General features: G+C 37.9%; 1 protein-coding gene across 6 annotated transcripts; it reads right to left on the minus strand.

Moving 5' to 3' along the window:
- Positions 1-20,711: 20,711 nt before the first annotated feature.
- On the minus strand, positions 20,712-172,264 carry ZNF148 (zinc finger protein 148). Of its 6 annotated transcripts, none has more exons than XM_043991939.1 (9): positions 172,046-172,264; positions 133,730-133,810; positions 131,029-131,166; positions 119,050-119,395; positions 98,666-98,791; positions 83,612-83,735; positions 82,870-82,953; positions 27,985-28,103; positions 20,712-27,735 (listed from the first exon to the last, which is right to left on the minus strand). In XM_043991939.1, exons 4-9 carry the CDS (start codon positions 119,377-119,379, stop codon positions 26,134-26,136), a joined length of 2,385 nt encoding a protein of 794 aa, XP_043847874.1. In that variant the 5' UTR covers positions 119,380-119,395; positions 131,029-131,166; positions 133,730-133,810; positions 172,046-172,264; the 3' UTR covers positions 20,712-26,133. The 6 variants fall into 6 exon arrangements, with proteins under 6 accessions (XP_043847874.1, XP_043847879.1, XP_043847875.1 ...); XM_043991944.1 differs by lacking the exon at positions 172,046-172,264 and adding an exon at positions 169,965-171,498; XM_043991940.1 differs by lacking the exon at positions 172,046-172,264 and adding an exon at positions 156,119-156,180.
- Between the last annotated feature and the right edge of the window lie 114,416 nt (positions 172,265-286,680).

Here is a 286,680-nt window from a genome sequence, read left to right on the forward strand (position 1 = left end):
CTGAGCAACGGATGATGAGCAGCAAGAGGACTAGTGAGTGAGAGATTTTCTGAGTAGAAAGAAATGCAAAGTTGAACAGGGTTAAAACTAGGGAGAAATGGATGGTAGTGAATCCAGAATAGGGATAATGGCCTTCAAGGGCACCAAGGGATGGAAGAACCTGAGGTTGTAGTCAGGAGTGAACCATGATGAAGACTTTTGACAGTTTTGCTTGAATATATTCTACATTGTTTGTGGTTCCCATGCACAGGACTAACTCACAATGTGGCATTATTATACCTCACTTTGAATATTCCCTTAAAAATGTTATGTATAGGGGCAGCTAGGTGGCGCAGTGGATAGAGCACCGGCCCTGGAGTCAGGAGTACCTGAGTTCAAATCCCGCCTCAGACACTTAACACTTACTAGCTGTGTGACCCTGGGCAAGTCACTTAACCCCAAATGCCTCACTAAAAAACAAAACAAAACAAAACAAAAAAAAAATGTTATGTATAAATGCTCATCTATAAAATGAAAGTGCTAAACTAAATGATTCCCATGGTCCCTTTTAGTATGGAGTCTGATCTCTAAAGCAGACTTCTGTAAATATAATTATACCTCTTTTTTTTTTTTTGGTTAGAGCAACATTAAAAATTTTTGGTTTATTTCTTACTGTTCTAACGTTTCTTTACATCAAAACTTTTACCAAAGATGAGCAAAGGGTCATCTCTTCCTCCCTATGCACATGTGTGCATATATAAACATTATTATTTAAAGTTTTGAGTTTCAAATTCTATCCCTTCCTCCTTCCCTGAGGCAGTAAGCAGATATACACGTGCAATATAATTACATCTTAAGGGTTCAAAAGGAGCACATGAAAGGAATCCTGGGGAAAATTTTAATGGTAATAACTGCCACCCCAAATTTATCTTTTTTTGGTAGATTGTATGGGTTTTCATAACAGCTAGGTGATTTAGTGGATAGAGTGCCGAGCCTGGAGTGAGGACTTGAGATCAAATCTAGCCTCAGACACTAGTTGTGTGACCCTGGGCAAGTCACCCTGTTTGGCTCAGTTTCCTCATCTATAAAATGAGCTGGAGAAGGAAATGGTAAACTGCTCTGGTTACCTTTGCCAAGAAAACCCCAAATGGGGTCATGAAGAGTAGGATATGACTGAACAACATTGGTTTTCATATAGTCTGTCAGGTCTGCTTAAATAGCTCAACCCAATAACTGTTAGCAGACCTTACTCTTCTGTTTCTCAGGTGAGGAAGCACAGTGGAGAGAGTGTTGGACCTGTTATCAGAAAGATGAATCCAAATTGGGCCTCAGCTATTTGCTAGCTCCATAACCCTGGGTGAATCTCCTAGTCTCAGTTTGCTCATCCGAAAAATGGAAATAATAGCACCTATCTTCCAAAGTTATTATGAGGATCAAATGGAATACTTGTGCTTTGCAAATTTTAAAGCACTATATACATTTTAGCTATTCTTGTTATCTGAGAATCACTAGCTACCTATGAGGCAAGGAAGCCCTTTTAGCTGAAGTACTTAAGACCAGAGACAGGAGACAGCAAATTAAAACACCACCTCTTCTCAGAATTCAGTGAAGACTGCCCAGGGCTCTAAGCTCAAAAGACTTGAGAATAGGGTTGGTCCCTAAATCACTGGCCCAGCTTCCAGCCCAGACTATCACTTAGCAGATAAATCACTGGAGAGCAGAGCCACCATCAACCACTGACAAATGCCAGAGCCTGGCTGGTAAACTAAGAGAGGTAGCATCCCCAGCCCACCTGTCTACTTCCACCCCAGCCCTCATGATCATCATCCTAAAATGGATGTAGCAGGTGCTACAGCCACAGCTCCTAAAGACCCAGAAAAGAAAGCTGTTGCTACAACATTCCTCATAAGTGGTCATCCTGCCTGGGCATGAATATGGTCATAGCCAGAGAAGTCACTCCCTGAGACTAGTGACTAAGGAAAGGGAAGTCATTCCCTCACTATAGAGTCCATTCCATAATCTTTTTATCCATCATCCCTTGATATATCCAATATCCCCTCTCTTACTCACTCATAGGCCTGTTCTATCAATTCTCCCTCATATAATCCAGTCTATCCCCTTCTTCTCCCCAACCATCCTCTCAAAATAGCTGTGCAATTATTAGGATGAAGAGGCCCAGCTTTGCTTTCTTCATCCTATGGCATTTTGGCACTCCTAATCCTCAGCATCTAGGTGGCACAGTGGATAGAGTATTTGATGTGGAATCAGGAAGACCTGGGTTCAAATCCAGATACACTAACAAGCTGTTTACCACTGGGCAAGTGATTGTTAATCTGTCAACGTCAGTTTTTCCACCTGTTAAATGAGGATGATAATGCTTCTACCTCCCAGGGTGGCTGTAAGGATCAAATCAGATAATAGCTTAAAGTACTATAATAGCTATTTTCTTCTTCACCATCAGCAGCAGCAACATCAATAATCATAATCATCACCTTACTCTAGCTTTCAGGGTAAGAATCTAGAAGAGGTTTTCCCTTTAGAGGGCTCTACAGCCCAAGGGCTCCTGTCTAAGCAAATTCAGTACAATTCCTGAACTAGACAAGTTTCCATTCTTCCTTTCAAGTTGGCTTCAGAAGTCTCTCATCCTCTTACAGTTCTTCTAGCCTAGGGGCAGCCAGAGGGAACCATGGTGCACAGAGCACTGGGCTTGGAATCAGGAAGACTCATCCTCATGAGTTCAAATATGACTTCAGACATTTACTAGCTGTGCGACCCTGGGTAAGTCACTTCACCCTGTTTACCTAATTTGTAAAATGAGCTAGAGAGGAAAATGGTAAACCACTACAGTATTTTTGCCTCCCAAAAGGAGGTCACAAAGAGTTGGACATAACTGAAACAACTGAACAACAACAAACCATAGACTAAAGGATGGCACAGAACAAATCATAATCCCCTTGAACTATCCAAGGTCAGAGCAGACATTCTGAATTAACCATAGTCCTGACATAGTCTCTGTGAACTTGGGCTAATGCATTTTTCTCCATATCAAACCTGCCTAAGTAGAAGAGTGTCAATTAAGTGTCTGAGAAGAGGACACTCCCTAAATAAACCTGAGGCTCTAGAAAAGCTAATTATCAATAAGTAATAATAACCAGCCTTTATACACTGCTTTACATGGTTTACAAATAACTCATTTGATCCTCACACTAACTCTAAGAGGTGGGTTCTCTTATTATCCCTTATTCTGTAGATGTGGAAACAGGTGTAGACAGAGGTTGTAACCAGGGTCACACAGCTAATAAGGTGCATTTGAACTCAGGTCTTCTTGACTCCTGACCCAAGGTGCTAGCCACTGTGACATCTAGCTTCCTGCTAGAACTTCCATAGGTCTTGGTCTCCAACTTGGTAAAATGAGGCAGGGAGGGTGGACTAGATGACCTCGATAATCTTCTACATCTAAAATTCTTTATAGCAGCAGCATTTTTTTTCTTTTCTTTTCTTTTTTTTTTTTTTGGCAGGGCAATGAGGGTTAAGTGACTTGCCCAGGATCACACAGCTAGTAAGTATCAAGTGTCTGAGGTCAAATTTGAACTCAGGTCCTCCTGAATTCAGGGCTGGTGCTTTATCTACTGCACCACCTAGCTGCCCCAGCATTTTTTGTAGTAGCAAAAACTAGAAGCAAAATACTTGCCCATCAATTGGGAAGTGGATAAACAAACTCTCATGTGAATAATGGAATGTCACTGTGCTGTAAAAAATGATGGAGAAACATGGAAAGATTTATAGGATTTGATACAAAGTGAAGTGAGTAGAACCAGAAAAACAACAGACACGATGACAATGATGTCAATGAAAAGGACAAAAACACTGAAACTGATCACATTGACTATAATAACCAAGCTTGGCCCCAAAGCAGAAGTAAGAAAATTTCCACCCTCATTTCTTTGCAGAGGTAAGGGGTGATGGGTGTGGAACATTGCATATGCAGTCAGACTTAGTTGAGTATTGATAGGTTTTGCTAAACCACATTTTACCCCTCTTTTCAAATTTATTCTTTGTTACAAGGGATGGTTCACTGGGAAGGGAAGGAAGAAGGAATATACTGAGAAATAGCAAAACAGACAAACAAAAATTATCTCTGAGGCATGTCTATACTGGGCACTGCAGAGACTTACCTTTTTGGAGCAACATTTAACTATCCCTCCATCCTTACAACTTGAACATATCCCAAAAATATGCACTTATTTGGCTGACACCTCCTTCACACCTCAGGTACTATCTCCCCTTCTATCTTCCTCCTTCCTACCTTGGAAACCCTCTCCTCCTTTCCCAACTTGATACCCTAAAACACCATTCCCACCTCAGAATCTCTCTTACCCTCCTCTTACACTGCCTTTATACTTGAAAACCCCTCCCTCTTGGACTTCCCCTCTTCTGTCACCTTTACACATCAGATACTATATCCTCTCCACTCATTTTCTCAGAAGCCCCCATTCCTCTTCCAAAGCCTCTTTGATGCTTCTGATAGCACTTTCTGAACTGGACACCTAGCATATCATAATGGGAGGAACACTGATCTTTTGGCAGCTGGGATACAGTGCTGGTCCTGGAGTCAGGAAAACAGATAAAATTGTTAGCTGTGTGACTCTGGGCAAGTCAATTAATCTCTGCCTCAGTTTCCTTGACTGTAATAGGGGATAATAACAGCCCTTACCTCAAAAAAGAGTTGTGAGGATCAAATGAAATGGTATTTGTACTACTACTGCAACTACTACTACTGGCATATCCTACCTCACAAGGTGGTTTGGAGAATAGGGCTTTGCAAACATTCAATTTCTATATAAATTTGAGTTTCTTTCTTTCTTTCTTTTTTTTGGTGAGGCAATTGGGGTTAAGTGACTTGCCCAGGGTCACACAGCTAGTAAGTGTTAAGTGTCTGAGGCAGGATTTGAACTCAGGTACTCCTGAATCCAGGGCCAGTACTCTATCCACTGTGCCATCTAGCTGCCCCTAAATTTGAGTTTCTTGCTACTGCTGCTACTGCTATTTTTATATAGCTGTATAACTACAAAACATTTATTCTGGGGGAAATCAAAACCCTGCTGCCAGAGTGATGAAGAAAGGAAGAAGGTACTAAGGAAAGCCTTGGGGTACAGAATAAAATAGTTATATCAAATCGGTGTCTGCTTACAATTATGACCAAAGAACAGGCTGAGATTTCATGACAGTACTCAAGAAAGGGAGTAGCCATTGCCTTGAGTAAGACTCTTCATAACATTTGCTTCATCTGTGAAAAATGAGGGAGTTGGCTATGACCCCTATACTCCACAGAGCTGAGACAGAGTGGGAAGGGCTCCTATGTACAAAATTATTTATAGCAACATCTTTTATTGTAGTGAAAACCTGGAAACAAAATTGGTGTCCAACTGGGGAACAGCTGAACAAACTGTAGCTCATGAATACAATGGAATGTGTTCAAGCCACAAGACACAATGAATATAAAGAATTCAGAGAAATTTGTAAAGACTTGTATGAACTGATGAAGAGTAAAATGAGCAAAACCAGATTACACACACACGCACACACACACACACACACACACACACACGCCACAATAATGTAAAGGGAAACATCTTTGCAAGACTTCGGGGCTATGATCAATAAAACAATGATGAAGCTTGCTCCCCAAAGCTTGTCAGGGCAGGGACTGGAGGTGGGCAATAAGATAGGGCCAATGTGTTGATTTGTTTTGCTTGACTATTTGCATTTGTTACAAGGGAGGGCTTATCTTGGGGAGGGGAGATAAATTAGTGGGAAATGAGAGAAGACACAAAGAAAAAAATGATTATGGAATAAAAAACCAAATCAGAATTTAAAAGTTCAGAGGAAGACCCAAGCAGGGTAATTTTTCTACCACTGTATTAAATTTAAAATTCACTAAAAAAAGTGTCTCTTTTAGAAGTTATAACACCTCTACTGTGGTTTCAACACTGTGGGGTTTTTTTTTGTTGTTGTTGTTCTTTATATATTGGAAGATTTGTATTTGTTTTTGTTTTTTTTGTGGGTTTTTTTTGGGCAGGACAATGAGGGTTAAGTGACTTGCCCAGGGTCACACAGCTAGTGTCAAGTCTCTAAGGCTGGATCTGAACTCAGGTCCTCCTGAATCCAGGGCCGGTGCTTTATCCATTGTGCCACCTAGCTATCCCCTGTCTTTGTTAATATTTAAGTTCATGATAAAAAAAATAAATTTATAATAAAGGTATTAGATGATCTCTAAGGTCCTTTTAAGCTCTCACAATTTATAGATCTATTTTATTGATGCAAAACTGAAGAGCACCTTTCTCTGAAATTTAGGGATCACTCAGTGAGAACAAGGTAAGACTGGATTGGATTGTCCCCACCAAGAAAAATAAAATAAGAGCACTGAATGTGGAGTTTGAGGTCCACCTTTTATCACTAGTAGCTATGTGAATTTGGACAAGTCACTTCCCTAGGCCTATTCCTTTCTCTAGAAAGTGAGGTTGAATCAGATATGTACCAAGACTCCTTATAGCTCTGATATTCTACTATTCCAAAAGACCTGATGGAAAAGAGCTCTCTAGCTAAGTCCAGCCCTCATTCATTTGTAATTGAGGGAGGAGATGTGAAAATGAACATGGCTCTCACTCCTCTTCCCCCTAACTAGGAAACTGAATGCATTTCTCCAAAAGCTAACCTGACTTTCAAACCCAATTTTTAAAAGTGAGAACAAAAAGTGTGCGTGTGTGTGCATGCGTGTGCGTGTGCCTGTGTGTGTGAAGTGTAAGAGGGCTGGGAAGAGGGGGGAGGGGCAGGTTCTCACGGGTTTTGAACACCAGATAGGTTTTTCTATTTCATCCTGGATGTAATAGGGAGCCACTAAACTTCATTGAATTGGGGGTTACAGACCTACTCTTAGGAAGGGTCACTTAGATGACTGAATGGAGGAGTGACTGGAATGGAGAGAGCCTTATGGCAGGGAGACCCAAGTGTGTAGTGATGAGAGCCTGCACCAGGGTCGTGGTAGTATCAGAGGGAAGAGTATACAAAGATAAAATTGCCAGGCCTTGGCAACACATTTGATATAGAGGGTGAAGAGTGAGACTCAGGAGTTCAGGATGACATCTAGGTTGCAAGTCTCAGGGATGGTGGTGCCCTTTATAGTGACAAGGAAGCTTGAAAAGGTGGAAGATTTGGGAAAGATAATTAATGAATTCGGTTTTGGACATGTTGACTTTAAGATGTCTACTGGAGGGGCAGCTAGGTGGCACCGTGGATAAAGCACCGACCCTGGATTCAGGAGGACCTAAGTTCCAACCTGGCCTCAGACACTTGACACTTACTAGCTGTGTGACCCTGGGCAAGTCACTTAACCCTCATTGCCCCCCCCCCCAAAAAGTTTACTGTCCAGCAAGCAGTTGGAGATTCAAGACTATAGGTCAGCAAAAGGGTTAGGGCTGGATAAGTAGATTTGCAAATCAGTACAGAGATACTAATTAAATTTGTAGGAGGCTGATGAGATCACCAGTGAAACAGTATAGAGGGAGAGGAGAAGAGGGCCCAAGGATAGAACCTGTGGACCCCCAGGTATCAGGTATCAAAGGACATGAATAGGCAGTTCTCAAAGAAGAAATTCATCTATAGTCATATAAAAAAATGCTTCTACTTAAAGTCACTTGGAGGTTCTACCTCATTCCCATCAGATTGGTAAAGATGACAAAAAAGGAAAATGGCAAATGTCGGAAGGACTTAAACAGGAAGATCAATGCTTTGATGGAACTGTAAATTGTTCCAGGTACTCTGCAAAGCAATTGGAACTATATCCAAAAGGGCACTAAACTGTGCATACTCTCTGATTCAACAATACCTCTAACAAGAGCATCTCTATTAAACCTATACCCCAAGAAGGAAGAAATCATTTGCACAAAAATATTATAGCAGCTGTTTTTGTAGTGACAAATAACTAGAAACTGGGAGAGGTGCAAATTAATTGGGGAATGACTTTGAATATAATAGAATACTACTGTATATTATACTATACTATTGTACTATACAGGCAGATAATTGGCACAGTGGATCAGGGGCCAGGCCTGGAGTCAGGAAGACTCATTTTCCTGAGTCCAAATCTGGTCTTAGACACTAATTTTTGTGTGAAATCAACTTAACCCTGTTTGCCTCAGTTTTCTCTCTCGTCTGTAAAATGAGTTGGGGAAGGAAATGTCAAACCACTCCAGTATCTTTGCCAAGATAACACCAAATGGATCATGAAGAGTTAGAAAGAGCTAAAAAAAAGGACTGAACAACAACAATGTACTATAAGAAATGATGAAAGGGATAATGTCAGAAAAACCTGGGAGGATACAGAATGAAGTGGGCAGAATTAGGACAACAATTTATATGATAACTACATCGTAAAGATAAACAACTTTGAAAGCTTTAAGAACTCTGATCAACACAATGACCAATCACCAACCAATAGGCCCATACTGAATCACGCTACCCACCTCCTGACAGAGGTGGTTCACTAAGGGTGCAGATTGAGCCCCCGCCCCGCTTTTTTTGACATGGCCAATGTGGCCATTTGCTTTGCTTGCCTATGCATGTTTGTTATTTAGGTTTTTCATCCTCAACCCCTCAAATGAAGGTTGGGGGAGGGGTTGAAGAAAATAGATGTGTTCATTGAAAAAAATTCAAGTTATCAAATAAGATTTTATTAGTAATATAAAATTCAGAAAAGGAAATTGATTATGAGCTGTCATAGTCAAGGAAGGGTTTATGGAGAAGGGAAGTTTTAGCTAACCACTGAAAGGTGGTTAAGATTTGGAATGGCAGGTGTGGAAATTTATTTTGATTTGGGGACCCTACCTTTAGGCTGAGATTAGAAAGCCTTAGGCTCTCAGGCTCTCTTCCCCTCCTCCTCAGCTTCAGCTGAGCGGAAAAAGCCCTGTGGGCTATACAAGACGCCAGGTCAGACAGCTGGGGGGGAAAAAGCCCCCAGCTCCCTCCGACCTGAGCAGAGCTATCTGAAGGATCCCGGATGGCCTGTGCTGAGACATGAGGCTCGAGAGCACATTTCCCCCTCCCCACCCCCCACCAGCTGCAGCTCTGGCTGGCAGATTAGCTTGGTCTGTGGGGGCGCAGGAGGCCCCGAGATTTGAGTGGAGAGAAGAAAAGGTGTATATATATATATAGACCTGGGAGTGAGAGAGGAGGGGGGAGATGGACTAGATAGAAAAGGAGCAAGGATGGACTAGAAAGAAGGGGGGCTGACTAGAAGAGAACAGACTAGAGGAGACTCGAGGACAGACTAGGAGAGAGGCTGACTAGAGGGGAGCCTGGACAAGGATGGAGGAGAGTTCGGTTTGGAAAAGGAGAGCTGGGTCTGACAAGGTTACAGGCCTTAATACAAACCAGGGAAAGTGTAACGTGCCCTGAGGCCGGAGGTGGCTAAGGCCCTTATTGTATTCAAGAAGTTCTAAGTGCAGCAGGTGGGAAAGAGACACAGTGGAAAAAGACCGCAGGAAAGCAGGTTGTACACTTTATTTCCCTGTATTCCTAATTTGAAATAGTATCTCATAAATAAACTCTGCTTTGATTATTTAGTTAAGAGGCTTCTTAATCTTTAGTCTATCAGTTTGGGAGCAGTGTGGTGGAACTTTATAAACGGCCCATATTAAATTAACGAAGTCAGATAGCCAGTTAGTCAAAAGTCCCCAGATTAGTACTCCATAGATCAGTCCCCCAAAATTAAGTTAGTAATCAAAAATATTTCACACAGGTAGGGAGTTAGGAGGTGGTGAGAGTAACATAAGCAAAGATGAAGGGGCAGGAATAAGCATGGTCAGCTCAGGAGGCAATGAGGAGCTGGGCTAAATTAGATTAGGGATCAACTGTGTTTCCACCTGAGGCCCCTTGACTATTCTCTGCCTTCTGTATTGTCACCGGCCTTATTCTTTCTTTAGGCTTGGAATGTCCTCTTTCCTTTTCTAAGATATTTAATTCTTATCTATTCTTTAAAGCCCAATTCAAATGATACCTATTCAAGGAAGCCTTCCCTAGACCTCTATCAGTAATGACCTTTCTTCTCCTCTGACATCAGAAGGCTTTATTTAGTGCCTCCCCAAAGCATTTATCAGGTATTATTACTTGAAATCAGAAAGACCCAAGTTCAAATGTTACCTCAGATACTATGTTACCCTGGGAAAGTCACTTAAACCCTTAAAAGCCTCAGTTTCCTTATCTGTAAAGTGGAGACAATACTAGCACGCAGCCAACAGGGTTGTATTCAAGATCAAATGAGATCATATCTTAAACATTTTGCAAACTTAAAAATGTGATATAAATGCTAGCTATTATTATGATTATCTGAGTATGTGTCCTTTATATTCCGACTAGAATGAACTACAGGAGGACATAGACCATGGTCCATGTCTTATCTGAACTTTCTCAGTAACCCCTACTATAATGTTCTGTACACTATGGGTGCTTAATAAATGTTTGAGTTTACCCCTTGGCCCAGAGGTCCCCCTACTTCACATATACCCCCAAAGAGATCAAAGACAGAAAGTTCCCAAATATGACAAAATAGTCATAGCAGCACTTTTGTGGCAGCAAAACATAGAAATAGAAACTAAGTGCAAGCCCATTGAAATGAATGAACATATTATGATGGAGGGATATAAGATACAGATTGAAATAAGGAAAACCATAATGTTGACCTTAATGTAAAAGGGGAAAAAATTCACTAATCAAGCTGAATGTTGAATAATTGGCCAATCATGGCTTAGGAGGAAATATGTGCAACCACTTGCTTCCTTGCAGTAGAGAGGTGGGGAGCTATAGGTGGTGAATGTAGAAAATGCTGTAAGATGATCACCACGACATACTGATTGTACTTAACTGGCTTTGTTACAAGAAAAAAACTCATTTGAGGGGCAAGGTACATCTGGGAATGACTGTAATATAAAAATTAAAGGTATCAATAAAACTGTTTTTAAGTGAAAAAAAGTTTGAATTATTGGATTTAAAGAGAAAATGGATAGGTAAATAAGGTTTGATTATGGATTTGAGAGGAAAGGGTAAACTCAAGACACTTCAAAGGAAGAGGTAGCAGAACTTGGGGACTGATTGGATAGGGGAAATTAAGAAGAGGAAGGAGTAGATTCAAGACAGACACTTTATAAAGGACCAACATCAATAAAAATGGAGAAGCTGAGACAGAACTGTCTTTTGATTTGTTTATTTGAAGGGCATCATTAAACCTAATATGTATATTAGGTTTAATAGTAAAAGCCCAGTGGTATTGCCTTAGAGACAACTGGAAATGTGGAACCCGACTGAGGTTACATGAAAAGTCAGAAAAGATGTAGATTTGTAGTCATTGGCATAGAAATAATAGTTGAAGTCGTGAGGATCAATGACTTCTAAAATTTTTGCATTAAGTTTCTCTGATCAAGGTCTCATTTCCAAGCTATATAAGGGACAGATTTAAACTTTTAAGAATAAAAGTCATTCCCATTTGACAAATGGTCAAAGGATATGAACATGAAGCTCTCAAGGGAAGAAATTCAACCTATCTATAACCATATGAAAAATTGCTTGCAATCACTCAAAAACGAGAAAAATGCAAATTAAAATAACTGTGCAGGTTGTTACCTCACACCCATCAGATTGGCCAAGCTGACAAAAATGAAAATGACAAATGTTGGAAAGGCTGCAGGAAAACTGGTACAGGTGGGGTTGTGAATTGATACTGCCATTCCAGAAAGCAATTTGCAACTATGCTCTAAAAGTTACTATACTGTGCATATCCTTTGCTTGACCATCAATACTGTCAAGAGGTCTATACTCCTAAAGAGAACAAAAAAGGAAAAGGTCCTATATGTACAAAAATATTTATAGCAGCTATTTTGTAGCAGCAAAGAAATGAAATGCTTTCCAAGTAGGAAATGACTGAGCAAATTATGGCATAGAAATGCAACAGGATACTATAGTGCTATAAGAAATCAGTTGCAGAGAAACCTAGGAAGAACTTGTATGGACTAATGCATAGAGAAGTGAGAAGAAGCAGAAAAATCATTTATAAAGCAATAACATTGTAAAAATGAACAATTTTAGAAAAACTGATGAACCAGCATTTTAAAAAACCAATGATGAAGAATGGAGCGACTAGGTAGTATACTAGAGTGCTGGGCCTGGAACCAGGAATATTCCAATTTAAATTCTGTCTTGGACACTAACTAGCTGTGTGACCCTGGGTAAGTCACTTAACCTGTCTGCCTCAGTTTTCTCATCTGTAAAATTAAAATAATAGCACCTACCTTCCAGGGTTTTTTGTGAGGAACCAAATCAGATAATTATTAAATGCTTAGCACAGTGCCTGGCACCTAGTAAGCACTGTATATTGTTGTTGTTCAGTTGTTTTCAGTCATCTCTGACTCTTCACGACTCTATTTGGAGTTTTCTTGGCAGAGATACTAGAATGGTTTGCCATTTCCTTCTCCAGCTCATTTGACAGATGAAGAAACTGAGGCAAACAGGGTTAGGTGACTAGCCCGGGGCCACACAGTTAGTGTTTGAGTCCATCAGGAAGAGTCTTCCTGACTCCAGGCCCAGCACTCTAGCCATCCAGCTGCTCTAAGCACTATGTAAATGTTAGCTATTATTATTACCTCTGGAAAGAAAAGTGATAGATTATTATGCAGAATAAAATACCCATTTTTGGACACGGTTCAATATGGGAATTTTTTTTTCTTGACTGTTACAAGTGTTTTTCCCCAGAGATCATGGGAAAGGTATTGAAAATTTTTCAAAATAAATTTAAAAATAATCACTAACTTCTCTGAAGGAGGCATGTAGAACAAGAAGAGCTGAACTCTCAAGAACTAAGCCTTGGAGGAACCACATATAGTTGGAATACCTAAAGGAGAAGTCACAAAACTCTGGCATACTGTATTTTAAAGTCTGCAAATGGGTTTATGTTTTCTCACTCGGTTTCATGTCCAACCAGTAATGTAGGGACTATTCTTTTCCCTACTTTAGAGATGAGAAAACTGAAGCAGAGGTCAGCTGACTTGTCCAGTTAAGTGTCTGAAGGGGCATGTGAATTCTCATCTTCTTGACTCTCAATCCTTCACTCTGTCCACCACCAAAATAGTGATAGAGTTCCTAAGACCAAAAGGAGTTCCTAGAAGTGCATGAATAATGTCAAAGACTCCATAAAAGCCAAGGAATATAGCACCTGGGAAAAGGATCTACCATTTAGCTGGACTCAGGTCAATGGTGACCTTAGAGAAAAAAGTGTCACTGGTATGTAGGAGTAAGATCACAAGAGAATCAAAGAGGGATTAGGTAGAGGGAAGCTTCAGCAACAAGTAACCACCTAAAATTTTACTTTCCTTAAGCACTCAGATATATCATTGGATTTAATTGTCAGAGAGTAAAGAAGGTGGCAGATGGTATCACAGATGAAAATAAAAACAAGTGATAAAGGTTAAATAACTGAGGTCAAAGGATAAATGGATGACAATACCAGGACTATAACTCAGGTTTAGTAGTCCAGGGCTTGTTGGGGTGGGACAGTTGATAGAACACTGGGCCTGGAGTCTAAAAGACCTTAGTGTAAATGTAGCCGCAGACACTAGCTGTGTGATCCTAGGCAAGTCATGGTTCCTCATTTGCAAAATTCGGGCAATAGCAGCACATATCAAGGTAGTTGTGATGTATTTGTAAAGTGCTTTGCATACCTTAAAGTACTATATAAATGCTAGTTATTCTTTTTCTGGAGGTAGTTTGTAACTTCTCTTTTTCCGGGTTAGGGTCTCATTCCTTCCTACTATACATGCAGTCAGCACTTCTAGGATAAGCAAAGGAAGCATAGTAGTGTCAGAGATGTCTGTATACAGACTGCTGTGGGGTCCGGGGTTGTTTGGCATAGGGGTGTGAGGCGGAGTCAGGCAGAAGACAGAAACAGATGTGGAGCCAAGGACTTATTCAACTAACACAACACTCTCTTGCTTAGGCTCTTCCTCTACCTTTTTTCTTTCTCACAGGACAGAAGTCTGTTGCTTTTGATTTCTTGTGCGACCATCCCTGCTGGTTCACTATGTGCTTTCCCCTAGATCCTGATCTTTGTTTTGGATCCCAGCCTGGTTATGTGACCCTGGCATCTAACTGTTCCCTTCCTTGACAGTTTAATTTGGCCTTCTTCATTAGACTGTATCCCGATTCCAAGCAATCATGCCAGTCACCTAAAAGGCACCCTAATAGGCACGTTTATGGCATTCAATGTGGACGAAACTGTGGCAGAGGGGGAAGCTGTGTGATAAAACCAGGCAGAAATGACAGTTTCTTTCCTCTAGGAGTTTATCGTCTAATTTAGGCTATAAAAAATATATGAGTGAAAAATTAACAAGAAATGTAAAAATGAGAAATTCCCCTTGGTGGTATATGATTGATTGCAAATGAAAATGAATGCTATAAATTCAGAGAAGGAAAAAATGACTGCTGTGGGGTTGTAGGAGTTTGAGTTTTCATGTAAGATCACTTGGACAGGGTTTTATTTAATGGTATGTGAGGGAAGGATCACCCAGACAGGTGGAAAAAACAGAGGTGAAAAAGCTCAAAGAGTGTTTAAAGGACACAAGAAGCAGCATGAAGTTCAAATATCAAATATGGAGTCAGAAAACCAGAGTTTGAATCTTGGATCTGCTACCAGTTATATGGGTAAAACTGTTTTCTGTCATGGCCAGAGACTGAGCACAGGGAAAGGATTAAGAGAGATTCTTTCCTTTGGGAATTATGAGGGACAGAGAGAAAAGTCCCGAGATAACCTCTTTCCTGAGAAACTGGGTATTCTTTGAAAGAGATTTCGACTGCCATTCTGGGAGTTAGATTTTTGGATTATCTGTAGTGGAAAAATCCTCACATGCTTACTGAGAGTTAGAGGTGACTCTTCCTATGTACTTTCTCACTCACACATTATTAATATATTATTTTTCATACTTGCCAGTTACAGTTGCCAGTAGTATCAATGTTTATTCAAGTCTGAGTTGAGGGGCATGGATAAAGATGAGTGAAAGTTTATGGAAAAGGGTTTCTCTGGTTTATTTAATATTAGTAAGCTGGGGTGGGGTGTTATAGTGAATTAATAAGGAGATTATTTGTTAATTTATGGATACCAGAATATACTCCTTGATTACCTTAGAATCCAGCAAGAGAATAAGGTAATGAGTCAAGGAGCTGGCTGAAGGATGGAGGTCTTGTGTAGTTGTTATTAACTAGGGTAGTGTAGTGTATCATACAACCCACCCAACACCCACGGATGTTAAAAGACAGCCCTAAAACCTATGTGACCTTGGGCAAATTATTTGACCCCTTCTGGGCCTTAGCTTCCTCAACTGTAAACAAGGGTCTTATTTCTAATGTCCTTTCCAACTCTTGATCCCAAAACACTAAATAAATTCTGAGAGCAAATTTATAGAAGAGAATATCCCAGAATATAGCTGGAAGGACACAGCTTCCCCAACCCTGACTCCCTACCCTGGGATTCCTCTCTGTAAATTTGGTGTGTAGCTTTGTTTGGAGAGAAAATGTAGCATCACACCAAACACATGCAATCAACTCTTGGTTATGGGTTTTATAGATAAGCTATGCAACTAATTCCAGACTGTCCCATCTTTCCCTGACACTGCTTATAGCAAACTCAAAGAATGAAAACTTGTTTTACTGTTAAACTGAATCAGGCATTACAGGAAGGAATAATTTGTGTCTCCGAATCATGGAATGTATTTATTTATGCAAAGTATGAGGCTAGGCAGTAGAGAAGATAAAAAGACAATTAAGATGTGGTCCTTCCCCTTCATGGAGCTTACTGAGTGAAGGCAAGGTAGGGTAGTCATACATTAAGGATCAAATGAAGGAATTAGAATTAGTCTATAGAAGACCCTCAAAAAGGTTGAACCATGGGAAAGGAACTAGACTTGTTCATTTGGTCCCAGAACGCAGATAACTAGGAGCAATAGGTAAAAGTTGCAGAGACAAATTTTGCATTGATGGAAGGAAAAACTTCCTTCTCTAATAGAGATATTTTTTTTTCCGGGGCAATGAGGGTTAAGTGACTTGTCCAGGGTCACATAGCTAGTGTGTCAAGTGTCTGAGGTCATATTTGAACTCAGGTCCTCCTGAATTGAGGGCTGATGCTTTATTCACTGCGCCACCTAGCTGCCCTTTATTAGAGGTATCTAAAAGTGGAATGGACTGCCTCCAGGGATGATAGATTCCCCCTTATTGAGGGGCATTTAAATATAGTTTGAAAGATGACTTTTTTTTTGGTTATGGTGTAGAAGGAAGGCACTTTTTCAGAAAGGTGTTTAACTATAGCCACTGAAGTTTCCTTCAATTCCGAAATTCTCTGATTCTGTTCTATTATTTCTTCTGGTCCCTAGAAGGACCAGAGTTAGTGCAATGGGTTTGCATCTGGAAAAGGAAACTTGGTTAGGACTAGGTGAAGATTACATTTTCCCCTCAAAATACCTCATGTATACATATCTCCCAGAGCTACATATTGTTTCTCAACTACTTGTACAAAATGTAGCTTGTGCATTCAGGGACAACATTAAACTTGGGATGAACACTCAAACATTCTAGGAAAGGATCCCTCAATGCTTTAAGTGGAAAATCCAATCTTCCTCTTGCCACTAGGCCTCTCTGTATGAGAGAAGGTTAAGTTACTTGAGAGCAGGGGCTATTTCATTTTTGTCTTTATATCCTGGTACCTATCCCACTACTTGGCACATTTAGCTGCTAAGTAAATGCTCATTGATTGGCTGATGGTATTCCAAGAAATCAGGTGGTCAAGGATCACCAGAAAACAAAGGAAAGGAAAAAGCTTTGCTGAAATAAGTCCCTTCCACCCCATAAACATTCATATGATAAGCCATATGGTAGTGTATTTTTATTTCTCTGCCTTGGAAATCACTCTAAGCACATAAAAGGAAATTCACTTATAGCAACTACAATCAGTGAGCAAGATCTTAAGAAATATTTCAGAACTGGGACAGGATTAGAAGAACACCAAGTAGGCAGATCATAAGGCTGCAGTTAATTGTCTATGATGTCATCAGTTATCAACATCACAGCTGACAGTTTATATAGTGCTCTCAGGTTTGCAAAGGGTTCTATCCTACATTATCTCCTGGGAGTCTTAAGGCAACACTGTGAGGTAGGGCCTAGTCATCAAACTATATTTTACAAATGAGGAAATTTTAGGCACACAGAGTTAAATCTATTTACTTATGGTCATGTAGCTAGCATGCATCAGATAGGATTTAAACCCAAATCTCTTCTGACTTGGGGATGAGCACTCTATTCAATACACCACAACAAAAACTCCTATGGTAAGGAGAGGGTGATGGAAGTACACCAAATAGATCCCCTGGATTTGAAAAAGTGTTGCCAGTTTTAAATGGGCAGGCACTGAACATCCATTAAAGAATATGTAAATGTTTTTCTTGTTTTGTGTGTTTTCTTTTGCAACGAGGCTAATATGGAAATGTTTTATATGATTTTATAATCGATATCATACTGCTTACTATCTAAAAAATTAATTACTATTTCAAGGGGTGGGGAAGGGGCGGGAGAGAATTTGGAACTCAAAATTTTAAAAAGTGAATGCTAAGATTAAAAAAAAAGTAATTAGGAAATATTTAACAGAACAATTTGGGGGGGGGGGCCGGCAATGAGGGTTAAGTGACTTGCCCAGGGTCACACAGCTAGTAAGTGTCAAGTGTCTGAGGCTGGATTTGAACTCAGGCCCTCCTAAATCCAGGGCCAGTGCTTTATCCATTGCACCACCTAGCTGCCCCCATAAAACAATATTTTTAAAAAGAAAAAAGCATGACTAGTAATTCTTGCTAGATCTACAGCTGGCTAGTTTTAACACCTTTTTCTTTAAAATGTACAGAATTGACGTTCAAAAGGAAGCAGAGGAGCAGGACAGTTTGGAAAGTAATATGTAGAATTATATACTTAAAAAGTGGTATGAAATGGAAATTCATGGTTTCATATAAAATCCTCTTGTGTCTGCTGCGCATGTGTGGAAAGGCTCTTTTTTGGTGTTTTTAGGTTCAGAATTTTTTAAAAACGAAAATGAAGAGTTGGTCTAAAAAGCAAATGAAGGCAAGGAAAAACTTAGTAAACTTACTTGATTCGGCTATCAATTTAGAAGGGTAAAGGGATGGAGAAGGGTTGGGGTTCACTTACCTTTGTTAGTACAGAGATGCTATTTTCTTCCTGCCATCCTCTTGCCAAATATCATGAGCTGGGGGAATGATGAGGGCATGGAATAAAATCTGTGTGAGACTGTACCATTATACAGTTGTATAACTGGTGAATCTTCTGAAAAACTATAGGACAATGGTTAGCGTGAATAGGACTGAATCTGAGCCAGCAGCAGACAGAATGAAAAGCTAAGTCCAATGGCCTCAGCCATACCTGGGCAGCAGTCGTTGCACACACATAGGTGCCTTATTAAAAGAAAACACACCATTATCCTTCTCATTTTCAGTTTCTATTCAAAACCTTTAGGGTTTTAGAGTAGTCTAAGTTATTATTTAATCCAGACCAAAAAATAACGAGAAATAATGATATTTTATAAATCAGACCATAAAAGATTAAGCTTCATCATTTGTAATTACATATTAGATAACAGATTTTTCTGGTATTATTTGTATCAAGACATATCTTTGATTTACACAATTATCTAGAGGTAATAAAATCTTAAATCCTAGATAGTGACTAGCTGTGGGATCTTGGGTTAGTCACTTTACTTATCTGGGCTTTAGCCTTCATAAGTATAAAAATGAAAAAATTGGATTAATATACAATTAAATAATCTCCTTTTTAACTTTCTATGAATCTAATTAGGAAGGTTTAATAGCCTGTACTAATTAAAACTTATAAAGGACCATACGACCAGGGCCTTGAAGAACAAGTGTATGGACAAGTAAGAATTTAATTAAATGAAAAACCCAACCTTTGGCACTTTGGGCTCCTTGAAATTGGCAGCATGTTGGGCCCAATTCAGTTTAGAAAAATATAAAGTTCATCACTGAATTTGTGTAAATGATAATGATAGCTGGGGGAAAAAAAATCTAATTCCTATCACAGAACTGGAAGTAGGAAGCCACTGGCTGTGTTAATAACTAGCTTTGTGACCATGGTGGGGGAGTTTATCTCTCTATTACTTTTCTATCTGCCAAATGATGTTAATACCTGTGCTACAACTCCACATATTTCTCATGAGAACACTTATGACTATTAAAATGCTGTGCAATTTGAATTCTTCTCACTTGCTTTATGAATGGAAAATAAATGTAGAAATCTCAATGACAATAATTGATCATTCCAAGTAATTTAAATTTTATCTTCTGTCACCTTACTTTCCCTTTTGAAGAAAGGATGGTTTCAGTAGATTCTTTTCAGTAGAAATTTCTTTTCTAGATATTCTGTCATCTCAAGAACAAAACTGGATTCTAGGGAACACTATCTATTGCATACTTCTGTGCAACTGTCTAAAACACAACAGTAAGGAGGACAAGGGAATAGGTTTGATCCCTGTATGGGTCAGTTCTCTTAGTCTGGTTCCAGCTAGGAAACCGAAGTGCAAAAGTGTCTGGTGAAAAGACAGAAACCTGAGGAATACTTAATGGATAGATGAGTAAAAATCTATCCTCACCATTGGAAAGAAAATAAGGCACATTCTAGCAATGTCAGATCAATAATGCAGTATGTAATATTTTTAAACTTTTATATTTTTTAATTTAAAAAACGATCCGTGAAGGTAGTAACTCAATTTTTACATGGCAGAGTTGTCTAGTTAAGTGAAATTTCACCATTCAGTAACATTCAATATGAAGCTATTGTCAAGAATCCTGATAAGTCCTAATTCAGTGGAAAAAAAAATGATTGCCTTTCATATACAATTGTCTTTTTGCTTCATTAATCTAATTAGCCACAACTTTTGCACATTTATCATAAATATTGTGTTTTAGGATGCTTTTAATTGGTTACATCATGAAAAATACTGCTAGGAAATTATTCATAAAACTGTATTCTGTATTTTTTTATTTTTCAAACAGCCAGTGTCCACATTTAAAATGCATAATTTGCAAATATAAATTATCAGACTAATAATTCAATTAAAAATAAAGCAAAACACAACTTCCCTTAGTATCACAATACAGAAAATGGTATTATAAAACCCAAATGGCTAAGTTAACCATATGAAAACAATAATGCCAGAAGCTGTGAAACCCATTAAGCCACTTAATGAATAAATCAGTTCAAAGAGTACATGTCCATGTTCCATGACTATGCATGAAGCAAACTTCCACTGTATTGTAAAGGCTCAACAATTCATTTGTTCATGGCATAATGTTGGGTCAAGCGAAGATCTTTATTTTTACAATGACAAGTCAAATGAATTGGAACAGAAATTGTACCTCCAAATTGTTCAAAAACAATTCTGTTTGGAGGGGAAAACATGATCTTTAAAAATAGATCTATTTGTCATCAAATTTTAGTTTTCCAAGTCTACTAACTATAGAAATGTTTCGTTTTTCCCCAATAAAACATCACACATTCTTATTTTTTCAAATATGTTTCAATTTGATAAATTTCATTGCAAAGCAATTTTCACCTGAGTGGATTATGAATTCAATGCTCCTAGGCAGTATTGAAAGAAAAGGCTTGCTTTATATCTGAAACCTAAAATATGTTTGCGTTAAATCTTTTGTTGAATTCCTGGCAGGTTGTGGGGCAACTTGCCATCACACTCCCAGCATACACACTACTCTACCCTCATTCCCCTACAACTCTCAAAAATTTTCATGAAGTTTCAAGCAATTATGAGCCCACTCTATCATTTCGGTCATAAACTTAAACCCAATTCATTCAGTTTTATACAAAATCATCTATATTATGTACATTCTTAATTACCAATGGGAAATCAAATTTTACAATGATAATGAAAGGGTAAGAAAATGGCATAAGTAAAGTAATACTGTATATCCACTGAAATAACCTATTACCCTACCAGTTTTCATGATAGGGCTTCTTTTATTAGCTGAAATACAAAGAAGGCATATGGATCTCAGGAAAATAACACTATATATCAGAAAATTCACTGTATTTTACTATCTATTTACCAAGGGTTTCCATCACACACAATTTATTCTGTACAATTTTTATAAACTAATTTCTTCCTTTTCAAAATCATCAGGTTTCCAGATTAAATTCAGCACTACACAGTATGCCCTTGAAATAAAATGAGGTTACCTGCTTTATTTGGATACCAAGTTCCCTTCCAGACAGCATTAAAATAAAGACAAGTAAGACTACACAGATAAAATCCAGTATAATTCAAATCCAACAATGAAAAAGTTCCCCCATATTGTTGCAAAATTCTTTCTACTGAAATGCTCTGCCACAATAATAAAAAGCATACATTACATATAAAAGATACCAGTGTACTAAAAGTGACAGAAGTGGACTAGCAAATCCTTCAAAGCACATATTATATAAATGACTAGCATTTAAAAACATTTCTCCTATAAAATGTAGGTCATATACATTTATAAATTGGTGGTTTTATTTCTAAAGCAGTGACATCTGTGTTCAAATAGTTATGCTGCTCTGTACAGTATAATATCTACTGAATTCAAGCTAGGATAGGTTTGTCTTTTTTGTATTTAAGTTGAATAAGTTCATCTCATCAGCTGAGAACTCAAACTTGAAAAATAAGTATCTAAAAATCAATGTACAAATTTTAGATTTTTTTAACCATTTATGAAACATCAAGAGACCTACTCTTTTTATAATGGGGCTTAAGTCACCTCAGAAGCTATGGACTTGAATCTAAAATGAAGAACAAAAATAAACAAACAAAAAACACCTCCCAAAGCAAATCACAAGAATAGGTAGGAAGCAGTACAGAAGCAGAAAGATATACCCCTTCCTTTACTGTGATGGCTACTAAGTTTTGCGGTCTTCCTCCATCTTGCAGAAGAGTGGTAAGGCCATTCAATGCTTACTGAAAGTGAGTACAGATGAAGTCAGATTTAAGCCTGTCTCCTCTGCGACTGAAATTATGCTGTGTAAACAATGTTATGCTCCAACAGGAGGGCAATGGAATTTATTAAAAACTGATTAAAGATTAGTCATCATTAACTGAAATAAGAATAATTATGAACTCCAAAACAGTTTTTAGAACTATTCTGATGCTACTTGTAAAGTTAGCACTGCTATGGATTATTGCTTACATACAGTACAACATCATATGCCTTCTAACATAAAGCAGTACTGTGATTTGTTTGTACATATTTACAGATTTTTAAAAACAAGCTGTAAAAACATTACATACTTTCAGACAATACAAATTAGCACATTGGTACTCACTTTAAACAAATGGAATGCATAACATTAATAAACATCATAAAGGAAGACTCACATAAAAGTCCTTGATTGTCAAGACACATTTATATATAAACTCTAACTGTGCAGAATTAAAGATTCAATCATAGGTACATCCTTAATTGATAAACCATATTTACAGCATGGTATTGCATAAAAAAATAAAATAACGTTTATAGGGTTTTACCTTTCCATCCATTGGATTACAGAAAGCAACAAACACAACTAAGAAATGTTTGTCTGCTTCAATTTGTTTCCTACCAAAAGTTAAGTGAAAGGGGGAAACATAAGGTTTTTATTTGCAGTGTATAGCAAAAGCAACAGGAAAATTCTTTCCCTGAAATAAAGCAACTTGAAACTGAAAAAGTTTAAATTAAATCGGAGATTTAAAAAACATTTTCCATTGACTGTAATGATGCTTCCTCAGGAAATGCTCTGTGAAAAGGTGAATTCTAGCTAAATGCTTAAGAAACATGAACTATAGTAACATGAACTGTTAAAGTTGCCCAGCTTCTTGTGAACAGTCCTTTTAAAACCCAAATGAGGAAAATTAAAGGAGTTTTATTAGGCCAATCTAACATTTCAAAAGTTCTTTCCTTCATCTAGTGAAAATGAAAGTATCCCTAGGACAAGTTGCTTTCTGCCTCTCAAATAGTTAGGATCTCCCTGTCTCCTGAGAATCCTTGGCAAATACTCAAGAGTATTATTTCTAACAGTAATGTATTAATATAACCAGTAGACATTTTGCATATAGATAACCGGAGATTCATAACAGTCAATCAAATATTCCAAAACCAAACCAAATGTCTGTGCACTGTGGAGAATTTTAGGCAAAATCAACCCATTATAAGCTGTTTAACAGTTACTGCTTTATCTAAGGTGTAATGCTGACCTGATTCTCATCCTCAAAGGTATAGTGCTAGATATAGCAGAAGTGCAAAAGTATATCTCAGGGCTAATCAAACAAAAGCATAGACATATAGGAGCATGTTCGTATACACAATTTGTCTACAGGGAAGGCTGAAAGGAAACAGGAGCTTCAAAAGACAATCCCAAACCCCTGACATTCTAGCCCAGGATAGGGCATGAAGCTTCCATTCTACCTATGCACTGATCTTTGCTAAATAACTTGGTGAACAAAAGGGACAAAACCCAAAGAACAGATATCATTATGGTGACAATACAAGGTAACTTTTGACTTGGGCTCCATACTTAAACTAAAACAGCAAAAGACAAAATACTTAAAGGGTCAATCAACAATTTATAGTATAACCTCTTAGGGAAAGCCTGTAACTGGATTTAAAGAACTATGGCTATTTTAAAATAGGAATGCAACAACTGAAGTTTTACTTGCATAATATACTTATCTACCAAAGGCCTCCTCTAAGCTTACTATAATTGCTCAGTAGTTGTTGAGTCATATTCATAGAAGTATTCTGGTACAAGCCATGATATTGAAAAAAATATCCCCCTCCCCAAACTAATGCTATACCTTAGTATTAAACCAGGCATTCAGCTGAACAAAAAATTTTCAGCCCAGATGAAAAAAATTCTGACCAAGGCTACAAATTCCTACCACCCTTATTAAAAAGTGCTGTGGAATATTTAATGTCCATCCAGAATGGACACAGCCCCAAATTTTTAAGATCTCATCTAAAAGAAGCCTTCTTACAACCATGTGACACTTAACACACTCAGTTTAAGATGATGAATGGCTGAGCCAATAATGGCAGGACTGAATCTCTGTTTCTAAAGAGTCTAGTTCTTTCCAAAATTTGGCAGGGAAAAAAACTGCCAAATGGGAATTTATAAAATTTCAAAGTCACAGAATAATGAATAAAGTATGAAGGAAATCACATTAAAAATAGTTGGCAGAATCCTTTGAATTGATGGTCCTTATTTTAAAATACCAATATGTTTAACACAAATATGAAATGTGATAAACGTGAATATTGCTTGCTCCCTTTCCATATGAGAATAGTTATGGGCTAACAACAACAACAAAAAAGTAAAATCGTTTATGTGGAAAACAATATGTCAAGGTGCACAAATTTGTAGGGCCATTAAAGGTTAGGTTGGGAAAGCCATGTTATAAAGAAGTATCAGCTTCCAGGGTTACTATTGGTACTTATACTGGTGTGTACATCAGTTTGAGAAAGATGGAGAATTTTAGCAAGCGAACCAAAAAGTTGGGGGGAAAAAGTTTGGAGGGGACACCAGAATTAAATAATCACTGAAGTTATACAATGCAAAAATTAAAAACTACCCAACATCTTATTCAAATCATGCCTTTTCAGGAAAAAAAAAAGATTCATGGTGTGAGGATAAAGTCTGTAGTTTATTTATGTTTTGAAATGCAACAAAATGCTTCCGATACTCAACTAGGCTGAAAATGAAATTGTAATTACTAGGGTTAGTAAACACTTTTGGTTTGTAAAACTATAATGAACAGTGTTCATCAAGAAGTTGCTGAAGGTAAAATATGCAATTAAAATGCCCAGTTCCTTAGTTTCTCTGTATACTGTTTAATTATCTGATCTACCAAGAATCTAGAAAGGGAAAAATTAAATCAATTTTTACAAATCCGAAGACATCCCAATTTCCTTTTATTGCCAAAAATTAAAACTGTCATTTATGAGATGATTAAGACACAACCATATCAAACCTAAAAATCTAAAATTTTTACTTTGAGAAATCAAAAATATCAAATAGATTCTAAGTGCTCTATGTTAAGTGAAAGTGTATATGTAAAGTAAAATACAATTAAGCTTCAAAACTTGGAATATACAGTCTGTGAAAGCATTATGTTCTTGGGAATGTAATCTACAGAATACTTTGACTAAAACCTCAAAACCTTGATACCTGCACATGAAAAAAAAATCATAAAAAATATCTAGGTACAACTGTACAAAGAAACTGACACCAATATGCACACTTCAGTCTGGAAGTAAATGCTTCAGCAGTTGTGTGTTTTGGTAAATGTGTTGAAAGTATGCATATTTTTAAGTAATTAGGCTTTTAAATAGTGGAGTCTTAGACTATCAGATTTTTATTACTATTTCCCCCTCAGAAAACACAGCTCAATATAATGCAAAATGAAAATCAAGGGTATATGGCATATTGTTCTTTTTTTTTTAAAGATGGAAGATTTCTTTTTTCCTATAGAATACATTAATTTTAAGCCATAATCTCTTGACATTTAAACTTTTAAGTTCACTCTGTCTGCAAAGTATATTAAGATTCCCTGCTGAAGTGCAATGTCTATGCTGAAAAACTTATAAACAGTATGCGTAAATTTCACACAATTACTAATTTCCCAAGAATGTACAATGATATCAGGAAACTATTGTGCGAAAGTCTTATTTTTTTTTGTTGCTGTTGTTTTGTTTTCTTTTTTAAACTTGGTATAGATTGAATAGCAAGTTTCTGGTCTAAAATAAGTAATACATTGCTTCTATAAAGGTGGCAACATGTAAGGCAGTTCAATGAATGATGACTAACCAAAAAGAAAAAAAAATCAGTTATTGGATTATCTTGCTATTCATATCAGCTTACTTTTGTTATAACACATTGCTCTTAAGTCTGTACAGCACTCCATCTTTTACAGAGCAAACCCACTCTTGATTAATCTGTTCTAAAGTGCCAATATTATTTACATTTTTTTAGTTAGCCAAAAGTCTGGCCAGTTGTGGCATCAGGTGAAGATGTCATCCCAGCTCTATTATCATTTACATTCACCAAAGGAAATTCTGGGAATTCAGCACTTGTCCCTGGTCCCCGTAGGTTCACTTGTCCATTGGCAGTGCTAAATTGTGAAGCCATTCCAGCTCTTGTTCCATGGTATTGAGGTCGGAAGGGCTGTTCAAAGGAGCTCATTTGGTAAGCTTGGTGGACAGGCTGTGCCTCAGCCTTCTTCTGAGAAGTCACTTGATCCAAAAAGTCCTGTGTTGATGTAGCAGAAGCATGGTTTGCCTCATCACCTGAAAAGGGAAATGAATGCTGGGAATCACCAACTATTAGTCCAAAGTGAGACTTGTCTGGAGTTGTTCTTAGTGGAGAATTCATTCCTGATCGAAAGCTATTGATGGGCATGGCTGCGTAGACTTGCTTGTCTATGGAAGAAAATGCTGGCTGACTTGCAAGGGTCTGGTTATCAGTCACAAAGTTAAGGCTCGGGTTGTTCAAATAGGCATCGTTTTGGCTAGTTCTGTCCAAAGCCTGCTGCAGAAATTTTGAATATTCCTGCAACATACTGGCTTTATCTGATGAGGATGCTTGGGAGCTTGTTCCAACGCTCTCTGGCTGGGTGACCTCAGGTACTTCTGAAGAATTAATAGATATGCTAGATGTCACCTCAGTGTCGGCCACATTGAATGATATCTCATGCTGTCCATTAGCCTTGTGGGAATAATGGTCTAACAAAGTCTGCAGTACCTCATCTGGAATAACATTTTTGTCATGATTACTTTTAATCTCCACATTTAGTGCCTGTGAATCCAATATGGATGCTGTGGTGCTTTCATCAATGACACTTGCCACAGCTGCTTGCGTTACAGATGGTTGAGAGGCTATGGTACCCACATTCAGTGCATACTCTCTACTGTTATTACTACTTGCTTGCAGGTATCTCTTTTTCTTCAAAAACTGCATTGCATCATCATAGTTAGTGCTACTATGGACAGGTTTGCTGGGCCCCTCTTGTAAGGTATCAACCTGGTCAATGTCAGGATTGCCTTCTGAGTCTAGTAAGGCTTGTTTATCCACAAGGTCAAAGGCATACTTTGAAACTTTGCTATCTTCATATGTGGATAAAGGTGAAATTGTTTGACTTTGCTCTAGCGGCTGTTTTAGACTTCTTTTACTATTAACTTTTTTGAGAACCAACTTAGGTGGGTGTATTTCTCCTGAAGCAGCATCATCTAAATGTGACCCTCCAACTGAAGAATGGGGCATCTCAACAGCATATTCTGCCACCATATACTCATCTTTTACTTTAGTGCTTGAGGAATAAAGAGGCATATAATCATTCTTATCTTTTTTCTGGTCACACTTGTCCATCATACTGTCCTTGTCCATCCCAGAAGATTTTTTCTCTGTTTTCTGCCTTTTCTTTTTTGGCAGTGAGCTGTCTTTTGGAGGTGTAGAAAAGCCAGAATCATCCTCAGATGTCAAAAGGCCACCCTTGGTGGCATTCCTGTTTGGTTTCTTGTCACGGTTTTCATGGCACATACGTTTATGTTTTAATACACGGTCTGTCCGGGAAAAATACTGTTGAGTTGAGTGGGTGATGATGATTTTATTTGAAAGAGGGGGGAAAAAAAAGAGAAAAGTCTAAATAAATATAATAGCTGAGATAAGTATAAGGATATAAGCAATTAAATCCTAAGCATTTTATTTTTCTATTGCAGACCTGATTATAAATGCTATTCAAAGTGTTTTCATGAATGATTGATTACATTTTCTAATGTATTAGTTTAATCACTTAGGAGAGAAAATAATTTCAAACTACCATCTTACCTGTAAACAGTATTCACACTGGTATGGTTTTTCTCCACTATGTGTTCTCTTATGCCTTTCCATGTGATATTTCTGTATGAATCTCATACCACATTCATCACAGCGAAATGGTTTTTCACCTAATCATGACAAGAAAGTTTAAAACAAAACATAGTCAAATAATGGACTCTCCATATCAATCTTTAAGTTCAGTAATTTAGGAAGATTACTTTTTAGAAAGGCTTTCATATAAATCAGGGGTTCTTAACCTGGGATTCATGAACTTATTTTAAAAGATATTCTGATAATGACATTTCTAAGTAATTGGTTTCCTTTGCAATCCTATGCATTTTGTTTTGTACAATTAAAAACTTTAATCTGAGAGGGGATTTTATAGGTTTTTACTAGATGGCTAAAGTGTTCCATGATACAAAAGAGGTTAACAACTTTTAATAAGTTCAGGCTCATTCTGTTTATAAGAAATTAGATAGATTGCCATGTCTTGTCCAACTAAAAATGGAAAGACAAAATTAGAAGTATGTTATGCTTAGTTTCCTTGACTGATTGTGAATGTGCATGTACAAACATACTTTCTTCATAAAACACACTAGTGATTGTTAGTATAACAAATTTCATTTTGAAAACACTAGATGGATGAACTAATTTGACCTATTAGCAATTTTTTAATTAATATTTTTTAAAATATTAATTTCTTTAAAAGTTTTAATACTGTTTTTAGTTTTGCTTCTCAATCTGAAAGTGAAAAGCCAGAATGTTTTTAATCCATTGATTAATGAGTTTTGATGAAAAAATTTAAATTCCAGATTATATTTCACTGACATACACAATACACAATACATACATACATGATAAATTTTCCCTTCATTGAATCAAACTAGTACCTTACTTGTATTTAACTAATATTTCTTGTAGTAAGCTAACATATTTGGTTTAAAAATGAACTTTTGGGGCAGCTAGGTGGCGCAGTGGATAGAAAACCGGCCCTGGAGTCAGGAGTACCGGAGTTCAAATCCAGCCTCAGACACTTAATACTTACTAGCTGTGTGACCTTGGGCAAGTCACTTAACCCCAATTGCCTCACTAAAAAAAATAAAAATAAAAAATGAACTTTTGTTCCATGAGGATTTAACTGCTATATGACTGTTACAGAGATTAATTTTTACTTTAAAGTGCACAGCTTACATAAAAAGCAGAGTATGATGATAGCAGTTTACTCCAATCAACATGTCACAGAACTTAATTCTCTAACTTTTACTCAATAAACATATTATTTACTAAATAATCTGTTCTCATCATAGCACTGTCAAGCCTTTGTCATAGCAAAGAAAATGTCTAAAACTCAGTCCTTGATTTAAAATAGCTCAAAATCTAGTAGGAGAGGCTAGAAAATACACAAATGGTACAAAATAGTAGCAATAGTTGACATTTATACAGCACTTTAAGGTTTGCTCTACATAACAACCCTTTGAGGTAGAAGTGACCTGTTCATAGTTACACAGTTATTAAGTATCAGAGAGTGAACTTGAGGCCAAGCCTTTACTTAATCCAAATCTAAAACTCCTGCCAATTAAATTAGTGATACTTCCTCAATAATAAAGACAGGGGCAGCTAGGTGGCAGGGGGCAGCTAGATGGCGTAATGGATAGAGCACCAGCCCTGGATTCAGGAGGACCTGAGTTCAAAGCTGGCCTCAGACACTTATCACTTACTAGCTGTGTGACCCTAGGCATGTCACTTAACCCCAATTGCCTCACCAAACAAAACAAAACAAAAACCAAACAAAAACCAAACAAAACAAAAAACCCCACCAATAATAAAGGCAGCAAATGGCAGACAAATGTTAAAGAAGTGCAATGAGAGAAATTACTATGGGCTGATATATTAGGAAAGCCTTCACAGAGTCAACTGGCCAGTCAATAAACAACTATTAAATACCTACTATGTGGTGGGTACTGTTCTAAGTATTGGGAATACAAAAAGGTTCTTCACTTATTTTGTGTCAAGGATCCATTTAGTAGACTGGTGAAACCTATGGATCTCCTCAAAATAATGTTCTTAAATGCATAAAATACATAGGATTACAAAGGAAATCAATGATATTAAAATGTAATTATCCAATTTTTTTTAAAAAACCCAAGCTCACAGACCTCAGGTTAAGAACACCCACTCTCAAAGTTTCCTTTTGCCTCTTACTAATTAATTAATCCCTGTTCCTTTCTCCTCTCCTCTAACAACTGCCCCTCTGTGCCAACAATGGCCCCACTGTGGGGTTCACAAATGCAGGTCCTCCCTAGCTAAGGTTCATTCATCCTTATTTAGTACCAATACTGATATAACAAATTCACATTCATAATTTATGATTCCGCTTAAACAAAATGAGGTTATACTGCTTGGAAATGGGGCATTTCTCCACAGACCTGATCAGCTTTATTGTCCCTATATAAAATGGTTTTTAAGTCAAACATTTACTTCTCTCTAATAGTGAACTATTATGTAGGAAATTATGAATAGGGGACTATATGAGAATGAGGTGGGAAAGGAAGTAAATCAAGTACAAATATGGTACATAAGAGAAACAGGGTAAGTACTTTTAAAAGCAGAATCCTCTCAAACCTTCAAGATAAATTTCAAAGTATTTTCTCCTTTATTTAAGATATATTGAAGGAATGAATATTCTGGTAGAAGAGGGAAACTCTTACCTTTATAATGGCAGAACAAAAGAGAAAATAATACTAGATATTGTCCTCAGTAAAATCTAACTAGACATGAAATCCTGGATTGACTTGAGGGGAAAGTTTGAGTAGAATACTGAAATAAATGCTAGTTCTAAATTACTTCAGACATTATTAAATACTACTCTCACAAAGAACAAAGAAAAAACAATCTTGAGAGCTTTTAAAATGAAATGGACTTTAATGAAATTACTAAGTAAATTGGCAAAAGCAAATTTTTAAAACCCAACTGGTTTACATGCTTTTAGAATTCCACAAAAACAAATGTTTTTAAAAAAAATAAACACATTTCCAGAGCTAGACTCTAAAAAAGACTTAATTTTAAAGATGAAAACTAATCAAGAGATAATCAGAATATCAAAGAGCAATAAACACTACCACATAAATGTTAGTTATAAACTTCTAGTATAGTTGTAAACTGTAAGACATGACAAACTCCAACTTACATCTAGGTTCCAATAAAAATGAACAAATTAATTATTTTCTAGTCCAGGCAAACAGGTATACTAAAATGAAGTGGTGGATGAATGTGATCTCAGTTATCAGAATAAAGATCACAAAGTGAATCCACTTAAAATAAGGACTAACATTTCCCAGTGGGGAAAAAAAAGTTGTAATTAGTGCTTTATCTTAAAAAAATGAAACAAACAAAAAAAAGAAAATTTATCTATCTTCTATTTGACAAAATTCTGTTTATAATTGCAACTATGTGCTAATTCTTAGAATGACCAAGGAATGAATCAAGTCTAAGTGTTAATTTTATTTTTTGAGATGCAATTGTTTTGAAAAAAGTATGATAGCGGGGCAGCTAGGTGGCTCAGTGGATAGAGCACCAGCCCTGAATTCAGGAGGACCTGAGTTCAAATCCGGCCTCAGACACTTGACACTTACTAGCTGTGTGACCCTGGGCAAGTCACTTAACCCCAATTGCCTCACAAACAAACAAAAAAGTATGATAACATAATGCCCTTTACTTCACATTTGACTCATCAAGTATTTCAGGATTTTATTAATTTTCCCCAGGGCCTTCCTTATATCTTTTACATTCAAATCATTCTTTTTCTTAGGGTCTATAAACAAGGACAAACCATTGTTAAGTGTGAAACAATATTTAAGTGGGGTATCATTTTATAAGTGGTGAGTTCATTTTTTTTTGGTTTTTGGTGAGGCAATTGGGGTTAAGTGACTTGCCCAGGGTCACACAGCTAGTAAGTGTTAAGTGTCTGAGGCCGAATTTGAACTCAGGTTCTCCTGACTCCAGGGCCGGTGCTCTATCCACTGTGCCACCTAGCTGCCCGGTGAGTTCATTTTTATGCTTCATCATAAGGAGAAGTATGGGACAGTCCTTAGAGTAAGGAAGATCTGAGTTTGAATTGTGCCTGAAGAGACTCACTAGCAATTTGACCCTGGGGAAGTCACATAACTGTTCCATTCGTCAGTTTCCTCATCTGTAAAATTAGGGTGTTGGATTTCATGGCCTCCAAGGTTCCTTCTGACTCCAAATATGATTCTACATTCCTCTAAGGAAATCATTAGTAGTTGCCAACTGCTTAGTTCTCCCAGAAATCTTTTCAAGATTTTAAGTAGAAGAATAGTTACTGATCTACTTTAAAAGAGGAAGTTTCCTCACCAAGAATTCCTTAAATGAATGAAATCACAAATCTGAACCAAAATAAAATGCAATCCAGTATAGTCTTGAATAATAAATACTTGGATAATAAAGACCCTCTGTATACCATTTGCTTATAGTTACTGATGCTAGTACTCAAAGGGATCTGTGATCCCATGCCTACCCATCCTGTATACCTCTTCTCTTTCCATAAGCACCAGTTGTCCAACCTATGTTCTAGAGACCTTATTATTCACTTTCCATAGATATTGGGAGGTTACTAAAGGAACATGCACTGTATCCAATGGTTATCCCTTGTCTTCACTACATGACCAACCCATCTTCTTTCATTTGTACCTTTCTTTAGTATCCTTAAGGACACTGTTCCTCCTTCTTAACTCTTTATTTGTAAAGTGTTACAACCTGCACATGTTCCCCATATGTCTCTCTACTGCCATTTCAATTTGAGTGCCATGACTCTTAGCCATACAACTCTGGAAGAATAGTAAGCCTTTGTTTCTAATAAAAGCATGAGGTTATTAAAAGAACCTTTAAATTTACCAAAGGCAATCCAGCCTGGCTCCATCTCACTGCCCCTTTACAATGTCTATTCCAGACGTATTATTCATAGCATTATGGGCTGTCCCCTCAACTGCATATCATACTCTGGACAAGAGGTGTGAATGTATGTTGGTATGTATGTATGTGTGTGTGTGTGTGTGTGTGTGTATGTGGGGAGGTAGGGTGTAGAGGTGGGAGATGGAGGGTGTGTGTGTGTTTATGTGTATGTCTGTGTATGAGAAAGAGAAGGGGGGAAGAGGGAGGGAGGGGGAGAGGGGGGTGGTGGAGATCACACTCCCCCCCTCCCATATTGCTGTCAGGTCAAACTCTGTAGAGTTATTATGTATCTCTCATTTAGGAGATATGAACGTGTACAGATTGTCATGAAAATTTCATATAGATGAGAAAGCATGTATATGGGTTGATTATTTATTGATGTTCTTTCAGTAACCTTTTTTGGGTAATAAGATCAGAGATTTTTTCTAAATCTTTGGTGTCTTCCCCTCAGACACCTTGAGAATTTATCCCTTGGTGCCTTCAAAATTGTGTTGCCTGAAGCATAGACCTTCTCTGACTCATCTATTAACTGTTTATTGACTACTGACTCTACCTATTCACTGTCTAATCTAGCTATTTCTTCCCCTGTTTATTTTCCTCAATGTCATTTCTACTTACTCTATAAAAAGATATGGCATTGTGATATTGGGAGTTTAAATATGATAAACTCAACTGTTCTTGATGAAGTTTGGCTGAAACATCTTTACAGAAATCTTTCTCCTTTTGTCTGTTCACAGTTCTCCTAGTTTCATTCTTCAAATGATTTTTTCCTCTACTGTTCCTCATTGTCTTAGGAGACAATACTAATCGTAATCTCCCATCCTTCTTTGTAAGATTTTTATAAGTGGGTTTGGATGGTTATATTTATTAAGCACTTAATGCATACCAAGCACTGTGTTAAGAGCTTTATAAATATTATCTCATTTGTTCCTCACAACAACCTGAGGAGGCCTACCTCCTAATATTATTATCGTTATTTTAAAGCTGAGGAAACTGAGGGAAATGAAGGTTAAATGACTTGCCCAGCGTTGAACAACTAGTAAGTTCTATAAGGCCGGCTCTGAACTCAGGTCTTCCTGACTCCAAGGCCCAGTGCTCTATAAATCTACTTGCCTCTATTTTAAATCAGTGTTGCCCTTACCTGCCATCATTCTCTACCCAGCAAGTTAAGTCAACTTTTGCTGATTCATGTAATTTCTAATCTTTTTGGTGTCAATATCTTTTTCCCCAATCATTCCTTATTTTTTAGGCTGGAGTTGTTTTAATTTTTTTCCCTAGCTTTGAACTAATTTTGATATTTGCCTTAACAAGTTGATGGTTTGACTATATAGATTTGATTCAAGAACAACAAAAATAAGAGTTTTGATTCTTAATTGTTATTACGTGCATACTATGTCTAGTGCCTTCTGATTCTTTTCTCAAAGAAAATATTCATGATATATAGGCTTCTCTACACTTTACATGTCTTTTTGGCCCTCATCCCTTACTCCTGATGGATAACCTGATTGGTATATTTAAACATTTACCCCCATATTTTAAAAAGTTTTAACATAATTTTTGAAGTAAAAAAGTTCTTTGCACCGAGTTTCAAATAATATGTGGAATTAATTTGAAAAGTCTTAACAAATTCTTTGTAGAATTTCCCTACCCCTTCATTCCCTGAGGCAGCTAGTTGGCACAAAGGATACAATGCTGAGTCTGGAGTCAGGAAGACATGAGTTCAGATCTGGCCTCAGATGCTATTAGCTTTGTGATCCTGGGCAAATCACTTATCTTGTCTGCCTCAGTTTGCTCAACTGTAAAATGGGGATAATAACAAACTCCCAGGGTTGTTGCGAGGATCAAATAATGTAATGTTTGTAAAGCACTATCTTAGCACACCTAACAGGTGCTTAAAAATCCTTCCTTCCCTTCCTTTTCTGCCCTCCCTCACTTCCTTCCTGGAACAGATGTTGATGTACAAGCTGAAATAATTTTCAAGGTAGTCATTTGCAAAGACTTATTATGAACAATGAAATGAAATAGTCAAATGTCCCATGGAATGATATTTCTTATTACCTTTGGATCCATAATAAACAATGCTGCCAAGTCCTTTAACTGTCTCTCTGAGAACCTGTGAGCCATCCTTCAATTTAACTGAAAATTCTTTTTCACTTCTGGTTTTGTTTATATCAAGAATGTTAAGGTTGATATGATTCATTTCCTCCAGTAGGGTGTCTACTTATTGGCAGAATACCAACAACTAAGTTAATAATTTACAGTCTAAAAATTTTGTGATTCTTAGCACCCTCTTTCCATTTGTCCCTTATGAATAAATGGGGGAGAGGGGGTAGTAACAATGAGTCATTGGAGAAGCACAGCTGTTTTTAAGGAACATCAATACAACACTTTTTAGAAGGGGAAAAATAGTGAAAGGAGGCCACATAGGACTGAAGGCCATTTTGCCTTTTTTTCATGTTTGCCATGACCAAAAAATTTATCACCATTCTCATGTGGGAGAAACTGTAGTGGATAAAAACATTTATTTTATCTGTTTAAAAGTTCAGGGGAAGAGAGAACTCAAAGAGTTCAAAAAGCCCTAATAAATAAGTCAGCTTCAATGCTTCTACTCAATGCGGGAATCCCTTTTGCAGTATTTCTGACAGATCTGCCATATGCTTAAATATCTCTGTTAATAGTAAACACATTGCCTAAAAGAGTCAGTCCAATCAATCAGATAACCCTAATTATTACAAAACTCTTCCTTTATCTTGAAAAGAGATCTATTCCCCATAGCCTACACCCACTAATCTTAGTTCCGCCCTCTGGAGTGACAAAGAAGAGTATAATTTCTCTTCTACTTCAAACAGGTCGTCTCTCCCTTAGTCTTCTCTTCTCCATGCTACATACCCTACTCCCATTCTTCTAAACATTCCTCAAATAAAAAAGTTTCCAGACCTTACATTATTACAATCTTGCTCCTCTGGACAGACATAATAGAAACTGAACACAGATTTTTTTTTAATATGGTCAGGCAAGCAAAGAGCAGTGAACATATTATTTCTCATGCTCTGGATGTTAAAAAATGTTCCTGGATGCTATATATATTGGACACTATTAATATTTCCAAAACTGTATTACAAAGAGCCCAAACAAACATAAAGATTCCTTAATAATGGCAAGGTTCTCTAAATGTTATTTGAATAAGATATTAAACTTATTGAATCCCCAAGTACTATAAAACTCAATAAAATCTATAGCAATGACAGCTCTATATGAAAATCAAAGTAAATGGAAAATGCACATGAACCAGATTATAACCACCCTCTTGAAGCTAATCTATCAATTTATCTTGAATAGGCATTGCTGATGGACAATAAGATCATCTCAGATTGAGAAGGTAGAGAAAAAGGGGAGTGCAATATACTTAATTTGAGAAATTGTAGATTGTTTTTAATGACCTTAAATTGCTTGCTGCTACAAAAGGCCTTCTCTTAAACACCAATACTCTCCTGGCAATGTTAAATGCTATAAACCTCAGATCATCACAATTTTAGAAAAATCAAAATTATATATAACTCAAAAGGCATGAAAAGATGCATGGTGAGTAAGCTGTAGATTGTTACTGATGGTTACTTATATACAAGAAGCAACAAGTCCTCCTCCAATGAAGAAAGAAAAAGGAAGGGAGAGAAGAAGGAAAGGTAGAAGAAAAGGGAAAGGGAAACAGGGAAAGGAAAAGAATTGTGTTGTTGTTGTTTTTTGGTGAGGCAACTGGGGTTAAATGACTTGCCTAGGGTCAACACAGCTATTAAGTGTTAAGTGTCTGAGGCCGGCTTTGAACTCAGGTCCTCTTGACTCCAGGGTCGGTGCTCTATCCACTGCGCCACTTAGCTGCCCCCAAGAATTGTGTTTTAATTGAATATCAAAGCACAATAATAAGATCGTGTTAGCTTTTGATCAGTGGAATATTTTTCATATGAATGAATGCCAAGTCAATTGTCTTCCATTCTTATTTGTGTGATTGTTTTTATAAATTTAAAATGAAGGACTTTGTCATTTATTCCTGTTATTTGACCTAAAACAGTTAATCACTTTGAATAAAGAACCTTTCATCTATCTTACTGCCACCAAGTCCATCAATAATTATTTATTAATTAATTACTATATGCCAAGTAATATGCTAAGTACTGGGGATACAAAGAAAGACAAAAGATAGTCCCTTTACTTAGGGAGCTCACATTCTAATAAGAAATAGCTTGCAAATAACTGTGTATATACAAGACATGTACAATATAAATGGAAAGTAACCTCAGAGGGAAGGCACAAGCTATGGGGGGGATTAGGAAAGTCCTCTTTTTGAAGATGAGATTTGAGCAGTGTTGAGCAGAGAAGCCAATAGGTGGGGGTGAGAAGAGAAAGCATTTCATGCATGGGAGAGAGTGAAAAGGCAGTCAAGTGCCAGTATAGCTAGATTTGAGAATACTCAGAGTGGGGGGAGGAAATAAAATATAAAAAGACTAGAAAGGTAGGAAGGAGCTAGATTGTGAAGGACTTTATTCTTTTCTTCTTCTTTTTTTCCTGGGGCAACAGGGATTGACTTGCCCAAGGTCACACAGCTAGTAAGTGTCAAATGTCTGAGGCCAGATTTGACTCAGGTCCTCCTGAATCCAGGGCCAGTGCTTTATCCACTGAGCCACCTAGCTGTCCCCTGTGAAGAACTTCAAATGCCAAACATAACATTTTACATTTGATCCTGGAGATAACACAGAACCACTAATAATATCTATAAAGTACTCAACTCAGTAGCCAGCACATGATAGATACTATTATAAATGCCTATTTCCTTCTCTTCCCATTGGAGTTTATTGACCAGGAAGCTGATATGGTCAGATCTGGGCTTTAGGAAGACAACTAGTAGCTGTATGGAGGATGGACTGGAGTGGGAGGCAAGAAGACCAACCAGAAGGATATTGCTGTAGACTAGGCATGAAGATGATGTTGGCCTGCCTTAGAGTGGTGGTGTATGAGTAAAGAGAAGGACATAACACAAGAGATGTTGTGAAGGTAAAAAACAAGAAGGCTCGGTAACAGAGTGGATAATGTGGGGTATGTATGAGTTAGGAATTCAGTATGACATCCAGGCTGTTGAGTCTGGGTGACTCCCTTGACAATGGATCAGAAGGCTGGGAAGAGAAAAGGGTATGTTAAAAATGAGTTCTGGTTTGGTCATGTTGATTTGAGATATGTGTGGGACATCTAGTTGAAGATGTACAAAAAGTAGTTGGTGATGTGAAACTGGAGGTCAGAAGAAAAAATAGGGCTGGATATAGATCTGGGACTCATTGATATGGAGATAATAATTGAATCCATGGGTCGGATGAGATCACCAAGCAAAATTAAAAAGAGGAAGAAAAGCACCCAGGTTAGAATCCTGTGGGCATCCATAATTAGTGGGCACGGGCTTTATGAATATCCAGAAAAGGAGACGAGAAAGAGTGTTCAGACAGGTAGGAGGACAACCAAGAGAGTAGTATCTCAAATACCTAGAAGAGACAGCATCAAGGAAGAGGTGATCAACAATGTCAAAGGCTGCAAATAAGTGAAGGATAAGGATGAAAAGAGATCACTACCAAAAAAAAAAAAGATCACTAGAGTTAGCATTTGAAATATCATTGGTAACTTCAAAGAAAGCGGTTTCACTTAAATAGAGACACTGGAAGCTAGATTGCAGATGGTTTATAAGTGGGAGGAAATGAAGTAGAAACACTGAGTGCAGACAGCTTTCTTAAAGAGTTTAGCTGAGAAGCAGAGAATACATAGAGATCAATATCTATCTGTGATGACTGGATCAATGACCAAAATGTGGATGTATCCATAGGCATATGCTGGAAAAAAAAAAAAAGGAGGGAATAGGGATTTGCCTTGGCAATGAAAAAAAAAAGAGCCATCTCTTCATATGAAATAGGAGTGAAGTAGATGAAGAGGAAAGATGTCTGAAAGATGTGAAATGAGGTAGGAGGTAAAAGGCCTCAATTTTTTCAGGAAAATATGAGGTGAAGTCCTCAGAATGAGTGATAGGGGGATGGAGGGGGGTGTAAAGCTGGAAGAGAAAGAAAATGTCTGAAACAGATGCCGTGTGTGAAGTGGGATAGAAAACCGATGAAAGGCTCAGGTGTAATGATATAATTTGTGATTTTCTTCAGTTTCCATTCAGTAGTATGTGAGTAGGAGTAAATTCTGTGGATCATGGGAGTAAAAACATAATTGAGGTTTGGCAAAGCATGATTGGCACAGAATAAAAGGGCAAGAGATTAAAGTATAAAGGACAGTAAAGAACAGAAATGTGATCACTAAAGGGTGAATTGGGAAAGATAGAGAAGGGGAGGACAGGGTAGCTAGCACAAATGTGATGGTCTCTACCAGAGAACTGAAGGATGGTTCTTAAACATTGTAAGCAAAAATAATAGAATGATGAAAGATTATGATCAGATAAAGGAATTTTGTACTTCATTAGGAAATGAGTAGATTGAATATTTAGGGAGTTAGTACATTTGAAAGAGCTATCAATATTGTATGCTGAAGTCCCTTCTCTCAGGTTAGCAAGATAGAGAGAAGGACCCTTAAGTCAAGTTCTGAAGTCATTGAGGAAGGAATGAGAATGTCTTAGGGGTCAATATATAAGTCACCAAGATATGGATTGGTAATAAATTTTAATTAATATGGACCTCAAAGGAGGAGGGATGCTCAGTGTCAGTGGCACAAGATGAGGCTGGGAAAAAGTAATGGGGAAGTAAAGGAGTATTCCAACTTCCCCGCCAAACAAGAAAGGATAGCCAGAGATTACAATTTTACCAGGAAGGAGTCAGGTCTCAGTGTTATAACAGCAAATGGAAGGAATAAGAAAAGTTCAAGATGAAAACAAACTCTACCCAGCAAAGTAAAGCATAATCCTGAATGTAAAAAAAAAGTATATATAATGAACTGAAAGACTCTCAGGTATTGTGACAAAAAGACTACAACTTAATGGAAATTTTGACATATAAGATCCAGGAGAAATATAAGGTAAACATTAAAGACCAATTATAAGGGAGTCAATAAAGTCAAACTCTAACATTTTATATATGAAAATGTTATCAATACTCATGACCATCATCATCACTCGAGTAGGTTGAAAGAGAGGCTTGAGCTGAGCTGAGTATATAAGTGATTCTAAAAAAAAATAAAACTGGGGTAGAGAGAGGTAAGAAGGAACAATTATCTCATACGTTGTTGTTGTTGTTCTTCATTCTTGAAGAGGATCATGACATTGGGGAAGTGATGTCATGACTTGAAGTGACTTGAATGGGGGGGGGGGGTGTTTGCAAAGTCACCAACCTCACTTTACTCTTCCAGAGCCATCTGGGTCCAGTGACAAGATATATATCAGGATGACTGGAGATGATCCCAGATGTTTAAGACAATTGGGGTTAAATGACTTGCCTAGGGTCACACAGTTAGTAAGTTTCTAAGGTGAGATTTGAACTCAGGGCCTCGCAATTTCAGGGCTGTTTCTCTATCCACTGTGCCACCTAGCTGTCCTGAAAATAAGATCTGATACGGAAGAAGCAAGAGAATGGGGGTGGAGGGCTAGTAGTTACTAGAATCTTACTATCTTTGGAAAATGGGAAAACAAAAGGGAACAACATATACATCTAAAAGGTTATAAAAGTTTTCTAAATGTATAAAGAAATGAAGGGGCAAAGGGATAGGATAAGGGGAGAAGGACTCTTAGATGGGTGGGTTAGGTTAAGGAATAGGAGGACAAAGTAATGGGTAGAAGTCAATCAGAAAGCTGAGGAGGAATACAGTAAATAGGGCAAGAAGGATAGTGAGGAAAAATAGCATGGAGGGAAATAAACAACTAGTAATTATAACCTTGAATGAAAATGGGATGAATTTACTCATAAATATAAATAGCAGAATGGATTAAAAATCAGAATTCAACCAATATGTTGCTCATGAGAAAACAATAAAAAATGAGATATACACACAAAGGCTGGAGTATTTATTATGTTCACAAAAATAAAAGCTTATGGAGTGGAGGGTAAGATGGGGGAGGAGCAGGGACGTGAATGAGCCTTACTCTCATCAGAACTGACGCAAAGAGGGAATAACACACACTCAAGTGGATATATATCTTGCCTTTGTGAGAAGAGGAAGGAGAAGGGGATAAGGGAGAAAGGGTGAAGGAGGGAGGGAGATTGGGGGAGGAGCAGTCAGAAGTAAAACACTTTTGAGGAGGGGACGGGTAAAAGAAGATAGAAAAATAGAGAAATATCATGGGGAGATAATAAGATGGAGAGAAACACAGTAATAGTAACTGGGGTAAAAAACTTCTGAAGTAGAGGAAAAAGCAATGTAACACAAGGATGATGATGATACTTACTTTGCTGGGCTATTGTGAAGAAAATTCTTTGTCAGGTATAAGTAGCTGTCTAAATGTTAAGCTATTATTGTTGTTGCAATAATCAACCTCATGGGTATTTTTATAAGGCAAATCTCTCTTTAAATGTAGTTTACTATTAAAAAAAAAGAGCAGGATGCTATCAGAAAAACCGGAAAGACTCACATGATCTGATACAACGTGAAATTCACTGTATACAAAATAACAGAGGCTGCTAGGTGGTGCGGTGGAATAAAGCACCAGCTCTGGGATTCAGGAGGACCTGAGTTCAAATCTGACCTCAGACAACTTGACACTTACTAGCTGTGTGACCCTGGGCAAGTCACTTAACCCTCACTGCCCCACAGAACAAAACAAAACAAAAGCATACTGCAAGATGATCTCCTTCAAATGACTTAGTTATTTTCAGCAATGCAATGATCCAAGATAATTCTGAAGGACTTATGAAAAATGTAATACATCTACAGACAAAGAACTTATGGTACCTGAATACAGATGGAAGTATATTTTGTTGCTGTTAGTTCTTTTTTCTAAAGTTTTTTTCTCTAGGTTTGGCAACGACTGCACATGTATAACTTATATTGAATTGCTTGAGTTCTTCAAGGGGGGGATAGGAAGAAAGATGAAGATCTGGAACACAAAGATTTAAAAATCAATGTTCACACTTGGCCCTGGATTCAGGAGTACCTGAGTTCAAATTCGGCCTCAGACACTTAACACTTACTAGCTGTGTGACCCTGGGCAAGTCACTTAACCCCAATTGCCCCGCCCCCCCAAATCAATGTACAATTTGTTTTTACATGTAAGGTGGGGGAAAAATTCTAAATTAATTAAATTTTTAAAAAGAATTTATTATGCTTCATCTAATATTAAAAAAGCAGGAAATAGCAATCATGATCTCAGACAAAGTTAAAGCCAAATAGATTTAATTAAAAGAGATAAACAGAGAAACTGCACTAGGTGTCATCAATATTATTAAATATTGTTTTAGATCATTTAAAGTAACTGTAGACAGTTTAAAATACCTGAGAGTATACCTGCCAAAACAGACACACTCTTTATACGAATAACATTAGATTTAAATAACTGGAGAAATATTAATTGTTCATAGGTAGGGCAAAGCCAATATAATAAAAACGACCTATTTTACCTAACCAATCTTTTTATTCAATGCCACCCCCAACTAAATTACTAAAAAGCTATTTTACTGAGTTAGAAAAAAATAATAAAATTCAGTTTGGAAGAACAAAAGGTTAATGTCAAAGAAATTATAAAAAAAATAAAGGAAGGACATTCAGCAGTATAAAACCTCAAACTATATTATAAGGCAGGAAATATCAAAACTATCTGTGGCTAAGAAATAGAAAGATCAGTGTAACAGAGTAAACATACGATACACAATAGTAAAGGATTTATAGGAACCTTGTGTTTGACAAATGTAAAGGTTTAAGTTTGGGGGACAAGAATTTATTATTTTGTATAAATTGTTGGGAAAGTTGGGAAAACAGTCTGGAAGAGGTGGACATAGACCAATATCTTAAACCACGTAATGAGACATGATTAAATGGATACATGACCTAGATATAAAGGGAGATGACAATAAGAAAATTAGAAGAACATAGAACATATTACCTATTAGGCTTGTGAGATTAAAATTGGATATTAGATCATAAATCTCCCCTACTTTGTGAGGGCATTGCACCGTTAGAGGGTTACCTAGGACCATATCAGAGGCTTTTTCTACCAAAAAAGGCTGTGGCCGCCACTGCCCTAAGGCAAGGTGGCGCTCCAGCCGCTACAGGGTCCAGCTGAGTTGAATAGTAGGCTATAGGACGTTGGTTAGGCCCCAGTGATTGAGTCAGAACTCCAGAAGCCACCCCGCTTTGTTCATGCACAAAGAGAGTGAAAGGCTTACTATAATCTGGTAGTCCTAGGGCAGGTGCTGATAACAAGGCCCGTTTTAATTCTTTTATGGCTGAGAGATGCTGGGGATCCAACTGTAAAATGTCTGGGACAGAACTTTTGTTAGAGCTATGAGAGGTTTAGTAATTTCACCAAAGAGGGTAATCCATTGTCTACAGTACCCGGCTGCTCCCAGAATGGCTCTCTGCCTCATGGATAGGAGATAATTTTATGGAAAAATGAGAGATAGCATTATGAAGCATAAAATAGATAATTTCATTTAATTAGATTAAAAAGTTCTCATGCAAATAAAACCAATGTATCTGAGATTAGAAGGGAAGCAGAAAATTGGGGGAAAATTTTTTCAGTCTCTTAGATAAAGGTCTCATTTCTCAACTATATAAAGAAACTTTGTCAAATTTATGAGAATATGAGTCATTTCCCCAATTGATAGTCAAAGAATATGAATAAGCAGTTTTTCAATGAATAAATCAAAACTATATGTCACATGAAAGAAGAAAAGCTCTAAATCATTACTGATGGAACACAAATTAACTTTAAATATCATCTTGCCACCTATCAGATTGGCTAAAATGAGAGATTCCCTTCATTTGGGGAATGGCCAAACAAGTTATAGTATATGATTATGAATAGAACTCCCAATGTGATATAATAAATGATGAGCTGGTTGATTCAGAAAAAAACATGGAGAGACTTGGAACTACCAACAAGATGCTATCCACCACCAGAGAAAGAACGTGATAAATATCAATATGTATATTTTATTTACACAATGTAGTGTGTGTGTGTGTGTGTGTGTGTGTGTGTGTGTTTTCATGTTTAATTGTAGCCTTCTCTAGTGGCAGGGTAGGGAAGGAGGAAGAAAAAAATAAAAGTGCAAAGTCCTTTTATAAAAAAGTAAACAGTCGGGGGCAGCTAGGTGGCACAGTAGATAGAGCACCGGCCCTGGAGTCAGGAGTTCCTGAGTTCAAATCCGGCCTCAGACACTTAACACTTACTAGCTGTGTGACCCTGGGCAAGTCACTTAACGCCAATTGCCTCACTTAAAAAAAAAAAGTAAACAGTCTGAAATGGAAATGGTTTTATACTGAATCCTATCTTTATGCTCTGCTGTGTACATGGAAATGTTCTTTTTTCCCTTATTTTTGTATTTAAGTTTAAAACCAACCAAAAAAAAATTTTTTTTTAAGATGAAAGAAAACTTGTTAATTATGGGAATAAACATTCCAGAAAGCACAGTGGAAGAGCAAGAAGAGGATCTGGAGTGACGATACTGGGGGAAAGAGGGTTGAGAGTGATGAGATTAGAGAGTGAGCTCCTGAGAAAGGGAAGGAATGGGACAGTGGGACTCAGGGGTTCAGAATCACTGAGATGAGCAGAGTATGAAGGAGGTGGGAGAATGCTAACCACTGATAAATGGGTCTAGGCAGAGTATACATGTTTGGAGAAAGATCATTGAGGAAAGGAGGAGATTAGACTGTTCAAAGTCCTCACTCAAGATCGAACCTCAAAGCAGATGGTGATATGGTATCTTTTGAAGGCTGGCAGCTCACTTCATAGCAGAAAGAAGCAGGAAAAGGTTGTGTGGCCTAGGGAAGTGCAGTTAGAAGGCATGAAGTTATCAGTCAGAGTAGAGTCTGGTCTGAAGCATGACGGACCCTATGTGAATACAGGGCTGGAAGGCAGACAACCAAAGCTCAGACAAACAAAGCTCACTGAGAAGGTCTTGAAGAAATACGGGTCTGGAAGTTGACAGTCAGGTCTTGGGTTGAAGCAACTTTCCTGGTAAGAGCCTAAAGAGAAGACAAAGGCAGGGAGCAGGTGGCCAATCCTGGGGTTGACTCAGCACTCAAAAAGGCTTACTGGAAGGTTTTAGAGGGAAGATAAAAACCTGGAGGTAAATGTCTATGAGATCCTGAACTAAGTAGTGGCCATGTGAGTAGAGAGAAAAGGTTGGACGCCAAAAGATGTTGTGTGAGGTAGAAATGGTAAGATTTGATAATCGATTTTTGGGGGTAAGGGAGAGTAAAGAGTAGAGGATAACAAAATACCAAGTGGCTGGAAAGATGGTGGTACCATTGGCAGGTACTTAATAGGCACTCTTGACAGAAACATGGAAATAAATAGGTGACCCTTTGGGAGAAAGATGAGTTGTTTCTGACATACTGAGTTGGGCTGGGAACATTGAGCATGAAATGCCCAACAGACAACTGATGATACAAGACGGAGCTCAGGCTGTAGCTAGATATGTGGATTTGAGGCATATGCAAAGAGATGTTTTAAATGAATGCATAGGAAACTGATGTAGTTACCAAGTAAAAGAATATAAAAAGAGAAAAGAGAAGAGAAGAGGGCCTACAACAGAGTTTTTATAAAGTATTGCCACATTTAGGAAGGGTGTTGTTATGAATAATGAGTAAGCGGCTCGGCTCATGGTGGCAGTTGGGAAGCACGTGCTTCCTGCTCGGTCTTGGGTGTGCTGGTTCTCAGCCTGGTAGCAGTTTGGGATTGCCAAGATGGCAGAGGAAGAAGGCAGTGAGCTCTCAAACCTCATGACACGATCACTCCAAAAACTTCAAATAACACCGTAGGAAAATGCCTAGAGCAGCAAAACTCATAGAAGAATGTGCTGAAATCATCTCTAACCAAGAACGGCTTGGAAGATCAGAAGAAGGGAGCTGCTGTGCTGATACAGGAGTGGAGCCCAACCCCACAGTCACCCTGACACAGATCCAGTCCCAGGAAGGCTCACTAGAGAAGCAGACCCCCCAGAGCCTCTGAATCAGCTGAAGCGCAGTGTCGTCTGGAACTAAGCTCACAGTCTGGTAAAAGGGCTGAGCCCTGGCAGAGGGGAGACTACAGAGGTCTATGCTGGTGCTGAGGCAGAACTTGGGTTTTTCACCCCTGCTGGGAACCAGGAGGTAGGCTTGAGTAGCAGGGGCCCAGGTGGGGGAGGGCACAGGCTCATCAGAGCTAACAAACCACAACACACAAAGCTGGCTGATTAGCAGTTTGTCTGGGATCATCTACGGACCAGGGAACAACAGGCCAGGTGAGTGAAGAACCTGATCCTCCTTAATTCATACCACCTGTGACTTCTTTTTTGTTTGTTTTGTTTGTTTTTGGCGCGGGGGTTGTTGGGTTTTTTTGTTTGTTTTTTGGTGAGGCAATTGGGGTTAGTGACTTGCCCAGGTCACACAGCAGTAAGTGTTAAGTGTCTGAGGCCAGATTTGAACTCAGATACTCCTGAATCCAGGGCCGGTGCTCTATCCACTGCGCCACCTAGCTGCCCCTACCTGTGACTTCTTAAGCTTGGGATACTGCAGCCTGGAACAGTGCCCCACTTTAAGGAGCTAAAAGTCAAGTAAAAGAAAGGGCAAGATGAGCAGACAGAGAAGGTGAGGACCATAGAAAGTTTCTTCAATGATAAGGAAGATCGAGGTGCCCCTCAGAGGAAGACGCCAACGTCAAGGCCATAAGAGGCACTCAAAAAGGACTTTGAAGATAAAGTTATAAGGTAGAGGAAAAAATGGAAAGAGAAACGAGGATGATACAGGAAAGACATGAGAAGAAAGTCAACAGCTTGAAAAGCCAAATGGAAAAGCTCTCTGGTGAAAATAATTGCCTAAGAATTAGGACTGAAACAAATGGAAGCCAGTGAATTTTATGAGAAACCAAGACACAATAAAGCAAATTCCAAATGAATAAAAAAATAAAGGGCAGTGTGAAATATCTTCTGGGAAAAACTGCTGACCTGGAAAATAGGTCCAGGAGAGATAATTTGAAAATCATTGGTCTACCTGAAAACCATGATCAAGGAAAGAGCTTAGACAATCATCTTCCAAGATATTCTCAGGGGAAAATTGCCCTGAAATTCTAGAAGAAGCTAAAATAGAAATTGAAAGAATCCACCAATCACCTCCAGAAAGAGATCCCAAAAAGAAAACTCCTAGGAATATTATAGCCAAATTCCAGAGCTCCCAGGTCACGGAGAAAATATTGCAAGCTGCCAAAAAGAAAGAATTCAAGTGCTGTGGAGCCCCAGTCAGGATAGCACAAGATCTAGCAGCTTCTACATTAAAGGACCAGAAGGCATGGAATATGATATTCCAGAGGGGCAAAGGAAATGGGATTACAAACCAAGCATCCAGCAAAACTCATCATAATCTTTCAGTGGAAAAAATGGGACTTTAATGAAAAAGAAGACTTTCAGATATTTGTGATAAAAAGACCTGAACTGAATGGCAAATCTGACTTTCAAATACAAGACCCTAGAGAACCATAAAAAATTGGAGCTGGGGGACATACCTGGGGTCGTACAGTGGGCGACTATCTTGTGTCTGAGGCCGGGCTTTGGCTGGGATCCCCCTGGGTCCAGGGGTGATGCTTTGTCCACTGTGTCACTTAGCTAGGTAATGACATCTTTAGGGTTTAATTGAGGGATGAAGGGAATGCACTGAGGGAGGGGGAAGGGCAGAGGTGAAATCCTATATGAAAGAAACAGGAAAAGGCTTATGGAGTGGGGGAAGAGATGGGGGAGGAGCAGGGCAGTAAATGAACTTTACACTCCTCAGAAAAGGCTCAAAGACCTTAAACTCATCAGAGCTGCCTCAAGGAGGGACTAATAGACACACCCAACTGGGTTGTAGTAATCTAATTAATCTGGGCAGTAAATGAGCCTAACACTCATCAGAATTGGCTCAAAGACCTCAATCTCATTAGAATTGGCTCAAGGAGGGAAATAATGTACACACTCAATGGGTGGCAGTAATCTCTCTAACCCTGCAGGAAAATAGGAGGGGGAGGGGATAAAGAGAGAGGGGCAAAAGAAGGGCAGAGTGGGGGAGGGGACAGACAGAAGTAAATCCCTTTTGAAGAGGGATAGGATGAAAAGAAGATGGATAATAGAATAAACATCATGGGGAAGGGAATAGGATGGAAGGGAAACAGTTAATAATAATCATGAAAAAGAGAAAAGGAAAAAATGTACGAAAAATATTTATAGCAACTCTATGTGGTGGCTAAGAATTGAGAATCAAGGGAATGTCCATCAATTGAGGAATGATGAAAGAAGCTGTGGTATATGATTGTAGTGGAATGGTCTTGTGCTATAGGAAATGACAAATAGGATGATCCCAGAAAAACCTGGAAAGACTCATGAATTGATGTATAGTGAAGTGAGCAGAACTGGGAGGACCTTGTGCATAGTGACAGCAGTATTGTTCAATGAGTAACTGTGAATGACTTAACTACTTTCAGCAATGCAATGATCCAAGACAATCCCAAGGAACTAATGAGGAAGCTTACTATGCACCCCCATAGAAAGAACTGATAAGAAGAACGCTTGTGGATTGTACATATATAACCTGGTTGTGATCTTGTGGAGGGGGGAGGAAAGGGAGGGAGGGAGAATAATTTGGAACTCTAAATCTTATGAAAATGAATGTTGAAAACTACCCTTACATGTAACTGGAAAAAATAAAATTAATGTTTGTTGCTAAAAAAAATTAAAGAATAATTTTTTTAAATGAATGAGTAAGCAAAAGAGACCAAGAAACTGGTCAGACAAGTAGGAGGAAAACCAGGAGAGAGTAGTGTCATGAAGAAAGAAAGAGAGAGAGAGATCAGGAGAGAAGGGTGGTCAACAGTGTCAAATGTAGCACATAGGTCAAGAAGGATTACCAGTCCAGCAATACTATCAAAAAGGAAAATGTTTTCCTAAATGTTCAGAAAGTATCTACATAATAAATATATTCCAAAATTATATGTGGATCAACATTAAACTGACTGATTATCAGTTTCTGGAATTCACCTCCCACCAGACCCCCTTTAAAAAACTGGACATAAGACCAAATGAATTCTAAATTCCATTACAGTTCTAAAATTCTATACGTTAAAAACATTGTCCCATATTAACTCATCAGTTTCAATCAGCTCATCTCATTTTCATTAAATTTGAAAATTCGTCATAAAACGGGATCTGAGCATTTTAGGCAGAGCATATAGTACAATTCAATAGCTTTGGCTAAAAATTACCACAAAAATCTGGGGTACTACTTTTTGTGTTCAATCAACAAGTATTTAACAAGTTATCTATGTGCCAGGCATACAGAGCCAGATTATCTGAACTAGGGAACAAAGTTAGACTGAAAATATCTACTTGCAAAGCTGGATCCATGTACCCCAGTGGGAAGCTAAAGTCAAACAACAAGCATGATTATTCTGTTGATTTGATATGGGAAACATCCTAGAAGCTATAAATATAGCCACTCTAACCTTAAGTGAGAATCTGCCAACGAAATAGAAAGAAGTCTTTTGGAAACTAAATGGCCCACAGAGAATAGGAAACATTTTGGAGACAACTCTTGTTTCTGAAATTCTTTATTATCTGTGAGTAGAAACAAAGATCTTCCTACATCTGGGCTATGGAGGAGTATCAGAAGGAAGACAGAATTGGAGAAAGGAAGTTTGGTCAATGTGGAAACTGGATGCCAATTTGGATGAGTTTAAACTAAACTCCTATTTGTCATTTGGGATCTTAGTGAACAGAGTATACATACCACATATGAAAGCCCTGCATTCACTGATCTTTTGAATGATGCAGCTCCAATTTTTAAGAAAAGCTACTGTGACTTCATCAGGCCACAAAACATTTCTACCTTGGGAAGAAATTTTTATGATGGTTGTTATTAAGCAGCTAGGGCCTCCTGATATCAGGATGTGAAGAGCTTCTTCAGGTCTGGACAAAGAATAGTCTTCATTCTGAGGGTGAGGAAATGGGGATGGGTCTTTAAGTAAAGGAGGATTGCAATGGGGGCTGAGAGACTAGACAGCTACATTCAGGACAAAAGAATGAATCCTTTTTGTCTGGATTCAGAAAGGGGTGATATAATTTGTACAATAACAACATTGTAAAGACAAACAACTTTGACTTAAGAATTGCGACCAATAGTAATCAACTACACTTTCTGAGAACTGATAATGAATAAGACTACCTCCTCTTGACAGAGGGGTGATGGATTCAAGATGCAAAATGAGATACACATTTTTACATATAGTCAATGTAGGAATTTGTTTTGTAACAAATATGTATAATTAAGTAAAGGTCATTCTTGTTTTTCTTTTTCCCATGGAGGTAGGGAGGGAGAAAAAATATATGTGGCCCTCCATAGTTTTGGACTTTTGCCAAAACACTTGGTTACCAGACAGAGAGAGGGGGAGGGAATTTAGAATCAAATATAAACTGATGTTCAATTAGTCCTAGACAGACAATGGCTTATTCCAAAAATCAACTTGAACAGCAGTTGGATAACCTATTCATCTCAAAATCAAAGAGGTTTAGGTTTCATCCATAACAAGCAAATACTGTCTCCTGTCTCTTGATTCAATTTCCATTCATAAATCCATGGACTAATAATTTATGAAGTCAGCAATCCCACCAGGCTTTCTCTTTAAGTGTACTATTCTGACTTAGAATTAAGTTGCTCAATAAACAAGGTCAGACCTTGATGGCCTCCATGCATAGAAAAAGGGAAATGTTGCTTTCCGTTCCCTTTTCTCTTAATGAGCTGTTGATACAGTTAATAGTCACCAGGTTATCCTACAGAATGAAAGTCCTCTTGTTCTTTGGGAGAATTAGGTTGCATTTCATTCTAAAAGGTTGTTATAGAAAGGTTTCTCCTGTTAAGAAGTTCAAAGTTGGTGCCAACATATGTAACCTAGCCCAAAAGAAAGGCAATGGTGATAGGGTTGATTGGAGAGGGAGGAAGGCTATTGTGGAGCAGTTGTAAATGAGGTGGGTTTTTTTTTTTTTTAGGTCCACAATGCAAAGGATTTCTGGAAGACTGGAAGGACAGTACAACACAGGTGAGCAGAAGTTGGGCATTTGGAACACTGGACTTAGTCAGTTATAGTTTTTTTAAATATGGTGTAGTAAAAAGAATATCCAAAGTGAATGCTGTGAGGCCTAAACACAGAGGTAATGTTTCATTTTACCTAATTGGCTGGCTAAGCCAGCTGGATTCTAGAGTTGTGAATGTAGGCAGAGCACATTACATTCAAGTCTTTGGAATATAAGATAGCTCAAAGTAGTATCCACAAGTGAACTATTCCTCTTAGAGGATCAGGGTGGCAGAGCAGCCAGAGTGCTGAAGTGGAAGTTAGCAGAACTTGGAATCAGACATTTACAAGCTGTGACAATAGATATCACTAAATCTAGTCTAAGTTCCTCTCCTGTAAATTAGTCAGCATTAATTGTAGCACCTGCTTCACAAGGTTCCTGTGAGAATCAGATGAAATAATACATATAATCTGTTTTGCAAATCTTCAAATGCTCACTGTCACAGAATCATTAGTATGTTTTAGATGATTTTTAAGGATATTTGGGATCATGGCATCATTAGTGTACTCCAGATGAAGTTTTGAGCCTAGTATGGTTCAAATGTTATACATAGAAGGGTGAGAAAGGCCTCTTGCTTTTGATTAATCAATCACTTAAGTATGAGGAGATATCTTTATGGCACTCATAAAGCCAAGCAATTCCCATGGCAAGACACTTTATGAAAACTCTTAGGGCTGTGATCAGAAGTGAGAAGTGACCAGAACTTGAAACGGTGTTCTTCCACGTAAAAGTATAGCAATTATTTGATTTTTTGAGTAAGCCAGGATGGAGTGGCATGAATCTTTTGGATTTTAAGACTCTAAGAATTGGAAGGACCCTTCTATCACAGAGTTCAAACAAATCCTAAGCAGGAACTCTTGTGCAATATTATTGATAAGTGGTTACTCAGTTTCTGAAGAATTCAGGTAATGAGGAGGATGTATTGTTTTCCTCAAGTAATTTTATTTCAACTTTTAGATAGCTGTATAAAGAAAATTTCCCGTATATTAAACTGAATACTCCAGATGTGGTTGGGCAGAATATAGCGCTACTATGACCTACTTCATTCCAGATGATGTTTCCATTAGTATGGCCTAATATTGACATAGAGTATTGGTTTATTGTTTTGGGATTGGGGAGATGGGGTTGCCCACAACATCACATTATAGATATTAGGTTTGTAGTCAACTAAAATTCCCTATTTTACAAATTATTGTCACATCATTTTTCTCCCTACTGATCCACTCCCCCTCAAGACCTATACTTATAAAATTGAGTTTTCAAACACAAATTTAAGATGTCGTATTTATATAATTTACATTTAATCACATTTATCTCTTGGTTGTCTTCTTACCTGTATGCATCTCAATTCCTTTGCTGTTTCATCATCTGTATAATGCCCTCTAAATATTGGTGCTCTCCTATTCTGGGTCCTCTTCTCTTCTCTCACTACATTCTCTCACTTGGCAACCTTATCAGCCAAACGGGTTCAATTATAAACTCTACACAGATGATTCCTAAATCTATATATCCAGCCCCTAGTCTCTTTTCTGAGCTCCATATCACTATAGTTGACATTTCTAATTATATAATTCTATAGGCAAATGTCCCCAAACTGAACACATGGGGGGGGGGGGGGCTATGACAATGAGGGTTAAGTGACTTGCCCAGGGTCACACAGTAACTCATTATCTTTTCCCCAAACTACACCTCTTTCTAAACATTCCTGTTTCTATCAAGAAACCAACCTTACTAGCCATCCACTTTCATAAACTTAGCTTTATCCTTGACTTCTCACTCTACCTCACTCCAATCTTGCTATTTTACTTCTGTACTATCTCCTACATCTGTTGCCTTCCATCATCCTAGTTAAGTCCTCATCTCTCTCATCCTGAGTACTGTAATAGTCTAACTGTTCCCCTGACACAAGAGTCCCTCTCCATTCCAATTCCTATTCCAACCGGTCACAGGTCTTATTATGTCAGTCTCCTATTAAAAAAATTCCAATTACTTCCTATTGCTTCTAAAATAAAATATAAAAGCCCTGGAACGCAATCTGTCCTAACCTTCTCTTCTCAGAATGTTTCTTTCAAAACCAGCTCAAATTCTATGAAGTCATTTTCAATTCTTCCCATAGTTAGTTCCCCACCTCCTCTATTACCTTGGGTGTGTGTATGGTTACTCCCAATAAAATGGATGCTCCTTGAGGAAATGGATTTTTTTCATTTTTCACATATGGTAGTATCCTCCAGTGGTACGTAGAATACAGTAGGTGCCATGGGGCTGACTGAGCCTTTCATTTCTTTATATTTCCTAATTTCACCTCCCCTCTTCCACCTCCCTCCAACTTCAACACTTTTTGCTCTCTCCTTGCTCAGATGATCTGGTACCAACTTATCTGGGTACCTGTTATATATTCCTTTGATAACATGCAGACTCCTTAAGAGTTCGGACTTAGATATGTCTATCACTAGCTCTTAGAACTGCTGCTTATGGTAGATGCTTAATAAACGTTTGTTAAACTAAATTTCAATTTAATTAACATCTGTCCCAGCAATATGTCAACATGTTGATCATCAGACAGAGACTATACAGAGTACCAAAGGTTAATTTAACATTTGTGGACAGTCTGAAAATAGTCATTCTCAACATCCAAGAAAAGACTTATAAGATGACAGATGAGATAGCCATCAAATGATAGGCTAAGACATGAAAGTGATCTTATTTTTTTTTTTTTAAGTTCTGGAGGTTAATGAGGGTAAGTGACTTGCCCAGGGTCACACAGCTAGTAAGTATCAAGTGTCTGAGGCTGCATTTGAACTCAGGTCCTTCTGAATCCAGGGCCAGTGCTTTATCCACCGCGCCACCTAGCTGCCCCCGATCTTATTTTTGACAATAAATGACCATAGTTAAAAGATGTAGATACTAGATACAAATTCAATGCCCTTTGGGAATAAATGGGTGTATTTTTCAAAGGAACACCATTTTGAAATGTTCCTTGACTATGAGAAGGTTCTAGTTCCTAGGGTGTAGGATGACCCTGAGCTGCTAGTAACAAACAAGAAACAGGAGTTTAAAAAACCCCCAACATTCTAAGTAAAAGCCAAAATGACTCTGTTTCTGTGCTTTTGTTAAGGGGGCAAGGTCAGGAACCATATGACATCTGAATGAGTGAAGCAGAGATCAAATCCAAGGCAAAAATCTCCTTTTTGTTACTGATTGCTCAAGTGTTTATATTTATTTGTTGTTCAGTCTTTTAATCATGTCTGATTCTTTGTGACCTTGTATGGGGTTTTCTTGGCAAAGATGCTGGAATAGTTTACCATTTCCTTCTCCAGTGGATTAAGGCAAACAGAGGTTAGGTGACTTTCCCAGAGTCACACAGCTAGTGAGTGTCTGAGGCCAGATTTAGATTCAGGTCTTCCTGACTCCAGGCTCAGCACTCTATACACTGAGCCACCTAGCTGCCTTGTAATATACTTATTGACAGCCCCCTAAATGAAGTCCCCTAAACTATGCTTTGTAACTAAGTTACCTAATGAATGTAAGGAAGCTGTTAGCTCTCTTCCAAGCAAGGGAAAGTAAATGGGGGTGGGGTAGGGGAGAGGAGGTGGCAGTTTAAAGTTTTATCTAACCTTTCTGCAAGGGACTGATGGTTTGTCTGGATTCCCTACTGAAAGTATAATAAGTCTTGGCCAGAAAGAGTATCTTGGCAGGCTAAGGGAAGCTATAAGGCTTAGCAGCATGGTGACAGCTGTAGTTACATAGGCTCAGATATTACTGCCTTTCCTTATCTAAGATGTTCTGAATTCCCTTGCCAAACAAGTATTTCCCATCAAAGGGGAGAGGTTCTATTTTGGCACTTAGACAAAGCGAAGTCCAACATCTATTATCTATGGTTATCACTATAACTCTCCAAATCCACTGACTATCCCTAGTGACTTGCAACACTAGGAGGGGAAAGTATCTAGTGATTCCTGGGACATTTCCAGCTTAAGTCTATTTAAGCATTTACTTACCCCTGGAAAGCAGAGTGGCCTACATAGCTTCTGGTATTTAACTGCATAAATGAAATAAATGAAGGCTCATACTGAAATCAACACAGCAATGTTTTAGAACATGGGGGGCTAAACACTTTTTCAGATTATGTCATTAGGGAGGGGACTGAGAACATTTATAACTTTTAGGCTATCAGCTTTGTTGGTTTATTAGGCCCTTTGGCAGCTAGGTGGTACAGTGGATAAAGCACTGGCCTTGGATTCAGGAGGACCTGAGTTCAAATCCGACCTCAGACACTTTACACTTACTAGCTGTGTGACCCTGGGCAAGTCATTTAACCCTCACTGCCCCAAACCAAAAAGGAAAAAAAAAAAAAAGACAAGGCCCCAGAAGAGTAGCTATTGGGCTAGACTGGGGGGAAAAAAACCCAAAAACTTTATCCTCTACAGTATACAGTCAGCCAGTTCAAAGCTATTAGGAAAGAACAAATTGTACCTTTGCCAAAAGGATGAAAAGGAGTCACTTCTACTTACCAGCCACCATCTTATCACTTTTGTTTTTGTTTGTGTTTTTTTTTGCAAGGCAATGAGGGATTAAGTGACTTGCCCAGGGTCACACAGCTAGTAAGTGTCAAGTGTCTGAGGCCGCATTTGAACTCAGGTACTCCTGAATTCAGGGCCTGTGCTTTATCCACTGCGCCACCTAGCTGCCCCCATCTTATCACTTTTTACCTAGATTACTGCAATAGCCTACTTATGGTAAGTCTCTCCTTACTTCAGACTACCCTCCAGGCTGCTGCCAAAGTGATTTTCCTTAGGTGTAGATCCCACCATGTCACTCCCTTTTTCTCAACAAATTCAAATGGCTCCCTATTACTTCTAAAATAAAAATCTTTTCAGTCTTCCCTCAACCTCTTTCCAGCGTCATTAAATATTATTACCTCTCCCATACTCTGGAATCTGGTCACATTGTTAGTCTCTATGTTCCATTTTCCACCATTCTTCCATCCCTGGAATGTGCTCCCTCTCTCACCCTGTCTCATAGAATCCCTCTCAACTCTTTACAGCTCACTGCATACAGGCTGCTATGTGAAACCTTCCTGAGTTCTTCAACTACTACTTCCCTCCTTCTTCAACTTAACTACTTTGTATATTTGTCCTTTTTCTTTTTATATTAATTCTGAACACAAATATACTCATCTCCCCCACTAGACTGTAAGCTCCTGTGAGTAGAGAATGTTTTATTCACAATGCCTGACACACAAAAGAAAGTCTTTAATTAGCACCTGACTGGATTCCCCCTGCAAACGTTAAAAGGGCTCAATCAAGATCTTCAACCATTGAAGGAAGATGAATACCATTCCATCTATTTTAGAGAAAAGGACAAAAAAGGCATTTGAGCCTAGTTTATCCAGTTCTATGTCAAGATTTTCCTCCAAGGGATACCTTTCTGGAAAAAAAAAGTCCTAAGAATAAGAAGGCTATCCACCAAGCAGGCTAATACAAATTAGCCTCTTAATTAGCCTAAACTCACTTCTTGCTTGGGTGATGGGGTACCAATGAAGCATGTAAGTTATATGATTAGTCCACCTACTTTAACAATCACACTTTATGCTATTAGGACATTTTGCATGAGAGTAATCATCTTTTTCATCTGAGTGATACACAATTTCACTCCCTTTGAGTGATATTGCACGATTCAGTCATAGAATTGCTAGAAGAAATCTTCACATCAACAAAAGGTATAATTTTGTTTCAGAGAGAAATGGAAACATTGTGCAGTTTCCCAAATGGAGTCTACTCTCTCCTTCCTGTACTTTACTAGGCCCAATACATTTCCCATCTGCAGTGTCTGTCCAAGGTATCTGTACTGATGAACCAGCTCAAGGAGCTGCCTATCTAGCTACACAGTCTGGATAAGAGGCATTCCTTTCAACTGTGTGGATGGTTAGGATGAATTCTTTTGACTGATCAGCCATGTCATTTAGGAGGTTCCTGCGATCTTTCACAACTTGAGCCAATCAATCAACAAGAACTGACTAGTGTACGTGTGTGTGTATGTATGTATATGTATATGTATATGTATATGTATATGTATATGTACATATTTGCGGGGCAGTGGGGTTTAAGTGACTTGCCCAGGGTCACACAGCTAGTAAGTGTCAAGTGTCTGAGGCCGTATTTGAACTCAGGTCCTCCAGAATCCAGGGCTGGTGCTTTATCCACTGCGCCACCTAGCTGCCCCTGCTAATAGTCTTCTAAAGATTCCAAGCCTTCCAAATAATGACGACTGTCTCCTTTCTCTCTCAAACAAAAAATCCCCAGAGAGATTAGTGATCTTACCAAGTGTATGGCAGAGTATAGTGATCTCCTTGAAATGTAGTGTAGTAGAAAGCATACTAGACATAAAGTCCAGAGTTCCTGTTCCATCTCTGTCATTTACTAGCTTTGTGACTTTGGACAAGCTGCTTAACCTCTCTGAGTCCCTCTGTTTCTTTTTATATAAAATGGAAAAAGTGTAGAGTGTTATGTGGAAAAATGAACAATTAATTGTATTAATTTGGGAATCTAGTCTAAGATAATCAAAATCAAATAAGTCCTACTGAATCTTTTATCTTGAGGATAAATAAGACAATCTTGGTGCCAGGTTTTAAGATGGATATAATGTATAGAGTATACAGAGAAGGGCACCCAGGATGGTGAAGAACTTTGAGATGAAGCCATATAAGAACTGCGGGTAAAGGAAAGAGAGATGCATAGTCTAGAAAAGCTAAGACTTAAGAGGTAACAGGATAGCTGTCTTCAGCTGGATGGCCTCTTGAGGTCATATAAATTCAAACAATTTTAGAGGTTAAGTGACCTCAACAAGCATCTGGTCCAATATATGTTTACAAAAGAATTACCTTTAGAAACTACCCTAAAACTTATCCAATCTTGCTTGAAAATAAACAGTGGAGGTAAACCCATCACTTCCTTCAACAGCCCACTTTGATGCAGCTCTTAATTTCAGCAATTCCTACCCACTGCTCTTAGTTATGTCCTCTGGTGGTAAATAGCAGGTATAATTCTTTTTCTTGATAACAATCTTTTGAAGACAAAAAATCAGTTCTACCTAGAATCTTCTCCTTTTGAGGCTAAGATATCCAAGTCCATTCAACTGATACTCATATGACAAAAAACTTATACATCCTCTGGGACACCTCTTAAAATGTCCTTCCTAAAATGTGGTACCAATAGCTATATAAAATGCTCTAGATGTGGTCTGACCCTGGGCAAAGTATAAAAGGAATATAACTTCCTTTCTGGAAGCTATGGCTCTATTATTATTATTATTATTATTTTCCAAGGCAATGAGGGGTTAAGTGACTTGCCCAGGGTCACACAGCTAGTAAGTTATCAAGTCTGTGAGGCTGGATTTGAACTCAGGTACTCCTGAATTCAAGGGCCGGTGCTTTATCCACTGCACCACCTAGCTGCCCTGCTATGGCTCTCTTAATGCAGCCTGAGACATCACCTTTTTTTGGTTGCAATGCCATACTGTGGACTCATATCAAGATTTCAGATCATTAACACTCTTGGATATTTTTCTGACAAACTTCTAACCAAACCTCTCCTGTTTTATGCCTGTGAAGTTGCTTTTTTAGAACCCAAGTTTAAGACATTAGTTTTTTCCCCTTAACTATTCAATTTCTTATTTTCAGCTCAATGTTCTGTTCTTTTTGGGTCTTATCATTTAGTGTATAAGCTAGTCATCAGTTTTGTGTCATTGGTAAATTTAAAAATAATACCAATTATATCTACTTCTGATATCGATAACGATGCTAAACAGCACAGGGCCAAGAGTAACCCCCCCCCCCCCCCCCCCCCGGGGAAGTATTTCACTATGGAGATTTCCTTCTAGTCATTTAACCAAATCCAAATCCATCTCATGGGAGTATACTCTAGCATGCAAAAATAGCATGAGAGATTTTATCAAATGTTAAAATCTAGGTAAGTTTTATTTACAGCAATTCTTTGATTTACAAGGAGTTTTGCTTTAAAAAATATTTTAAAAAAAAGATATAAAGGTTATCTGACATAATTGGTTCTTGATGAAACTGCTTTAACCTGGCCCTCAGGGATTAATGGTTCCTTTTCTGGTTATTCACTATTTCTACTAAGACATTCTAGAAAAGAAGTTTCCAAACTTTTTTTAGTTCCCAAGACTGGATTACAGTAAAATTTCTATCCTAGATCAATACGAATGAAAATAAATTCTAGAATTTGGCATGCATATACACACACGAGTAATTTCAATAGTATGATATAGTTGTTTACTAAATATTCCATGTTTTTCCCTCAACCCCTCCCCCAGCTTCTCCTATTCCCTGGGAGCACACTTAACTGGAGGTTGGGAATCCCAGTTCTATAATTCTCCTAGGAATCAAAGGCAAACTCACTGGTTTGTAGAATACATAATTGAAAAAAAAATCAGAACATCTATCGGTCTCTAGCCCTGCATACTTTATCCATTATTTATGATCTTTCAGATATGATTGACTGTGGCCCAGCAATAAAACCTACTAGTAGTTCTTTCAATGTGGGACCTGGAACTTGAGGACAGTGAGGTATTCTTAACTCCTTATTTATTTTGAGTATCAAATTCCTATTACCCATTTTGTTTCATCCTTTCTAATTCAAAGTTCACTGTCTCTGACATAAAAAATAGAACCAAAGTAAAAACTGAGCAGCTTTGTTTTCTTTCTATTGCCAGTTATATGTTGCCTATCCACCCAGAACAACAATCCTGCCCCTCCTTTGATCTCCCTTTTTCTTTCCCAATACTGCTAAATAATACCCTCATGACAACATCTTTGTGGTCTTTAGCTTTCCTTACCACCCACTTAACTGATTCTGAGCTTTCAGCACTCTTGGTAACATTTTTAGAATACTATGACAATCTTCTGTAGGGGCATTAAGTTGGTTGGTGAGTTCCTTATGCATCCACACTATTCTCTACAATATCTTTTCCCCCTCATTACCATCATTTATCCTTTGTTTTCAATATTCATTCTTGAGAGCTTTCCAGCCCTCCTAGACAAACCTCCTAGCAGAATTTAATTCATGGGTTCTTTTCTATTCTTCCTGAACCTTCTGAAATCTGCTCTCCCCAAATCTAGGTCCCTTCCAACTATGAGATTCTGTGATTATACATATGTGTGTATAACCATGTAAGTGGAAGAGTATATGTAGTCATGTATACTAACATACACAACAATCTATAAATGGAAGGGTCACTACTGTTATTAAAGGAGAGAAAATTCTATTCCTGAAGAAGCTTCCACTAAAATATTAAGAAGCCACAGCACCAATTGCCAGGAAAAACAGTATGGTGTATTTGAAAGACAATAGTAATTATAATCATTAGACAAGGATTAAAATCCTGCCTCAGCTATTATTTGTGTAATGATCAGAAAGTTACAATTAGGTCCTTAAGTTTCTTCATTTAAAAGATAAAAAGTTTGAAAACTGATGTTCTCTAAAGACTCTTCCAGTTCTAGATCCTATGATGCTAAGAACTGACCAAATCTTGCCATATTTCTTAGCCCAATGATAATACATTTGAAATTAACAACCAGATTAACAACCAGTCTTTGGTCACTGACCCTCACAACTTTCTCTATAGCGTTAAGTTTTGCAATGAGCAAAATGCTAGCAAATGTTAAAGTTATGTGTGTGCAGTAGTCATACATAAATGCTTAAATAAATACCCATAACAGTCAGTTCTTCTGAGCTCAAATCTGTCTTAATTAAAAAATAACAAGTATTTTATAAAGCATCTATGTGTCAGACATTCTTGTAGGTGCTGGGAATAGTAAGAAAAAATGAAAGTGTCCCTGCCCTCAAGAAGTTTATTTTAAGGAACATAGAGCATATACAACTGGACATGATTTTAAGGAACATGCAACAGTGTCACCACTGGGGCACTGAGGAAAATTATAAATCAGGCAAACTTTTATTTTTCCTTTTGGGAAGAGAGATATGCTCAACCACAATCATTTGAAAATTATAGTTGTGTCAATTTTTTCTTTTTTCAACAGTGAGGCAAATTTCAGCTTGATATAGGGAAAACAAGGTATTTTTATCTACATTTTGAAAATGTGGAAATTCAGGCTTCAAAAGGTTAAGTGACTTATCCACAGCTGTACAACTAGTAACTGTCTGAGGTAGGATCTGAACCCAGATCTCTCCTCTCTCATTAGTGGTCTTTCAGTTATACCATTATGTCTCTTCCCATTTCTATTCCCAAGGCCACACATCATTTAACACATGAATTACTTTCTAAGTGACCTCTCTCAGCCTTAAGTCTCTCCATGTACTTCACCTAAATCATGCTGCATATCAAGTTAATCTTGCTAAAGTATAACTTACAGGTCATGCCTTTGCTAAAATACCTTTAATAGTTCCCCACTATCTATTATATATGATCAAAGCTCAGAAAAAAAAAATTGAAGGAAAGGTTTTGTCTATTTTTTTCCTTTCCATTTCAGTTAGTTGTTTTCTTAAAGAAATGGAAAAATTTAGGATTACAAATATTTTTGGAATGACTATGACATTAAAGCATACCTTTGTTGTTACACAGTTCTTTATTATACTGAAAATGATTTGTTTTTTCTGTTTGTTTTTGCAGGCAATGGGGGTTAAGTGACTTCCCCAGGGTCACACAGCTAGTAAGTGTCAAGTGTCTGAGGCTGGATTTGAACTCAGTTGATCATCACACAATGGACAACTGACCTTTTTTTTTTTTTTAAGTGAGGCAATTGCAGTTAAGTGACTTGCCCAGGGTCACACAGCTAGTAAGTGTTAAGTGTCTGAGGCCGGATTTGAACTCAGGTACTCCTGAATTCAGGGCCAGTGCTTTAACCACTGCGCCATCTAGCTACCCCTCTGAAAATGATTTGTAAAAAAATGCAAAATAGATATCTATAATATAAAATTACCTGCATCCTCACAATTTTTCTACAATGAAGGTATGCAATATAGTAAAACTATCCAATTTAAGGGCAAGGTATATTTTTACCTCAAGGAGGCACGCTCTCATTTTCACAAGAGAAGGATTCAGTGCCTTCTTTGCTGGTGGGCTTCCTTTTGTTGACTTTTGATCTAGAGGTTGGTAGAGATGCTCCTGTCTTCCTGACTAGTCCTCAAAGGTCTGGGAGTGAAGTGGACACTGCCAGTAGCATTCATTTATTCCCATAGAAATTAGAAACAAGTTCTTTCTTTTTTGTCTGTGTTTTCTTTTGCAATATGGATAATATGGAAATGTTTTACATGACTTCACATATGTTTAAGTGATATCAAATTGCTTGCCTTCTCAAGAAAGAAGAAAGGGAGGGAGATAATTTGGAAATTAAAATTTTAAAATATGAATTTGTTTACTTGTAATTGGGAAATAGTTAACAAAATGAATAAAAATCTTTTTTTTTTATAAAAAAGAAAAAGAAATTAGAAACAAGTTACTTGTTGGCCAACTTGCTCAAAAGGGTCAAACAGTTTTGCAGGTAGAAGTAAATATAGTTACTTATTAAAAGGTAAGAGTCTAAATGTATGTACATTCAGAGTACTTATTTCTATTTTATCTTCATGAATATATTTTCATAATTTCTATATTATAAAATTTCTTTTTTATAAAGTTTGGTGTTTTGTGATAAAATTACCCACCCAACTTTCACAATGAGGTGATGTCTACAAGACTGGAAAAGTGAACACTGTTAACTCTGAGGAAATGCCATTACTGAAATTATACATGCTGTAGTTTACTGTTTTTATGAAGACTGTATTTTAAAGTAAATTTTTCTTTTTTTAATCTCGGTAAATTGTGAGACCAATTTCTGGCATATGGAAGGAATTTTCATATTGTAAACTATTTCGAGGGGAAAATGTGCTCTGAAAACATTATAAAATTAAACATGCATTTTCAAATGCCACCATAATGTCATTAAATATAAAATTGAAGGCCTTAAAAAAATATGTGAGAACCATGATGAAAAAGAAGTATCAGAAAAGTACTTTCTTGTGCTCTAATCTAGGGGTCCTCCAAGTACTGCTAATTCTATAAAGTCAGCATCATCATAAAGAATGTCCAGTCAGCATCTTCAGGTAACCAAATACCATATGCAATGACACACAAAATATTCTGAATAATTTCATTAGTACAATGTAAGAATGGCATCATAAAAAGTGTTAAGAGTTAGGAAATCTGGGTTTATATCCTAGCTCTGAAACCTGTGGCAAGTCATTTCACTGGTCTTATTCTCACCATGTGAAATGTAAACAGGTCTAACATACCACCGGGGTTGTTCTGAGGAAGAATTTTGTAAACCTTAAAATTGTTATAGTAATATGAGTGACTACAATTATTTGTACAAAAGATGATTTTAAAAAAATCAGTTTCACAAATGACAAGTTATTCTGAAATGCTCTTATAACACCTAAAAATGCATATTGGCAGCTCAGTATTTGATTGACTAAGACAATGTTTCCTTCACCTATTTTTTACCCAAATACTTCATGGTGACATCAAGGTGGCGACACTGGTTCCTAAATTCAATTTAATAAACCTACTAAGCTTCTCCTACCTCCTGAGAGCAGGAACAAAAATGAAGTCTGCACTAGGAGAGGTTAGTGGGCTAGGAGGATACAACAATTTAAATAAATACAAAATAATTTCAAGAAGGAAAAGGTATTAACAACTTGGGGAGGGGCTCAAAAAGGCTTTCTGTAGGTGAGTCTTAAGGTGGTACCATGAAGAAAACAGTAAGAGGGAGCAGTGCAATCTAGGTTACAATAGACTGGTCTTGTTGTACTGTGGAGTGCATGAAGAGGGGCAATGTAAAAAAGTCTGGAAAGGTGGGCTGGAGAAAAATTGTAAAAAGCTTTAAATGCTGGGTTGAGTAGTTAGTATTTTACTCTAGGGACAACAGGGAGCCACAGAAGATTTCGAAGTTCCACTTCATACCCACTGAAGTAACAAAATGACAAAAGCAGAAAGAAACAAATTTCAGAGGGATTGTAAGAAAACAGGTACACTAATGCACTGCTGATGGAGCTGTGAATTATTGGTCCAGGCTAGCAAAGGTCCAGTCTTTCTGGAAAGTAATTTGGAACTATACCCCCAAAGACACTAAACTGGATACTTTTTGACCAAGTAATACCACAGAAATCAAACAAAAGGAAAAGGACCCATATGTACAAAAATATTAACGGCAGCTTTCTTGTGGCAGCCAAAAATTGGAAACTAAGGAGGTGTTGCTTCTATTGGGAAGCAGCTAAACAAATTGTGATATATGAACATAACAGAATTTTATACTGCCATAAGAAAATGTGAAATGGACAATTTCAGAAGAAATTAGGAAGCCCTCTAAAAAATGATGCCGTGAAAAGTGAGCAGAACTAGGAGAACAATTTGTACAATAATAACATTACAGAGAAATAACTCTGAAAAAATTTAGAAGAATAGTCAATATCACACCACAAAATTAAAAAATGATAAACCATGAGTCCAAAAGAATGAAGACGAACCATGTTACTCATTTCTTGACAAAGAGGTGATCACACATTTGTACATATAGCTAATGTGGGAATTTTTTTTGCTAGAGTTATTTTTAGAAGGGGAGTAGAGAGAATAGTGGGAGGGACTGATTTTTAAAACAAGCATAAGGCTCTTCCAATAATATATAGCTACAAGTTATGAAATTCCAATCTCAAAGGATCAAAAATCTAGAGCTGAAAGGACACTTCACATTTTACAGAAATGGAAACTGAGGGCAAGGGAATCTAAGCATCTTTTCAAAGGTCACACAAGTAGTAGCAGAGATGAGATTTTAATCCATGAAAGTTGATGAGACTACCAAGTGAGATATAAATGGAGAAGTGGGTCCAGTTCCCTAAAGAACAAGGTCTAAACTCCTCAGCTTGGCTTCTGAAGCATTCCATAATTTTGTATGAACCTTCCTTTGTCACTTAATCTTATACCCCAACATGAAATTTCTGCACCAGCCACACAAGGCTCATCAAGCCCCTCTTTCCTTGTTGTCATTGCCTCACTCTATGCCTATCACTCCATACCATCTATTTACTTATTTCTACCTACAATCTCTAGTTTAACGTGAGAATGGTTTCCTGCAGTAGAAGACTATATATAAGAGGATAACTAGTCAAAATTAATGCCACAAAATCAACATCTCTCTGTTGTTAGTACTTCAAATTTATTCTCTAACTCAGTTGCTGGGAGCCTTTGTTTTCTCTGAACTTGCCTTTCTTCTCTTTAGTCCTGGGGTCCTGATCCTCACATGTGGATCTTGATCCAATGTTTATAAAAACCTCTGATGTTTAGATATGCCTTGACATATGCTTTCCAGCCTGAATGTTGACTCCACTTCACTTTGATATTCAACTGAAGAATGTATTTGAAGTCCTGAGTACTTACCGGTTTTTTACCTGGCCCAGATTGCAGACTTCAACATACTCATGGTTCTCTAGGGCCCAGCTTTCCATTACAGCACTGTGATTCTAGAGCTGACAGGGCCTCACATCTGAAATACCCTCCTTCATGACTACCTTATATATCACCTTCGCCATGAAATCTTCCTTCCCCAACCACCTGGGTCCACTTTGATCTCTTCTTTCTCAGAGCTTCTACACATTCATTGTCTATACTATTCATGCTGGCAAAAAAATCATATAATTAAAATCAACAAACATTTATTAATGTACATGGTATATAAAGTCCCTGTCTTTAAAGGAGAAGGGATACAATATATACATAAGTAATTTAGGGATGGAGAACTCACTAACTAGGTAGATGAAGGGGGGGTTCACATAAGATGTGGCATTAAAGGATGACAGTGATAGAGATTCACAAAGTCAGAGGTGAGGAGAACATGAATTCTAGGCATGGGGGTCAGCTTTTGTCAATGCATGGCAACAAGGGGTGGAATGCTGAATTCAAGAAATAGTCCAGTTTGGCTAAACCACAGATTATGTGGAAGGAAGTAATATGAAATACAGTTTAAAAGGCAGACTGGAACCAGACTGTAAAGGAATTTAAATGACAAATGGAGGAGGCTCTATTTTATTCTAACGGCAACAATAGTGTTCTCGAGAAAGGAAGCAAGTAATATTATCAGATATATGCCTAAGAAAGATCACTTTGGCAGTTGTGTTGAGGATGGATAGTAAAGAGGAAAGAATGAAAGCAAAGGGATCACTTATGAGGCTATTTCAATAGTTCAGATACAAGATACTAAAGTCTGAACAGAATGGCAGCTGAAGAAAAAGAATGAAATGAATACAAGGGATATAATGGAAGTAAAATAGACAAACCTATTGTTCTTTTCAGGTATGGAATTCCCATCATGGAAACCTTCTCAACCCAAAGCATATGGGCTTTTGGATTGTGACTAAGAGAACTAAGAGGTTATGTGACAGGCCATGGTCACACAGCTAATACATGGCACAGGCAGCACCTGAACCCTTCTTTCTGTCCTTACAGCTGGCCCAAACACCCTGTACCACACTGCTCCTCTTTTAAATTACTGATCTAAAAGTCCACACAGATACAAAGATATAAAAGAAAATTTTTGCATCATGGGGATGGACAAGCATGAAGAATTCTGAAACACATGGGAAGACATTTAAGGAGTCATACAGAAGAAAGCATACACAAAAAGAATAATATACATAATGATTATAAAAGAATGTTAAAAAAAATAACACTGAATGAAATACAACAAAACTCAGGTCAAATAGTAGGAACCACGTCAACCAGTAAATAAGCATTTTATTAAGTCCTAATATGTGCCATGCACTGTGCTAAGCACTAGAGATATAAAGAAAGAAAAAATAGCTCCTGCCCTCAAGGAGCTCGCAATCTGTAATGGGGGAAACAAATGAACAAATATGTAAAAACAAGCTCCTCTGGAGAAATGGTTGGTCATTACATTGAGTAGTTAAAACTCAAAATTGATTTTCTTTTTTAAAAAATTACACTTTTTTCAATCAGTAAAAATTCATCTTCTCTATCTTTCCTGCCCTCTAATTGAGGAAGAGAAATATATTTGTTACAAACATGTACAGCAAAGCAAAACAACTTTCCACATTAGCTGAATCAATTTTTTCCCCTCATTCTCCACACTGAATCCTTCATCTCTATTATTAGTATGTTTCATCACGCGTCTTATAGAATTGTGGTTAGTGATTGCATTGATCAGAGTTCCTAAGTCTTACACAGTTATCTGTCATTATTGTATGTTGTTCTCCTGGTTCTGATCACCTAACTGCAACATTTCATACAAGTCTTCCCAAATTTTTTCTGAAATTATTCCCTTTATCATTTTTATATTACAATAGTATCTTTTTAAAATTAAATTTCTGTACACAGTATCAACAACACTGTGTGTTGATCAACTGTGATACACTTGACTCTTGTCAGCAATACAATGGCCCAAAATTGTTCCAAAGGACTCATGATGGAAAACGCTCTCCAAATCCAGAAAAAAAGAAAGGTGGAATCTACATGCAGACTGAACCATACTATTGCTACTTTTTTTGGGTTTTTGTTTTTTGAAGTTTTTCCCTTTTGGTCTGATTCTTCTTTCACAGCATGACTAATGCAGAAATATGTTTAATGTTATTGTACATATACAACCTATATCAGATTGCTTGCTGGGGTAAGGGAGGGAGAAAAATTTGAAACTAGAAATTTTAGGAAAACAAATGTTGAAAACTATCTCTACATGTAACTAGAAAATAATAAAATACTTTCATGATTAAAAAAAAATTAAATTTCATTTTCAGTTCTGAATCTTCTTATTGAGAAAGAAATTAAATACCCATTACAAATATGCAATCATGTAAAACAAAGAAAAAGAAAAGAGATTTTGAGAGAGAGGAAGGAAGGGAGGGAAGGAGGAAGGAAGAAAAAACATGCTTCAATTTGGATTAAGTCCATTGTTTCTCTATCTGGGGATAGATAACATTTCTTTATGAGTTCTTTGGAGTTATGATTGGTCACTGTGTTAGAGTTACTATGTCCTTCAAAGTTGATTATCTTCACAGTATTGTTGTTACTGTATAGACTTTTCCTGGTTCTACTCACTTTACTAGGTATCAATTCATACAAGTCTTATCATATTTTTCTGAAACTATTCCCCTGATCACTTCTTTTCTTTCTTTCTTTCTTCCTTCTTTCTTTCATCTATCTATCTATCCTATGCCATCCTATCCTATTCATATACTTTAATTTGTTCAGCCATTCCCCAGTTGATGGACATCCCTTCAGTTTTCAACTCTTTGCCACCACAAAAAAAGCTGCTATAGATATTTATGTACATAAGTGTGCTTTTCTTCATTCTTTGATCTCTTTGAGCATAGACATAGGAGTGGGACTGCTGGTATGTAGAGTGTAATAGCTTTGGGGGCAATTGTTTTCCAGAAAAGTTGAATTAGTCCATAGATTTACCAACAGTGCATTAATGTACCTATTTTCCCATAGTCCCTTCAACATCTGTCATCTTCCTTTTTGCCATCTTAGTCAACTTAATGGCTATGAGATGGTGCCAGAGAGTTGTTTTAATTTGTATTTCTCAAATTATTAGTAATTGAAAACATTCTGCATTTGATACTGATAGCTCAGATTTCCTCCTCAAAAAATTGTCTACTTATGTCCCTTGACCATTTATCAATTGGGGAATGCCTCTTATAAATTTGACTCAGCTCCCTACATGCTTTAGAAATGACACCTTTATTGGAAAAACTTGCATCAAAGACTTTCTCCCTGCCCAACTTTCTACTTTTTTTTCCTTCTAATTTTAGCTACACTGGTTTTATTTAATGTAATCAAAAACTTTTATGTAATAAAAATTATTCATTTTACTTCCTGTGACTCTTGTTTAGTCATAAACTCTTCCCCATCCATAGATCTGACAGGTATTTTCTTCCATGTTTCAACTAACATTTGCTCATAATTGATCCAACTGACCTATTATTTGTTTGCTCATTTTAAGTGTATCTTGGTATATGGCATGAGATTTTGGTCTATATCTACTTATTGCCAGACTCTTTTCCAGTTTTCCCAACAGTTTGTGTTGAATAGCAAGTTCTTACCCCAGAAGTTGGCATTTGGGGTTTATGAAACATGAGATTACTATGCTCATTTGCTTCTGTATGTTACTTGATTAAAACACAGCTTCCCTGTGTATCTATATCAATTATTTCTAATTTTGCTTTTCCTTTTTCTGAGATCATGATTATTATGTCTTTTTAAAATTTCAGCTAATGCATAACAGATTCTTCTTCAGCCCCTTATTTTAATATTTCATTATATATATATACTATATATACATATATACATATACACATATATACTATAATGTGATCAAGCCATTTACCAATTGATTGGTACCCCTTTTCTAATTCTTTGTACCCCCAAAAGAGCTGCAATAAATAATTTTATACATCCTTAAATTTGGGGGGGGGGTTGCAGGGCAATGAGGGTTAAGTGACTTGCCCAGGGACACACAGCTAGTAAGTGTCAAGTGTCTGAGGCCAAATTTGAACTCAGGTCCACCTGAATCCAGGACCAGTGCTTTATCTACTGCTCCACCTAGCTGCACTCTCTTGATTCTTTTTTTTTTTGGTGGGGCAATGAGGGCTAAGTGACTTGGCCAAGGTCATGCAGCTAGTGTCAAGTGTCTGAGGCCAGATTTGAACTAAGGTCCTCCTGAATCCAGGGCCAGTGCTTTATCCACTGCACCACCTAGCTGCCCCCAAATTTTGGCCAGAGAGTCAATAATCATTTAGTAAGTGCTTACTATGTGCCAGGCACTGTGCTACTTGTGGAGATACAAAGACCTAAAAGACAGTTGCTGCCCTCAAGGAGGTCACAATTGAATAGGGGAGACAACAAGCAAATAAATATGTACCAACAAGCTATACATAAGATAGATAGGAAATAATTAAAAGAGAGAAGACACTAGAATTAAGAGGAGCTTGGCAAAGGCTTCTGAAGAAGACAAGATTTTTGTTGGGACTTAATGCCTAAACCTGAGAGGTGGAATGTCTTTTTGGTTAAACAGCAATGATGCCAGTGTTGTTGCACTGAAAAAGATATGGGTTTAGGAAGGCAGGTATAAGAAGACTGGAAAGGTAGGAGACTAGAAAGGGCTTTGAATGTTAATGGAGAATTTTACATTTGACACTGAAAGTAACAGAAGTAGTTTGATGAATAGTGTGATGAAATAATGGGATTTAGCAGATACTCAAAGACCCACCTGGAGACTGATTGAATCAAGTGAAAGTGATTGACTGCTGATTAGCCTACTTCAAGTTAATTGGATTGTAATCACACCTGGCTAGCCCTTAAGAAGGTATTGTTCTCAGAAGCTAGACTGTGAACTCAACTTGAGACCACCTTCAAAAACCAAACCAATGGATTTGGATGACGGCAACCAATCAGCTTGAAGCAGTGTGTAAGGACCACCTCTGTTCCAGACCTATTAAAAGCTTCCACAATCAGCTTGCTGGAGAGTTCCTGATTAAAGCAGGCTTGTGGAGGAGGCCTTGAGGAAGAACCCAACCAGGCTGGAACTCTAGGCTGGATAGACCTTTTCTTAACTTTCTGAACTCCATGTTAATACCTGTATGCTTTAATAAATGTTTAATGCCCAAAGACTGGTGCTGAAGCTTCTAATTTAAGGCAATCACACAATATAGATTTTAAACATCACAACAGGGAAGTGACAAGGTTGAACTTGAGCTTTCAGAAAACTCCCATTGGCAGCTGAATATAGAATAGAGTAGATTGAGTAGAAACTTGTGGTTGGCAGACCAACCAGTTGATTACTGCAATAGTCCAAGTAATGAAGGAGTGCACCAGGGTGGTATTAGTATCAGGGAAATGAAGGGGGAATATCTGAGAGAGGTTACAAGGGAAGCCTAGGATCCTGGGAAGATGGTGTTGCCCTCAACTGTTAGAGAGAAGGTTGGAAGGGCTTAGGGGTAACAATACAAAGTTCAGATTTGTATATATTGAGTTTAAGATGTCTACTGAATATAGAGTTCAATATTTCTGACTGTCAGCAAAAAGGTTAGAGTTGGATAAACAGACTTGAGAAACATCAGCACAGACATATCAAATATAGGAGATAATGAGATCACCAAGTGAAATAGGACTGAGGGAGAAGAAAAAAAAAAGGCTTAGGACAGGGTCCTGTGGGATACCTCCAATTGGGGGAGTATGACCTGCATAAGGATTCAGCAAAGGAGACTGAAAAGTCGTCTAAAAAGTAGGAGAGAACAAGGAGAGAGTGGTATCAAAAAAAACCTAGAGAAGAGTTTATCAAGGAGAAGAGGACGATCGACAGTGTCAAAAGATGCAGAGAGGCTCAGAAATCCAACTACTAGGCAGGCATATGTACCAAGGATGTAAGAGACAGGAAATTCGCATATACCCAATATATTTATAATGGAAAATTTTTCCATTTAGTAGCAACTGAAAACAGATTCCACTAACTGTGGAACTGCTAATCAAGTTGTAAGGCATGGAATGGAATATTACTGTGCCATAAAATATGAAGTAAAGGATTCAGAGAAGCATTGAACATACAGAAAGAAGAAAACAATACATACAACAATAATGTAAATAGAAGAAGCAGATTTAAAAACCCTGAATTCTATGTGATTTACAATCACGAAATCAGGCCCCAGAAGAAGAGATATGTGAATGTACTTTTCTTTCTTTTTTCCACAAAATAGGGACTATGGGTATGGAGAACTTCATATGCTATAGAAATGAGGTTGACAAGTTGGTTTATACTCCCCCCCCTTTTTAATTCTTTATTAAAAGGGATAGAATTTTGGATGGGATATACTAAGAAATAAAGGTGACATAAAAACAAATGATAACTTAAAGGAATTAAGTTAGAAGGAGGGCAATAAATTGACAAAGATAGGGAAGATCATGCAAAGAATTTTACAACAAATGGTTTTCCCCATTAAGAGTGGTGGAACCACTACACTTAAAATTCTAACAGTCCCAGATCTGCTTAGAAATGAATTGGAATTGTTATGTTGAGATATCAAAAGATAGTTGGGACTAGACCAAACATACACAAAAGAGGTATGTAAAGGGAATGTAGGATAATTTTGAGAATGCTATGGAATCAATTTTCAAGAAGGGGAAGATATCAAGGCCATGAAAAATTCTTAGACCTTTTTATCACCAAAAAACAAACAATAACAACAAAAACAGGACAGGCAAGAGAATATTAATAACCACAAACTCTAACACCACATCATGACACCAAAGTGACTCTAGGTTCTTGAAGACTGTGCCAGTGAAATATAGGCTCTGACAGGCTCTATGATTTTGAAAAATATTCAATTACAGTTGCAGTGACAGACTCAATTTGCTTTCCAAGGACCACCCAGCTAATCAAGAAGCACTCATCACCAGGAGGCTGGCTGCTTGGTTATGAATTCTTGGGTCATGGCAACCCCAAACAAACAAACAAAATACAATACAACTCTTAGTCTTGTGCAACAACCTTCCGATTCTGCAGTGATAATGGCAGAAAAGGAGGCAGATGGTGTGAAGAATCACAGCTATAAATGTTAACTTGGCTATTGATACTGTGAATGTGAGGATCCTCATCCAGTGATCAAGGAGTAGTGAATATCTAGAGGATATTGAATCATATAAAGCTTGACAATCTTTCTACAAACAAAAAATAGATAAAAGATGAAAGTTATAACTAAATTGAGGAAGAGCTTACAGGTTTTCCTTGGAGAAGCAAAGGAATTATTTTTGTCATATTAGAAGGGAAAATCAGACTTTGAATAGGCAAGCTTGAAATACCAGGAGCTACTACTATCTGCACAGTGTAAAAAAAGGGGGGGGGGTGCAAGGGATAAGGCCTGCAGCACATTCATAGAATCTTCTATGCCAAAGTTATGAAAACAGAAGGCCAAGAGGTGCACAGAAGGAGCAGGCTTGGATGGATTGTGATCTGCATGGTTAGAGGAAATACCCAAACTGATGAGATCACATATCCATTTAAGTATATGATTAATTGATACATGCACTGAGAATATTTTTGAGAAATAAGGTGGGCTTTTGCAAATGATATTCCACAGTAAACCACAGTTTTGTCACCACATGACTAAAAAATGTACAGAATACAAGATTCTACTGTGCTTATTGTTTGCTGACAACAAAAACTTTAACTTAGTAGAGCAAAATGTCACCTTAAAGCTTCTCCTCCAACAAGGTGTTGCATGCATACATCAATATTATACAAGATTTCCTTGAAAGACATGAGAGATAACCTTGTCTGATGTCCCTCTGGTTGCTACTACCAAGTGAGGTTTAAAAGAGAATTCCCTATAGATGGCGAGGTCCTTCAAATCTTTTTTGACAAAGTGCTGGTTACAACAAGCCCCAGAACCCTGCACAGCCTCTTGTACTAAATTCATAAGCATTCAAAAGAGCTTGGTCTAATTTTCCAAACAGGAAAAGTCAAGTAAATGAAGTATGCCAAATTGTCCAAACTATGACATGTAGCTGGATGGGGAATCTAAAGAGCTCATCTATCATATATAACTTGGAAGAAACAGCAAACTAACAATGAGATGGGCACAGAATTGAAGTGGAGGGAAGAGGAAAACTGGATTTCTTTTTAAATGATTCTATGCTTCAATCTAAAATAAAAACCAATCCTTCTAATATTAATATTCTTCCAGTTGTTTCTGTCTGGTTACAAGACATAGAACAGTAGGATATGAAGAACAGAAAGTGAATATTACAATGGAAAGGTCAAATGACTGTTGTTGAGTAGACCACTGCTGCTGTTGTTGCTCAGTCATTTCAGTCATGTCCAACTCTTTGTAACTCTGTATGGGGTTCTCTTCAAAAAGATACTGGAGTGGTTTGCCATTTTCTTCTCCAGCTCATTTTACAGATAAGGAAACTGAGGCAAAAAAAGTTAAGTGACCTGCCCAGGGTGACACAACTAGTATGTGTTTGAGGCCAGATTCAGACTCAGGTCTTCCTGACTCCAGGCTCAGCACTCTATCCACCGCACTATCTAGCTGCCCCAGATTATATGAGTAGACTATAGCATATTATACAAAGGCAGTCACAAAGATGAAGTAGTTTAAAGAATGTCATCAAAGAAATATATTAATAAAAAAGATAGGGACAGCTAGATGGCACAGTGGATAAAGCATCGGCCCTGGATTCAGGAGGACCAAAGTTCAAATCCAGCCTCAGACACTTGACACTTACTAGCTATGTGACCCTGGGCAAGTCACTTAACCCTCACTGCCCCACCAAAAAAGAAAAAAAAAAAGAAAAAGAAAAAAAGAAAAGGTAAGGGACCAGTCATGTGGCAATAGTGAGATACCAAGTGAGCTCTCAAAGTCATGACACGATCGCTCCAAAAAACATCCAAATAACGCCATAGGAAAATGCCTGGAGCAGCAAAACTCACAGAAGAATGTGCTGAAATCATCTTCTAACCAAGAACGGCTTGGAAGATCAGAAGAAGGGAGCTGCTGTGCTGATACAGGAGTGGAGCCCAACCCCACAGTCACCCTGACACAGATCCAGTCCCAGGAAGGCCTCACTAGAGAAGCAGACCCCCCAGAGCCTCTGAATCAGCTGAAGCGCCAGTGTCGTCTGGAACTAAGCTCACAGTCTGGTAAAAGGGCTGAGCCCTGGGCAGAGGGGAGACTACAGGGGTCTATGCTGGTGCTGAGGCAGAACTTGGGTTTTTCACCCCTGCTGGGAACCAGGAGGTAGGCTTGAGTAGCAGTGGCCCAGGTGGGGGAGGGGCACAGGCTCATCAGAGCTAACAACCACAACACACAAAGCTGGCTGATTAGCAAGTTGGTCTGGGATCATCTACAGACCAGGGAACAACAGGCCAGGTGAGTGAAGAACCTGATCCTCCTTAATTCATACCACCTGTGACTTCTTAAGCTTGGGATACTGCAGCCTGGAAACAGTGCCCCACTTTAAGGAGCTAAAAGTCAAGTAAAAGAAAGGCAAGATGAGCAGACAGAGAAAGGTGAGGACCATAGAAAGTTTCTTCAATGATAAGGAAGATCGAGGTGCACCCTCAGAGGAAGACGCCAACGTCAGGCCATAGAGGCACTCAAAAAGGACTTTGAAGATAAAGTTATAAAGGTAGAGGAAAAAATGGAAAGAGAAATGAGGATGATACAGGAAAGACATGAGAAGAAAGTCAACAGCTTGAAAAGCCAAATGGAAAAGCTCTCTGGTGAAAATAATTGCCTAAGAATTAGGACTGAACAAATGGAAGCCAGTGATTTTATGAGAAACCAAGACACAATAAAGCAAATCCAAATGAATAAAAAAATAAAGGGCAGTGTGAAATATCTTCTGGGAAAAACTGCTGACCTGGAAAATAAGTCCAGGAGAGATAATTTGAAAATCATTGGTCTACCTGAAAACCATGATCAAGGAAAGAGCTTAGACATCATCTTCCAAGATATTCTCAGGGAAAATTGCCCTGAAATTCTAGAAGAAGCTAAAATAGAAATTGAAAGAATCCACCAATCACCTCCAGAAAGAGATCCCAAAAAGAAAACTCCTAGGAATATTATAGCCAAATTCCAGAGCTCTCAGGTCAAGGAGAAAATATTGCAAGCTGCCAAAAAGAAAGAATTCAAGTACTAATAGCACAAGATCTAGGAGCTTCTACATTAAAGGACCAGAAGGCATGGAATATGATATTTCAGAGGGCAAAGGAATTGGGATTACAACCAAGAATCACATACCAACAAACCAACAAAAGTGAGCATAATTTTTCAGAGCAAAAAATGGGACTTTAATGAAAAAGAGGACTTTCAGGTATTCATGATGAAAAGACCTGAACTGAATGGCAAATTTGACTTTCAAATACAAGATCCTAGAGAACCATAAAAAACTGGAGCTGGGGGACATACCTGGGGTCGTGCAATGAGTCACTGTCTTGTGTCTAAGGCTGGGCTTTGGCTGGGATCCCCCTGGGTCCAGGGGTGATGCTTTGTCCACTGTGTCACCTAGCTGCCCCATGATGGAATCTTTAGGGTTAAATTGAAGGGTGAGGGGAATGCATTGGGAGAGGGGGAAGGGCAGAGGTGAAATCCTATATGAAAGAAACAGGAAAAGGCTTATGGAGTGGGGGAAGAGATGGGAGAGGAACAGGGCAGTAAATGAATTTTACACTCATCATAAAAGGCTCAAAGACCTTAAACTCATCAGAGCTGCCTCAAGGAGGGACTAATAGACACACCCAACTGGGTTGTAGTAATCTAATTAATCTGGGCAGTAAATGAGCCTAACACTCATCAGAATTGGCTCAAAGACCTCAATCTCATTAGAATTGGCTCAAGGAGGGAATAATGTACACACTCAATTGGGTGGAGTAATCTCTCTAACCCTGTAGGAAAATAGGAGAGGAAGGGGATAAAGAGAGAGGGGCAAAAGAAGGAAGGGCAGATTGGGGGAGGGGACAGACAAAAGCAAATCCCTTTTGAAGAGGGATAGGATGAAAGAAGATGGATAATAGAATAAATATCATGGGGAAGGGAATAGGATAGAAGGGAAACAGTTAACAATAGTAATCATGAAAAAGAGAAAAGGGGGGGGAATTGTACAAAAAATATTTATAGCAACTCTTTGTGGAAAGCCTCAGTACGTAAGGTGGACCCTATTATGAAAAATTATGGGAGGATACAGACAAAAGTTGTACAAGATAGATAGGTATGGCTAGGTTATTACATACACACACACGCACACACACACACACATCACATAAATGATGTCATATATCCATTTAAATATTTTGAGTAAGAAGAAAAAAGTAGCAGTCAGAAGACCTCAGTTTGCATCTTAACGCTATCACTTGTTATGTAACCTTATATGGGTTACTTAATTTCTTGATGCCTCTGTTTCTTCGTCTATAAAATGGGGATACTAGAACTGCTTAAAACCTAGATCACAACTTGTAAGGACCATATGAGACAATGTTATGTAAAACACTTTACAATATCATAAAGCATATTAATATCAATTATTATCACCTTTAGAATGTTTTTAATAGAATGCTAGATTTCTTAGATTTCTTAACATCCTGGTTCTTTTCTTCATTATGGTGTGTCACAAGTTGTTAAGGGACAAGTCACAACCTCTCTGAGCCTCAGTTTCCTCATTTACAAAATGGAAATAACACTTTTAGCTCCTTCCTCATTACAGGTTTGTTGTGAAACGTGTTTAATGAACTACATAAATGTATGTTATTCTTATTAAGTAGATATAAGTGGTAACTTCAAAATAATATCACTGGCTAATTATAATGACTAATCACCTTCCCCCTGATGCTTTACTATCTTTGCAACCTTGAGTAAGTCACTTTACTTTCTGAACCTCAATTTCTTCAACTGTAAAATTTTAAGGCTAGGACTAAATGGCCTCTACCAGGTCTAAGGGCCCTTCTAGATCTAGGGTCCCATGGTCCTCCTTCTCAGTAGAAAGGGGGGGATGATGGCTTCAGAAGATAATATCTATTGTCATAATATATGTTGTCATATGAAGACGTTATGTCAGGTTTGCTTAACTGTTTTTCTTTATTTCAAGGGATGGAGGAAGAAGAATATATCAAGAATAGACTATGGGATAAAGCCAAAGGCTTCAATAAAACTTGGAAAAATATATAATATCATGGAATTAATTTACTGATTTTTCTCCACCCAAAAAAGTTGAACTACAGACGCATATCATAAAGTTAAAGGAAGTGCCACATTGAAATTTTTCTTCATTTTCTTGTTTAACAAGGAGATTTTAAGTGGCACAAGTTTTCTTTAAGTACAATGCTTAGCTGTGTCTTTTACTGTTAGCTAATCAACAGCTTTTAAAGAAAAAGTTTAATGAGCAAATGCTTCATTCAGGCAGAGAATGTAATCGACACAATTTTCCAAAGTAAATCCAAGGCATATCCCTTATTATTTTTTCTTCTCAAATTATTAAGACTTATATCCACAACAATGCTATTTGTCTTCACCAGGAGCTTAAAATTCTGATGACAATCTTAAACACACAAAAAATATTCAATTCCTTGAGATTTGTAAATTTAAACTAAAACTAAAACAAGCTTATATATTGTCTTCTGTAAAATCCTTTGTTGGGAGGGGAGGAGGTATAATCAGCAACTGGCACCTTAAAAAGTGAGATGAAAACTGGAATTTCTGTACTTTTGAGGGAAAGCCAAAGTGTAGGTCCAAGCCAATGGTTCAATTCTTTCTTAAAGTTATCATTTAACTGTTTTTCAGAGTTGTGAATGAAATTCAGGCTATAATGAGAACTAGGAAAAGCCTAGAAGAGATATTTCCCAGTAGCCCTAACAAGTTTTTAGAGGAGGAGCCAAAAACCTTTAAAAAAAAAAAAAGGCAGAATGTCTAATGAACATTCCTAACTTTAAGTCGTATGAACTTCTTTTTTTTTTTTTTTGGTGAGGCAATTGGGGTTAAGTGACTTGCCCAGGGTCACACAGCTAGTAAGTGTCTAGTGTCTAAGACAGGATTTGAACTCAGGTCCTCCTGACTCCAGGGCCAGTGCTCTACCCACTGTGCCACCTAGTTTCTAATATACTTTTTCAATAGGGACAGAGAGTGGAGATCATTTTGCAAACGTTCACTTGTGTATTAATACAATGAAATAAAAACCTACTCAATGGCCTATTATCTGGTGGGTAAATAAGCTTAGAAAAATTAAAGAAGAGTATAAGAAAATATTTTCACCTCAAAGTAGATTACTTTGACTTCAAATAGCAAAGTGACTGGAGGTTTCTTTGGATGTAGTAAAATGACATGATGGGTAGGACGCATGAAAACTTTTGAAGACGCAAAATGAATGGCATCCTTATTTATTTACTTGGCATTTTGAAAATGCCTGCAAAAGGGAAGGCTTATAGTTAAACGCCTGATCAAAAAGTAAATGTTTACCAGTTAAGGTCAATGTTTAACCTTGGGATGTGCCTGAGCAATAAAGCTACAGTTATATCTAAGCAAAATTACAAAGTAGGCAAAGTTTGCCTTCAGTAATTCAAGGCTCCTTACTATCAATATCAAAGGCCCTCATACTCTCTTCTACTTCTCAAAAGCCTGTCCTCAGGATGAAACTCCACAACAAAGTAGAAATGCCTGATAAAAGCATCACAATATTATGCCTTTCCAAGCAGCTACATTTTAGTAGAAGGTGCTTTAAACCAATGGAATGTAACTCTAATTTACAGAATTTCAGACCTTGACCAATGGATAAGAGATATTTTTTTAGGCCACAGGACCTTATACTCTTGAAATATGGGGGTCTGCATCAGATGACCTTTGAGGATACTTTCAGCTCTAGAGCTCTAATCCTATGACAAATTATACTATACAAGAAGGTACCTACTCAGCCTCCCTGTTAAGCCAACCCCAAGTGAGGAAAAGGAGATGCCTATTTCTAGGCAATACTCAAATCTGCTTTGGATATTGAATTAAACTAAGTTTTGGCTTAAAGACCATGCAGAAGTCTTTACAGTGTTTTCTAATCCCTTTAAGAGCTGTAAGCCATTGACAAGGAATGAACTATATCTATATATACTCAATGATCTAGAATATTTTGGTATCAACACAAGTTGATGTCTCGAAAGGAAGAAAGATGGGGAGGTGGAATACAGAGGGTGGTTCACATCAAAAAAGGGAGAAATAGCGTACTTGTGGCTAAAGGTACGGCTATAGAAGGGGAAAAAACCCAAAACAAAACAAAAGTATTTACTGAAGACCTCTGAGATATATTTGGGTTTTTTCTTTCTACAATGATGCCATTCACATTTTGTATCTTCAAAGAGAGACAAATTAGCAGGTGACTTATTACCCATCTGCTTTAAAGGGAACCAGGAGCTAACATAGATAAAATCTTTTGGTGTCAGCTATGCTATCACAGAAATAGCAGTCAATGTATAATACATCAGTAAAGTCATTATAATAGCAATCAAAAGAGATATTGAAGCACAAAGAAGGACAAAGCATTGGACCAATAAAGAACAAAGATCAGCATTGAAAAATTATCAACATAACAAGATTCTACCTAAAAACCTATCAATAGGCCTACAAACACAACCTCCTAGAACACTAATCAAGAGTTTATTTATATACAAATGAAGTGGGGCAAAGCAATAAACTATGTCCCCAGTAATGTAAGTTTCCTCCTGAGCGGGGCAGGGAATGCCTGCAAAGGTAAAAGCATTATTCTGAAAGAAATCATCTTCTTAAGAGACTATGATAAAAACAAATCATGTTGGCATCTTTCTGTACCTTCATTTTCTTCTTTGTCCAAATTTATTATAAACCAGGCTTTCAGATTCTTCCAATTAAAAGAAAATTATTTTACCTGCTTCCTCTTTCCTATGTCCCTGTGTTACTAAGTCCCAGAGAAAGAAAGTCCACAAATTGAGAGTAGCATGGTTCTGAGAACATGCAAATTATCCCAGGGAGGTCTTGGTCATAGGCCAACTTGTCATCTCCCAAAAAGTAAATATTTATTTCACACACAATCAAAGTAATATTTAAGTGTTTGGAAAACTAGTCTATTTTGAAAATCCCTAACACAAAACAAGTATTGTCTCCAATTCAGAAAGTTCTGATGCTATCTATGGTGAGAATGAAGGAAAGAAGGTAAAGGAGAAAAAAAAATGGAGATAAAAGACATCCAAAACCCAACAGGAATTTAAGATTTTTTTTTTCTACTGGGCAAAACAGTTCCTTTTTTATCTGTTAGGATTTTAACTAAGTGTTCATGTTAAAAAGTATTTCAAAAAACAAGGATAAATGTAATGTTCAAGTTCTTCATGGCACTATGCTAGTAAAATTCAGAACTGTGGAAAGAGTGATGTGCAAAACATCTTATTAAATAAAGTGACAGAGTTAAAACAATCTCTCTCATTGGAGCTCATGTCCAAGAAAAGCAGCTACATTCACATCTCTTTGTTTCAAGGACAAAGAAACTGAAGAAAAATGAACCAGAGAAAAGATACTTCTGTGCAACTATCCTCTTCAACTGGCCCTGTTGTCAGTAGAATTTGAGAAGTCTAATGAATAACAGGATGTTTGCACGTGTTTTTGTTTGCACAGCATGTGCCACATGCACTTATGCATGTATATACACACAAACACACACCTGACTACTCCTCAACTAATTTTCCAACATTTGCACACATACTACTAACAAGACTGATTTAAATGCTACAACCAAACAAGAATATAGTCGAGTCATTCATCATCTCTGTTTTCCTATTTTCTTTTGATCGCAATAATAGACAAGAATTTGGCATTATGCCTTACCATGCTTATCGAGGTATCAAAAGCCACGCAACAAAATGGTAGAACAATTTATGAAATTTGGTGTTATAAATAAAAGCATAAACACAAATATACACAAATTAAAACCATTTGTTTTAAATGTTTATTTTTAAACTTAGAGTGTTTCCTGAAGAGATGAAAACCTCAAAAAAATCCAAATGTATAAACTAAATAAATTAGGAGGTGGCCATTCACATATAAACGGATTTATGATAGGGTTACTTAAACAAGGGTTTTTTTTTTAACCTGGAATACGTAAATTAAAAAAATAATAATATTCTGGTAACTGTATTTCAATATAATTGTTTTCTTTTGTAATCCCACATATTTTATTTACTTAAAAATACTATTGTAAGACATGATCCATAGGCTTCACAAGACTGCCAAAGAGTCCATGACACAAAAAAAGTTAAGAAACCCTGTGTTAAACAATGACTTTCCTAGGCTTCCCAAATGTTTGTTTATAGATAATTAACTAATTGGCTAAGAAGCATAAAGCTCCACAGTCAGGAGCCACTGCCCAGTGATGATCAAGATGAAAACAGAATTCAATTCATAGTAAGTGATTCACACCCAATTTTTCTGGAATATTCTACTACTAATTAAAAAAAAAAGCATAGTCACAGACTAAGGTAAAACATTCATATTATAAAATATTGAGGCTTTGGCCTTTTAAATTCCCATCAAGCTAACTGGAGGAAAGCAGATTAAGGACAAGTGCACCAGAGTGAGGAGGTCTGGGTTTTTATTTAAACTCTGCCCTTCACAAACTAGCAGTGTGACCTTGGACAAATCACTTAACCTCTCTGGACACTGGATTCTAATCTGAAAAGTGAAATTGGATGAAATGACCTTGAGAGTCCCTTCCACCTCTAGTTTTTATGTTTCTCATGATCATGAATGAAAATCTTACATACTTGAAATGTTTTGAAAAGTTCAATGAAAAACCCTTCCTCACTGTTTTAAAAGGACCTAATTTTCTGACATGTTCCTTTGGTCATTATACATATGTACATTTGTTATTATGGAATCTTGTTTCAAAATAATTTATTGGACTATGGCATGCATGCAGAATGACAAGTCAAAATTCACTTATTTAAGGAAAAAAATAGGGCAAAACCAGAGTTTGTTTTTTTTCACTTGACAACGATAAGACTTAAAAACCAACAGGTTATATTATCTGTGTTACGACTCGCTGTAAAATGTTCTCTAATTTAATATATCAATTTTTAAATGCCTCTAATGAGGGCGTCACTCACCAGTATGAATCTTCTCATGTCTCTGTAGAAGGTACTTCTGTATGAAACGCATGTCACATTGACTACACTGAAATGGTTTTTCACCTTAAAATAATTTCACATCCATAAATTAGTTACTGAAAATAACACTTTACAGGAAGAGAGTGTACTTTAGGAGCCTAAACTTGAGTAAATGACAACTCATTCTCTCACAAATCCTAGACACTTTTCATTTCCTCTCAAGTTTTTCCTCAGAACTCATATTCATACTAAAATGGAAATGTGATAAAAAATGGATCAAATTTCCTCAAAGGAGAAAGAGGGGCTAGCATTAGAACTGAATTTAGATTTGGGAGAGAATAAGCATTTTTATTTACTTATCTAAGCAAAAAGACATCAGGCTAAGTAAGTATCAAGAACATATGTCATAAATGGGGGTTAATGATAGCAACTGAGCTATAAATTTCCCATTCATTTCTCATAAAGGGGGAAAAATGCACAAAGCATTATTTCTGTCATTTGACACATCTCTACCAAATGGTGTCTTTCCTCTGCTTCCTTCTCCACCCTCCCACCACTGATTGATACTAGTATATTTAAATACTTCTGACACTTTGGTACATAGAAAATTTAAGTTTAGATTATCAAGTTAGTGAGTTCTTAGAAATTACACTGTAAAGGAACTAGAAATATTTTCTAAAAACATCTTATCAATGTTGATGAAAAAAACAATCACCATGAGCCCATTTTAAGACAGAAATACCTGTATGAATGAAGACATGTCTCTGTAAATGATAGTTCGTTCTAAAGGCAGCATTGCAGTGCTCACAAACATGAGATTTAGGGGTTTTCAAACCAAGTGATCCATCCTCATTTATTGTAAGGATCTATTTAAAAAAAGAAAAAAGAAAAAGTTCTTAAAATATACATATGTAAATGTTAATCTAAAAAAAACATGTTGACCTATATCAGTGCAAAACAATGGTCATCAGAGAATGTGAAAGAAAACATCTTTTCTCAACTACCTGAGAAACGACTAGAAGTGTAAATATGCACTAAAATTCAGAGGGGGAATAAAAACCTGACTAGACTGATAAATGAGGACAAGCAAGCTAACACAGTTCTAAAGCTCACGTCTTCTGAGTGATGGAGTCCTGGGTGCTCTTGGCCAGTTTAAGTGTTGCTGTGTTTTCAATTTTAAATTCTCAAGACCATTCAAACCAAAAATCTTGTATCTTGGCCTAGTGCTATGCTTGATATTTGGAATACAAAACCAAGTCACAACTTCTCTAAAATGACACAAATATAAGCTCTCTTACTCAGTTGATTATCAACACTCTTTTTTTTCCCCACCTAAAAATCAAGAGGAATTTATGTTATACAATCTTGAATTTGCATAGAAATCTGAGGTTCTACCCTCTAATATCTAAGGATTTTCTCCCAGCAGAGGCTACCATCTAAGTTTTGTATGATTCTTGATGCAATTCATTCATTCATTCAATCATTCAACACTGTATTATTTAATACTATATATAGCAATTCTATTATGGATAGAAAATAAAAAATATGATCCCTCTCATCATTTTACAACCTTAGTATGGAAACACGACACACAGATACGAAAAGTAAAATATTTATCACTGTTTCTGCTCAAGGCAACATATATACCAAATAAATATTGTACACAATGAATACTGATGTTTAGAAAGGATGATCATATTCTTCTTTCACAATATAACTAATGCAGAAATATGGTTAATGTAATTGTACATATATAACCTATATCAGATTGCTTTCCATCTTGGGGAGGAGAGAGGGAAGGGAGGGTGGAAGCAAAATTTGGAAATAAAAATCCTATGAAAACAAATATTGAAAACTATCCTTACATGTAACTGGAAAATAATAAAATACTTTTAATAAAAGAATCAATGATCATAGAAGGCTTCATGGGAAAAATGGGTTTTAAGTCAGGCCTTAAGGGATAGGAAGGTTTTAGGAGGCAGAGAAGGCAAGAGAGGGTATTATATATGAGGAAATAGTGACAACAAAGGCTTGAAGGCAGGAATGTACATAGCATGTTTGAAGCACAGTACATAGAAATAAAAATGACTGAATTTGGGTTGGGAAGGAGTGGGCATTACTGGAAAGAGGACTGGGAACAATTATGAATGCCTGATTAAGGAACTGAGACTTAATATCAAAGATAAGGAAAAGCAACTCAAAGATTTTAAGCCAAAAGATGACATGAAAGTAGCTTTTTAAAGATTAATCTGGCAGCAGTGTGTAACATCATTAGGAAACTAAAATGATACTAAGTCCTCTGAAGCCTCCTATCTGTGAGGTTGTTTTTTTCAGGTCACTCTGAAGCTGGATCTGGAATCTGATCTGATACAGGACCCCTAGGGCTACCTCAAGCTAGCTGAATTGTTGCTACCAAAATTCCTAAGATACTTTAGGCACTGGGAAGAGAGGACACAGAGAGAACCAACATGGTATCTCCAAGCACCTTACGATTCAGAATAGTCTGGACCCCAGGGAGACATTGCTATGAGAGCAGATTCCCTGGAGGAACAATAGTTTAATGCCTATAAAGTGAATGTCTCTAAAGAGATGTAAGTTTATCAAATGTCTGTACAACAAACTACATTTTAAAAAGCAGACTGGAATAAAATAATAGAAAGACAAGAAGTTAAAAACAACAGCAATAAAAAGCTAAGACAGCAGGATGAAAAGAAAATATTAAGATTTTTTAAAGTCACATGGAGGGATGGATGTGGAAAATAGAAGTGACAAGTTGGGCTCTTCAGAAAACAAAGCCATGACTTTCCCACACAAAAATGGAAGAAGGAAAGGAAAGTCAGGATAAGAAAATTTTACATTTTAAAATTTTACCTTATCATAAGGCATATGGAGAGTTCTGTTTTAATGCAACTGATTTGACAAATAACCGTGCAAATTAAACAGGGCAGTTGGGCCCAAAGCAAACTGCTAAACTGACCCACAATGCTTCAAGGCCTAATCACCAAAGTATAGAGGAAAGTGTCTGCCAGAAGAACAGTAGTAGGTGTCATACTATTTCCCAAAGTAAAAATGCAGTTTCATCACTAACCAGTCACCTTCAAATTTTTTTAACCCCTCCGAAGTCATACAGTACAATGTAATATTACTATAATATCTATGCAGTAATATGCAATTTAAAAGTATGCCAAAATGAAAACCAAAAGTAGATGACTAATCTATTTTTAAAAACATTGCTCCAAACTATTTCAGAAAAAAGTAAATAGATATCGTATTACTAAACTAAAATATCCACTGAAAATTACAACTAAAAAGTAGTACACTAGTTATTTTTTAGATATACTGATCACAAATCCAAGTGCCAAAAAAAGGTAGCTTGGTAGCTTTTGTGGCACAGCAACAACCAAGAAAACCTAGCTCTTTGTGAGAACTAAATCCTATGAAATAGATATAATCTTGCCTACAAAAGCTCTTTTATGAAGAATATCAAGGTTTTAGGTCATTTTTTTCTTGCACTGATGGCAACAAGTACTTTTACTACAGATCCAATATTTAATATAAAATGATTCAAGCATCTTTGCCATGAGAATATTGGAAAAGAGAGAAACCAGTATACTTATAAATATCTTTGGAAAGTTTTCTTCTGCTGAAATAAAAGGGGGGGGCAGCATTGTCTAAAAATGGTGAAGAAAGATTATAGCCTAAAATTCGTAAGATATTTGCATTCTGTATCTCACCTTATTTCCCCTAGCTTTTGGAATCCTTTCTCAGAACTATATTGTAGATTTAAGGCTTTCTAACTCATACTATAACCCACCAATATCCACATCAAGTATCATTCTCTCTTTACTGTTCACGGTGAACTCTAAAGCATTGGGTGTTTGAGAAGTGCTAGGTACCACCATCACAGTACCTTGGTGGAGCAGTGTCAACATAGGCTTCAATTCCTTCCTGTTCAAAGTGCTGGCAAACCAAAGACAGGAAATTAATTTGGCAGAGACAACCAACTCTTTACAGTAGTATGGCTATGAGATTTACTAATACATTTCCATCCGGTAGAGAACCTGTACTATAGAAATTTACTACTGCATTCTTGCCAGCTTCTTATGACAAATATTTTAGATATGTTTCTCTCTCCAACATTTAAAATTTTTTAAATTTAACTTATCATAAGATATATAGAGTTCAGTCTATACTTTATGCAAAATGATGCAAATAGCCATGCTGAATTTAACAGGATATCTGGGCCCCAGGCAAACTGCAAAAGTGACCCACAATGCTTCAAAGTCTCATCACCAAAGTGTTTGACAGAAGAATGCTAGTGGGTGTTATATAATTTCTACCCCATTCTAACTTGGAATACATAGATACACAATTTATAACAACATATCCAACATTACCCAAAGATTTGGCATTTCAGGCAAGTCTTGGGAAGATAGTAATAATCTTCCTAAGTGTTTTGATTCTATTCTGGACCCTATTAGTAGGTAAATTATGGTGCCTGTTATAAAGGTCTCATGGCCAGTTTTCATTAAGCATGGAAAATTGAGAAAAAAATGTTATAACAATCTCACTAAACCTGGCACATAGTAGGCACTTAATACTTATTGATTATCATTTTAAAACTATTTGATAAATACAAGAGTTAAATTCAAATTATTGTTGACAAATATTCAAAATAAAGCCAGTATTATAAAGCAACAGAAAAACTTTTTTAAAAAACTATTGTTAACTTTACCTAATCCACTATTAATTAGCATATTCACAGACAGGCTTTATCAGGGCTATTTCCAATTCAAACTCTTCTGTACTGTTCATGTACCTACCATACTTTTTCTTCAGGTGAAGAGTCCCTGGCCTACCCTATTTAGAGATCTTTATTCTCTGACTATTGAACTGTCAGTTCCCTCTGACTGAAATCTATGCCTCTTCAAAATAGTTCAGTCTCTCTCCCGGAACTCCTCATCTCTTAAAGGGGCACAGATATTTTCCTACCACCTTATCAGCACTACTAAACAAAACAAGGTCTATTCTACTTACGGAATAATTTTTAAATAACACATATAGTTTGTAATGCTGAATGAGCTCCCCCACAGACCAATGTATGCAAATTCAGTGAGAGGCCTCAAAAATTTAAATATCTATATATGTAACAACAAAATTAAGTACTGTCTCTATGAGAAATGTTATCTCATGGTACAGATGAAATAAAAGACTACTAAATGTCCAATTTTGCTATTTCTTTACATTTAAAAACAATGACAAACTTAAACCCATATATAGGTTAGGTTATCCTCCCTTGGATGCTTCTGATTATTTCATTAATGATTACATTTCCTTAACAAAGATTCCACCACAGCAATACTCTTCTTAACCAGCAGATTTTAGACAATCTCGAAATTATGGATTATTCAAAAATTAAAAGATTCACTGTACTCCAAAGTAAGTTTAAAAGTTTCTGAGTCCAAATTGGTCAAAGATTGCAAGGTAAGAACTGCAAAAGGAAGAAATGTATCTGCTAACTGTGAGAACAAGCTTCATAAGGTAAAACACAGAAGAAGCAACAACAAATATCTAAACAGTCTCAGAGAGAATCAATGGGGTGGGAAATTACAAAATACTAACTAAACAGGCACAACACTCTACTCTGTAAGATATTTAACTAAAAGGCAAGCTAAGCCTTAATTAAAGCAACCCAATAGTCATGAGGACTGGAAAGAACTAAACTACAAATCATAATACATCAATTTAAAAGGAATTTAGCCAAACAACAAACTAAATCCCAATACACTATCAAATTTTTGGTGATATTACTCAATTTAAGAACAACATAGTAACTGCTGTTCATAATAATGACTCAGTTATCAAAAAAGGCAAGATTAAATTCTGCATAATCTGTTTATTAAGTTAGGGGACTGATTAATAGATTTTAGAAAGAGTACCATCATTATCTGAAAAATTTCACTTATCCAAACACTTCATTTATTTATAATACTAGAATTCGACAAGCATTTATTAAATGCCTATGGTGTACTATGCATTGGAAAAATAAGCATTATTGTGTTTTTATTCAACACTTTACTTCCTCATATAATTTCCTCCTTGTTCTCCAAATGTTACAAAGATTAGCTTGACAAATCTTTATTGATAAGGTGTTTTCATCAGGAAATCCTAAGGCAATACAATTGCAGAACCTGAGAAGAGGCATCAATCAAGGTTTCAGGATGGACAGTATTTTCTGAAAGTTTCTGTACCTGTAATATGTTGTTCTTCTTAAAGTTTGCTGTGACCTACAACAGTTCCACTGTGTACTAAAACTACCTAAAGTACCATAATAGACATATCTCTAGTTCTTATTTCTGATGGAGAAGGGACATGCCAGGGTAAACAACAGTGAACACAATGTTCAGTACACTTTCAGATTATAGTTGTGAAAACTGGAGAGACTTGCAAACTGTTTTGAAATTCTGGGGTAAGATAACAATAATAATTATTTCTATATCACTTATTATAAAGAAACTTGTATTTTGTAAATTTAGCTCAATGTTATAAAATTATTTTGAGATAGGATTCTTTTGAGATAATTTATAGATAGGCAAACTCAAATATAATGGCTTACTGACTACCACACAGCAAGTTAGCAGAAATGAGAACTAAAATCAAACTGGCTGCCAAAAGTAAAGTTGTTATATTAATACCTCTTGTTCCATAACTCATTTATCCAGCAACCATAACTCTCCAGGAACACAGTGCAAAAGCAGGAAGAAACCATAAAACAGCCTCCCAGAAGTCAAAAGGGAGGCCTTCATACTCTACCTACATACTTTCACTTTATACTTACTTCTAACAAGCTTGATTACTTGTTTTTCTAAACTACAAAAGATAATAAGCAATAGAACAATATCAAGTTGTCAAATAAAATGGATACTCCTGTGTATACAATATATACTTAGTGTTCATAACTGATACCATCAAGAAATAGTTAAATTATATTTGGCATATGTTCTGTTGAAGAAGAAAAAAAAGAATATAATGTATTTTGGAAAGCTGTCTGTCAAAATGGTTAAAATACCATTTTGGCATTGAATAGGTTAAGTTTCAGTTTATCTGGAAAATGCAGAACAGCTTGTTAAATGAGATATTTATCATTAATAGTAATAAAAATAATTTCATACTTCTACTGTGCTTGACAATTTACATAACAATATCCAGACAACTCTTATCATGTATTTAGTACAAGAATGTTCATTTAATGTTCATTACTCCATTTAGTACAAGAATGTTTATTTAAGGTTCATTCCTCCATTGGTGAGGTAAGGAAACTGAGGCCCATAAAGGTTAAGTGACTCAGGGTCAAACTCAAAACACAGTGATATGGGTCAGTCCTCTTAAATCCAAATCTGCTGACTTTCAAGATCAGCCTTAGATAAAAACCTATTGCAATAGTCCAGGTGGATATAATGAGAGAGCATATGTGAAAAGGTTATTCCAGAGATATAATTAGCAAGCTTTGGAAACCAAAGAGGCAGGGGAAGAGTTTAAAAGATAATACTAAGAAAGACTGAGAGAATGTTAAGTGCCAATAATTGAAAAACTGAAATCAGAAGGAACATATTTAGGGGAAAAGAATCTGAATATTACAATTTTTCAAAGTGTTTCCACATATGCCAGTTAAATCCTAATTCTAATGATGTAGCCATTCCTAAAAACACTTGTAAAATTATTTTCATAGTAACCTGAGGTAATCAATCTCAATAAATTACAGAAACACCCATTTATGATCCAAAACAGTAATGATCACCTTAATCAACAAACTTTCATCCAAATTATTGATTGCTTCTAGAAATCAAACTTACTGAACAAAAGAAAGCAAATATAAAGGATGAGTTCCAAAAATACTGTGCCAATGGCTAAACTCCAAAGGTAACTCACAAAATATTCATCTGGAATGCTGGACTTGGAGAGAGAGAGGAACTGAGTTAGAATGCTTATCTGTTAGAATGCTGTTCTACCTGTGTGACCTCTGGCAAATGATTTAACATCTCTGGGACTGTTTCCTCATCTACAAAATAAGGGGATTTAACTACATAACTTCTAAAATCCTTTACATTTCTAAACCTATGATCCTATGTTTACGTATAAATTCTTTTTTTTTTTTTTTTTTAGTGAGGCAATTGGGGTTAAGTGGCTTGCCCAGAGTCACACAGCTAGTAAGTGTCAAGTGTCTGAGGCCAGATTTGAACTCAGGTACTCCTGACTCCAGGGCCAGTGCTCTATCCACTGCACCACCTAGCTGTCCCTTATGTATAAATTCTGATGGGGTATTTTGACTTAAAAAAAAGTTTTATAATCATGCCTTATATCTACTGGTTCCCAATTACAACAAATATAATGAAGACAAGTCAAAAGGATTCAAAGTATCCAGTATGACATAACTGCACAAATGAGATTTACAAGTCTGTAACTGACACGGACTTGATAATAATGAAATGGAAAAATACTGAGTCTTCAAAACAGAATGAAGTTACAACTCACTGAGAGTTTTAAATTATTCTAAGTAGAAAAACCAAGTAAAAATTGTTGAGTTGTAAGCTTCACCATCAGGTCAAGGTTAATATATCTTTTTGTCTCTTCACTTGACAGTGATTTTTCAAAAGTCAAAACTCCTTTGAAACACTAGACCAAACTCATTAGTTATGCCTCAAGTTCTTGAATATCAAACATGAAAAGCAATAAATCTTTGTTACTGAATACCATTGTTAAAAAATGACCCTTGGGGGGCAGCTAGATGGCACAGTGGATAGAGCACCAGCCCTGGATTCAGGAGGACCTGAGTTCAAATCCAGCCTCAGACACTTAACACTTACTAGCTGTGTGACCCTGGGCAAGTCACTTAACCCCAATTGCCTTACTAAAAAAAAAAAATGACCCTTGGGGGCAGCTAGGTGTCGCAGTGGATAAAGCACAGGCCCTGGATTCAGAAGACCTGAGTTCAAATATGGCCTCAGACACTTGACACTTACTAGCTGTGTGACCCTGGGCAAATCACTTAACCCTCATTGCCCTGCAAACAACAACAACAATAACAACAAAAATGACCCTTAACTACAGGAAATTACATATAAAGTGTCAGTTTAGTTTTAAACTCATATTCCATGCCTTATATATGTGTTTGCATTGTGTGTATATAAACATGCGCTCTTCTTCATCCTTTTGTCAGCTGTCTTGCTGCCCATACCAGAGAGCATGCCCTGGAAATTTACCTCTTTCAGATCCAGAACTTCCACCCTGGGATTGTCCTGATTGGTGAGTGCCTTACCCTCTAACTACCTATCACCCTATTGGCGAGTCCAATTCTATTTACACAGCCTCAGACACCCTTCACTTTATTCTTCTTTAGCCATCTTTCCACCACTCAAATACTTTCCACCCAACCACAAACCTTTCCAGTTCTAGGTCCATAATCAAATCAATACTAGCGCTGCTACTGAAGAAGGTATATCAATCCCCACCCTGCCCTTCCTCCCCAATGGCTACAGTCACTATCCAATCTAACATACCCTCCTTCCTGGCCACCACTTCCTTATATGTGCAATCTCTCCCTTTTAAAACGTAAACTCCTTGAGAGCAGGCACCATCTCAATTTTTATTGTACATCAAGTTCTTAGCATATAGTGAGCACCTAATAAATGCTTATTCATTCATTCATTCTAACAATTTCATCCAAAATCAAAGTATATAAGAGTTGTAAGGCACCTAAGAGGTTAGCAATTCTAAGCCATACCTGAACAAGCATTACCTCTAAAATAATGTTCCCATTAAAACAACAATCATTCCTAAAAATAATAATCATAAAACAATGATCATTCAGCCTTTCCTCAAAGACTTCAGAGAAGAACCCATTAACTCCACATACCAGCCCATTCTTCTGAATAGCTGTTGGGCAATTTTTCCTTACATCAAACCTAAATCTTCCACTCTGCAACGTCCACACAAATTTGTTTCCAGTTCTGCCCTTCAGAGTCAAGCAGAATACATCTAATGCTTAAACCACAAGGTAATCCTTCAAAAAACTTAAACAGTTATGTTTCTCCATAATTCTTTTCTTCTTCAAGCTAAATGTTCTATGCTCCTTCAAATGATCTTCTCATGGGCATGGCTGGTTGATCTTCTCTGTATTCCTATAAACTTTGTTAAAATGTGATGTCCAGAACATAACACTCCAGATGTGGTTTAATAAAGGCAGAATACAGTGAGACTATCACTTTCCTTACTCTAAGTGTTATGCCTTTCTTAATGCAGACTAAGATTACATTCACTTTTTTTAGCTATAATTTTACACTGCTGACTCATAGTGAGTTTACATTGAATTAAATGGGAGGGAGTGTGATAGAATAAAAAGAGATCAGACCTTGTAGTCAAAGGGCTTGAGTTAAAATTTCAAAACAACTATTGTGTGGCAAATTACTTAACGTCTCTGGATCTCAATTTTGTCATCTATAAAATAAAGAGGTTGAATTAAATGAGCTCTAAGATCCTGTTCAGCTCTACATCTATGATCAAATAATCCTAACCCCAACTAGATCTTTTTTCAGGTCAACTGGCATATCTAATCACACCTTTCCCATCTTGTACTTACAAAGTTTTTGTGTGTTTTTTTTTAACTTAAGTATAAAATTTTACATTTATGTATCATTTTAAGTTATTTGATTTGGAACAACATTCTAGCTTGTCAAGGTCTTTTTGAATCAAAACTCTTATCACCCAACATGTTAGCCATACCTTTCAGTTCTGTGACATCTGCAAATTTAATAAATATGTCATCTATACCTTTAGCCAAGTCACCAATGAAATGTTAAACAGCACAAGTTCAAGCACAGCTCCCTGGGGAAACTACAAAATTCTTCTAGGTTGCATGCCCCCTCTTCCCCCCCAAAAAATGTTTAATTTGGGGGGGGGGTTAGCTATCCAAAAAACTCTGAATACACATCACTATATCATTATCTATTCCACATCTCTCCATCTACAAGACTAGCATGAAAAACTATGTCGGGGGTGGCTAGGTAGCACAGTGGATAAAGCACTGGCCTTGGATTCAAGAGGACCTGAGTTCAAATCCAGCCTCAGACACTTGACACTGAACTAGCTGTGTGACCCTGGGCAAGTCACTTAACCCTCATTGCCCTGCAAAAAAAAGAAAGAAAAAAAAGAAAAAGAAAAACTATGTCAAATGTCTTGCTAAATTCATAGGTAAATTTGATGTACATCAACATTCCCCTGATTTAACAGTCGAGTTATCCTATCAACAAAGGGGATGAAATTAGTCTGACATGACAGTTCTTGATGAAGCCATATTAGCTCTTTACGATAATTACTTCCTTTTCCAGAAGTTTATTTACCATGTCCTTAAAAATATATTTAAGATAAACAGAGCAAGGAAAACAGGATATACCAGTGGTTCTCAAAGTCCAGGAATAAAAGTCAAACTCATTGGCCTTTAAAAAAAAAAATTCACTCTTCCCTTTTTGAAAATCAAGACATTTTCTTGTCTCTGGTTTTTGCAACAACTCTTTCATACTCCCATGATTTTTGAAAAATCACTGAAAGTCATTTAAAATCACATTTTCCAAAATTCTTTTAGTACCTGGGGATGCAGTTCATCTAAGCCTGACAATCTGACCTCATAAAAGGTAGCTAGGTATTCTCTTATTATCTGTTTACTGATACTGGATATTTGTGACCTATTCTTTTTGTTCTGCCCTTTCAAATCCAAAGATTATTCTCACTGGTAGAGAAAATAGAAGCAAAAAAGAAAGGAAAAGAAAAGAAAGAAAAAAGAAAATAGAAGCAAAATAGAAGGCAGGTGTTCTGTTTTCTCGCCATTGTCTCATCTACTCTCAGTAGTGATCCTGCTCCATCTTTAATCTTCTTTTCCATTAAATACAATGAAAAAAACATTAATGAACCCATGGAATTATGACTAAAAAAGTTCCTCATAATTTTATATGTACTACAGACTTAATTTTTAATCTAGCAACTGCATAAAAAGTATACAGATTTTTTCCTCCTTAAAAACTTAAATACTTGCAGAAATATTCAACATTAGTGACATAATATAGTCAAGTAGGTATTATCTACCAAAGTAAATAAATTCAACTAATTTGAGAGTTTAAAATTATTAAAATATGATCTTTTAAATCTCTATTTTGTAAATATCCTAGGTATAGAACCTGGCAAAGATTTCAAAATATAATTTTTCTAAAAGGGTTATCCCTCTTTTCTTTATTTACACTCTCTTACTTAGTGATCTTATCAGCTCCCATGGGTGCAATTATCATCTCTACACAGACTATCGATACCCTAGTGTTTCTCCTGGGTCCTAGTCTTGCATCATCAACTGCCTAATGGCCATTTTCAAATGGATGTCCTATAGGCATATGAAACTCAACACATTCAAAACTGATCTTATCATCCTTCCCCATAAACCTACTACTCTTCTTAATTTCCCTGTTTCTATGAAGAACAGCAACATCCTTCCAGTCTAGTAATCCTATGATCCAGGTCCACAACCTTGGAGTCATTCCTGACTTTTCACTCTCTCCCATTCCTATAAATCTAGTAAGTTGCCAAGTCTTGGTAATCCTACTTCCACAATATATCTCCTATCCATTTTCTTCTGACTACTTCTATAGGCACAACTCTAATTCCAGGTCTCATGATCTTTCACATGGACCATTAGAATATGTAATATTACAACTGTACTGTAATTGGTCTCCCTGACTCCAGTCTCTCCTCTCATCAATCCATCTTCCATACAACAGCCAAATTGATATGACACAGGCATAAATAGGTTGCTTCCCTGCTCAAAAAGCTGCAATTACCCTCAAGGTAATATACAAGCTTCAATACTTGGCATTCAAAATCTGAATCCAGGGGCAGCTAGGTAGTGCAGTGGATAGAGCACTGGCCCTGGACTCAGGAGGACCTGAGTTCAAATTCAGCCTCAGACACTTGATACTTACTAGCTGTGTGACCCTGGGCAAGTCACTTAACCCCAATTGCCTCACAAAACAACAACAACAACAACAACAACAACAACAACAACAACAAAATCTGAATCCAATATACCTTTCCAACATTAGTACATATTACTTCTCTTTATGCACCACACATTCTAGTCAAACTAGCCAACTTGCTATTCTTTATCCACAACATCCTATTTCCTATCTCCATACCTTTGCCTAGTCTATTTCCCCCATCTCACCCCCTGGAAATGCCTGAAGTTCACTAGCATCTCACCTCTACCTCAACCCTTAGCTTCCTTCAGAGCTCAGTTCATCATAAGGCTTTCCATAATTCCTCCCAATTCATATAACCATACGTTCATATCTTGAAAAGCCCTTAGAAGGTCCCAAGGCTAATAACTCCCTCATTTTACAGATGAAGAAACTGAGGCCAAGAAAGGTTAAGTGACTTGTCCAGGGTCACACAGCTAGCAGATGTTTGAGTAAGGATGTGAGCTCAGATCAGAGTAACTCCAAGTCTGGCACTTTGTTCATTGCCCTCCAAAGCTAGTGCTCATCCCCTGAAATCAGTTATAGTAGAGATTAACCACGGATCTTTTTGAAAAATACTTTGATAATTATATTTCAATATACTTGGTTTATTTATTTTTATAAATTTAAAAACGTTTTTCTAAGAAAGTGTCCATGGGATCACAAAGCAAAACAGTTAAGAACTCCTGACTTGAAGGTAAATCTTGTTTCCCCCAGGAGAATTCAGGTACCTTAAAAGAAAAAAACTATTTCATTTTTGGTTTTGTCACATAGAGGGTACCTAATAATTTTATGTACTAACTGCCTCTCCCATCAGAAGGTAAATTACTTTGCAAGGAGAGATTGCTTCATTTTTCATATTTGTATTCTCAACACCTAACCCAGAGCCTGACATATAAAAGGTGCTCAAAAAATACTTGATTAATAAATGTTTGCTGAATGAACAGAAGAATAAATGAATGAATAGAATATGGGTTGTTGTATAGAACTTAGGAAAAGACAGCCCTCACAAAAACGTTAACACTCAGAAAGGAATTTTGAATAAAATACATAGAGAAATTTGAGGCCTGTTGAAATTAATGATCTTTTAAAATGCTGGAAATAAAATCTTGTTATTCACATAAATATGTGTATGTGTATGTATATACACAAACACACATATATACCTAAACCTTTACCTATACATACACATCTATATTTCCTCCTAAATCAACAGTGAGCTCAGGAACTATTGTTATTTCAGAAACTGATCATTCTTTATAAATAAATGTATTTCATATCATACTATATAGCTAGGTGGCAAAGTAGATAAAACACTGGGCCTGGCGTTAGACTGACCTGAGCTAAAATCTGGCCTCAGACACATTAACTGTGTGACCCTAGACAAATAATTTAGCCTCTGTTTCCTTCAGTTTCCTCATATGTAAAATAGGAATAATAATAATAATAATAGTAGCTACCTCCCAGGGTTGTTGTAAAGATCAAATGAGAAAATAATTGTAAAACTTTTAGCACAGTGCCTGACTTAGTGTAAGCATTATATACAAGTTAGCTACTATTATTACTAATTATGATGTTTTTAGTTTTCAAGGCATAATTTTACCCTACAGATAAATAATTTGACGATTCATAAATGAATCACAAATCACAAATCCACAAATTTTATAATCTGACGATTCACAAATACAAACTAGCTTTCCAAAAAGATGAGCGTCATGAGTATATTGATATATGGGGAGAAAGGCAGAGTACTGAAAGATCTCTCAAATCATAAATGTAATGGAAGAAATTTTTAGGCATCTTAGGAATGTCATTCGCTTAAAAATATTAAAATCAAATTCCTATAATGCTTTTTGTGTTATTAACCATATGTTGTTAATAAACAATTCAATGGTCCTCAAATTTTTCATGATAAAGAATTAGTTTTGAGTTACTGGAAATATTATAATCTTCTTTCTTATGGAAGCTATGAAAAGTATTTAACATAGGAGAAACAAATCATTAACCAGAGACCTGGCACTGGCTATCATTAGCCAGTTTGTTGAAATACTAGAAAATGAAGATGAAAAGAGGAAAACAGTTAAGAAAAGGATGGACTGGGGCAGCTAGGTGGCGCAGTGGATAGAGCACTGGCCCTGGAGTCAGGAGGACCTGAGTTCAAATCCAACCTCAGACACATAACACTTACCAGCTGTGTGACCCTGGGCAAGTCACTTAACCCCAATTGCCTCACTTAAAAAAAAAAAAAAGGATGGATAAAAGGAAAAAGAAGAAGAGGGGGGGGGGAAGAAGATGAAGAGGGAAAAGATATAACAATATGAAACAGGAGATGGAAAGAGAACATGGAAACTGACAAGGAAGAAGACTATAACTTGCCGCCTTTATACTTTCTTTGACTCATAATGAGAAGGCAGGCTTTAGCATTTGGGTCACTAGGGTCCAAGGTAGGGGTTAGGAGAAGAAATGGAGGGGAAAGCTTAGGAAAAAAGAAAAAGTCACTTCTTTCTGGATAATCAATTTAGATGACAAGAAGAATGGTACCCATGTACATGATCAACAACCTCTCTTCCTTCTAGTTACATCAGGCTACAAAAATCTCAGATGTTCCACCTGTATCTGAGGCACTTCCATTCCATTTCTCTTGAGGAAAGTCCCTTGCAAAGTAATTGACATGGCAAAACTTTGAAGACCAATCTGTAGCTATAATGGATAGGTTAAAACCATTGCCTTAATCTGTTTCTTACCTTTGCTGGAGAACGCTGTTTCCGTTTCTTCTTTTTCTGCAAGTCTACTGGCTCTCGAATCTGCTTTTTGTCTCTCTTTTGTTGTTCAGCTACATCAGTAAAAGTAATTTCCTGTTTTACACTTATCTGTTTTAGGAGGAAAAAAGCCAGTTTTAGAAATGAATTAAATATTCAATGCCAAGTCCTTGCATGTTTATTTTGGGGGGGAAGTAAGGTAACCACTAGTGACTTTTCTGCAAATGTTCCCATTTGTATATGCTAATTAGCTAGTTTAGCATTAAAGAACTGAAAGACATCAGGGAAACAAGGATCAAGAGTACTTATCTTGGGGGAGCAGTTGGGAGGGAAAGGAAGGCAGAATCTAGATGCCCCATGAGAAGGAAGAAAGGAGTAACAAGAAAAAGGAGTCAATAAGTGACCTACTAGAAGCTAGTAGTAGTCAGATTAACAATTAGTGAAATCTGGAGAAACAGATCTATGGTATCTTTCTTCCTCAAAAAAAAAAAAAAGGATTATGGAATCCCCAGTTATTTAACAATATATTTGCTCCTCTAATGAGATAACATTCCTGACAGCCATTAGAATCAACTGGGAATCTACTGTCATCCAGAACTTAGAAGGTATGGAAACGTTAAAAAGAGCTTTAATTCTGCCCTGAGTATTCTTAACTATATGACCTACTGGAGAAAGTCTGCCCTAACTATGTTATGGATACTTTCAACAGATCTCTCTCATTTTTCTGGTCTCATCTGAGGACCAGAGAGAGGGAAGTTAATCTAAGTTTAGTGATAAGAAAAAGGGAAAAGCTACCAGGGATAATACCTTTTCAGAAAAACAAGTTCACTACAACGTATGTAATAGATTTCTCCCAAAAAATAAAATAATTATTGTCAGCTGCTGCAATAAGTGATTCTGTAGCTGGAGCACTGTAAGGAGCAAAATTAAGCCAAAAACAAGCACTATAAGCCTACAATAAACATCCTCTTCTTCATAGATGCAAATATAATCTGCTAGCCATATGGAAAGAGAGCATTTGGAAACAGGTTGACCACAGAATTAGTAGCAAAGGACACAAAAAGCTATAACCCTCAGTCTCTTTCAGTACTAATATAAAGACTTCTTTAGAGATAGTTTATAAAAAGTTATCTTCCCTGGAGAGGAAGAAGAAGGAAACGATTAAGTCTTAGATGATGTGGAAATCTGACACCACCTACAGGAAGAACTATGGGTGAATGTTAAAAAAAGTTTTGTTTTTCAGGACTCTGGCAAAAGGAAAATAATTTACCAAAACTGGAGATTCAAGTACTTTTGTTGTTTGGGGATAGGGAATTTTGGGTCTTGGGCATGTGTAAGGACCTAATACAGTATCCATCTCTGATTATAACAATAAAGATTTTAGAGGTATTGCTGCCATGATCCAGCAACACCAATGAATTTGAACCTAACACTTATCTTGGGCCTAAGATATCCTGTTGTTTTTGTTTTTTTAACTTACTCATTCCTCTCCAGGTTTTGATCTTAAGTCTATAGACTCTTCTACCATGCCACAATGGCCTCTTCACCTTGGAAGTACACTCTGCCCCTGAAGCCCTTTCTTCTGATTGGCTGGTTCCTCACAGAACCTCCATTTTAAGGAAAATGCCCAGGCAAGTCATGTTTACTCCTTTATTCTTCTCTGGGCTCCACTCCTGATACTTTTTTCTTCACAATGCCATCTACATAGGTACTTTCTCTTCCCCCAACCCACACTGCTTTTCAGCTTCTTTTACATGTTGCCTTTTACATATCCCCATTAAAATGTAAACTACTCCTTAATGGGAGGAATTATCTTTCTTTCTGCTCATATTTGTATTCCCAGAGCTTAGCACAGTGCCTGGCACACAGTAAGCTCTAATAAATGCTTGCTGACTTGGCTGTTAGGGGACCCCAAACAATAGGAAAGAAAGTCTGAACCGACCTCAAATTGTTACAATTCCTGTAGCCTGTCTTCCCAGCAAGGAGAGAACCTTTCCTAAATAACCTCTAAATTAGGGGGAGATTTCAAGGATACATAAGTGTGATTATTATTGTTGGTTATAATTGTTTTGATTTTTGTTTTCATGAAGTTTGTGTGTGGGGGGGGGGGGGGTTGCCAAGCAATGAGGGTTAAGTGACTTGCCCAGGGTCACACAGTTAGTACCTGTGAAGTGTCTGAGGCCAAATTTGAACTCAGGTCCTCCTGAATCCAGGGCTGTGCTCTATTCACTGCGCCATCTAGCTGCCCCCCATGAAGTTTTTTACAGAGAGAATGGGGAGATATTACCAGCAATGTGGGGACCAAAGAGTATGATCTATTATCCCTGTTTGATCACAAATTTACAATTAGTGCTCACCAATGATCTAAAAGGAAATTAAGTTAGTTGGCCATGACCTATTTTTGATAACTCCATATTAGCTTTATTTATCACTGCTTCCCTTGCCAAGTGCTCAAGGCAATAGGTCTCTATGGCCACTGTATACCTTTAAACATATGGTGACACTAATGACTTGTTTCACTAACAGGGAAGCATTTAATGGTTCCTGAGTCATTTCCAGGATAACATAATGGAACATTTTGTCACCTCCTGGTAGTATTAAGGATAGACGGCAGCATTTTTGAAAGCCATGTATTTCTCTGGGTTAAATTAGGGGTTCTAAGGAACCATCTCTCTTGTCGCCATAGCTCTAAGAGAAATCTCTTGTAGTTAAACTGCCCATAATTTGTGCAGCAACTAACAACTAGCTGAGAATGAATCATAATGACATCTCTTCCTGAATAAGTGTTCCTTTTAAGAGATTAAATGTCTCCCAAGTCAAGAGAGATTCCCTTCTTTGCAGGACAATAAACTATTCTCCTGTAGGTTAAAATCAGTACACAGTTTACAGTATGCCCTTAAAAAACGGGGTGAGTGAGAGAGAAGTGTCAACATATAGAAAAGGGACAATGGAAAGAGAAAGAATCAGCCAGTCCTGGAGTTCAATGAAATTAGAGTCCTATCAAAGATAAATGGGAGGACAAAAAGTAAAGAAACAGACTCCTAAACCTAAACCTGCTGAAAAAGTATAAAAGGAGAATGATGCCCTATTCAGGGCATTTAGGCATACACAGCCCTTTAGACTTAAAAACATAAAGAAACCTTGAAATTGAAAAAAACTTTCAAGTCAAAAAAGCCTTGAACATCGCCAAAAGCCCTTGAAACTGATCTAGGAACTTCTGTGAGCCATAAATTATAAAGTCAACAAAGTTGGGTTTTAAAAATATGTGTACAAAAGTTAAATGCCAGGACAAGTAACTGATAATAAATATAAGAGTATCAGAAACAATAAAGTCCAGAAAAAGTTGAGGCTGGTATGAATGCTAAAAAGAACAAAAAGATGCCCTATTTTATTTTGCTTTTTAACTAATTTGGAAGTAAGAAGATGATAAAAGAAAAGACAAGACTATTTGCCCTGGTCAAGCAATATCTAACCTACTATATTCAGTTTTGGACAAAACAGTTTAGAAAAGACATTGATAAGGTTGACCAGACCCTGAAGAGGAAAACCAAGACAGTAATGGAAAAGGAGAGCATATCATGAAAAACCTAGTTAATTACTGGGTAATGTTTAGCCTGGACAGTATATAGTCAGAAGTAGTCATGAAATATTAACACACAATCCCCATGATACACTAAGTGATAAGGATCTAAAAATCCAAATCAAACCTGTGAGAGGCTTTTAAATATAGAAAGGCAAAATTGAAAGTAAACTCCATTCCTAAATGAAGGGCTGCAAAATGATAGTATACATTATATGTGACTGTTAATAGCTTTCAATTAATTGCATAGGCTTCTGATAAAGGTTTCTGATATAGTTTCATCAATAGTATTTTCACAGTACTCTTTCGTGTTAACAATTCATTTATGAATTCAAGGGAGAGAAAAAAGTGAAGCTCAGTGAATTTCCTCAACTACGATTTATTGCTATCTAAACAAAGGATACATATGCCAGTATAACAGTACCCTGGGTTCCATTTGTCCAAACAGGAGATCCAACTACATACTGACTAGATCTTTCAGGCTCTCCTGCCCACTTTCTACCCCTCAGTGGGTCATTTATTTGTAGTCAAAAGTAAACAAACTACTTAAGTCAACAAGGTATGAAAACCCTAAATACCTACGAATGTGTGTGTTAGAAAGAAGATAGATTAGAATGCATGCCAAAGTGGCCACAAATTCTATGGCATTATTTATCTGTCCTCTACCCCATCCCCAAGATAGCCCAAGAAAGAACCAAGTCAGGCTACTTTGCATCACCTTAACTTTAAGAAAGGCAGGATTACCAACCCACTAGTGGTACAATGATCTCTGCTGCAACTCAATTTCTCTGAGCTAGGTATGTGAAGAGGATGAATGTCAGCAAGTACTTAATGTTTTTATGCTTCACACTAAACTGAAGCATAAACTTCAGATATTACTATCAGTGAAATTTAATGAGCAGTCAGTCAGATCCAACTAGCCAAAGTTTAGCATGTAGTAACTGGAAATATGATAATACTTTTTTAATTTTAATTTTTTAGCTAAACCATCAAGAAGAGTATGAGTCTAAGAAGCAGTCTTATAGACAATACTGTGAAAATAATGACTATAATCAAAAACCAAAGATCTGTGTTTACATCTAAAAGAGACTACTGGTTACATATTCTTTTTAGATATACCTATGTATGTGGCAAACAATGTCACTATGATAATTTTCGATAAATAATTTCTAATAAAACAAAAGCAAAAAACCTGAAGGTATGAAAAGTTTATCAGACCCACTATTATGTCAACAACTACACAGCTATAAAAATGATCAAGGCACATCTGTGTACAAAAAGCACATTTTTGAATGTGCCAACAATATACCCACATATAAATGGTACTCTTGTGCTTAATAAGTTCTCTATCTAAAGTATGGGGTAAACCTGAAGCACTATTCTAAGTAAAAATTTACATTACAGAGAACAGAACTGCATTAATAATTATGAGGTATGGGGGCTCAGTGGATAAAGCACTGGCCCTGGATTCAGAAAGACCTGAGTTCAAAACTGACCTCAGGCACTTGACACTTATTAGCTGTGTTTCCCTGGGCAAGTTACTTAACCCTCATTGCCCTACAAAAACAAATAAAAAATTATTATTATTATTATGAGGTACGCAAAGATAGAAAAATTGGTGTGGCACAGTGTAAAGAAGACTGGATTGAAAGTCAAAGAAGACTGGACTAAAAGTCAAGAAACCAGGATTCAAGTCTTGTTATGTACTACCTTTGGCAAGTCATTATTCATGTCCAAAGCCTCACTTTTCTCACATTTAAAATAAGAGGTTAGAGGGGCAGCTAGGTGGTTCAGTGAATAAAGCACCGGCCCTGGATTCAGGAGTACCTGAGTTCATATCTGGCTTCAGACACTTGACACTTACTAGCTGTGTGACCCTGGGCAAGTCACTTAATCCCCATTGCCCCTCGAAAAAAACAAACAACAAAAATATATGGCTGTAGTTTTGGGACAGCTAGGTAGCACAGTGGATAGAGCACCGGCCCTGGAGTCAGGAAGACCTGAGTTCAAATCCGGCCTCAGACACTTAACACTTACTAGCTGTGTGACCCTAGGCAAGTCACTTAACGCCAATTACCTCACCCAAAAAATTAAATAAAAATTAAAAAATAAAATAAGAGGTTAGAACAGATAATCTCTAAGATCCCTTTTAATTTCTTTATTTTAGGCATAATAGGATCATGAAATTTAGGGATGGAAGGGACTTTGGAGAATACCTTTTCCAAATCCCTCATCAACAGATAAGGAAATCAAATTAAAACCCAAAGAGGTTAAGTGATTTGCCCGAGGTCACACAGATAGTTAAAACTATAATTTTAAATATGTTAATCCTAAGAAAGACAGAATACACAGTATCCCCTATACCCAGTTATCGAGTCCTTTCAATTCCTTGAAATATCTATTACAACTATCTTTCTCTCTCCATTCCCTATACTTGTACAGTTGGTTTTCTAAATTCAATTACTAGACTTTACATTTATTTCTATTAAATTATAACTGGCTAACTGGTTCATTTCTGGAAGTCACTGTTATTAACCCATTCCTTTCTGCTTCAGGTCATCTACAAATTTGATAAGCATATAATCTATACCATCATCCAGGCAGTCAGTCAAGTAACATTTATTAAGCTCCTACTATGTGCCAGGAATTTTGCTAAGCTCTAGAGATAAAAAAGAATGGTTAAAAACAAACAAAGAACAGCCCCTTCTCTCAAGGCACTCATAGTTTAATGGACATAGTCTAATGAAAAAAAAAACTACATACAAACAACCCATACACAAAATAAAGTGGAAATAATCAACAGAAGGAAAAGACTGGAATTAAGGGGGATTGGGAAAAACTTTTCTGAAGGTTAGATTTTAGCTGGTACTTGAAAAAAAAAAAGTCAGGGAAGTCAAGAGGCAGAGGTGAAGAGGGAGGGCATACCAAGTATATGGGACAGCCAGAGAAAATACCTGGAGTCTGGAGAGTGAATACCTTCTATGAGGAACAAAAAGCAGAACAGTGTCACTGTATCCCAATGTGGTAGAAGTAAGGTCTAAGAAGACTGGAAAGCCGTAGGGGAAGGAAGGTTATCAAGGACTTTAAAAGCCACAGGGGAATTTCTATTTGGTGAATGAATAGAGGGATGACATGGTCAATTTGACAGATGAAATCAGTGCTGAGTGGGGGATAGACTGGAGTGGGAGGAGACTCAAAGCAGGGAGACCAACCAAACAGCTATTGTAATAGCCCATGCATGAGGTGATATGGGTCTGTACCAGTGTGGTGGCAGTGTCAGAGGAAAGAAGGAAACCTATTTAAGAGATCTTATGAAGATAAAAAACAACAAGATATCATAACTAAGTGACTAATGAGGGAGACAGGGGGAGAAGGGAGTGAAAGATAAGACGTCAGCAATGACACTTAGGTTATGAGCCTGAATAATTGGGAAGATGATGGTTCCTTCAACAGTAATAGTGAAGTTAGGGGAAAGAGTTTGGAGGAATGATAACCCAAGTCATTGTTTAAATTGTTGAACAGAACAATGCCAAAGACAGATTCCTAGAGCACTCTATTAGAGAGTTCCTTCATCATATTGTCATCATGTTAGTTAACAATACTATTAGTCAATACTCTTTAGCTCTGGCCAGTAAGCTAATTCTGAACCTACCTAACTACACTATATGAGCTCAGGCCTCTCTTCTACTTAGCATCTGAAATGGTTTCCATTCCTTAGGTCTCCCTGCCTCCAAAGCCTGTACAACACTGTCCAATTAAGCTTCCTAAAGTACTACTTTTATCTTATCATTTTTCCATTTAGAAACCTCCACTAGATCTCTATTGTTATATGATAGTCATAGAAATGCAGAATTTTCAAGCTAGAGACCTGTGAGGAAACTGAAAACCAAGTCTAAAGACTCTTTTCTTGGCACTCAAAATCTGATAAGACTCTAGCCTCACCCAACCTCTCCAATATCATTTCACACTATTCTGTGACTCGTAAACTACAATCCAACTACATTATTCTCTTCACTGGCCCCATTCCTAATATTCAAAGCTCATCCCATAGCTTCTAAATTACTTTCTCTCAGCATCATCTATCCAAATCCTATTCCAGCCTTCAGGGCCCAATTCATTCATTCACCCCTGCAGAATGGGATGAACAAGGAAATAAATGAGAGAGAAAGCAGAGCTACAAAATATATATTTTACTTCTACTTTAATAATGAACAGTCTTCAAACTGGGATAGATACAAATGGTTAATAAGAAACTGAAACCCAAAATACAAGATCTAGAGAGCACCTAACTGACCCCAAAGAGTTCTATTTACCTGGATTAACTACATCCTACTGTACTGAGAAGAATATGTAATATAAATGTTGAATTGTACCTAATGACCTCTCAAGAATTATGGAGAATGGGAGAAATGCTGAAGGAGTGGGTATACAGAAACACTGGTCCTGGTGTTCAAAAAAGTCAGATATTTCAAACTGTATAGTAATGAAAATTATGTCCATTTTCATTTCAAAGTGAAGAGGTGACCACTGGAATCTAGTATTCATTAAGAATATAAGAATATAATAGACTAATTTCCTTTTTTTGATGGGGTTTTTGTGGATGATCAGGGGAAAGCCCTGACCATAGTATAACTAATAGGATTTCAGTAGGATTTTCAGCAAGGCACTTGATAAAGTCATTCCTGAGACTTAACACAAGGATATGCAAACTCCATCATTAGATGGTCTCAAAAATGACTGACTCTGGGGGCAGCTAGGTAGTGCAGTGCATAAAGCACTGGGCCTGGATTCAGGAGTACCTGAGTTCAAATCCAGCCTCAGGCAATTGACACTCACTAGCTGTGTGACCCTGGGCAAGTCACTTAAACCCGTTGCCCCGCAAAAAAAAAAAAAAAAGACTGACTCTTCAGAATATTGATTAATAATGTGAACCTGGAGGGAGGGTTCTAATAGAGTGCTCTAGGGATCTGTCTTTAGTATTGTTCTTTTCAGTGTTTAAAACAATGACTGAGGGGAAGGTATAGAGAGCATGTTTATCAAATTTGTGGATGACATGAGGCTGGAAGTGACCGAGTGCACTGAGTTAGTAAGCCAGGTAACCAGATGTAATTTAATAGAAATAAATGTAAAGTCTACTACTTGGATTCAAAAAACAAACTGCAGAAGTGAAGGAGAGAGAAGTTTTAGCTAGACATGTCAATGTAAGTCAAGAGTGCAATGCCACATCCAAAAAAAATAATGCAATCTTATACAACATTAATAAAAATGAGTTACTTAACCTCTCTGGACCTCAGTTTCTGCAACTGAAAAATGAGAGGACTGAAATAACTGTTTGTTATATGACTATGGTATAGTTCTTCCCCTGCAGGAGCTTATCGGTCTTTTCTAATCATTGCAGCTTCTATGTTTCATTCTTCTAAACTCCAAAAACATCTACTGCTTTTTATCACCCTCTCTGACATTTACTTATTTGTGTGATTTTTTTTTTTGGTGGGGCAATGAGGGTTAAGTGACTTGCCCAGGGTCACACAGCTAGTGTCAAGTGTCTGAGGCCACATTTGAACTCATGTCCTCCTGAATCCAGGGCCAGTGTTTTATCCACTACATCACCTAGCTGCCCCAGGACATTTACTTACAACAATAAAATGTACATTTATTTAAGCTTTACAATGTGCTTTCCTTAGGAAAAAAAATGAGATTCCAGGAGTTTAACCAACTTGCCCATTTTCTGGTAAGTCAGAAAGTGAACCTTGGTCTTCTAAGATGTTTTCCCCCCGCCCCCAAAGAAAAGAGAAGTATCAAGGGATGTACTGAATATAGGTTTACCAAGTATATTATCTGATCTAATAAGTGGTACCATTGAACTAGGCCAGGATGCTTACTCACAACTTACTGGTGCATTATTAAATTGATTTAAAAATGTTAAATAACATCTTTCAAACATTTGAAGTCCAGGGCAGCTAGGTGGTGCAGTAGATAAAGCACAGGCCCTGGATTTGGGAGGACCCGAGTTCAAATCCAGCCTCAGACAACTGACACTTACTAGCTGTGTGACCCTGGGCAAGTCACTTAACCCTCATTGCCCCACCAAAAAAATAAATAAATAAACAATAAAACAAACACTAGAAGTCCTCTAACAACTAAAACAAAGTTATAACAATAAGTAAGACCTTTGCCTTGTATTATATATAGAAGGGAGATAAAATTAAGGGAAAACTTTAATTGAATATTCCATGAACTGAATTTTAAAAGGGATCTAGCTAGCATAAGGCAAATGTTTTTATCGTTCCAGAGATCAAATTTTTAAACATAATAAAACACAAACTCCTAAACCTGATTTCAAGGTCTTCCACTATCTTTCCAATTTTATCTTCCATGATTTATCCATGCAAAAATCTCTCCACTACAGTCAAACTACTAAAGTACTACTCCATGAATTTGTTATGTATAGTTCTGTCTCTGAGAATAAGAAGCATACTTAACTTACTATCATGCCGGCACTAGGTATAATTATGTATAGATAAGAGACAAGGCTGGCAGAACCAAGGCAAAACTGAGAACAAAAAGTAGGAAATTGTAGAAATGGGCCAGACTTATGGAATGCCTAAAAACCAGTAGTTAGTCAAAAGAGAGCTGAAATCAAAAGTTAGGAAAAATCAAGAATGAGGCAGCACTAACTACTGGTTAAGTCAAAGTAATGCTAAGAAATGAGAAAATTTAAAAAGGGGAAGGTGGTGAAGGGAGAGACAAATAACATGCAACAGGAAGTCTCTTTCCCAGCTGAAACAAGAACCATTTTGCAGGTGAGTCACATTTAAGAGATAAGTTGGTTGACCCTGCTAGCACTGGGAGTGCAGAGTCAGAGATAAGGGTAGATCCAGATATCTGACATACTTGTCTTCTAGAAGTAGAAGCTAGATTCCTCCCATTGCCCAAATGAAATATAAATCAGACACAATTATATCATTCCCAGCTGTTTCTCTGTCACATGCCCCTCATATTCTGCCCCAAATTAGCTCCCCTTTCCAACTACCCAATTTATATAAATACTTACACTGCTCTTTAGTCATTCAAACTAGAAACCTTGGAATTATTGTTGACTCATCACTCTTCTTCATTCCCCATTATATAATTTTTACCAAGTTCTATCTTCCTTTTTGATACTTCTCAATATTCAGCGCCTTCCTCTCTATTTTCACCACTATCAATCATCTCAGTCCAGGATCTTATTGTAGAATTTACAACAAAAAGGACCCATCATAGAATCTTGTTTTTTTCCCCTGGGTAACTTAATCATTTTATTAATAGGCCAGCAGGTTACTAATAAAAGGATGGTCAATGGACATCTCTCTGAGACCAAAGACCCCTTTTTTTTTTAAGTCATAGACTCTTAAGAGATAGGTTGTGAAGGACCTTAAAGACCATCTAATCCAAAACATTCATTTTACAGATGAAGAAACTCAGTCCTACCATAGTGACTTTCTCAAGGTCCCACAAGTAAGAAGTAGCCATGCCAGGATTTGAACCCAAGTGTTCTGACTAATAGGTCCACTGCTCTTTATGTTATACCACACAATCTTAGCATCTAACAAAAGATTTCTGTAACAGTACTTCCTAATTGGTCTGACTCCAATTTCTCTCCACTGCAATTTATTTCATATTCTGAGTCAAATATAAAACACCAATATCATACTGTCATTCTCCAAAGCCCCATGTAAAAACTTGCAAGGCTCTCTATCACTAACTATATCAATTCTGAAGTTCCATAAACTTTAGTTTTAAAAGGCTTATAAAGGGTATTCAGAAGAACTTTTAGAAGAACATGTACTCCTTCAGTTTCTCATCTCTCTGACAAGACCTTGCTGTTACTACACCCTCCTATCAGAACTTGAATACCTCTTGGTTTCCTCATCTAGTCTTTCCTCTTTCCTGCCCGCTTCTAACCAAAAATTATTCTAGACTTTTGTAACACAATACTTATAAGAAGTCTACTCATTTGGAATTTATCTAATAAGCATAATAATAATAATAATGTAATATTAATAGTACTATTAATAGTAATACTGTTACATATCTCTTCACATTTATAAAGAACTACCTCTTAAACCTCTTTCTGTCCGTAGCAAATGCTACAGAGAAGGCACTCTTTGTTCATTGATGACAGTAATGGTGACTGGAAAGTATATTATCACTAGAAACCTTGATATCATCTTTGATTCTTCCTTTTCTTTCACACCTATATCCAAGGTATTATCAAGTCTTATCAAATCTTGGTATCTACTACAAAGCTAGAAATTTCAAGGAGCTCCATAGTGACATTCATTTGTTGTTTTTTTGGCTTTTTGTTTTTTAATCAGTTATTTGTTGTTTATTCAGTATTAGGGTTAGTATGACACTTGAGGAATCGGTTTCTCCTTTGTACATAGATTTTTAACATAATATGGCTTGAAGTAGTTGCTGTTAAGCAGAGCCAGCACTGGCTCTCCAACCCCACCCCCCAGGTATATGACTGCCTGCCTTGTAGGTGCTGTAGGTTCTAGTAGGTCCAGAAGACAACATTCCTGGACACGAAACACCATACAGTAGTAAAACTTTGATGCATTGATTACCTTTGCGCTCCCCTCCATTAGGGCTCTCCAACATGGCCCCATGTATCACCCTTCCAGAGGTTCATTTGTAAAAGCTTGACCTATAGTTTCACTGGTACAGACAACTACCCAGGAGGAAACTTCCTCTACTAATACAGAGCTACAAACTACAATTTTGGAGAATTCGTGGTGGTACTGAGAGGTTAAGTGATTTCCAAAGGATCCAAAAGCTGGTGTATGTCAGAGGTAGGACCTACCCAGGCTTCAAGGGTAGTCCTCGATCCACTCTGACACAATGCCTCTTGAGATCATTTATAAGAATAGTAAATAAGACCAGTCCCAACACTGGTTCCTAGGAACCCTAATTTTTACAGCATGTCCAGAAAAGTGTTCGTTTATCACTACCTTGAGACATTCAGGTGTTCCAGACAGAAGAATGCTAATGTAGCAAGAGATAAATCTATAAAGAACACATTAGGCTGTATGAGTTAGTAAAAAAAAAATGTAGTATAAGAACTTGAATATGAAGAAAGATTAGGGAATGTATTTAGGGAAAATAATTTAAATGACATTTAAAGAATTATATGAAAGGAACATGGAGTCATGGTCAAGACTGCTTACCCAACAACAAATAAGGTCAGTGTGCTGCTGCAGTCAAAAAAACTAAAAAAAAAAAAAAAAAGCTTTCACAATGTTCATCAGAAAAGGTATAGGAAACAAAATCAGAACATTCTAATATGAAACCTTTGTGGCACCTGAAATCTTTATTTGGCAAACTAACATTTTATTAAGCAACTACAACTACTGTGCTAAGCACTGGAGATACAAAAACAAAAAAAACCCACAAACAAACAAGAAGCTCACAGTCTAACGGAGGAGACAACATGCAGACAACCTTGTACAAACAAGATATAGACAGGATGAACTGGGGGGTAGTCTCAGCAGGAAGACATTAAGATTAAGGAGGACTGAAGAAGATTCTTTGCACAAGTGGGGCTTTAGCTGAAATATGAAGGAAGAAGCTAGGAGGTAGAGATGAGGAGAGTTCTAGGCATAGGGGACAATCAATGAAAATGCTTTTAGTCATAAGATGGAATGTAGTGTGAAGAGCACTAATGAGGTCATTGGACCACAGAGTATGTGGAGGAGAATAAGGTACAAAAAGTCTAGAAAGGCTGGAATGGGCCAGATATACAGTTCTCCTTGTTGCACTTTGGAAAGAAAAAAAATAGAGCTTTATAAGGTATAGAGGAAAATAAGGAAAATGAATGGATACATCAAGACATCATTTAAGAGCAGGCTAAAAAATAAGGATTCTTCAATGTAAAAGACAAAAGCTGAGGGATCACAAGATCATAAATTTAGGGCTGGAAAGGACCTTCTAGGTTAACTAGCTCAACCTCATCATTTAATAGTAGAGAAAACTAATTTATAATTCAAATGGACTGAACAAAGATTAGTTTATTAAATTCTACTATTTCAAAATTAAAGGTATCCTCTGAAGTTGAAAGAAGTGAATTTTAGACAAAAAAAGGAATTGTCATTTTATATAGTTGGAAGTAAATTTATCACACTCATTACTTCCTAAAGGTAGTTTAAGCTAGATATATGCACATGCATACGTGTGCGTGCACACACACACATGCACACACATACATGCAAATGTAGGGTCATAGGATTTAAAACTGAAAAGGACCTTAGATATCATTTACTCCAGGGGCTGTAACTTCCTCTGGGTCATGGACCTCTTTGGCAGTCCAGTGAAGTCTATGGACACCTCAGAATTATGCTTTTATATGCATAGAATTACAAAGGAAGTCAACAATATTCCTATCCAAATTCATAGACTCCTTGAAATCTATGAACACACCCCTTGAAGTTCTATTGATCCCAAGTTAAGAACCCCAATATAGTCCAACTTCCTTTATTTTACAGACTTTATTTGCCCATCCCACAGGTATTAAGTATTAGCAACAGAAATCAAACCCAGGTCCTGACTCTAAATCACTATCCTTGGATAAAGCACCAGCCCTGGATTCAGGAGGTCCTGAGTTCAAATCCGGCCTCAGACACATGATACTTACTAGCTGTGTGACCTTGGGCAAGTCACTTAACCCTCATTGCCCCGCCCCAAAAAAATCACTATCCTGTTTCTACCCTACCACACACTATCTCCCTCTACACACACTTTCTATTACAGCATATGTAAATTCAAAAGAGATTAGGATAAATTCATGAATGATAGATCCATAATGGATTAATATAAACTGAGAGGCTTAGAGCCTCCTTAAGTTAATGTCAGGAAGAACAGCTATCTTACAAATGTCTTAATGCCTCTATTAGAAACAGTATACTTGGCTTAGACAACTATTAGTTTAACCCTGAATGGCAATTATATTCTTAAGGACAGCACAATTAAACCACTTTTTAAACTTGAAGCTGGATGGCTATTCTCTGGACTTTGGTCTTCACATAAGGCTATCCAAATGAGCAATTCAAAGAAACTCTTTTCACAGCCCAGGTTATTTGCAAAGTACAAAGGACTCATCCTTCAATCTGAAAGTAACCACCATTGATAAACTTCATATGTAATGGCAGGACATAAAAGAGTTAGTATATTTGTTTTAAATCCAGCCAAGTCAAAACATAACTCTTATAAAAGGTTAGCCTCGGTCATGTTTTGGGCTATAAAACATTGTACTTATCCAGTTGGACCCCTGAATCCCTTGTGCTATGTGTTTATTCACACTCTTTGACAAAGTAAGCATAAACTAGATCTTTGGTGCCTACTTATCATAATGGACATTATTTTACCAAGTGGACCCAGATGCAGCGTACTTACAATACTTTCTGTTAGAACCTGCATATGAAAAACTAATACCCATGACAGAACACGTCTTGTTGCCCATTTTCATTAAATCCCAGTTTAGCATTTTACAGACATAAAATACTAGAAATCATTTATTCTAAAGTTAAGAAAAAAGAGATCCGGGCAGCTAGATGGCGAAGTGGTAAAGCACCGGCCCTGGATTCAGGAGTACCTGAGTTCAAATCTGGCCTCAGACACTTAACACTTACTAGCTGTGTGACCCTGGGCAAGTCACTTAACCCCAATTGCCTCACTAAAAAAAAAGAAAGAAAGAAAAAAAAAAAGAAAAAAGAGATCCCTTTTTAGTTGATTTTCCAAAGATAAATGAGCAATAAACTCTTTATAAATGACAACCAGAGAAATAGTGGTATTTGCAGATGAATCTTCATATTTATATCAATGACACCACTCAAAAAGGCTCTACCTTTTGGGATCTCTGTTATTCAATCTATAAAAGCTTTTATTTGCTACATTCTACATAATTTGTAAAATTTGCTACTAATGGTAGAAGAATCCTAAAGCACTTTCCAGAAGAACCTCTATCAATTCAGATTCAAAGTAGATTATAGATGTGATCAATAAGCTCTTTCACTACATGGGCTGGAAGGTTTTCTTGACCAAAAAAGGCAAGACATGGTTCACGTTTCTCTAATGAATTACAGTTACTGAGATTGCTGTCAGAGACACTAAGAGGTTGCAACTACAGATTTCCCAGGTGAATCCTCAGACTGTTTCCCCTATATTCCTTCCCTTTGTCCTTACTATTAACCAGTTTCACTAGTAAATGACCCAATGACAACAGTGACAAGCTGGCTCAGACAAAAGAACAGATATCACACAACTGTACAAAGAGTACTTTCTACAGAATAGTAGCCACTGTTATTTGTATCCCCAGTGTCAAGACAGTTTCTGGCACACAGGAAAAAAGATTGGATCTGTTATTACTTCCAGGGATAAATAAACTCCTTCTACCCATGTACATTGGTACCTTCCCTATATCTTAGTCTTAGAGAGTTGGCTAAAGCACTGAAAGGTTAAATAACTTGCCAAGGATTTTAGAGGCAGCTGATGGCAGAGTGACTAGAGCACTGGGCCTGAAGTCAGAAAGATCTCTGTCCTCCCACTCTGACCTCAAGATATTTACTAGCTGTGTGACCCTGGGCTTCACCTCTGTTTTCTTCAGTTTCCTCAACTGTAAAATGGGGATGATAATAATAGGACTGACCTCCCAGGTTGTTGTGAAGATCCAATGAGAGAATATTTGTAAGCACTTAGGACAGTGGCTGGCACATAACAGGAGCTTTATAAATGCTTATTTCCTTACCTCCCATGTGTCACATAGCAAGTATGTGTCAAAGGTAGGACTTGAATACAGCTGACTTTGGAGTCAGTTCTCTATTCAATATGCTACTTGGTTTCTCACATACTAGGCACTTAATAAATGCTTTATGATTCATTGCTTGATCCAGAAGTTTTGCTATGATGCTTTAATTTATACCCATCTCTGGATAAAAGCAAAGCTAATTTGGATCATTAAAGAATTTTTTAGGACCATTCCCTTAAAAATCTATCAGAAGCAATATCTATTCCTTAACTAGCAGTAAGAAACAACACTATCAGGGGCAACCAGGCCAGGATGCTTACTCACAACTTACTGGTGCATTATTAATTGATTTTAAAATGTTATTTAACATCTTTCAAACATCTGAAGTCCAGGGCAGCAAGGTGGCGCAGTGGATAAAAGCACTGGCCCTGGATTCAGGAGGACCTAAGTTCAAATCTGGCCTCAGACACTTGACACTTATTAGCTGTGTGACCCTGGGCAAGTCACTTAACCCTCATTGCCCCCCACGCCCCCCCCAAAAAAGAAAAAAGAGACAACACTATCATAATATCACAAATAATATTAGAAAAAAATATTCACTCCTTTGGTTTTCCCAGAAAAAATTGATTCAATGTAAGGATCACATTTTGTAAAAATAAATAAATAAATAAGAACAACTATGGAACATTTGGTTGACACACTAAACATAAACTAATAAAGTCCATATAATTATTGTGATGCTTGGTACAAGGACTGACAAATCTGTTTCTAAAAACAATGCTCAAAAGCTATGGCAATCCATGTGAAAAGGACTAGCATTAAACTTTATATGAAGCATATGGCACTGAGAGGAGTCCCAGATGTAAGCCACTAAAGTTGTCCCATATGAGACAATAAATAGACAGGTAATATATATATCAAACCATCTTTTGGCACTCCTTTAAGTAGTCTCATTAGTAATCAAAAGCGGCTATAATATGTGATTCATCAAGCTAAAGGAATGCATCGTATAGACCCTAAGAAGCTGAATGTTAGCCAAAACAGCAAATTATTTCAATAAGCATTTGAATGAATAGAAATGGAAGTGGGAGATGTGGGCATGAAAAGGAAGTTTGTCCCTTTCTAGTTTGCATTTGAAAGACCATTCCACATTACTGATAAATGTAGCCCAACTTTGTCCCTGAATAAACCAGAGTATGAAATGCACAAAACAGATTAACTATCTGGAATTATTTAAAAAGGAAAAGAAAATGTTTATTTATAGTAGGAAATCATCCTCACCCTACCTGCTCTTCCCTTTGCAAAACATATTCTAAAGAATGTAGCTACAGTATCTAGATTTTTTTTATCAACTAGAGGTTAAAATCTTTCAAAAAGGAGGGGTCATCATTCCTGGTAAGAAAATGTCAGTTGAGGAAGAATTGGAGATTTCTAAACACACATAGAACAAAATAATAGTGCTGATGGCATCACTGAGGAAAGAAGATTTTTAAGACACTAGGGACATTTTCCTCTCCTTTGTAGGCCAACTTTGAGCCATAGGATATTGTTGTTAATCATTTCTGAAATGGACCAATGACATCACAGGATGATGAACTGCATGTAAACAGGATTTAAGTGAGGCAGAATTGCACAGAGTTGTCAGACTCACTCTCTCTTCCAGAGTCATCGAAGTCCAGTGGAAAGACAAAAGTCAAGACAACTGGCAATAAACCATAAGATATGTACAAATTGTTTTCTTTGTGCTATTTGAACTGTGCCTAAAATAAGCTGTTAGATAAATATTAAAGTATGTCTATCATTATATAACATTATATGTCTAAAAATTATATAACTACATAAAGACTCTATACTTTTTTAGTATTACTTAGCACACTTCATGTTTAGAGATATCCTAGTTAGAAGATCCTTTCTGCTCAAGTGATACTGCATCATGGGTTTCTTTGTTACAATTCTAAAATAGAAGAATTATAATTTGTGGTTGGTTAAAATGTTACAAATGTACTCATATTTGTCCTTGTCTATAGGATATCTATTTTATATATTTATTTATATACATAAATTAAATATGGGATATATGACCTTGTATATCCTGTTATAGAATGCAAGCTCTTTGCAAGTGGAAATTGTCTCATTCATTCTATTTGTATCCCTAATGTCTAGCTAGCACAGTGGCTAAAATACAGTAGATAATAAATATCTGTTGTTATATTGATGGAATACATTTAGAAAATTGAACAAGCAAGTTGTCCACTGAATTAGCAAAGTAGATGTTAGCTACCTCAGGCACCAGAGGGACTGAACAGTCCCTAAACACCAAAGGTAAGTATGAAAACTTAAAGAACCTTGTTAATGATTTGACTTTTGATCATTTGGTCATCAAATAGTTGGCCCTGTTCCTAGATAACACTGTTGAAAATGCAGCATCAGTGAGTTACATTCAGGTGATGACTTGGAGGCCAAAAGGAAGCAAAAATGGACACAATGACAAGTAGTTATAATGGCTGGAATGTGGAGGGAAATTGGTAGTAACAAAATTAAGAGAAAATTCCAGTTCTTTGGAAATCCACAGATAGCTACAAAGGAATATGTTATTTAACTTAGAAAAAGTTTTGAAAATAAAGTAGCTGTTTGGAAAAATTTCTACAGGGAGAATGAAATGCCCTAAATAAGAGTAAACCAGATTCAGTTAAGAAAAAAAGAAAAGTCTCTCTTTAGGAAATATAAATATGAGGTAATCAGTGAAAAATAGAAGATTTATATGAACAGATGCAGAGTAAAGTAAGCAGAATAACATATGCAATTATAATAATGTAATTTAAAACCACAAAAAAAGGCCAAGTGAATAAATGTAGTGACCAATATTAAATCCAGAGGTCTAAGGAGTAGAAAGGAAAAATGGAACCAAGAATAGATACAGTTGCTAGACTGATCAATATTGCTTAAATATTTTCTTTGGTGCAAAGGAAGGTGGAGAAGTAGGAGTTCAGAGACAGGCTAAGAGTAATGGCTATGATGTTAAAAACAAAACAAAACAAAACACAACCAAACAAAGAAATAAGATCACTTAACAAATGTAAGCTACTTTTAAACTGCTTTCTCAGCTGATGTTAGTCTGCTGGATGAAAGGAGCAACCTGATGGGGTGTCATGTGATTACAAAGAATATAGTTTCTCCTTGACTGGGAAGCCTGGACATAGGAACCAAGTCAAAAAAGATTCTACTTTATTAGAGACCTAAGGAGCTGAGAGAAAAGCACTAGTTTGGACTCAGAGTAGAAGTAGGAAACTTATTTAGCTGACTTGAAAAGAATTCAAAGTATTAAGTTGGGTCAAATTAAAGGGAAGCATAAGACTATGTATACTTGCTATATACTATTTCTCTTACCTATAGATAGAAATTACCATAAAATTCCTATATACAATCTAGTAAAATTAAAATGGCATGTACAACCTAAACTGGATGGCTAAGTGTATGTTGTGCTAAAGAAACTAAAGTAGCACCAATGGAGAAAAGTGCTCAGTTCCCAGGTGGTAATCTTTGGACAAGAGACCCAAACCTTATAGAGATGGTAAACAAAGTGTTATTATCAGTGGAAAACCTTCTATTTAGGTGTCACTTTATCAGCTTAGTTCAACCTAATTTTCTCCCCCGGTTATGGTCTAAAAAGCAAAATTAAAATTTCTTGACACTTTAGGAAACGCTCCAGATGTAAACAGACTTTCTAACAAAATGCTAGATGTTTATAGTTTTAAAATTGACAAAAACAGTTATAATGGGGATAATAAAATTTCACTTTATAACTGTTACTTTTGCCATCTAAAATGTGAATTGTCAGTATTATAAAAAGATCTTTTTGGCACATATACTGGATAAACCAATGATTCACTATGGCCAATTCTGCTATTACTGATAAGTATTTTAATCATTTGTACATTATTCAAACCTCTTTATTATGAAGATACTCTTTCTAATTATAGCTAAATATTGGGTACAGTAAGTACTTACAGGTACATTAACTGCATACTGCAGCCCTTGAGGAAGCCTGTCTTGTGTCTCCATCTCATCATCATTTTTCACTGTCTCCTCATGGACCATGAGTTCATCATGTGAAATCATCTCCTGTGGTCGCATTTCACTTTCTTGTAACACTTCATCTGCTGCAAGGATATCTTGATGTGGCAAACTCCGATCTTGAAGCACTGCTTCCTGTAGTTCTCCAGACACTGCAGATTGGTCAGATACTCCACCCATTACAACCATCGCCCTGGAAGACTGCATTTCGTCTATACCGCCACATTTAAGAAATAATCCTTCCAATTTGTCTTCAATGTTCATGCTTAAGTGTAACTGCCTAAAAAGATCAAGGTTAGCAAATGGACACATGAAATCAGTTTTACATGTCCACTTGATTAATGTTTAAGTTTCAAAATGTCAAATGTACAAGCTATTAAATTACCTCCGAGAAACAATCTATTCACTCATGCTTAAATTAAAAATATTTGTACATGTAGCTCTGAATTGCCTATAATTTTAAGATTATATAAAAACAAAACTATAAAGGTGGCTAGATAGCAAAGGAAAAGATTTTCATCCCTAGTGTAAAGCTGAAATCTTGAATTGATTCACTAATGAAAAATGAGTTTGATTACATATCACAAATACATCATGCTGGGGAAAAAAACCACAACACAATCCTAGCAATCAATGGAGAGAGGCTTGAAATCTGAATAACAGGTATATCTTTAGGGTTTTTTGGGGGGGGGGTTGGGGGGGGGGCGGTTTGGTGAGGCAATTGGGGCTAAGTGACTTGCCTAGGGTCACATAGCTAGTAAGTATTAAGTGTCTGAGGTCGAATTTGAACTCAGGTCCTCCTGAATCCAGGGCCAGTGTTCTATCCACTGTGCCACCTAGTTGCCCCAACAGGTATATCTTTAGAATAAAAATTATTGTTCTTACAATTATATATCACTTGCCAGTAATAAAACACTACTGCCAATGGCATACTTTGATACAACCAAACATCCAAATTGAAAACATAAGAGAAGTTTGGATCCTGAAGGTTTAAGGGTTTTTCTCTATAACAGCATTTAAAATTTTTTTTGTAAATTTTGTAAATTTCTGCTTTAATGGATCCATTTCACTGATGGGGAAATGGTGTTAATAACATGTATCACTAAATGAATTATATATATATATACATTCATGTAATTTTGATAGGTGGTTACCATTAGAAATTAGGAATTACATATCAAAGACTCATTACCTATAGATGTTTGGAAAGATCAAATTTAGCTTTAAATCAAGGATCTAACTTTGGTTTCTCTGAATGTATAAACTTGCCATTGATACTTAATCTGATAACAGGTTATCATGACATCAGAAAGGAGTTCAGTTTAAAGATCAAAGCATCATTATTAGTCCTTTATCACTATTCTTCTGTTTTGTCATCAACAGACATGACAGAAACACACAAAAGTAATCCAAGAATGAATTAGATAAGGGAGGGGGAAAGCTCAGATAAACACAGAACTAGGTTGTCTAGTATAAGAAAAACAATTAAGAAATTTGTGAACTGTGTTTCTAATTTGAGCTTATTCCCAAAAATAACTGAAAAAAAGCTTCTGTCATGATCACAGCTACCAGTATGTAAGTGGTGAGTCTATTTCCTAGTTGTGATTTATAAAGTCAAACACTAAAGAAAATCAAACATATTTTTATTACTATGGTGAAAATTAAGGCAGAAACCTTTAATTAACTGAACAAACAATTCAAAAAAGTTTTTAACTACAGCAAGCCAAACAAAACAAAATTTACTAATATTGCCTTTCTTCATACCAAATAAATAGACAGGGATAGAGACTGGACCTGTGATTTCATTGACTCCTACAAGTGAGAAAATACCCCCTTAACAACAATGCAAGTCAGCACCTTCTTTCAATGTATAGTTTTAGAGAATTGGCTAGCACATAAAGAAGGCAAGTGATTCACCCACGGCCATATAAACAATTTATGTTAGAGACAGAACTTGAACTGGCTCTGAGGCTATCTTTTTATCGACTATTTTGTAACGCCACTTCTGTATTTATATGAACAACAAAAGAACAGAAATTCAATTCCATCTTTAAAAATCATAAGTACCATAATAATCTGAAATTAAAGGAATAGTTTAAGCTTTACAGCCAAATAAGCACTCCATCTTTGAGTAAGATAAAACTTCATTTAACCAACATGAGGCATCCCTGGCTTAGTAGGTAGAGAGATGGCCTCACAACCAGGAAGATCTGGATTCAAGTCCTGCCTCTGACATATACTGGCTCTGTAAGCCCTAAGCATGTCACTTAATTCTCAGAGCTCTAGTAACTTCTTAAGACTATAAATTGCAGAGAGGGTACCTGCCTGGTTGAAGAAACGTCCTCATCTGGGAGTTCCCTCTATCAAAGAAATCCCAGGTCCAACCTCTTTCTATCCCTAACCAATATCATGGGGAATGAGGTTTCCAACTAAATGAAGCTTAATCCTTTAAGTGCTGAAATTTCAGCATTCATTTTCATCCTTTTTTTTTTATTATTTTATTTTTTTTAGTGAGGCAATTGGGGTTAAGTGACTTGCCCAGGGTCACACAGCTAGTAGTAAGTGTTAAGTGTCTGAGAACGGATTTGAACTCAGGTACTCCTGACTCCAGGGCCGGTGTTCTATCCACTGCGCCACCTAGCTGCCCCCATTTTCATCCTTTTTAAATAAAAATCTTTCCAAAATAAACTATACATTTCCCTACTTCTTATAGAGAAGACGGGCTGGTTACAACATACAAATAAACACTGTACAAACATCTGAGTCTGCCCCACTCCTCCACATGGAACCCCCAAATTGCTGCTACTATGGGAGCATTTGTTGGGAATGTTGAGCTTTTAGAAAATCTGTGAGGCTGCAAAATGGATGAAGGATAGAAGTTCTATTAAAAGCAGAAACTTCTCAGTGGAATGACCTTTAGGGTATATATATTCTGGTCAAAAAAATTTTTACTGAGCTTTTTTTAAAATTTCATTTTTCAAATTGCCTAAAATTCTACCAGTCAGAAATCTATTTGAGGGGTAACAAGTATCCTTTAAAAATTCAAATATTCTGAGGCAACTAGGTGGCACAGTGGATAAAGCACCAGCCCTGGATTTAGGAGGACCTCAGTCCAAATCCGGCCTCAGACACTTGACACTTATTAGCTGTGTGACCCTGGGCAAGTCACTTAATCCTCATTACCCTGCAAAAAAAATTAATAAATAAAATACAAAAAATTCAAACATTCTTTGGTGAATTATGGGCTTTCAGTCACACCTTAATGGGAATTACTTCTATCAGACTGCTTTCATTTTAATACCAAGTTTTGATCATCTGAACTAAGGACATAGTAATTTTGACTGAAGGTGAAGAGGTGATAGGTTAAATTTTTTAGCACTATAGGAGATTTGAATACACCTGGATTAAGAGCACACTAGGGGCTTGTAGCAAACTGATGGCATTGGACACTTAGAAGCCTGAAAAAAAATGTGAAAGGTATTCACTTATTTAAAATTTTTGCCTAGGGTTACCTCTGGTCTCCAAAAAAGGGGAAGAACTTACCTTTCATTTCCAATCAATTACATTACGGGTTAAAAAGGGTTTTATGAGCTAGCCTCTAAGAACCTAACCATGAATCGTAACATTGTTTTATCAAGAAAATACATTCCGAGTTCCAAACAACTCATAGAATTTTGAAACACAACCTATTCATAAGCTGGTAGCTTCCTATATAATGAATGTTAATCTTTTTTGAGAACTTTTGAAGTTTTTATGAACACTGATTATTGTACTGTATTCTATACAATATCCCTTTAAAGCTAAAAACCTAAGTAGGATGGCTTTACATGGCCCTAAACGTTCCTAACTTTTAGTCTTTTATTTATAACTTATAGTATCGCAGATTCAGCTAGGAGGACTCTCAAGGGCTGTCATATACAAACTCCTATTTTACAAATGAGGAAACTGAGGCCCATAAAGGTTAAATTACTTGTTCAAAGTACCACAAATGGTAAGCACTAGATGTAGGATTTGAATCCAAGGCCCCTGACGCCCAAGTATCCTTCATGATGCCTCTCTTCCCTTTACTGTCAGGCTGTCAGTGGTTTTCTGCTAAGCTGCATACAAAAACGACAGCTTAGAATATCAGTTATTCCTCCGTACATCTGAAGAATATACCTATTATTCCGAGAAACCTTAACATTGAAAGTTTCTGTATGGTCACTGTTTTACTTAGGCTAGCTCAACCCTCTCCCTCCCTCTTCCCTTGCTTAATATGGGGGGGGGGGGGCAGGAAGAAAAAAGAAAAACAGGAAAGGTTCTGGAAAGGTGAAATATAGAGACTACAAACAGAAAAAAGGTGATAGATACATCTGGCAGGTAGACAATGGAAAGGAAACAAGACCAGTACAATCTAATCTCCTTCAGAGGTGGAACTGTTTTTTTGTCTTTGTGTCTCTAAGGTCTAGAACAATGCCTGGCACACAGTGGGCACTTACTAAATGTCTACTGAATGAAGGCCAGAACAAGTGAAAAAAAATGCTTGGAAGGGTAAATTTGTATTCGGTCCAATTGTATTTCCTTTTCTTTGCCACTGCCTCCCTCCCAGTTCCTGATATTCCAGTCCTCTAGCTCTTCAAAAGCAAGAAAAATCTGACATGCTCTTAAGAACCCATTTAGTCAATAACAAGTATTTTTGTTGTTCAGTTGTTTCTGTCATATCCAACTACTGGTGACCACATTTGGGATTTTCTTGGCAAAGATACTGGAGCAGTTTGCCATTTCATTCTCCAGCTCACTTTACAGATGAGGAAACTGAGGCCAACAGGGTTAAGTGACTCACCCAGGGTCACATAGCTAGTGTCTAAGGCCGGACTTGAACTTAGGTCTTCCTATGTCCAAGCTCAGTGCCCCATCCATTGTACTACCTAGAAGTCCCACAGCATTTATTAAGTATCAACTATGTGCCCAATGCTGTCCTAAATGATGATAAGGCTAAAACAGTCACTATCCTAGGGAAGCTCCCATTCAAAACAGGGCAAACAACATGCATACATAAGAGTATAAACATGTATAAACAGATACAAGATAACTTGAAAGATGGGCAGAGTGGGGGAGGCACTCGCTGTTAGGTGAACCAGGCATGGCTTCCTGCAGAAAGAAACTTGCACTTGAGTCCTAAATGAAACCAGGAATTCCAAGATGAGGAGGTAAGAAGGAAGTGCCTTCCACTCTTGGGAGATAACCTGGACAAAGGGCAGTGTGTTATGTGGGAGGATGAGAAGACAGCCAGCTTGACTGGACTCTTCAATAACATGTAATAATGGTGAAAAGGCAGAGGAGGCCAGGTTGTGAGAGCTTTAAATGTGAGAGTATTTTCAGCTCCAGTTCCTCCCTGAATAGGAATGAAAGGAAAAAACAGAGCATGATAAAAAGCTTTTTTGAGATCCCTCTGAAAATCCCTGGATCAATAACCCAGGCAGTCTATTGTTTAAGCAGGAAACATTCAAAGATCCTGAATGACAGGTATACCAACTTCCAGACTGCATTAGTCAATACAGGGCAGATAATGGGACTCCAAATTGTAAAGGTTTACAGTCAGCCATGGTACCTCTGCTATGGGAGTTGACTACAATACTATGTATCCTAGCAAAATTTAGGGTCCTTGAAAGGATGGGCTGCTTCTTTTTACTCATTGTCTTTAGCACCCAGCACAAGGTGAAAACATGTTGTTTAGTTGTTTTTTTCAGCTGTTATCTGACTTCTTGATCTTGTATGGGGTTTTCTTGGCAAAAATACTGGAGTGGTTTGTCATTTCCTTCCCTAGCTCATTTTACAGATGAGGAAACTGAAGAAAACAAGATTAAGTGACTGGCCCAGGGTCACACAGCTAATGTCTGAAGCCAAAGGGATCCACGAAACAAAAAAGGTTAAGAACTGCTCATCTACATGCATCACCCTATTTTAGATCCTGATATCAGTTACCTAACAGTCCACAAACAGTTCTTCCTCCTTTCTCATGGAGCTTAGTACTTAATTCATTCCAATTCCCATCCTAATACTTTAGGGACTTCACTATAAATGCTGATATCCCTTAAACCCTTTTTCTCAGTTCATCAATGTGTTCCCATGCTTTGCATCCTCAATCACACATAGCCATACATACCTCTGACTTCATCATTATTTACAAGTATTCTAGCTCCATGACACTGAACTGTGACCACAGTCTCCTATCCTTTCATCTCTCTCTTGTGCTTCATTCACCTCCTCAATGTATTCTCCATCCTCCCCATAAACTCTAGTCAACCCCATCCCTACCTGTTTTCCCAAGACATCATCCCTGCTCTGGCCACACTTTCTCCCCTTCAAAAGTTTTTTTTTTTAATCAGTTTAACATCATGTGGTCCTCTAACCTCAAAATTTCCGAACTTTAACCTTGAATTGAGTAATCTCAGCCTTCTCAGCTATTACTACTTGGTAACCTGCTGAAGGCTCCTAAACGAAGTCAGATGACTATGCTGACTTGAGTTCACTACAAATTTGTCATCAAATTCCAACACTGTTCTCATTACTTTATGCTAATCCTTTATTCTTCCCAGTCTGAAGCTCTATCAAATAAACCACAGCTCTAAACCAGATCTCTCCAAAAGTCACCAAAAGCAGTCCTGGTCCCTCTCTCTCAGAAGAATTTGCTTCATACCTTACTAAAAAACTTAAGGCCATCCATTGCAAAATCCCTCTCCTACTCAATTCCTCACTTCAAATCCCCTCAAGGTCACCCCCTTTCTCTCTTCTTTTGCTCTAGTCTCAAAGGACTAAGTATCCTTCTTGCTAAGGCCAGCCACTCTTCTAATTTCAATCCTAATCCATTCATCTCTCCTCCAGTAGTGTGCCCCTTCAAGCATTCCCTCTAATTTTCTATATTTCCTTATCCACTAGTTCCATCCCTTGTGCCTATAAAAAGGTCAAGATCTCCCACCATCTATAACAAGCCATCACTTGATCTTACCATCCCTCTCAAGTAATATGTATGTATGTGTATGAAACTTCCCTTTCCTAGCCAAACTCCTAGAACTATGAATATACTTACTGCCTTAACTTCCTCATATTCTACTCCACAACCTCTTAAAATCTGGCTTCCAACACTATTATTCAACTGAAATTGCTCTAAATGGCACCAACAATCTCTAAAATTGTTAAATCAAGTGAATTTTCTTCCTTCATCCTTCTTAACCTCTTTCTAACATCGGACCGTGTTGAGCACCATCCCCTTCCTAGATAAGATCTCTTCCCTATGTTTTTATGACACCGTTCTTCCCTAGTTCTCTTCCAACCTGTCCAACTGTTTCTTCTCAGTATCCTTTGGTGTATCACCATCCATTTTCCAACCCTTGTGTGAAGTTTGTACCTTAGGGTTGTACCTCAAGGCTCTGTCCTGGGCTCTCTTCTTTCTTTATAGCTCAGCAGTCTAATCATCTTGCAAGTATACATCTATCTTCTCTATGCAAAAGATTCCCAATCTAAATAGCACCAGCACTTAAACTAAACTCCAGTCCCACATCACCAACAGTTTGCTTGACATTTCCACTTGGATGTCCCATCAACACATTAAGTTTAATAAGTCCAAAGAAAGGGGCAGCTAGGTGGCGCAGTGGATAGAGCACCGGCCCTGGAGTCAGGAGTACCTGAGTTCAAATCCGGCCTCAGATACTTAACACTTACTAGCAGTGTGACCCAGGGCAAGTCACTTAACCCCAATTGCCTCACCCAAAACACAAACAAACAAACAAATAAATCCAAAGAAGAATTCAAATCATCCACCTTAACCCACACCTCTAATTCTCCTATTTCCTCTGAGAGCACTATTATCCTTCTAATCACCCAGGTTCACAACTTCAAAGAAATCCTAATCTCAGTCTCTCATTGTCTTTCTCCATATCCAATTAATTATCATCATATTAATTCTATCTCCATAACACCATTCTCATCTGTCTTCTCTCCACTCATACAATCACCATTCTGATTTAGTCCTTCATTACCTTTTCCCTCAACTATATTACAAGAACCTAACTGGTCTTCCTACCTCTCCTCTCTCCAACTGAACATCTATACTGCTCTCAACTTGATATCCCTAAGGCACAGTTTGGATGATGACAATCTCCTGTTTAAAAAGTTTCAGTGGATTCTCTTGCCTCTAGAATAAAATATAAACTCCATCATTTGGCATTTAAAACGTCTTCACAGGCAGCTAGGTGGCACAGTGTATAAAAGCACTGGCCCTGGATTCAGGAGGACCTGAGTTCAGATCGACCTCAGACACTTGATACTAGCTGTGTGACCCTGGGCAAGTCACTTAACTCTAATTGCCCTGCCCCCCCCCAAAGTTCTTTACAACCACACAAGCTCCAACTTATCTTTCCTGATTCCATATTACATTCCTTCAGATATTCTGTATTCCGGCCAAACTGACCTACTTGATTTTTCCCTTAAACAATATTAAATATTCCTTTTCCATGCTGCTTTATAAATAACTAGATAAACGAATATGAAATTGCTTCTGGCTCATCTCTCCAGGGCCTGAGATAAACAAGAAAAGGGATGGACAATGCTAGGGCTTCTAATCTATTTCAAGAATTTTTATAGCTGTTTACCTCTGTGCTTTCAGCCTAGAAATGCTGCCACTTTGATCTGTACAAAGATTAACTTACCTGTGACTTGGGCTTATTCTTTACAATAAAAGATCTAGAGAAACTTCAGATTTGCATTTTTCCCAGAAGCCCTTTGTGTTCATAAAGTATATTTTGTAAAGTGTATATGGCAAACTATCCTGGGAGTAACACTGATTATGTTACAGCAACTAGAGAGCAACAGTTCTACTTAATACTAGCAGCAACAGATGTTCAAAAATCACAAGCAGACACTATAATCACAGCTGAAAATATCAGCACAACTATTATTATCTGCAATCTGCTGGCAAGCATCAATCCTGATTTATATAATATACAATATTTTAATTTTACAAGAATCCATAACTTCATCAACGTTGGATACTCCTTTCCTTTTAAGACAGATCACCAATCCACCCACACATTAAGTATGATAGTATTCATGAGCTACCATGGCTGAAAAAAATCATCACTTAAATCCACTGGTAATTCAAACTTAGGCTGGTATTTCTATGAAAGTCAGTGAGTCTGAATTCAGACTAGCCTGTCTGAAACAATCAGCTTGGCTGGCTAGGGCCTGGGCCTGCGTTTCAGTGATACAGCCTTCAAGAACCTAGGGTGACTTTTTTATTACAGGGAGACACTAGAGGCTGACTTTTGTGGAAAGATGCAGTGTAACAATTTTTTTAAGCTAAGATAAAAGAAAAAGTTTAGGGAGGGTGGTAAGAATGAGAATTTTTTAAAGTAGAGTATCTATTCTTCCTATACATATAATACACTAAAAATAATACAGAAAGTATATTCTTTAATATATAAATACTCATCCCAAGTGTTTAAAAATCAATGTGGGGCAGCTAGGTAGTACAGTGGATAAAGTACCAGCCCTGGATTCAGGAAGATCTGAGTTCAAATCCTGCCTCAGACACTTGACACTTAATAGCTGTGTGACCCTGGGCAAGTCACTTAACCCTCCCTGCCCCGCCCCCCCCCCAATAAAAATCAATGTGACTATATTTAGAGACATGAAGAAAAAAATCAAGTTTATGTCAGATTGAATTTAAATATAAGCCACAGAATCATTTATATTAAAGTATTGACAGTAAAAGTCAGACAAAAATTGATATATTTTTAGGGACAGCTAGGTGGCACAGTGGATAAAGCGCCACCCTGGATTCAGGAGGACCTGAGTTCAAGTCCAATCTCAGATACTTGACACTTACTAGCTGTGTGACCCTGGGCAAGTCACTTAACCCTCATTGCCCTCCCCCCAACAAAAAAGTTATATTTTCAATGTTCTTATATTACCACAGTATTTGTATAACAATATCACATTTTTAAAAACAAATTTCTTATCGTTCATTTTGACTAGATATTTACCACCCAATTTTAACATCCTAAATGGCATTAACTAGGACTTAAAACATTACCCTTTTAAAAAGATATTAAACTTGGTTACATGTTGTGATATTTTACTTAATACTACAGACCTTAAATAGCCAAATAAATGAGCTGCATGGCCTGGTAGAAAGAACATTTTACTTGGAATTAGAAGACCAAGTTTAAGCTCTAGCTTTAATACTGATTAGCCATGTGCTTACTGGTAGCTAGCAGGGCAAATCATTTACCTCTCTGGGTCCTCAATTTCCTTTCCTCATGGGTAAAATGAAAATAACACTATTTATACTACCTAGCTGAGAGAGTTATTGAAAGGAAAATAATTTGTAAACCTTAAAGTTTTTAAATTATAATAGGACCTATTATAAGTGCAATAATGCCTTTATTATATTTTATATTTGCCAATAAAATGTCTTATGATATCTGAGAATCATCTAAATCTGTGCATCAATTTGAAACTGAAAACATTATACAAAAATGGAATTCTGAAAATAAATTAATTCTTGTCTAAATTCTAAATAAGACACATAATATATAATGCATGAGGCAAAATACAGTGAAATCTTAAAAGAAACTGATATTCTATAACAAAATTGTAATAAGATATTTGGGAGTTGATTTTAAAATATTTGACATAGTTTATAGTATTGCTATAAACTAACATTCACCTAAATATTTTATCTTTGAACTATTCAAAATATGCAATAACTTGTGGAATGAGTTAACATTTAGCTCTATTACTAAAAATTTCTCCAAATCCTTCTGTCCATACAAGGTACTTCACACAAACACAACATTTGTGTAAATAAAAAGTACAAATGATCTGGTCAGCTGTTATGAACTCCTAATAACTGCCTCTGTCTTCTTGACATCAATCCTAAAAGTCTCTAGCCATTTAGTGAACCAGCACGGTCCATTTCAAATACCAACTCTCAGAACTCTATGAGTATGTATTGTTAGGCTGAATTATCACAGCCTTGGTATATTTCAAGTCTCTATCCACAGCCATCAATTATTATTTACTCAGGCAATAAAGAGTAATTTTAATATGTTTTAAGCAAAGAAATGGAAAGCTAAGTATTTATACAAGTGCTTACTATGTGCCAGGCCCTATGTGCTAAAAGCTTTTACAAATCTCTCATTTGAGAGTCAGTCAATACAACTCTGCAAGTTAGGTGCTATAATTATTCCCATTTTACAGTTGAGAAAACTGAGGCAAACAGAAGTTAAGTGACTTGCTCTGGATCATATAGCTAGTAGGTGTCTAACACTGGGTTTGAACTCAGGTCTTCCTGACAGGCTCAGTGTTCTATCTACTGAATCACCAGCTGCTTCTAGAAATAGAGATTAGATAGATGGGCAAGAAGTACAATTTCCAAGCAACAGGTAGGAAGGAGGAAAGAAGAGGGAAACAGAGACCTAAGAAAGAAAGGGATGACCTAAATAATAGTGATGGCATTAGGAAGAGGAGTTCCTATGACCATAAGATATTTCAAGGTGGCTAGTCCTATGTAAAAGACTGCCTAAGAATTGGATTTTTTACTATATTTTCAAGTTGCAACCAACATACATATTTCAAAGGTATACCTTTTGAATTACACATTTGTGTATGCTGGTTTGACCAAATATAACCAAATATCTAAAACTGCATAAGTAATTATTCATCCTCCCATCACCAAAAGGAAAAAAACAAAAACAAACCTCAGATAAATCATATTCCAAAGATTAACAGAGAAGAGAAACCATCTTTACAAAAATTCTACCATAAAGTTCAAATTTTCAACATTAAGTACAAGTGCAAATAACCAAAAAAGTAAGCTGTCAGAAAACAATAACAATTTGTTCATCATAAAAAATAAAAAGTTAAAGTTACCTGAGACTACAGTAAAAAAACAAAAATTTCAAGGAAGGGGATGCTGTAGAGTTGAAAATGAAATCATGATGGAGTTCCCACCCTTTTCAGACTTGAGAAATCCTCTATACTTCTTTAATCACTTGTGCCATTCTATTCCTGCAAAAAATATATATATATGGTGTAAAAGTTTTAGCAATGTTATTATCAGATTTTTAAAACATCTTTAAGAGAACTTTGGGAAAGAAAACAAAACTTATAAATATGATATGGAGAAATACTATCAATATTCTAAAGAGGACCCCCTAGCATAGGAAATGGGGTCATCCTTAGACTCAGGAAGAGTTGGATTCAAGTCACACTTCTGGCACCTACTAGCTCTTTATGACCCAAGGCAAGCTACAAACTTAAGAATAAAAGTTGCATAAAAATTATTGGGCTGCACTGATAGAGGGAGTTTCCTCTTCAGGAACTTCCTTTCTTGATAAATTTCCTACACTTATGAAATCACACATCCAGGCGAAAGAAAAGAGTTTTTACAAATATCTCATTTGAGGGTCAATACATCCCTGCAAGTTAGGTGCAGGGAGGGGAGGGGAGGGGAGGGAAGAGGGTCCAGGACAGAGTCCTGTGGGACATCCATAGTAGAAGCAGTAGGTATGAGGCAACTATACAAAGTTCGTATTCCTCATGTATGCTCCATATAAGATGTACAATAGTCACAAATAGTGATAGACCCTGAAAATAACAAACAAGAGCCACTAACAGACAGAATACACACATATGCAAAGGGCTGTGGTTCATAACCATATTTATACTCTAGAATAAGTCATCAGCAGCAGGATAAGCTTTTAGAAAGGAATAGAAAAATAGGAAGAACTACAATATGAAGAAGAGTACCAGCTGTTCTCCAAGATATAACATGAAAAAAATATGATTAAACCAAGATAGAAGGCTCTTGGGATAGGCATAGGAAGGATTTACTGAGAATTTACCAAAAATAAGCATTACTAAATACTGAAATGTATTAAAGAATGTGAAATGTCCTATACTAGTGTTCTTTATATTAGAGTCCCATCTTTCAGGAACAATTTAACTATATCCCTTGCCTGGAAGCAAGGGAATAAATTAGATATCTGAAGATCTCCATAATTCTAGATGTAACGATTGGAATGACGCCACCTGCTGGAGATTTACTGTAGAAGAGTTCCGCCCATGAAGCGAAAGTCTTTGAGGGCAAGACCAGGAGTCTTTTCTTTGGCATCAGGAAGTGACGCGGGCTAGTGGGAGGAGGAAGGAAGAGACTGGCGCTCAGCCTCACTCTCTTTCCTTTGGACTCTGGTGGAGAGCGGAGCTAGAAATGTGCTCTCCCTTTAATAGATAGAAATCTACGCCTTTCTCTCTCTCTTTACCAAATTCTTATTCTCCTTAATAAATGCTTAAAAGTCTAACTCTTGCTAAAGCTTATAATTTATTGGCGACCACTCATTAGATATTTTAGACAGTTTAGCTAGAATTTTAGCCCTTAACATAGAATAATTCAAAAGTATAGAAAGGAAACAAAATAACAAAAGTGCCTTTCTAACAATCTATCAAGAATGCTGCTATTGAGTTTAAAAAAAACACACAAATAAAACTACAACCCAGTGACACTGACTTCCTTACTATTCTTTATTACCCATCTTCAGGTATTTTCACTGGCTGTCTCCCAACCTTTGCAATTACTTCCCTCTTCATATCTATTCACTCACTTGCCTGGCTCCTTTTAAGTCTCAGCTTAAATCCCACCTTCTGCAAGAAGCCTTTCCTGATCCCCCTAAATAATAGTACCTTCCCTCGATCTCCCCCATTAGACTGAGGTCAGCAACTGTTTTTCCTTTTTCTTTGTAAACCTAGCACATAATACGGTGCCTAGCCATAGTAGGTACTTAAATGCTTAGTGGCTTAATTTCCATCTTAAGTATTATTTTTCCATGTCTCTATTACATGGTCTACCCAAAACAAACAGATAAAACATGGAAAATATAAATAAAAGTGCAAACCAAGAATTATAAGGAAAAGTAGAAAGGTAGATTATTTAAAAAGGAAACTTGGCACTACATAACTAATAAAATGATTAATGTTTTGATAGCATGAAAGCCTTTTATTAACTTTGGAGATGACCTAAGTTTATATTCTAAAGTTTTCAAAGGTAATGCTAAAAAAAAAAAGTTATCAAAAAACCACTCAGAATCTTCACCTGCAATAGATGTTTGAACACCTCAAGAAGGATGCTATGCTTAAAAATGTTTCACTTTCTTCTAAAAAACCAAAAGTTTATTTCATTTCGTTCATATTCATACTAGCATAGTCTGATGTAGAAAGGGTGCTTAGATAAGAAAGGAAAGGGCTCAAAAAGGATTTAAAATAATGCAAAAAATATAAACAACTGGAGTTGTTTAATTCTACTTTAATTCTCTGCACTGAAAAATTAACAATGTTAATTAGAAATAACCTTGAACATCAGTTAAAGCTTAAATGTTTTTATTTCTATAGTCTGAGATTCATAATGTTCACATAGCCAGAGAGCTAGATGGACTACAACTGAATGTTTTTATGGAGGTTAATAAACTAAGACTTCCAGGGTAAGCATTATTTAACACTTATTTTAATGAAAAGGTATATATGAGTCTGTCCTGTTACATATAAAATCTGAGGGACAAATAAACCAGAATTGGGCTACCTCCATATAGTAGGCCAAGTGGATTCCCATTATGTCAAGTCTCTAGGCTGAGCTTCCAATCTGCTGTTTCCTCCCTTTATCCTATAAAAACATAAAAATACAGGTTAACCCCAAAGAACATGGGGTAGATTTTCTAAAAAACTTAGAGAAAAACATTTTATAGAAAAATTTTTTCACATATAGTAGTTTATAAGATAAATTTGGTTTTGACCGACATTCTGCCCAAATCAAATCTGAAACTAACTGAACTATTATTTTCTATTTGAGTTTCATCTCAAAATTAATTCTTGATAGGGGAAAAGTCTTCTTTAACATCTGGAAAATAAATTAACACCAATACATATTTTAAAACACAATACAACTAAAATAATACCTGTAGATGAATTCTTATAAGAAAACTAGTTTATTTAGGCCACTAAGTCTAAAGATACTAGGAATTTACAGGCCTTAAATGGCTGTTTTTAGAAGTATGATTAAAAACCACATCAGGTTTAATATTCTCATGTACAAAGTACGAAGTTAATTAATATGCTTAAAACCACACTTGGGTTTAAGCTATACAACTATTAAAAAAGAAAGTCATGCTATGAGCATGAAGCAGAAAAGATTACCGAAACCTGACACAATATTTGTTTATGTAGATTTTCGTCAGTTAAGTGGGGATTTTTTTCCTTCAGTACGTAAATATGTAGAAACTTTAGCCTAAATTTGTGAGAATTTAGCAGTCTCAGAAATAATAAGCATGACTAATTCAAATATTTTCCTTTAGGAAAAAATAAAGGTCAAAAGCACAACATTAGGCACATAGTACACAGTCAATAAATATTCATAAAGCTAATGGTAAAACATTCAGAAATAAAAAGAGAGTAGATTTTAGGAAAAATAAGCACATAAATCAATGAAAACTATAGATTAATATACTTTATCAGTATATTACAAGCACTATAACCTATTTATATTTCTGACACTATTTCATAAATAAGCATTTCCAGAGCCTTTTTTCAGTAATTCTGTTGCTAAACCAACATATGTTTACAGTCACTGAACTTAACTGGGTATTTTTTAATTATTCGGTATGTGGAAGAAGTTTTTGTAAGTATTCATTTACATGTAGGCTCTTCTAGGACAAATTCTTTTCTTTTTTCTTAAAATCAGTTCTTTTCAAAGTGGGTTCTTTAACTCTGTAATTTGACACCATATATACACCATTCCACTGTAACTGCAAGTCACAAAAATTGTTCTACACCAACAGCATCAACTCTTCTCCAACATTAACAACCAAAACATAATGGTATAAAACCATAAATTCTTTGCTGTTGTGTTAATAGTTTAATCATTAAGCAAATTATAGAAATTAACAAATATTTGTGTTTTTTTTACAAACTGAGTAAAATATTTATTTTGATTTTACTATACTATTACTCATTCAATATTGCATTAGGATCAATTCCATATTTTATATTTTAAAACTGGTAGAAAAGTCTTAGTTAAACTGTAGGAATTGAGTGGAATGGTACATATAGTATCTCAGTAGTCATACTGAAATAAAAGTTATGTTGCAAAACCTCAAAACATTAAAAAGGGCTATTAAAAAAAAACAACCAGATGATATGGTATAGTGGGAAGAGGCCCAAAATTCAAATCCAGTTTACTACTTATTTTCCGAGTGATCTGGGTCACTTTACCCTCTCTGAGTCTTATCTTCTTTTATCTTATTTATTCATTCATTAATTTATTTATCTTATCTTTATCTCAAAAATGATAAATCTCCTCAAAAGTCCCTTCCAGCTCTAATACCTTCAATCAAATGGCTGCATTCCAGCACTGGATTATTGGTGGGGTTTTTTTGTTGTTTGGGGTTTTTTTGCTAAAAATGATGAGAAATTCAATATAATTATATTATAATCATCAGATATCATGGAGAATGTAAAATAGGAGGAAATCTGCTGCAGGGGAAAAAATAAGGCAGAATCTGGGATCAGAAAATTTATATCTGAATCTCAGCTCTCTCATTCACTAATTGTATCACTTTGGGTAAGCCACAACCTCTGTGGGCCTCAGTTTCCTCAACTAAACTAGTTAAATTCAGTTTTCTCATTTGCAAAAGGTAGATGATAATAATAGCACAGGGTGCTGTAAGGATGAAATGAGAAAATGTGCAGGAAGTATTTTGCAAACCTTAAGGTGCTATACAAATATTAACTAATATTATATTATTAATATTATTATATATTAAATTGACTGTCTTTTGGAGATGCTTATTCTACTAATTATATACTCATAGAAAATCTACTCCCTTTTAATGTAACTTTTTTATTAAAAGGAAAATCAACATTGACAGTGATAGGCATATTAATATAGATGGGAAAAAGGAAAGCAAGAAGAGCAAGAAAAAAAAAAGGTAATATGATATTAAAGGAATGAATGGCTTAAATCCAAAACCCACATACCTGAGCAAAAAAATTGGAAACCATCTCTTATATGCCGCAACTTTTCTAACATTTATCCCTCACAATACTAAGCCACTCACATCTTGCCTCCTTAAAAAGAACTGACAAGTCCCCCATTTGTGATTACCTCTTTCTGTTTCATTCCTCCTCCTGTGTGTCTCTCTTCCTCCTTCCCATCACCCCTTCCCCCTTGCCCATTTTTCTCTTTGGTTCTCACTCTATCAGTGTTGTGGGTTGGAATTTGTGCCACTGCAAGTTAAGAGTACTCGAAAAAGTTTTCTGGACATTTACCCAATAGCCAAACAAGGTTTCTTCTCCCCATCCCACCCCCTCAGAGCAAACAGCCTACATTCTCTTATTAATTCCTGTTCATCAATTCATTATTCAATTCAAGTTTTATTGTATACTTCCTTGGTTACTCATTTTAAAGCCCAGAAAAGTAGCAAAGAATATAGGCAAATAGTTATATAGAAAACTGATACTTATATAGCTAGGTGGCGCAGGGGATAGAGCACTGGCCCTGGAGTCAAGAGCACCTGAGTTCAAGTCTGACCTCAGACACCTGACACTTGCTAGCTGTGTGCCTTCCTTGGGCAAGTCACTTAAGCCCAATTGCCTCACCAAAAAAAAAAAAAAAGATTGCAAAGTGCTTTACATAATTTCATTTGAACTTCCAAACAACCCTGTGAAGTAGATACTACAGGTACTATTATTATCTGAACTTTATAAGTAAGGCTCCAAAAAATTAAGTGACTTGCACAAGTATCAGAATAATAAGACAATTTAAATCCAAGACTTTCTAGCTGCACTACTTCAAACTGTCATTTATTTTCATATACATACCCACACACAACCTAAAATAGGAATATCAATATGTTTTGACACAAATCAAAGAGGTCTACCATTCAATAATGCAGGAGATGTGAAGTCCCATTTATGATCAGAATACTTTTTTTTTTTAATCACATGTACTAATTCACTGTGCGTTCCCAATTATAATAGAGACAAGTTTCTATGATTGCTAATATTATAACAACACTGGCACAAAAGTCTCTTCTAACATTTCCCACTTTTGATTTATGGTGGCATGTTGTAATTAATAGCAGCATTCTAAAAGTCAACAAGAGATACTTTGGGGTGCTTGAGGCAAAAAAAAAAAAAGAAAAGACCAAATAAACTTAATATCCCTTCAAAAGTTAAGAACCCAATGTATAATCAATCGACTTTTATTGAGAGATTACCACATAGTGAGTATTAAAAAGCATATAGCAGTCTCTGCACTAAAAGAACTTACAATTGGTTTAAATAAAGCTAAAAAATGAAAAATAATTATACAAAATTACTATATATTTTAAAGTTACTATGAAAGTCTTTTTTCTAACATTCATTTCAACTCAAAAATGTTTTATTTATTCTTACTCCTGCTCTTAGTCACTCCTATTGTTCAATTACAGATAGGCTAAACTCAGGTCTGTACAAGGAAGATTAGGAGAAAAAATGAAAGGATAAAGGGAAATAAAAACATCCCATATTCAGATGAAAATAGTAGTTAAGGAAAAAAACACCTAACACATAATAGCCAACCATTGAAGAAAGATAGTATAAAAATATAGGTTATTCGGTTTAGAATTATGAGAGATCAATTAAGGCTGGAATAGTTAGGTAAGGCTTCAAAGATACAGATGAGCCTTAAGTTTGGACTTTAAAACAAGAGCAATATTTGCTAAGGAGAACATGAGCAAAGGTAAGAAAACAGGAATGAGCATGCCATATTCAAATGACAATGAAGATGGGACTGGTTTAAAAACAGTCCTGCTATATGTGGACAAACTAACATTATTCTTTTTTTTGGGCAGGTCAATGAGGGTTAAGTGACTTGCCCAGAATCACAAGCTAGTAAGTGTTAAGTATCTGAGGCCGCATTTAAACTCAAGTCCTCCTGAATCCAGGATGGTGCTTTATCCACTGGGCCACCTAGCAGCCCAATTAACATTCTTAAAGTACAAGAACAACCATTATCATTCCCCTCCCTCAATTAGTTTCAGTGGCTCTTTATTGCCTCTAGGATAAAATAAAAACCGTCTCCTTCTGTATGGCATGTAAAGTCCTTCACAACTTGTCTCCAACCTATCTTTCCAGGCCAATTACATATATATTACTCTTCCCCACACACTTGACATTCCTGCCAAACTGACCTACTTGCTATTCCTCTTACACTATCTCTGGCCCTTCTGCTTTTCTAGAGGCAGTGTCCTCCTTCATTCCTGGAATGTTCTTTCTCCTCACTTCTACTTCTTGGAACCCATCTCTCCCTTTAAGTCACAGCTCAAGTGCTTGTTCCTATAAGAGGATCACCCCAATTCCCACAATTGTTAACTGGGAATCAACATCCCAGGAAATCACAGTATTTATCTTATAAGTATTTATCTGCATACATGTTGTTTTCCCCCAGTAAAACAAACATTTTTAGTTTAGGGAATGTTTTGGTCTTTGTATCCCCACTACCTAGTACTGTATCTGAAACTTAATAGGTGCTTGAAATATTTTCTGCATTGAATATGAATGTACAAACCTCTACATGTCAGTAAAAGTCATGAAAAAGAAAAACTGTTTTAAGTCAATAAATTAAAAGAATTATTTCAACAACCTCATTGCTACAGAAGCACTACTGTCATCTACTATCTAGCTTTAAGAATCAATAGCATTGGGCAGCTAGGGGGCACAGTGGATAAAGCACTGGCCCTGGATTCAGGAGTACCTGAGTTCAAATCCGGCCTCAGACACTTAACACTTACTAGCTGTGTGACCCTGGGCAAGTCACTTAACCCCAATTGCCTTACCGAAAACAAACAAACAAACAAACAAACAAGATATGCAAAACCTTGACCAAACTATAAACTTCCTGAAAACTAGAAGGGTCAAATAGAACATAATGACTACATGACAGAGCAAAAAAAAAAAGAATCAATAGCATTAGGGGGCAGCTAGGTGGCGCAGTGGAAAAAGCACCAGCCCTGGATTCAGGAGGACCTGAGTTCAAATCTGACCTCAAACACTTTTTAGCTGTGTGACCTTGGGCAAGTCACTTAACATTCATTGCTCCATTTAAAAAAAAAAGAATCAATAGCATTGTTGAGTTAATGGACTAGATAAGCAATGGTTACATGACAGCAAGGTGACCTGAGGATCCTCCTGGTTTGGGTTGTTTTTTTTTACCCTTCTAGTAATTCTTGAAACTTTAACTTAAAATTCTGATACTCATTACAATTTCCCCAGGGGGAAAAAAAATATTGTAAATTGTTATCAATCATTTATACTTAAGCATAAATTAGCTTCTTGACACTAGGTTTTGACAGAGATCTGAATAGAGGGAAAATCAGAATACAAACCTATCTACTTACCAATTTTGCCTAGGGATACATAGGGATATACCAAGCCAGTCCAATGCACAGATCATTTTCTGTAATACTGCAGTATTACAGGTTAAATAGTACAAACTTTCACCCAAGCAGAGTATGGTACTAGGGTAAAACCAGTTGAGATGAAAGAAATTCTCAGATGTCATATATGGCATGCAAGGCAGGATGACTTAGCTAACTGTAATGGACATCTTTTCTGATTCATTTCATTTACACAGATCAGCAGATGAAGCTTTGTTGGAAAAGGAGCTTGTCAAAAGTGAATATTCCGGGGGCAGCTAGGTGGCACAGTGGATAAAGCACTGGCCTTGGATTCAGGAGAACCTTAGTTCAAATCCAGCCTCAGACACTTGACACTTACTAGCTGTGTGACCCTGGGGCAAGTCACTTAACCCTCACTGCCCCACAAAAAAAAAAAAAAGTGAACATTCCCTTAATTTCTGTTAACATAACACTCTCTGGATGAAGAGTTAGAAGGGACCTTAAATATCTAGTCTTATTTCATATTTATTTTCTTAAAATGGTTAAATAAATAAAATAATCTAAATGCTTAAATTTTTCTAGACTCTTTAGAATATTATCAAAAGATTCTGCTAATACATACATGTGTATGTATATATCTGCAAAACCTATATAAATATATACTTACATATAAAGATATATACATATATTGAGCATATACACACATACACACATGATGGAAGAAAGGAAGGAAGGAAAGAACCTTAGAGATCAGGATCCAACCTCCTCAATTTTAGAGATGGAGAAATTAAGACCAAAAAGGTCATTTGGATAAAGTAGAAAATCTCTCAAGTAATAGTGATAGCTTTTAAAGAAATCTTGGCAAGATAGCCAATTGAGACAACCCTTCCTTTTGTCAAGATAATGTAGCAAAACTTTATTTCCCTCTATTTTTTCTTCTAATAACACTGTTACTATAAAAGTTTTACATTTCTATTTAGAGAAATAGAAACTACCAGCAAAAAAACAAGCAAATAAATGCTATAAGAGAACAACCAAACTTTTGCTAAGAAAACACTATTCATTTTCTCAAACCCATAGCATCAGAGTGCTGACAGCAAAATCACTGAGGGAAATAAACAGGTTGCTAAGAGTAAAAAGTCCATAAGAAGGGAAGGGGGCTGGAAATATTAAGGAACTATAGAGAAAGGGATATGATGGGGTGTCAAGACAGCAGAAGCAAGCTTGAAAATCGACCAGATCCGGCTCTGAGATTTACCAGTAAATTCCAATCCACTAATTAAGAATCCCTAGAGAATACAGGAATAGTGCTACAGCAGCATTAAGATATTTCTTGCTATTCTGAATAATTTGTTATTTCCTCACATATAATTTCCAAACTTTTGTTTCAAAACTCTTTGAGGACCACCTTTTTAAAAGTATTTATACAAAAGAACTATATAATCATCACTATGCATTATTAATATTATACAACAGCACACCAGGCAGAATTGTTTTCAAAAAACACCCTTAGGGGCAGCTGGGTGGCGCATTGGATAGAGCACCAGCCCTGGATTCAGGAGGACCTGAGTTCAAATCTGACCTCAGACAATTGACACTAACTAGCTGTGTGACCCTGGGCAAGTCACTTAACCCTCATTGCCCCACCAAAAAAAAAAAAAAGGAAATCGTTCAGGAACTTAAAAAGCAGAAAAAATTGTCTTCTTCAGTGTAGGAATAAAAAAAGGAAAAGAATATGAAAACAAAGTTAAAGGAATAAAAAAAAGAAAAGAATATGAAAACAAAGTTAAAGTACTCAATATTTTAAGTTTCAAGTGTTTACTAAGCTGGCTATTTAACTTTAGTTTTTAAAAAACTGCTGAAAAAATCAGTTATACATATAAATTATTGTTATTAAACTAGTTAAAAATTCCAAAAACATATAATTTTTAAAAACCAAGCAAATGTGTTTTATTGACAAAGAAAAATACTCAGCAAGCATAACTTTGTCATTTCAGTTAAAATAACCTGAAAATCTACAGCTGGGCATCCTAATACCATATGGTAAAAATATGTCCCATGGGGCAGCTATGTGGTGCAGTGGATAGAGCACTGGCCCTGGATTCAGAAGGACCTGAGTTCAAATCCAACATCAGACACTTGACACTTACTAGCTATGTGACCCTGGGCAAGTCACTTAACCCCAAGTGCCTCACAAAAAAAAAAAAGTCCCTAATACCTACTTTAACCCATTCTCTTTCTCATCTTCAATCTGGGGTTTTTGTTCCTTTGTTTGTTTGTTTTTGGGCAAGGTAATGAGGGTTAAGTGACTTGCCCAGGGTCACACAGCTAGTAAGTGTCAAGTGTCTGAGACCGAATTTGAACTCAGGTCCTCCTGAATCCAGGGCCTCAATCTGTCTTTATCTACTTGTTCCTTCCCAATCCTTAAAAAACTTTCACTTGATCCTTGAATTATCAAATTATTACTCTCCTAGACCTTTTCATTTTGTTCAGTCATCTTTCACACATGTCCAGCTCTTCTTGACCCCATTTGAGGTTTCCTTGGCAAAGATAATGGAGTGGTTTGCCATTTCCTTCTCCAGCTCATTTTAAAGATAAGGAAACTAAAACAAATTGGGTTAAGTGACTTGCCCATGGTCACACAGCTACTATCTAAAGACAGTTTGAACTCACTATTATGAATCTTCCTGACTCCAGGCCCAGCACTCTATCCAACTGCAACACCTAACTGCCCCTTTCTTTTCCAACTTAAACTCAAAAGCAATTTATACCTTCATTTCTTTATTTTCCACTCACTTCTCACCCCACCACTCAAGGAAAATTGCTCTTTCCAAGGTAAAAAAAACCCCTCCCTCTTAATGTTCTCCTACTACCCCTAACAGATCATTATTTATCGATCTCTTTTGTTGTTCATCTCTGTTCCATCCTATCACAGATAAGAAAACAAAGGTCCAAGGAAGGGAAGTGGCTTGTTCAAGGTCACAAAAATGGTTAATGACAAGAATGGGGCACTAGATCCCAAATTTTTTGACTTTTGGGGGGGGGGGAAGTGAATAAGGGAAATTAGGATGTTTTCTTCTTTTCAAATAAAGTCCAAAACAAAAATTTTCTCCTAGCTTTGCAGTGAGAGTGTGAAGGGGAGAGAAGGGCACACAGACACTATACTGAACTAGCCATATAACTGATAAAAGAAAAAAGGTTAAAAATTCAGTTAGGTTCTCCAACAAGCATAGTATCTGACTTAGTTTTACATTTAAGGCAGGATCTAGATAGTCAAAAAATTTAAATTCTAAGTTTTATTAAAATGCCAAAAATTTTAAATGAGCAAATGAGTCTTGCAAATTGAAAGAAACAAATATATACCATGACTGACCCAAACATTGCATACCCTTTGACCCAGCAATATCACTAGTAGGTCTGTATCACAAAAAGAGATATTTAAAAATGGAAAAGGACCTATTTGTACAAAAAAATATATAGCAACTTTTTTTGTTGTGGCAAAAAATTAGAAATTGAAAAGATGCACATCAATTGGGGAATGGCTGAACAAGTTGTGGCATTATGATTATAATGGAATATTATTGTGCTATAAAAAAATGACAAGCAGGATGCTTTCAGAAAAACCTGCAAAGATTTATAAAAACTGATGAACATTATACACAGTATCAGCAGTACAGTAATGATGATCAGCTATGAATGACTTAGCTATTCTCGGCAATATAATGATCCAAGACAATTCTGCAGGGCTTATGATGAAAAATGCTATCCACCTCCTGAGAAAGAAAAGATGGAGTCAATGCAGACTGAAGCATCCTTTAAAAAATTTTTTTCCTTGATCTTTTTAAAAATATCTGTTTTCTTTCACAACATGACTAATGTGGAAATGTGTTGCATGACAGCACATATTTAACCTACATCAAATTGCGTGCCTTTTCAATGAGAGGGAAAGAGAAGGAAGAATGAGAATTCAGAACTCAAAATTTTAAAAAGTGAATATTAAAAATTTTTATATGTAATTGGAAAAAAATTAACATATCGGTCACATTTTTCCTCAAAAGTCTTTCTTGCAAAACCTATAATCATATTCTGTGAACATTCATATAGTATATTATTTTCCTTTCAAAGATCTCATTTTTGAGGGGTTACCTACCTATAGTCAGACCATTACTATGTATGGTAAGAATAACTTTCAAGAAGTGCCCAATTCTCATAATCACAGTCAAAATATTTAAACTCTCTTTATTCTCCGTTTGGTATTAAGTCTCTTTTCAACTTGGCCCCTTCCTCCCTTTCCAATCTTCTGATACTTCGGCAGCCATCCTGACTAAATACTTTTGCAGTGGCTGCTCCTCATACCTGGAATGTTCTCCCTTAACTAGATAGTATATCTGGCTTTCAAGATTCAGCTCAAATACCACCTTTAAAAGGAGGCCTGGGGGCAGCTAGGTGGCGCAGTGGATAAAGCACAGGCCCTGGATTCAGGAGGACCAGAGTTCAAATCCAGCCTCAGGCACTTAACACTTACAAGCTGTGTGACCCTGGGCAAGTCACTTAACCCTCATTGCCCTGCCCCCCCCCCCAAAAGAGGCCTTCCTGTTCCCTGGAGCTATCTGAAACTTCTCTTCTAAGACTAACATTCTTTTCTACTCTGTAAGTATTTTACAAACTACTATTTATTTACATGCTGTCTCCCCCATTAGTATGTAAGCTCCTTAAGGGTAGGAACTGTTTTTGTGGTTTTGTCTTTGTATTCCCAGCGCTTAGCACAATGACTTAAGTGTTTATTGACTGACTGAAATATTAGATGAAAAATTAAAATTAAACTTATTATAAAATACAAGTCAATTCTTATTACAGTGTAAAAAGTCTGGAAAGACTGACCAAATTTTTGTTTTAGCACTAGACTTCAGCTATACCAAGTACAATTTGAAATCACTGGCTATTAGCCAAACAAGATAAATCTTCATGTCACATTGATATATATATATTCTTTTTTAACTGAATTTAACCTCTACCTTTACCTGGAATTCAGTATGCAATTTTATACATAAAAATAACATTACTGGGGTGTAGCTAGGTGGCGCAGTGGATAGAGCACCAGCCCTAGAGTCGGGAGTACCTGAGTTCAAATCTGGCCTCAGACACTTAACACTTACTAGCTGTGTGACCCTGGGCTAGTCACTTAACCCCAATTGCCTCACTAAAAAACAAAACAAAAAACAAAACCCATTACTGGCCTATCAATCTTTCCCCTCTATAATCTGTCCTTCAAACTGCTGTCAAATTGATATTTCTAAAGCACAATTCTAGCCCCATCATCTCTTGCTCAAAAAGTTGGTTGTTCCTTCTTAGCTATATAAAATGCAAACTCTTCTGTTTGGCTTCTGAAGCACTTCACAATCTAGCTCCAGCTCACCTGTATATCATTATTGCACATTATTCTCCTACAATCTACATTCCAGCCAAATTCGCCTGCTTTGCTGTTTCCCATATAAGACATTTCATTTACTGTCTCCATGCTTTTTCACAAATGGTCCCCCTAAGACTGGAATTCACTCCTTTTTTACCTCTGACTCTTCTAGTTTCTTTTAAAGTGCCATATTCTATAAGAAACCCATCCTGATTCCCTGTTGCTGATGCCTCACATCATCTACCTAAAAGTTACTTTGTATAAATTTTATATTTACTTTTCTGTGTATATGGGGTTCTTCTCATTCTTATATAATGAAGTCCTGGGAGAGAACTATTTTGTCCTCATATACATTTCCCCATCATCTACCACAATACCCAACACATTGCAGGCACTTAAAAAATGCTAGTTAAATGAAACATAATTTCAGATTTCACTGTGAATTTTTTCCTAGTATTCATGATGGAAGGGAAATACAGAGAGAAATATTATCCAAGTAATATAGATATGATACTTCACATATATTCGATCTGGTTTAATGTAATTGAAGGTGATATATGACAATGAAAAATTCATTTAAGCTGTAAAAATAGAACTTTAAAAATATTTATAATCCTATTCCAACTCATGAATATTCAACATAAAAACTTCTTGCCCATACAAATAGCTAGGCCATCCCACAGCTGAGACTGGATAATTTTGGAGTCCCAGTAAGCAAAGTGTCATCTGAATTTTCTTTCTTGAACACAGGGGACCATACACTTGTCCTTTTCTCATTACAGGCTTGACTGCCTAAGAGGCCATTTTTGTAACTGAGGCAAGGGGCAGAGCATGAATATGATTTAATGGTGTTAAGATTCCTTTCTTACTCTAAGACGAACTTATTTTCCTAAAGAAATGTTATTTGGTTCTAAGGTAAGATCACAGAAGCCCATCTAACCTTACAGCTGAAAAAGTAAACTAGAACTTGGAACACATTTTCCCACAGAAACAAACAACTCACTCACAAACTTCTGGAACACGACCATTTGCACACTGGGGATTGCCTACCTTGGCTTCACACAGACCCAACATTAAGATTTCAAATGTCAATACCCAACTCAGGAAATGGAAATGATAGAAATTTTAAGTAGACTATACAAGACATGTTATATTTTAGATTTTTAACAATACTTATACTTTTTTGTTTCTTTTCCTTCTTACTCTTTTCAATCTCACTAGGGCACGATGAAAGTAAACTAAACAGTTTACCACTAAATGCTTTGAGCTCTGAGAAAGGGAAATGCTCTGTGGACATATCATCATTTCTTTTGTTAAAACTATTGAAAATATTGACCCTGACACTTACTAGCTGTGTGACCCTGGGCAATTCACTTAACCCCCATTGCCCGGAAAAAAAAAAAGAAAAGGAAAAAAAGGGGGGGGGGGCAGCTATGTGGCATAGTAGATAAAGCACTGTCCCTGGATTCAGGAGGACCTGAGTTCAAATCCGACCTCAGACACTTGATACTTACTATGTGACCCTGGGCAAGTCACTTAACCCTCATTGCCCTGCCCCAAACAAAACAAAACAAAAAACAAAAGAAAATATTAACCTAAATTGCATTAATATCTGGGGAGTATTTACTGAATCTTCTACTGTACACTTTGAATGAACAAATTTTCTCTATCTTATCCAAGCCTAAAATGCATGCTGACCCCTGAAGTACTTTTACCTATACTTCCAGGTCAAATACTGTGGAAACAAAGTAAGCCAACATTCAGAAGTTTTGAGATTGGTGGAATTTAAGATCAAAGTTTAATATGCTGCTATATCTTGATTTTTAAAAATTATTTTCCTCAGGCCTTTTCTTCGCAGATGTCCCAGCTATACAAAGTTTTTATTTTAAAACCTGTAATAAAAGTGAAGAATGAAGATTTACAAAAAACTAATGATGTTCCTGAAAGACAAAGAGCTTTATTCTCGAAGTTTCATTTGGAGACCACATTATTAACCACCCAACAGGTGACAGGGCTGGGACATCTACCTGTAGCCCCTCCCACTACGTCCTGGAGTCCATCCCCCCCAACTACTCAACATCTACTCAACACCTGAGTAAGTCCTGAGTGAGAAAGGAGTATATTCAGATAAAAGAGACAATCTATGCAAAGTCTCAAAACAAGAAGATACAAGCATCAAGTGTGAGGAATACAAGTAGCTCAGTATGGCTGAACCACAGTTTATGTGGAGGGAAGTACTTGCTGTTAAGACTAAAGATAGGAAGAGACCAGGTTTTAAAAGGGAAAAGGCTTGGTGGATTTGTTTTGGTATTTTTGCTATTCTATTTTGTCCAAAGTAGTCTGACAGAACAAATAATATACACTTACATTGATTATTAATATAAAGTAGAAAGAGTAAGGTGATTTTTTCCTTTGATTCATATCTGTGATCTTATCTATATAGAAAATCTCTCTATTAATATAGATCAGTGGGGCAGCTAGGTGACACAGTGGATAGAGCACCAGCCCTGGAGTCAGGAGTACCTGGGTTCAAATCCGGCCTCAGACACTTAACACTTACTGGCTGTGTGAGCCTGGGCAAGTCACTTAACCCCAATTGCCTCACTAAAAAACAAAACAAAACAAAAAATATATAGATCAGTACCTGTTTTATGGCTGAAGACAGTTGCCTTAAGACACCAAGAGGATAAGTGACTTGTCTATGGTCATACAATCAGCTTCTGTCAGACAGTGGACTTGAATACTGTTCCCTTTGACTTGAGAAGACCTCTATTCTATTCCACCTTTTAACTTGGCTACTGGACTTTAAATCAATAATTTTCTAATTTTTTAAAAAACACAGCTCCTAATTAGCTACAGAACTATACCATATCATACTGAGAAAGAAAGGCCCTTGTAAGTTATCTAGTTCAGACCTCTCATTTTACAGATGAGGAAACCAAGGCCCACAGAGGTTAATTTGTTCAAGTTCACACAGCCAGCTAGTGGAAAAGCCACAACTAAAATTCAAGTCTCCTTAACAACAAACCAATGTTATTCCCACTACCCAAAATATTTCTTTGTATACACGGTTTTCAAACTCATATACCAAGAGTAATTTAATTTAGTTACAGAAAGAACATGGACTATCATTCTAGCAGCCATCATATAGCAAAGCACAGAACTTAATCTTGTGTTTGTTTGTTTTTTTAATTAATTAGTATAGCTATAGCTATATACACAAGTTTTGGGTAAGCACATGTTAATTTATTACTATTATGCCAATAAAGGATTGATCACGTGTCTCTCTAACTTCTCATGGGCCTCAGGCTGTGTGGTAAACAAAGTAAAGAGAGAGCTTCAGCATGCCAGTTAGCCAGTTAGCAGTTAGTAGGAGAAAAGTCTCAAAAGACCCGTGCTGTCTCCCAAAGACAGCATGTGGTCTCAAGGATACCCAAGAGTAGTCCAAGAATACCCAGATTACCCTAGAAGAACTGGCAAATCTCTATGACCCGCAACCCCTTACCCCTCTCTTCCAAGGGTTTTTGTCCTCTTTTGATTGAAGCTGGTCATTATACATTGATCAAAGCTAATTGGTTAGCATCATTCAATTCCATTGGTTGATATGACTAGAAGGTGGTCTACATTAATATGAACTCTAAAGATGACATCAAGGAAAAGAATGCAAAAGACCCTTACTCAAATTGCTTAAGTCAAAGTCCATTATCTAGGTGTGGTTTAATTCATCAGCCCTTCACAGATCTATACAAATGAATCTATCTCCATTCCTTTTGTTCCTTTGGGTTTGTCCCAGATGAGATTTGATGAAGTTTCTCAAGGAGAACTGGACTTTCTGGAGTGTGGGGGAGAAAGGACTGATCCCTGGGTCCCCCAAGAAATAGATTGTTAATAATTATTTTCTCATTGTTAAGGGCTAAAATTCTAGCTAAACTGTCTAAAATATCTAATGAGTGGTCGCCAATAAATTGTAAGCTTTAGCAAGAGTTAGACTTTTAAGCATTTATTAAGGAGAATAAGAATTTGGTAAAGAGAGAGAGAAAGGCCTAGATTTCTATCTATTAAAGGGAGAGCACATTTCTAGCTCCGCTCTCCACCAGAATCCAAAGGAAAGAGGGCGAGACAGTGCGCTAGTCCCTTCCTTCTTCCTCCCACTAGCCAACATCACTTCCTGATGCCAAAGAAAAGACTCCTGGTCTTGCCCTCAAAGACCTTTGCTTCATGGGCGGAACTCTTCTACAGTAAATCTCCAGCAGGTGGCGTCATTCCAATCGTTACATCATAATCTGAAAAGCTAATAAATTTGAAGAGCTTACTAATACAAGATGTCCCAAAAGTCTTATGCATGAAGATTTGAAGATACCCCATATATTAGAAGGCTCAGTTTTTACTGAAATGGTTTCCTCCTTACTATCATTTTCAATATTTTGCTAAATAATACATATCAATGCTCCACAGATTTTTCCATTCCTTCAGTCCTGTTTTAAAAGCCACAGGCTCAAAAATATGAATCTTATTTTACAGGAGACAGATGACCTCTAAGCCAGGAAGACCTGGGTTCAAATCTCACCTCTAACACTTGTAACACTGGATGAGTCACTCACCCTCTCGGTACTCGCTGCAATGCTCTAACACAGAGATGGTGCTAACTTTCATTTGTAGGTGGGAGCCCTCCTCATCAAGATTTCCCTAGGTCAATTAAATTAAAGATCTAGTAAAAGCCCTACCCTAAGAAATCCAGGCAATTCAATGGGTTTTATTATACAAACATACTAATAATTTCCTAAGAGCAATATTTCCTAAGGGCAGTGAGTAGGTCTATGAAACAACAAACTAACCATTTGAATTTGTCAGGCAGGTTGCCACTTAATGGTGAACAAGTCTATAGTTCCATTAGTCTCACTCATGCAGTGCTTAAGTTTTTATAGGATGATCATTCCTATTGAAATCATGATAACCATGCATGCATTCATTCATTCACTCATTCAGAAAGTACTACTATGTGGAACACACTGTGCTAGACACCAGGAAGACACAACCATAAATAAGACATGACACTGGTCCTATCATATCTTCAGGAAAAAATATTTATTCAACTACCAAGAACTTGTCACTTTTCCAAGTTCTTCAACATGGTACTTTTTATCTTAAATATGAATTTGCTAACACATCTGAATAATCAATATGAATTTTCACATTGCAATATAAATAATTTTTTTTTAATGCTGCAGAAGTTAAATATTATGTAAGGGCCATTCTGGGTAATAAAGGAAGGAGGCAAAATATCTTTGTCCTCAAGTCAAATTAAGTCAACAAACACTGATTATCTAACTAAAAATGAATAGTGCATCAAGCTAGGTAATTTGAGAAAATTCCCTTTTCCCAATATATTCAAGTATCTTTAAGTTCAAATCTGCTTAACAACAGAGTGGTTTAGCTGTGTGACCTTAGGCAAGTAGCTTAACTCCGACTGCCCCCCCCCCAAAAAAAGAGTGGTTACTCTAGTGAAGACAGCACAAAACCAAGAACAGTAAGAATCAAAAAGACCTTGAGTAGACAGAGCCAAAATGGCAGTTGTAGGAAACAGTAGAAGCAGCACCCTTTCCTCCTTCCCCATCAAACAACAACCTCCAAACAGCTCTAGAAAAGATACCAGATTGAATCCTGGTGGGAAAATTCAAGAAAAAGTCACAGTGAGTCATATTTCCAGCCTAGGTCAGCATAAGGAGACAAGAAGTCTATGACACTAGGAACAAGTCTGTTCACCAGAATAAGCAGTGGGCCTATAACCTTACCAGGGAATCCCCATACTCATACCAGGGTACTTCAAGAGGTTCTGGTGCCAACAGGCAGCTTTGTCACTACTACCTAAAACCAGGACACCATAATAGCTTTTTGTAATGGGATTCTTTTTTTGTTTGCTCATTTCCTGACCTACTTTCTGACTTTGAACTTCATGTTAGGGCCAGGCTCTGTGTATTTATGTAGGGGAGATCCTGGGGTCCTATTGCTGCTCTCTTGAGGTACTGAGTATTGTGTTGCTCAGGATCTCAGAAAAGCTCAGGCTGGAGACCTGAAAGCTGTCAGTGCTTCCAAAGTAGTCTGATATAAAGTCTAGTGACTGCCTTCTTGGTCTGAGTTCTACCACTTCTTGACCTGGGTTTGGGTGAGCAACAGTTGACTGCTGCTTGTCTCAGCCCTACTGAAGGCTGCTTTTGGTCTAGAGTTCTTGCCCTGTTTATTCTTCTGAAGGCTTCAGAGTCAGCATTGCTGTCCCTAAGATTCTGAACAACACAACACTCAATACGCCAAGAAAGCAGCAATAGGACTACCCTAGGACCTCCCCAACATAAATACACAGAGCCTGGCCCTAACATGAAGTTCAAAGTCAGAAAGTAGGTTGGAAAATGAGCAAACAAAAAAAGAATCTCATCACAAAAAGCTATTATGGTGAGAGGAATGCTCAAGACAAACTCAAAAGAAAAGATTGATTCCAAAACATCAAAGCCTCAAAAACAAAGCATGGGTACAAATTCAACTAGAATTTCTGGAAGAAATGAAGCAAGAGGTTATTTTTTTTAACTTTGAGAATGTTTTTTGTCAGTAAAATAAGAGCATGAGTGGAAAAAAAATTAGAACAAAAATTAGACCTAGTAAAGAAAAAATTGTAAAGGGAATTAACAGTTTGGCACAAAAGGTACAAAATATTACTTGAGCAAACAACACCCTGAAAATAAGAATGGACCAAACAGAAGCCAATGATTCCATGAGATAACCAAAAATATTTAAACCAAGTCAAAAGACCCCACCCCAAAAGAAGAAGAAGGAGAAGGAGAAGGAGAAGGAGAAGGAGAAGGAGAAGGAGAAGGAGAAGGAGAAGGAGAAGGAGAAGGAGAAGGAGAAGGAGAAGGAGAAGGAGAAGGAGAAGAAGGAGAAGGAGAAGGAGAAGGAGGAGGAGGAGGAGGAGGAGAAGAAAATGTAATGTACCTCACAGCAAAAAACAATTGACCTAAAAAACAGACCAAGGAGAAAAAAAAAATTAAGAATCACTGAACTACTTACATGCCATGACCAAAACAATAACCTAAACACCGTATTTCAAGAAATCTTTAAAGAAAACCTCATAGCACTCTTAGGGAAAAATAGGGGGAAAAAATCACCTCCTGAAAGAAATCTCCGAATGAAAATTTCCAGGTACATTATACCCAAAGTACAGAGCTTTCAGATCAAAGAAAAAAACACCACAAGCAGTCAGAAAGAAAAGATTTAAGTATAGAGGAGCCACAGTCAAGATCACACATGATTTAGCAGCCATCAGTATCAAGGAGCAGAGAGTTTACAATGCCATATTCCAGAAGGCAAAGGATATATAGGCTTACAGCCAAAAATAACTTACTCAGCAAAACTGAATAAAATCATAAAAGGGAAAAAATACTTTTAATGAAATAGACTAAAGCTAAGGATCCCTGATGAAAAGATCAGAGCTGTGTAGAAATTCTGAAGTTCAAATACAGGAATTAAGAAAAACCACAAAAAGGGAAACATGAAAAAATGATAAGGGCCTACACAAGCATAAATTGCTTCTAATATGGGGATATGATACATGTGTCCCCACTGAACCCTATCATCATCAGGGGTCACAAAGGAAGTCTAATTAGAAAGAAGGCATGGGAGTAGTTTTATCTTGATGATCTTAACACAAGAATGGAAAGAGAGGGAAAAAGGAATATAAGGCAGAGAAGAAAAGAAAGGTATGGGAAATTATCTCATTATCAAGGTATGCAAGTAGATATTTGTTCAAAACAAGAAGGTAGGGGTGGGAATCTCACTCTTACCTGAAATAGTCAAAGGAGAGAAAAATAAACATTCATACACATTACACATAGGGGGCAAAAATACAACTCACTCAGGGGAAATGGGAAAAGAGAGGAGGAATTAGGGAAGGGCAGTTCAAGGGAGAGATTAATTTTAAGCAAAACAAACTATGGATGTGCAAAAAACATTTATACCTCTTTCTGAGATAGAAAAATGGGAATCTGAGGGAATATCTATGAATTGGGAGTTATGGTATCTAAATGTGATGGAATTTACTGTGCTGTAAAAAATTATGGAAAAGATGGTTCCAGAGAAACCTGGGAAGACATACATAAACTGATACAGAGAAAACAGAACAAGGAGAATAAATTATACAGCGACAGCAATTTAGGAAAGACACAAAACTTTGAAAGAATTAGCAACTCTGATAAATGTAATCAGCAACAATGACTCCAGAGGGCTAATGACAAAACATGTTGCCCACCTCCAGATAAATGACATGGCCAATGTGGACATTTGTTTTGCCTGAGTGTAAATTTTTAACAAATATCTTGTTTTTCTTTAGTTCTCAATTGGGAGGAGAAAAGGAGGGAGAGACAGCAAATTTGTGCGAATTTAAAATATGTAACTGTTTAAAAAATCAAAATCAAAAGAAAATCCTTGATTCTAATTTAGATTCAGCCACTAACTTAGCTGTGTCAATGAATCTCACAGTGACTTGGTTTCCTAAACTCTTAAAGGTGTTGAACTAAAATGTCTTTAAGTTCTCTTCCAGTTCTAAAATTCTAAATTCCAAAATTCCTCCCAGACTTCATCCTTGAATTATTGTGCTGTTAATATGACAAGGACCTTACCTGTAGAGTAACTGATTTTGAACAGTTGTGCAGAGTTCATAGCATTTAGGAAAGTGTTTTCAAATAATTAGCTTAAAATGTTTCATGGCTAATTTCTTAGCCAATAAGTTTCTTGACTGGAGGTTGGATCAAGTCAAATAATTACTCTTGCTTTGAGCAAGGAACAAGGGATAGAAATGCTTTATAACAAGAAACAAGCCTCATCTACTTCCCAAATACTGGTGGTGGTGGTGGTGGTGGTGGTGGTGGTTTTTAAAAGGCATACTTTTTAAGAAACCAACTTTTAAAACATATTTAAAAGCTCGTTGTTGCACAAATAACAATACATGGCAATGATCATGCTATCACATAATATTTTAAACAATATTTTAAACTAAAAAAAGTGAGCTGACCTAAGCAAATAAAGATCACTTAAAATTTCTCTACAGGATAAAACTAACAGTTCCCATTCTCCCTACTAGGTATGGAAAAAGGAGACATTCTCAAACTGCATGCTGATTTCAAGTTGCTCCTAAGAATTCCTGAATGAGAAAATCCATCCCTAACTAAATACTAGAAGCACATCTCTATAAATAGGTATAACTGTAGAAAAGCTTATCAAACAACCAACCTTTTAAGGTAACCACTATCTCTAAGAAACTTCATGGAAATTCAATGTAAAGAAAATTTAACAAAAACTCCAACAGCAAACTAAGCAAAAATAGTTCATTTCCTGGCTTTAAACTACTTAATACTAAAATTCATTCATTCACATTTTCCACTAAACACAAGATTCCTTGGGCTATTCCTGAATGGGTCACCAAACTGGGAATAAGAAAACAAAAATCTATTCTCAGATCCACCAGACTTGCTAGGTAACTGTAAGTAAATCATTCACTAAGTTTCAGATTTTGCATCTATATTATGGGGCCATTATTTGCTGAAGATCACCTGTAAGTGAATAAAACAAAGAAGCCCCAGGACTAGCTTAATTCCCCACCACTCAAGCGACAGGACCTGTAAGAAATCTAAATCTCTAAATATAAATATTTGGACTTGGGTTTCAGAAGACCTGAATTCAAGTCCTAGCTCCTAAGCATCTAACATCTTCCTAATGTGACTGGGCCTGAGCCTGTTTCCTTCTGTATAAAATGAGAATATTTCACTCACTACATTGACTGTGAAGAATGGACTTTAATAAACCCTAACAGACTGTATAAATATTAATATTACTATTACTTTATTCTAAAAGTCAAATAATAAGTGTTCTTATTTTTATTTACTCTGGTATAACTAGTAACAAGAGGTTCTTTTTTTTTCTATCTTACCTTAACCATGCCTTGGGGTTAAATACTATACTATAAGCATATCAAAGAAATAGTTTCTGCATTATAAAATAATTATAAATTATAAAGTTTTAAGTACAAGCTATGTTATGTATTTACTAACTTGCATTTAGACTAGTACATATGTTTTCTTGCCACTTAAAAATACTTTTTCTTAATAATATGTTCCAATTCTGATGGCAAAAACAAAGCTCCTTAAGGTGGAGAGATGCATTAAAAGTTTGCCCCATGGCCTAATCCTCTCAGCAACTAAAAGGAGTGGCCTAGAAGAGACTGTTCCCTTTCAAAATAATACCATACATGCAGGTTTTACTTGCGTAATAGGCAAAAAGGCAGTTGTGCCCTTTTTTTTGGGGGGGGGGGGGGAGAGACTGATCCTAAGGTGGAAACAATTTTCCTTGTCTGATTGGTCAATTATACAGCTCATCAGATTTGGTTTTGTTTTTTAAATACTGAACAAAAGTGTGAATCCCATCCAAATAAGGGGCTGAGATGGGAGCAATGTACTGATGCGAGTGAAATCCATCTCCCCTGTAACACACCGCCCTCTCCCCTCCCGCTGTATGACAGACACTTGTTCGCTGCCCAGTGAGAGGCCACCTGCAAAGTTTCCTATTCTGGCTGAGGCAGGGAAGGACAGAGAAGGGCGCTAAATTCTAAGCCGATTCTGAGTGCCAAGCAGCATTCTCATCCCTGGAAATCCAGGTGACTAGGTAACTTGGCTGAGACTGTTGGGAGCCCAGATCATATGCCCTGTTTCTACCCAGAGGAAGATTGCCGGCCCTGCTGCGGTACTAGGGCCCACCCGCCCTACCGCAGTTCCCGGGCCCACTTAGCCGGCCGGCTTACAGCCACGCGGAACAACACTAGCAGGAAAACCCCCGGCTTTGCAGCGCCACCCTCCCCTATCTCAAGTACATACATACATACATACATACATACATACGTACACACATACATACACACACACACACACACACAGAGCAAAGCAAAACAAAAGAGGGCAGTGGAAGTCGCGTGTTGGACGGAAAGGAGGCGTTGCGATCTCTTCTCCTTCCTCAACCAGTACCTAATTCCTCCCCATTCCATACCCCCACTCCCCAACCAACCAAGTCGGTCCGGGGCCTGGTCACTTACTAGCTTTCCCAAGATGTGTATCTAAAGTGTGCGCTCGCGCGTGAACGTATTTGTGTGCTGCCTCCATGGCTGGGCCCGGGCCCGAAACCGGCAACCCAGGAGGCAAAGGCAGAGGCAGAGGCAGAAGCAGCAGCGGCCCTGGCTCAGAATCAGCGCAAACTCTCCCAGCCCCCCCAGCCCGAGGTAACGCAAACCGCAACACCCCACCCCCACCCCCCTGCCACCCCACAAACACCGCGGACCTAGACTCTAGTAGACTCCCCGGAAAACCACTAGTACCCATTGCCCGACTCTTGCCTGACACGGACACAGAAAAAACTATTACTCTTAATTGCTGTTCCTAACAATCTCTCTGCCCAACCAACTACACCCCAAAACTACATCCTCTTTTTCCTTTCGAAGTTCAATTAAACGTATTCCAATATACTATCTACCCTCTCACAAAACTACCTTCCAAGTGCACCCCAATAACCAATTGCTTTTCAATCACCACGTCTAAAAACCCCATTCCAACTCCTCATTCCAATCTTAATCATTTTAAATCCCTCCCCTACTCCATTTTCCTAAAATATCTCCCCCAGAAAATAAACATCTCCAAACCAACATCCTCTCCTATAGTCTATTTTACTACCTTGAAATTAGCATACTTAATTTCTTCCTAATTCTAGCTTCTTCATAAATCTCTTTAGACATCCCCCAATTATCTATACAAAACTCCTCCACAAATAACTTCAACAATCATCAGTTTTCTACTAAATAAATTCCTGAAGAAGAACATAGTCAAATACTGTACTTCACAAACATGGACTCTAATAACTAATGTTCCTGACTGCTCTCAATCCCTCTAATCTAGCCTCTCTCAATTTTACAAAAAACAAGCCCCATCTCTCCTAATTTTGGGACCCACAATAACCCCAATCAAATGATCTTCCACAATAACCAACCACTAAAAATATCTACCTCTTAGACATACCACCAATTACCCAACAATGACCTTTTTCAATAGTTTTCTAATAATTCACAATTTTGAATCATTACTTCTTTATCATTCAAAATCCCTACCACTAAATATTATTTTTCCCAAAGCCTCTGGTTATGGAACTTAATCAAATGAACAATTTCTCTAGATCGTTTTACATACCAATAGTTACATAGCAGGAGCTTTCTCCTCCCCACACCCCACTTCTATCTTTGTATTCCCAGTATCAAGCACATTGCCTAGTAGCAATACAGTAATAGTAGGTACTTAATAAATGCCTGTTGGTTGCTCTGCTAACTAGCTGTGATTTGAGCATATTTTTAAATCTGCAAAAATGAAGAGTTGACCTGGCATAACATGAAAACTAAGACTCAGAAAGGTTAAGTGACTTATCCACAGGCAGGCATCTAGTAAGTATATTTTAAGTGGAGGGAGTAGGGAAGGGGATGTCATTACACTTCAGAGCATGGTACTTTTGGCTAGAAGGGACCTTGGAACCATCTAGTCAAATTCCTTTCCTTTCATAGATGAGAAAACTGAGGCCTAGCATGGGGAAGTGACATAGGAGGGCTACATCAGGGTCTCAGCCTCCCAAGATCTAAAATTGTAACTCTCAAATTCTGAGTCTTCTATACACCCACAGAAAGGAAGGGACCAAGAAAGTATAACACTAATAAGCATTTTCTTGGTTGTTAACTTCTAACCCTATACAGAAAATACCTCTGTCTCAACCTACAATTCCAAACAAACTCTACCTTCCCATTTACTTTTCCCTAAATATTGTCTTCAAATACCACCTCAATATCTCCCTCATAAGCTCTCCCAGTACCTTCCTTCACAGATTATCTTCACTCAGTCAAATCTCCTCCCTGACCCTCAAACAGATTCTGGTCCAAACTGGAGCCAGACACACTCTATCTGAACCCAGACTGATCCAGTATTTCTTCTCTGGTCTGCATTGAAAGGTCTGGGATAATTCAGGGAAGAGCTTGAAATCAAATCAAAACCTTCAGGTTCTGGAATAGCCCCAGGTTCCAAATTTGCTTCAATAATCCATGACTGGACCAGATGGCCTTTGGCTTCCCCCAGAGTGAATAGGTACCCTGAGGCTAAACACGAACCAAATTAATACTAAGGGTGGGCAAAAGGCCCAAAACAAACTATTGGTGGTTTTGCCACATTCTTCTCCATATCACTTCATACTTCCATGCTAAACCTGTCCTTTTCCAGACACACTATCCACCCTAACATCCTAAAACACTGAGACAGTCTTCATCTGGCATAGAGAATGCTGGGAAAGTGCCCTAGGTGAGAGTACTGGAAGGTCTGACAACTTGAAAACAGAAAATCTGTATGGGAAAACATCATAGTATGCACCTTATAAATAGGACAGAAAAAAAGAAACTAAATATTTTAATAATAATGACCAAGCTTAGTCTCAGGTGGAGAAAATATACCCTCTTTGCATAGATGAAGGGGCTATGGCTTTGGAATATTATCTGTACTATCAGACACCACTGATACACTAATTAGTTTTGCTAAACTAGTGGGTTTTTTTCTTTTTTAAAATATTTATCACCAAATATAGCTAGATGGGGAGGGAGAAAGGGAGCAATGTATTTTAAAGTGAAGGTAATGTAAAAACAAAAGAGATCAGCAAAAATAATTGTTTTTTTAAAATAGCCTGTCATGTTTGAGAAATGGTATGTAAATTTATGTGGCCTGGAACAAGGTTAAGAAGTCAGAATGAACACTGATGAAAGGACTCAAACTCCTAAAACCATGGAAAGAACTGAGAACCTTCTGTAGGGTTTTGGGTGGGGGTTTTTTTGGTTTTGGGTTGTTGTTGTTTTTTCGGGGGGGGGGAAGGGTGAGGAGAGGCAAGAAAGGATAGAAAGGGATGATCGATAAATGTCTATTTTGCTGATGACTGAAAGAGCAAAAGGCAGGAGGTAGGAGTGTCACAAGAGCTGAGATCCTCTTAGAGTTGAGGTTCCTAGACTAAACCTAGCACTCTAGTAATAAAAATCTAAGAAATAGTAAAGAAGAACTTCAAATGAGTAATATGTCAGAATGTGAAGGTCAAAAAGGTACGTTATTGTGAAGAAAGTTACATTAAAAAATCAATTATTTTCACAGAAATTCTGTGCACAGAAGAAATAAAGACAGGCGAGAAGTTGAATGTTTTAGACTGGAGTTATAGATGTGGAAATCATGTGGAAATCATGTATACAAAGCAAAGGAAAACATTTGACACAGAATGAACTTACCAAGGTATACTCAGAACTAAGCCTTTGAGGATGCTTAAAGGACAAAGTAAAAAGGAAATTAGCAAAAGGCACAAAAAAGAAACGGTGCTAGAAGAATGAAGAAAATCTAAACCATACAGTATCATTTTAAACTTTTCAGGATATCACTTCCTTAATTCTATCCATATAATTCTATTAATTTTATCTAATGCTTATCATAAATACATACCATCCATTTTCAGAGTTATTGAATTTTAGGCAAGAAAGAAGTAGTCTGGAGAAGAGCCTATCTTTTCATTTAACAACTCACAACCTCAAAAATTAATTATAGGGGCAGCTAGGTGGCACAGTGGATAAAGCACCAGCCTTGGATTCAGAAGGACCCGAGTTCAAATCCGACCTCAGCCACTTGACACTTACTAGCTGTGTGACCCTGGGCAAGTAACTTAACCCTCATTGCCCTGCCCCCACCAAAAAAAAAACCCCAAACAAAAATTAATTATAGACCACCTTACATTGTTACTTATATGTTACTGCTTTGCCTATCCACAGCTTATCTTCCTGCACAATATTATAAGCTTCTGGAAATCAGGAATTGATGTCATATTTCTTTTTGCATTCCTCACAACACCTAGCTGGGTAATGTGGTATATATATAGTAAGAGCTCAATGAATACTTTTTTTTTTGGCCTCCCAACCCTTGCTGCTTATTTGATCTTTGTTACATACGGCTCTTTCTCCCCTTCACTTTCAAATCCTATCGAGTTCAACTCAACTGCCTACCTACCTAATCGTACATAAAATCCCTGTCTTATAAACAAACTCTGAACTAATCCTGAAGCTTTTTACCTAAGTATTTTCTCTACCTCTTCACCTAGCCTTATCCATGAGACACGACTTCTTTGCATCACCCCCTTTCTACCATACCAGTCTCTAGGAAAGGAAGAGGAATCTGCCTGAGCTCCAATACCTTTCAGATCATCAACAACAAAGCTTTCTCTTTTTAAGTCCATGCTATCCACTAGTCCACCCTTTTCCATATTCTCCTTACCATTATTCACTTATTTCCCCAATAGTATATCTTGCTTGATAACTTCAGCACCTGGCTTAAGTCTTCACCACTTCATCTCCTGCTATCATATTTGGCAACTTCATTACCTTATGTTTCTGGTACATATAAGACCTGACTTCCAAATTTCTTAACCTCAACTTGTTATTTTCTCTATTTCATTTCAGTACCCATCAATACATTACATATCAATCATTGCTATATCAAGAGCACATCAAATTCAACTATTTCAAATGCTGAGTATCCCTCTCTGCTTATAATTATTTTACGTTGTACCTCTATGAGAGAACCACACAAGATAAAATTAACAATTCTGATTACATGAAATTTAAAAGATTTTGTACAAACAAATCCAAAGTGGTAAAAATTGGAAGGGAAGGGGCAGCTAGGTGGCGTAGTAGATAGAGCACTGGCCCTGGATTCAGGAGGACCTGAGTTCCAATCTGGCCTCAGACACTTAACACTTACTAGCTGTGTGACCCTGGGCAAGTCACTTAACCCCAATTGCCTCACCCCCCCAAAAAAATAAAAAAAAATTAAAAAAGAGTTGTATATAGGGGGCAGCTAAGTGGCACAGTGGATAGAGCACCGGCCCTGGATTCAGGAGTACCCAAGTTCAAATCCGGCCTCAGACACTTGACACTTACAAGCTGTGTGACTCTGAGCAAGTCACTTAACCCCCATTGCCCCACCAAAAAAAAAAAAAAAAAGGAAGGGAAACAGATAACTGAGGAAAAAAACTCTTTGTAACAAGTTTCTCTGACCAGGTAAAGGTCTCATATTCAAATCTATAAGAAACTGATTCAAATTTATAAAAACAAAAGTCATTCCTCAATTATAAATGGATCTTTAAAAAGGATTTTTTAGAGGCAGATTTCAAAGGAAGAAATCCTCTCAACAATCATGTGAGGGGCAGCTAGGTGACTTACTAGCTGTGTGACCCTGGGCAAGTCACTTAACCCCAATTGACTCACAAAACCAAAAAAAAAAAGTGAAAAAAAAATGGTCTAAATCTCTAATAATTAGAGAATGCAAATTAAAGCAACTCTGAGATTCTACTTCATACCTATCAGACTAGAAATGATGGAAAATGTCAAATGTCAGAGTGACTATATGAACACTGGTATACCAGTACACTGTTGAGGGATCTGTGAATTTGTCTAGCAATTCTGGAAGGAAATTTGGAACTATGCCAAGGAAGAAACTGTGCCATATCCTTTGACCCAACTATACCACTTCTTGATCTATACCCCCAAAGCAATGAGAAAAGGATCTATATGTATAAAATATTTGCAGCATGTCTTTCTATGGTAGCCAAAAAAGGGAAACTAAGCAGGCATCTTATTGGGGAATAGCTAAACAAATTGTAGTATATAAATATAGTGAAATATTATTGTGCCATAAGAAATAATGAAATGGAAACCGGAAAGACCTTTATGTACTGATGCAAAGTAAAGAGAACAGAAGCAGAATAATTTATACAATAACAATATTATAGAAGAAAAATAACTTTGAAAAACCTTAAAACTAGGATAAATGACATGATAAACTAGGAGTTCAGAAGAATGAAGATGAAACATGCCACTCACCTCCTGAAAAGATATATAAAATTTAAAATGCAGAGATAAGTATTTTCAGAAATGGCTATGGTGGGGATTTGTTTACTGAACAATACAACTATGCACTGAGGGATTTGGTTTTGGGCTTTTTTTTTTTAATTTGCTCAGTGGTTGGAGAAGTAAGTCAATAATTTTTTTTAAAAACTTGAAAATACTATTGAAAAATTAAAATAATAAACTATTTAAAAAATTACTCCCTTAGCAGTTTTCAAACATTCCCTCAAACCAGCAGCCCAAGATTGTGCTGTCAGAGCAGGCTCCCTTTTCTCTCCTGACTCCCCACCCAGTCTAAACTCACTTTCATCTTGCCTTCTCTGGTACTCTAGCCTGGCTCCCTTGATTTCTGCTGTGCCCACCATGTCAACCTCTAAACATCAGTTATGCTCATAGTGCCAAAAGTTACTAGAAGAAGTCATAACTGACTCAGCCCATTAACAAATTCATTGCTGTCTAATCTTAGGTCGTCACTGTTGCTTGCTCACTGGCTATGACATTCTCCAGAAATAAATTTCCCAAACTTATTTTACTTTCAAGCCCCAAATTCTACCTCTGTCTCCTTCATTCTTAATGATTTAACGACCTCCCTCTATTTATTTTGCTAAGAAAAAGTGATAAAGTGATAAAGGCCTTCTGGCATAAATGAGCCTCCTTAATTTCTTCACTGTCTCCAAATTTCTCTGAATCTTCAACCTCTTTTTTTGACCTTTTCTCATGTCTAGGAAGAATTACACCTCCTCCCTTCCAAGGCTATCTAGTCATAGTTGTTATTGTTCAGTTGTGTCCAACACTTCATGACCCTACTTGGGGTTTTATTGACAAAGATAATGGAATGGTTTGCCATTTCCTTCTCCAACTCATTTTACAAAAAAGGAAACTAAGGCAAACAGGGTCACAGATCTGAACTCAGGTCTTTCTGACTACAGATCCAGCACTCTATCCATTATGCCACTTTGTTTTAAATTCCCCCAAACCTTCTTTGGAGCTTTAACTCCATGAATTATCCTATTATCTTCAATTTCAATTTATCTTCCTTTGCTCTGAACTGTCTACAATCTCAATCACAGTTCTGCCTATATTAACCCCCCCCATATATACACACATACATACATATATATGTATATATACACACATACATACATATGTGTATGTATGTGTGTTTGCATATGTGTATGTATGTGTATGTGTATCTATATGTATGTGTGTTTGTATATATGTGTATTGTGTGTGTTTGTATACACACATATACATACATACATACATACATACATCTCTCTCTCTCTCTCTCTCTCTCTCTCTCTCTCCACCTCAAGTGCCATCTTTTTAACTATAAACTTTTTTTGTGTGTCCCCCCACTACTCCCATCAGGGTTAAGTGACTTGCCCAGGGTCACAATGCTACAGAATTTCTTTTATTTGACTATGTATACTGATTACAAGAGGTTTGGTTTTTTTTCCTTTTTCAGGTCAGGAGGGGAAAAAGAGAAGGTAGATTTTTGTTAACTGACAAAAATTAAATTTTTTTTTTAAATAGAAGTCATCTTCACTTCTTTACCAGTCACTTACTCTGTTTTCCCTTACAACATGGTTTTGGTCACAATGCTCAACTGAAAGTGCCTTCTGAAGGTCATTAATGATAACAAGGTACAGTTTAAGAATATAAGGTTTAGGGTGAAAGGACGTGAGTACAAATTCCAGTTCTGCCACTTACTAACTGGGTGACCATGGGCAAGTCACAACCTCTCTAGGACTCAGTTTCCTCATCTGTAAAACAAAGGTAACTAAATAACCTCTAAATCCTAGTAACACTTTACCATCCCCATGAGATACAGTGTGTTGTACTAGATAAAGAGCTGGCCTCAGAGGCAGGAAGACCAAGGTTCAGTCCCCACTGTATGCCTTCCCAAATAATTTAATCTCAGAGCCCCCAGGCAACTTCCCAAGATTATAAATTTCAAAACAGCTGCCAACCTGCACTAGTAAAGGAAGATCCTAGACTGTGTTATCAATTTAAAAAGATATCCCATTTGCCAAATCCAATGCCTCAGTCTACATCCTCAACATTTCTGCCACATTTGATGCTATCTAATCTCAATAAAATTCTTAATGACTATGTCACTACATTAACCCTTAATCACTTATTCCTCTGACCACTCTTTTGCTAACTCCTCTTTCTATACTCTCTCCTCTTCCACTATGACCTCTAAGTGGACAAATCCCTGTTTCTAGTCCCAAGCCTTCTCCCAAACCCAATTCCTACATTTCCATTGGCCTACTGGACATCTACACACAGAAGCCTCACCAACGCTTGAATTTCAATGTTTAAAACAAAAAATATAATTCTCCACTAAAACCAATTGATCCTGGTTATATGCCATTCTCTGTCACCCTTGATAGAAATCCTGGAATTATCTGACATCTTCTTTGTCCTTTACCGAATACTGTTTATTTTTCTTTCATAAAGTAGCTCTTGCTGAATCCTTCCTGTCCAACTCTAAGATTCCTATAATTAATAACAATACTCTGTAATAAATATTTACTGATAGACTATAACATTCCCATTCCTAGTGTCACATAGTGCAACAAAGAGAGTACTGAGTTTGGTGTCAGCACCTGAGATCAAAGCCTATACTTACTAGCTGTGTGACCTTGGGCAAGTCACTTAATCTCTCTACACCTCAGTTTCTTCATCTTTCAAAAAAAGAGGTTAAATCAGATGATTTCTAGGGTCTCTTCTATTCTTACAATCTATGATCACTCACTTTCCAATCTATCCATATTGCTAACTTCCTAATGTATCACTCTGATCATGTCATCAAAAAATTAATAGCCCCCCATTAGCTACTGATTAAAAGCCAAACTTGTCTGCAATTTGGGGTCCTCCATAATCTGCCCAAAAAACCTATCTTACTACTTCCCAACATGAACTGTTTTCCAGGCAATCTGACTTACATCCCATTCCCCAAATATACATTCCTCTTTTCTACCTTCTTTCCTGATATTATTCTCTCTGCCCTCCCCAGTCCATTCTTCAAGGTATAGCTACAATGCCATCCTTCCAATGATGTCTTTCCTGATCAACTCAATGTAAAAGCTATGCCTCACTTAGCAACATTCCCAGTACATTTAATCTGTACAATTTAGAAGACATTTACCAAATACTATGTGGTATTGTAAAGATTTGATTATACACAGTACAATTCTATATACGAACAATGCTTGGCAGAATGTCTTATAAATAGTAGATGCTCAATATATGCTTGTTGAATAAATGCTGAGTTCATCATACATATTCATCCTCATATAACCACACTATACTATATTTCAGGCATATTAACTTAACAAATATTGATTGAGCACAAGTTACTATGCATAAGATAAATATCTCCCCTATATCCTTCAAACCACCAAAAATTTTCAATCTTATTTTAGTTGCTCCTCAATATATTCTAATTTTTCTACTACCCTCTATAAATTCCCAGATATATTTTAATCTACCCTGGTTGGGATTGATTGCTATACAAAATAAGAAGTAGTAAGCATGGCTTCCCAAAGCATCATGGAAAGAGTAAGTATGTGAATTGGTCACTAAATGATAGGTAAAATTTTGATAAATTATCTCCATAATAAATATATGACTCAATAACTTCTACATCTTTCTAATCTTCTCTTAAACATTCATATGTTCTCCTCTTCTTCCTTGAGACATCCCTTCCAGGTTGCTCTTTTCATAATCCTATTCAGAAAGTCCCCTCTTCCTTCCTTCCAAAACATTCCTGTATCAGTTCACTGCAGAATGCTAACAGGTATACCAAACTACTACAATCCCCTTTATCATCTCCTGATCACATATTCCATTTTCCTCCATTCCCTCTATCAGATATTTCCCTTCTTTCTCCTCATATTCCTTTCACTTATTCCTTACACTCAATTTTCATATCCCCTATACTGATTCATCAAACCCAACTCTTATGTTAGTTTTTCCAGTGATTTTCCAAAATTATGCCAAAAGTCTTTTCATTCATTCAGAACATCTAGACTACAGAAGAGAGGAGTTTGATTCCATTCTGTTTCCCTTCTGGATTTCCAAAGATCTTTTCAAGAATTAGCCTAGGGGCAGCTAGGTGGTGCAGTGGATAGAGCACCAGCCCTGGAGAACCTGAGTTCAAATCCGGCCTCAGACACTTTACACACTTACTAGCTGTGTGACCCTGGGCAAGTCACTTAACCCCAATTGCCTCACAAAAATAAATTAATTAAATTAAATTAAAAACAATAAAAGAGTTATCCTAAATCCATTAAATTTTCCCAGTGACTCTATGTCATAATGGTTTCTCCCTTCTCTGAACTCCTATCAAACTTGTTATTTCTCTCATGTTGGCACTTAATCATATATTTCCTAATATGAAATATGACTATAATGTAGCATATTTGGTATACCAGAAAACATATATCCAGGGGATTGCTGTCCTTCAAAGTAGTCACCTATGGGGTAGGAGGGTCTACACTTCTTTCAACAATGCTTCCCTTGTTTAAAAAAGTCTTTTTGAAACAATAATAAGATACAAATCTAAACTTTCCCACTCCTTCCACACACAAGTCTCGCGACCTTATAGTCACAAGTTTTAACTAAAAACAGTATTATATAACTTGATCGCCCACCTTATTCAGTAGGCTTAGTCCTGAATGACTTAGCTCTACACAAAAACATGTTCAAAGGACCAAAGAGGATATTCAAAAAAAACATGCAGATGGTTCTGAAGGTAATTCTAAAAGAGAAGTTCTAAAAAACATTTTGAACAATGGCATCCTTGAAATAGTTGTATTACTCTACAGGGTGACAACAGTACATATTTATGCCTTTAAACAACGTATTGGGTTTTTTTTAATCTCTCATGTTATATTGGCACTTCACATTATTACTTAGCTGTTTAATATGTTTTATTTCCTGTCAGACAATAAATTATGTCCTGCACTTTTCTGAACCCCTGCAGTATATGATAGCAGACATTTCATAAACTGAATAAAATCCTTGGACCAATACAGATCTCACCCAGCCCACAAGCAATTCTACCGAGTAGGGGAACCAAAGACTAACCCAAATTTTATTACAGGCCAGAACAACTCCAAACCAAAGAGAATTAGGTTTGGAGAGAACCCTTGGGTCCCTTTTTACATTAGATAAATTAAAGCCCCATTTTCACCTAAATCTAATGTAATTTGTTCTGTCAACTCTCTTCTATACTTCACCTCCTGAAAGAATAAAAACATTTTTTTCTCTTCTCCCCATTAACTGAACCCTTGCCAAAACCGCCTTCCACACACTTTCATTTTTTTCTTTCTATCACTAGCACCAAAGTGCCTGGCATGTAGTAGGCGCTCAATAAATGCTTTGAAATTTAATCAAACTGAATACTGCTGCTTTCCAAGAACATCATAGCCCTTCCTACTACACAATCCTCATTCTCCCTCTACTGTGGAAAGTCCCACCATTTTCCTTACCAATAACACACTATTTTCATACATAAGGTAGCTAGGTGTCACAGTGAACATAGAGCATTGGACCTAGAGTCAGGAAGACCTGAGTTCAGATCCAGCCTCAGACAATTCTAGCTGTGTGACCCTGAGCAAAACGCGACCTCTGTCAGTTCTCTCTACTATAAAAATAGAGATAATAATAATAGTACCTACCTTCAAGAATTGTTGTGAGGATCAAATGAGATAGTTGTAAAGTGCTTTGCTATTTAGCAACTAATTCAACAAACACTTTAAATCATTACTTTGTGGCTAGCATTATTGTAAGGGATATACAAGAAACCAGAATATACAGTCCCTTACAAACCCCAGAATACACTACCCTTGAAGAGATTAAAATCTAGCTGGGGAAACAAGATGGACATATATGAAACAATCAATAGAACAATTCTTAGCTGCATTACTGTGTTATGTTTACACTATATGTAAGTGTTAAGGTAATTAAAATTAGGGAAAAGATCATGACCAGTTGACTTTATGTCCTCAGGCGATGTTTTAAGGAGAGAAATCTTAAGATGAACCTACTGATGATATCTATTACCCTGGTTCCAGCAGGCATTGTTTAATGAAAGGACCACTGGACTTAGAAGCAGGACACCAAGATTGCAGTTCCAACCCTTTCTAGTTTTATGAACTGGGCGAATCACTTAACCTGAATCTGTCTCCTCAATTATAAAAAGGGGATATTAACATTTATACTTCCTATTTCATTCGATTCACATGAAAAAAATAAAATATTTTATAAAACTTAAAGCACTATATAAATGTGTTATTAGTACTGCCCATATTGCCTCTGTAGAAATTCGATGTAGAATTCTACATAGGTCAACATTTTAAATAATTCTTTCTGATATCTCAAAAAACTTTGTTTAAAACTACCACATATCTCCTCAACTATCCAACTGAGGCAGCATGGTATAGTGGAAAAAATAAGATACTTGGAGATGGGATACTAGGATACTTCTGTGACCGTGGACAAGTCATTTAACCAGAGCCTGAATTTCATCTATAAAATGGGCTTTTTTTCTCATAAGCTTCAACTGTCTCTGACTGTGATTAAAATCCTCCAAGTACTTATACCCAAATGCCCTCAGATCCATTAACTATTCATTTGCCCTTTATATAACCTTATCCTCTTTCCACAAATTAGCTACCACTTCCATTCTGCAATACCCCATTTTAGAACAGAAGATCTACCATACTGGACTGAAAAGGATATTTAGGAGTTGCTGTTCCCCATGCCTTACCCCACAATCTGTACACACAAATAATTCCAGAAGTCCTCAAAAATAACATCACACAATAAACCTAATAACTCCTTTCAAGTTCTAAAACTCACCATCCAGCAGCTTTATTAATCTGAAATTTGAGTCCTTTATGTTACAATTTAAAGATTTTTTTTTTCTGATTCCCACAAAGCTCATTGGCTCACACAATCTTGGAACTGAAAGAATCTTAGAGACCAGATAGTCTAACCCCAAGGCATTTTTAATAAGTGGTCATCACAACTCCCCAGGATCTGAAGCTCACTAGTTTATAAAGTAGTGCTTTCTAGATACACAGTACCCATACCTAATACTTCATTTCTTATTCCCTTAGAGGCCTACCCAACAACTTTTCCCTTTGCTGTTCCTCTCAAGTTGTCTTTCATATAACCCATTCCATTTTCCTTACCACACTCACTTTTCCCATTGTCCCTAGGTATATATCTCCAGAGTTCTACTTCTTTATGATTCTTTCCCTTCAGAGATATCCTGCCCTTTCAGAGATTTCCTTCATCTGTCTACCTCAACTTCATATTTTCAATTCTCTCCTTCCTCACTCTGCTCATAACCTTCCCAAGATACCCCACTACCTATGAACCATCCTCTCCCTTTTGAAAACAGTTAAGCAAAATGCGGAATAAAAAGGTCCATCTCACCTTTCTAATCCAACAGGCTGAATTTCTAAATTCTAAGGTAGATCTCAGGGTATATATGGCTATAGAATAGGGTTCCTCGTTGGGGGCCTACTCCGGAATGATTTTAGGTGATCTAGCTCAGGTCAAGTCAGTCTTGCTTATGTTATGGAAAGATTCTAGTCCTTCCTGTTAGGATCCAAAAGAGACTCAGCCTGTTGGGGTTCCTCTGGATGGGATGGACTATAGAATAACAAAGAAAAGGTCCTGAACTCCTTTAGCCACCCAAGACTTGGAGAGACATTCTGAATCAATCCAAATCCAGATGCAGACCTTCTGCAACATTTTTCTTCACAGCATATCTGCTAAAGCAGAAGAATGCAGAAGAAATCTCTAAGTAAGAAAACTACTCCTGACAACCCCTTTTGTCAGATAGCTTCTCTCTTCCGCTGATACCCTCATGATATCCCAAATATTTCCTCCCAACATCATGCAAACATACCTGAGACTTCAGTTTCCTCAATGGCAAAAACAGGAAGTTGGACTAGATGATCTCTTAAAAGTCTTCCACTTCTAAAATTTTATGAAGCAAGCCTTTCCCAACCAACCCATCCAACTAGGATCCTCCTTAAATGTATTATTGCACATTGCATTGGACTCTTCCCTTTTGTCTACCACCACCCTAGTAATATACCCTCTAGACCAGCTCTCTTGGTCAAATTGGCAATAGAGTAGACAGCTGACAGACACAACCAATAAAGTTATTTCTATTCTGGCACTTTCAAGAATAGTTTTCATTAGACCACTGACATGTTACTTTAAACTTGCTAGAATTTCAAAATCATAGCCTGTAGCCTTCATTCCAGGATTATCATAAAGGTTCAGGCCCAATGTAGGCGTCAAAAGAACTCCCTTAAGTCATCCTGGACCAATTTAAGCTCCAAGACCCAACCCCATAGTTAAGTCCAAAACACATACTAAATCCCACTTATTAGATGAATAAAATGACAAGAGAGGAGTCCTATCTGAGCTTGATACCAAATCAGTAAGGAACAGGGTACTCTTCAGTCTTTCACTTATTCAGTTAGACTTTTCTCTCCTACCTCTTTATCTCCAACACTTAATATACCCTCTTGCCTTGGCCATATATTTTTTATTACTAGATATTCTTCATAGCCATTACTTTCTCCCCCTCAATCCTTTCCATTTTTCCATACATCTCCCCACACTGGACATCACCTGAATCCTAATGACTCCTCTAGAGATACCCCTTCATTCCTCCTATCATGGGACAACTCTTTATCCATCCCTCATCAGATTGATGCCTACTATGTGGAAAACAATGCTAAGTACTGTAGGGATTCATCTCCTCCACATCCTCCTCATTCAATCACAGCTTCCAACTTTGTACATACACCTTTGACATCCTCTCCTTTCCTGTGAGATTGTTCACACCTCAACTACTCCCTTCCTCTTCCCTCTTCTAACAATTCTTTCCTATCTCAGGTGCCCTCTCCCCTTCTCTGATACTCCCTTCACACCTTAGACATTGCCTTTCCCTCTTGATAACCCTTTCACACTTTAGATGAGTCCTTCCTTCTGGGCATTCCCTTCAAACCTCATACTCTCTCTCCTGCTATCCCCCTTTCAAACCTTTCCTCCTCTCCCGACACCCCCTTCCCATCCCAGATACTCCCTCCCTTCCAGACATTCTCTTCACACCTCAGATAGCACTTCCCCTCTTGACATTCCCTTCACACCTCAATTCCTTCCCCACCCCCTCCTACTCCTCCGACATAAACTTCACACTTTCAATCTTCTAACCCTTCTGACAATCCCTTCACACCTCAAATACAAATTCCTTTCCCTCCCGATACCTGCTTCCCACCTCAGGCAGTCCCTCCCCTCCTACCATGTCCAGTCGTCTGACATCCCCTTACAGCTCAGGTATTTCCTGCCCTCCAGATGGCACCCCCCCTTTCACACTTCAGAGAGTCTCTAGCCTCCTAACACTCCCTGCACACCCCTTGTAGTCCCCTTTCTGCTGACAACTCCTTCCCACCTCAAAGATTCCTTCTCCCCCGACCCCCCCCCCTTCATGCCTCACATAGTCCCTCCCCTCCCAACATTCCCTTCACACCACAGGTAGTCGGTCCCCCTTCTCCTGACACCCTCTTCCCACCTCGGATAGTCCCTCCCCTCCTGACACCCCTTTCATTATCCCTCGGCCCCTCTGCACCCCAGTCCTCACTCCCTCTCTAGAAGGCCCCTTCTCCCTCCCTCCCTCCCTCCCTGCGTGCCTGGATCCTTCCCTCTCTCCCTCATGAATTTCCTCTCCCTTTTTCCCCCAACCACCGCTCCATCCATCCCTCCCCCTCAGACGCTCCCCGCATCTGCGCCCCTCCCCCGCGGCCGTTAACGCCGCGCGCTCCCCTGCCCCCCCTCGCCCCCGCAGCCGCGCGCTCTCCGCCGCCCCCCCTCCGCAGCCGCGCGCTCCTCTGCGCCCCCCCCTCCCCCTGCAGCCGCGCGCTCTCCCCCTCCCGCCCGGAGCCCAGGCCCGGCCTGCCAGGCCGTGCTCTTTACCGCGGGCGGCGAACAGCGCGGTCACCAACCGGGGGCGGCAGCGGTTCCGGCCATTCTATGGGCCGTAAGAGGAGGGGAAGGGGGGAGGGGGGAGAAACTTTGGTGGTGGCAGCTTCAGCAATAGCTCCCACCCCTGCGCCTTTCTCCTCTTCCTCCCCCTCCTCCTCCTCCTCTTCCTCCTTCTCTTCCTCCTCCCAGAGCAGTCGAGATGCAGACATGCCCCGGCTAGAGCGCCGCCGCCGCCGCCGCCGCCAAGGTGCATTGTGGGAAACCCCGCACGGGAAGCACTCCACGTCTTCCCTCCGCCCGCCCTGCTCTAGCAGTGAACCTTCCCCCCTACTGAGTTCGGGGAAGGGATGCCCGAGAACGAGCACAAGTACGCAGGCGCGCAGGGGCGCGCGTTCCCCTAGTTCAGAGCGCGAGCCTATGGATCCCAGATTACTCCTGCGCCTGCCCCATCTGGAGAGCCAGTCCTTGGGCCGAGCTAGCGGCCACTGGGAGAGGGATATTGTGACAGGGACCCTTGGTTGGAACCGGAGCAAGGGATCTCGAGACGGAAGGGAGCCCCGGATTCTAGAATTGGGGATCCAGGCCAGGAGCAGTGTGTTGGGTGCAGCTAAGCGAGGAAGGCGTTGCTGCAGGCAGTCCTGCCGAATTTCTGTTCTACCCGCCCATGCCACCTGTGCCAGCAGAGGCAGCCCTTTGCCCTTGTCACTAGAAGGCCCCGGGTTGGCTGCGTCTTAGGCAGGTAGTAGTGAGTGATAGGAAGGAACTAGAATCTGGATGCTGCACCCAACTGTGTGCCCTGAGGGAAGGGCATTTCACCACTGCAAGGAGGTGGGCTGTGTTTTTAAGAGGGGGAGGGAGAGCTCTATATTTCTTTAGGGTCTAGATCAGCCAACCATGTGAGCCATAAAGATATTAACAGTGACAGTAGGCACAGCCAGATTTGCTTAGGGAGGCACCTAAAATAAGTATTTGTTGCATTGAATTCCGCCTTTTTAGTTGGGGGCTGTTTTAGGGACATCAGCACCCTCCAGAGGATGAAGTCCTGTTCAATTTAATTCATGATCATCAGAATCTTTGATTTAATGCCTATCAAAGCTGGTTGTTGTAAAAAGACAATTATAGAGAACATGTGCCAGGTGCCAATTAAAGTCCTAAGATAAATAAAATTTGGAAGAGGCCTATTGTGCATATGAGATTCATAGAGGTAAAAGTGACTTACCCAGGGTCACACAGTAAGTGACAGTTGGGATTGGATCCCTAGTTGTTTCACTCCAAATCCATTGCTTTTTCCACTGTACCTGCAAAAACCTTTCCTTCAACTCCAACTGTCATTTGTATCGTATGTTTTGTTTACAAAGCATAGGCATTTTACTACTCATGATGTTCCTAATGTTAAATCAGGTTAGTGTTTGAAAGGTTAAGTTCATTCCATCTTTCCTTAGTTGTAAACAATTGAGTGAAGATACTGTACAAAGCAGTTTAGGCCTCCTGATTAGGCTTAATACAGGAATCAATAGGGGCAGCTAGATGGTTCAGTGGAAAAAGCACTGGCCTTAGATTCAGGAGTACCTGAGTTCAAATCCGGCCTCAGACACTTAACACTTACTAGCTGTGTGACCCTGGGCAAGTCACTTGACCCTAATTGCCTTACTAAAAAGAACAAACAAACAAAAAATACAGGAATCAATATCTAAGAATATTAGATAAATACCATTGTTTTCCTTTACTAAAAAATATTTATTAGACATAATAACCATCAACAAAAATAAACATACTAAGTAAAGAGTAAAACCACACATTGAAATTCTTAGGTTTTAAAAATGTAGACAACAAGCAAAAAATATTTTTTGTTCTCTGCCCTCCAAGTTTGTCTGAAGTTCTATCTCTTGCTTTGTTTTTGTTTTTCTTTTAAAACTAAATAGATTTTGGTGCTGTGAGGTGGTGAAGTAGATAAAGCACTGGCCCTGGATTCAGGAAGACCTGAGTTCAAATCTGACCTCAGACACTTGACACTTAATAGCTGTGTGACCCTGGGCAAGTCACTTGACCCTAATTGCCCCAACAAAACAAACCAACAAACAAACAAACAACTAAATAGTTTTCAACTTGTATACAATTCTGGTTCTACAGTTCTCACTTAGCATCATTTCTAATAACATGTTTCCATATTTCTTTGCATCTTAATTACTTTTTTTTTGGTAGTACTTTGATATTCTGTTATATTTGGAGAAGAGGAAAGAAAGAGGGTCAGACACATGTACAAAAATATTTATAGCTGCTCTTTTTGTGGTGGCAAGGAATTGGAAATTGAGGGGATGCCCATCAATTGGGGAATGGCTGAACAGATTGTGGTATATGAATGTGATGGAATACTATTGTGCTGTAAGAAATGATGAGCAGGTGGACTTCAGAGAAACCTGGAAGGACTTGCATGAACTGATGATGAGTGAGATGAGCAGAACCAGGAGAACATTATGCATAGTATCAACAACATTGTGTGTCGATCAACTGTGATAGACTTGATTCTTCTCAGCAATACAATGGCCCAAGATCCAGGAGACTCATGATGGAAAATGCTCTCCAAATCCAGATAAAAAAGAACTCTTGAATCTGGATGCAGATCAAACCATACTATTTCTATTGTTTTTGTTTTTGTTGTTTTTCTTTTTTTATGTTTTTCCCTTTTGCACTGATTCTTCTCTCATTACATGACTAATGCAGAAATATGTTTAATGTGATTGTACATATATAACCTATATCAGATTGCTTTCTGTCTTGGGGAAGGGGGGAAGGGAAGAAAAGGAGGGATAAAAATATGAAACAAGAAATCTTATAAAAACAAATGTTGAAAACTATTTCTACATGTAACTGGAAAATAATAAAATATTTATATGAAAAATTTTTTTAAAAAATAAAAAAGGGGGCAGCCAGGTGGCGCAGTGGATAGAGCACCGGCCCTGGAGTCGGGAGTGCCTGAGTTTGGATCTGGCCTCAGACACTTAACACTTAACACTTACTAGCTGTGTGACCCTGGGCAAGTCACTTAACCCCAATTGCCTCACTAAAAAAAAAAATAAAAAAGAAGGCAATAAAAAAAAGAATCCCATGAAGTAGTTGCATGATTTGAATTCACATTTCCACTGTATAGGAACAGGTTGCCTTATTTTACATAATTGTAGCTTCAAATTGTGTGAATACTTAAATATGTGAACACTTTAAAAAAAAAAGAAAGAGGGTCAGAACTTGTGTTTCATTGGTTTAGGGAACTCATGTTAAAAACTGTTTCTTCCAAGGCAAATCTACAACTCATTTAGCTGTAAATTCAAGTCTAAGAGATTTGCCTGAGTTCTTTAGATTAGGTGACTTACCTAATCAAATAGCTAGTATGTGTACTCCCAATTCTACTACTTCTATCTGCTATTGTTGGGCTATTTTTTTACATTAACAAAACATAAATGAACCATTCTCCAATTATTGAACATAGAAGTTGTTTTCAACTTTTTGATATTACAAATAGAGTATCTTTGTGTAGTTATGAGTATCTTTGTGTATATAGGTCCTCTTCATTTTAATGATAGTCTTGGGATGAAGTCCTAGTAGTAGAATTACTAATGGGTCAATAAGTATGATCAATTGTGTTATTCTGACTCTCTTTATGATCCCATTTGAGATTTTCTTGGCAAAGATACTGCAGTGGTTTGCCATTTCCTTCTCCAACTCATTTTACAAATGAAGAGACTAAGGTAAACAGGGTTAAGTAACTTTCCCAGGGTCACACAGCTGGTAAACATCTAAAGCCAGATTTTAATTCAGAGGCCTAGCACTCTATCCACTGTGCCAGCTAGCTGTCCTGTGTGTGTGTGTGTGTGTGTGTGTGTGTGTATACACACACATACATATATTCAATATAGTATGACAAGTTTATGTGACATCTGACAGGAATATATGACATTATATGAATATTGACATATGTTCAATATTTATTGTGACAAGCTAAACTAACATAGTGGGGTACTATAAAAGCAATATAAAACAGGTATGTCATGGAATCCTTCCATGTATTCCAAATGGTTCTCTAGGGGAAAAAAAAAAAGAACAGAAACTTCAAAAACTTACACTAAACTCAGAAGTCTTTTCATAAACAGAAAAGGTGAGCATAGGAAAAAGTGATGGATCAGTACACTATTGATTCATCTTTGATTCAACCTAATTGAATTCTTTACAAGTTCTGAGTCAACTAAAGCTCTGGTGCAATTCGTGCCTCTATAGAATTTTATACAAATAATTCTCATGGGGAAAATCAAAAAGTGGCTCTCTCTCTGTGGCCCACTACTAACTGAAAAGACAAAAAGATTTTTAGGAGCCAATGCAATTGATTTAGCTTTCCTGACATGTGGCTTTGTATTTCAAAGCAGGACATGGTGCTGAAAAATGAGATCTTTTTTTGGTTATTATTTGGTTATTTGTGGCTTTAAATCAACTAACCATGAAGCTACAAAAAAATTTTGTGACTTTTTATCAGAGTTGTTCTTTTTGGATACAGTCTATCCCCTGAACAATTTTACAGTCTTGAAGAAACTGGTCTATTTTGTCAGTGCTTGCCAGCTTCGAAGCAGGTGCTGTTGAATCGAGCAGAATAAGGAAAGAATGACTATTTTTGCATGTACTGATGCTGCAGGTTTCCATCAAATAAAACCATTAATAGCTGGGAAATGTCATCACCTTAGAACTTTTAAAGATATCATACATTTACCTATTGCTTTTAAAATGCATATTCTTTATGAATGGGGTGGGGCTTTTAAATTTTTTTCTTTCACTTAACTATATCATCTCTTTCTACTTGCAGGGAATGTCACCAGCATTATAACTTATTTGAGGATACCAACTAGCTGCTAGGCTGTTCCTGAGGATATAGGTTTAGTGTCAGTTGTTCAGGGTTGTTGTTGTTTTTTTTAAGCTACCTTTATTATGATTTAATTGTTTATTGAGTTTGCCTGTGGACCCAGGCTGTTATTGAAAATATTTACTGAACAGACATTTCTTAACAGTACCAATAAATCAGAATGTGCTGGAGTTGGTGGGAGGAGATACAAACATGAATAAAGAATAGTCCCTGCCCTCCGGGAGCTTAGCCTGAAGATGTTTAGTCTAGAGAAGAGAAAGCTTTGGAAGCAAAAAATAGCTGTCTTCAAGTATTTGAATGTTCTTTATGTGGAAAAAGGTTTAGACTCTTTATACTTGGCTCCAAAAGACAGAATTAAATCCAGTGGGCAGAATTTATAGGAAGGCACATTTCTGCTCAACATAAGGAGAAGCTTCCAAACAATTAGTTTTCTTAAACTGGAATGAGAATGCAATGGAGGAAGAAGGGTGCTGACTACATTAAAAGTGCAAGTCTTGAAATGGAAGCTAGACACTCATTCATCAGGGATGTTGAAGATGTGATTCATATTTTTGGCAGGGTTTGATACTTGGTGACTTTTCAAGTCTTTTCTAACTCTACAATTCTTTGCCTCTCTGACAGTCTTATTAGATTGCATAGGTAAATATGATACATACATAAGAGGTAAACAAAGTTCTAGGATGTTAAATGAAGGAGGGATCACATCTAACTGGAGAAATTGGGGAAGGCTTGGCTTTTAAGTATGATATTACCAGAAGAAGACAAAGGGAAGACTATTCCAGACACAAGGAATAGCAAGCCATGGAGGTACGAGTGTGAGACATGTTCAGGGGCAAGAAGTTGGGGTAGGAAGCAGAAATCATGACAGTAACATGGGATCAGAGGGAGGAACCTAAGGAAGTGCCAGACTGTGAAGGGCTAGAGCCTTCAATACCAGGCTGAAGAATTTGGACTATATTTGGCAATGGGAAGCCATTGAAAATATATGATCAGAGATGTGCATTAGGAAGATTAATGCATGACTGCAGTCATGTATTAGATTTAATGGGAAAAAGACTTGAACCTATGAGATTTACAAAAAGTCAATAGTCCATGTGAGAGATAATAAGGGCATGAGTAGTGGAAACAGGAATAGTAAAGAGACATATGCAAGAAATATTGTGGAAATAAGATTAAACTTGATTTGTTGGACCAGAGAAAGAAAGGAGTCCAAAAGCATAACATTATTACAGAAGAAATTTCAAAAGAAAATTGATCGACTGTACAAACAAGAATATACAAGACATACAAGAATTTTAATCCATTATAATATTAAAAATAGAATTTTTAATATTTGTGCTTGAAATTCTTTTAAAAGTCAAACATGGAAATTTGAAATAAAGGGTTATCTAGTGCATCTATAGTGGTATCATTTTCTCCCAATGATGAATTTAAGCAAAACTTACCATAAATACCATTCCGTAAATCTTTGGAGTGCTGAGGGAAATTTTTCCTTCATATTCCATGAAGAAACAGTATAAATGATAATAAAGGATAGATAAAAGCTGATCTGTAGACTGCTGTATTAGTACTGACAATACAGTAGATAATGTCTTTAATTCTGTTAACAAGTCAACTAATAGCTGGCATTTTAAGCACTTTAAGGTTTATACAACACTTTCAGTTCGTTATCTCATTTGATCCTCTCAATAATCCTATGAGGTATATTATGATCCCCAGTTCACAGATGGGAAAATTGAGATTTTGAAAAGTTAAGTGATTTGCCAGGATCACAGCTAGTAAGTAGCTGAGGTAGAATCTGAACCCTGGTCTTCCTGGCTCCAGCTTCAGTACTCTATCAACTATGCCCTACTGATACCCAAAAACACAAACGACATCACTGAAAAAGAAATACTTCTGATGTCAGTAGTCATTCAGCTCCATGTCCTATACTATAGGTTCTTAACCTGGACTCCATAAACTTGTATTTTAAAAATATATATTTCAGTAACTATATTTCAATATAATTTATTTCCTTTGTAATCATATGTATTTTGTTTTATGTGTTCAAAAATGATCTGAGGGGGCAGCTAGGTGGTGCAGTGGATAAAGCCCTGGATTCAGGAGGACCTGAGTTCAAATCCAGCCTCAGTCACTTGACACTTACTAGCTGTGTGACCCTGGGCAAGTCACTTAACCCACATTGTCCCACCAAAAAAAAAAAAAAAAACAACCAAAAAAAAATTATCTGAAAGGGGGTCCATAGGCCTTGCAAGAGACTGTCATAAGGATCCATCACATGCAAAAAATATTAAGAATACAATCTACATTTGTACTTTTAACTATGTTTGCAACATATGGCAACCAATGACAACCCTGAATGAATAAGAAAGTTAAATCGTGTTCAGTATATACTAAGAAGTCAAGGAAATGTTTGGTGTGTATTTGATAAAGATTTCCTTCAAAAAATTAATATGGCTTAGGGGCTAAGGTGTTTAAATGTCAGAAAAAAAATCACTTAACTAAAAGACCTAAATCACAGATAATGCCAACTACAGTATTACCATAAGAACAAAATTGTAAGTATAATTCCCTTACACTGTACAATTATATATTGAAGGACATTCCAGTGGCACACTGTTACCAGAGGTAGGAATAATATGGAGACCTAGAAATGACTTGGCAGGAAAAAGGTGCTACAGTGCCTATATATGATTTAGTGCTGACTACAGTGACATCAAATATTCTAGAAAATGTGAACTGTGACAACATGAACTTTAGGATTTATTTTAACTCTAGTCTTAATTGAATACAGCTTTGGATATCTACCAGAGGAATAGATAGTGCTTATGTCGTGTTTCGTAGTTTATATAGATTTTTTTTTTCATAACAAGGTAGTTGTAATGAAACAAGATATACAGAATATACATTTCTCTCATTTTACGAATGTGGAACTTGGGCTCATAGAGGTTAAGGGTTGGAACTCAAACCCAGGATGTGTAGGGTGTGTGTGTGTGCGTGTGTATTTACCTCAAGCCCTCTGTGTTCTTTACTCCCTGCTGCTGCCTTAGACCTTTTACAGGGGACTCATTAACAAGGTTAATTGGGGAGGGGGTTAGAAGTTGCAATCACAGATGTATCTCATGTTGACTCTTATGACCATAGCCAAGTGTCCTGTGTCCCACCTTCTGCACCTGTGAATCATAATTTTTATGACCTCAGCAAGGTCTGTCAGCACTTACCTGGTGGACAGCTCTTTTGCCTCTGACACTGACCTAGAGTTGAGATGAGATTGAACTATAGCAGAACAACCCTCCCAACTATAGCTGGGGACACTCCCCTCTCTCTGAGTCTCCTAGAGAATGTTATGTGAGTTAATCAGGTTTGAGCTGATCGGGCTCCAATCGTGTGGAATAAGGAAAAGGAAGAAACCATGAAGGATTTGAGAGTCATAAGGATAAGAGAGAGAAATTGAACAAAAAGGGAGAAGAAAAGGAGATTGAAGGCAAAAGAGAGGAAGAAAAGAAGAATGAGAATAAGAAGAGGGAAAGGGTGGAAGGAATAAAAAGAATGAAAAAGAAGTAGCTACAGAAAGGAAATAGAAAGGGAATCAGAAAAAAAGTAGGAAAAGGTGGAGGAAGAGGGTAGAAATAATAAGAGGAGGAAGAAGCAAGGGGGTATAGTTTCCATGTACCTCCCCGATATACATGGTGAATCTTACAAGCCATCTTCCTTTTCTGCTTCTGAAGACCTTGATCTACCACAAAGGAACCTAAATTTCTGTTCCTCACCACTCTTCACCCAGTCCCTAAGATACAAGTAATCCCCAAAATCTTAGGACACTGACTTAAAAAGCATAAAATTGTACTTAGGGGGGCAGCTAGGTGGTACAGTGGATAAAGCACTGGCCCTGGATTCAGGAGGATGTGAGTTCAAATCCAGCCTCAGACACTTGACACTTACTAGCTGTGTGACCCCAGGCAAGTCACTTAACCCTCATTGCCACCCTCCCCAACTTGTACTTAGACTTTGGGGATGCCCTGTATTTCCCTATATTTGAAATTTTTATTTAATTATTAAAAGTTTTGCTTCCAAAGGATTTATTAATCAAAGAAACACTGTCTCTTTGTTATTAAACCCAAGTTGTATCATATCCTTCCCCTTTCTTTCCTTCTTCTTGTCCATACCTCCCTTTCTCAATTGGCCACCTCTGGGACCACTTCAAAGCTCTATTCCATTCTATTCTAAAGAAGGTGTTACCTATAACCATTTAAGCTTCCTCTTACTCTGACCAATAGTTACTCTAATTGGTGCTAATTGCTACAATCCTTCCAAGGTCAACGTTTCCAATCTTGATATGCTTTAAATAAACAAGTTGTGAAGGGGGAAAGAAACAAGCATTTACATAATACCTAATAAGTGCAAGGCACTATCTCACAACCACCCTGAAAGATAGGTGCTATTATTATCTCCATTTTACAGACTAGTAAAGAGATGCTTCTTGCCCAGGGCCACACAATTAATAAGCTGAATTTTTATGTAGATCTTTCTGCCCCCAGCCCAGCGATCTAGCCACTGCACCACCTAGAGTAGGATGGATTGCAATTAGGAAATCTTGCCATTCATTCAATGATTCCAAAATTCTTTTTTTTTTTGTAAATAGTATTTTATTTTTTCCAGTTACATGTAAAGATAGTTTTCAATATTTATTTTTTTAATCAGATTTTGAGTTTCAAGTTTTTCTCCTTCCCTTCCTCCCCAACCCCTCCCCAAGATGGTAAACAATCTGGTATAGGTTATACATTTGCCATCATGTTAAATTTATTTCCACATTAGTCATGATATGAAAGAAGAATCAGAACAAAAGGGAAAAACCATGACAAATGAAAACAAAAAAAAAATGAAAATAGCATGCTTCGATTTGCATTTAGACTCCATAGTTCTTTCTCTGGATGTGGAGAGTATTTTCCATCATGAGTCTTGGAATTGTCTTAGATCATTGCATTGCTGAGAGGAGCTAAGTCTATCATAGTTGATCATTGCACAATGTTGCTGTTACTGTGGTGGCAAAGAATTAGAAATTGAGGGAATGGTCATCAATTGGGAAATAGCTGAACAAGTTGTAGATGAATGTAATGAAATACTATTATTTTATAAGAGATGATGAGCAGGTAGATTTCAGAAAAAATCTGGAAAGACTTACATGAATTGATGCTAAGTGAAGTGAGCAGAACCAGGAGAAAGAACATTGTACACAGTAACAACAACACTGAAATTGTTCACTTCATCATTTCTTATGGTATGATAATATTCCACTACATTCATATGCCATAATTTGTTTGGCCATTCCCCATTGGATGGGTATCCCCTTAGGTTTCAGTTCTATGGTTCTTTGTCAGTACAAAAAAGAGTGCTACAATTTTTTTTGTACATATGGGTCATTTTGCTCCTTTTTGGTCTCCTTACAGTATAATCCTAACTTTGGGGACATGGTTACAAATTGTTTTCTGGAATGGCTGTACCAAATCATGGTTCTACCAACAGTGCATGAATGTTCCTATTTTCCTATAGCCCCTGCAACATTTGTTATTGTGCTTTGTTTTTGTTGTTTGTTATCTTTGCAAATCTTATGAGTATTATGTGGAATCTCAAGATTGCTTTAATTTGTATTGCCCTAATTTTTAGTTAACCTGGAGCATTTTTTTTCTTGTTTGTTAATAGTTCTGACTTCTTCCTTTGAAAAACTACTTGTTCATATCCTTTGATCATTTATATATTGGGGAAGAGCTCTTATTCTTATAAATTTGTTTGGTTTTGGTTTTTTTGTGAGGCAATTGGGATTAAATGACTTGCCCAGGGTCACACAGCTAGTAAGTGTCAAGTGTCCAAGGCCAGGTTTGAACTCAGGGCTTCCTGGTTCCAGGGCCGGTGCTCTATCCACTGTGCCACCTACCTGTCCCCTATTCTTATAAATTTAAATCAGTTCCTTGTAGTTCTATCCACTATAGAATATCTAGTTCCTTGAACAAAAGATCTTTGCCAGAGAAGTTTGTTGCAAAGATTTTTTTTGGTGAGTTACCTATTTCCTTTCTAATTTTAATAATGTTGATTTTGTCTGTATCCAAAACTTTAAATTTTTTATGATCAAAATTGTGCATTTTATCAACTGTAATCTGTTTCCTTTGTTTGTTCATGAGTATTTTTGATAACTTTTGTTTTTTATATCACCTTCATTTCTAAATAAAACCCTCCCTCTTCTCTCCCAGAAAGCTATCCCTTGTAACAAAACAAATAAATAACTGAGAGAATTAATAAATTAATAAATGAATGAATGAATAGATGGATGGATAGATGGATGAATAAGAAATGAAAATTTTGAATCAGTTATCCAAAGTAGGACATGTATTTTTTGGTCATGGTCAATGTGGGGATTATTTTGCTTGACTATGAATGTTCATTAGATCATTAGACCCTAGGTCTAAGAATTACAGCTATCCAAAAGTAGAAATGGGCTGCCTCAGAGAGTAATGGGAGATCTTCATTAGAGATTCATTGGAAATCTTCAGGCAAAGACTAGATAACCACTTACCCAATATGTGGAGAAAATGTTTGGGGTTTTTTTCAGGTGTGGGTTGGACTGGATAGCCACTTCCGTCTTTCCAGCTTTGCAATTATGTAATTCAGTGACTATTCATCAGGTACTACTTTCTCCCAAAATGTATCATTTATTGGCCAACTATTTGGAAATGAAGCTATTGGAACTTTGCTGGAGTCGTCTTCAAATAAGAGAAGTTCCTGGGCCCAAACTCAATCCCTTTTCAGCTTGGCAGACCTTCTATGGCTTAGGTTCTCATAGACTCTAAAGAATCCAGCATCATCACCATGTTATGATGAGGCATTGAAGGTACACTTTAGTGAAGATATAAAATGAAAAAGATAGAGCTTTAAAATAAACATACCAGAACCTAATCAACCAAAATAAGTACTGTCTATTTTTAAAAAGTCACCTTAGGAGGTAGACATTTATTCCAATAAAGCTATTATTGCCAAACAAACAAAAACCCCAACCAGTAGTTCAGAACCTAGGAGATTAAAGTATGAAAACTTAGAGTGGAAACCTTCCATCCAAGTCATTAAGAAAAAAAATCCCTCATAGGAGTGGCCTCAGTCTCAGTCTCCTCCTCATTTTTGATCAGGAAAGGACCTTTTAATCTTTGAAGGGTCTAGAAGATTGGGACTTTTTCATGAGTGCTCTGGCAGTGTCCCTGGTGTCACTGTCTGCAATGGGGAAAAAACATCCAGAAAGAGTTATTTAAGGCTCTGTAAGTAATCTTACAGAAATGGTACACCATCCCTAAGGAGGCTTCATGAGTACCTCATGAAACCAAGGAGAGTACTTCTAGAAACCAGGAGCCTTGAGTCACTCCTATATGTATTCTCTAATTTTGAACCCCTGAATTCTATATGGTGAAGATGTTTTGTACTAGCTATACCACTTCAGTAAATATCAATTTTTTTGGTTTGTTTTTATTTTGTTTTTGTGGGGCAGTGAGGATTGAGTGACTTGCCATGGTCCACACAGCTAGTAAATGTCAAGTGTCTGAGGCTGGATTTGAACTCAGGTCCTCCTGAATCCTGGGCCAGTGCTTTATCCACTGGGCCACTAGCTGCCCCCAGTAAATATCCATTTCTAAAGGTTAATTAAGTCTTCCTGGCTAATTGATATCAACTGATAATCATGGGGGAAGCACACTGGTGGGACTCATGAGATATAGAATTATAAGAGCAATCCCAGTACCTTCTAGATTCTCAGGGAAGATGTAGTCTTCATGCCCTGAAGATCCAATTTGCCAGTTAAAACTGTGGGTTCAAAAGTAACTTTATACATATATGTGTATATGTATAGGCATATATTTATTATATATACACAGACATATATGGTATAGACCTTTCATTACAGCTCCAAACCATAATGCATTTCCATACAGTTATGTACATTTTTTTTCTAGGATCCTAAATCATAGAATCAAAGACTCTAATAGTTGGAAGATAACTCAGAGGTCGCCTAATACCAATTTCTGAAACAAGAATGCCTTCAATAACAAAACCAACTTGTGGTCATCCAGCCTTTGCTTGAAGCCCTCTGGTAAAAAAGAACCTATGACCTTCTAAGATAGCCCATTTCCAATTTTGGACAGATCTAACTATTGGGTAGATTTTTCTTGCGTCAAGCCTGGATGTATGTTTTTTTTCAACTTCCATTATTCCTAGCTTTGTCTTTTGGAGCCAAGCAGAATAAGTATAATTCTTTTTTCATGTAACAGTGTTTCTTTCTTTCTTCCTTTCTTTCTTTCTTTCTTTCTTTCTTTCTTTCTTTCTTTCTTTCTTTCTTTCTTTCTTCCTTCCTTTCTTTCTTTCTTTCTTTCTTTGTGAGGCAGTTGAGGTTAAGTGACTTGGCCAGGGTCACACAGCTTGTGTCAAGTGTCTGAAGTCAGATTTGAATTCAGGTCCTCCTGAATCCAGGGCCAGTGCTTTATTCACTGCGCCATCTAGCTGCCCCCTCATGTAATAGTCTTTCAAATAGTTGAACGTAGATATTATGTTCTCCATTCTCCCCCCTCCCATCTTCCTCCTTCCATCCCCAAAACTATATCCTCAGCCCTCTCTGTCAACAAAAAAGTAAAGGACACTACCCAATACTATCAATGAATCAATGAGCCAGGCTGGGAGCATATTGTCCACAGGATCATAGACTTAAAACTAGAAGGAAATTTAGAGGTCATCTAGGATTAAGTGATTTACCCATTGTTAGAGTAAGTGGTAGATTCAAGATTCAATCCCAGGTCCTCTGACTCCAAATTCAGTGTTTTTTAATAAAATTTATTTTATTAATAACTTTTGTTTTTCTATCACATTAATTTGCAAATATATCCTTTACTCCTCTCCTATGTAGCAAGCCAGCCTTGTAACAAAGATTAAAAAAAAAAAAGCCTTTCATAGAAACCAACCAACACACCAACTGTTACTAATAGTATATGCAATGTTTCACACTTAAAACACCCCATCTTTGTAATCAAGGGAGGAGCGTGCATTTTCTTAACTCTCTTGGGGAGGGGCAGGGGCTGAGCTTGATCATTGGAATAACACAGCATTCAATTCCATGCTATTGTTCTTTTCATTTACATTGTTTTCCTGGTTCTACTTACTTCACTCTGAATCAATTTGAATATCTTCCCAGTATTCTCTGAATTTTTATATTTGTCATTCTGTATGGTATATCATTCCTTACATGCATGTACCACAATTTATGTGGCCATTCTCCATTTCCCAACAATGAGTGTGAACTTTGCTAACAGTTCCTTGCTACCACAAAACATCCTGCTATTAATAGTTTGTTATTTAAGGGACCTTTCTGTGTTAGACCTCCTTTAGTATATTCACCTAACAATGCACATTCTATGTCAAACTGTATGGACATTTTTTCCAAACTGTTTTCCAGAATGATTGGAGCAATTCACATTTCCACCAACAGAATATTGGCATATCTCACACAACAGCCCTCCCTCACTTAAATCCAATTCACTCCAAGTCATGACATCACCCCAGTGTGACAGTCCTCTTCAAGAATGAAGGATAAGGGGTAGCTAGATGGCGAAGTGGTTAAAGCACCGGCCCTGGATTCAGGAGTACCTGAGTTCAAATCTGGCCTCAGACACTTGACACTTACTAGCTGTGTGACTGTGGGCAAGTCACTTAATCCTGTTTGTCTCAGTTTCCTCACATGTAAAATGAGCTAGAGAAGGAAATGGCAAACCACTCCAGCATCTTTGCCAAGAAAACTCCCAAAAGGGGTCATGAAGAATCAAACACGACTGAAATGACTGAACAACAACAAATGTTCAGAACACCATGTTAGGTACAGGGAGATTTTATGGCTGCTATTACTACTATGACTAAGAGTAGTTCACACATTTAATACTTTATAACTTTCAAAGTACTTTCTACGCAATAGTGCAGTAATAGACTACTAGGTCCCAATTAACTCCTCATGAAGTGGTTGCATTCAAATTCACATTGCATATTTCCAGTTTTTGTTTACAGTTGCCTTCAAATAATTTGTAATGTAGTAACAGAGATCTGAAATTCCTATAAATAATAATGTTTCCCTTGAAGAACAGCAAATTTGCAGGTGTAAGGACAAGTAACAGAGAAAGGAGATATAAGGGCATATCCTATTCAGACTCTTTGCATCTTATAGAAAGTGAATCTCTTTATCATATGTGAGTGGGTCACAAGTCATATGGTGATTGACAGTAGCTGACCATCAAAGAATAAGTCCAAGAAGTTCAGCAGAAGAACTTGACCAGCCCAGATTCCATGACAAGCAGAAATAAGTACTGCAAAGAGAAAGGAGACCTTATAGTATCAGGAGTTGTGAGTTACCTTTGCCACACTTTTATCCTACACATATGCTTCACTGTCCCTGTTCTTTAAGTGTGATCCCATTATGCCTACGTAGACTGTGTCTATTTGTGGGAAAGTATATCCCAGATTTATGGGAGGAATGTTTTTTTTATTTCTAAGCTCTATGAGGACCTTAGCTAAGAGCTAATTCTGTTTCTTAGCTGTTTACTAATGGGGAGCACACTGATAGGGGCTTGTAGGGCATAGTGTTAGAGACAGATATCCACAAAGGTGCCCCCTGAACCTTGAAGAAGCAGCCATCCTCATAGGATCCAACCCATGCAGAGGGGCTATTATGGTAATAACTTTTTACAAAGCACTTTACATATATTATCTCATTTAAATCTCACAAACCTATTTTAAAGATGAGGAAACTGAAGCCCAGAGTTATTTGTGACTTGCCCAAGGTCATAGAGTTAGTATATCTGAGGCAGGATTTGAACCCATGTCTTTCCAACTCCTAGTCCAGTGCCTACCCCCTGAGCCACACTGATAAAATAGAACAATATTGGTATAAAGGGCAGAGCACTGACCTCGAGGAATTACTTTACATCTGTGGGCCCGAGTATTCTCACTTATGAAACGATGGAACTGGATTAATGATCTCTTAAGCTCCCTCCTAGCTCCAAATCTATTATTGGAAATACATAGAGAAAAGATAAAGAAAGTGTGCTAAGAGTTCAGAGAAGGGGGAGAACCAGAGGCTAGGACGGGCAGTGGCCTTCCTGCCTTAAGGAAGGGGGCCAGCTCAATCTACTGCTGAGCTGCTTCACTCTCGACATGTAATTAGAGGACGGAGGTGGCCACGTGTCCCATTTTTTGAGGATCCTGTGGGCTCTGTCTGGCCTTTGCCTCATCATACTTTAGGCATTTTCCCCACATCTCTCCTCTTGTGGTTCTCAGTGATCCATTTCATGGACAACACTCCAAGGAAGAAACAGAACTGAGTAGGAGTGAAGAATCCTTCTCCTTTTCCAAGGTCAGTGTGTTCTGGAATTGAGGACTGATTATAAAGGGCCCCACCATCAGTGCTGTCTTTGAAAATACAGGAAAGAAAGGGAAAACAAAACTTTGAGATCCTGTGACAACTCAGAGCCTTGGAAGTGAACACGGGCTAAACATAGTGCTTAACTTCTTAAAAATCATCTCACCACAAAAATTCTGCTTGATTCATTGGGTGGGCACTGGTCCTGCCCACATTCCCCAGAGTTTCCCTCACCCTTTTCTTATTCGCCATTCCCCTGCCCCCTTCCCTATTCTTCAAGTCCCTAGTGTTCTGTACACAATCTTTGTTATTTCTCTGCAGTAAATGCTCTGAGTATCCCCCACCCATAGATACAAAACACCAGGGAAATAAATATATGGCATCAGCCCCCACTGCATGGTCCCAATGCAATTGTGATGATGCCTTGGATTTTCCCCCCAGACCTGTGATTTCATTGGTGTAGGAAAGTTCTGGTGTGGAACCTCTCTCCACCAGGGAAAATAAACAACTTGTCTATAACTTAGAGAGAGCCAACAGCAACACTGAGAGATTAAGCAACCTACTGATAGGTACAGAGCTAGCATAACTCAGAGGTAGTACTTGAACCCAGGTCCTAGATCATAGGATCATAGATCCAAAGTTGAAATGGCATGTAAAGGTCATCCAGTTGAAGTTCCTCATTTAGCAAGTGAATAAAATGAGACCCATAGAATTGAAGTGGTTTATGGAGGTGATACAGTGGCAAGAGGCAGAGCCAGGATTGTGACTCCAATCACAGTCTTCTTTCCACTGTATTCTACTGCCTCCCACAGTCAAGTCTCCAGCCTCCAAACCATGTGACCTCTTATTTTCTGTATACTTATTGATGGAGAAACAAGCTATGACTCTGGTCACTCCAAGAGAACAAATAGCTCTGGGTCAGACAAAAGAATATATTAAAGGAAAATTATAGATGTCAAGGAGAGGCATGGAGTCTAGCATTAAAGAGCCACAGCTGTGGCCACAGGGACTAGAGTCCTTTATCACTCCCTGTTCTGTTGTTGTTGAGTCATTTTTCAGTCATATCCAACTCTTTCTGACCCCATTTGGGGTTTTATTGGCAAAGATACTGGAGTGGTTTGCCATTTATTTCTCCATCTAATTTCTGATGAGGAAGCTGAGGCAAATAGGGTTAAGTGACTTGCCCAGGGTCACACAGCTAGGAAGTGTCTGAGGCTGGATTTGAACTCATGTCTTCCTGATTCCAGGCTAAGTGCTCTATTCAACTGCACCACCCTGTTTTGTTTCCATGCATGTATTTCATGGCCTGAATTCAATACCTTCTTCCTTTTTGTTTTTTTTTTAACTTTTTTGTGGGGCAATGAGGGTTAAGTGACTTGCCCAAGGTCACACAGCTAGTAAGTGTCAAGTGTCTGAGGCTAGATTTGAACTCAGGTCCTCCTAAATCCAAGACCAGTGCTTTATCCACTGTGCCACCTAGCTGCCTCTATTCAATATCTTCTAAAAGGGGGCTCCCTTTTCTCTTATCAGTTCTTTAAAACCAGCACCCCAGGGATAATTTTATTTATTATTCCCATCTAGGTTATCCCTGAAAAAAAAATAGACAAGTAGAAAAGGAGGAATCTAGTACATAATATGAGTCAAGCTTGGGAGAGGTAGCTTATTCTTACCCAGAAATACTAAACATGTAAAGAATCACAGTATGCATTAACAGAATGGTTTAAACTGAATTCTGAAACCTAACTTATAACTACTGTGACAGTCTGCTGAGATGCTGACAGTTAAAGCTCATTGGGGCCTAGAACAGTTTGCAAGGATGCTAATTTCACATCGCTCTAAGCTTGGTACTATGCAAACTGAATAACCAATCTTGAGTCAATCTACTTTTGGGTGGTCACTCTGATGCAGAAGATGCAGCAGCTGCCAGGGACTCCTCCTTTCTAAGAGCCCCATCTTGCCACAACCAAAATTAACTGCTCTTATGGACATTGCTGCTCCACAAACCTAATCTTTCAGACTCACAAGGTCACCTGTCCAAGGAAAATGAACAGAAAAGAAGCAGGGATCACCAGGGATCCAGATACAAGTTCATCTAGTTGCAGCCCCTGGCACTAGCGGTCACATGCCACCAGGGGAGAGAAAGACCCTATCCTTCCCTCCACCTCCTACTGTCGACAACCTGGAGAGCCATAGACAAAAGAGCTCAGAAGATATGTCACACCCTGCCCCTCTTTCTGCTGTCAGGGGAATGAGAGACCACTCAGGAGGGCCTATCACATCATATTAAAACACTAAGTCCTTTTGGCATGGATGACTACATCACTGGAGGTAACCCCAAAGTTCTCACACTTCCTGGCAGAAACAGATACTCTGTGTGTGTGTGTGTGTGTGTGTGTGTGTGTGTGTGTGTGTGAGAGAGAGAGAGAGAGAGAGAGAGAGAGAAAATGTCATTTATTACAAGGACACAATCAGGAAGGGGAAAAAAAAGGAAGATTTGTGGTTCAGGAGAGAACAGACAATAAGAAACCTATTCCCTCAAGTAGTCAAAGGAACTCTGCTGAAAGTTCAATAGCTTGAGAGACAGGAAGAATGGCAGAACCATAGACAGAAATGGAAGGTGGATGGTGCAAAGTGGGTGAGGATGGTATGGAGAGAGAGAGAGAAGTCAGTAACTTCACTTTAGGATATCTTCAGTTTACATTGATTTCAGAACATTCTAGGTTGCATGTAAATGTTATTTAAAATTTATGGAGTGGGGTGTGTGTGTATGTAGGGGAGAGAGAGAGAGATTGATTCAAAAGTTTGACAAGCAGGAGCTGATCTGAGCTCTGGAGCTATTAGGATAAAGATTCCCTTGTTTGTTACCACCACCTCCTGCATACACTATATATGTGACCTTGGGTAAGTCACTTAAGCCCTTCTGGGCCACAGTTTATTCATCTGCAAGATGGGAGGTTGCACTAAATCATTTCTAGGGTCCATTCCCATTTCTGTTTCTGACTCTCCAGCCTTGGTTGCCATATCTAAGCTACCTTCTTCTCACCCTGGAAATTCACCATGGCCTAGGGTCTTCTCACCCTGTACCATCTCTCCACATTTCCAGTCTCTTTGTCCCATTGATGAGTTCTTTCCATCCCTCAGTCTCCTCCCAGGCTTTGCTTCCAACTATCTGGACTCTGTCACTATCCCCCTTCAGGAGTAGCTTCCCTTCCCTTACCCCACCTCAATTTATGCATTCATTTATTCATTCATTCATTCCTTAGTTCTTTTGTTTGTTTGTTTGTGTGTTTTGCCAATAGGAAATACTTATTGAGAACCTACTAAGTACAAGGCACTTAGATGCAAAGAGATATGACATTGTCCCTTCCCTCAATATTTAATCAATTATATTCACATTAATCATTTAATTGGAAAGTTAGGACTTGTTGACATGCCATCCATTTGGTTTTTATTATTTTAAAATTTATTTCATTTTTAATTTATGGGATAAAACAAGCATTTCCATAACATGGTATGATTTTAAAACTCTGCCTTCTCTCCCTCCCACCTCCCCAGACCCTAGCTTTCCAGCTGCTTTTTAGCTCCTTTACATGTGTTATCTTCTTCCATTAGAATATGAACTCCTTAAGGGCAAGGTATGTCACTGTATTCCCAGTGTTTAGCACAGTGCCTGACCTCCAGCCTTCCAAATCTAGATAGGCTGACCTGTTGAGAAGCAAGAGATAACATGGACATAAGGGATGGTATTTGCAAGTAAATCTTTTCTGAGAGGAAACAATCCAAATATCAGCCTCTTCTATTGTCCTGTCCTATTACTAAAGCTCAGCCACAGGCCTGAAAATGAAGGGAGTGGTTCATGGTGTCCTCTGAAAGGGGTAGCTTTAGTTAACAACCAAAATAATCATAACCAGCTCCCTTTAGGTGTCTTAGGACCAAGGCTGCTGAACCAGCAGGGATGCAGACACCCTAGACAACCACAACAATAGACAGATGGTACATACCCTCCTACACACAACCTTCCCTTGTGGACAGGTACCCAGGCAGGGTACATAGCACAGAGGCAAAAGGAAAAGCACCTATAGAAGGCTTGGACTAGTGTGTCAGATTCCTAGCCAGGTCCTTGTTTCCATCTTAATCATTCATTTTGTGCTAACCACAGATTTATGGGGAAAGATTCAAGGATCAACACCAGTAATGTGGATTGCTCCTTGTACCTTAAATATTCTAGCTAATTACAGCTTCATCAAAATGGAAGCATGGGAGAACTTTGCAACATTAGTATTTTAGCTAAGAGAAATGATTATTAATAACCAATTATGTAGAAAATACAGGCTTTCCCCCTGTGCTATTTCCTGTTCAAAACCCAGCCTTTGAAGGACATTGCTGAAATCTGCCAAAAATTTACCCTACCCAGACCATCTTATCTCAGGAGAATTTCTGCTCTTTGTCTAGATTTCCCAAGGCTGGGGTAGTCTGGATGTAAAGATAGTCTCTTTGTCTAAGAGTAACATAATGTCACTCTCTCAGCCCCTCATTGGAGTGAGTTCACATCTCATTGTAATATTCATTCTCTCATTGATTGTTAACCAATCAGAATTGATTGCCACCCTCAGCAACACCCACTCTTCCAAGGGCATATAAATTATGGGCCTACCACCATGAGGGGTTTTTGACATTCAAGAGAGCCACTGACTTCTTTTATTAACAAAATGATAGTGTTATTAAGAAAATGATTACCCAGAAATTATGTCTCTCAAACTTTTTTTAAACACCACATAGCCCCTTACTGCTCTCACATATTGGTTGTTTTCCTTTCTGTGCTAATATAATATAATATAATATAATATAATATAATATAGTATAATTAAAATTGATTTTCAATAATTAAAATAACTTTTTATTACAAACTATCCTTTAGCAAACACAAAAAGAGGGGGAAAGTAAAATCCAATAGGATAATATAACTAAAACTATTTACATTTTTAAAAAGAAAATAACAAATTAATGTAACAATAACATTAAATGCTTATTGATTCTATAAGCCCTTCAAATTTCTTTTCCAACCCTAGACATACAAAGTTTTGTTGTTATTCTTTACCCAATTATAATTATTGTATAAGCTCCTCTTTTAGTTCTTCTTTCTTTGTTCTGCCTTGTTTCATTTCTTTCTGTTTTCTTTATATACTTCATATTGGTCATTTTTAAGGGTGTAGAATCACACCATTGTTATAGCACAATGGGTTCAATCATTCTCCACATATGATCCATAAGAGTTGTTTCTCTCATTATTAGCTATAAAGTAGCAATGGATATTTTTTTGTATAGGCAGATCTTTTTTTTCTTTTTACTTGCAGCCTTAGGGATATGGTTTTTTAACTTATATTCTAGCAAGAGGATCCCTGGATCAAAGGCTCTGGTTAGTTTCATATTTTCTATTGCTTAATCGCTCTCCAAAAAGATAGCAGTACCTTACCAATGCAACTAACAACCATCACTGCTTAGACATGTTGCTTCAATTTGCATTTCCCTAGTCATTAGCATTTGAAGCATTTTTTTCCAATGGTCATTTTGTGTTTCCTCTTTGTTAAACGACCTGGTCATCTCTTTTTGTCACTTATACCTGGGAGAATAAGTGTATTCTTGTGAATTTGCTAAATGACTGACGTATATCTATCACTTTGCAAAGCACTTGACACACCATTATCTCATGTAATCATTATAACAATTCTATGAAGTAAAAACTGAAAGGAATTATTGTCCCCATTTTGCATGTAAAGGAACTGAGGTTTAGAGAAGTTGTATTACTTGCCCATGGTCATGAAACTGATGGGATTTGAACCCAAGAGGTCCCACAAAGAGTTAGCAGAGAATTAGGACAACCTTTACTGAAAGCTAATTGAAACTTTCCATATAGAAATCAGGAGAGGAAATTTTCAATAAACTTCTTAATAATGTCAACAGTATCAAAAAGTCAATCAACAGACAACTATTAAACACTTAACTGTGTGTCACAAACACCAGACCCTGGAGATACAAAGGAAAATAATTTTGGTCCTCAAGAAGTTTACATTCTAATGTGGAGACAACATATACATAAATTGGTACAGAGACGATACAAAGTAAATGGGAGGTAGCCCTAGAGGGAAAGACTAGAAATTTAGGGGCCTGGGAAAGACCTTGCACAGGAGGTAGCACCTTGAGCTTAAGGAAGCCAAGGATTCCAAGAGGCAGAAGTTAAGAGGGTGAGCATTCCAACCATAGGGAACAGCCAGTGCAAAAACACAGAGACAGGAGATAAACTGTTGTCTGTGTAAGTGATAAAACAGGCCAGTAAAGGAGAAAGACTATGGAATCCAAAAGATCAGAACAGGGAGGGAGTAGAAAGTATATAGGATGTGAGTCCTTGGGTAATTCTGTATGTTTGGGATCCTATAGGGTGAGATTCCCATAACAACTAGTCTTTAATAAGGGCTGTAGTACCTGACCTGGGAGATTAATGAATATGTAACAACACCTCATGGTTGTGCTCACTGGAAGTCATGGGGCAGAGTTTGCTTCTTCACCAGGAAGGCCAAATGTGGATAATCACAGATGTTCATTTCACACTCTGTGACTCATTTTAGTTACACATTTTACAGGGACTGAGTATTTCAATTTTACTTTATTTGGTGTAATTTTTCCCAGACCAACATTCATTTCAATCCATGGTCAAGGTTCTTTCTCTAACTTCTATGCATATCTTAGTCTTGTGTGTGTGAACCAAGCAGTGATCCAAACAGTCAGTCCCCTGACAAGAGTGGAGGGAAGGGGGGCAGCTAGGTGGTGCAGTGGATAGAGCACCAGCCCTGGATTCAGGAGGATCTGAGTTCAAATCCAGCCTCAGACACATGACACTTACTAGCTGTGTGACCCTGGGCAAGACACTTAACCTTTATTACCCTGGGAAAAAAAAAAGAGTGGAGGGATGAATGTTCTAATGCAACAGGTCCCAGAGAGGATTCCCTGTGATCTTAAAAATTGTTGAGGACCTCAATGAACTTTTGTTTATGTTGGTTATAATTATCAATATTTGCCATAAAAATGGAAAATTTTGGACTGTTTATCAACTCATTTAAGAATAGTAATAAAGGGGGCAGCTAGGTGGCGCAGTGGATAAAGCACTGGCCCTGGATTCAGGAGAACCTTAGTTCAAATCTGACCTCAGACTCTTGACACTCACTAGCTGTGTGACCCTGGGCAAGTCACTTAACCTTCATTGCCCCGAAAAACAAAACAAAACAAAACAAAAAAAGAATAGTAATAAACCCATTACATATTAACATAACATCTTTTTATGAAAACCATATTTTCCATAACAAAAAAGATTAATGAGAAGGGTAGAATTGTTCTATGTATTTTACAAATCTCTTTAATGTCTGGCTTAATAGAATATAGTTTGATTCTCCTATCTGCTTCTGCATCTGATCTATTGGGGCGGGGCAGGGCAATAAGGGTTAAGTGATTTGCCCAGGGTCACACAGCTAATAAGTGTCAAGTGTCTGAGGCTGGATTTGAACTCAGGTCTAATCCATTACTGGTGCTTTATCCACTGATCTATTGTTTTGATTGCCTGACACAGATATGTAATTGGAAAAGGGAGTGGCATTTTAATAGACAAACAACATCTTAGTATTATTATGAAAATAGTTTTGCCCTCCAGGACCCCTTGAAAGGATCTTGTGAATCCCCAGGGATCTGTAAACTCTACTTTGAGAACCCCTAATATAACAGCTAAAGTACCAGGCATGGACTCAGAAAGAACTGGGTTTGGATTCTGACTCAGGTACTTAATAGCAAACAAAAGTGACTGAGCACAAATCATTTAGTGTCTCTTAGCTTTGGTTCCCTCATCCGTAAAATAAGAAACCCATAAGGTCCCTTCCAGTTCTTAACTCTGTTATCTTCTGATTCCCAAAGAGTAACAGTCATCTCGTCTCCCACTCACAGAGATCTCCCTGGACCAGTCTTACTGTGTCCCAGTTTGCCTTTTGTCTGTTAAGACAGATTCCCTTTAGTGACTTCTTCTCGCTTTCAAGATTTTTCAGTGGTTGGTTTTTTTTTTCCCCACTTGCATTGGATCTTTTATTGTATTTTTGGTAGCTGCCCCCACAGTCCTTCAGCCTGGATCAAATTATGCTTCCTTCTCATTTTCAAACATCTTCTCTTTTTTGTCCTCTTTCCTGCTGCTCTTATTGTTTGCACATCCCCCAAATCTTTTTTTTTCCTCAGCCTCCCTTTTTCCACAGCATAATTGTCATGTAGGATGCCTGGTTTCATTGGCCTTTTTCCTCTTCTCTTTAAAATAGTTATGGGGGCAGCTAGGTGGCACAGTGGATAAAGCACTGGCCCTGGATTCAAGAGGACCTGAGTTCAAGTCCAGCCTCAGACACTTGACATTTACTAGCTGTGTGACCTTGGGCAAGTCATTTAACCCTCATTGCCCCACCAAAAAAACCCAAACCAAAACAAAAATAAAACGTTATAGCATTCACAGAATCACAGAATTCTTTGAGTTGGAAGAGATCTCACCCATTGTTGAGTCCAACTTATACCCAAAAAGGAACCCCTACTGTAACATATCTCCAGTGAGGGAGAACCCACCATCTCCTGAGACATCTCCTGGTTATTGGTAGCTCTCGTTGTTAAGAATATTTCCCTGACATTAAGCCTTAATCTGCCCCTTTGCAGCTTTTTCCCACTGCTTCTGGTTTTCCTCTCTGGGGCCAAACAAAGCAAACTTATTCTTCTTCTACATGTCAGCCCTTCAAATATTTGAACACAGCTATTACACTACATCCACATTTCTCCAGGCTAAACATCCCTACTTACTTCAACCAGTCAGTCAATCAACTGCTGTTCATTCTTCATTTTCTAAATGAAGAGGACCGGTGGTATCACAGGGTGATGTCCTGACTTTTGAGTGAACTGAGGCAGAGCTGAGTAAAGCCATCAGCCTTACTATCTTCCTGAGTCATTGAAGTCCAGTGGCAGGACACTGATAATCAGGACAACAGCTGTGATGCAGTGAATGTCTTTGGCATATTCTATGTCTGACGAAGCTCCAAGTGCTCTACAGCACCTGCTTTCACCACCTTCATGGCTGTTGGAACAAATTGTTCTCATTTGCCTATTCTGCCTCAGGAAGTCTTCACATGCTTGGGGTAGACACCCTCCTAACTCACCAATAGGCTTGAGACCTGTGGGTTAACCTCAACCTGGTTTAGCCCCTCTGTTGAGATAGCTTTGGGGTTTTTTTTGCAGGGCAATGAGGGTTAAGTGACTTGCCCAGGGTCACACAGCTAGTAAGTGTCAAGTGTCTGGGGTCAGATTTGAACTCAGGTCCTTCTGAATCCAGGGCCAGTGCTTTATCCATTGCCCCACCTAGCTGCCCTTGCTCCACCTGGCTGCCCTTTGTTGAGATAGTTTTACACAGGTGTGGGTTCTGTGGATGCTACAGCTTCTTGGAGCCACAGGTGAGAGTTGGGTGAGAGCTACTCACCAAAGACGGATAAGCAGCCCTGAAAAGGGCTTGGCAAGCCTCACACCAGAGGCTCTAGTCCTCTCTGAATACCCCATACCAGTCAGTCAATAAACATTTATTAAATGCCTACTATGTGCCAGGAACTGTGCTAAACTCTTTAGATTAAAAAAAAAAAAGGAAAAGATAGTGCCTATCCTTAAAGACCTCACAATCAAATGAGGGGGAAAACAAGCAAACAAATATGTACAAACAATTTATATACAGTATAGGAAATAAGCAATAGCAGGAAAGCACTAGAATTAAGAGAGATTGGGAAAGGCTTCCTGTACAAGGTGGGATTTGAAGGAAACCAAAGAATCCAGGAGGTAAAGATAATGAGGGAGGGCATTCCAACCACGGGGCACAGTCAGAAAAAAATGCCTGGAGCCAGAAGATGGAGTATCTTGTTTGTGGAACAGCAAGGAGGCTAGTGTGCTGAATCAAAGAATAGGTGTGGGGTAGTTGTAGGGGGACAGGGTGTAAGGTTTAAGAAGACTAGAAAGATGTGTGAGGGGGTAAGCTCTAGGTTATGAAGGGCTTCGAATGCCAGAGAATTTTGTATTTGATCCCGAAAGTGGTAGAGAGCCTCTAGAGTTTATGGAGTAGGGAGGTGGGTGGGGTGAAATGATCAGAACTGTCCTTTAAGAAAATCACTTAAGGGCAGCTAGGTGGCGCAGTGGATAAAGCATCGGCCCTGGATTCAGGAGTACCTGAGTTCAAATCCACCTCAGACACTTGACACTAGCTGTGTGACCCCAGGCAAGTCACTTAACCCCCATTGCCCTGAAAAAAAAAAAAATCACTTAGGCACCTGAATGGAAAGTGGAGTGGATTTGAGGGACTTGAGGCTGGCAGACCCATCAGCAGGTTGTTGCAATATTCCAGGCAGAAGAATATGAGGGCCTGCACCAGGGTGGTGGCATTATCAGAGGAAAAAAGGGGACATATTCGAGAGCTGTTGCAGAGATGAAATCAACAGGTGTTGGCAACAAATTGGATATAGGGAGCAATGGATAGTGAACAAACAGTTGGGGATAATACCTAGATTGCAAGCCTGGGGGCTGAAAGATTAATAAATGATAGTCTTGGCAGTAACAGGGAAGTTTGGAAGTTTAGAAAGGGGGAGGGTTTAGAAGGGAAGATAACGAGTCCAGTTTTTTTGTTGTTGTTTTTTTGGTTGGGGCAATGAGGGTTAAGTGACTTGCCCAAGGTCACACAGCTAGTAAGTATCAAGTGTCTGAGGTCGTATTTGAATTCAGGTCCTCCTGAATCCAGGGCCAGTGCTCTATCCACTGCGCCACCTAGCTGCCCCCATGAGTTCAGTTTTGAAAATGTTGATTAAGATGCCTATTGGACATCCATTTTGGGATGTCTAAAATGATTCCCTGGTTGTCCTCCTCTGGATACTTTCCAATTTATCAATGTTCTTTCTAAACTGTGATGCCCTGAACTAAATACAATATTTCAGATGATATCTGACTATAGCAAAGCTTCTTAAGCTGTGGGTCCCGAGTCCCTATTGCATTGTGTAACTGAATGTGTGAGTTGTGAAAAATTTATCAGCACTAAAAGGTTATGTATACCTATTTTATATACCTATATACCTGGGGTCATGTAAAAATTTCTCTGGCAAAAAGGGATCACTAGTGGAAAAAGTTTAAGAAGCTCTGGACTAGAGCAGCACACAGTAGGACTATTACCTCCTGATTTCTGAGAGTTGTGCCTCTCTTAATGCAATCCAATTCACATTCATTTATTGGCTGCCATATCATATTGAATATTCAGCTTACAATACATTATAACTCCCAGAACTTTTCCTGATAAACTGCTTCCTAACAATACCTTTCTCACTTTTTGCTGTTTGTGAAGTTGATTTGTTGATCCCAAGTGTAAGACTTTATATTTATCTTTTGAAATTTCATCTTACAGCACACAGTAGTAAATTATTATAATAACATTTTATTTCATAAATGTAATGATTTAAGCTTTTGTGGTAAGAATACACTTGTTGGGAAAACTGCAAAGCAGCCCAGCAGAAATTGGGCATAGTTCAATGTCTTATACCATTTACCAAGATAAGGTCAAAATGTACACATGATCTATATATAAAAGGAAATAGCATAAGAAAATTGGAAGATTTTTCCCAAGGCGATCATAAAAAAAGAAAAAGGACCCACATGTAGCTGATCTTTTTGTGGTGGCAAGGAATTGGAAATTGAGGGGTTGCCCATCAATTGGGGAATGGCTGAACAAGTTCTGGTATATGAATGTAATGGAATACTACTGTGCTGTAAGAAATGATGAGCAGGTGGATTTCAGAGAAACCTGGAAGGACTTGCATGAACTGATGTTGAGTGAGATGAGCAGAACCAGGAGAACATTATGCATAGTATCAACAACATTGTGTGTTGATCAACTGTGATAAACTTGATTCTTCTCAGCAATACAATGGTCCAAGATAGTTCCAGGGGACTCATGATGGAAAATGCTCTCCAAATACAGAAAAAAAAAAAAAAAGAACTGTGGAATATGGATGCACATTGAACCATACTATTTCTTTTGGTTTTGGTGCTGTTGTTTTTCTTTTTGAGGTTTTTCCTTTTTTTTCTGATTCTTCTTTCACAGAAAGACTAATGCAGAAATTTGTTTAATGTAATTGTACATAAAAAACCTTTATCAGATTACTTGCTGTCTTGGGAAGGGGGGAGAGAGGGGAGGGAGGGAGAAAATTTTGAAACTAGAAATCTTATAAAAACAAATGTTGAAAACTATCACCACATATAACTGGAAAATAATAAAATACTTTTATAATTAAAAAAAGAAAGAAAACTGGAAGAACATGGAACACATTACTTATCAGACTTACAGACAGGAGAAGAATTTATGAAAAAAAGAGCATTATGAGATGTAAAATGGATAATTTTGATCACATTAAATTTATAAAGTTTTGTACAAACAAAACCAATGTACACAAGATTAGAAGGAAAGCAGAAAATGGGGGGTGTTTATAGAAAGTTTCTTAGATAAAGGTCTCATATCTCAAATATATAGAGACTTTGTTAAATGTATAAGAACATGAGTCATTTCCCAAATGATAAATGGACAAAAAAAATGAATAGCTTTCTGATGAAGAAATCAAAACTATATTTAGCCACATGAAAAAATGTTCTAAATCATTATTGATTAAAGAAAAGCAAATTAAAACAACTTTAAGATTTCTCACATCTATCAGTTTGGCTAAAATGATAGAAGGGGAAAATGACAAATACTGAAGGGGATGTGGAAAAATTAGGATATTAATACACTGTTGGTGGAACTGTGAATGATCCAACCATTTTGGAGAGCAATTTGGAACTGTGCCCAAGGAGTTATAAAACTTTTCATATTATTTGATCACTTATCCATTAGTAAATGTAAATGTAGTAAATTTAGTAAAATGTAAATACTCAGTAAATGTAGTAAAAATGTAAAATTTAGTTAATGTACTAAAATTAGTAAACAGAATTATTTCTTTTGTGTCTTAAGAATTTCACTGTTAGGGGGCAGCTAGGTGGCACAGTGGATAAAGCACTGGCCCTGGATTCAGGAGGACCTGAGTTCAAATCTGCCCTCAGACACTTGACACACTAGCTGTGTGACCCTGGGCAAGTCACTTAACCCTCATTGCCCCGCCAAAAAAAATAATAATAATTTCACTGTTGAGGATCTTCCAATCCTCCTGGTTGAACTTGAGGTGAGGAATCATGTCTAGCCTTCGCTGGAACCCTTTAAAATTGTCTTTCTCAAAATACAGGGGGCATGTTACTGGCTTTTTACTATTACTGTCTTTCACCAATTCTAGGAGAAAGTAGTCACTTCTCTTCAACGTCCCCATCATTTCCATCCCAGCAGCTAGTTCCTCCCTGTTAATAAGAATCAGATCCAAAAGAGAATTTATCCTCATTTCTTTTTCCATCTTTCAAAGGATGAATTTACTATTAAAGTAAGACAAGAAGTTATGATTAGCTGCTTTCCTTTTGGCAAATAGGGATCAAGCATCTGGAAAACTGAAGCCCCCCAACATTATAATAAGATGCTTCCATACCACACTGTTTTCTGAATTCTTCATCCATTCCTTCTGTCCAGATATCCCATAGTATAGTTTGATTAATCAAATCAACAATATTTATGAAACCCTTATTAAGTATTAGGCACTGGACCTAGGACTGACAATATAAACACAAAAGGAGCTCTCAAGGAACTTATACTCTAATGGAGAAGACAACATACACATAAATAGATGTAGCATTGGTGGGGTGCTTTGGTAAGCAGGGTTGTTCAAACATTCTTATCTCTCTCCCGGCCCTCCCACCCTGGCAATGGTAACAAAAGGAATCTATAATTCTCTATCTTTCTATTTCTGAGCCCTTAGCCAGAAACTGCACTCTTGTAAACACCTCAGCTTTAAATCTCTTTTTCTCTCCTCCTCTCCTGGGATGCTCCCCATCAACTGTCCCTTTCCAACTACAGTCCCCCCGTAAGTATACTCAGACTAGTAAATGCCTATGGTTTTGTCTGTTTCTAAAAACAAAGTAAAGTGAACAGACAGCAAAGCAGGAAAAGCTTCTGGCTCCCATGAGGGAGGCCAGGGGAAGAAAGGAAATATAGAATTACAGCTTTGGGGTTTGTAGTGGGTGGAAGTAGGGGTTCAATAGCACAGCATCTGTGTTGACTCTCCTCATTCCTCAATCCCAATATGCTGACTTTACAGCAAGGCAGTTAGTGCTCCCAGCCTTCTCCACTTTCTTTCAGCTATTCCTTTAGCTTGATAATATACCCTTTCCCATCTCTCATTCCTCTTTCTTCTCCTTCAAAATGACTTCATCAGGCAGTTAATGAGTCTTTGCCACCTTGAGCCTTCAGCTTCAAGTCAAGCTCAGCTGCAATTTTTGACTCTTTCAGAAAAAACAAGGGACCTTTTCCAAGACTGGTAGAAATTCCTCTAGTTCTGCTAACTTGGGGCCTTGACTCTGAGGCTGCTGCTGCCAGGAAGCCCAGGAAAGAGGTAAGAGAACAGGGCTGAACCAGCAAGCAAATGTTCTTTATCTTTATCTTATCTTTTTTTTTTTAAATTAAATTTCCCCCTTTTTTTCAGTTCCAAATTCTCTACTTCTTCCTTGCTCCTCTCCCCATTGAGAAGGCAAGAAAAATAAAACCCATTACAAATATATAAAGACATACAAAACAAATTTCTGCATTAGCCATGTTCTAAGGGGGTAAAAGTAAAAAAAGAAAGAAATAGAAGAAAATATGCCTCATATGCACTGAATTCATCAGTTCTCTTTCTGGAGGTGGATAGTATGTTTCAGCATGAGTCCTTTAGAAGGTAATCAAGGTTGATTATCTTTAAAACATTCCTGTTACTCTATAAATTTTTCTCCTGGTTCTGCTCACTTTGCTTTGCATCAGTTCTTACAAATCTTCCAGGTTTTTCTGAAATCGTTGTCTTCATCATTTCTTACAGCCCAATAGTATTTCATAGCATTCATATTCTATAACTTGTTTAGCCATTCCCTAATTGATGAAGAGTGCAGTAGTATATTATTTCCTACATCCCCTCTAGCATTGGTCATTTTCCTTTTTTGTTGTCTTAGCCAACTTGACAAGTGTGAAGTAGTATCACAGAGTTCTTTTAATTTGCGTTTCTCTAATTTCTAGTGATTTAGAGGATTTTTTCAGATGGCTGTTGATAGCTTAGATTTCTTCCTCTAAAACTTGCCCTTGACCCTCTATCCTTCAACAATTTATTATTTACAAAATAACTCTTACTGTTATAAATTTCACTCTGTTCCCTATATGTTTTAGAAATGAGGCCTTCATCAGAGCAACTTGCTGAAGTTTCCTGCTTTTCTTTTAATTATAGCTGGGTTGGTTTTGTTTATGCAAAAACTTTTTATGTAATAAAAAATATCCATGTCATTTCTTGTGAACCTCTCTATCTCTTATTTGGTCACGAACTCTTAAACTATCCATTGATCCAACAGGTAATTTCTTCCATACTTGACTACTTTGTTTGTGATATCACCTTTTATGTCTAAATCATATAACCATTTTGAGCTTATATTAGTATATGATGTAAAATGTTGGTTTAAGCCTACTTTCTGACAGACTACTTTCTACCTTTCCCAATAGTTTTTGTCAAATAGTGATTTCTTGCCCCAATAACTGCCATCTTTGAGTTTATCAAACACTAGTTTACTGTGATTATTTGCTTCTGTATGTTATATGCCTGATCTATTCCACTTATTAGCCTCTCTATTTCTTACCCAGTACCAAATTGTTTTGATGAATATAGTTTTGTAGTATAGTTTGAGATCTGGTACTGTTTAAGGTCTCTTTCCTTCTGCCCCCTCCCCCTGCTTTTTTTCATTGATTCCCTTGCTATTTTTGACTTTTTTTTCCTCCAAGTGAATTTTGTTGGTTTTTTTTTTCTAGTTCTGTAGAGTAATTCTTTGGTAATTTCATTGGTATGGCATTGAATAATCAGATTAATTTGGGTAAAATTGTAATTTATATTATATTGGCTCAGCCTACCCATGAGCAATTAATATTTCTCCAATTACGTAGATCTATCTTTATGTGAAGAGTGTTTTTTAAATTATGTTCATATGGCTCCTTTGTGTGTCTTAGCAGGTAGGCTCCCAAGTATTTTATATTGGAAGTAGTTGTTTTTAATGGGATTTCTCTTTCTATTTCTCCCTACTGGGTTTTGTTGCCAATCTACAGAAATGCTGATGATTTGTGTAGATTTATTTTATATGCTGTAACTTTGCGTAAGTTAATTGTTTCAATATTTGATTCTAGGAGTTGCTAAATAAACCATCATTTCATCTGCAAAGATAGTTTTGTTTCCTCACTGCCTATACTTATTCCTTCAATTTAATTTTTCTTTTCTTATTCCCAAAGCTAGCATTTTTAGTACAATATTGAATAGTAATGGTGATAATGGACATCCTTGATTCATCCCAATCTTATTGGAAAGGCTTCTACTTTATCCCATTAGAGATACTACTTATTCTTGGTCTTAGACATACTACTTATGATTTTGGACAACTAGGTGGTACAATAGATAGAGTGTCAAGCCTGAAGACAGGAAGACTCATCTTTCTAAGGTCAAATCTGACTTTAAACACTTACTAGCTTTGTGACCTTGAACAAATCATTTAACCCCTTTTTCCTCAGTTTTCTCATCTGTAAAATGATCTGGAAATGATCTAGAAAAGGAAATGGCAAACCACTCCAGTATCTTTGCCAAGAAAACCCTTAATGGGGTTATGTAGAGTCAGACACAGCCAAATCTACTAAACAACTACAAAATGCTTAAGATTTTAAGAAGAGATCCATTTATTCCTGTACTTTCTAGAATGGATGTTATGTTTTCTCAGAAGATTTTTTTGCATCTTAATAACCATATTATTTATGATTTTGCTGTTAATGTTGTCAATCATGCTTATAGTTTTACTAATAGTAAACCAGCCCTGCATTTCTGGCATAAATCTAGGCTGGTCACAGTTTGTAATCATTGTGACATATTGCTGAAATCTCTTTGCTTATATTTTACTTAAAATTTTTGTATCAATATTCATTAGGAAATTCTTCTACTATTTTCTCCTTTTTTGTTTTGTTTTGTCTTGACTCTCCTTAGTTTATATATCAAGACCAAATTTTAAAAAATTATATGTAGTGTTTAAATTAATTGCTCTTTAAATGTTTGGTAGAATTCACTTATAAATCCATTTGGTCCTGGAACTTTTATTCATAGGGTGTTTATAACTTGTTCAATTTATTTTTCTAAGATAGGACTATTCAGATATTCTATTTGCTCTTCTGTTAATCTAAGAAATCTATATTTTTGTAAATATTAATATCTTCCATTAAGATTGTCAGTTTTATTGGCATATATTTGGGCAAACGAGCTACTAATAATTGTTTTCATTTCTTCTGCATTGGGTATGAATTTATCTTTTTCATTTTTGATATTGGTAATTTCCTTTTTTTCTTTCTTTTTTTAAAAAATCAAATTAGAAGATAATTTATTGCCTTGGGTTGCTGTTGTTTTTATAAAATCAGTTCCTAGTTTTATTATTGGTTTAATAACATTTTTTAAACTTTCAATTTTGTTAATCTCTCCTTTGATTTTCAGATTTTCTATTTTAGTATTTAACTAGAGGTTTATAATTTGTTTTTCTAGTTGCGTGTTGATTTATTGATCTGTATTTTCCCTGAAGTACCACTTTAACTATACCCCACAAATTTTGGCATATTGCCTCTTTGTTGTTATTAACTTTAGTGAACTTATTGATTGCTTCTATAATTTTTCTTTGATCTACCCATTCTTTATGATTGAGTTATTTCATTTCCTATTAATTTTTAATCTATGCTTTGAAGGCCCTTTATTGAATATAATTTTTATTTCATTATGGTCAGTAAAAGATGTGTTTAATATTTCTGCTTGTCTGCATTTGATTTCTGCATTTGCCCTAATAGATGGCCAATTTTTATATAAGTGCCATATGCAGTGGAGAAGCAGGTATACTCCTTTCTATTCTCATTCAATATTCTCCAGAGGCCTGTTATATCTAACTGTAAATTGAGGTCATATCTAAGGGTAAATTGAGGTTCTCCATTAACATAGTTTTACTATTTCTTTTTGTAACTCAGTTAACTTTTCCTTTAAGAATTTAGTTGTTATACCATTTGGTGTATATACATATTCAATATTGATAATAATTCCTTATATGTGATACCTTTTGGTAAAATGTAGTTTTCCTATTTATCTCTTTTATTTAGTTCTCTTCTTGCTTTTGCTTTGTCTGAGATCATGATTGTCACCCCCACCTTTTTTACTTCAACTAAAGCATAATAAATTCTTCTCCAGCCCCTTATTTTAACTCTATGTATAAACTTCTGTTTCAAGTGTGTTTCTTATAAACAACATATTGTTGGATTCTGATTTCTAATTCATTCTGCTACGCTTTGTAGATAAGTTCATCCCATTCATCTTCACAGTTATGATTGAAAACTGTGTATTTCACTTTACCCTATGTTTAAATACTTCTCTTTTTCCCTCTTTAAGAATTCTCTCTCTGTTCCCTCTTTAAGAGTTCATATTAGGAAGTTTTCAGATGAAGAAATTGAAGCTATCTATAGCCATATGAAAAAATGTTCTCAATCAGAGAAATGCAAATTAAAGCTACTCTGAGGTACCACCTCACACGTATCTAATTGGCTAATATGACAAAAAAGGAAAATGATAAATGTTGGTGGTAGGGGAAATTGGAACACTAATGCACTGTTGGTGGAGTTGTGAACTGATTCAACCATTCTGGAGTACAATTTGGAACCATGCCCAAAACTGTGCATATCCTTTGACCCAGCAATACCACTACTAGGTCTATATCCCAAAGAGATCATAAGAAAGGGGAAAGGACACACATATACAAAAATATTTATAGCTGCTTTTTTTGTGGTGACAAAAAATTAGAAATTGAGGGGAGCCCACCAGTTGGGGAATGGTTAAATAGGTTGTGATATATGAACGTAATGGAATACTATTGTGCTTTAAGAAATGATAAGAAGGAGGATTTCAGAAAAATCTAGGAAGACTTACATGAATTGATGCTGAGTGAAGTGAGCAGAATCAAGAGATCATAGTACATAGTAACAGCTACATTGTGAGAATCAACAGTGATTGATTTATCTCTTCTCAGCAATACAATGATTCAAGACAATGCCAAAAGACTCATGATGAAAAATGCTCTCCACAAACAGAAAAAGAACTATGGAGTCTGAATGCAGATTGAAGCATTACTATTTTCACTTTTGTTATTGTTGTTTCTTTTTTCCTGTGGTTTTTTTTCCCTTTTGTTCTGATTCTTCTTTTACAACATGATTAATGTGGAAATATGTTTAACATGATTGTAATGGCTTTGAGAGGGGAGAGGGAAGGGAGGGTGGGAAAAAATTTGGAACTCAAATCTTACAAAAGTGAATGTTGAAAACTATCTTTACATGTAATTGGAAAAAAAAATGTCTGGGGGGGAAAAAGAGTTTGTTTTGCTTTTGACCACTGCCTCCCATAATCTACCCTTCTTATTCTCAGCCCCTGCCTTTCTCTTAACCCCTTTCCTTCCTAGTTCCCTGTTGGATAAGATAAATTTCTGTACCCAAATATGTGTGTGTGTATTTTTCCTTCCTTGAACAAGTTTAGTTGAAAATGAGGTTCATGTGTTATCCATTCCCCCTAAGCACCCTGTCATTGTACAAACTTTTCCTCGTATGCCCCATTCATGTGAAATAATTTTCCCCATTTCTTCTTCTGCCCCTTATTTTTTTGGGGGGGGGGAGACCATTAAAAAACAATAAAATCACATTCCTGCTCTCTGTCTAATTAGACTCCCTGGAAGTCCTCTGATCGTGATAAAGTTCTAAGGAGTTACATGTATCATCTCCCCATATAATAATGTAGTCAGTTTAACCTTTTTATGTTCCTTTGATTTCTCACTCATATTTACTTTTTTATACTTCCCAAGCCCTATGTTTGAATGTCAAATTTTCTATTCAGCTCTGGTCCTTTCATTGAAAGTCTTCTATTTCATTAACTAAGCATTTTTTCCCTTACGCTATTATATTCAGTTTTTCCACGTAGACTATTTTGGGGTATAATTTTAATTCCTTTGCCTTCCAGAATATCATAGAATGCCTTAGTACATGCTCTCCATTCTATTAAAAAAATGGTGGCTGCTAAATCTTGTGTGATCCTGACTATGGCTCCAGTAATATAATCTTTCTTTCTAGCTGCTTGCAGTATTTATTCCTGACCTGGGAGTTCTGGATTTTGACTACAACACTCCTGGGTATTTTCACTTTTGAAGGATTCTTTCAATTTCTACTTAAAGATACAGTTTTCTTTCATAATTTTTGAAATACGTCTATGCTCTTTTTTTTCATGCCTTTCAGATAGTCCATTGATTTTTTTTAATGAGGCAATTGGGGTTAAGTGACTTGCCCAAGGTCACACAGCTAGTAAGTGTCAAGTGTCTGAGGCTGGATCTGAACTCAGGTCGTCCTGACTCCAGAGCCAGTGTTCTATCCACTGCATCACCTAGCTTCCCCTGACCAGTTTTAATTATTAAGGTGTTATTTTCTTTAGTAATACTGTTCATTCTCTTTTCAAAGCTTTCTGGCTTTGCTCTTATTTCTTTTCCCTCTACCACTCTTATTTGGTTTTTGAAATAATTTTTTTGCTCATTTAAAAATTTCTTTCTTTAACTTTTCTAAGAATACTTATTGGGTTTATGTCCAATATGTATTTTTCTTTAAGGTTTTACTTGTAAATATTTTCAAGTAATTTTCTTCTTTTATGTTTGTGCCTTGAGCTTCCCTATTTCCATAGTAACTTTTTATGATCAGGTTCTTTTGTTGTTGTTTGCTCATGTTTCTGGTCTATTTCTTGATTTTGGATTTTATGTTAGTGTTGAGCTCTGCTCACTTCGGGGGGGATGTCTGGCCTGAGCTTCTGTCTTTAATATCCTTCTTCATGTTTCACAGCTCAGTGTGAGGGCCTGCAGGTTTTCAGTGTTTCCAAAGTGGTATGATCCAGGGGAAAATCTGTTTACAATCCTCCTTGTCTAAGCTGTGCAAGTTCTGATCCAGGCTTGGATCTGTTGGTTTATGTGTAGTTGAGTTTCAGTAATCTGTTGTTGAACTTAGTCACTGTTAGCCTGCTGGGAGGTTATGCAGGTTCAGAGTAACTGAACTGCTGGCTTTTGCCCTGATTTTTCCACTGCAGGCTTATGTGCTGGGCTAAAGGTAAGAACTGAGTCACTGCTCTGCTCCTGTGATCACACAGCTAAGTTTCTGGAATTTGTTTTGTGCTTAGTATTTGGCTAGGGCTCCATGATCAGTCTCAGCCGAGTTCTTCTTCTTCCCTGGATCTATGACCCGGAACGGGGTAATGGGCAACAGAGCTGCCAGATGGCACTTGTTCCTCTCCCAGTTCAGGGATCCTCTGTGATTTCTATTTTGGCTTCATTACCATCTTTCCATTTCCATTCCTTTCCATCTGCTGCCATTTCTCCTGCCACCAAGCTATACTCCTGGCCAGCCCCTACCCCAGTGTTCAGAGACCTTTCTATTTTCCTAAGCTGCCTGGTATTAGAAAAATGACTCACTGTGGCCTTTTCTTGGTTATGATCAGAATGTGGTCTCACAAATTTTGTAGGTTGTTGTGGAATAGGTATATTGGGAGAGTGAGGCAAAAATACTGACTCTCACCCTGCCATCTTAGTTCTATTTTAACCCTTGTTTTCAACACCTCTTCCTACAGAAAACTAAATGTATCAGTGAGAAACTTCACTCTAGCTTAAAGCAACCAATTCATTTCCCAAATCTTCACCTCTGCAGGATAGGTAGTGGCCATTTGTCAAATAATCAACAAATAGCTTTGGATTTCAAGGTTCTCCAGTTTAAAAAATAATCAAAATTTCTTTAGGCAGTCATAGGTACATGCAAATGATCAAATGGGAAAGATCCAGGCAATCTATCCTCTGGGAGCAAATTCATTATTTCTGCTAGCATCTCAGCTGTTTTTCTTCTCCTTTTCATATGTAAATAAGCTACTCACAGTCTCACACACTTTATGTGGTACAAATGAGCCTACTCAAAGTCTTCTATCCTTTCCAAGAAATAAAAAAAAATCCAATCCAATCTGACTTGGGTGCAAATGCAGGCTGAATGGGATGTACCCTCCTTTAAAACTCATTGTCTCTGTTACTTGCCCCTTAGTCAAGAAAATTTTCCAGAGTCTGAAAGGGACAACCTACATTTATAAAACATATACAGATCAAATACAATAACTTTGGAGGGGAAGGCTTGAATAGCTGGAGGCCCCAGGTGTTCCTTTGACCTCTGATGACAGAAATAATTTATTTCTTCCTCCAAAGATTATCATCAGCCCAATCTTTCCCACCAGGCTTCTCCCCTCATTTTGAATTTCTTCACAAGAATATAGTTTCCTACAATGCAAATTCATCTCTCCTTTTGGCCAATAGCTAGCATTTAAACAGTTCTTTAAATTTTGACAAGTGCTTTACTTATGTTCATTTATTTGATCCTCAAAACAACCTTCTGAGGGAGGTGCCATTATTATCCCCATTTTAAAGAAAAGGAAACTGAGATGCAGAGAGGTTGAGTGATGTGCTCAGGATTTGAGCCCATCTGAGCCCAGATGTGAACTCAAGTCTTCCTCACTCCAAGTCTAGCATCGATCTGCTGTACCATCTAGCTGACTCTTTCACCTTTCTTATTTCTTTGAAATAAAGTTGTCAATGTGATTTTTAAGTGAAAAAAGTCAATACGACAAAATTGAGGTCTTTAATCAGGGCAAGTGAGTCACAGCTCAAGATGCCACACAGTACATGCTAGGGTACCACAGGAGTGGTCTGGGAACAGGATTTATAGAGGGTACTAAGGCAGAGGGAAAAACTAGGCTGCAGGTGGGAGGGGTTAAGTATGTAATAGTTTCATAAGGTATGTTGCTTTGGACAACAAGCAAAAGTCAATAAAGTTTGGGGCTCTCTGGAGGTGAGAGTTTGGGAGGTCTACAAAATAATCAGAGACTGGAAGTGACAATATCTGGTCAGCCCCAGGCAATTCATTGACCTCTGGAATGGAGACCAGGGCAGCTTCAGTCAGTTCCTAGTCAATTGTGTTTGTCAAAGTATATCCATAATTTCTGAAAAACATGGGAAGGCTTACATGAACTGATGCAGAATGAAGTGAACAGAACCAGAATAGTGTACACAGTAACAGCAACATTGTACAATGAACAACTACAAATGACTTAGTATTCTCAGCAATACAATGATCCAAGACAATCCCAAAGGACTCATGATGAAAAATTATATCCACCTCCAGAGGAAGAACTGATGGGAGTTTGAATGCAGACTGAAGCATACTATTTTTACTTACTTTCTTTTTTAATCTGAGTTTTCTTCCACAAAATGACTAATATGGAAATATGTTTTACATGATTGCACATGTATAACCTATATCAGATTGCTTACCTTCTCGGGAAGGGGGGGGAGGGGAAGAGGGAGGGAAAAGATGGAGGGATAGAATTTGGAACTCAAAGCTTTTTTAAAAAATGATATGTTGGGGTAGCTAGGTGGCACAGTGGATAAAGCACCAGCCCTGGATTCAGGAGGACCTGAGTTCAAATCCAGCCTCAGACACTTGACACTTACTAGCTGTGTGACCCTGGGCAAGTCGCTTAACCACAATTGCCTCACCAAAAAAAAAAAAATTTTTTTTAATTAATTTACATGTAATTGGGAGGGAAAATAAACTATTTTTTAAAAAAATAAAGTATATCCATCCTGAGTCATGTCCTAGTCATGATTTTCATCCCACCAAATCTCAGAAATACCTAGAGTGTTAAATCCAATTTGTCTCCTTGTACTAGGACCTCTAGATCATCTCCATTGTTGCCTACACTTTGGGTGCTTGTGTATAGACATATGAGGCTGTGAACTATTGGCTCCCTTCCTGAGTTTTGTCTTCTAAGGACTTCTGGGTTTCTCAGCTGCTATTCTTTCTTCTCTGTAGTTACTTTCTATGTGAACAGAAAGACACCTGGCAAATACTCACTTGTCATCCTTTGTTAAGTCATAGGATCTTTATTAAGTCATAAGATTTAAGGCTGGAAAGAACCTTAGGTGCTATTAAGTTCAACCCCCTCATTTTACAGTTGAAGAAACTGAGGCTGTAAGCAGTTAATGATGTGTCTATCATCACACAGTTAATAAAAGTGAAGCAAAGTTTGAAATCAGGTCTTCCTGGTGCTAAGTCCAGCACTTTATCCACTGCACCACCTAGCTGCCCAAGATTCTGATCAGCATTAATAGAGAGAATTTGCACACCAGGACTCATCCTTCGTAGATTCATAGGCACAGAGCTTTCCACACATCATATATTCATAGATACCAAGCTTTACACATATCATTTGATTTGAGCCTCACTATGACCCTATGGGGGCAGTTAGGTGACACAATGATAGAATACTGGGCCCTAAGTCAAGAAGATTCATCTTCCTGAGTTCATATTTGACCTCAACCACTTATTGACCTCGGGCAAGTCATTTGACCCTGTTTTCCTCAGATCCTCATCTGTAAAATGAGCTGGAGAAGGAAATGGCAAACCACTTTAGTATTTTTGCCAAGAAAACTCCAAAAGGGGGTCACCAAGAGATGGACACAACTGAAATGACTGAATAACAACAATAACCCTATGAGGTAGCTATAATAATACATAGACATTAAAATTGTTCTTTCAGACACCATTTTCTAAACCAGCTGTTCCATTTCCCAAATCATTTTTTTCTCTTCTGTATTCCTTGCCTTCAATGAGCATCAGTGAAGGAAATACCACCTGTAGCTTTGTGGTTTTCAGTGTTTTGCCCAAAACTTTGTAATATTTGGCAATATGTCCTTGGTTTCTTCTGACAGTATCATTCATGCCTATTGAATCACCAGAAGTGGGTGGTGTTCAGTTGTTTTTCAGTTGTGTCCAACTCTTTATGACCCTATTTGAGTTGGTTTTTTTTTTTAGCCAAAATACTGAAGGGGTTTGCCATTTCTTTCTCCTGCTTATTTGACAGATGAGGAAACTGAGGCAAACAGGGGTAAGTAACTTGTCCAGGGTCACATAGCTAATAAGTATCTGAGGCTAGATTTGAACTCAAAAAGATGAGTCTTCCTGACTCCAGGCTCAGCACTCTGGTACCACCTAGCTGCATGGAAGTGGGAAGTTGTGATCTATTTTCACAAGTCTTGAGTCGTTCTGTTTTGTCTCGAATACATTTCTGGGGAAGACAACAGCTCTCCTGTTGGTACGAAGTTGTGGAATAGCTGTCTCAGTACCCTCAGCAAGGTACTCGCCACCACTACTCGTCTACTCTTCCCTTTTTCCTCTGACACTTAATGGATGATATCTCACTTGACATAGTCTGTGACTCAAATCTATCACTCTTTGTAGGACAAATAGCTGCTTTTTTCTAAGAACATCCAGCTTCCTCCTCTTCAGGATTTTAGCTCAAAGGGTTCAGCTGTCTTTTTTCTTCCCTTCCTCTTCCATGTGACATTTTCCTTTATTTCAATCTTCTGACAAAGGTTTTGTTTACCCTTTGCCCTTCAGATTCATTTTCTCCCCTCCAATCCCACTTCCTTTCTTTTTTTTTCTTTTTTTTTTTTGTGAGGCAATTGGGGTTAAGTGACTTGCCCAGGGTCACACAGCTAGTAAGTGTTAAGTGTCTGAGGCCGGATTTGAACTCAGGTACTCCTGATTCCAGGGCCGGTGCTCTATCCACTGCGCCACCTAGCTGCCCTCAGCCTTATTTCTTTAACAACTTGTGTTTATAACTCACCTTCTTAAAGACCCTTATAGCCTGTTATCATCTCTTTAACAACTTTACATTCTTTCTCTTCATTCTATAACCTCTTATTTATTTTACAATTCAAAATTCTAAAACCTATTTTTACATTTGATTTCCAACCCCCCCCCCATCTATACATAAGTAGTAAAAATATAATCCAAAATATGCCTTTGGGTGGGGACACTCGGTTATTCTCAGTATTATAAGGAAAGCAGGCCTTGAACAACTGGGTAGTGGAAGAAAGGACAGGGGTTGTGCCTTACAGATTTTCCTGGAGCAAAATCACTTCTGTGGAGAATCCTTGAAATAAGAAGCAGTTGATTGACCACCCCTCACCTCACTCCTAGCATTTTTACTGCAATATCGAAGGAAGATAGGGGCAGCTAGGTGGCGCAGTGGATAGAGCACTGGCCCTGGATTCAGGAGTACCTGAGTTCAAATCCGACCTCAGACACAACACTTACTAGCTGTGTGACCCTGGGCAAGTCACTTAACCCCAATTGCCTCACTAAAAAATAAATAAATAAAATAAAAAATCAATATTTTTTTTAAAGGGGGGGGGGGAGCTAGGTGGCACAGTGGATAAAACACCAGCCCTGGATTCAGGAGGACCTGAGTTCAAAGCTGGCCTCAGACACCTGACACTTACTAGCTGTGAGACCCTGGGCACTTAACCCTCATTGCCCCGCAAACAAAACAAAACAAAACAAAACAAAACAAAACAAAACAAAAAATATCGAAGGAAGATGGTTTAGTAGCATGTGGAGAGACAGGCCATTACTTGGAGTTGTAAGGAAGAGCATTTTTTGAGCATCAGGTGAAAGCCCACAGGGAAAAGAATGGTCAAGGCTGGGAAGTGCAAATCCTTCTCTAGTATTTGGTTCTGAGTCTCTTCCCCTTATTTTGTCATTATAGTATGTGTGTGTTAAGGGGAAAGGCAGAGAGGAGTTATTATTCCAGGTTTGTGGTTGCTGCTACTCTAGCCTGCACACGTACAATGGGCACCAGAAATCGGGGGAGTAAGTAGTAACTATAGCTGGGGTTAGAACCAGCCCAATACTATTTATTTGAATTGTGCCAGTTGGGCATATTTCTGGTTTCTTGTCCCTAGGGAAAAGCGCCTGGAATTGGGCATAGGTAACTGGTACAGATATCAGCTCAGGTGCAGGCAGGGGAAGAGGGAACTTTCCAAAGCCAATTCATTATATTTTTACAGTTTTAACCATACATTGAAACTCAGCTACAAATAACTCCCACCAAAGGAAGAGAGGTTTCTTTGTTTGTTTTCACAATACCCCTAAATATAGACTTAGCTATTACAGGAATACAGAAAAGCAGTACACACGTGATCCTCTCTCCCCAGTGAGTAGAGCCAAGCATTTCTGAGGCCAGTAAATTGAAGGGTGAGGCACTTGGACACTAAATTTGAATGTATTTTACCGATCTTCAGTAATAAGGTTTAGGGTGATTACTTTGAAGAACCTCTCCCAGGATCTTTCATTATTTTGTTGTAAAACTGGTTCACAATCCAATGCCTAGCTTGTGCTACCCTGTTCTTTTTCTCAATGGTCTCCATACTTTCTTTTGAAAATGATGTCTATCATGATGGAAAATGCTCTCCACATTAAAAAAAAAAAAAGAACTGTGGAATCTAGATGCAGATTGAACCATACTGTTTCTACTTTTTTTGTTTTTTGAGGTTTTTCCCTTTTGTTCTGATTCTTCTTCCACAGCATGACTAATGCAGAAATATGTTTAATGTGATTGTACATATATAACCAATATCAGATTGCTTGCTGTTTGGGGAGGGTGTAGGGAAGGGAAGGAGGGAGGAAAATTTGGAACTAGAAATCTTATAAAAACAGATGTTGAAAACTATCTCTACATGTAACTAGAAAATAATAAAATACTTTTATGATTAAAAACCAGAAAATGATGTCTAAATTGTCTTTCCATGTAATTGGGAAAAAACAAAATACTATTAAAAATAAAAAATTAAAATGATGTCTAGTGAAAGAGGTGATAGATAGCTTGATAGGGATGTAAATAGATACTAATGCTTTTCACCCCCCTTCCTTACAGAATTCCTTGCATGAAATATCAGACTTTTTTGATATGTTGCCTAGTTTTGCTAAACTGTTTCCCTCCCCCCTTCTTTTATTCTTTGTTATAAGGAATGGCTCTCTGAGAAAAGGGGGAAGGAGGAATATGTTGGGAAATGTATGTAACATAAAAACAAAGATATCAGTAACATTTTTAAAAGCAAAAGCCTTCCAGTACACTAATACTTGGATGATAGAGCTTTGGACTATTCCAACCATTCTTTTTGTTTGTTGTTTTTGTTTTTGCAGGGCAATGGGGGTTAAGTTACTTGCCCAGGGTCACACAGCTAGCAAGTGTCAAGTGTCTGAGGCCGGATTTGAACTCAGGTACTCCTGAATCCAGGGCCGATGCTTTATTCACTGCATCACCTAGCTCCCCACTATTCCAACCATTCTTTTTTTGTTTTCGTTTTTTTGTTTTTGTTTTTGTTTTTGTTGGTTTTTTTTTTTTAGTGAGGCAATTGGGGTTAAGTGACTTGCCCAGGGTCACACAGCTAGTAAGTGTTAAGTGTCTGAGGCTGGATTTAAACTCAGGTACTCCTGACTCCAGGGCTGGTGCTCTATCCACTGTGCCACCTAGCTGCCCCCCCCCCATTCCAACCATTCTTGATATCACTTTGAAACTACACAAGAAAAGTGACTAAACTCTTAACTGTCCTTGTTTTGGTTACAAGTCTGGTGCAATGAATCACTCAAAGTCTGAGGGTTCAGATAAACAATTACTTTAAGAAAAATAATATTCAGAAAATTTCAAGTAAAAGCAACTGAAGGAACATTAAAAAGTGGTCCACAGGAAAATAAGGGAAGGTAAATATCAACCATCAGTAGGGAAGTTGGGAGTGGGGGGGTTGAGGGGAGGATCATCTCAGGAGCTACATACTTTCCCACCAGACTTCTCAAACTGTTCTTATATTCTCCCTGCTCAAAGAATCCACAGCTCTGTCCCAGATCAATCCATCTTTGGGAAAGATGCCCAACAGCCACAGTTGGTGGTATGGCTAGAGAGTCTCAAGACTCCTCAGTTCCCCTAATATTTTGACCTATGATATACACCCTTCAACCCAACCAGCCCATTCTTGGAAATACATCCCAAAGAGAGCAAAAGGAGATATAAATGTCAAATATATACCAAAATATTCATAGCCACATGTGACAGGAAAGACAACAAACATTTGTTAAGTGCTTACTCTGGGCAGCTAGGTGGCACAGTGGATAGAGCGCCAGGCCTGGAGTCAGGAGGACTCATCTTCCTGAATTCAAATCTGATCTCAGACACTTACTAGCTGTGTGACCCTGGGCAAGTCACTTAATTCTGTTTGCCTCAGTTTCTTCATATGTAAAATGAACTGCAGAAGAAAATGGCAAACTATTCCAGTATCTTTGCCAAGAAAATCCCAAATGGGATCATGAAGAGTTGGACATGATGAAATGACTGAACAATACTATGTGCCAGGCATCATGTTAAGTGTAAAGATCTAGAAACAAAATGGGTACCCATGCACTGGCTAATGGCTGAACTAAATATGATATAAGACTGATAAAATAATATAACATAGCAAGAAAGGACAAATGTGAGGAATTCAGAGAAACATGTCGACATAGTAGCAAATTCAGAAATAAACAGAACCAAAAAAGTGATTTGCACAATAATTACAATGTAAATGTTTAAAGTCACTAAAAGGAAGTTAAACCTATTGTCAGACACAGTTGATATGTTAGATGATTTTGCTGAACTATTTTTTTCTTTGTTAAAAGAAATAGGGGGGCAGCTAGGTGGTGCAGTGGATAAAGCACTGGCCTTGGATTCAGGAGTACCTAAGTTCAAATCCAGCCTCAGATTCTTGACAGTTACTAGCTGTGTGACCCTGGGCAAGTCACTTAACCCTCATTGCCCCTCAAAAAAAAAAAAGAAATAGGAAGAGAATAAGCATTTATTAAGCACTTACTATGTGTCAAGCACAATTATGCTAAATACTTTACAAATATTATCTCATGTGATCCTCATAACAATTCTGTGAGTCAGGTGCTGTTATTTATTTATTTATTTATTTTTGGTGAGGCATTTGGGGTTAAGTGACTTGCCCAGGGTCACACAGCTAGTAAGTGTCAAGTATCTGAGGTCGGATTTGAACTCAGGTCCTCCTGAATCCAGGGCCGGTGCTCTATCCATTGTGCTACCTAGGAGTCAGATTTAAACTCAGGTCTTCCTAACTCCAGGCCTGGCTGCCCCTAGAGAGGGAGGACAGAGAATGCTGTTATTTATCCTCATTTTACAGGATTAAATGACTTACCTAGGGTCACACAGCCTATAAGTGTCCAAAAGTCGTCTTGACTCCTGTCACTCTATCTGTTGCACCACCTAGCTGCCCAACAGTGAAAGACCACACAATGGTGAATTTCACATCATCTCCTTCCTTTAAAGTACTCTGGGAAATTTCACCACTATTATTCATTATTGTATTAGAAATGCTAGATATAGCAATAAGAGGGAAAAAAGAAATTGAAGGAATTAGAATAGGCAGAGAGGAAACAAAACTATCACTCTTTGCAGATGATATGATGGTATACTTGGAGAATTCTAGAGAATCAACTAGTTCAAATAATTAACAACTTTAGCAAAGTTGTAGGATATAAAATAAACCCATATAAGTCATAAGCAATATTATATATTACCAACAAAGTCCAGCAGCAAGAGAAAGAAAGAGAAATTGCATTTAAACAATATAAAATACTTGGGATTCTACATGCCAAGACAAACCCAGGAACTACATGAACACAATTATAAAACCCTTTTACAGAAATAAAATCAGATCTAAACAATTAAAAAAATATTAATTGCTCATGGGTAGGCTGTGCCAATATAATAAAAATGATAATTCTACCCAGATTAACTGTTTATTCAGTGCCATACCAATTAAACTACCAAAAATTATTTTATAGGCTGGAAGAAATAATAACAAAATTCATCTGGATGAACAAAAGATCAAGAATTTCAAGGAAATCAATAAAAAATGCAAAGGAAGTTGGCCTGGCTGTACCAGATCTCAAACTGTTTTTATAAAGTGGTAATCATCAAAAACAATCTGGTACTGGCTAAGAAATAAGAGTCATGGCTCAATGGAATAGATTAGGTATACAATACATGAATGACCACAAATGACATAAATATAAATACATAAATGACCATAGTAATTTAGTATCTGATATACCCAAAGAGCCAAGCTTTTGGAACAAAAACTCACTAATAGACAAAACTTGCTGGGAAAACTATAAAACAGTTGGCAGACACTAGATATGGACCATATCTCATACTATATACTATAAGCACTAAAATTAACCTTGGGCTGCCCCTCCGTGAGCCTACTGCTCTACCCAAAACAGCCCTGGCATGTAAGTTATTCACGCACCCAACGCCCTGCTCATCAGAGATGTGCACAAAAAACCTCAGAGATGCTCCAGTTTCCTCCACCCAGCCCACAGCTCCAGGCATGCACAGCAGGAAGGCTTAGTGCTCGTGCTGGCCTTGGACATCTACCCTGGGAGCAGCCGAATTAGCTTGGCATGCAAATGGGTGGGCCCAGTCCAGGGTTCAGAAAGAAGGGTTTGTTTATATTCAGGAGCAGAGGTAGTGAAAGGGGGATTTCAGTTAGAAGGAGGGTCGCTACAGTGAAAGAGGGGAAGGTAGTGAAGTGATGAGGCATGGCTACAAGCAGAGGCAGCAGCCAGCATACCCTCAGGCAAGAGAGATGCACCAGCAGGAGAGAAAGTTTAAAACTCAGTCAGGTTGTATTTCTTGCTTTATTCTTATTTTTAAGTTTATTCTCATAAATAAACCTTTTGCTGTTAAATTGGAAGAGGCTGTTTCTTGTGGTTTGGGAGAAGCGGTTGTGGGAATTTATAAACAGCCCATATTAAATTAAAAGCAGTCAGATAGCCAGCCAGGAGTTCACAGATTAAGCCTCCAGCTAAAATATTTTTTACAATACCAAGATAAAATCAAAATGGATATGTGATTTAGACATAAAGGGTGATACCATAAGCTACTTAGGGGAGCATGCAATAGTTTACTTGTCAGATTTATGGGTAAGGGAAGAATTTAGGACCAAACAAGGGATAGAAATCATTACAAAATGTAAAATGGATAATTGTGGTTATATTAAACTAAAAAGGTTTTGCACAAACAAAAGTACCTCACACCTATTGCATTGTCTAATATGATAGTAAAGGAAAATGATAAATGTTGGAGGGGGTATGGGAAAACTGGGACTCTGATGCATTGTTGGTGGAGTTGTGAACTAATCTAATCATTCTGGAGAGTAATTTGGAACTATACCCCAAATGCTGTAAAATTGTCCATACCCTTTGATCTAGCAATATCACTACTAGGTTTGTATCCCCAAAATATTTTTTTAAGGGGAAAAGAACCTATTTGTACAAAAATATTTAGAGCAGCTCTTTTTCGTGGTGGCTAAGAATTGGAAATTGAGGAGGCCCATTAATTTGGGAATGGCTACACAGATTTTGGTATATTATTGTGATGGAATATTACTGTGCTATAAGAAACGATGAGCTGCATGGTTTCAGAAAAACCTCAAAAGACTTACATGAATTGATGTGGAGTTAAGTGAGCAGAACCAGAACATTGTACACAGTAACAGCAATATTTTATGAAAAACAACTGTGAATGACTTAGCTATTCCTAATTCAATGATTTAAAATAATCCCAAAGGACTAATGATGAAAAAGGCTATCTGCCTCCAGAGAAAGAACTGATGGTGTCTGAATCCAGATTGAACCATACTCTTTTTCACTTTTTTCTTTTTTCTTTTTTTTTTAGCTTGAGTTTTCTTCCACAAAGTGACTACTATGGAAAGTTTTACCTGATTGCACAGACATAATCTGTATCAGATAACTTATCTCAGGAAGGGATGAGGAGAGAGAGGGAGTGATAGAATTTGGAACTCAAAACTTTTTTTAAAATGTAAAAATTATATTTACATGTAATTGGGAGAAAATAATTTTTTTGTTGTTTTTTGGGGTTTTTTGTGAGGCAATTGGGGTTAAGTGACTTGCCCACGGTCACACGGCTAGTATTAAGTGTCTGAGGCCATATTTGAACTCAGGTCCTCCTGACTCCATGGCTGATGCTCTATCTACTGCACCAACTAGCTGCCCCAAAATATTTATTTTTTTAAAAAACAGAAAAGGACCTATTTGGTTTGGGGTTTGTTTGGGTTTTTTGTACTGCATATGGTGACTTTATTGATGGAACATAATATAGGACTCTAAGCTTCTCTCTCTTACTACAAGGGGTGCTTCCAGAAAACAATGTGAATGGGGCATGGGATTCCCAGTATAGGAACATAAGTTAATGATGTGGGTTTCCTAGGTGATGGGACTCCTCTTTTTGTTGGGGATGAAGATCCATGGCTTTCCACTTTACTACTTGGAGCACATGTAGACCATGAGATCTACTACACAGTTGCTATAACTGTACTCATTATCATACCAGGAAATGAACTTGACAAAATGGTCATTTAGGGCAATACCAGTGCCAGCATCAAAGGTAGAAGAGTGGGTGTTGCTGTTAAAATCACAGAGTACAACTTGGTCCTCTGTGTACTGCAAGATGAAAAGGACCTATTTGTACAAAAATATTTAGAGCAGCTCTTTTTGTGGTGGCTAATTGTGTGGTGGAAATTGAAGAGATGCCCATTGATTGGGAAGTGACTGAACAAGTTGTTGGAATATTGTTGTACTATAAGAAATGACAATCAAGATGATTTCAGAAAAACCTGGAAAGACTTACATGAATTGAGGCAGAGTGAAGTGAGCAAAGCCAGAAGAACAATGTACACAGTAACAGCAACATTGCATGACGATCAGCTATGAATTACTTAGCTATTCTCAGGAATACAATGATCCAAGACAATCTCAAAGGACTCATGAAGAAAAATGCTCTCCACATCCAGACAAAGAATTGATGGTGTCTGGGAAATATAGACCAGATGAAAAACCCATTTAAATAACCTAGTACCCTGCCTCAGCTCTGGCTAACAGAAGAAAAAATTTAGTCAGCAGAGACTGAAGCTGGATATCATCCCAAGCTGATTTTTGTTATGACCTAACCTGACTCAGTTGTACCCCTAACTCACTCCCACTTCCCATAGAAAAAGAAAAGTGATGATCTAGGGTTGTCAGCCTTGTATGTTTCCATATGTGAGTTGGGGTAGCTCTTTGGGTTTTTCCCTGCAATGGAATTTAGCCCCATGAAGTTTCTGCTATTTGGGTGCATCCTGAGAAAAGGGATTCCCAATAGGGGACCTGTTTATCTTTCTTCTTCTATGGAATGTGGGAGTGAATTAGGGGTACAACTGAGTCAGTCAGGTTACAATAAAAATCAAGAGTTCCCTATTGGGAATCCCTTTTTCCCTAGGACACACCCGATAGTAGCTACCACTTGTGGCTATTTCATTGAGGGGGGTACCCCAAGTTGCTGCCCCAACTCACACATGGAAAAGTATCATATTGGTAACCCCAAATAATCCTGAATCCAGGTGCTTCTGTGGTTTTGTGATCTGCTTCAATCAGTTCTGTATGGTAACAGAAAAGGTCTACAACTCTAGAATGAGTTGGCTGGTCTCAAGGTCACCAGCATTAGTAAATGCCCTTACTCTGCCTTCTAGAGGCCTGTCTTCATTCACTGCCACCAGGAAATGATTGACAGCAGCTGGCCCCAGCAGCTGGCCAGCTAAGTCCTGGCTCTCTGTGTCAGCCATTCCCTTCACTATTGCATCATCTTGGAGCCCTGGCGAGCTCTTGTTTCCCGTGACTGAGCTCCTGCTGGTAGGTTGATGTTCCTTACCCTTTGGAGTCAGACTTGGCAGTATCTCTATCCTCACCCTTTGCAGTTGTTATGACCAAGACACTGGCCCTGGATGAGAGCTCAGTGTAGAAGTTCATTATTTTCAGCCTTAATTTGAAATCCAGCTGAGGGTTTGTTGCTGTTTTTATTTTCCTCATTTAAAAAAAAATAGACCCGTGACTTCATTGGTAAAGAGAACTATGCAAAAGGAAACTAGACAGAGGGGCCCCTGCAAGGCAACATACTGCCTTAGAGTTGTCTGAAGGCACTGAGAATTTAAGTGACTTGCATGAGAGGGGACTTGAACTTGAGTCTTCTGCTCTCCAAGGTTAATACTATCCTGTGCTGCCTCCAAACAAATTTGAATTTTAGTAGTACTAATTCTGGAAGCTAGGTGGTGAAATAGATAAAGAACTTGGGACTTGGAATTAGAAAGGCCTCATTATATGCCCCTGGGCAAGTCACCTAATCTCTTTGAGCCTCAGTTTCCTCATCTGTAAAAAATGGGTATAATTACAGACCTCCCCATCCCAAACTTACCCACTTGTAGTGAGGATCAAAGAAGATAACACATGTAAAACATTTTTGCAAGCCTTAGAATGCTAGACTTAACTATTGTTATTGTGACTGTGTGACCAAATTAATAACCCTAGTGCAAAATACCTAGGTGGGGGTGGGGAATGGGTTAACTCATTTAATCTAAGGTTTTTATTTCTTAGTGAAACTTGTGTCTGTGCATACTTTTAGCTCCAATACTATGAGGCCAGATTAAAATTTCTTTTTAGTGTTTAGCACTGAGTTTTTCAATGGTAGATTTATTGAACTAGCATACTTAGCTCAATGACATTAAAGATAACTTAGCATCAGTGGTGCATGGCTGATGCCTGGGACGTGCTCCCTAACACAGGTGCAGAAATCATAGGCTTTTGTCAGGTGGTAAACCAACCTTCCTGTTTTACCACTCCATGCCTTCCTCTCTTTCCTCCCCATGCAAAAATGTTCAGCAGAGGCAGCTGTAAAACATTCTGGTAACAGAGAAAACCTAAAGCTTCAGACTTGAGACAGAGGAAGAGAAACCACTATAGTTAGGAGGCTGGAATGGATTCTTAAAAATGTACAGCACCTCCCTTCCCCGCCCCGCCTCCCCTCCCCCCACCCCCATGAAGGTAGAGATTATGAGGCCAACAAGTGAGTGAACATAGAGAGAAGGTGGTCCACGACATGTGGGACATGGTTGAGGATCCAGCAAAGGAGATTGAGAACAAGAAGTCAGACAAATAGGAGAGGAGAGAGACAGAGAGACAAAGAGATTTCATGAAAACACATAGAGGAAAGAGAATACAGGAGGAGAGGATAGCTACCTCAATGGTCACCAGTGCTAAAAGAAATCAACAAAGATAAAGATTGGGAAAAGGATATTAGATGTGGCAATTAAAGGTTCATTGGTAACATTGAAGGGATCATTTCAGTTCAGTGATATCAAGTTAGATTTTGGAGGATGTAAAAGAGGAAGAGGAAGTATAATCGACAAATATGAACTCTTTCACAGAGTTGCCTGAGAATGTGAGAAGATGATAGATGGCAGGGATGATAATATGTAGTGTGGATTTTTTCAAAACCAGGGGAAACCTGGGAATGTTTATAGGTACTAGGAAACTTGTAGATAGGTGGAGATTGCTGATTAAAGAGAGAGGGGATATGAGAGTGGAATCAGAGGGCTGGAGGAGACAGGAAGGGATGATGTCAAGGGTAGTGTTGAAAGAAATGATAAATATGAAAAATGTATCAAAGCATGTTAAGACTTGTAGTAACTGATGCAAAGTGAAACAAACAGAACTAGGAAAATTATATACACAATGACACAGCAATGTAAATGGGGAAAACAATTGAAACCAAATGGTATAGAATTATAATGATCAAACTTGGCTTCAAAAAAAGAGGAGAAATTGCATTTCTCTTCTTTGGTGAAGTGGGGGGACTCTGTGTGTGGAACACTGACTATCTATTGATATGTTGGGTAGTTTTGCTGAATAGATTTTTAAAACTCCTTTTTCTTCCTTGTCACCCACTTATTCAAGTGGGAGATGTCTGGACAGGAGATGGGAAAGGGATATATTTGGAAATGAAGGTAATGTAAAAACAAAAAGATATCAGTGACAAAAACTTTTAAAACCTTTTTCCTTATCTATGGCTATGTTCTATTTTGTTAGGAGCTAAAGATCTTTGCTAAATCTACATTCCTTATTTTTATTTGATTTGATTATTTACCCTTGTTGACTCTTGGATGAGTGTCCTGCCTTCTCTGCAGGGAATCAGTCACTACTAATGAATCATGATGACCCTTTGAGGACCAGAAGGTTCTACTAGAAGGCATTGTGTAGTAGAAATACTGGATTGGGAGAACTTGGGTTCAAATTCTCACTTTATTTGTTACTACCTATATGACTAAGATGCTAGGGTGGTACAGCAGAAAGTTGGCTGGACTTAGACTCAAAGGATCTGGATTCAAATCCTAGTTCTGCTAACTGTATGACCCTGGGCAAGGTCACTTAACCTCTGAGGGCTTCTGTGTCCTCCACTGAAACATGAGGGAATACCTATATGAGGGAGTTGAACTCAATGGCCTCTAAGTGTTTGTCTGTGTATAGATGTTTATATTTATATGTATACATGTATACACATATATGCATACATATATGTGTGTATTTGTTGTTTAGTCATTTCAGTCACATCCAGCTCTTCATGACTCCATTTGGGGTTTTCTTGGCAAAGATACTGTAGTGATTTGCTATTTCATTCTCCAACTCATTTTAGAGATGAAGAAACTAAGGCAAATGGGGTTCAGTGTCTGAGGTCAGATTTTAATTCAGGAAGATCATCTTCCTAACTCTAAGCACAGCAGTCTACCACTGCACCATCTAGCTGCCCTATGTGTGTGTACATATATATGTATATGTGTGTATACACACACACATATTATATGTATGAACCCCTAATCTTCCAAGTGTAACCATCAAATTCCTGTCTATACAATTTATTGTTAAATCATATAAATAATACTTACAATGCTTCAGCTGTAAAAAAGATTGCAAGAGTCACCTCTAACCATCACCATACTAAGTGATAGCTAAATACCCCCATCTGGATATTTTTAAATGTAAATTTGAGATCTATGATGAAGTCACATGAATTAGCCACAATATAGCATACTGTAGTAGAAAGAACATGGGATTTGGAGCAAGAAGGCTAGTACTGAAATATAGCTCTATTACCTGTATGACGTTAAGCAACTCACAACCTTTCCAAGCCTCGGTTTCCTCCTCTGTAAAACAAGGAGATTAAAATATATGACTTCTTAGGTATCTTTCAGCTCTCAATCCATGATCCTGTTATCTGGGTCAAAACACCAGCTCAACTAAGTACTGCCTGGGTGATGATAAGTCATTTAGCCTCTGTGGGCCTCCATTCACTTAATTGTAAATCTGGGTTCAAGCCTGGAGCATTTGCATCAGACTCTCCTTGTTGTTGGAGAAAAAGATGACTCAATGTTATGTGCCTGTATGAGGGCCACAGTTGGTGATAGACCTTGAGAAAAAGGAGATATTTTTCCTTTCTACTTTGAAAGAAACCAGGTGATTCCAGACATACTTCCTGGAGAAAGCAGAAGGAAGAGTCTTTGAGAAGTGGAAGATGTGTAGATGAACCAGCCCCTCAACATGTCTTTGATTTGCTGTTTACCTTCATTAAGACTTTGAGAAATATCCCTTTGGGTAAGATTGAAGGCGCCAGGTTGCTTAAGATGTTTCACTTCCAGTGGGAGAACTAATTTCCTCTGTGTTTGCTACACTCTAGTCCATATAATTTCCATTATTTCTGTTTGCTATCAACTTGAATAAATGGGTTTACTCACTTTTCACCTTTGATGATCTTTTGTGGAACTGGAATTTGGTGGGAAGGGCTCAAGCCTTCAGGTATGTATAGAGCACTCATTCCTCTTTTAGGGACAATGACCAGGAAAGCAGTTTAAAACTAAGAAAACAAATTATATCCCCCAGACTAGAAATACTGGGGACAAATAGATATAATGCTAGTTCATGGATTCAAGTTCAGTCTCCCTCTCTGAGGAGAACAGAGTGTCCAGACTTGGGTCCCTTCTCTTGCTACCTTGCAGATAAGATTGCTGAAATAGCTATCAAAGTCTCATTATGAACCACATTTAGATAACTTATGTAGACATGCACATAACCCTATAGAAGTATATACAAAATAAATAGCATGTGGGGCAGCTAGGTGGCACAGTGGATAGAGCACCAGCCCTGGATTCAGGAGGACCTGAGTTCAAATTTGGCCTCAGACACTTAACACTTGTTAGCTGTGTGACCCTGGGCAAGTCACTTAACCCCAATTGCCTCACCCAAATAATTAATTAAATAAATAAATAGCATGTGATTTTAGGGGGAAAGCACTAGCATCTGGGTAGATTAGGAAAGTTCTCATGTATAGAGTGGTACTTGAGCTGAGTTTTGAAGGTAACAAGGGGCTCTAAGAAATGAAAAATGAGTGCATTATAGACATAGAGGGCAACCAGTGAGAAGGAACAGAAATGGCAGATGGACTTTTGTGTAGGAAGGACAATGAAGAAGCCAATTTGATTGGACCATAGTGTGCATGAATGAAAGTAAGGTTTAGAAAGTTAAAAGGATAGGTTGGGCCCAATTGTAAAGAGCTTAAATACCAAACAGAGGAGTTTGTATTTAATCCTAGGTGTGATAGGAGTTTATTGAGTATGGGAGTATGAAAGGAACATTATCTACTGTATTCATTTAGTTGGGACCCATAGCAATAAACTCCATTTGCAGCTAGAAATTCACTATATGTGGCCTAAGAAAACTAGAAGTTCCCTGCCACAGAGGCTAGTTTTTCCCTAAAAAGGCAACTGTCCCCAGGATTTAATTGGGCCAGAAGACTAAGGGTCAGATCATTTATATACTTTTTTTTTTTTTTTGGTGGGGCAATGAGGGTTAAGTGACTTGCCTAGAGTCACACAGCTAGTAAGTGTCAAGTGTCTGAGGCCAGATTTGAACTCAGGTCCTCCTGAATCCAGGGCTGGTGCTTTATCCACTGCACCACCTAGCTGCACCCCCTAGATTATTTATATAACTGAGCAGTCACCTAAGGCATAAAAGCCTAGTGCACAAGTAGTTGAGACTCCTCAGGCCTGATGGACTTCCCATTGCCTTGTAAGTCTATATACCAGGCATACGATGGTGGCAAATTCAGAATCAAGGAAGATGTTACCCAAGTGAACCAACCAATATATCTTTGTTGAAGATAATCTCCATGCTATTATTAAGTAAAGTCATTTTGTTAAATGTTATGTGGGCCTATCACAGGACAGGGGGTGACATGCAGTAAATGCAAGGTGCTAATGGAGTTCTGAGAAGAAGCTCCTTTAGACAAGGAAATAGAAAGGGCATCTCAAGGTTCCTTAAGAGAGGGAGGCTGTGGTCACTCTCAAGTTAACAAAGCTAACATGCATTTATGACACACAGATCTTTCTCTTCACATTTGAATGGGTGGATAAAGTAGCTTAATGGCCTACCCAGCAATGTGCCTCCCCACTTTTAGTTGGTCTTACTCTTAGTTGATCAGTTCTCAGTAAATCTGAGATGCTGAAGCATTGGAATTATCTAAAGAGAGTGTCTAGGACAGCTGGATGGTGCAGTAGGTAGAGTGCTGGGCCTGGAGTCAGAAAGACTTATCTTCATGAATTCAAATCCAGCCTCAGACATTTATTATCTGTGTGACACTGGGCAAGTCACTTAATCCTGTTTGCCTCAGTTCCTCATCTCTAAAATGAGCTGGAGAAGGAAATGGTAGTCCATTCTAGTCTTCTTGCCAAGAGAACCCCAAATGGGGTCACAAAGAGTCAGATACAACTAAAACAACTGAACAGCAAAGAGTGAGTCTCTAACAAGGACCAAGTAAATGAGGAAATATGCTGGCAGAGATTTTGGAAGTACAAGGGGGCCTCCAGAGAGTAGAAATCCAAGATGACTTCATAATCCCTTATGTTCAGGGTGACACTTGAGCTGCTTAAAGGAAAAGACCATGTTTTGGCCTGTCTTTGTATCTCTGGCATTTATCATGGTGGTTGGCATGTAGTAAGTATTTAATAAATGCATGTTGCATGACTGAACATTTCCTTCTGCCCCAGTGATAAGTGGACTGCTCTTAATAATGAAAATATTTATATAGTACCTTAAGGTTTATAAAGTGCTTTCCTCGAAATAACTGTGAGAAGGTAGCATATGGGGTTAAGTGACCTGCTCAAGGTCACATGATTTGTATTAGAGCTAGTATTGGAATACAGATTTTATGGCCCAAAGGTCAATACTCTTTTTTTTTTTTTGCAGGGCAATGAGGGTTAAGTGACTTGCCCAGGGTCACACAGCTAGTAAGTATCAAGTGTCTGAGGCTGGATTTGAACTCAGGTCCTCCTGAATCCAGGGCTGGTGCTTTATCCACTGAACCACCTAGCTGCCCCCCAACACTCTTTAAAAATATACTTTACTAGAGACAACATTGAACATCATTATATACAGCTAAACTTGCTTAGTAATGATTTACATTTTTGTTAATTAAATTGCATAAAGTATCATTACTCTTGTAAGTCACCATTGGGATTCTTTGACCATTAATTCTTTTACTCTTCCTCATATGACTATAGTTTGTGTATGTGCTCCATTTTCCTGATTCTGTGTTTTTGTTTTGTTTTGCTTTCCATCATTTTATTTTTTATTTTTATTATTTTTAAAATTTAATTTAAAATTTTTGTTCTAATTACATCTAAAGATATTTTTCAAGTTCCAAATTTTTCTCCCACCATCCCTTCCCTCCCTCCTCTTGAGGCCAGCAAGCAATCTGATATATGTTATATATTATAATCATATTAAACATATTTCTACATTAGTAATATTGTAAGAGAAGGATCAGAACAAAAAAGAGAAAAAATGCAAGAAAGAATAAACAAGAGCAATCACAAAAAAAAGCAACAATAAAAGTGAAAATCGTATGCTTCAATCTGCATTCAGATTCCATGGTTCTTTTCTTGAACATGGAGAGCATTTTCCACCATAAATCTTTTGGCATTGTCTTGTATTGCTGAGAAGAGTTAAGTCTATCACAGTTGATCATCTCACAATGTTATTGATATTGTGTATAATGTTCTCTTGGTTCTGCTCATTTCACTCAGCATCAATTTATATAAGTCTTTCCAGTTTTTTCTGAAATCCATCTGCTTATAATTTCTTATAGCACAATAGTATTCCATTATATACCACAGTTGTGGTATATATACCACAACTTGTTTGGCCATTCCCCAATTGATGGGCATCCCCTGAATTTCCAATTCTTTGCTACCACAAAAAGATTTGAATTATTTTATAAAGTCTTTTTTCATTCCTCATACTTTTTGGTCTTAATTAATGTAGCATCAATATAGCACAATTTATTTGACTATTCTTCTATTGTTGGTATTGGACATTTAAGTTGTTTCCAGGTCTGCTTGTTTTTTCAGTTAGTTTCACTTACTTGGGTTCATGTCCCCTCTCTGACACATATTGACTATGAGACCCTAGACAAATCACTTACCCTCTGAGTGCCCCCAAGAACTCTCTAAGACTCTTAAGTTGCAGGAAAAGTGTAGATCTGCATTACTAGGAGAAGTTCATTATTGGAACCTCCTTACCTACACTGATAAATCAGAGTTCCAATTTCTAAAAAAGTAAGTATAGGGACAGCTAGGTGGTGCAGTGGATAAAGCACTGGCCCTGAATTCAGAAGGACTTGAGTTCAAATATGGCCTCAGACATTTGATATGTACTAGCTGTGTGACCCTGGGCAAGTCACTTAACCCCCATTGCCCCGCCCCCCCCCAAAGTAAGTATAGTGTTATTATGAAAACATTTAAACTTTTAAAAAATATCATTGCTGGTTATTGGATGAGAGGGGCAAAAAATCTTTTCACTGTACCATATTGCTTCAGATATGAAAAGAGTATCTGATTGTAGTGTAGTAGGAGGAAGGAAAGAAGGAAGGAAGGAATTCAGGCAGGCAAAGTTAATTCCTGATATCAGTGAGTTAACATTCTATTGGGGAAGACTACACACATAGTGAATTGACCAAGAAGCTAGAAGAGGGCATCATGGTCCAATCATTGGAATAACAGGAATGTTCTTGTTTGATCCATGGAGGAGTCCTATGGCTGAAGATTCAGACTTAAATGAACTAGAAAATGACCCCCTGAAAAGTTTTACACTGGCTTACTGAACTTTCTTGAGGGCAGGGGATTCCAGGGCCAACTATTATAGTTACCGTTGGGATTTCTTCTATAAGCAGCCCTAACTGTCCCTGCAAAGTGATGTTTCTCAGTTAAACTTACCACAGCTATCCCTGGAATCCATTATGGTCACTTGAAGCCAATGTTTCTATTTGCAGCTTCAAGTTCATCAATTGTGAGTCAATCATTTCTCTGCCCCCCACCCTTACTTACTACCTGGTAAGTTGGATGCCTGGAAAGTAATTTGATAAGTATGGAGCAAAGAAGTCTTCAATAGCTCAGGGCTATAAGAGAAGTATAATTTGAACACACAACCCCATAAAAAGTTGTGAATTGGGTGATGGAAAGGTGTGAAAGCAATCCAAAGGTTTTTCCATACAAGTGGTGGGAAAACAAGGTGGGGAGTCAAGTAGGGATTGGTAGAAGTCACTCAAACACAGCAGGAATTTGCTTGCTCAAAGATCTGTTGCCTAGACTTATTTTTTTGTTTGTTTGTTTGTTTGTTTTTGCAGAGCAATAAGGGTTAAGTGACTTGCCCAGGGTCACACAGCTAGTGTCAAGTGTCTGAGGCTGGATATGAACTCAGGTCCTCCTGAATCCAAGGCCAGTGCTTTATCCACTACGCCACCTAGCTGCCCCTGCCTAGGCTTATTTTTAACCAGGCCCATCCCAGGTGCTAAAGTACTAGTTTCTACACTAGTACAAGTTACAGGGAGAATCTGAAATTGTGCCATAAAGAGGAGGATCACTGCAATTGCCCCTATGCTGATAAGCATGATAAACTCCCTGAGGTGCCAATGAGCATTCTTGTGGAGCCCTGAAACAATCAGAAGGTATGGGGGCTGGGAGAAGGGGGATGCTCAATCCAAAAGATTGCTCTTGAAGGAGTGTAGATAATCCCCTGGCCCCTTTGGGACAGAGTCCTTTTCAACAACTGTAGAACTCCAAAAAAGAGGACTAAACCACCCATGTAAGTCTGAAGCCTTGAAAATATCTTCCAGCTCTAGCTCTATGATCTAATGGTCTATCAAGCTGTGTGGATGAGGATAAGACCCCTCAGAATGTCCTCAAGCTCCTGTGAGAGCACTTTTCCCCCAAGGTAGCTATCCAGGGTACTAAGTTGCTTCTAAGAGAAACTCTTGCTGACTCAGTGGACCAGAATCTTCTGTCACTGTGCCTGGATTACTAGACTGCCATGAATCTTTCCACTAACAATTTCTTTTTTTAAAAAATTTGATTTATTGATAATAATAATAGCTGGAATTTATATGACATTTTAAGGTTTCCAAAATGCTTTACCAATATTATTTCATTTTTGATCCTCACAAAAACCCTGAGAGGGAAGTGCTGTTATTGTCCTCATTTTATAGTTGAGGAAACTGAGGTAAAGAGAGGCTAAATAACTTGTTCAGGGTCAGACATCTAGACAACATTTGAGGCAGGATATAAATATGAGTCATCCTGACACCAGGTCCAGTTCTCTATCTACTACATCACCTAGATACTTGATTGAACTCTTTCTCTCTTACCAAGCATATTTATGATCTTTACTTGGCACTGAAAATATTCTTACTGATAGGCATTTGTTGCCTTGATGATCCTCTATACTTGGTCCAATGGGGAAACATGGCAAATATTTTAGTCATCATGATGCCCCTTCTCACATATATCACCTAGCCTTATCCCTTGGAGACAACAGCATCTTTCCCCAGCCTCCTGCTATTTTATTAACCTTATGCAACATTTTGTTTTGTTTGTTATGCAACATTTCAGTGGGATTCCCTTCCTGAGTCTATTTCCTCCAAACTGTTGAGACAGTCAAGGATCAAAACAACTCCTCTGGATATTTTGCTTACTCTAAGTAAGATTAGTATTAAACACGGTTCTATCCTCTCATCTTGAGACATTTTCAGGCTGTGATATTCCCACTGTTATTTTGCTAATTTACATGAAATTTACATGAAATCTCCTCCTGTGGCAGAAAGAGCATTGTATATGGACACAGGGGTCATCAGTTGTAAATTCTGGTTCTGTGATTTGGGGCAAATTATTTAATATCTATGACACTCATTTTCTTCACCTACAAAATGATGGCCTCTAAGGTAACTTACAGCTCTAAATCTATGATCTTCTAAGGCCTTCTAATAAGTTTGTGATCCAATTTTAAAGCTGACATTACCTGAGGCACACCAATGATTTGTTTATTAAATGTCTCCACCTTTTTCCTCTCTGGGAATTACCTCGAGTTTTGTTCCTAGGCAGACTTGCAAATAAAAGACTTTAGCTAGGTATTTTATTCCTATGGAAATTTATAGAAATTTTCTATCCCTATAGAAATGATTGAAAATGTTTTCTTAAAAAATCTTCAAATATTATCTCTAGTTTAACTGGGTAGAAGTTTCTGAGGATGAAGTTTGATTTCCTTGACTTTCTCTAAATCAGATTCTGTTTTTTTGGTGTTTTTTTCTTACAATGGGGGAATAATCTTTTGATTTGATTAGGCTACCTTGATAAGTGATGTTTTTCCTTTTAATCACTTGTAAAAATCCTTTTCTTATTAGCTCTGGAGTTTGATAACATGTTTGGCTGAGTTGAACCTCGTTTCACTCTGAGTGTGTCTGGTAAATTCTAGTAATCTGTAGCCTATCCCTTAATTTTTTTTTTTTTGGTGAGGCGACTGGGGTTAAGTGACTTGCCCAGGGTCACACAGCTAGTAAATGTTAAGTATCTGAGGTTGGATTTGAACTCAGGTCCTCCCGAATCCAGGGCCAGTGTTCTATCCACTGTGCCACCTAGCTACCCCCTATCCCTTAATCTTAACACTACTGGGAAATATTCTTTAGAAATTATAAAGAAAAAGTATTGGGCAGCTAGATGGTGCAGTGGAGAGAGCACCGGCCCTGGAGTCAGGAGTACCTGAGTTCAAATCCAGCCTCAGACACTTGACACTTACTAGCTGTGTGACCCTGGACAAGTCACTTAACCCCAATTGCCTCACTAAAAAAAAAAAAGAAAGAAAGAAAAAGAAAAAGTATTTACTGATATTCTCTTAGTAGAGCTGTAAATTGTTCCAGTCATTTTGGAAAGTAGTTCCAAATTATGCTAAGAAAGGGACTAAAATGCTGACACCCAATAACCCAGAGATTCCACTGTTAGGCATAGTCCCCAAGAAGTCAAAGACAGATGGAAAGGTCTACACTGAAATATAGCAGCACTTTTTGTAGTAGTAAAGCATGGAAAACAAAAGGGATGCATACCAATAAGAGAATGTTTAAACAAATTATGGAATAAGAGAATAATGGAATCTTATATGAGAAATAATAAGTATAAAAAGAATAAAAAGAAATATGGAAAGACATACAAAGTATAGCGAAGTGTATACACATCAATCAGGAAATACCTAATCAAATTGTGACACATGAGGGTAATGGAATATTACATAAGAAATGATAAATATGAAGAATAAAGAAACATATGAAAAGTCATACAAACTGATGCAAGAATATAGTAAATAGGGGCAGCTTAGGTGGTGCAGTGGGTGGATAAAGCACCAGCCCTGGATTCAGGAGGAACTGAGTTTGATGTAGAAATCTTGTAATTCTTTTGGGACAACTCACAATCAATTTGACCTTAAATTCTATCCCACAGCAAGTTCAAATACGGTCTCAGACTCTTGACACTTACTAGCTATGTGACCTCGGGCAAGTCACTTAACCCTCATTGCCTTCCAAAAAAAAAAAAAAAGGAATATAGTAAATAGAACAATATACATAATGAGTACAACCAGGTAATTAAAAGGGAAAAAAAAAGACCCTTCTGAACCTTAAGTAATTATGATGACCAAGCCTTACTCTAAAAAGGACCTAAGGAAATTACTACTCTCTCTTCTTTGCCTGGTTGACATATTAGTTAGTTTTGCTGACTTCCTTTTTTCACTGTTTGTCACAAGAGATGGCTCTCTGGGCAGAAGAAGGAGAAGAATATATTTAGAAAGAAAGGTGATGTTTTAAAAAAGATAGCAATAGAATTTTTTTTAAAGAAAGAAGATGGTGGTTAGCTTTTCTTCACATTGTTGGATGGATGATCTTTTCAACTTCTGTCCTCCTTTATTAAACTTTCCAACCTTGTTTTGTGTAAGTTTTTTTGCTTCTGCCAATTTATATTCCAGCCTCATGATTTTATTTCTCATTGATTACATTCCTTTATTAACATTTTCTACTGCTTTTACCACATTGACTTTTATTGTCAGTTTGACTTATATATTTAATTGATAACAGGGCAGTCATTACAGAGGGTAGATTTTTCTTTAACACCAGATAGCCTCCTTTGTTTAATGTATCTTAAATCCAATGTGATATGTCATGTACTCAGTCCAATTTTGTTTCATGGAGCATCATCAAACTTAATTTGTTGTTTTTCATTCCATTTACTTCTCTTAGGGACCAGTTGGAAAATTCCTCAACCCAGAGATCCTAAGATCCTCCTGGAGATCAATTCTTACTTTGGCCAGTTTGACTGGAGGTTAGTAAATCAGAAGATAAGCTTCAACTGATAGGCAGTTGCATAGCAATGGCCAAAAACAAAGGGGAATACACACATATAAAGGGTTTTACATAGCTGTAGAATGATATATTAGGGGCAAGAGGAGCCTATTGGATGAGGCTGCTGAGGTCACTTTCTTTATTCAGGAGGTTGAGTAATAACAATACCAACAGGATATCAGGCGATTTGGGGGAGAATGTGTGAATCTTGGGGTTAGAACTGGTTACTTTTGAAGTCTCAAGAAATGCAAAGATCGGGTTTGTTTCATTGGGATAATGCATTTCTCTGAGATTAGTTTTATCATCATATTCTGGTGGGGCAGAAAATCTCTGAGAGGAGGACTTCTTCGGGATACAATCAGCAGAGTTCATTCCATTCAAAATATTCAATATTCAGGACCCTTTATATGCAAAGCACTGAGAACAAAGTCAAATTGGATAAAAAGAAAAATCAAGCCTGGATTTAGATTTTCTGACTTCACGTGATATGAACAAAGGGAGGACACACACACACACACACACACACACACACACACACACACAGAGAAACCAAAGAAGAAAAGAACTAGATAAGTATAGCGTCATGAAAACCAAGACAGGAATGAGGTTTAAGAAAGGAAGCATGTTCAACACTGTCAAATGCTACATGGCCAGAGGACAGCAGTTGTGAGGATGGGAAATCTAGGGAAGATTCCCTCCCAGTAACTAGACTGCTTAGGCATTTTTTTCTTAGCATTTGGCTCAGAATTCTTTACTCTTTCCCAAACTATTTTTAAAATTTTTATTTTATTTTTAAAGTAATAAATACTTTTATTTATAGTTTTGGGTTCCAATTTTTATCCCTCCTTCCCTCCCTCCCATCCCCCTCCCTGAAGTGATAAGCAATCAAATATAGGTTATACATGTATTTTTTTATGTAAAACATTACCATATTAGTCATTTTGTACATAAAAACTTGAATAAAAGAAAAAATGAAAGAAAGTGAAAAATAGCATGCTTCAATCTGTGTTCCATCAATATCAGTTCTTTCTTGGGAGGTAGATAGTATGTTTCTTTTTTTTTTTCTTTTTCGATAGTATGTTTCATCGGTATCCTTTGAGATTGTCTTGGATCATTGTATTGTTGAGAATAATCCCAATTGTCTCACAAACAAACAAACAAAAACGCATTGGTTTGAGTTTATAAGAAAGAGGAAAAAGTTTCTTTGTGGAGTAAAAAAAAAAATGCCAGGAAAAGCAGAGAAACTTAGAACCAGGAGAAAGAGAGAATGAATGTTGAGTCAGAAAAAAGGAAACTTCCTTTCTGCAAAGATGTGCAGAATTTAAGAATTTCATGTGGCTAAATCTAGGATTAAAAAGGTAAGTTAATATTTTGAAGGTATTGTTTATTGTTTTATTGTTTTCAATCACTCAATGGATCAATCAACAAACATTTGTTGTTGTTCAGTCATTTCAGACTCTTTGTAAGCCCAGTGGACTACTTTGCCATTTCCTTCTCCAGTTCATTTTACAGATGAGGAAATTGAGGTAAACATAGTTAAGTGACTTGTCCAGGGTCACATGGCTAGTAAGTATCTGAGATCAGATTGAAATTCAAGAAGATGAGTCTTCCAGATTCCAGGTTCCCCCTAGAAGTCCACTACCTGCAATTCCAATAAGCATTTATTAAGGGCCTGTTTTGTTCTAGGGACTATGCTTAAGTTCTAGTGCTACCAAGACAAAACATGATATAGTCTCAAGGAGTTCAAGGAACTAACATTCTAATGAAGGAGACAAGAAATACTGATATAAGTATATTCAAAATGCAAAATGTGTGTGCAATAAATACAAGATAATTTTCAATTTTTTTGTTTTTGTTTTGCGGGGCAATGAGGGTTAAGTGACTTGCCCAGGGTCACACAGCTAGTAAGTGTCAAGTGTCTGAGGTTGGATTGGAACTCAGGGCCTCCTGAATCCAGGGCCAGTGCTTTATCCACTGTGCCACCTAGCTGCCCCGATAATTTTCAAATTTTACCTCAGACACTTCCTAGCTGTGTGACCCTGGGCAAGTCATTCAACTCTGTTTGCCTCAGTTTCCTCAGCTGTAAAATGAGCCACAGAAGGAAACCGCAAACCACTGCAGTATTTTTGCCAAGAAAACCCCAAACAAGATCGCAAAGAGTCAGACATGCTTGACACAACTGAACAACAACAACAACAAAAAATTGGGGAGTAGGTCACTAGCCACAGTGGGGGAGGAATCATTAAAGGTACCATGCAGAAAGTGATGCTTAAACTGAGCCTTGAAGAAAAATCCTAGGAGACAGAGGTGAGGGAAGAGTACATTACAAGTATGTGAGATGGTCAATGCAAAATCAGGGAGATGGGAGACTGTGTTGTGCTAGATAGCAAGAAGGACAATTCATCTTTTGTTTGTTTGTTTGTTTGTTTTAGTGAGGCAATTGGGGTTAAGTGACTTGCCCAGAGTCATACAACTAGTAAGTGCTAAGTGTCTGAGGTCAGATTTGAACAAGGTCCTCCTGACTCCAGGGCCGGTGCTCTATCCGCTGCACCACCTAGCTGCCCCACGATTCATCTTTTAAAAGTATACCTGTTGGGGCAGCTGGGTGGTGCAGCAGATGGAGCACTGGCCCTGGAGTCAGGAGGACCTTGTTCAAATCTGACCTCAGACACTTAGCACTTACTAGTTGTGTGACCCAAGGCAAGTCACTTAACCCCAATTGCCTCACAAAAAAAAAAAAGTGTACCTGCCACACTAATACACTATTGGTGGAACTGTAAATTGATCCAATGATGCTGGAAAACAATTTGTAAATTTGTGGAAAAAACCACTAAGCTATTCACATCTTTTTTTTTAAACTTCTGACAATATAAATTTATTTTTGTATGTATTTTTATTTTAAATTTTTTTAATTAATTTTTTTCCAATTACATGTAAAGATATTTTTGGGGTTCCAAATCTTTTTTTCCTACCCTTCCTTCTCTTCCCCTTCCCAAGGCCAGTAAGCAATTCGATATAGGTTATACATTATAATTATGTTTCATATAAATATTTTATTGTTTTCCAGAGTCTAATATTCTTTTTTTGTTGCAACAAACACTTATTTTATTTTTTCCAGTTACATGTAAGGGTAGTTTTCAACATTCATTTTCATAAAATTTAGAGTTCCAAATTTTTCTCCCACCCTCCCTTCCCTTCCCTGTCCCAAGGCCAGTAAGCAATTTGATATAGGTTATGCATTATAATCATGTTAAACATATTTCTACATTAGTCATGTTGTAAGAGAAGAATCAGAACAAAAGGGGAAAAACGCAAGAGAGAATAAACAAGAACAGTAACAAAAAAGAAACAACAAAATATTAACATCTTTTGAACCAGGGATCCCATTACTGTGAATATAGCCAGACAAGGTTGATGTAACGGTCTTTTATTCCAAAATATTTCCAGCAGAATTTTTTCAGGGAGGCAAAATCCTAGAAACAAAGTAGGTACCCAGAAATTGTAGAATACCTGAACAAACTATAGTTAAAAAATGTAAAGGGATATTATCATAAGAAATGACAAACATGAGGAGTTCTGAGAAACATGAGAAGATTTTTTTAATGAATTTATGCATAATCAAAAAAGTAGAGCCAGGAGAATGCCATAGAAAATGACTGATGATGTAAGTGAAAACAACACCACAAAAATACAGACATCAGAGGAAATGCGATAACCATTCTCAATTTCAGAGGGCCAATGGTGAAATATGTACCCTGTCTTGGTAGTGAGGTGGTACACTGCAGTTGTGGAATGGAAAATAAAATCATTGTTAGACAAGATCACTATGTTGATTGCTAGTCTTTCCTATAAGGGAGGGTTGGGAGCAAGGGTAAGGAGTGGCATTATTAGAAAATGACAATGGCATACAAAACAAAAGTTATCAATAAAACTTTTCTTAAAGTAAAAAATACATTTTGAGTACGTTTGTTTGATTTAAATAAGCTACACCTAATAGAAATGCACAGTTTGCACATACAATTCTTTTTCCTTTTTGTATATTGAAATGTTTGTGTTTATCAAGTTCATAATAAAAAATGACCATTTTAAAAGTGCATCTATTTGGTTAATATGCATTTTTAAAAGATAAGGTGGGGAACGGCTAGGTGGTGCAGTGGATAAAGCACTGGCCCTGGATTCAGGAGCTCCTGAGTTCAAATCCAGCCTCAGACACTTGACACTTACTAGCTGTGTGATCTTGGGCAAGTCACTTAAGCCTCATTGCCCCACGCAAAAAAAAAAAAAAGATAAGGTGGTTTTTATTCATTTCAATAAAAAGATAATTTTTGTAGGCTTCTTATTACATTGTAGCTACTTTCCCTTGATGGACATACATAAACAGCATTTTCTTCTTTCCAGTTTAGAATTCATTGCCTTAAATTTACATTACTCCAGACAAATGTGTCGTTAGCAGTCCTAGTTGGGCTTATTATATCAATGGTCAAAATCACATCATTCCGGGGCAGCTAGGTGGCACAGTGAATAGAGCACTGGCCCTGGAGTCAGGAGTACCTGAGTTCAAATCTGGCCTCAGACACTTAACACTTACTAGCTGTGTGACCCTGGGCAAGTCACTTAACCCCAATTGCCTCACTAAAAAAACAAAAACAAAAATCACATCATTCCTACATCTAAATCCCATTCTCAGACACCGTCTTTTTAAGCAGTTATTCACTTACAAACTCCCTTAGATAATCAGGTCAAACTGGAATGCTCAGAGTTCATTGAATGGCCTCTATCTTCTCATCTTTGTGTCTTCACTCAGGTTGTTTGCTACTCCTAGAGTGTCTTCCTCCCCTGTCTTCACCTGTAGAACTCCAATCCTTCCTTTAATGCCAACTTCAAAAAACACCTTATCCATGATGCTTTCCCCAGTACTAATGTAACCCAGGTCTCAAGCCTGAAGCATTCACAAAGACTCTCCTCATTGATGGAGAGAATGAGCACTAAATAATATACGGGGGCAAAGAGCTTTAGAGAGGAGGATACACACAGTTCTAGACTTTCTTTGGGGAGAAATCCAGAACAAAACAATAGACTTTAGAGGGCAGACATGTAAGGGTAAACTGGGTCTTCAGCATATTCTTGATTTCCAGCTTACTTGCCTAGAGATTTTGGGGAATCAGCCCTTGGGTGAAATTAAGGACTTTATCTTGGTTGAACTGAAATATTTTGCTCCTGATAGGAGAGCTTATTAACTCTGTGTGTCATTTGTTATTTTCTCTTTTTTGCTTTTGTTTTTGAAACTGGGTCTCCCAATCTCATCCAGGCTGGAAGAGTAATAGCAACTTACAGGCCCAATATCACTGATGATCTGCTAGGGAACTTTAACCTGCTCTGTTTCCAACCTAGGCCAGTCTCCCCTCCTTGGGCAAATAGATGGTCCTCAATTATCAGCGGCTCATCCTATTGATGCTGGACTTAGTGTGGGCACCCAGATGACTTAGCCCACAGCTGCTCAGATCTCCTGAGCTCAAGCATTTCACCAGCCTCAAAAGGAATTGTACTTCTGAGCTACCACATATAGTTGTCCATTGTATTCTTATCTGCATAACTTCTCTTATTTCTATTGGCTCTCTGATTAAAAAAACAAGTTTACTCACTATTCACTATTTGTAATGGTCTGTTATATTATTAGTATTTGATGAGGAAGGGGACACGCATTTGGTTATAAGCTTGGAATATCCCTTGCTCTTTAAAGGATAGCACCAGAAAACTTAAGGGGAAAAACATTACACATACACCCATAACAAAGGTGTTAAACCAAAGTAGAAACAAGGGCCATCAGCCTTACATAAGGATCCCTGAGAGTTACATATTAACATAGTTTAAAATTGTAATATTATCTGTTTTATTGGATTTTAATTTTTTTGTTTGATATGTCCCAATTATTTCTCAAATATATAGAGAACTGAGTCAAATTTATAAGAATAAGAGCTACTCCCTAACTGATAAATGTTCAATGGATATGGACAGGCAGTTTTCAGGAGAAGAAATCAAAACTATCCATAGTCATATGAAAAACCCTCTAAATCACTATTTGTTAGAGAAATACAAATTAAAACTACTCTGAGGTGTCACCTCACACCTATCCACTTGGCTAATATTACAGAAAAAGAAAATGATAAATGTTGAGGGTATGTGGAAAAACTGGGAAACCAATACATTGTTGGAGGAGTTGTGAACTGACCCAGTCATTCTGGAGAACGATTCGGAACTATGACAAAAGAGCTATAAAACTCTTTGACCGGTCTATTTTTTTCCTGAGTCTGTATCCTCTACTAGATCTGTATCGCAAAGAAATCAAAGAAAAGGGGAAAAGACGTATTACATGTAGAAAAATATTTATAGTAGCTCTTTTTGTGGTGGCAAAGAGTTAGAAATAGAGGGAACACCCATCAATTGAGGAATGGCTGAACAAGTTGTGGTATATGATTATGATAGAATACTATTGTACTATAAGAAATGACAAACAAAATGGTTTCAGAAAAACCTGGGAAGACTTGTATGAATTGATACAAAATGAAGTGAGTAGAACCAGGAAACCATTGCACATAGTAATAGCTATATTGTACAATGATCAACCATGAATAATTGAGTTATTTTCAGTAATACAATGATCTAAGACAATTCTGAAGGACTTATGATGAAAAATATTTTCCATCTCCAGAGAAAAAATTGATGGAGTCTGAATGCAGATTGAAACATAATTTGTTCACTTTATTAATTTTTCTTTTTCTTTTTTTCTGCAACATGGCTAATATGGAAATATATTTTGCATGACTTCATATGTATAATTGATATCACATTTCTTGCCTTCATAATGGGTGGGGAAGGGATTGGAGGGAGGAAGAGAATTTGGAACTCAAAATTTGTTCTAGAAAATGAAAGAGAATGCTATAAATAAATACATACATACATAATAAAAGGAAAAGGCTGTTTTCCAATTACATTTTTTTTCAGGGCAATGAGGGTTAAGTGACTTGCCCAGGGTCACACAGCTAGTAAGTGTTAAGCGTCTGAGGCCAGATTTGAACTCAAGTCCTCCTGACTCCAGGGCCAGTGCTCTATCCATTGTGCCACCTAGCTGCCCCCAAAGTCTCTCTTGAAGAGGGTTGGGCAAGATTCCTCAAATATCTATCAAAGATTCCCCAGGAGCTGCATTTAGACAGACAATCCCAGGTCCATATACACATAACTTACATGGATAACACATAACCTACATATATATATATGTATATATATATATGTATGTGTATACATATGTGTATATATACATATATATTTATGCACATATTCATTCATTTTTTTATTTATATGTGTGCATATTGTCTTCCATGATAAAACATAAGCAACTTGAAAAAAGAAACTATTTCATTTCTATCTTAGTATCTCGGTCACCTAGTTCAAACCTTGTACATAATAAGTGCTTAAAAGATCATTGCCACTCCTAGTCTTCCCTTTCTGCTCTTAAATTTTATCAGGAAATATGTAGTATAGCTATCTGTGTTGGTACCTTCCTCTACTAGACTATAAGCTCCCTGACGCAATGACTGTGTTTTATCTAAAGTTTGTATCTTTCCAGCATCAAGCATAGTTGTATTAAGGGGAACACACTATATACCACAATAAATTCCAAATAAATAAATGATATAAATAGAAAAAGTCACATCATAAAAAAGAGAAGAATGAAAAGATATATATATATATATATATATATAAAATTTTGTTTTTAGTGAGGCAATTGGGGTTAAGTGACTTGCCTTGGGTCACACAGCTAGTAAGTGTTAAGTGTCTGAGGTTGGATTTGAACTCAGGTCCTCCTGATTCCAGGGCTGGTGCTCGATCCACTGTGCCACCTAGCTGCCCCAAAAGTTATATTTTTCAAAATTATAGAAAGAAATCACAACTAGACATGGAGATAGAAGAGATTATAAAAGACAGAAATAAACAGTTATTTTAAAACATTCTATTCTTAACTTAAACACCCAAAAATGAGCATTTGTGAATCCACAGCAGAACGCAAAAAGAGAATTACATATGAAACCATCAATCTCCTTGATTATATAAAATTGAAAAACTTTAGCATAGAGAAAAATCAATGCACCTAGAATTAGAATAAAAAATACAGGTCAGGAAAAAGATTTTACATTAATCATATGATATCCAGCACCTATGGGGAATTGACATCAATCTCTAAATTAGAGATGAGCTGCCAATAGGCATCACAGGAGTGGGTTTGCATAATGACAATTTCCTACACCTACACCTTGAATGAAATCACAGGTGTGGATAGTCCTGCCCCCCCCCACCCCCCTGCCCAAAATGTGCAAAGCACTGTGCTAAGGCCTGGGGATCCAAAGATGAAACAAGGTCAGCCCTGTGGAAATAGCAGCACTTTCAAGTGTAGTTACTCAGGCAACATAATTTCCTGCAGAAAGGCAAAACTGGAATGTGCCAGAATCACATTAAAATGTAATTGGAAATATTTAACAAAATAAATAAAAATACAATACAAAATAGAAAATGTTCGCTTGTGGTTTTCTAGGTCAATAGGCCTCCATAAGAATACGTTTCTCAATTTCCATTTGAGTTTGACACAAGTGGGGTTGTGGAAAGAACACTGGCCACAGACAGAGTCAGAAGGCCTATGTTGGAGCACTAACTCTGACATCTCCTACCTATGTGATGGTTCACAGGTTATTTAACCTCTCTAAACTTCGAGATCTTTGTCATGAAAATGGAGATAAAAATACTCATCCTATGGGAGCAAGGACTGCAGTGCCCGGTTATGATGCCTAGAAGTGGATATTATTTCAATTTGGTTAAAAATGAGGTATGATTCTTTTTTTTTTTTTTTGGTGGGGCAATGAGGGTTAAGTGACTTGCCCAGGGTCACACAGCTAGTAAGTGTCAAGTGGCTGTGGCTGGATCTGAAATCAGGTCCTCCTGAATCCAGGGCTGGTACTTTATCCACTGCGCCACCAGCTGCCCTCGGTATGATTCTTTAGAAGAAAAGAATTCATATCAAAATTTGGAGGAAGATAATGCTGTGATTGAGACATTTGACATGGCAAGAAAAACCTCAGGTCATAAAGGAATGTCAGGGATGTGAATTTTTTTCCACTGACAGAAATGTTTTAGAGAAGGTTGGGAAAATATCTGTGAGGACCCAATCCCTGTAATGATGATACTGACAAAGTCAAAATTATGATCGATTGAATGGATGATTAACTGTGCAAATGATAGCTAGATGGCTTAAATGAAATGTCTAACACATTAAATTCCTTCTGAAAGGAAACTTGAAGATGAAAAGATGCTTGTGGTGATGATAAAAATAATCCACTTTAATCATCTCATTAATTCACTTTAATAATTTAATGAATTCATAATAACAGCACTTTAGGGTCTGTGTGCATTCAGTATCTCATTTAACTCACTATGCCCATTTTACAGATGAAGAAACTGAGTCGCAGAGAGGTCAAGTGACCTGCTTAGTTGAAGGAGACATTCAAACATAGTCTTCCTGCCTCTGAGTCCCCAGCACTCTCTTCACTAAGCCGAACTGACTCCCAATAAGATGATGTTGGGGCAGCTAGGTGGTGCAGCGGAACACTTACTGGTTGTGTGACCCTGGGCAAGTCACTTAACCCCAATTGCCTCACCAAAAAAAAAAATAATAAAAAAATAAGATGATGTCAAATATTATGTAACCAACCACCAAGATTTTATATTTGTTCTGATCTTCTCAGTGAACCTGGGGAAAAAAAAAACAAGAATGAAAGTTCATGTATCTGTGTTTTGCAAAGTACTTTCTGTCCATTATCTTATCTGATGATCACACTAACCCTCTGAGGTCAGTGCTATTATCGGTCCCATTTTTGTAGATGAGGAAGCCGAAATTCAGAGACTGGCCTGGAATTGCACAGCTAGTACATGTCTGAGACAAAATTTGAACAGAGGTCCAAGAATTTGCTTGCCCAAGTTCAAGAAAGCCAATGAGTCAAAATCACTGGTAAAGACAACATTACACTGCTCCAATCAGAGGAGCTAGTAGTCCTTAAAAAAACCAAACAAACAAAAAAAACCAGCAGCTTCTTGTCCCCCATTGAAGTTCCTGTAGCCAGTTGAAAAAAAAAAAAGCAGAGTTAATCAGGTTTTTTTAAAAAGCAGAGTTAATCAGGTTTCTGGATTCGTTTTTCCCAGACTAGCTGACTGACCAGAGACATAGCAAGAGAGCTTCTTTTTAGCACAGAAGTATATCTCTTGAAGGGGAGAGTTCCTGGTTACCTGAGGGTCTTTCTCGTCCGTATATGTATTTGTGTATCCCCAGCTTTCCAGTGTCCCCAGGAGAATCTCACGCATAGATCTGTGAATCTACTGTTGGTAATCTTCTGGTCCAGCATCCCAGAAGGGCTGGCTGGTCAAGGGTGATCCTATGATGTCACAAGGTCATTGACAGCAGGCTGTACCTTTCATATTCTCCGAGCCCCTCCCAGATCTTTGCAGGTAGGTCTCTCTCTCTCTCTCTCTCTCTCTCTCTCTCTCTCTCTCTCACTCACTCACTCATGTCATGGGACCCTTGTCAGATGTCATAGGATCCTGGTGCAATAATATATATATATATATTTTTTTTTTGCAGGGCAATGGGGGTTAAGTGACTTGCCCAGGATCATACAGCTAGTAAGTGTCAAATGTCTGAAGCTGAATTTGAACTCAGGTCTTCCTGAATCCAGGGCGGGTGCTTTATCCACTGCGCCACCTAGCTGCCCCCACAATAATAATTTTTTAATATCAGCAGCACCAGCCATTCTGAGCTGATCAGACTTTTCAAATATAATCCCTAAGGGGCAGCTAGGTGGTGCAGTGCATAGAGCACCGGCCCTGGAGTCAGGAGTACCTGAGTTCAAATCCGACCTCAGACACTTTACACACTTACTAGCTGTGTGACCCTGGGCAAGTCACTTAACCCCAATTGCCTCTCTAAAAAAAAAAATTATATATATATATATATATATACACACACACACATACATATATATACATATACATATATATATACATATATATACATACATACATATATACATACATATATATATATATAATCCCTAAAACATTTAAAAGATCCTTTGTGATACAAAGATTGTGATTCTGCAGATGACCCTTTCTTTGACTCAGTGAACTTTCTGTGAACCATTTGGAGCAAAACCAGTAATGTCCTGATCAATCACCTGCTTTATTCACCAAAAAGAGCTCCAAACAACTTTAAGCTATTTCTAAAAATCAAATCAGACCTCAAAGGACAAAAATTTGCCCTCACTGAGGACATTAAAAAATATGTCTTGGGGCAGCTAGATGGCACAGTGGATAGAGCACCAGCCCTGGATTCAAGAGGACCTGAGTTCAAATCCAGCCTCAGACACTTAACACTTACTTACTAGCTGTGTGACCCTGGGCAAGTCACTTAACTCCAGTTGCCACACACACACACACACACACACAAAATATGTCTTGTTGGCTCTGAAGGCAATTTAAAAAAAAAGGAAATCCAGAAAAAAATTACTTGAGCAATGATAACATTGTTGGAATAAGTATACAGCCTTCTAGGATGATTACTTTGAAGGGAACAGGTTTGATTTTGATGTATATGTTCTGGCATATTTGCTTAAAAACAAAAACCCAAACCTCAGTCTAATTCACTTGTAATGACAACTCAGGCCTCTGTGTCTCCCAGGATGCCTAACAGGAGCTGCCTGTGATTGTTTGTGATCATATGTGTAGAAGAAATTCTAGTGTGGAAACTCCCTCCATCGAAGGCAGATTGGCAACTCCAGTCTAAGAGAGCTTACTGCTTGACCTTGGTTACACAGCCAGGACTTGAGGACGTGTCTGAGGCAGAGCTTAAAACCAGTTCTTCCTGTCTCTAAGTCTGGCCTCCTAACCACTTCACCATAACCGCCTGTCAGGCACTTAATCTTTGTTGAATGGATGGATTCATATTTGACTTTGGAATGCAGCCAGCTAAACCCTATCCTCTCACCAACTCTGTCTCCTATCTGTAAGCTCCTCCCAACACACTCCCCATTTTTTTATTTCCTCCCTGCCCCCTCCATTCTATTATCAATAAATAACTCAGGGCCCTGACTAAGCATTGTAGCAGAGGATGACTAGTCAATCTAATGGGAACTGGTCAAAATTTGACTACATAGGCAAACGACATATTGAATGTTACAGGAGTCATAATAATGAACAATTCCCAAAATACTTTTCTCTCTTTATTTGCTTGTATTTTATTTTTAAACATTCTTATTTAAAGTTTTGAGTTCCAAATTCTATCCCTTCTTCCTTCCCTGCCCTTCCTCCTCCCCGAGAGAGTAAGCAATCAGATATAGGTTATGCACGTGCCATTATGCAAAACATTTCCATATTAGTCATTTTATATAAGAAGAATAAGAGGGAAGATGAAATAAAGTGAAAAATAGCATGATTTGGTCTGTATTCAATCAATATCAGTTTTTCTCTGCCAGTGGATAGAATGCTTCATCATTAATCCTTTGGGATTGTCTTGGAACATTGTTTTTTGCGAATAGCTAAGTCATCCAAAATACTTTCTTTCTTATGGTTACAGAGTATTTTACATATGCTATCTTAGTTCACTCTAATACCAGCAGTATGAGGTATGGGTATTATTATCCCCATTTTTATAGATGAGGAAACTTTGACTCATAAAGGTTAATTGACTCACTCAAGGCCATCTAACTAGTCATGGTAGAGAAGGGACTCAAACCTAGGTCTTCTGCTTCCAAGCCCAATAACACAGCTACCTCCCAAAGTCCCTTAAAAGGTAGAACAACTCATTCTGTCGTGGCTCTCTTGCTCTCAACAGGTCAGAGCTCTTGCTATTGCCTTCTTCCCAGACCAAAGCTTGTGGTAGCCCAGTCATGAATATTCATTCGCCTACACCAAGACCAATGGTTCCATTTTCATCTTTAATAGGAGCCAGTGAGCTTTAGTTACCAAAATGACAAGGCAGCATCCCTTGTAAAGGAACATGAGATGAACTTGGACAGCACCTCCCATTGTAGCTCAGGTGACAAAGAGGCCCCAACCACATGCTTAATGAAGAGAGAAAGGAGCCCAGACCATCAAAATCCTTTCATGATGCACAGTCTCTGCCACAATAAACTCTTAGCTATTGTCATTCCAAAAATGCCTCTCTCTCTTTTCCATCTCCATTGGGGAAGAAGAGTTAAGTAAATGGAGAGAGAGCAGAGCATTCTGTCTAACCTCTGGCTCATGCTGTGTGACCCTAGCTCACACTTAACCTCTTAGTCTCAGGTTAAACAGAGGTATCATTGACTTCCTACTCACCTTGCCAAGGTGTCACATAAACAAGCTCATGTTTAGGAAGGAACTCTACCTTCATGTGCAACTTTAGCTCACCAGTGCTCTCCGGAGCCAAAAAGAAGCTGGATAATTGAAAGACACAGTTCACCCAAAATCTCCATTTTGGCCAAGAGCTTTATCCTCCACCTCCAGAAGACCTTTCATCCGAATTGAATCACGAAAAAGGAAACTCCAGGCCTAGAATGATCGATTCCCCACCCCAGCCTCTCCTCTGGTTGATGAACAAAGGAGTAGCCGAAAGGCAGAGAGTGGGAGGGCAGATGGGATCAGTATTTATTTATCCAGCACATACTATGTGCTAAATACTATGCTAAATTCTTTATATATGATCACATTTGATCATCACAACAACCCTGGGACATAATTATTATTGTGCTCATCTTACAGGTGAAGAAACTGAGGCAGACAGAGGTTAAGTGATTTGTTCAGAGGCACATAGCTAGTAGGTGTCTGGAGTCAGATTTTTTTTTTTTGGTGAGGCAATTGGGGTTAAGTGACTTGCCCAGGGTCACACAGCTAGTAAGTGTCAAGCGTCTGAGGCCAGATTTGAACTCAGGTCCTCCTGACTCCAGGGCTCGTGCTCTATCCACTGTGCCACCTAGGAGTCAGATTTAAACTCAGGTCTTCCTAACTCCAGGCCCAGCTGCCCCTAGAGAGGAAGGACAGAGCAATGCAAAGGGGCCCAAGGAATCTACATGCTGACTAATTAGTTTATGAGTTAAGTATAGATGTATCATGGTTTGTGCTGGACTGTGAGGAACAGTAGGAAGAACAGTTTGGCTGTGTCTTCGACTGTCTCAGAGGAGAGAGCAGGGATGCTTCTGAAGACTGAAAAGTAAAGATGGGGCTAAGTTGTGAAAAGCTTGAAGTGCTAAACACAAGAATATATCTTTATGATCTTTCAGGTCATAGGGAGTCACTGGAGTTCATTGAATTGAGGGGTAACCTAATCGGATTTTTGCTTTAGGAAAAGCAATTTGGTAGCTACGTGAAAGGTAGTTTGGAGTGGAAAGAGACTTGAGGCAGGGAAGCCAATTAGGCGACTACTGCAATGATTAATTCTTCTGAAGAAGAATTTGGAACTATGCCCAAAGAGCATACTTTGTGACCCCACAATACCCCTACCAGGCCTGTATCCCAAAAAGGCCAAAGAAAAAGATAAAGGACCCATATATGCAAAAATATTTAAAAGAGCTTTCTTTTTGGTGGAAATCAAAGGGCTACTCATCAATTAGGGAATGGCTGAACAAGTTACAGCATCTTATTGTAATGTAGTATGATTTTTAAATTTTGGGGGGGGCAATGAGGGTTAAGTGACCTGCCTAGGGTCACACAGCTGGTAAGTGTCAAGTGTCTGAGGCCAGATTTGAACTCAGGTCTTCCTGACTCCAGGGCTGGTGTTTTATCCACCGTGCCACCTAGCTTCCCCCTGTAATGGAGTACTATTTTGCTATAAGAAATGATGAAGGAGGTGGTTTCAGAGAAACATGGCAAGACATATATAAACCAATGCAAGGTAAACTGAGGAGAACCAGCCCAATGTACACATTAAAAGCAATGTTGTAATGATGATCAACTGTGAAAGACTTGGCTATGCTGATCAGTTGTTCAGTAGTGTCTGACTCTTCATGACCTCATGCATGGGGTTTTCACAGCAAAGATACCGGAGTGGCTTGCCATTTCTTTCTCCAGTCAGTCTCCGTTTTACAAATGAGGAACTGAGGCAAATAGGGGTTAAGTGACTTGTCCAGAGTTGCACAGCTTATAAATGTCTGAAGCCAGATTTGAATTCAGATCTTCCTGATTCCAAGCCCAATGTTCTATCCACTGTACCACCTAGCTGCCTTTACTCTGATCAATATAATGATCCAAGACAATTCCAAAGGACTCTTTTTTTTTTTTTGGCAGGGCAATGAGGGTTAAGTGACTTGCCCCTTCATCCAAAGGACTTTTGATGAAAAATTGCCATCCATCTCCAGAAAGAGAGAAATGATAAACTCTGAGTGTAAATTAAAATATAATTTCCTCACTTTATTTTTCTTGCTTTAAAAATATGACTAATATGGAAATATGTTTTCCATGATTTCACATGGATAATTGATATCATATTGCTTGCCTTGTGGGGGTAAGGAGGTAAGACAAAAGGAGAGAATTTGGAACTCAAATTTTAAAAGAAAAGAATATCCAAAATAAAAAAATAAATTGAAATGTTAAAAAAAGATATGATTAGGACTATGGTGGTAAACATGAAGAAAGAAACATACATTTGTATACATAGACACTATATAGATTCATTTTGCTTGGGTATGCTTATTTTTAAAAATAGTATTTCATTTTCTTTTTTCCAACTGCATATAAAGATAGTTTTCAACATTCATTTTTGTAAGATTTTGCGTTCCAAATTTTCTCCCTTCCTCCCTTCCCTCCCCTCTCCTAAAGCCAGCTAGCAATCTGATATAGATTATACAGTACAATCATGTTAAACATATTTCTACATTAGTCATGTTGTGAGAGAAGAATCAGAACAAAAGGGAAAAGCCACAAGAAAGAAAAAACAAACAAAACAGCAACAACAAAAGTGAAAATAGTCTGCTTCAGTCTGCATTCAGACTCCATAGTTCTTTCTCTGGATGTGGAGAGCATTTTCCATCCTGAGTTTTTTGGCATTGTCTTGGATCATTGTATTGCTGAGAAGAACTAAGTCTATGACAGATGATCATCACACAGTGTTGTTGTTACTGTGTACAGTGTTCTCCTAGTTCTGCTCACTTCACTCAGGAACAGTTTATGCTTATTTTTATAAGAATTTTTTCTTTCATTTTTTTAATTGGAAAGACAAAGAATTGGGGGGAGGAGTAGCAATAGTGATGGCAGAAAAAGAGGGGCATTGGGACATTTTTAATTGCACAGAGAAGAACAGAAGGAAGTTTATAAAGAAGCACAAATAAGTAGGAAAATTTTTAAAGTACTGTGTATAATTTATTGTAGTTGTTAAAAGCAAGTTGTATGAAATAGAGATTTGTGGTTTCATATAGAATTCGTATGAAGGGGCAGCTACATGGCTTAGTGGTTAAAGTAAAGGTCCTGGATTCAGGAGGACCTGAGTTCAAATCTGATATCAGGCACTTGACACTTACTAGCAGTGTGATCCTGGGCAAGTCACTTAACCCCCATTGCCTGGCCAAGAAAAAAAACAAAAAGAATTCTTATGGTATTCAGCTAAGTAAAAGGAAATCTTACTGCGCTCCCCCACTGGGGGGTATTTAGGTTCAGAATAAAATTAATTACATTTTTAAAATTACATTAAAAAAGAATGATGGTGGTATTCATGACACCTTTTTGTTCATGGACAACTAGTGGTGAATAGACAGGGCACTGGGCCTCCTCCTCAGATATTTATCCTAAGGCATGTATTTCCCTGAGCAAGTCACCTGACCTTTCTTCCCGTTTCCCCAAATATAAAATGAGGATAATATTAGCACCTACCTCCCAGTGTTGTTGTAAGGATCAATAAGATAATATTTGTGAAGCACTTAGAACAGTGGCTTAATAAGAGGTGCTTAATAAATGCTTGTACCTTCCTCCCCCTTTCATGGAGATATGGAAGTAAGATGGGGGATAGGGCAGTCATTACCCCAACCCCAGCATGGTGGCTCACCCCAGTTCTTGCCTTATTCCTCGCCATGAAGGAAAATCACAAAGAGGGCCAAGGAAGAGGCATATTGATCATTTTTATGCAAACTCAGTTCTGGCCCATTAACTCCTGATTCATCAGTCCTTCCAGCTTCTCAGCCAACTAGAAGACTCAGACATTGCCGAACAGCACCAGCTCCCTTCCCTCAATCACTCATGGCCATAAGTAAGCTTACCAAGCCTCCATATGTTGGATTGGAACCAGAGAGGGATGTTGCATATGTTCTGTATAACCCAACAAATCTGTGTATGCTTTAAGGCTTGGACCTTCATTGGCCAGTCCTCAAAGGATGGGTCACTGGGTAGGGAATGGAAGGAGGTTGTTTCTGGAAATGAATGTGATGCATATGTAATTAATATCATATTGCTTCCCTTCTCAATGGGTGGGGGAGGGGTGGGAGAAAATTTGGAAATAAAAATTTTTAAAGATTAGCATTGGAGCAGCTAGGTGGCACAGTGGATAAAGCACCGGCCCTGGATTCAGAAGGACCTGAGTTCAAATCTGGCCTCAGACACTTGACACTTACCAGCTGTGTGACCCTGGGCAAGTCACTTAACCCTCATTGTCCAGCCCCCCTCAAAAAGAAGAAAGATTAATGTTGATTTTTTTAATGTAAGAGGGAAATATTTAACAAAATAAAAATTCAATAAATAAATGAATGTGATAAGCATATAAAATAAAAATTGAAATGTAAAAGAAATGAAACAATGTTCATTTATTGCTGGCAGATTTGTGAACTTGTAGAATCTTTTTGGGAGACAATCAGACCCTATGCATTAAAAGTTATAATAATCATCATACCCTTTGACATAGCTTAGCACAGTAGAAATAGTGCTGGACTTGGACTCAAAGGACATTGGTCTAGCTCTTCAACTTGCTGCCTGTGTGACCTTGGGACAAGTCATTTAATATCACTAGGCCTCAGTTTCCCCAGCTGTAAAGTGAGAGGAGGTGGACTTGATGCTCTGTAAATTCCTTTTCAACTCTAAATCTCTGATCTCTAATCTAATAATTCCATTGTTGTGAATATTTCCCTGAAAGTATTGTCAAAAACAACAACTGGGAACTCTCTGTTCTAAGATTTTCTTAGTAGCATAATATGTAATTTGAAAAAAGGAAGCATTTCATATCCAATAATTAATGTCCAACAATAAGCGAATGATTAAATAAATTGTGTAATGGAGTATAAGCCAGTAAGACCATGAAGTCTGAGGAATATAAAGAAATCTAGAAAGAGCTTTATGAACTAATATAGGGCTAAAAGAATGGTAGCATCAAAAGAACCACTAATTATTACCAAATAGAAAAGAGAAAAAGAAGTGATGGGGCAGCTGGGTGGTGCAGTGGATAGAGCACCAGCCCTGGAGTCAGGAGGATCTGGGTTCAAATTTGGCCTCAGACACTTGACACCTACTAGCTGTGTGACCTTGGGCAAGTCACTTAACCCTCATTGACCCAGAAAAAACAAAAACAAAAACAAACTAAATAAACAACTAAAAAAACCCAAGGAAAACTGTAATCTCCTTGAGGGCAGGGACTGTCTGCTTATCACTGTGCCAGGCACATTACAGAGGCTTAATAAATGTGTACTGTGTTGCTGTATTGTGATTGGTTATATTGATGTTCAATATCATCAGTTTCTAACTTAATTTAACATTGAATGCTGTAAGTTTTTTTTTTTTAATTTGGTTTTGGTTTGATTTGTTTTGGTTTTTTTTGGTGAGGCAATTGGGGTTAAGTGACTTGCCCAGGGTCACACAGCTAGTAAGTGTTAAGTGTCTGAGGCTGGATTTGAACTCAGGTCCTCCTGACTCCAGGGCCGGTGATCTATCCGCTTAAAAGCTACTTTGTGTGTGTATGGTACCATGAGGGTTAAGTGACTTGCCCAGGGTCACACAGCTAGTAAGTGTCAAGTGTCTGAGACCAGATTTGAACTCGGGTCCTCCTGAATCCAGGGCTAGTGCTTTATCTACTGTGCCACCTAGCTGCCCCCTGTTTGTTTTTTTAAACTAAGTCTATCCAAAGATCCTTTGCTCTGAGAGGCAGATGTCTGATAGAGGAGGGAAATACTTCTCACTGCATACTTACCAAAGCTGAAGGAAGTGAAGGGGGAAGGGAGCAAGGTGTGGAGAGGCCACTGCTGAGTAAAACAGTAGAAAATGTCCTTTGGGCATTTGCAACCAGGACTTTTGCTCATGTCTGACTCATGTTTGCTGAATAACAGCAAGTGGACATATTATACCTATGTTGACATTTCTGCTCACAACCTAATGAAAAGAATTTTTAAGATCTAATTAGCCCTTGGATGAGGCAATAAATGCAAGACAATATTGCTCTGCTAGGTTCAACAAGCTCCAGGTTGGTATGCCAGCAGCTCCTAATACCGGTAGTAGCATATAATAAAGATGTTCTGCCTCCAAAAGAGAATTTTATTGTTGATTGACAAGTAACCTCAGACTAGGGAGTATAAAGAATTATGGGGGGGGCAGCTAGATGGCACAGTGGATAAAGCACTGGCCCTGGATTCAGGAGTACCTGAGTTCAAATCCAGCCTCAGACACTTGACACTTACTAGCTGTATGACCTTGGGCAAATCACTTAACCCTCATTGCCCCACAAAAAAAAGCAAAAACAAAAACAAAAAAGAATTATGGGATCAATGCAAGCATGAGGACTTGAGTATAGCAGTCATGTGTATGTGTGTGTTTTGTAGGCTTTGTGTCCACATAGATATGTGACTTTCAGGAAGACATAAAGAAGATACTTCTAGAATCTCCTTCACCTGCCTTTCTCCAAGGAAAGACTTTGATTCCTGCCAGGAGATAAGGCAGGAGATTGGTTTCAGAAGCTAGCCACTCTGTTCTCCTTAGAGCAGTGGGATACCTAGTTAGAATTCTATCTATCTGCCTCCCTAAATGTTGTTAGTCTCTGTTGTTGTTAGTGAGTCATTTTTCAGTCATGTCTGACTCTTTGTGACTCCATTTGGGGTTTTTTTGGGGGCAAAGATACTGGAGTCCTTTGCCATTTCCTTTTCCACCTCATTTTACAGGTGAGGAAACTCAGGCAAACAGGATTAAGTGACTTGCCAGGGTCACCCAGCTAGTAAGTTTCTGAGGCTGGATTTGAATTCAGGAAGATGAGTTTTCCTGACTCCAGGCCCAGTACTCCATCCACTACACCACTTAGCTGCCCTTTATTATTAGTGTACAGGAGATTGTTTCTAGGTTCAAGCTGAGTTTCTAATCATTATCCCTTAGAGAGGGAGTGATCTAAGGCTTGACTCCCTTCCCACCAAATGCCAGTTCCACAATGAACACACATAGCAAATAGACCCATTTATCCCAGCTAATAGCAAACGGAAATCAGAGAGGTTATACAGATAAGAATATACTAGACAATAAGCAGAATGAATAAACTCTCCTACTGAGAGCAAGATATCTCAGCTCAACCCAGAGAGAGAGAGAGAGAGAGAGAGAGAGAGAGAGAGAGAGAGAGAGAGAGAGAGAGAGAGAGAGAGAGAGAGAGAGTCCCAGATCTCACCCAAGGGGAAATTCCCCAGTCTTTAGTGTAGCAGGTTAGGGAAAGGAGGATGCTTGAAGTGGAAGGCCCTCTGCATGTTGCCTTCTTTCCAGAATCTTTCTCTCCCTTCAAGGACATCTTCCTAAAGAGAACCTAGAAAAGCATGTCTTCCCTATAGAAGCTGGAAGCCTAAAAGCTAGTATCTGTTTTCTCCCAACCTCTTGCCCCTCACACAGAAACAGAGGAATGAGTAATCAATCTGTACCAATGAAGAGTCTTCTGTTAAATGGGCTTTGAGCCATGAGTTCCGTAAATATTTTAAAATTTATAAATGAGGACAATTTGAGACTTCTCAAGTCTAAATAATCATCTTCTTGAACATGCTGGGCTCGTGGAAAGTCTTGCTGCCCCCCTGTGCTTATCCAATCCTAAAAAAGAGTGCTTTGTCATTGTTGAGAGCCACAACTCTAGAGGGGTGCTGACAGACCTGAGTACATTCAGATGAACTATATCAACTAGAACAGTGGAGTGTCCTGAAACAGTGTGACCAATGAGAAGAATGTTTGGAGGGACTGGGTGGGTTCAGACTGGAGGAGAGAGATGACTAAGAGGAAACACAGTCCTGTTGCATACCCATCTTTTAGGATCATAGAAGCATAGATTTTGAGCTGAAAGGGATATTGAAGACCATTCAAGCCCAAACCCCCTCATTATACAGACAAGAAAACTGAGGTTGGGGCAGCTAGATGGCGCAGTGGCTAGAGCACCGGCTCTGGAGTCAGGAGTACCTGAGTTCAAATCCGGCCTCAGACACTTAACACGTACTAGCTGTGTGACCCTGGGCAAGTCACTTAACTCCAATTGCCTCACTAAAAAAGAAAGAAAGAAAGAAAGAAAGAAAGAAAGAAAGAAAGAAAGAAAGAAAGAAAGAAAGAAAGGAAGAAAGAAAGAAAGAAAGGAAGGAAGGAAGAAAGGAAGGAAGGAAGAAAGAAAGGAAGAAAGAAAGGAAGGAAGAAAGGAAGAAAGAAAAAAAGAAAGAAAGAAAGAAAGAAAGAAAGAAAGAAAGGAAGGAAGGAAGGAAGAAAGGAAGAAAGGAAGAAAGGAAGGAAGGAAGAAAGAAAGAAAGAAAGAAAGAAAGAAAGAAAGAAAGAAAGAAAGAAAGAAAGAAAGAAAGAAAGAAAGAAAGAAAGAAAAGAAAACTGAGGTTGGCAATTAGTCAATAAACATTTATTGAGTGCCTACTGTAACGATTGGAATGACGCCACCTGCTGGAGACTTACTGTAGAAGAGTTCCGCCCATGAAGCGAAGGTCTTTGAGGGCAAGACCAGGAGTCTTTTCTTTGGCGTCAGGAAGTGACGCAGGCTAGTGGGAGGAGGAAAGAAGAGACTGGCACTCGCTCTGACTCTCTTTCCTTTGGACTCTGGTGGAGAACGGAGCTAGAAATGTGCTCTCCCTTTAATAGATAGGAATATAGGCCTTTCTCTCTCTTTACCAAATTCTTATTCTCCTTAATAAATGCTTAAAAGTCTAACTCTTGCTAAAGCTTATAATTTATTGGCGACCACTCATTAGATATTTTAGACAGTTTAGCTAGAATTTTAGCCCTTAACACTACTATGTGTCAGGCACTATGCTAAGCACTGGGAATGCAAAGAAAGACAAAACAAAAAAACACCTGTCCCCATTCTCAAGGAGCTCACAGACAAATGGAGAAGACAATATGCAAACAACTATGATCAATTGGAGATAATCAACAAGGGGAGATAATCAACAGACATGTATTTCTAGATTCTCTTTAGTGAGAGGTCCCTGAAGGGAGAGAAAGATTCTGGAAAGAAGACAACATGTAGAAGGCCTTCTATCTCAAGTTTGTATGTTCCTGTCCCTAACTTGCTATGTGGAAGACTTAGCAGTAAGGGGGAATCAGGAAAGGTTTCCTGTAGAAGGTGGAATTTTAGCTGGGATTTTAAGGAATTCAGGAAAGCCAAGAGATGGAGATGAGGAGGGAGAAAGTTCTAGGTATGAGTGAGTCAGTAAAAATGCCTGGCGTCTGGGCATGGAGTGCTTTGTGTGAGGTAAATGGCAATGGATCAAAGAGTATATGGAGCGAGAGCAACATGTAAAAAGTCTGTAAAAATAGGAGGGGGTCAGGTTGTAAAGGACTTAGAATGACTAGCGAGGATATTATATTTGATCCTTGAAGTGATCTGGAGTCAGTGGTGTTTATGGAATAGGGGGAAGGGTGGTGGCACAGACAAATTTTGGGGAATATCAATTTGACAGTTGAGTTGAGAATGGAGTAGAGTGGGGATAGACTTGCCTCCAGGAAGTCAACCAGAAGGCCATCGCAACTGTCCAGGCATGAGGTAATGAAAGCCTGTACCAGAGTGATGGCAATGTCCAAGAGAAGGTGTTATATGTGAGAGAGGTTCTGGAGGGAGAAGAGATAGGACTTGGCAACATATTAGATAGGGACTTGTGACATGCCCAAGATACACAGCTATTGTCTGAAGCCAGATTTGAATCCAGATCTTGCTAATTCCTACTCTAATGCTCTATCTACTATACCATGCTACCTCTCTAAAGGAAGGAAGGTTTGGATGACCCATTACCTAGACATTCATACACGGGCACACACACAAATCTGGAGCATGGTGAGCACCTATAGATTCTCAAATTAAACAACAGATTCTGGACCTGGCTTTCTCAGTCCAGGACTCTCAGTTTTCCCATGAAACATTCCCTCACATGGCAGGCATTCCCAGATCTCTTGTAACCGAAGTTCTAAAGTCATATAGCCTTAGGCTCATGATGTTCTCCCAGACACTCTCCCTTCTATTGTTTTCATGACACTGCTTTCTCCTGGTTCTCCGCCTACCTGCCAGATTCCTCCTTTGCTGACTCATCAGTGTTATATACCTTAAATGTGGATGTTCTCTAACATTCCTTCCTTCTCTTCTCCCTCTATCCTCTTTATTGGAAACCTCTTAAGCTCCTGAAGGCTTAACTATCATCTCTATGCAGCTGTCTCATAGATCTAAGCCCCATTCTACCCCAACCCCCATCCTCCCTCATACACCATTTGCCTATTGGACATTTCAAATTGGATGTGCTTGAGACATCTTTTTTTTTTTTTTTGTGGGGCAATGGGGGTTAAGTGACTTGCCCAGGGTCACACAGCTAGTAAGTGTCAAGTGTCTGAGGCTGGATTTGAACTCAGGTACTCCTGAATCCAAGGCCGATGCTTTATCCACTGTGCCACCTAGCTGCCCCTGCTTGAGACATCTTAAACTCAACAGCTTCAAAAGCAAACTCATTATCTTTCTCCTTAAACATTCCCTGGGCAGTTGGGTGGCTCATTGTATAGAGTACCAGGTCTGGAGTCAGAAAAACTCATCTTCCTTAGTTCAAATCTGGCTTCGGACACTTACTAGGTGGGTAATGATGAACAAGTCACTTAATCCTGTTTGCCTCATTTTCCTCATCTGTAAAATAAGCTGGAGAAGGAGTATTTTTGCCAAGAAAACCCCAAATTGGGTCATGAAGAGTCGGACACAACTGAAACAACAAAACAGATATTCCCCTCCTCCAAACTTCCTTATTTCTGCTGAAGGTACTGCCATTCTTTTGTCTCCCAAGTTTGTATCCTTAGCATTATCCCAGACTCCTCACTCTCCCTCATATATGCAATCAATTGCCATATCTTGTCTTTTCTATCTCCATAACATCTCTCAAATCTTACCCCCTTTTCTCTACTCACAAACTACCTCCTTAATTCAGGCCCTAGCCTAGATTATTGGAACAGACTCCTAATTTTTTTTCCTGCCTCAAGTGTCCCCCCCCCCATTCTCTAATCTGTTCTATACACTACAGCCAAAGTAATTTTTCCTTAACCATCCATATGTCATGTGACTCCCCTACTCAGTCAACTCCAATGTCTTCTTATTATCTTTATGTTAAAATATAGTGGAGCGAGGGGGCAGCTAGGTGGTGCAGTGGATAAAGCACTGGCCCTGAATTCAGGAGGACCTGAGTTCAAATCCGGCCTCGGACACTTGACACTTACTAGCTGTGTGGCCCTGGGCAAGTCACTTAACCCTCATTGTCCAGCAAAAAATAAATAAATAAATAATGGAATGGGGCAGCTAGGTGGCCCAATGGATAAAGCACCAGCCCTGGATTCAGGAGGACCTGAGTTCAAATTTGGCCTCAGACACATGACACTTACTTGCTGTGTGACCCTGGGCAAGTCACTTAACCCCCATTGCCCGCAAAATAATAATAATAATAATAGTAGAGCATATTTGCTCTGGCCCCCAGGCAGGCTACATCTACCTTTGGGTTCTAGAGTATCCCAAGGGTGGTTGTAGGTGTTTCTTTTCTCTGCTATTGGCTTAAGGCCCCATTATGGTCCTCACATTTTAGGGGGCTAAGCATTAGCACCCTAGTTCCACTTAACAACTTAACATGGATTGATTTTTTTCAAAGAAGGATTTATTTCTTAGATATAGCAAAAACAAGCACGTTTTCCCCCTTATAACATAATCCCCCCATAACACCTCAGACTGGGCTCAGTTCCTATGCAGCATTGCCCCACCAAGTTCACATTCAAAGGTGACATTGCTGTTGGCTACTGCTGGACTGGAATTGAAGAACTATAACTCCAGGTCCAAATAATGAGGAGGCTGCAACAATCAGCCTCTATTCCTGGACTCCTAGGTCCTCATGGCTTGACCTCCCTGCACCTAGAAGATAAAAGAATGAGTGAAAATACCAAGAACCCTAGCCCATTTCTCAGGGTTCATATGGGCTGGGGTCAGAGTAAAAGGCTCTATGGCCCTTCCCTTTTTTTTTTTTTTTTTAGTGAGGCAATTGGGGTTAAGTGACTTGCCCAGGGTCACACAGCTAGTAAATGTTAAGTGTCTGAGGCCGGATTTGAACTCAGGTCCTCCTGAATCCAGGGCTGGTGCTCTATCTACTGCGCCACCTAGCTGCCCCAGCCCTTCCCTTTACAGCATGGTTCTCTCATTGGAAGCCATTAGTGTAGGAGTCACCTTGCTCCCTCAGATGTGAATACAGAAAAATCAAGGTTAGTGACTTTGCATAGCCCTCCTTCACTTAAATCCAATTCACTTGCAAGTCATGACATCACATTCCTGATATCTGGTCTTCTTTGAAGGACAACCATCATTGCCAAAAGTCCCATCATTGCCAAAAGGGATAAGCATGCAAATTTTCCTGAGTCACAAAGAAGCCTCAGGAAGAAACTAAAAACACCAGAGCTGGAATTCAACGCAAGTAGCTTGACCATAACACCAAAGGCTCAGGCCCCCATTATGCTCATGATCATTACATTTCAGGTCTTCCTCCCATAAATCTTCCATAAAAGATCTGTGCAATGTGCTGGGGGGGCCTTCCTGTATAACTGAAGTACAGAACAGAATACTGGTTACAACAAAATTTCATCTTTGTGGCAAAATGTCTTTTTTTTTTTCCAGTTTCCCAAGTTTTATTGCAATACTGTGAGTCACCACAGGGAGAAGCACCAGGGAGGTGTCTCCATTAGTGGGAAGAAGAATAGTTATATTTATAATGTGGTGGCTAAATGTTAACAAGTATCAGGTGCAATAGCAAGTTTACAGTCATCACAGATGAAGCTTCTCCAATACTTTGACCATTCATCTATCCAATAGACATTTGTGGAAGGAAGGGTATAAAAAATGAAGAACACAAGGGCCCAAGCCTCAAGGAACTAACAGACTAGGAGGGGATTTAATTAATTGCTAGGGGGAAGGTCACTTGTGGTTATTTGTTGTTCATGGTGTGTTTCTATGACTATAGTCAGTCAACAAACATTAATTAAGCACCTACTATGTGTCAGAGACTGTGCTGAGTGCTAGAGATACAAAAAGAGGTGAAAGAAAGCCCTGCCCTCAAGGAGCTCACAATCTAATGGAACAAACCAGAATTCCTCAGGAAAGACAGTGGTCACATGACTAAATTACCATCTAGCATCTTGAGCAGGGGCTCCATAATACTGTGATAAAATAATGGAATTTGGCAGATGCTCAGGGGTCCCACCTGATTGATCTAGTATTGGTTGAGAAACCGACTAAGTACCTACTTGAGATGATTAGATATAGGCCACACCTGGCCTGCCCTGAGTGATGTATACTACTGAGTCACTAGGAGGACCACTCTTGGCCAAGCAACTTGAAGGACCTCCCTTTTTGGGGGAGGAAGAGAAAAGGTAGAGGAGAAAACACTCACTCTGAGTTCTCTCTTTCCAGTTGATGAGCTTCCAGAGAGCAAACTGGAGACAGGCTACACAGTTGACTCCTATACAGACTACAGACCCCAGGTGGTGAGTTAATAGAAACAAAGCCAGCTCTTCGAATTAGCTGAGCTGGAAGCAAGTTTGGGGATTGTATCAGCTTTTGCTAGAGCCAGAGGAGCTTATCCATTTTTCTCTTCCCCTATTCCCTTGTCCTTGGCTTTATTAATTTCACCTTTGTTACATATTTTATTCCCATGAATAAAACCTGATTTATTTGTGGAAAAGAGGCTGTTAATCTCCTTTCTTATTGGCCTGGGAGAAATAACTAAAAAAGGCAGTTTGGAAGGGTGGAAACTTTGGATCTAGAAGTCCCTCATTATTTTTCTGAACCCCAATATTACAGTGAGCCACCCAATTAACTTTCCCCATATGAAATTTGGCCCCTACAATACCCTGCAAAGGGATATGGATAAGTAGGTACTTTGATTGTGGGGGCATTGCTCATCAGTGGTATCACCCAGAGTCATAGCTAGGAAACATTGTGCTGGGATAGCTACCGAAAATCATAGGGCAAGCTACATGATAAATACCCTCCATTAATAGTGGCAGAGGGGGAGAAAAAAAGAGGGGAAACATAGTCTCTTGAAAGGGGAGAGGATAGAAGGAAAGAGGAAACCAAGACACTGGCTTCAGGCCACTGCTGAGGAGGCTTTGGGAAGAGATGAAGTTCTTGCCCAGGATAACATCTGGTAGTTCCTATTTTAAATAATCATTCTTCCTTACTAGCTGATGAGCTCTCTTGTCTCGACATTGCTGGAAGTGCTGCAAGTGCTATCAATGGCCTCTAAATTTGGCAATCCAGTTACGGCTCGAGTGTAACTCCCATCTGAATTGCACAAAGACAAACTGGGATGGTTGTCAAATATTTTAACCATATACAATGTCTAGGCAGTGTCATGCCCTGACCCTGCCACCCAATTGTCAGTCTCTTTTGCAATCTCAGCTGGTCTTCAATGAGGAAATAGCACAGCATCAGAGCTGCCCAATATTCTAGTTACCCTTAATCAGCAGGTGCCATTGAATGACCTTGTTCAACTATAAATCAACCAGGCAAACAATGTCAGAGCTGGAGGAGCCCTTAGGGATCATCCAGTCTAAGACCCTCATTTCATAAATGAGGACCCTGAGGTCCAGAGAGGAGAGATGATTTGTGCAAGGTCATAAGTCTAAGTATTACAAATAATTGCATTGTGCTTCACCCAAAGGCTTAATAACATTCACCCAGTTAGGTAATTTTCAGGATACCTCATTCTGATCCATTGACTATGAACTATAAAAATACTGCTCTCTTCAATCCCCATTTTCCAGTAAAAAAGACTTGCATACCTGGGCCCCAGTGCTGTCTTCCCTTTGAGTCCAGGCATTAACACTTATTTAGTGCTGTCCCATACATAGAATTTTTTCTTAAAATGGAAAAGGGAGGTGATTAATCTCTCCTTTTAATATAAATTTCTACATTTGTTGGCAGATGCCTTTCCAAATGAGTGCTTTCTTAAGTGAGGAATTAATTAGTAATTTTTGTGGTAAATTAGCATCCACTCTGGGGGAAAAAAGGGAGAGAGCTCACATATAAAACATATGTGTCCAAAAGAGATTTATTGAAGGATATTTTTACTGTCAATCCAAGCTTCAGGGGAACTGAAGACAAAGCATACTATAGTTCTTCAGGTCAGCATCCTGACAACTGCTGTCTCCATTAGCTGCCCGGGCAGCTGTCCATGGTGTCAAAGCAGCTGGTTGGGGGGAGAGAGAGAGAGGAGTGTAGTAAAGATGAAATGCCAGTATTCTTTTTTTTTTTTTAATATGGAAAGGTCCCATCTTTGATATGTTTGAGTGGTGTTCTACCCATTTTCCTCACTTTTCAAGAAGTTCAAGATAGTAATTGATGGGGACACAAGGTGTTATGTCTACTTCCACATCTATGTTTTGGGGGTTTTGAGTGTTATAATTGATTAAAGGAGTCAAGGAGAGAGGAAAGGCTGTGGAGAGTCTGACTCATGCTGATGGCTAACTATTGGCTCTGTTCTCATAGATAGGAGCCTCCTCTTATGGTCTTGGCTGGGTGTCAGGAAACTTTCCAAGAGTCTAGGGCCCCACTCCTTTGTACAGGTGCTCAGGAGCTCCTAAGAGTCTGCATAACAAAACAGAGAACAAAAGTGGCAAAGTTTGTTCATGGCCCAATTTAACTCTTAACTCTTTGGAGCCAGTTTCCAAATGCTCAAGCATGCTATAGTTACTGTAAGAATCCTCCAACTCAAATGGATTTTTGACCCCATCATTGAAATATTCCCCCTGAAGTGATGCCTATCATGACCCATCCACATCTTCCCATCCCATGAAATTCTTGTATATGTTTTCCTATAAGTTAATTACAGAGAGTCCATCTAATATTCGGGAGTAGGAAAGTGTTCCTCAATTTTTCCTGATATTGAGGGCACTAATGGAATGCCCAGGCTGTCCACAAGTTTGTGGCATTTAGCATTTACCATGTAACATGCTCATATTCCTTTCCAAACCTATATATGCCTGATTACATACTTGCTCCAATTCTTCCTAGTTCTTCATCCGTTACAAGTATCAGCCTGCCCACCATATACATCTCCATTGCCCTCTTAGTCTCATCTTTATTATTAGTGGAATAGAATAACTGTGGTATTCTATGACTTGCAATCATGGAACAATATTGACAGAATGTTAGTATTAAAAAGGTAGAGTAAGGGGGCAGCTAGGTGGTGCAGTGGATAAAGCACCAGCCCTGGATTCAGGAGTACCTGAGTTCAAATCCGGCCTCAGACACTTGACACTTACTAGCTGTGTGACCCTGGGCAAGTCACTTAACCCCCATTGCCCTGCAAAAAAATACATAAAAAGGTACAGTAAACTGGTTAACATTTGCTCAGAGTTTTTATATTTTGGGACATCTTGCATTTATGAGATGGGCCAGCAGGCAAATATGTGTATGTATTGACACATTAAGAAACACCAACGAAGCAATGTTCATTCATTTACATTCACAAGGGGGCAGCTAGGTGGCTCAGTGGATAAAGCACTGCCCTGGATTCAGGAGTACCTGAGTTCAAATTCCACCTCAGACACTTGACACTTACTAGCTGTGTGACCCTGGGCAAGTCACTTAACCCTCATTGCCCCGCCCCCAAAAAATTTACATTCAAAAAAGAAGATTGGTGCTTGCAGTTCCCAAAATCATAAACAACAAACATAGCTTTATACACGTTATGGGAAAATCCATAGCAGCCATAGATTATTATGAAGCAAATTGTCACATAGCCTAGAAAGTCCTGCTTTTTCAACCTTTATCTGAAGCTCTCCATGTATAGTCCTTGGAAGCTGCTCTTTTTCCTACCTCAGCCCAGGTCCTCCAAGTCTACCTAAAACAGATTGCACAAGTCATCTTTTCCTGTGTAGCTCGTGTCTTTTTTTTTTTAATTTTTTTTTTTTTTTAGTGAGGCAGTTGGGGTTAAGTGACTTGCCCAGGGTCACACAGCTAGTAAGTGTTAAGTGTCTGAGGCCGGATTTGAACTCAAGTACTCCTGACTCCAGGGCCGGTGCTCTATCCACTGTGCCACCTAGCTGCCCCGTAGCTCATGTCTTAATGAATTGCCTCTTTCACCTAAATGCTGATATGAGGGGGTATGTCTGTGTATGGACTCCTGTACTCCTACTATCCCTGGGCATTAGTCATTTGAAGAAATTCTCCTTGAACTAAAGCTGAGCATTGAGTCATAGTGTGGCACATCTCCCAACACAGACTTTTATTGGGTAGATGTAGTGCCAGGGTTTGCAATTTTAAATTCTGGGGGAGTCTTGTGAGGCACTGCTAGAGACGGATGGAGATGAGATGGACGAGGTAAAATAGCAATCACGTCTAGATCATGACCAAGCTAGTAGAGCCAACAAAAGGGACTGCAGTGCTTGGAGAAGGCAGCGCACCCCAGAGCACAGCTCTGAGAAAAGCCAGAATACCTAGGACTGTTCCTGTGCCTAGAGAAGTCTCTGCAATGCTGTCTGCTTGCCACACTGGAAAGCTGGTGCTCTCAAGACTGCTAATACAGCAAGTTTCCCTAGCACCTTTCTGTGAGTAAATGGCTATGTCCTTCTTACAGACAGAGAGAGTTAAGTGGTGGTCCCAGGAGATACATAGAAATGTATGCCAAATGTTATTACACTGCCATCTTGTTCTAACTAAGTGTCTTTTATTTTGAATCCATGTTTCTTTTTTTTTTCTTTTTTTTGGGGGTGGGGTGGGGCAATGAGGGTTAAGTGATTTGCCCAAGGTGACACAGCTAATAAGTGTCAAGTGTCAGATTTGAACTCAGGTCTTCCTGAATTCAGAGCCAATGCTTTATCCACTGCACCACCTAGCTGCCCCCTTTGAATCCATGTTTCATGTGGGGTTGGGCTACTCTCATCTAGGGAAGCAACCCCTATGAAGAAAGAGCCAGCCATTCCCAACTGTTACCTAGAGGACAAGCATGGTAGCCTAGCATCCCAAGGGCAGCAGGGCACCTGGAGGTAGAAGCAGGAGACAGTATGTTCTGAGGGAGTCAAATCACCACTACTACCTCAACCACCACAGCTCTCCTCACTCTTTGGCAGAGATAGCCTAGGACTTTGAGACCCATTGCCTTGGAATAGCAGTTACTCCTTCAACTCTTACCACCACCACCACCACCACCACCACCCCCGCCCCTACCACTGGCCCTGCTTCCATCCCAGGCCTACATCCATCATCCAGGGAAGCAACCCTTGTGGGAAAAGGACTTGGAAGTGCTTCTTCAGGTGCCTCCTCAACAGCCCCAAATACTGAAGACCCAGATAAGAAAGCTCTCAGTATCACAGTCCTTTGCACTACCAAGTGATTCAACATCACAAAGGGATATGATTTTATCAGTGGAAGCAACATTAGAAAGGAGGCATTACCATCTGCTCTGCTGCTGTCCCCTAAGGACCATGGGGACTTCTTGGGCTGAAACCACCGATATGTTTTGTTTCTCTTGTTAAAAGTGAGCTCCCAGAAAGCAAGGACTGCCCTCAATTTCTCTTTGTATCTGCAGCAGATCACACAGTACTTGGAACACAGCAAGTGCTTAATAAATGCTTTTTTCATTCCTTGATTAATATAAATACATTCGTTAAGGCTTTCAGCTGTGAAATTGAATACAGGACTGTCCCAACCATACCATGAACCTAAGTGTATATAAGAGGGAGCCACACTGAGGGGACCTTACTCTAAGTGGGCAGGCATCAAATCTTGTGACCCAGATCATCAGGCTTCCCCTGGACTTTGGTCTCCACACTATTCAGAGCATGGCTCTTCCCCAGACTCACTTGCTTTCTATTTCTTTTTTTCTTTTCTTTTGTGGGGCAGTGAGGGTTAAGTGACTTGCCCAGGGTCACACAGCTAGTAAGTGTCAAGTATTTGAGGCTGGATTTGAACTCAGGTCCTCCTGAATCCTGGGCTGGTGCTTTATCCACTGCACCACCTAGCTGCCCTTTGCTTTTCATTTCTGATCTTATCCCCCTTAGTACCCTTCATTCCCCCACTTAATGACAGAGGTCAGATGACAGACACTTCTTGAGACCAATATATACTATCTTTTCTTATTCTCAGCTAGGGATAAACAATTTCCCTCCTCAGAGTCACTGGCTCATACCCCTGGGGATGAATCCCAAAGACTACATACTTTTACAATCTACAAATATAGTGGGTATAAGACAATATATACAATATTATATACAATATAACATATACAATCCTACAAATATAGGACAGAGAGTAATAACAACCTATCTACCCCCACCTCACCAATAAATCAGGGAGGATTAATTTGCAGCAATATAAAGAATACCCACTATAACCCAAAGCATTTCAACTGCATCCTTAGCATTCAAATTAATCATTACTTATAGAATATTTCAAAAGCAGAATGATTATATCCCCAGAGGTGCTTCCATCATCAATGAGGAATGGGCCCTTCACAACTTAGAGGATAGATTTTATGAAATGCCGTGGCCAAAGAACAAAACAAAAAACCCCAAAGCCCCATCATTTTTGTGGCCAACCATTCGGTGATAAGCTGCTCTCAACCCATCCATGCTGGTCCTCAGATGGCCAACACTTGTCAGCCATTGGGCTCCAACTCGAAGGCTCTCCTACTTGGTAGTATGGAATAATCGATCAATCAATAAACATTTATTAAGCACCTACTATGTGCCAGGCACCATGCTAAAAGCTGGGGATACAAAAAGCGGCAAAAGACAATCTGTGCTGTCAGTGAGCTTACAATTTAATAGGGAAAGCAGGGGAAAGAAGGCTGGACTTGGAATCAAGTGAGACCTTAGTTTAAAATGAACTTCTGACATTTCCCAGTTTTGTGACCTTGGGCAAATCCCTTGACCTCTCTGACTCAGTTTCCTCATCTGTAAAATGTGACTAATAATACCTATTGGACCTCCTTCAAGGATTTTAGTGAGGATCAAGTGAGATAATATATGTAATATGCTTTGCAAACATTAATGCTGTTAAAACATCAGCTGCCATTAAAGCTATAAAAATGTCAGTTCTGCCAGAGCTTTGCCTCACTGACATAACCTTTGAAAATCCAGGGTCACCCTCCCCCCCACCACCATAATGAGGCATCAGAGGAGGCCTTTAGGGAAGGTACTATTTAGAGAAACATGAATAATGTTATAAGACTACAAATAACCACGGCGCCCACAGGGATCCTGTAAATCAAAGGCTCTGGGGTCACACAGGTGCGGCATTGCGTGGCATGTCAGCAGTCTCTGGATCAGGTGCTGCTTCTGAAATGATAAAAGAATATTCTGCTCTCTCAGGGGGTGAGGTTCATCCTGTGGCTTGTATGAATAGGGGGTGGGATTCCACTCCATTTAAACTCATCTATAAGCCCATTTGTCTTTGGTCTCATTCTTAGGCTAGAACATAGAGAGTTCTTCAATTTCAAGAGGCAGCCTTTGATTTGCAATACATTCTGAATCTCTTCAGAGCATAATTTTTAAAAAGGATCCATTTCTAAATGGAATGCCAGACCATTAACTGTAAAGGGGCCCCTCCCTTTGCAGACCATTGTTAGTTCAAGCTGCAGCCAAGATTGTAGTGGGTGAATGTATGAGGCACCTAGATGGCACAGTGAATACAGCACTGGACCCGGAGTCAGAAAGACCTGAGTTCTAATCTGACCTTAGATACTTACTTGCTATGTTACCTTGGGCAAGTCACTTAATCTCAGTTTCCTCAATTGTTAAATGAGAATAATTGTATTGCTACCTCTCTGGTTTACTATGAGGATGAAATGAGATAATACTATAAGGCACTTAGCACTTTCCTGGGACATAGTAGGTGCTATGTAAATGCTAGTTACTAGTGTGATGTCATGGAATATTATTGCAACATAAAAAATAATGAATGTTGGATGAATGATTGAATGTTGAAACAGTGAAGAATGAAGAATTCAAAGAAACCTGGGGAGACTTGTATGAACTAATATTGAGGGAAGTTAGCAGAGCCAGGAAGACAATTTACAAAATGACTGCAATGGTGTAATGGAAAACACCAAAAGACATTAACATTCTGGTCAGTGCAGTGACCAGTTTCTCTCAGAGAAACTGAATAAAAGAGAGGAAAGAGAATATTAAAAGAGACAAAGGGAAAGATTAAAATAAATAACCATGAAGAGATAAAGAGAAAGAAGGAGTAAAAATGAAATAAACGTTGGAAGAGGAATAATGAGAAACAAAAAGAAGAACTGAGACAATCTCTCTCTGCCTCTGCCTCTGAGTCTCTGTCTCATTTCTTTCCTTTCCTATAAGAAACAAGACTCTGTGGAAAGGGGCTGAGGTAGCATATGTGTCCTATGGGTCAGCTAACAGCAAGTTGACCGATGAACTCATTCATTAGGTAAAAGACTAGGAGAGTTCTGAAATACTGAGGGAAGGGATATTAATAGTCATTAGTGGATGTGTCTGATGCATGTTTTCCAATATGTTACTGTTATTGATCATTCATTTAAGTTGTGTCCAGCTCTTCATGACCCAATTTGGGGTTTTCTTGGCAAAGATACTGCAGTGGTTTGCCATTTCCTTCTCCAGCTCATTTTACAACTGAGCAAACTGAGGCAAACAGGGTTAAATGACTTCCCTAGGGTCATATAGATAGCAGGAGTCTGAGGTCAGATTTGAACTCAGGTCTTCCTGACTCCAGGCCCAGCATTCTATCCAGTGCACTGCCTAGCTACCCATATATTTCTAGCTGCCAATATATCTCTTGCTATTTTCACCCATTTCTATTTTTACAACAAAATCACTGTTGCAAAGTACATGTTGATTTATTTTGGAGGGTCTTACAAAGTTCATAATACAATTTCTTTATGCTTATCCTCTGAAACAGATATTAGTGTATAAACAACAATTATTTTCATGATTATCTTTTTTTTTTTTTTTGGTGGGGCAATGAGGGTTAAGTGACTTGCCCAGGGTCACACAGCTAGTGTCAAGTGTCTGAGGTCAGATTTGAACTCAGGTCCTCCTGACTCCAGGGCTGGTGCTTTATCCACTGCGCCACCTAGCCGCCCCCCATGACTATCTTTTTGCAAATATTTATTGGGAACATTTCAATACGTTATGGCCAAATTTCTCAGGAAATGATGTTTCTTGTTACCTTTGAGAGCATGATAAAACCAATTCTTCTACTTCCTTATTTTCAAGGAAAACCTATGACTACTCTATCATTTACCTACAACTTAACTTTTTTTCTTGTTTTACGTACAGCAAGAATAATATGGTTACTCAGTTCTATGTCTATTTATTAGACACTGGACAAGGATTTCCACTCTGTGACTTTTCCCTGACTGCCCCTTATGCCTGGAATGTTCTCCCCCTTGACTTAGCCCCTCCTGGCTTCCATGATTTCTCTTCAAGATTCAGCAAGAGGCCTTTCCTTGTCTAGTCTCTCTTCCTCTAGAAGTAAGTATCTCTGGGTGCCTGAGTTATGCCACTCTTCTTTCTCTAGCCCTCTACCATATGTATTGGGGTATATGGTTTGTCCAGAGGCACTAGCACCTCTGGTGTGAAGGTTTGCTCATCACCTTTGGTGTCCACCTGATTCACCCGACTCACCTGTGGCTCCAAGAAGCTGCAGTGTGCACAGCAGCCACACCCCAGTAAACCATCTGGGCAGATGAGCTAAAGTAGGTTAAATGTGACCGACAAGCCTCAAACCCATCGGTGAATTAAGAGGATGTCTACCCCAAGATTGTGAAAACTTCCCCCAGTGGAATGGAAGGATGAGAATGATTTGTTCCAATGGCCATGAAGGCAACTGAAGCAAGAACTGTGGCACACTTAGAGCTTGGTCAGACATTAAAGATGCCAAGGTCATGTGCTGTATCCTGGGCAGTCACCAGTCATCTTCACTTTTGCCTTGCCATTGGATTTCAATAACTCTGAAAGAGAGATGACGAAAGAGAGGCTGATGACTTGGTGAAACTGCCTCACAAACCCAATCTATGTACACGTTGAGACATCACCCCGTGATGTTATTGGTCCTCTTAGGAAACAAAGGATAAAGAACAACAATAATACCACATGTGTCAAAATCCCATTGCTATTTCCAGATTTCACCATGATGGCTGTTTCATGAAACCCAGTGTTCTCCACCATTTAAAGAGACTGAAGGAATGTTTTTCAGAGATGTCATAGGAAATCATAGATCAAGAGCTGAAACAGACCTCAGAGACCATCCAGTCCAATTCCCTTATTTTACAGAGGAAAAACTCGAGACCTAGGGAAGTGAAACAACTTGTCCAAGGTCTTATGGGTAGTAAGTGTCAAAGGCAGAATTTTAATAAAGGTTCTCTGATTCTAGGTCTAGTCTCCTTTCCACTGCCATCCCCATGCTATGGAGGAATCTCCATAGGACTGAGGGAAAAAAATGGAACTATATGACTTCCAATGTCATTTCGTACAAATTATAGAATTTGAATTTGTTTTATGATAGTAGAAACATTACATTTAGAATATAAAGAGAATATAAATAATATATATATAGCATAATATATATATAGAATATAAAGTAAGTTTTAAAAGTATGCTTCAGGGGCAGCAAGGTGGTGCAGTGGATAGAGCACCGGCCCTGGATTCAGGAGGACCTGAGTTCAAATCCGGCCTCAGACACTTAACACTTAACTAGCTGTGTGACCCTGGGCAAGTCACTTAACCTCAATTGCCTCACCAAAAAGAAAGAAAGAAAGAAAAGTATGCTAAAAATAAACACAATTTTTTTAAAAAAGTATGCTTCAGGGGCAGCTAGATGGCGCAGTGGATAGAGCACCGGCCCTGGAGTCAGGAGTACCTGAGTTCAAATCTGGCTTCAGACACTTAACACTTACTAGCTGTGTGACCCAGGGCAAGTCACTTAACCCCAATTGCCTCACTAAAAAAAAAAAAAGTATGCTTCAATCTGCATTCAAAGTTCATCAATCAGTTCTCTCTCTATAGGTAGATAGCATTTTCCATTGTGGGTCCTTTGGAATTATCTTGGATCTTTGTCTTGATCAGAATAGTTGTCTTTCACAGTTGATCATTGTTACAATTTTCCTATTACTGTGTACAATGTTCTCCTGGTTCTGCCTGCTTCACTTTGAATCAGTTCATATAAGTCTATCCAGATTTTTTGGAAAGCATCCCCTTTATCATTTCTTATACAATGAAAGTATTCCATTATAATTATATATACACAACTTTTTCAGTCATTCCCCAATTGATGACCATCCCCTCAATTTCCATTTCTTTGCCACCATTAAAAAAAAGCTGCTATAAATTAAATTCAGCATTAATTCTACTATACAACATTACGTCTCACAACTCAAGGATGTTGCCTAGCAAGTTTAATCGCAGTCTTTGTGTGATGGTTCTAATGGGCCTTATGGAATGATAACTAATAATAACTAATAATTTTTTATCGAATTGAACGGCATGAATTGAATATTCTATTTTTATGTTTCCCACCTTTCCATTCCATAGGAGTTGAACTCACAAACCATTACACTGAATAGCATCATGTGTAGTCCTGTCTGACAAAGTACATCCCCAATCTTTGAAATCTAGGGTAACATAAACTTCCCTAAGTTCTCAGATGGATGAAGGAGTAGATACAACACTGATCCTGGAATCGGGAAGATGTGAATTCAAATACAGCCTAAGATACTTATTGGCTATGTGTCCCTGAGTAAGTCACTTACCTTCTGTTTGCCTCAGTTTCCTTGACTATAAAACTGGGGATGATAACAGCATCTGTTTTGCAGGATTTCTTTGAGGATCAAATGATGAAATATTTGTAAAGTACTTAGAATAGTGCTAGACACATAGTAGGCTATATATAAATGCTTTCCCACAATATACTAGTGATCCAACATACAAGCAATTTTTTCATCTCCACAAATGAGATCACCAAAGAAATATTTTCTTTCTAGTGGCAGAATATTTTGAACCAGAATTCACATAGAACAATTTAAAAACCATGCATTTAATCAATTCTGCGTTGAACAAAATCAGTCCTGAAAGAAAAGCAAATAAATTTAAAATCCTACAAGGCAAAGTCAAATACAGGAGAGCTTGTAAAACTGGATGATAGTAACATGACTATTTCTCAATCAGATGCATAGTTCAAATATCACATAATTCACACAACTTTAGAGCTGAAAAGAGTTTTTGGGATCATTAAGTCCAACCCCAAAATTCCTGTAAAGAAAGAGACTAGAAGTGATAGAGAAAGATCTGGAATTCAGGCCTTCATGAACAAGTTCAGTTCAACTTTTTTTTTTTTTTTAATAGGAGGAATGACATCTCTTAATGAATACTTGTAGGGGCCAGAAAGCACTTGATTGGTCATCAGAGATCCTCCCATTCCCTCAGGTTCATAAGCTAGGAGTCATCCTTAACCCTTCACTTTCTCTCACCCCTCATATCCAAAGTATTGGCAATTTCACCTCTGCAAAATCAATCCCACCTCTGCAAAATTTCTGCCAATTTCCCCTCTGCAAAATCTCTGGAATATGCCTCCTTCTGTCCTCTGACACTGCCACCACCTTGGTGCAGACCCTCATTTCCTCCTGCCTAGACTGTAATAGACTTCTGTTTGCTCTTTCTGCCTCAAATCTCTCCCCATTCAAGTCCATTCTTTGCTCAGCCATCTGGATGATTTTCCTAAAGTGTAGGTCTGATCATGTGATCACCCTACTCCATAAACTCTGGTCCCTATCACCTGCAGGACAAAATATAAAGTCCTTGGTTTGGTATTAAAAGTCCTTCATAACCAGTCCCCTATCCCCAACCTTTCCAGTCCTCTTTTAATTTATTTATGATGTTTATGATGTGGCCTGTTATATCTATGTCATGTATTTATCTGGAGCTTGAGGTGTTGAGAGCATAGACTGTTTTGCCTTTCTTTGTATCTCCAGTTCTTAGCACAGTGCCCGTCATATATTAATTAATGTTTATTAACTGACTCATAGGGGCAGCTAGGTGGTGCAGTGGATAGAGCACTGGCCCTGGAGTCAGGAGTACCTGAGTTCAAATCCAGCCTCAGACACTTAACACTTACTAGCTGTGTGACCCTGGGCAAGTCACTTAACCCCAATTGCCTCACCAAAAAATAAATAAATAAATAAATAAATCTATTAATTATTAACTGACTCATTGACAGATAATCATTAAATGAACACAGTAGCTTAATGTTCAATAAGCCCAAAGATCCCATCTAATAGAGTCAATATTCTCACTAATCAACAAAAACCGCTCAGAAAGCTGGAAAGCATTATGACAAAAGTTAGGTATAGACCGACACCTCAAACATATACCAAGTAAGCTCCAGATGAATACATGACCTAGATATAACAGGCCACATCATAAACAAATTAAAAGAGCAAAGAGAAATTACCTTTGAGATCCATGAAAAGGGAAAACGATAAATTACCATACAAGGGATAGAGAAGATCAGAAATATAACATGGACAATTTTGATTAAGTTAAAAATTTTTGCATAAACAAAACCAACATAGTCAAAATTAAAAGGGAAATAAGTAACCGGGGGAAATATTTGCATCAGGTTTCTCTGATAAACACCTTGTATCCAAAGTATATAAGGATCTAATTAAAATTTTTAAGAAAAAAAGCCATTCCCCCAAACATAAATGGTCAAAAGATATGAACAGATAGCTTTCAAAGGAAGAAATCTAAGCAATGCCCTTAATGAAAAATTCCAAATAACTAATAACTAGAGAAATTAAAATTAAAGCAACTCTGAGGTTCCAATTCACACCCATAAGGTTATCAAAGATGACAAGAAAGGAAAATCATAAATGTTTGAGGGTCTGAGGGAAAACAATCATTTTGAGGTACTATTGATGGAATTGTGAATTGTTCTAACCATTCCGAAAAGCAATTTGGAACTACCCTCCCTTGTCCAAAAATGACTAGATTGTGCATTAGTGATATAACTACTAGATCTATATCCTAAAAAAATCAAGGAAAGAGGAAAGGGAATCACATATACAAAAATATTTATAGCAGCTATTTTGGTTGTAGCAAAGAATAAGAAGAAAGGGGATGCCTATCTACCTGGTAATGAATTAAGGCATAGGAATGTAATGAACTACTATTACAACATTTAAAAAGTGACAAAATGGATGACTTCAGAAAAACCTGAGAAGACTGAATTAAGATGAGAAGATGGATTGACAAAGAATGTGATCAGAAGCAGAACAGTTTATACAGTAAGAACACAAAGAAAAATAACTTTAAATCACTTGAGAACTCTGATCAATACAAGGCTCTACATGAACTGCAATTCCAGAGGGCTGATGATGAAGCATGCTACTCATTTCTAGATAAAGAGAAGATGAACTCAACCTGAAGAACAAGACATTTGGGAACATGAATAATGTGGGAATTTGCTTTACTTAACTGTGCATATTTATTATGAGTTTTTTTCAAAGAGAAGTGTATACAAGTGAGAAAGATAGGGACAGGGTATCTTTTTTAATGCACAGAAGATTCTAGAAGGAAGGAAAAAACAGACAAGCAAGACTGTTTTGAAAACTCTAATCAATGCAATAATAAACTGTAATTCCAAAGAACTAAGCATGTTATCGAACTCCTATCAGAAAGGCGATGGGTTTAAGGTGTAGAATGATAGATTTTTAGACAGTCAACATAGGAATTTGTTTTGCTTGATTATGCATATTTGCTACAAGGCTTCCCCCCTTTTCTTTTCCAAAGGAGGGATGCAACTCTTCACAGTCCTATTTGGGGGTTTCTCCACAGAGATACTAATGTGGTTTGCCATTTCCTTCTCTAGCTCATTTTACAGATGCGGAAACTGAGGCAAATAGGGTTAAATGACTAACTCAGAATCACACAGTTGGTAAGTGTCTGAGGCTAGATTTTAACTCAGGAAGTTGAGTATTCTTGACTGTAGACCCGATGCTATATCCTCTGTGTAACCCTATATATATATATATATTTACTATATATATTTAAAAGAAAATCAAGCTATACATAACAGAGACCTGCAATTTCATGTGCAATCTTCCTTTTCTTTTCTACTACATATACGCAAATGGCCATTCTATTTGGTGTTTTTTAATTTAAGAATGAAAAGAAATACTCCTGCCTTCCCAAAAAGTTCTGATCCTTCTTGACTTTGTCATAGCATTCAATACTATTGACCACCCATTCCTCCTGGATATTCTCAATTCTGAGATTTTATTGACACTACTTTACAGTTGACAATGAGTCAAGACAATTCCAAAGGACTCATGATAAAAAATGCCATAAACCTCCAGAGAGAGAGAGAGAGAGACAGCAAGCTGATGAACTCTGAGTGCATTTTTTTTTTTTTAGTGAGGCAATTGGGGTTAAGTGACTTGCCCAGGGTCACACAGCTAGTAAGTGTTAAGTGTCTGAGGCTGGATTTGAACTCAGGTCCTCCTGACTCCAGGGCCAGTGCTCTATCCACTGTGCCACCTAGCTGCCCCATTTTTTTTTTTGCAGGGCAATGAGGGTTAAGTGACTTGCCCAGGGTCACACAGCTAGTAAGTATCAAGTGTCTAAGGCTGGATTTGAACTCAGGTCCTCCTGAATCCAGGGCCAGTGCTTTACCACTGCGCCATCTAGTTGCCCCCTAAGTGCATCTTGAAGCATATTGTTTTTCACTTTATTGTTCTTGCAACATAGTAAATACAGAAATGTGTTTTGTATGGCTTCACATGTTTAATGGACATCATATTGCTCCATTGTCTTTCTTACCTAAACTCACTCCAGGAAGATTTATGTGAACTGATGCAAAGTGAAGTGAGAAGAACCAGGAGAACATTATATACAGTAACATCAATATTGTAATGATGATCAGTTGTGAAAGACTTAGCTACTTTGATCAATATAAGCTTGCCTTTTCAATGCGTGTGGGAAGGCCTCAAGGGAGGGAATTAGGAACTCAAAATTTTTTTTTAAATGATTGTTAGGGGCAGCTAGGTGGCACAGTGGATAAAGCACTGGCCTAGGATTCAGGAGGACCTGAGTTCAAATCCAGCCTCAGACACTTGACACTAGCTGTGTGACCCTGGGCAAGTCACTTAACCCTCATTGCCCTGCCCCCCCAAAAAAGATTGTTAAAAAATTCCTTGTAAAGCATTAAATGCATTTATTATTCTATGCATGTATAAACTGTTGTTTTATTATATCTAGGTATAAATGAATGGATTCTAAGTGACAAATTTTGGTAATAAAATTATTTCTCAAAAAAATTTGTAGTTTTGATATGGGGGTGTGCAACAGCACAGCCAGTTTTAGCAACTGGTTCTTCAGTCTCAAAAAAGAAACTGTGCAGGACACACTATTAAGTTTAATCTGCATTATTAATATCTTCTCCCTCATTTTCTTAAGTCTAGGCAATTAACAAATCAATAAATCAAGCCCTGATTGAAGTGCAAATGCTTACATTGAAAATTTAACAGTCAGCCCTGGAGAGCCAGTAAGAATTGTCTCTAGCACTTAGCTAATTGTATACCTGTCTTCCTGATTCCCGTCTTTGAGGAGAGCCTAGATATGGGCCAAAGTTAAGCTGTAAGTGATTCTCTGCAGAGTTCTGGGGTTGGAGTGTAGAGACCTGAACGATATGAGAAATGGAGCCTAACCCTTCTCTTTAGAGGCTGGACTAGAAAGAGGCACTTTATTAGAGAGGAAGAGGGTGGTCACCTGAGCCCTCCAGGACCCAAAAGCAGTGGAGTAGTTATCATTACATATGCATAGGCACCTAAGACCTTAAAGTAACCCAATTAAATTCGGGCTCACATCTGTGCCAATCTCAGGCACTGAGTAGGACTTTGCTTATAACCACAAGAAAAAGAATTCAAACTCTAATAATCAGAGAGACACAAATAAAAACCACTTTAGGAGGCCACTTTACCATTATTAAATTGTCAAAGATAGTTAAAAGTGAGAATTCAGTGTTGCTAGGACAATGAAAAACCAGACACACACTATTAATTACACTGCTAATAGAAATATGGATGAGTTCAATCTTTTTGAAAAATAATATTAGGAAATTGTACAATGCTTTTAATGACGGCAAGCCTTTCCCTGAAAAAACTCTCTCTTTTAATAACAGTATTCTTCTAGTAATGCTATATGGCTATGGATCACAGAATACCATAGTCTCCAAAGGAATAATGTTGCTGGTCACTTCAGGGGCAATGAAAAAGGGCAGAATGGAGAAGCAAGATAGCAGTTTACTAAAGAAGAACTAAGCAGATGCAGAGTAAAAGAAACTATAAAAGAAATGTAAGCCCAGAAAAGGAGGTAGTCAGTCATGTAATGAAAGCCCGGGATGACTGACAGAGAGCCCACAGGCTCTGCTGGTAACCACCCAAGGTCAAGGGATAGAGAAAAAGGCTCCCAGCAATAGCTAATGTTTATTTAACATCTGCTATGTGACTGTGCTGAGCACTTTACAATTATCTTGTTTTATCCTCACAACAACTTTTGGAGGCAGGTGCTATTATTATTCCCATTTTACAGACGAGGAAACTGAGGCAAACAGAGGTTCAGTGACTTGCTCAGGGTCTCACAGCACGTGAAGTGTCTGAAGCTAGATTTGAATTTGAAAGAAGGAAGGAAGGAAGGAAGGAAGGAAGGAAGGAAGGAAGGAAGGAAGGAAGGAAGGAAGGAAGGAAGGAAGGAAGGAAGGAAAGAAGGAAAGAAGGAAAAGAAAATGAAGAGAAAAAATTCCAGTCACATCAGCACATTATAAAAATCTGACATTATATACAATGTTGCACTCCTCTCGACCTTGCTCTGTAGAGGAGCAAGGGCCAAACTTAAAAAAAAAATTTCACAACTTCAGTTTTTATTATTTTGCAGTTCTCATTCTTTCCATTTCCAGTTTTACAATCAATGTGTGTATTGCTTTCCTGTCTCTGGTTATTCCACTTTTCATCTCTTCATACAAAACTTTCCATGCTTCTCTTCATGTATCATGCTCATTATTTCTTATCTCACAATAATATTTCATTACATTCATATACCACAACTTGTTTAGCTATTCTCTTATTGATGGGCATCCACTCAGTTACCAGTTCTTTGCTACCACAAAAGCACTGTTACAAATATTTTGTTGTATGTGAGGCCTTTCTTTTTTGTCAGTGATTTCCTTGGGGTATATGTCTAGTAGTGGAATTTCTGATTCAAAGGGTATGAACATTTTCATCACTTTATTTGCATAATTTGAAATTGCTTCCCCAAATGGTTGTACCAATTCACAGCTCCAACAACAATGCATTACTGTGCTTGTCTCTCCATAACCTATCCAACATTAAATATACCCATCATTTGTTATCTTTGCCAATTTTGTCAGTCAATAAATATTTAATAAGCACCTACTATGTGCCAAGCACTAGGCTAAGTGCTGGGGATACAAAAAGAGGCAAAGGATAGTTCCTGCCCTCATGGAGCTTACAATCAAATGAGGGAGACAACAAGCAAATTACGTGCAAACAAGGTATATACAGGAAAAATAGTAAATACTTTAAAAAAATGGTACTAGAATTGATGGGCTTCCTGTAGAAGATAAGCTTTTAACTGACACTTAAAGGAAGTCAGGGAAGCCAATAGGAGGAGATTAGTAAGGAGAGCATTCAAGCCATGGGGGATAGTCAGAGAAAATGCCCAGAGCTGAGAGATGGAATGTCTTATTTGTAGGACAGCCAGGAGGCCAGTGTCTCTGGATTGAAAGGTACATGTCAGAGAGTAAGGTCTAAAAAGACTGGAAGAGTTGGGGGTGGGGTGCTAGGTTAAAAAGGGCTTTGAATATCAAGCAGAAAATTTCATATTTGATCTTGGAGGCAATAGGGAGCTACTAGAGATTCTTGAATTCCTGGGTAATGTGGTCAGACTTGAGCTTTAGGAAAATTATTTTGGCAGTCAAATGGAGGATGGATTAGAGTGGGGAGAGACTTGAGGCAATAGTCCTAACATGAGTTGATGAGGGTCTATACTGGGGTGGTGCAGTGTCAGCGCACGGGAGGCATATTTGAGAGATGTTTCAGAGGTGAAATCAATAGACCTTGGCAACAGATTAGATTTGGAAGAAGAGGGGTGAGAGGTAGTGAGGAATTGAATATGACACCTTGATTACGAACCTAAAGGACCAGGACAATGGTGTTATTCTCTATGGTAATAGGAAAGTTGGGATCATGGGGAGGATTTTCAGTATATGACATGAGAATTTATATTTATTTTGATGTGCATTTGTCTTCTTATTAGTTCTTCTTTTGAAAACTCATGTCCTTTGACTACTTCACTTTGGGGAAATGACTTTTGGTCATATATTTCTGTTAGTTGTCTATATATTTTGGATATCAAATCCATATTAGAAATACAGAAATATATGATATATATATTTTCCCAATCAACCACTTTCCTTCTTATTCTAGCTGCATTAATTTTATTTGTGCAAAATCTTCTCAATTTCATATAATCAAAGTTATTAAGAATTATCCACATTACAAAGACAAATAAATATTTAAAATCACAAAAGGAGAATAGACTTTCCCTGAAGACAGAGTAAACAATTCCCATGTGGGAACCAAAAAGGAGATAGATATAGGATTACTGCCTGGGAGTCTGTAGTCTGGAGTATGTGGGTGGAGCAGAGAGTCCAACAGCACAGCATCTGTCTCGGCGGCACTCCTCATGCCTGATCAGCCCACATTGCCTTGCTCCTGGCGTCCTTCCCCTACTACTTATGGTATCTGCCTCCACCCAAACTTCTGTTCTACTGGATCCATACAGAGTCCGGAAGCTTCCCCTTTTCCAGGTCCATGTGTCTTCTACAATCTGATTAGAAAGTGGGTTCTTTCTGAACTCAAAATGACCGACCCTAGAAATGCGCTTTTAAAGGTCAATCATAGTGTATGACCAATCACTGTCCAATGGCATCACTCTTTTAAAAAATTCACTCGAGAGACTTATTTGCAGTTTATAAACAAATCTTGGCTATATTTTTAGAGTTAGTTGAACACTTTCTTATCAGCCTTTTTTTTTTTAATTATTAAGTCCTGGACTTTCAAAGACTGACTCCCTCCTGCTAGAATAATAGATCTAGAGCTGGAAGAGACCTCACAGGCCAACTAGACAACCACCCATTTTTACAGATGAGGTTGGAGAAGTTAAATGAATTGCTCAAGGTCATAAAGGCAGCAAACACCCAAGGCAGGACTTGAACCCAGACCCTATGACTCCAGGTCCTTTTCATTGTGCCACAAAGTACTTCCTATTTATGCAGTCAGTTTTCTAAATCCAAGTGTAAGAGTTTACATTTATCTTTCCACTTATCGTGGCTTTCAATTCTTGTTAAAATAAGTTTTGTTTTATTTTTCTTGTTTGGAGATTATTCTACTTAGTAAACACAAGTATTGTTTATTGTCATCATCATATTTCCTCCCAGTAGTATTATAGCTTCTTAGATTTTCCTCATCCCAAATATAGCTGATGTAATTATTGTTCATTTTTCATTTTTGAAGAGGACCAATGACATCAGGGTAATGTTCTGATTTGCACATGAATTGGATTAAGGTAAGGCAGAATTGCACAAAGAAATCAGCCTTACTCTCTCCTCCAGAATCATTTAAGTCCAGTGGCAAAACAAAAGTCAAGATGGCTGACAATGGTCCAGGATCCAGTGGATGAACTTGGTGTCTTCAATGTCTAATCCAGCTCTAAGCACTCCACAGCACCTGCTTCAGCTGCCTTCATGGCCATTGGAACAAATTGTTCTTATCCTCCCATTCCACCCACAGAAGTATTCACATGTTTGGTTGGGGTAGATGTCTCCCTACCTCACTGAGAGTTTGAGGCCTGTTGGTTATCCTCAATCTGGTTTAGCCCATCTGCTGAGACAGTGTATGGGGTATTCAGGGAGGACTAGCACTTGTGGTGTAAGGGCTTGCCAAAACCTTTTCAGGGCTGCTCATCTATCCACCTTTGGTGTGCACCTGTCTTCGAACTCTCACTTGTGGCTCCAAAGAGCTGTAGCATGCACAGAGGCCACACAGCAGCAAAAAGCTAACATAACTGGAACATAGAAAATATGGGTGGGGGCAGCTAGGTGGTGCAGTGGATAAAGCACCGACCCTGGATTCAGGAGTACCTGAGTTCAAATCCGGCCTCAGACACTAGGCACTTACAAGCTCTGTGACCCTGGGCAAGTCACTTAACCCCCATTGCCCCACTAAAAAAAAAAAAATAATAAATAAAATTTTAAAAAAAGAAAATATGGTCAAGGACTATATTTCTAACTAGGTTCCAAGCCTCAGCAATGGGGATTTATGTTCCCAAGACTTAAATTCTTTTCAGCCTCTACAGGGAGATTGCATCAGGAGACTTCTGAGATGGTACCTCATATAGGAAGAGGGACAGAAGGAGTATCGACTGCTTATCAGTTGGCAAGAGGAAGCTTAGGGCAGCGGACAGAGGCTCATCTTACAAATGAGATGATGAAAAGCATCAGCCACTCTGAACCGGGGTCCAGATCCTTCTGGAATGTATCTTCCTAACCTTTGGTTTAGCTGGGCAAGAGAAATCTGGCATTCCTTCTGCACACTGGGACATATGTCTCTGTTTTCTCTGCTATTTGCGCAATGATAAACCCTAATTCCTGGAATATGTGTGCTATGAGTGCTTTCCTATTCCTTTAATAATTGTTTCAGTCCTGATTAAGTGTTTTACCTTAAAAATAAATGTTCCATGGAAGTGGAAATGGAACACTGTATAATTATAATGAATAATCTTGGCCCTGGAGAAGTGTTGAGAATAATAATAATTAGGGCTAATATGAAAATAATGCTTAAGGGTTTGCAAAACACAATACAAGGTTGTTACAAGGGGAAAGGACACTTGTATTCCCCAATGTAGTTTGGTGACTCAGTAGATAGAGTGCTAGGCCTGGAGTCAGGAAGACCTGAGTTCAAATCTGACCTCAGACACTAGCTGTGTGACCCTGGGTAAGTTACTTAACCCTGTATGCCTCAATTTCCTCATCTGTAAAACGAACTAGGGAAAGAAATGGCAAAGCACTCCAGTATCTTTGCCAAGAAAACCCCTCAAATGGGGTTAGGAAGAGTCAGACACGACTGAAAAATGACAACAACAAATATAATTTCCTTCTTATTGTTGTTGTTATATAATTTTTTTTGGTCTGGATCTGTGAGAACTCCTGGTAAGGAAACTTCCTCTACCAATGCAGGACAGCACTTGCTGCTCTAAAACTTAGAGTCTTATGCTTCTTAGCTTAAGATCTGTGGATACCCAAGGAGTCTCAAAATAGATTTCAGGGCATCCATGAACTTGGATGAGAAAAAGAAATTAGATCTTCATTTACACTAACCTTTAACTAAAATTTAGCATTTCCTTCAATGATTTAAAAATACAATTATGTTGGAACTTAAAATAAAAAAACCCAATGTTAATTTTTGACACGTAATTGAGGAAAAAAAATTTTAAAAATTTTTTAATGTAATTCTGAGAAGGGATCTGTGGGCCTGACCAGATTGTCACAAGGGTCCATGACACAAAAAAGGTTAAGAATCCCTATCTTACGGTACTTACTTTGCTGGGCTATTCTGAAGAAAATTCTCTATATAAGGTACTATATAGATGTTGGCTATTATTATTGTTGCAATAATCAACCTCATCGATATTTTGTAAGGAAATCTCCCTTTAAAGTACTATATAAATGTAGTTTACTAAAAAAAAAAATCCCTGTTTTAGAGAGCTATTTAGGGCATAGATAGACTAAGCGAGTTGTCAGGGTCACACAGCCTGTGCATGTATAAAGGGCAGGTCTTGAACTCATATCTTCCAGCTCAAAGGTTAGCTTTCTCTTTCTAGGGTAAACTGCCTGTAGAATTATTGTTTTTAAAGCAGATTTTGTGTGTGTGTGTGTGTGTGTGTGTGTGTGTGTGTGTGTGTGTGTGTATTTCTTGTCCAAACCTATCTTTCCCCCTAAATCCACACCATTCAGCATTATGCTGGATTCCTTGATCTCCTTCACCCCACGTATCCAATTAGTTGCCAAATCTTGCTGTTTCTACATATTCCACATCTTTTACATCTGACCTGTCTATTTACACAGCTAACCACCTTAGTTCAGGCCCATATCACCTCCTGCCTAGATTATTGCAGCCGCCTCCTAATTTATGTCCCTCTCTCAAGTCTCCACTCCATTCCCCAACACACAATTACTAAAATGATATTCCTTAAGTGCAGATCTCACCAATGTCACTTTCCTTCTCCATAATTCAAGTGGCTCCCTTACACCTTATGCCAGAAATGATTCCTTTTTAGCTTCTCTTTTATTGGAGAGGCAATCAGGGTTAAGTGACTTGCCCAGGGTCACACAGCTAGTTAGTGTCTGAAACTGCATTTGTTTGCCTATTTTTTTTTTTTTTTGGTGAGGCAATTGGGGTTAAGTGACTTGCCCAGTGTCACACAGCTAGTAAGTGTCAAGTGTCTGAGGTCAGATTTTGAACTCAGGTCCTCCTGAATCCAGGGCCAGTGCTCTATCCACTGTACCACCTAGCTGCCCCCCTGAAACTGGATTTGAATTCAAGTCCTCTTGATCCTAGGACTGTGCTCTATCTACTGTGCTACCTGGCTGCCCCCTTTTAACTTTTAAAGGCTTTCACAACCTCACCCTGGCTCATCTTTCCAGCCTGGTTGTACATTACACACAGACCCTAAACTCCCTGTAGATGTGTGAGCCAGTTAAACTGATCTTCCCTCTCTTCCTCATACACACAGCATTCCATCTCCCCTCTGTCAA

The sequence above is a fragment of the Dromiciops gliroides genome, chromosome 3 (assembly GCF_019393635.1).
Source record: "Dromiciops gliroides isolate mDroGli1 chromosome 3, mDroGli1.pri, whole genome shotgun sequence".
Taxonomy (NCBI): Eukaryota; Metazoa; Chordata; class Mammalia; order Microbiotheria; family Microbiotheriidae; genus Dromiciops; species Dromiciops gliroides.

Bases quoted from the DNA above. Each gene is read 5' to 3' on its own strand.
- ZNF148 (XM_043991943.1), bottom strand. From the start codon at position 119,379: ATGAACATTGAAGACAAATTGGAAGGATTATTTCTTAAATGTGGCGGT. The intron at 82,954-83,611 runs GTATTTCTGTCT...AATTATTTTAAG, and splicing joins ACATGTCTTCATTCATACAG to GTGAAAAACCATTTCAGTGT. The intron at 27,736-27,984 runs GTAAGATGGTAG...TCAACTCAACAG, and splicing joins AGTGTGAATACTGTTTACAG to TATTTTTCCCGGACAGACCG.